At 42.8% G+C, this 288358-nt stretch overlaps 2 protein-coding genes across 4 annotated transcripts in view; both read left to right on the top strand.

Moving 5' to 3' along the window:
* LOC310863436 (TGF-beta receptor type-2-like) overlaps positions 1 to 4062 on the top strand; it is a 39598-nt gene extending 35536 nt beyond the window's left edge. For both annotated transcript variants that reach the window (XM_083771761.1, XM_083771762.1), the window contains exon 9: positions 2280 to 4062. In XM_083771761.1, coding sequence (XP_083627887.1) covers positions 2280 to 2480 — 201 coding nt within the window. In that variant the 3' untranslated portion in view covers positions 2481 to 4062. The remainder of the gene's footprint in view (positions 1 to 2279) is intronic.
* Positions 4063 to 98576: 94514 nt separating this feature from the next.
* On the top strand, positions 98577 to 269866 carry LOC310868270 (dolichyl-diphosphooligosaccharide--protein glycosyltransferase subunit STT3B-like). 2 transcript variants are annotated; one of them, XR_014570071.1, is made up of 17 exons: positions 98577 to 99124; positions 170344 to 170452; positions 187361 to 187648; positions 209605 to 209670; positions 222868 to 222967; positions 226506 to 226604; positions 229618 to 229764; positions 237168 to 237216; positions 239331 to 239485; positions 241052 to 241263; positions 245989 to 246176; positions 256940 to 257111; positions 258722 to 258895; positions 260503 to 260616; positions 264116 to 264322; positions 266085 to 267413; positions 267445 to 269866. XR_014570071.1 is itself a non-coding variant. In XM_083778623.1 (16 exons), exons 1-16 carry the CDS (start codon positions 98853 to 98855, stop codon positions 266160 to 266162), a joined length of 2430 nt encoding a protein of 809 aa, XP_083634749.1. In that variant the 5' UTR covers positions 98577 to 98852; the 3' UTR covers positions 266163 to 269866. The 2 variants fall into 2 exon arrangements, 1 of the variants encoding a protein (XP_083634749.1); XM_083778623.1 differs by having other exon boundaries at positions 266085 to 269866.
* The last annotated feature ends 18492 nt before the right edge of the window (positions 269867 to 288358 follow it).

Raw genomic sequence — 288358 nt, 5'->3', positions numbered from 1 at the left:
CCGTTACAAGTAAATGTACTCAAGTAAATGTACTCAAAATGTACTTGAGTAAAAGTACAAAGTATTGACATCAAAATGCACTTAAAGGACCACTTCACCACTTTTCAACCTATCTTCATATAATGGGTCCTCACTAATAATCATGATAAAATGGCACGATTTTTCTCTACTCAGTCTGTGTCTCATAGGAGGGCTGTGGGCAGTTTAGAAACCGTCTTCCAGTGACATCATCATTAGAAAGCCTGCGGTTCCTATTAGCTTGTATTCCCCATCGATGTCACTGGAAGACGGTTTCTGAACTGCCCACAGCCCTCCTATGAGACACAGACCGAGTAGAAAAAAATTGCGCCATTTTTTCATATGAAGATAGGTTGAAAAGTGGTGAAGTGGTCCATGCACTGCAAGTGCATTTTGATGTCAATACTTTGTACTTTTACTCAAGTACATTTTTCATAAGTAAAAAGTACTAATTATGCAGAATGTAGCCTCTGTACCCAGGCTTTTATTTATTTCTTCCCGCATTCGAGTCAAAAATAAAAGCCTGGGGAAACCCATTGGAAAGTCCGGCATAGGAAGCCCACTTCCTTCTACGGATCTTGAAGCCACACTTTGTACTGTGTCGTAAGACTGTGTCGAAAATAGACAATCTGTAAGCTCACAATGAGTCGCTGACGCGACACGTGGGCTTATCCACACTTTTCCTGGGCTGTGTGTGCTCCAGTTCCTGTCGATTTGATCCAATGAAAGCCAATGAAACTGGTCAGATGACCAATGAAATCAACAGGAACTGGAGCACACACAGCCCAGGAAAAGTGTGGATAGATCCTTCTATTTTCCGTGTGCGACACAGTCGTACGACGGAGCATAAATAATTGGGAATTGCTTTGAATGTTTTTTGGTGCTTGTGAAGTCGAGACCCACTATTTTGATTCATTGGGTGGTTTTTGAAGTAAATGCTGGCAAAGTGTGATGCAATACAAACAATCTAATGGAAAAAGCACAATAAAACCTGCATACACTCCAACGGCATTGTGTCAAGGAACACCAGTGGAAAATGAAAGTAAATAGAAATGTGCTCCGAATAAATGAAAGGGTAAAAACGAATGTGCAATTACATAAAGCCTTACTGTAACAGGTGTCTTGATGCACTGCCTGACCTACAGTATCGTACAGGGAGGACAAAAAATTGATTTATTTTGTAATTACAGTTACTGTGGATGTGCTGTTTTAAGTCTTAAATTGAAAATCTAAAAAAAGAAATCACACTCGTGTGACGTGAGGTGCGCGCTTATCATCATACATGATCATCGTACGTACGATCGCACAAAGCTGGGTATAGGAGGGGCTAGCGCCCCTCAAAAAATCCCAGTGAGAAATATACAGTTGCAAGATACCCGAGACTGAAATTGGTTCAATTTCTCATCCTAACCGATGTTTTGAACGTCTAAAAGTGTTTTAAATTGAATGTAAGACAGACAGACACACACACATACACACACACACATACACACACACACACACACGCGCGCGCACGCGCACGCGCACGCGCACACACACACACACACAACTAAATTAAACCTAAGCTATGGTGACTAGACTAAATATACTGACAATTTCGTCAACAAATAAAAACTAGACTAAAATGTTAGGAAGGACTAGTGGACAAGAGATTCAGTACAAGTAAAACACACAATTAATTTTACACTTGGTTGCATGCTGAATATAGCCGGTCTACAAGCTCACAACTCGTTGCAGCGCGACGCATTGTGAGCTTGTAGATCGGCTATTTTCAGCAAGTGTAAAAGCAGCCATTACGACGGCATCAAGGCACCGCCAAAATTCACGTTATAGTCGACCAAATCAAATGTAGACTTAAGTTGACTAAAACTAGACTAACACTAAAACATTTCAGCTGACTATGAAATGTGACTAAAACTAAATGAAAACTATTGTCGACCAAATCAACTGTAGACTTATAGTCGACTAAAACTAGACTAACACTAAAACATTTCAGCTGACTATGAAATGTGACTAAAACTAAATGAAAACTATTGTCGACCAAATCAACTGTAGACTTATAGTCGACTAAAACTAGACTAACACTAAAACATTTCAGCTGACTATGAAATGTGACTATAACTAAATGAAAACTATTGTCGACCAAATCAGCTGTAGACTTATAGTCGACTAAAACTAGACTAACACTAAAACATTTCAGCTGACTATGAAATGTGACTAAAACTAGACTATGACTAAAAGTCTCGCTCCACCTCTCGCAGGGCGTGCAGATCCTGTGCGCCACCATCGACGAGTGCTGGGACCACGACCCCGAGGCTCGCCTGACGGCCCAGTGCGTCGCCGAGCGCTTCAACGACATGGAGCACCTGGACAAGCTGTCGGCGCACTCCTCGGACAGCTCCGAGGAGAAGGTCCCGGAGGAGCCGGAGGACATCTCCTCGTCCACCGTGGACGAGAAGTGAAGAGCAGTGTGGAGGACATCAGGGGGAGATTCCGTGAAGGAGGACACTTTTGGAAGAAAATAGCAGATCTACAAGCTCTCAACGCGCCGCGCTGCGCCGCGTCGAGAGCTTGTGGATCGGCTATTTTCCCGGTGCGACCCCCCCCCCCGTCGCACGTCGTGGATGAATGTGGATTTTCTAAACGTGTTCTTTCAACGCAAAATGCCGTGTTCCAGATCAGGAGAGATCCTCCTCCATGCAATCCTCAGGCAATGGAAAGGAGCGGAGGGGCCATTATGCATTTCTCTCACCATACTAAACGCTGCCATCCGTGGTCTTGGAGAGGGCAGTTGTTTTACAGACCGGTAAAAAGGGGCAAAGGGCTGAAGCCCCCTTTGATGTCTATGTGTGTGCTGCTGGTGCCTGGTTGAAGAGCAGTAGAGTGTGCAACAGCTGCAACGCTGCTGCCCCCCTCTGGGCTATCTCATGAACTGCAACCAAGACAAATGTGTGTGTGTGTGTGTGTGTGTGTGTGTGTGTGTGTGTGTGTGTGTGTGTGTGTGTGTGTGTGTGTGTGTGTGTGTGTGTGTGTGTGTGTGTGTGTGTGTGTGTGTGTGTGTGTGTGTGTGTGTGTGTGTGTGTGTGTGTGTGCGCGTGCGTGTGCGTGTGCGTGCGTGCGTGCGTGCGTGCGTGCTCTTTGCTCAGGAATGCCTAAATTACCAGGGGATGGACTTTACTTTTACCCTTTTCCTTTTTTTTAAAGTGCCCCAAAGACCAGAATGAAGCCATACATGACCAGGGAGAAAGAATTACACTATAAAGCCTTAATTGCAACTAAGTACTGTTTTGCACTTTATCTGTGTATATATATATATATATATATCAAATTATAAATAATGTATATTATTGAATGCGACAAAGTAACGCAGGAAATGGGAAATACGAGGGACCAAGTTGTTGTTTTTTTTATACCAAAGAACTTAAGGGAGAAATGGGAACGTGTTAGAGAGGCAGGGGCTGAAATCCCCGTAAGAGGGCACTTTTGGACAAACACAGCAGATCTACAAGCTCTCGACGTGTCGCGCTGCGGCGCCTTGAGAGCTTGCATCTATTTTCAGGGGGCGCAGCCCCGCACTCTTTTATCTACTGGAGACGCGGCCGGTTGTACGACATGGATTTTCCAAACAAATGATTAGTTCAACGCAACGTGCTGCGTTATACAAGTTCAGGAGATCTCCTTGAACGCTGCCTTCCAGTATCTGGCATGGAAAAGGGAGGGGCATTTGGCATTTATTTTCACCATAGTAAATGCTGCATCCGTGGTTCTGGAGAGGGCAGTTGTTTTACAAACATGTAAAAGGGCAGGGGGCTCAAGCTCTGTGTGTGGAGGATGTGCCTGAATGGGAGAGTTGCGTCAGACTGTAACGTATACTATGCATTTGGCCAGGTAATCGACCGGCTGCTTCAGAGTTGTCTTTAAATGGATGACTTGAGGAAACCAGGTGACAACGCTATGTGCAAGAATCAAGGTTTAGGATTGATTTCTGCTGGCGTGAAATGAAAATGACCCCGAGCGTGGAAACGGAAGGTGTGGGGGGGGAAAGCAATCGGAAGCAATAAGCGGAGAGGAACGCTGGAGCATAATAAAGACAGTGAAGTCAGCCTTGAAAGGGAAAAAGGGAATACTATATGTGTATATATATTACTCTGAGAACTTAGAGCTATAAAAGATATTAGAGTCTATTTAAATGAAAATGAGAGATATATCATTACTAAATGACTCAGAACTGGAAGTCCATTAAGGTCCAGCTTGTCTGCCTTGAATGCTGGACGTCTTCATAGACGTTTTTATGACAGAACAGGGAGTTTTTCCTTCCTTTCTCATTAAAGATTTTTTTTTTAATCCTTTGTATATAAATGTTCAAAGCCATAATTAAAAGAGGTTCAGTATTCAATTTATTATGGCTTTCCTTTGTGGTGATTTTTCCCCTTTTTTTAATTTTGTTTATCAGCTTCACCATTTGTTTTATTGCTCATCTTAACCTCAACTGACCTCAAGTCGGAAAGAGAGAGACATTCTGGAATCCTCATTCCAGAATGGTACCGTAGTGGCAGATGTATTGATTCCTCTTCTGAACTTGGTCTAATTGGAAGCTGTGGTGAAAGCAGGCATTTGGCGTCTTTATAATCCTTGTACTTTATACCAATAGAGCGTCGCAGTCCCGCCCCCTTTCATGACGACGCCAGGCCCAGGAAATGATTCCCAATGCATTTTTCCCAACGACATTTCAAAAGGTATTTATTTTAAAGACGGTTACGCCACGGACAAAGCCAACTCGATTCGTGACAACTCATGGACCAAACAAATAATTACAAGTAAGACGCGAGAACGCGGGAAGCGAACGCAGATCGTAAATTGCAATAACAATTAGAATAAATTACGAATTAGTGAGAAGTGTGTGGTACTGTGAAATTAGTGAAAACAGGGCCGCCACGAGAAGGCTCAGCACCGCTAACCCCATAATATATATATATATATATATATATATATATATATATATATTTTATTTTTTTAGTTTTTTTTTATTTTATTGTTGTTTTAAAGCAGTAACAGACTGTTCCGTTAGGACTGTGACTACTTAGCTAACGTTAGTCCATACACACACTAGTACACATAGCCTAGTTACAGACAGTGTCGTTGTTAAGCAGTGGCGGGTGGTGTAACAGCGGGACACACAGACATTCAGCCCTTGCTGTCTAGCTGCGCCCTCTGGTGTGTCGTTGTTGAGCAGCAGTAAACAGGACTGTGACTGCTTAGCTAACGTTAGCCCATATGCACACACTAGTACACATAGCCTAGTTACAGACAGTGTCGTTGTGACAGTATTATTTTTATGTTGGGCCTAGTACAGCAAGTTACAGACAGTGTCGTTGTTAAGCAGCGGCGGGTGGTGTAACAGCGAGCAAGTTACAGACAGTGTCGTTGTTAAGCAGCGGCGGGTGGTGTAACAGCGGGACACACAGACATTCAGTGTCGTTGTTAAGCAGCGGCGGGTGGTGTAACAGCGGGACACACAGACATTCAGCCCTTGCTGTCTAGCTGCGTCAGCCCTTGCTGTCTAGCTGCGCCCTCTGGTGGCGGGCGGGTGGTGTAACAGCGTGACACACAGACATTCAGCCCTTGCTGTCATACTAAGTGGCTCACTGCGTTCGCAACAAAGAAGAAAAACATCAAAAAAGCGTATTTTCTTTCTCTTTCTAATTATTTGTTCGGCCCAAAAAATTGTGTTTAAATACTTTTTGAAATGTCCATGAGGAAAATGAACGGAGAATAATTTCCTGGGCCCTGGTAGGGGGGGCGGGACTTCGACGCTCTATAGAGCACCGAAGTCTGACGTCAATATCGGTAGAGGGCGCAAATCCACAGGTTCATGTACTTTTTATTTGCATTATAATCCCCATAGGGGGATTTTAGATCGCCTCACCCCCGGCCATTTCACTCATATGGATATGAAGAATCAACTGACTGAGAGAAAACGCTCGATTTTTCCCTAGAAACAGACCGTATCATATATGAGTGACTGACTGTTGCAAACGATACAGAAGACACCTTCCTGACAATAACGCAGAGACAGCTTGTTTATTTTTGGACCACAACACGATTTTAAGATGAGCCCATGTTATTCTCCATAGAGAAATCACTTCCACGAACCAGGGGGAATCGAAGGGATGAGCCAGTTACGTCAGGATTTCGGCGCTCTATAGTTGTGGTGAATAGGCTGTGTGTGTGTGAGCACTAACTTAATGTCTGACTCCATGTGTGCAATTGGTCGGTCAAAACGAATAACGAATAATGCCGTAGTAGACATAGCAGGCCTATTTTGTAAAGCCATACATTTGGAGTTGGCAGGTGAAAAGCGTTGAGTTGTTTTCAAGCTCACTTCAAGCCGCTCAGTCAAAACTGGTTTCAGGTCAGACTCATTCAGTCAAAACGTATTAACCCATTCTGACCTGAGATCAGATTCTAAAAAAATGTCTTCTACATCCTGACAGTTTTCTGAAAAAGCCCCGTTTCCGTGTCAGTGGTTCTTCGATTTTTCAAGAAATAGCAGACCTACAAGCTCGTAGCGCGCCACTCGGTGGCACGCTATGAGCTTGTAGGTCTGCTATTTTTCAATGGCTAAAGCACAACGTGATGCTAACACCAAAAGGGGTTCCCGCCCCAAAACGTATTAACTACGGCTCCCATTTGCACAGCATTTGCCGAGCTGAAAATGCATGAATACATTTTTTACTTGCAGCAAATGTGCTTTGGGCTGTGCTGTGAAAGTGACTAATCAGCAGTAGTGAGTTGAGCTGTTGTTGTCTCTCAGGAAGATCTCCACGGTTTACACGGCTCTCATTTCCATAATGGAGCCGGCGGTATGCCGGCAAGTGTGTGTGGGCTGCATTGCAGGTGAACATCGGCTATATACACCGATGACCAAAATGATTAACTATGTTTCATTACAAAGGCATTATCGCTGGCGTGTCAAAGGCAGCATTACTCTTCATTTTTTTCTCACTCCAATAACCGTGATACCAATTTTCCACAGGCAAGTATAAGTCAAATTGTCTAAAGAAAGATAAATAACAACAATGCAAGGCCTCTAAATGGCCCGAGGAAGCGGTTCCTTGTATCGACGATAGCATTTGTTACTGTCAGAATGAAGAAGATAATGTCTTGGTTTTGCTGCCAAATTCAAAGTAGCTTTAGCTGCATGGGTCACTGTATGTTTCGGTGTTCGATCCATACACAGGATGAGAAGAAAACACATTTGGGTTAACTATGTGTAAACAATTCCTTGACAGTGAATTAATCATGTAGCATGCTCAATTAGCCGTTTGTGAATATTACCCTCTATTCAAGTTGATGAAATATATTGCGTTTCTGCTGAAAAGGAACTCGGCCAATCAAGTTAGTTTAGCTCAGTCAATCAATCAAGTAGCCTATATAGGCTGATTTTCGTGAATGATTTTCGTCATTTAGCGTCTGCTAAATGCCTACATTGTAATTCATGCTCTGCATTTAAAACCATCCTAACTTTCCTATCTAGGCACCTCCAATCCTCCTGACATTGTTGCACTGTCCTTGAGCAATCGAAAAAACAAAATAAAACACTGTCTCCGGCGCTCAGCCAAACTGCGATACGTGTGAGGACTACGTATCGGCCTATACTCTAGATGCGAGGGCCGCTATGCGGCCCGAACCTCTATAGTATTAATATTGTCTTAATAATAATAATTAGAACTGCACTCTGTCGAGTGCATACTTGCTTGTTGCACACTAGTAGGTCATAAATGGTCTACTAGTGCGCAAGCAGAGCGCGCAAGTACGGTCGACCGCTACAAACCTCAGCTTCTCTGTCTATAAAATAAATACAGTTTTATCGATTTAGAATTATTCTGGATCCCTTTTTAGTTCCTCAAAGAAACATAAATCATTATCAGATGAAAAAAAAGGTATATAAACTGAAATAAAATATGTTATCACGTATACAGTATAATTATTTAATTTATTTTAAATTGTCAATTGCTTTAAATTTACTTAATCTTGGACTATAGTGATATTAATACTAAATGCCTCTGTGTATATGTACTGTAGGCCTATACAGTCCTGGGCGAAACTAGTACTTGCGCGCTCTGCTTGCGCAAGTAATAATAAATATTGTGATGTCCTGGGCTATTGGAGGCAGAGAGAGTTCTCCCAGCATGCCCCAGGGCAAATCGGTCACGTGTTTGTTTTTATATTATCTCCGTCAGGCCCATACATATACAGCCAAAGGCCGGAGACTGTCTTGGATGGTTATGATAGAAATTCTGAGTGAAAACCCAACTCCAAACACAGTAACATCCTTGTAATTCAGAGGGTCACACGCTGATGAATGATGGCCCCACACGTTTCTCACACTCTCAGACTTCCTCCTCTTTTAGTATACCAGCCCTCTCTCAGAACCTGCTATAGGTTGACTATACTGTTGATTGACACCTGGCTTCCAGTGTCCATGTGCTTGCTGTGAGTGCAACATGTATGATAATGTACAATACAATGAACCAGTGGATATTAGCGGACCTTGCCATTAGCCAACTGGTGAGTTTCAACCCGCAGCACGGGTTAGTTGTAACCGGCAGGCAGCAGCACAACTACAGTGATGCCTTTCGGACTGCTGAGGCCTGAGGAGATCACTTCAGCACCATGGACCATGCACCATGGCCAGGGGAGGTACGTGTCTGTGTCTGTGTGCGATGACATCTGTGGTCTGATCAGCCATGGACTTGTTAAAGGCCTACGGGCAGGGCTGTCAACACTCTTGAATCAGCCATGGACTTTTTTAGGTAGGTAGAGTAGTGGGGCGAGATGGAAAAGGGGCGAGCGTACCTGTTACCGCATCACGACCATGGACCGTGCACCCTCCACAGGGAAATGAAGTTTATACTCTCGTAGATTTAATTGAAAATGTAAACATTTATAAAAATACATCTACAAGAGTAAATATTAGCCAAGCGTCCTGTCTATCTCATAAGGTGCTCATACAAGTTGTGTTGTTGACTGTTGTTGTGTTTTATACATTTATATTACCTCCCCCACGTTGCCTTTGTTAACTTTCCCCTAAAGGAGTGGTTCTCAACCAGTGGTACTTGAGGGCGTTCCAAGTGGTCCCCAGCTACACGATGGAGAGTTGGTAACCAAATCGACCCTTATAGATCTATAACTCTATTTGGTTTAATTTTACACTAGTTAAATGCCAACAAACATCTGCATTTAGTTATATTCACAATGTTTAGAAGAATAAGTTGATCAACGTTTACCTGTTATCTCTCTTAATGGTACCAACATCAATACAGCGTGGAAATGTGGACATATTCTTTAGTTTTGGGTGTCTATAAGGCTAAATCTCATTGAATGGTGGTCCGTGGCTCAAATGCAGAATCAATGAAATTAAAGGTTGGAAAAACCACTGCCCTAAATCAATAGTATTGTGATTTATTTATTACAGTATTTTGCACCCAAACTCACTGACATTGTAGTCGGTGTCACTCGGCGCCCAAAAAGGACTCTTATTAATGGGCCAGCCGTGCTGTATCGGAAGTGACATCTGAAGAGGGTGAGATTCTTACTCCTGGTGGCTCACTGCCTTCGGTCCAACGTGCTAATGGCTCTGTGAGGCAGTGTTGTTTTTGGCAGCAAATTTAGATTTTAGTTTTAATATAGTCTTTTGAATAGTTTTCATTTAGTTTTAGTCACATTTTAGTCACCTGGAATGTGTTTAGTGTTAGTCTAGTTTTAGTCGACTAAATGTCATGAGATTTTAGTCGACTAAATCTACAGTTGATTCAGTCGACTAAAATGTATTTTGGTGGGCATTGATGCCGTCGTAAGGACTGTTTTTACACTTGCTGAAAATAGCCGAACTACAAGCTGTTGTGCGCTTGTAGATCGGCTATTTTCAGCATGCAACCAAGTGTAAAATGACTTCTACTGGATGTCTTGTCCACTAGTCCCTTCCTAACATTTTAGTCTGTTTTTTGTTTTTTTTTACGAAATTGTCAGTATATTTAGTCTTAGTTTTAGTCATCGTAGCACAGTTTTCATTGACATCTGTGGTCTGATCAGCCATGGACTTGTTAAAGGCCTACGGGCAGGGCTGTCAACACTCTTGAATCAGCCATGGACTTTTTTAGGTAGGTAGAGTAGTGGGGCGAGATGGAAAAGGGGCGAGCGTACCTGTTACCGCATCACGACCATGGACCGTGCACCCTCCACAGGGAAATGAAGTTTATACTCTCGTAGATTTAATTGAAAATTTAAACATTTATAAAAATACATCTACAAGAGTAAATATTAGCCAAGCGTCCTGTCTATCTCATAAGGTGCTCATACAAGTTGTGTTGTTGACTGTTGTTGTGTTTTATACATTTATATTACCTCCCCCACGTTGCCTTTGTTAACTTTCCCCTAAAGGAGTGGTTCTCAACCAGTGGTACTTGAGGGCGTTCCAAGTGGTCCCCAGCTACACGATGGAGAGTTGGTAACCAAATCGACCCTTATAGATCTATAACTCTATTTGGTTTAATTTTACACTAGTTAAATGCCAACAAACATCTGCATTTAGTTATATTCACAATGTTTAGAAGAATAAGTTGATCAACGTTTACCTGTTATCTCTCTTAATGGTACCAACATCAATACAGCGTGGAAATGTGGACATATTCTTTAGTTTTGGGTGTCTATAAGGCTAAATCTCATTGAATGGTGGTCCGTGGCTCAAATGCAGAATCAATGAAATTAAAGGTTGGAAAAACCACTGCCCTAAATCAATAGTATTGTGATTTATTTATTACAGTATTTTGCACCCAAACTCACTGACATTGTAGTCGGTGTCACTCGGCGCCCAAAAAGGACTCTTATTAATGGGCCAGCCGTGCTGTATCGGAAGTGACATCTGAAGAGGGTGAGATTCTTACTCCTGGTGGCTCACTGCCTTCGGTCCAACGTGCTAATGGCTCTGTGAGGCAGTGTTGTTTTTGGCAGCAAATTTAGATTTTAGTTTTAATATAGTCTTTTGAATAGTTTTCATTTAGTTTTAGTCACATTTTAGTCACCTGGAATGTGTTTAGTGTTAGTCTAGTTTTAGTCGACTAAATGTCATGAGATTTTAGTCGACTAAATCTACAGTTGATTCAGTCGACTAAAATGTATTTTGGTGGGCATTGATGCCGTCGTAAGGACTGTTTTTACACTTGCTGAAAATAGCCGAACTACAAGCTGTTGTGCGCTTGTAGATCGGCTATTTTCAGCATGCAACCAAGTGTAAAATGACTTATACTGGATGTCTTGTCCACTAGTCCCTTCCTAACATTTTAGTCTGTTTTTTGTTTTTTTTTACGAAATTGTCAGTATATTTAGTCTTAGTTTTAGTCATCGTAGCACAGTTTTCATTGACATCTGTGGTCTGATCAGCCATGGACTTGTTAAAGGCCTACGGGCAGGGCTGTCAACACTCTTGAATCAGCCATGGACTTTTTTAGGTAGGTAGAGTAGTGGGGCGAGATGGAAAAGGGGCGAGCGTACCTGTTACCGCATCACGACCATGGACCGTGCACCCTCCACAGGGAAATGAAGTTTATACTCTCGTAGATTTAATTGAAAATGTAAACATTTATAAAAATACATCTACAAGAGTAAATATTAGCCAAGCGTCCTGTCTATCTCATAAGGTGCTCATACAAGTTGTGTTGTTGACTGTTGTTGTGTTTTATACATTTATATTACCTCCCCCACGTTGCCTTTGTTAACTTTCCCCTAAAGGAGTGGTTCTCAACCAGTGGTACTTGAGGGCGTTCCAAGTGGTCCCCAGCTACACGATGGAGAGTTGGTAACCAAATCGACCCTTATAGATCTATAACTCTATTTGGTTTAATTTTACACTAGTTAAATGCCAACAAACATCTGCATTTAGTTATATTCACAATGTTTAGAAGAATAAGTTGATCAACGTTTACCTGTTATCTCTCTTAATGGTACCAACATCAATACAGCGTGGAAATGTGGACATATTCTTTAGTTTTGGGTGTCTATAAGGCTAAATCTCATTGAATGGTGGTCCGTGGCTCAAATGCAGAATCAATGAAATTAAAGGTTGGAAAAACCACTGCCCTAAATCAATAGTATTGTGATTTATTTATTACAGTATTTTGCACCCAAACTCACTGACATTGTAGTCGGTGTCACTCGGCGCCCAAAAAGGACTCTTATTAATGGGCCAGCCGTGCTGTATCGGAAGTGACATCTGAAGAGGGTGAGATTCTTACTCCTGGTGGCTCACTGCCTTCGGTCCAACGTGCTAATGGCTCTGTGAGGCAGTGTTGTTTTTGGCAGCAAATTTAGATTTTAGTTTTAATATAGTCTTTTGAATATTTTCATTTAGTTTTAGTCACATTTTAGTCACCTGGAATATGTTTAGTGTTAGTCTACTAACTGTTTGTTTAGTAGAGTCTGAGTCTGTTTAGTCGACTAAATGTCATGAGATTTTAGTCGACTAAATCTACAGTTGATTCAGTCGACTAAAATGTATTTTGGTGGGCATTGATGCCGTCGTAAGGACTGTTTTTACACTTGCTGAAAATAGCCGAACTACAAGCTGTTGTGCGCTTGTAGATCGGCTATTTTCAGCATGCAACCAAGTGTAAAATGACTTATACTGGATGTCTCGTCCACTAGTCCCTTCCTAACATTTTAGTCTGTTTTTTTTTTTTTTTTACGAAATTGTCAGTATATTTAGTCTTAGTTTTAGTCATCGTAGCACAGTTTTCATTTAGTTTCCATTTAGTTTTCTTCAGTAGAAAAAGGTAGTCGACGAACATTTTTCGTCTTAGTTTTATTCTACGAAAACAACACTGCTGTGAGGGAGGTGCCCGTCAGGATCACCGAGAGAAGACTTTGGACCGAGATCTACTGGCTGAACTGAGACCAACGACCTCTTCTTCAAGTAACGACTGTTTTTCTTTCATTGCCAGTTACTTTTGTTAATTGTTAATGGACAGGTGATGATGGGTTAGGGTGTGTAACCCTATTGCTGAATGGATCGACCAATCAATTTGCATGTGATCCTTTTAGTGTGATAAGTAGAGTGCATATAGCCTACTCCTGACCTACAGTATTGTGTGAATGGAGTGGAACATGTATATATACTAGGATTGGGAATCATTTGCATTTAAATAATTTAGTCATGGACACTGGTGGATTACTACAATGACCATAATGCTATGCTGCACTTGTGGAGAGGGAGAGGGCAGTCTTTTACATATTATATGATAAAAAAATGATGAATGATATTTTGCTCTATTGTTCTATAAGTAAGTTCCTTTTTCTCGACACACAAATCTACTATGCCATGTACAATAGAAACACTGAGAACATGCATTGAACGAATCAATTTTGGATATACCAAGATTGTCCTCAAATAAACAAAGACAAAACTAAAGTACTTGTTTTGAAGTCAAGGACAATGGATTAAAAGTTAGGCGCTTAGCTTCAAACCTTGTTGTAGTCATGGCCTCAGAACTTTAACCAGCCACATTAGCACCGTCAAAGTCAGATTATATGATTTATATCCAACCAGAATCTACAAAAATGTCCAATAGTAATCTTACCGTGCCACCCGTTCATACCTCTAAGGTCCCTGGTAAAGGTTTGCTTTATGACCCTAGAATTAAAACATAGTATTCAGAGTAACATATCTGGAACTCTCCCTGAAAACTGCAGCTCTGCAACAACTTTTACCACAGCTAAAAACATGCATGCCTGTTTGCTGCTGCCTTTAATTGAGATTGTGTCATTATTATTCTACACTGACATTTAATTTATTTAAATGTGTTCCATTTTGCTCTGTGTCCTGAATATGTTTTCAATTAAGGCAACAAGGTTCAAATACGGGGTAGAATAGAAAAGTTACATAATGCAGCTTTTACTTTATTTTTATTTGTTTTACTGAATCTGATATAATGTTTCATTTGCTTAATGTTTGATATAAACCTAATTGAATTGCCTGGGAGCAGTGATTGTCCAGTTCTGTGTCCCGCCCCCCGCACTCTGATTGGACCATCAGGGCCCTCTGTTAGTTGCGAACGCAGTGAGCCACTTACTATGACAGCAGGGGCTGAGTGTCTGTGTGTGTGTGTGTCACGCTGTGTGGTGTCACGCTGTTACACCACCGGCCCGCCACCAGAGGGCGCAGCTGTGGCACGCACGCACGCACGCACACACACACACACAGGGCGCAGCTGTAGCACACACACACACAACCACACACACACGAGCTGCGTTCGCTTCACGCGTTTGCGCGTCTTACTTGTATTTAACAAGAGTTTATTCTGCTTGGAGTCACTTTAAACTCTGCTAGTTGTTAAGAGCTTTCTACACTAGCTGAAGCATTTCGTGTTGGTTCTACTTTAGTACTTTAGATTTTCGCTCTTTAAAAATAGATCTAGTATCAGTTTGTTTGGGCCGGTTTTGAGTTATGGCTTTACTACAAACATTGAAGTCCTTGGTCAACCAGAGACTATCTGCTGCTGCTGAAGAGATATTTGGGATTGTTGGAAGAATTCTAACAGAGTACGAGGATGAAGCTTTTCACATCAAGCAAGAAACTGACCGCCAACGCAGACTACTGGATATGGTTTTACAACCAATTGTCAAACTACACAGAGCAGGTTGGTAAAACCTTCACTACTATTACTATTACTATTTTCACCATTATAAGCTAAATGACAATGGTGACTATTTGGAATGGAAGAGGAACTGGTGAAAATGTTGCATAGATAGTCAATAGTATTCTAGTTGTATTTTCCCCCATTCATGTTAGTGTGACTGTTAACAACAGAAGTGGTAAGTAATAATTTATTTAAATGTTGACCATGGATAATCATAGACTGTTTAAAGTAAGCTAACTCGTTAAACATGTTGCACAACAAACAACACAATCTGATAGCAATAGGGTTGTATAGCAAATGACAATTTACATTTGAGAAACAAGGAGATGCTTGTTTTAGAAATGAAGCATTGTTGAAGTAAGACAATCATTTGCATGACACTTCAGACTGAAATCAAAACAACATTAGGGCAGGTATGGAACTAACAGCAAGAGTTAATGTTCAAACATGTAATGATGTGTTTCTCCTCTGTATCTTCTGTCTAGACTCCATGCACCCCCTTGTGTGTAAAGAGGAGGTATTCCCTGAGCAGCAGCAGGAGAGAACCTCCAGTCTGGTCCAGGAGGAACCAGTGTCTCCACATATTAAAAAAGAACAGGAGGAGAGAACCTCCAGTTTTATCAAAGATGAACCAGAGTCTCTACAGATTAAAGGAGAACAAGAGGAGAGAACCTCCAGTCTGATCAAAGAGGAACCAGAGTCTCTACAGATTAAAGGAGAACAAGAGGAGAGAACCTCCAGTCTGATCAAAGAGGAACCAGAGTATCCACAGATTAAAGGGGAACACGATGAGCTACTTCAAAGATCAGAGGAGGATGGTGGATCAACAGAGACATTACTATTAGTGAAACATGAAGATGGTGAAAACATGCTAACAGAACCTGTAGCCAGCACCTCATCTAAAAGCATGCAAACACAAGCTGATGTAGAGGACTGTGGACCATCACAACCAGCTAGTGATGATCAGCTCCTCTCTTCACACTGTTCTGAATCTGACATCACTGAAGAGAGTGATGAGTGGGATGAGACCACGGATGACCAGTCTGGTTTAAACACACTGAAATCTCACAATACACAACACATGGGAGGAAAGCGTTTGTCTTTGAGCAACAAGCTGCTCCATGACCTCAAATCACCAAAAGAAAGTCACTCCATGAAGAGTCACACAGGTAAGGAATGTTTTAGTTGTGCAGATTGTGGCAAAATGTTTCATCAGAAGGGACATCTGAAGACGCACACAATGATTCATTCAGGGAAAAAGCCATTTGTTTGTACAGTGTGTGACAAAGGCTTTAATCAAAGGGGTAGTCTAAAACGACACATGTTGACTCACACAGGGGAAAAACCTTTTACGTGTACCGTTTGTGGCAAAGGCTGCACTAATAATGGGAATTTAAATGTACACATGATGACTCATACAGGGGAAAAGCCCTTTAAGTGTACAGTTTGTGGCAAGGGCTGCCGTCACACTGGGGAGTTAAATGTACACATGAGGACTCATACAGGGGAAAGGCCCTTTACGTGTACAGTTTGTGGCAAGGGCTGTCGTCACACTGGGGAGTTAAATGCACACATGATGACTCATACAGGGGAAAAGCCCTTTAAGTGTACAGTTTGTGGCAAGGGCTGTCGTCACACTGGGGAGTTAAATGTACACATGAGGACTCATACAGGGGAAAGGCCCTTTACGTGTACAGTTTGTGGCAAGGGCTGTATTCATAATTGGGCATTAAAAATACACATGTTGACTCATACAGGGGAAAAACCTTTTAAGTGTACCGTTTGTGGCAAGGGCTGTATTCATAATGGGGCATTACAATTACACATGGTGACTCACACAGGGGAAAAGCCCTTTATGTGTATAGTGTGTGGCAAAGAATGTAGTCAAATAAGTAATCTAAAGACACATATGATGACTCATACAGGGGAAAGGCCCTTTACGTGTACAGTTTGTGGCAAAAGCTATACTCAGAATGGGCAATTAAAAATACACATGAAGACGTGTCTTAAAGAGGAAAAAGCTGTTAAATGATGAGTGTTTTTTCTTCTTCTTCAAATAAGGCATTATGTTGACACGTAATGTCAATTATTCAGTTTAGTCCAGCTATATACATTAAACATGGACTATACATCAATTATTTTAATCAATTTTCAACTTATAATGGCCAATTAAAAATACACATGATGACTCATGCAGGCCAAGAGCCCTTTACATGTACATTTTGTGGCATGGGCTTTTCTCAAATGACTGATCTAAAAATACACATGACTCATACAGGGGAAAGGCCCTTTACGTGTACAGTTTGTGAAAAGGGCTTTAGTATGAATTGCAATATAAAATCGCACATGAAGATGTGTCTTCAAGAGGAAATGCATTATGTTGACAATGTCAATTATCAGCAGTTTAGTCCAGCTTACATTAAACATGATGTACTATACTTTATTTTATTATTTGTATAATGACCTGCTGATACGGGTATAACAATGAGAATCAGTGTTTGCCCACATTCCACACCAATTAAATTGCCATGTGTTGTTTGGACTAGCATATTATCATAATGTATTTAAATCTAATCACTTGTTTTTTTTCTTCAAATAATGACTTAGTTTGATTATATGTTTAGATTATCTGTATTGTGCTGTCTTCATAAAAATGTAACAGAACATATTTACTCTGTAAAAACACTGTCCGTAATTTCTACTTTTTCAAATAAAGGGTTGACAGCTACACATCTTTTGTGTGTTCATTACAGAAAGCTCATCACACACAACATGTGCTTCACCTTCAACTTGTACTGTGAACAATACAGTGACAAGAACTGCTTCATTTTACATCCTGCATGCCAAACTATTACTATAAGGAACATGATAGGAGTATTAATTAAATTAAACAGTACACATATTTTACTTGAACTTTCTACTTTAAACATGACAGGAGTAAGTCCTAATGTTACAGAGTGCATACTGCCCATATACTTGTGACTACTTGTAGATCTAGTGTATAATAACAATAACAATTGTGTGCAAGGATGGTGACACATCCCTTAGTCATACTGTGATGATGGTTAAAACTATGACAAAATAATAGTAGCCTAGTTGTGGACGTGAGTTGATATGTTATCTGACAATTGGTATGAATGAAAAAATATTTTTATTTTTTATTTTTACTGTACAATGCCAGTGCATTATTATTTCTAGTCGTAGGATACGGGAATTCCACCTTTATCTACTGTGTTAGAATAAATGGGTTGTGAATGTTGTGGAATGTTTAGGAGCATGTCTGTCCCATTGTTAATGGACAGGTGATAATGGGTTAGGGTGTGTAACCCTATTGCTGAATGGATCGACCAAATCAATTTGCATCTGATCCTTTTAGTGTGATAAGTAGAGTGCATAAAGCCTACTCCTACAGTATTGTGTGAATGGAGTGGAACATACTAGGATTGGGAATCATTTGCATTTAAATCATTTAGTCATGGACACTGGTGGATTACTACAATGACCATAATGCTTTGCTGCACTTGTGGAGAGGGAGAGGGCTGTCTTTTACATATATGATAAAAAAATGATGAATGATATTTTGCTTTATTGTTCTATAAGTAAGTTCCTTTTTCTCAACACACAAATCTACTATGCCATGTACAATAGAAACACTGAGAACATGCATTGAACGAATCAATTTTGGATATACCAAATTGGATATACCAAGATTGTCCTCAAATAAACAAAGACAAAACTAAAGTACTTGTTTTGAAGTCAAGGACAATGGATTAAAAGTTAGGCGCTTAGCTTCAAACCGTGTTGTAGTCATGGCCTCAGAACTTTAACCAGCCACATTAGCACCGTCAAAGTCAGATTATATGATTTATATCCAACCGGAATCTACAAAAATGACCCTAGAATTAAAACATAGTATTCAGAGTAACATATCTGGAACAAACTCCCTGAAAACTGCAGCTCTGCAACAACTCTGTTCTTTTTATCACAGCTAATAACATGCATGCCTGTTTGCTGCTGCCTTTCATTGAGATTGTGTCATTATTATTCTACACTGACATTTAATTAATTTAAATGTATTCCATTTTGCTCTGTGTCCTGAATATGTTTTCAATTAAGGCAACAAGGTTCAAATACGGGGTAGAATAGAAAAGTTACATACGTAATGTAATGTAATGCAGCTTTTACTTTATTTTTAATTGTTTTACTGTTAAGCGCTGAACTTCTCCTTTCTACACTAGCTGAAGCATTTCGTGTTGGTTCTACTTTAAACTTTAGTACCTTTTTCACTCTTTAAAAAATAGATCTAGTATCAGTTTGTTTGGGCCGGTTTTGAGTTATGGCTTTACTACAAACATTGAAGTCTTTGGTCAACCAGAGACTATCTGCTGCTGCTGAAGAGATATTTGGGATTGTTGGAAGAATTCTAACAGAGTACGAGGATGAAGCTCTTCACATCAAGCAAGAAACTGACCGCCAACGCAGACTACTGGGTATGGTTTTACAACCAATTGTCAAACTACACAGAGCAGGTTGGTAAAACCTTCACTACTCATGTTAGTGTGACTAACTAGACTAACTAGTGTAACTAGTAGTGTAACATATAGCCTACTCCTGACCTACAGTATTGTGTGAATGGAGTGGAACATGTATATATACTAGGATTGGGAATCATTTGCATTTAAATAATTTAGTCATGGACACTGGTGGATTACTACAATGACCATAATGCTATGCTGCACTTGTGGAGAGGGAGAGGGCAGTCTTTTACATATTATATGATAAAAAAATGATGAATGATATTTTGCTCTATTGTTCTATAAGTAAGTTCCTTTTTCTCGACACACAAATCTACTATGCCATGTACAATAGAAACACTGAGAACATGCATTGAACGAATCAATTTTGGATATACCAAGATTGTCCTCAAATAAACAAAGACAAAACTAAAGTACTTGTTTTGAAGTCAAGGACAATGGATTAAAAGTTAGGCGCTTAGCTTCAAACCTTGTTGTAGTCATGGCCTCAGAACTTTAACCAGCCACATTAGCACCGTCAAAGTCAGATTATATGATTTATATCCAACCAGAATCTACAAAAATGTCCAATAGTAATCTTACCGTGCCACCCGTCCATACCTCTAAGGTCCCTGGTAAAGGTTTGCTTTATGACCCTAGAATTAAAACATAGTATTCAGAGTAACATATCTGGAACTCTCCCTGAAAACTGCAGCTCTGCAACAACTTTTACCACAGCTAAAAACATGCATGCCTGTTTGCTGCTGCCTTTAATTGAGATTGTGTCATTATTATTCTACACTGACATTTAATTTATTTAAATGTGTTCCATTTTGCTCTGTGTCCTGAATATGTTTTCAGTTAAGGCAACAAGGTTCAAATACGGGGTAGAATAGAAAAGTTACATAATGCAGCTTTTACTTTATTTTTATTTGTTTTACTGAATCTGATATAATGTTTCATTTGCTTAATGTTTGATATAAAACTCATTGAATTGCCTGGGAGCAGTGATTGTCCAGTTCTGTGTCCCGCCCCCCTCACTCTGATTGGACCATCAGGGCCCTCTGTTAGTATTTAACAAGAGTTTATTCTGCTTGGAGTCACTTTAAACTCTGCTAGTTGTTAAGAGCTTTCTACACTAGCTGAAGCATTTCGTGTTGGTTCTACTTTAGTACTTTAGATTTTCGCTCTTTAAAAATAGATCTAGTAGATCAGTTTGTTTGGGCCGGTTTTGAGTTATGGCTTTACTACAAACATTGAAGTCCTTGGTCAACCAGAGACTATCTGCTGCTGCTGAAGAGATATTTGGGATTGTTGGAAGAATTCTAACAGAGTACGAGGATGAAGCTTTTCACATCAAGCAAGAAACTGACCGCCAACGCAGACTACTGGATATGGTTTTACAACCAATTGTCAAACTACACAGAGCAGGTTGGTAAAACCTTCACTACTATTACTATTACTATTTTCACCATTATAAGCTAAATGACAATGGTGACTATTTGGAATGGAAGAGGAACTGGTGAAAATGTTGCATAGATAGTCAATAGTATTCTAGTTGTATTTTCCCCCATTCATGTTAGTGTGACTGTTAACAACAGAAGTGGTAAGTAATAATTTATTTAAATGTTGACCATGGATAATCATAGACTGTTTAAAGTAAGCTAACTCGTTAAACATGTTGCACAACAAACAACACAATCTGATAGCAATAGGGTTGTATAGCAAATGACAATTTACATTTGAGAAACAAGGAGATGCTTGTTTTAGAAATGAAGCATTGTTGAAGTAAGACAATCATTTGCATGACACTTCAGACTGAAATCAAAACAACATTAGGGCAGGTATGGAACTAACAGCAAGAGTTAATGTTCAAACATGTAATGATGTGTTTCTCCTCTGTATCTTCTGTCTAGACTCCATGCACCCCCTTGTGTGTAAAGAGGAGGTATTCCCTGAGCAGCAGCAGGAGAGAACCTCCAGTCTGGTCCAGGAGGAACCAGTGTCTCCACATATTAAAAAAGAACAGGAGGAGAGAACCTCCAGTTTTATCAAAGATGAACCAGAGTCTCTACAGATTAAAGGAGAACAAGAGGAGAGAACCTCCAGTCTGATCAAAGAGGAACCAGAGTCTCTACAGATTAAAGGAGAACAAGAGGAGAGAACCTCCAGTCTGATCAAAGAGGAACCAGAGTATCCACAGATTAAAGGGGAACACGATGAGCTACTTCAAAGATCAGAGGAGGATGGTGGATCAACAGAGACATTACTATTAGTGAAACATGAAGATGGTGAAAACATGCTAACAGAACCTGTAGCCAGCACCTCATCTAAAAGCATGCAAACACAAGCTGATGTAGAGGACTGTGGACCATCACAACCAGCTAGTGATGATCAGCTCCTCTCTTCACACTGTTCTGAATCTGACATCACTGAAGAGAGTGATGAGTGGGATGAGACCACGGATGACAAGTCTGGTTTAAACACACTGAAATCTCACAATACACAACACATGGGAGGAAAGCGTTTGTCTTTGAGCAACAAGCTGCTCCATGACCTCAAATCACCAAAAGAAAGTCACTCCATGAAGAGTCACACAGGTAAGGAATGTTTTAGTTGTGCAGATTGTGGCAAAATGTTTCATCAGAAGGGACATCTGAAGACGCACACAATGATTCATTCAGGGAAAAAGCCATTTGTTTGTACAGTGTGTGACAAAGGCTTTAATCAAAGGGGTAGTCTAAAACGACACATGTTGACTCACACAGGGGAAAAACCTTTTACGTGTACCGTTTGTGGCAAAGGCTGCACTAATAATGGGAATTTAAATGTACACATGATGACTCATACAGGGGAAAAGCCCTTTAAGTGTACAGTTTGTGGCAAGGGCTGCCGTCACACTGGGGAGTTAAATGTACACATGAGGACTCATACAGGGGAAAGGCCCTTTACGTGTACAGTTTGTGGCAAGGGCTGTCGTCACACTGGGGAGTTAAATGCACACATGATGACTCATACAGGGGAAAAGCCCTTTAAGTGTACAGTTTGTGGCAAGGGCTGTCGTCACACTGGGGAGTTAAATGTACACATGAGGACTCATACAGGGGAAAGGCCCTTTACGTGTACAGTTTGTGGCAAGGGCTGTATTCATAATTGGGCATTAAAAAGTGGTCCGTGGCTCAAATGCAGAATCAATGAAATTAAAGGTTGGAAAAACCACTGCCCTAAATCAATAGTATTGTGATTTATTTATTACAGTATTTTGCACCCAAACTCACTGACATTGTAGTCGGTGTCACTCGGCGCCCAAAAAGGACTCTTATTAATGGGCCAGCCGTGCTGTATCGGAAGTGACATCTGAAGAGGGTGAGATTCTTACTCCTGGTGGCTCACTGCCTTCGGTCCAACGTGCTAATGGCTCTGTGAGGCAGTGTTGTTTTTGGCAGCAAATTTAGATTTTAGTTTTAATATAGTCTTTTGAATATTTTCATTTAGTTTTAGTCACATTTTAGTCACCTGGAATATGTTTAGTGTTAGTCTACTAACTGTTTGTTTAGTAGAGTCTGAGTCTGTTTAGTCGACTAAATGTCATGAGATTTTAGTCGACTAAATCTACAGTTGATTCAGTCGACTAAAATGTATTTTGGTGGGCATTGATGCCGTCGTAAGGACTGTTTTTACACTTGCTGAAAATAGCCGAACTACAAGCTGTTGTGCGCTTGTAGATCGGCTATTTTCAGCATGCAACCAAGTGTAAAATGACTTATACTGGATGTCTCGTCCACTAGTCCCTTCCTAACATTTTAGTCTGTTTTTTTTTTTTTTTTACGAAATTGTCAGTATATTTAGTCTTAGTTTTAGTCATCGTAGCACAGTTTTCATTTAGTTTCCATTTAGTTTTCTTCAGTAGAAAAAGGTAGTCGACGAACATTTTTCGTCTTAGTTTTATTCTACGAAAACAACACTGCTGTGAGGGAGGTGCCCGTCAGGATCACCGAGAGAAGACTTTGGACCGAGATCTACTGGCTGAACTGAGACCAACGACCTCTTCTTCAAGTAACGACTGTTTTTCTTTCATTGCCAGTTACTTTTGTTAATTGTTAATGGACAGGTGATGATGGGTTAGGGTGTGTAACCCTATTGCTGAATGGATCGACCAATCAATTTGCATGTGATCCTTTTAGTGTGATAAGTAGAGTGCATATAGCCTACTCCTGACCTACAGTATTGTGTGAATGGAGTGGAACATGTATATATACTAGGATTGGGAATCATTTGCATTTAAATAATTTAGTCATGGACACTGGTGGATTACTACAATGACCATAATGCTATGCTGCACTTGTGGAGAGGGAGAGGGCAGTCTTTTACATATTATATGATAAAAAAATGATGAATGATATTTTGCTCTATTGTTCTATAAGTAAGTTCCTTTTTCTCGACACACAAATCTACTATGCCATGTACAATAGAAACACTGAGAACATGCATTGAACGAATCAATTTTGGATATACCAAGATTGTCCTCAAATAAACAAAGACAAAACTAAAGTACTTGTTTTGAAGTCAAGGACAATGGATTAAAAGTTAGGCGCTTAGCTTCAAACCTTGTTGTAGTCATGGCCTCAGAACTTTAACCAGCCACATTAGCACCGTCAAAGTCAGATTATATGATTTATATCCAACCAGAATCTACAAAAATGTCCAATAGTAATCTTACCGTGCCACCCGTTCATACCTCTAAGGTCCCTGGTAAAGGTTTGCTTTATGACCCTAGAATTAAAACATAGTATTCAGAGTAACATATCTGGAACTCTCCCTGAAAACTGCAGCTCTGCAACAACTTTTACCACAGCTAAAAACATGCATGCCTGTTTGCTGCTGCCTTTAATTGAGATTGTGTCATTATTATTCTACACTGACATTTAATTTATTTAAATGTGTTCCATTTTGCTCTGTGTCCTGAATATGTTTTCAATTAAGGCAACAAGGTTCAAATACGGGGTAGAATAGAAAAGTTACATAATGCAGCTTTTACTTTATTTTTATTTGTTTTACTGAATCTGATATAATGTTTCATTTGCTTAATGTTTGATATAAACCTAATTGAATTGCCTGGGAGCAGTGATTGTCCAGTTCTGTGTCCCGCCCCCCGCACTCTGATTGGACCATCAGGGCCCTCTGTTAGTTGCGAACGCAGTGAGCCACTTACTATGACAGCAGGGGCTGAGTGTCTGTGTGTGTGTGTGTCACGCTGTGTGGTGTCACGCTGTTACACCACCGGCCCGCCACCAGAGGGCGCAGCTGTGGCACGCACGCACGCACGCACACACACACACACAGGGCGCAGCTGTAGCACACACACACACAACCACACACACACGAGCTGCGTTCGCTTCACGCGTTTGCGCGTCTTACTTGTATTTAACAAGAGTTTATTCTGCTTGGAGTCACTTTAAACTCTGCTAGTTGTTAAGAGCTTTCTACACTAGCTGAAGCATTTCGTGTTGGTTCTACTTTAGTACTTTAGATTTTCGCTCTTTAAAAATAGATCTAGTATCAGTTTGTTTGGGCCGGTTTTGAGTTATGGCTTTACTACAAACATTGAAGTCCTTGGTCAACCAGAGACTATCTGCTGCTGCTGAAGAGATATTTGGGATTGTTGGAAGAATTCTAACAGAGTACGAGGATGAAGCTTTTCACATCAAGCAAGAAACTGACCGCCAACGCAGACTACTGGATATGGTTTTACAACCAATTGTCAAACTACACAGAGCAGGTTGGTAAAACCTTCACTACTATTACTATTACTATTTTCACCATTATAAGCTAAATGACAATGGTGACTATTTGGAATGGAAGAGGAACTGGTGAAAATGTTGCATAGATAGTCAATAGTATTCTAGTTGTATTTTCCCCCATTCATGTTAGTGTGACTGTTAACAACAGAAGTGGTAAGTAATAATTTATTTAAATGTTGACCATGGATAATCATAGACTGTTTAAAGTAAGCTAACTCGTTAAACATGTTGCACAACAAACAACACAATCTGATAGCAATAGGGTTGTATAGCAAATGACAATTTACATTTGAGAAACAAGGAGATGCTTGTTTTAGAAATGAAGCATTGTTGAAGTAAGACAATCATTTGCATGACACTTCAGACTGAAATCAAAACAACATTAGGGCAGGTATGGAACTAACAGCAAGAGTTAATGTTCAAACATGTAATGATGTGTTTCTCCTCTGTATCTTCTGTCTAGACTCCATGCACCCCCTTGTGTGTAAAGAGGAGGTATTCCCTGAGCAGCAGCAGGAGAGAACCTCCAGTCTGGTCCAGGAGGAACCAGTGTCTCCACATATTAAAAAAGAACAGGAGGAGAGAACCTCCAGTTTTATCAAAGATGAACCAGAGTCTCTACAGATTAAAGGAGAACAAGAGGAGAGAACCTCCAGTCTGATCAAAGAGGAACCAGAGTCTCTACAGATTAAAGGAGAACAAGAGGAGAGAACCTCCAGTCTGATCAAAGAGGAACCAGAGTATCCACAGATTAAAGGGGAACACGATGAGCTACTTCAAAGATCAGAGGAGGATGGTGGATCAACAGAGACATTACTATTAGTGAAACATGAAGATGGTGAAAACATGCTAACAGAACCTGTAGCCAGCACCTCATCTAAAAGCATGCAAACACAAGCTGATGTAGAGGACTGTGGACCATCACAACCAGCTAGTGATGATCAGCTCCTCTCTTCACACTGTTCTGAATCTGACATCACTGAAGAGAGTGATGAGTGGGATGAGACCACGGATGACCAGTCTGGTTTAAACACACTGAAATCTCACAATACACAACACATGGGAGGAAAGCGTTTGTCTTTGAGCAACAAGCTGCTCCATGACCTCAAATCACCAAAAGAAAGTCACTCCATGAAGAGTCACACAGGTAAGGAATGTTTTAGTTGTGCAGATTGTGGCAAAATGTTTCATCAGAAGGGACATCTGAAGACGCACACAATGATTCATTCAGGGAAAAAGCCATTTGTTTGTACAGTGTGTGACAAAGGCTTTAATCAAAGGGGTAGTCTAAAACGACACATGTTGACTCACACAGGGGAAAAACCTTTTACGTGTACCGTTTGTGGCAAAGGCTGCACTAATAATGGGAATTTAAATGTACACATGATGACTCATACAGGGGAAAAGCCCTTTAAGTGTACAGTTTGTGGCAAGGGCTGCCGTCACACTGGGGAGTTAAATGTACACATGAGGACTCATACAGGGGAAAGGCCCTTTACGTGTACAGTTTGTGGCAAGGGCTGTCGTCACACTGGGGAGTTAAATGCACACATGATGACTCATACAGGGGAAAAGCCCTTTAAGTGTACAGTTTGTGGCAAGGGCTGTCGTCACACTGGGGAGTTAAATGTACACATGAGGACTCATACAGGGGAAAGGCCCTTTACGTGTACAGTTTGTGGCAAGGGCTGTATTCATAATTGGGCATTAAAAATACACATGTTGACTCATACAGGGGAAAAACCTTTTAAGTGTACCGTTTGTGGCAAGGGCTGTATTCATAATGGGGCATTACAATTACACATGGTGACTCACACAGGGGAAAAGCCCTTTATGTGTATAGTGTGTGGCAAAGAATGTAGTCAAATAAGTAATCTAAAGACACATATGATGACTCATACAGGGGAAAGGCCCTTTACGTGTACAGTTTGTGGCAAAAGCTATACTCAGAATGGGCAATTAAAAATACACATGAAGACGTGTCTTAAAGAGGAAAAAGCTGTTAAATGATGAGTGTTTTTTCTTCTTCTTCAAATAAGGCATTATGTTGACACGTAATGTCAATTATTCAGTTTAGTCCAGCTATATACATTAAACATGGACTATACATCAATTATTTTAATCAATTTTCAACTTATAATGGCCAATTAAAAATACACATGATGACTCATGCAGGCCAAGAGCCCTTTACATGTACATTTTGTGGCATGGGCTTTTCTCAAATGACTGATCTAAAAATACACATGACTCATACAGGGGAAAGGCCCTTTACGTGTACAGTTTGTGAAAAGGGCTTTAGTATGAATTGCAATATAAAATCGCACATGAAGATGTGTCTTCAAGAGGAAATGCATTATGTTGACAATGTCAATTATCAGCAGTTTAGTCCAGCTTACATTAAACATGATGTACTATACTTTATTTTATTATTTGTATAATGACCTGCTGATACGGGTATAACAATGAGAATCAGTGTTTGCCCACATTCCACACCAATTAAATTGCCATGTGTTGTTTGGACTAGCATATTATCATAATGTATTTAAATCTAATCACTTGTTTTTTTTCTTCAAATAATGACTTAGTTTGATTATATGTTTAGATTATCTGTATTGTGCTGTCTTCATAAAAATGTAACAGAACATATTTACTCTGTAAAAACACTGTCCGTAATTTCTACTTTTTCAAATAAAGGGTTGACAGCTACACATCTTTTGTGTGTTCATTACAGAAAGCTCATCACACACAACATGTGCTTCACCTTCAACTTGTACTGTGAACAATACAGTGACAAGAACTGCTTCATTTTACATCCTGCATGCCAAACTATTACTATAAGGAACATGATAGGAGTATTAATTAAATTAAACAGTACACATATTTTACTTGAACTTTCTACTTTAAACATGACAGGAGTAAGTCCTAATGTTACAGAGTGCATACTGCCCATATACTTGTGACTACTTGTAGATCTAGTGTATAATAACAATAACAATTGTGTGCAAGGATGGTGACACATCCCTTAGTCATACTGTGATGATGGTTAAAACTATGACAAAATAATAGTAGCCTAGTTGTGGACGTGAGTTGATATGTTATCTGACAATTGGTATGAATGAAAAAATATTTTTATTTTTTATTTTTACTGTACAATGCCAGTGCATTATTATTTCTAGTCGTAGGATACGGGAATTCCACCTTTATCTACTGTGTTAGAATAAATGGGTTGTGAATGTTGTGGAATGTTTAGGAGCATGTCTGTCCCATTGTTAATGGACAGGTGATAATGGGTTAGGGTGTGTAACCCTATTGCTGAATGGATCGACCAAATCAATTTGCATCTGATCCTTTTAGTGTGATAAGTAGAGTGCATAAAGCCTACTCCTACAGTATTGTGTGAATGGAGTGGAACATACTAGGATTGGGAATCATTTGCATTTAAATCATTTAGTCATGGACACTGGTGGATTACTACAATGACCATAATGCTTTGCTGCACTTGTGGAGAGGGAGAGGGCTGTCTTTTACATATATGATAAAAAAATGATGAATGATATTTTGCTTTATTGTTCTATAAGTAAGTTCCTTTTTCTCAACACACAAATCTACTATGCCATGTACAATAGAAACACTGAGAACATGCATTGAACGAATCAATTTTGGATATACCAAATTGGATATACCAAGATTGTCCTCAAATAAACAAAGACAAAACTAAAGTACTTGTTTTGAAGTCAAGGACAATGGATTAAAAGTTAGGCGCTTAGCTTCAAACCGTGTTGTAGTCATGGCCTCAGAACTTTAACCAGCCACATTAGCACCGTCAAAGTCAGATTATATGATTTATATCCAACCGGAATCTACAAAAATGACCCTAGAATTAAAACATAGTATTCAGAGTAACATATCTGGAACAAACTCCCTGAAAACTGCAGCTCTGCAACAACTCTGTTCTTTTTATCACAGCTAATAACATGCATGCCTGTTTGCTGCTGCCTTTCATTGAGATTGTGTCATTATTATTCTACACTGACATTTAATTAATTTAAATGTATTCCATTTTGCTCTGTGTCCTGAATATGTTTTCAATTAAGGCAACAAGGTTCAAATACGGGGTAGAATAGAAAAGTTACATACGTAATGTAATGTAATGCAGCTTTTACTTTATTTTTAATTGTTTTACTGTTAAGCGCTGAACTTCTCCTTTCTACACTAGCTGAAGCATTTCGTGTTGGTTCTACTTTAAACTTTAGTACCTTTTTCACTCTTTAAAAAATAGATCTAGTATCAGTTTGTTTGGGCCGGTTTTGAGTTATGGCTTTACTACAAACATTGAAGTCTTTGGTCAACCAGAGACTATCTGCTGCTGCTGAAGAGATATTTGGGATTGTTGGAAGAATTCTAACAGAGTACGAGGATGAAGCTCTTCACATCAAGCAAGAAACTGACCGCCAACGCAGACTACTGGGTATGGTTTTACAACCAATTGTCAAACTACACAGAGCAGGTTGGTAAAACCTTCACTACTCATGTTAGTGTGACTAACTAGACTAACTAGTGTAACTAGTAGTGTAACATATAGCCTACTCCTGACCTACAGTATTGTGTGAATGGAGTGGAACATGTATATATACTAGGATTGGGAATCATTTGCATTTAAATAATTTAGTCATGGACACTGGTGGATTACTACAATGACCATAATGCTATGCTGCACTTGTGGAGAGGGAGAGGGCAGTCTTTTACATATTATATGATAAAAAAATGATGAATGATATTTTGCTCTATTGTTCTATAAGTAAGTTCCTTTTTCTCGACACACAAATCTACTATGCCATGTACAATAGAAACACTGAGAACATGCATTGAACGAATCAATTTTGGATATACCAAGATTGTCCTCAAATAAACAAAGACAAAACTAAAGTACTTGTTTTGAAGTCAAGGACAATGGATTAAAAGTTAGGCGCTTAGCTTCAAACCTTGTTGTAGTCATGGCCTCAGAACTTTAACCAGCCACATTAGCACCGTCAAAGTCAGATTATATGATTTATATCCAACCAGAATCTACAAAAATGTCCAATAGTAATCTTACCGTGCCACCCGTCCATACCTCTAAGGTCCCTGGTAAAGGTTTGCTTTATGACCCTAGAATTAAAACATAGTATTCAGAGTAACATATCTGGAACTCTCCCTGAAAACTGCAGCTCTGCAACAACTTTTACCACAGCTAAAAACATGCATGCCTGTTTGCTGCTGCCTTTAATTGAGATTGTGTCATTATTATTCTACACTGACATTTAATTTATTTAAATGTGTTCCATTTTGCTCTGTGTCCTGAATATGTTTTCAGTTAAGGCAACAAGGTTCAAATACGGGGTAGAATAGAAAAGTTACATAATGCAGCTTTTACTTTATTTTTATTTGTTTTACTGAATCTGATATAATGTTTCATTTGCTTAATGTTTGATATAAAACTCATTGAATTGCCTGGGAGCAGTGATTGTCCAGTTCTGTGTCCCGCCCCCCTCACTCTGATTGGACCATCAGGGCCCTCTGTTAGTATTTAACAAGAGTTTATTCTGCTTGGAGTCACTTTAAACTCTGCTAGTTGTTAAGAGCTTTCTACACTAGCTGAAGCATTTCGTGTTGGTTCTACTTTAGTACTTTAGATTTTCGCTCTTTAAAAATAGATCTAGTAGATCAGTTTGTTTGGGCCGGTTTTGAGTTATGGCTTTACTACAAACATTGAAGTCCTTGGTCAACCAGAGACTATCTGCTGCTGCTGAAGAGATATTTGGGATTGTTGGAAGAATTCTAACAGAGTACGAGGATGAAGCTTTTCACATCAAGCAAGAAACTGACCGCCAACGCAGACTACTGGATATGGTTTTACAACCAATTGTCAAACTACACAGAGCAGGTTGGTAAAACCTTCACTACTATTACTATTACTATTTTCACCATTATAAGCTAAATGACAATGGTGACTATTTGGAATGGAAGAGGAACTGGTGAAAATGTTGCATAGATAGTCAATAGTATTCTAGTTGTATTTTCCCCCATTCATGTTAGTGTGACTGTTAACAACAGAAGTGGTAAGTAATAATTTATTTAAATGTTGACCATGGATAATCATAGACTGTTTAAAGTAAGCTAACTCGTTAAACATGTTGCACAACAAACAACACAATCTGATAGCAATAGGGTTGTATAGCAAATGACAATTTACATTTGAGAAACAAGGAGATGCTTGTTTTAGAAATGAAGCATTGTTGAAGTAAGACAATCATTTGCATGACACTTCAGACTGAAATCAAAACAACATTAGGGCAGGTATGGAACTAACAGCAAGAGTTAATGTTCAAACATGTAATGATGTGTTTCTCCTCTGTATCTTCTGTCTAGACTCCATGCACCCCCTTGTGTGTAAAGAGGAGGTATTCCCTGAGCAGCAGCAGGAGAGAACCTCCAGTCTGGTCCAGGAGGAACCAGTGTCTCCACATATTAAAAAAGAACAGGAGGAGAGAACCTCCAGTTTTATCAAAGATGAACCAGAGTCTCTACAGATTAAAGGAGAACAAGAGGAGAGAACCTCCAGTCTGATCAAAGAGGAACCAGAGTCTCTACAGATTAAAGGAGAACAAGAGGAGAGAACCTCCAGTCTGATCAAAGAGGAACCAGAGTATCCACAGATTAAAGGGGAACACGATGAGCTACTTCAAAGATCAGAGGAGGATGGTGGATCAACAGAGACATTACTATTAGTGAAACATGAAGATGGTGAAAACATGCTAACAGAACCTGTAGCCAGCACCTCATCTAAAAGCATGCAAACACAAGCTGATGTAGAGGACTGTGGACCATCACAACCAGCTAGTGATGATCAGCTCCTCTCTTCACACTGTTCTGAATCTGACATCACTGAAGAGAGTGATGAGTGGGATGAGACCACGGATGACAAGTCTGGTTTAAACACACTGAAATCTCACAATACACAACACATGGGAGGAAAGCGTTTGTCTTTGAGCAACAAGCTGCTCCATGACCTCAAATCACCAAAAGAAAGTCACTCCATGAAGAGTCACACAGGTAAGGAATGTTTTAGTTGTGCAGATTGTGGCAAAATGTTTCATCAGAAGGGACATCTGAAGACGCACACAATGATTCATTCAGGGAAAAAGCCATTTGTTTGTACAGTGTGTGACAAAGGCTTTAATCAAAGGGGTAGTCTAAAACGACACATGTTGACTCACACAGGGGAAAAACCTTTTACGTGTACCGTTTGTGGCAAAGGCTGCACTAATAATGGGAATTTAAATGTACACATGATGACTCATACAGGGGAAAAGCCCTTTAAGTGTACAGTTTGTGGCAAGGGCTGCCGTCACACTGGGGAGTTAAATGTACACATGAGGACTCATACAGGGGAAAGGCCCTTTACGTGTACAGTTTGTGGCAAGGGCTGTCGTCACACTGGGGAGTTAAATGCACACATGATGACTCATACAGGGGAAAAGCCCTTTAAGTGTACAGTTTGTGGCAAGGGCTGTCGTCACACTGGGGAGTTAAATGTACACATGAGGACTCATACAGGGGAAAGGCCCTTTACGTGTACAGTTTGTGGCAAGGGCTGTATTCATAATTGGGCATTAAAAATACACATGTTGACTCATACAGGGGAAAAACCTTTTAAGTGTACCGTTTGTGGCAAGGGCTGTATTCATAATGGGGCATTACAATTACACATGGTGACTCACACAGGGGAAAAGCCCTTTATGTGTATAGTGTGTGGCAAAGAATGTAGTCAAATAAGTAATCTAAAGACACATATGATGACTCATACAGGGGAAAGGCCCTTTACGTGTACAGTTTGTGGCAAAAGCTATACTCAGAATGGGCAATTAAAAATACACATGAAGACGTGTCTTAAAGAGGAAAAAGCTGTTAAATGATGAGTGTTTTTTCTTCTTCTTCAAATAAGGCATTATGTTGACACGTAATGTCAATTATTCAGTTTAGTCCAGCTATATACATTAAACATGGACTATACATCAATTATTTTAATCAATTTTCAACTTATAATGGCCAATTAAAAATACACATGATGACTCATGCAGGCCAAGAGCCCTTTACATGTACATTTTGTGGCATGGGCTTTTCTCAAATGACTGATCTAAAAATACACATGACTCATACAGGGGAAAGGCCCTTTACGTGTACAGTTTGTGAAAAGGGCTTTAGTATGAATTGCAATATAAAATCGCACATGAAGATGTGTCTTCAAGAGGAAATGCATTATGTTGACAATGTCAATTATCAGCAGTTTAGTCCAGCTTACATTAAACATGATGTACTATACTTTATTTTATTATTTGTATAATGACCTGCTGATACGGGTATAACAATGAGAATCAGTGTTTGCCCACATTCCACACCAATTAAATTGCCATGTGTTGTTTGGACTAGCATATTATCATAATGTATTTCAATCTAATCACTTGTTTTTTTTCTTCAAATAATGACTTAGTTTGATTATATGTTTAGATTATCTGTATTGTGCTGTCTTCATAAAAATGTAACAGAACATATTTACTCTGTAAAAACACTGTCCGTAATTTCTACTTTTTCAAATAAAGGGTTGACAGCTACACATCTTTTGTGTGTTCATTACAGAAAGCTCATCACACACATGTGCTTCACCTTCAACTTGTACTGTGAACAATACAGTGACAAGAACTGCTTCATTTTACATCCTGCATGCCAAACTATTACTATAAGGAACATGATAGGAGTATTAATTAAATTAAACAGTACACATATTTTACTTGAACTTTCTACTTTGAACATGACAGGAGTAAGTCCTAATGTTACAGAGTGCATACTGCCCATATACTTGTGACTACTTGTAGATCTAGTGTATAATAACAATAACAATTGTGTGCAAGGATGGTGACACATCCCTTAGTCATACTGTGATGATGGTTAAAACTATGACAAAATAATAGTAGCCTAGTTGTGGACGTGAGTTGATATGTTATCTGACAATTGGTATGAATGAAAAAATATTTTTATTTTTTATTTTTACTGTACAATGCCAGTGCATTATTATTTCTAGTCGTAGGATACGGGAATTCCACCTTTATCTACTGTGTTAGAATAAATGGGTTGTGAATGTTGTGGAATGTTTAGGAGCATGTCTGTCCCATTGTTAATGGACAGGTGATAATGGGTTAGGGTGTGTAACCCTATTGCTGAATGGATCGACCAAATCAATTTGCATCTGATCCTTTTAGTGTGATAAGTAGAGTGCATAAAGCCTACTCCTACAGTATTGTGTGAATGGAGTGGAACATACTAGGATTGGGAATCATTTGCATTTAAATCATTTAGTCATGGACACTGGTGGATTACTACAATGACCATAATGCTTTGCTGCACTTGTGGAGAGGGAGAGGGCTGTCTTTTACATATATGATAAAAAAATGATGAATGATATTTTGCTTTATTGTTCTATAAGTAAGTTCCTTTTTCTCAACACACAAATCTACTATGCCATGTACAATAGAAACACTGAGAACATGCATTGAACGAATCAATTTTGGATATACCAAATTGGATATACCAAGATTGTCCTCAAATAAACAAAGACAAAACTAAAGTACTTGTTTTGAAGTCAAGGACAATGGATTAAAAGTTAGGCGCTTAGCTTCAAACCGTGTTGTAGTCATGGCCTCAGAACTTTAACCAGCCACATTAGCACCGTCAAAGTCAGATTATATGATTTATATCCAACCGGAATCTACAAAAATGACCCTAGAATTAAAACATAGTATTCAGAGTAACATATCTGGAACAAACTCCCTGAAAACTGCAGCTCTGCAACAACTCTGTTCTTTTTATCACAGCTAATAACATGCATGCCTGTTTGCTGCTGCCTTTCATTGAGATTGTGTCATTATTATTCTACACTGACATTTAATTTATTTAAATGTGTTCCATTTTGCTCTGTGTCCTGAATATGTTTTCAGTTAAGGCAACAAGGTTCAAATACGGGGTAGAATAGAAAAGTTACATAATGCAGCTTTTACTTTATTTTTATTTGTTTTACTGAATCTGATATAATGTTTCATTTGCTTAATGTTTGATATAAAACTCATTGAATTGCCTGGGAGCAGTGATTGTCCAGTTCTGTGTCCCGCCCCCCTCACTCTGATTGGACCATCAGGGCCCTCTGTTAGTATTTAACAAGAGTTTATTCTGCTTGGAGTCACTTTAAACTCTGCTAGTTGTTAAGAGCTTTCTACACTAGCTGAAGCATTTCGTGTTGGTTCTACTTTAGTACTTTAGATTTTCGCTCTTTAAAAATAGATCTAGTAGATCAGTTTGTTTGGGCCGGTTTTGAGTTATGGCTTTACTACAAACATTGAAGTCCTTGGTCAACCAGAGACTATCTGCTGCTGCTGAAGAGATATTTGGGATTGTTGGAAGAATTCTAACAGAGTACGAGGATGAAGCTTTTCACATCAAGCAAGAAACTGACCGCCAACGCAGACTACTGGATATGGTTTTACAACCAATTGTCAAACTACACAGAGCAGGTTGGTAAAACCTTCACTACTATTACTATTACTATTTTCACCATTATAAGCTAAATGACAATGGTGACTATTTGGAATGGAAGAGGAACTGGTGAAAATGTTGCATAGATAGTCAATAGTATTCTAGTTGTATTTTCCCCCATTCATGTTAGTGTGACTGTTAACAACAGAAGTGGTAAGTAATAATTTATTTAAATGTTGACCATGGATAATCATAGACTGTTTAAAGTAAGCTAACTCGTTAAACATGTTGCACAACAAACAACACAATCTGATAGCAATAGGGTTGTATAGCAAATGACAATTTACATTTGAGAAACAAGGAGATGCTTGTTTTAGAAATGAAGCATTGTTGAAGTAAGACAATCATTTGCATGACACTTCAGACTGAAATCAAAACAACATTAGGGCAGGTATGGAACTAACAGCAAGAGTTAATGTTCAAACATGTAATGATGTGTTTCTCCTCTGTATCTTCTGTCTAGACTCCATGCACCCCCTTGTGTGTAAAGAGGAGGTATTCCCTGAGCAGCAGCAGGAGAGAACCTCCAGTCTGGTCCAGGAGGAACCAGTGTCTCCACATATTAAAAAAGAACAGGAGGAGAGAACCTCCAGTTTTATCAAAGATGAACCAGAGTCTCTACAGATTAAAGGAGAACAAGAGGAGAGAACCTCCAGTCTGATCAAAGAGGAACCAGAGTCTCTACAGATTAAAGGAGAACAAGAGGAGAGAACCTCCAGTCTGATCAAAGAGGAACCAGAGTATCCACAGATTAAAGGGGAACACGATGAGCTACTTCAAAGATCAGAGGAGGATGGTGGATCAACAGAGACATTACTATTAGTGAAACATGAAGATGGTGAAAACATGCTAACAGAACCTGTAGCCAGCACCTCATCTAAAAGCATGCAAACACAAGCTGATGTAGAGGACTGTGGACCATCACAACCAGCTAGTGATGATCAGCTCCTCTCTTCACACTGTTCTGAATCTGACATCACTGAAGAGAGTGATGAGTGGGATGAGACCACGGATGACAAGTCTGGTTTAAACACACTGAAATCTCACAATACACAACACATGGGAGGAAAGCGTTTGTCTTTGAGCAACAAGCTGCTCCATGACCTCAAATCACCAAAAGAAAGTCACTCCATGAAGAGTCACACAGGTAAGGAATGTTTTAGTTGTGCAGATTGTGGCAAAATGTTTCATCAGAAGGGACATCTGAAGACGCACACAATGATTCATTCAGGGAAAAAGCCATTTGTTTGTACAGTGTGTGACAAAGGCTTTAATCAAAGGGGTAGTCTAAAACGACACATGTTGACTCACACAGGGGAAAAACCTTTTACGTGTACCGTTTGTGGCAAAGGCTGCACTAATAATGGGAATTTAAATGTACACATGATGACTCATACAGGGGAAAAGCCCTTTAAGTGTACAGTTTGTGGCAAGGGCTGCCGTCACACTGGGGAGTTAAATGTACACATGAGGACTCATACAGGGGAAAGGCCCTTTACGTGTACAGTTTGTGGCAAGGGCTGTCGTCACACTGGGGAGTTAAATGCACACATGATGACTCATACAGGGGAAAAGCCCTTTAAGTGTACAGTTTGTGGCAAGGGCTGTCGTCACACTGGGGAGTTAAATGTACACATGAGGACTCATACAGGGGAAAGGCCCTTTACGTGTACAGTTTGTGGCAAGGGCTGTATTCATAATTGGGCATTAAAAATACACATGTTGACTCATACAGGGGAAAAACAGGGTGACACATCCCTTAGTCATACTGTGATGATGGTTAAAACTATGACAAAATAATAGTAGCCTAGTTGTGGACGTGAGTTGATATGTTATCTGACAATTGGTATGAATGAAAAAATATTTTTATTTTTTATTTTTACTGTACAATGCCAGTGCATTATTATTTCTAGTCGTAGGATACGGGAATTCCACCTTTATCTACTGTGTTAGAATAAATGGGTTGTGAATGTTGTGGAATGTTTAGGAGCATGTCTGTCCCATTGTTAATGGACAGGTGATAATGGGTTAGGGTGTGTAACCCTATTGCTGAATGGATCGACCAAATCAATTTGCATCTGATCCTTTTAGTGTGATAAGTAGAGTGCATAAAGCCTACTCCTACAGTATTGTGTGAATGGAGTGGAACATACTAGGATTGGGAATCATTTGCATTTAAATCATTTAGTCATGGACACTGGTGGATTACTACAATGACCATAATGCTTTGCTGCACTTGTGGAGAGGGAGAGGGCTGTCTTTTACATATATGATAAAAAAATGATGAATGATATTTTGCTTTATTGTTCTATAAGTAAGTTCCTTTTTCTCAACACACAAATCTACTATGCCATGTACAATAGAAACACTGAGAACATGCATTGAACGAATCAATTTTGGATATACCAAATTGGATATACCAAGATTGTCCTCAAATAAACAAAGACAAAACTAAAGTACTTGTTTTGAAGTCAAGGACAATGGATTAAAAGTTAGGCGCTTAGCTTCAAACCGTGTTGTAGTCATGGCCTCAGAACTTTAACCAGCCACATTAGCACCGTCAAAGTCAGATTATATGATTTATATCCAACCGGAATCTACAAAAATGACCCTAGAATTAAAACATAGTATTCAGAGTAACATATCTGGAACAAACTCCCTGAAAACTGCAGCTCTGCAACAACTCTGTTCTTTTTATCACAGCTAATAACATGCATGCCTGTTTGCTGCTGCCTTTCATTGAGATTGTGTCATTATTATTCTACACTGACATTTAATTAATTTAAATGTATTCCATTTTGCTCTGTGTCCTGAATATGTTTTCAATTAAGGCAACAAGGTTCAAATACGGGGTAGAATAGAAAAGTTACATACGTAATGTAATGTAATGCAGCTTTTACTTTATTTTTAATTGTTTTACTGTTAAGCGCTGAACTTCTCCTTTCTACACTAGCTGAAGCATTTCGTGTTGGTTCTACTTTAAACTTTAGTACCTTTTTCACTCTTTAAAAAATAGATCTAGTATCAGTTTGTTTGGGCCGGTTTTGAGTTATGGCTTTACTACAAACATTGAAGTCTTTGGTCAACCAGAGACTATCTGCTGCTGCTGAAGAGATATTTGGGATTGTTGGAAGAATTCTAACAGAGTACGAGGATGAAGCTCTTCACATCAAGCAAGAAACTGACCGCCAACGCAGACTACTGGGTATGGTTTTACAACCAATTGTCAAACTACACAGAGCAGGTTGGTAAAACCTTCACTACTCATGTTAGTGTGACTCTGCTAGTTGTTAAGAGCTTTCTACACTAGCTGAAGCATTTCGTGTTGGTTCTACTTTAGTACTTTAGATTTTCGCTCTTTAAAAATAGATCTAGTAGATCAGTTTGTTTGGGCCGGTTTTGAGTTATGGCTTTACTACAAACATTGAAGTCCTTGGTCAACCAGAGACTATCTGCTGCTGCTGAAGAGATATTTGGGATTGTTGGAAGAATTCTAACAGAGTACGAGGATGAAGCTTTTCACATCAAGCAAGAAACTGACCGCCAACGCAGACTACTGGATATGGTTTTACAACCAATTGTCAAACTACACAGAGCAGGTTGGTAAAACCTTCACTACTATTACTATTAGCCTACTATTTTCACCATTATAAGCTAAATGACAATGGTGACTATTTGGAATGGAAGAGGAACTGGTGAAAATGTTGCATAGATAGTCAATAGTATTCTAGTTGTATTTTCCCCCATTCATGTTAGTGTGACTGTTAACAACAGAAGTGGTAAGTAATAATTTATTTAAATGTTGACCATGGATAATCATAGACTGTTTAAAGTAAGCTAACTCGTTAAACATGTTGCACAACAAACAACACAATCTGATAGCAATAGGGTTGTATAGCAAATGACAATTTACATTTGAGAAACAAGGAGATGCTTGTTTTAGAAATGAAGCATTGTTGAAGTAAGACAATCATTTGCATGACACTTCAGACTGAAATCAAAACAACATTAGGGCAGGTATGGAACTAACAGCAAGAGTTAATGTTCAAACATGTAATGATGTGTTTCTCCTCTGTATCTTCTGTCTAGACTCCATGCACCCCCTTGTGTGTAAAGAGGAGGTATTCCCTGAGCAGCAGCAGGAGAGAACCTCCAGTCTGGTCCAGGAGGAACCAGTGTCTCCACATATTAAAAAAGAACAGGAGGAGAGAACCTCCAGTTTTATCAAAGATGAACCAGAGTCTCTACAGATTAAAGGAGAACAAGAGGAGAGAACCTCCAGTCTGATCAAAGAGGAACCAGAGTCTCTACAGATTAAAGGAGAACAAGAGGAGAGAACCTCCAGTCTGATCAAAGAGGAACCAGAGTATCCACAGATTAAAGGGGAACACGATGAGCTACTTCAAAGATCAGAGGAGGATGGTGGATCAACAGAGACATTACTATTAGTGAAACATGAAGATGGTGAAAACATGCTAACAGAACCTGTAGCCAGCACCTCATCTAAAAGCATGCAAACACAAGCTGATGTAGAGGACTGTGGACCATCACAACCAGCTAGTGATGATCAGCTCCTCTCTTCACACTGTTCTGAATCTGACATCACTGAAGAGAGTGATGAGTGGGATGAGACCACGGATGACAAGTCTGGTTTAAACACACTGAAATCTCACAATACACAACACATGGGAGGAAAGCGTTTGTCTTTGAGCAACAAGCTGCTCCATGACCTCAAATCACCAAAAGAAAGTCACTCCATGAAGAGTCACACAGGTAAGGAATGTTTTAGTTGTGCAGATTGTGGCAAAATGTTTCATCAGAAGGGACATCTGAAGACGCACACAATGATTCATTCAGGGAAAAAGCCATTTGTTTGTACAGTGTGTGACAAAGGCTTTAATCAAAGGGGTAGTCTAAAACGACACATGTTGACTCACACAGGGGAAAAACCTTTTACGTGTACCGTTTGTGGCAAAGGCTGCACTAATAATGGGAATTTAAATGTACACATGATGACTCATACAGGGGAAAAGCCCTTTAAGTGTACAGTTTGTGGCAAGGGCTGCCGTCACACTGGGGAGTTAAATGTACACATGAGGACTCATACAGGGGAAAGGCCCTTTACGTGTACAGTTTGTGGCAAGGGCTGTCGTCACACTGGGGAGTTAAATGCACACATGATGACTCATACAGGGGAAAAGCCCTTTAAGTGTACAGTTTGTGGCAAGGGCTGTCGTCACACTGGGGAGTTAAATGTACACATGAGGACTCATACAGGGGAAAGGCCCTTTACGTGTACAGTTTGTGGCAAGGGCTGTATTCATAATTGGGCATTAAAAATACACATGTTGACTCATACAGGGGAAAAACCTTTTAAGTGTACCGTTTGTGGCAAGGGCTGTATTCATAATGGGGCATTACAATTACACATGGTGACTCACACAGGGGAAAAGCCCTTTATGTGTATAGTGTGTGGCAAAGAATGTAGTCAAATAAGTAATCTAAAGACACATATGATGACTCATACAGGGGAAAGGCCCTTTACGTGTACAGTTTGTGGCAAAAGCTATACTCAGAATGGGCAATTAAAAATACACATGAAGACGTGTCTTAAAGAGGAAAAAGCTGTTAAATGATGAGTGTTTTTTCTTCTTCTTCAAATAAGGCATTATGTTGACACGTAATGTCAATTATTCAGTTTAGTCCAGCTATATACATTAAACATGGACTATACATCAATTATTTTAATCAATTTTCAACTTATAATGGCCAATTAAAAATACACATGATGACTCATGCAGGCCAAGAGCCCTTTACATGTACATTTTGTGGCATGGGCTTTTCTCAAATGACTGATCTAAAAATACACATGACTCATACAGGGGAAAGGCCCTTTACGTGTACAGTTTGTGAAAAGGGCTTTAGTATGAATTGCAATATAAAATCGCACATGAAGATGTGTCTTCAAGAGGAAATGCATTATGTTGACAATGTCAATTATCAGCAGTTTAGTCCAGCTTACATTAAACATGATGTACTATACTTTATTTTATTATTTGTATAATGACCTGCTGATACGGGTATAACAATGAGAATCAGTGTTTGCCCACATTCCACACCAATTAAATTGCCATGTGTTGTTTGGACTAGCATATTATCATAATGTATTTCAATCTAATCACTTGTTTTTTTTCTTCAAATAATGACTTAGTTTGATTATATGTTTAGATTATCTGTATTGTGCTGTCTTCATAAAAATGTAACAGAACATATTTACTCTGTAAAAACACTGTCCGTAATTTCTACTTTTTCAAATAAAGGGTTGACAGCTACACATCTTTTGTGTGTTCATTACAGAAAGCTCATCACACACATGTGCTTCACCTTCAACTTGTACTGTGAACAATACAGTGACAAGAACTGCTTCATTTTACATCCTGCATGCCAAACTATTACTATAAGGAACATGATAGGAGTATTAATTAAATTAAACAGTACACATATTTTACTTGAACTTTCTACTTTGAACATGACAGGAGTAAGTCCTAATGTTACAGAGTGCATACTGCCCATATACTTGTGACTACTTGTAGATCTAGTGTATAATAACAATAACAATTGTGTGCAAGGATGGTGACACATCCCTTAGTCATACTGTGATGATGGTTAAAACTATGACAAAATAATAGTAGCCTAGTTGTGGACGTGAGTTGATATGTTATCTGACAATTGGTATGAATGAAAAAATATTTTTATTTTTTATTTTTACTGTACAATGCCAGTGCATTATTATTTCTAGTCGTAGGATACGGGAATTCCACCTTTATCTACTGTGTTAGAATAAATGGGTTGTGAATGTTGTGGAATGTTTAGGAGCATGTCTGTCCCATTGTTAATGGACAGGTGATAATGGGTTAGGGTGTGTAACCCTATTGCTGAATGGATCGACCAAATCAATTTGCATCTGATCCTTTTAGTGTGATAAGTAGAGTGCATAAAGCCTACTCCTACAGTATTGTGTGAATGGAGTGGAACATACTAGGATTGGGAATCATTTGCATTTAAATCATTTAGTCATGGACACTGGTGGATTACTACAATGACCATAATGCTTTGCTGCACTTGTGGAGAGGGAGAGGGCTGTCTTTTACATATATGATAAAAAAATGATGAATGATATTTTGCTTTATTGTTCTATAAGTAAGTTCCTTTTTCTCAACACACAAATCTACTATGCCATGTACAATAGAAACACTGAGAACATGCATTGAACGAATCAATTTTGGATATACCAAATTGGATATACCAAGATTGTCCTCAAATAAACAAAGACAAAACTAAAGTACTTGTTTTGAAGTCAAGGACAATGGATTAAAAGTTAGGCGCTTAGCTTCAAACCGTGTTGTAGTCATGGCCTCAGAACTTTAACCAGCCACATTAGCACCGTCAAAGTCAGATTATATGATTTATATCCAACCGGAATCTACAAAAATGACCCTAGAATTAAAACATAGTATTCAGAGTAACATATCTGGAACAAACTCCCTGAAAACTGCAGCTCTGCAACAACTCTGTTCTTTTTATCACAGCTAATAACATGCATGCCTGTTTGCTGCTGCCTTTCATTGAGATTGTGTCATTATTATTCTACACTGACATTTAATTTATTTAAATGTGTTCCATTTTGCTCTGTGTCCTGAATATGTTTTCAGTTAAGGCAACAAGGTTCAAATACGGGGTAGAATAGAAAAGTTACATAATGCAGCTTTTACTTTATTTTTATTTGTTTTACTGAATCTGATATAATGTTTCATTTGCTTAATGTTTGATATAAAACTCATTGAATTGCCTGGGAGCAGTGATTGTCCAGTTCTGTGTCCCGCCCCCCTCACTCTGATTGGACCATCAGGGCCCTCTGTTAGTATTTAACAAGAGTTTATTCTGCTTGGAGTCACTTTAAACTCTGCTAGTTGTTAAGAGCTTTCTACACTAGCTGAAGCATTTCGTGTTGGTTCTACTTTAGTACTTTAGATTTTCGCTCTTTAAAAATAGATCTAGTAGATCAGTTTGTTTGGGCCGGTTTTGAGTTATGGCTTTACTACAAACATTGAAGTCCTTGGTCAACCAGAGACTATCTGCTGCTGCTGAAGAGATATTTGGGATTGTTGGAAGAATTCTAACAGAGTACGAGGATGAAGCTTTTCACATCAAGCAAGAAACTGACCGCCAACGCAGACTACTGGATATGGTTTTACAACCAATTGTCAAACTACACAGAGCAGGTTGGTAAAACCTTCACTACTATTACTATTACTATTTTCACCATTATAAGCTAAATGACAATGGTGACTATTTGGAATGGAAGAGGAACTGGTGAAAATGTTGCATAGATAGTCAATAGTATTCTAGTTGTATTTTCCCCCATTCATGTTAGTGTGACTGTTAACAACAGAAGTGGTAAGTAATAATTTATTTAAATGTTGACCATGGATAATCATAGACTGTTTAAAGTAAGCTAACTCGTTAAACATGTTGCACAACAAACAACACAATCTGATAGCAATAGGGTTGTATAGCAAATGACAATTTACATTTGAGAAACAAGGAGATGCTTGTTTTAGAAATGAAGCATTGTTGAAGTAAGACAATCATTTGCATGACACTTCAGACTGAAATCAAAACAACATTAGGGCAGGTATGGAACTAACAGCAAGAGTTAATGTTCAAACATGTAATGATGTGTTTCTCCTCTGTATCTTCTGTCTAGACTCCATGCACCCCCTTGTGTGTAAAGAGGAGGTATTCCCTGAGCAGCAGCAGGAGAGAACCTCCAGTCTGGTCCAGGAGGAACCAGTGTCTCCACATATTAAAAAAGAACAGGAGGAGAGAACCTCCAGTTTTATCAAAGATGAACCAGAGTCTCTACAGATTAAAGGAGAACAAGAGGAGAGAACCTCCAGTCTGATCAAAGAGGAACCAGAGTCTCTACAGATTAAAGGAGAACAAGAGGAGAGAACCTCCAGTCTGATCAAAGAGGAACCAGAGTATCCACAGATTAAAGGGGAACACGATGAGCTACTTCAAAGATCAGAGGAGGATGGTGGATCAACAGAGACATTACTATTAGTGAAACATGAAGATGGTGAAAACATGCTAACAGAACCTGTAGCCAGCACCTCATCTAAAAGCATGCAAACACAAGCTGATGTAGAGGACTGTGGACCATCACAACCAGCTAGTGATGATCAGCTCCTCTCTTCACACTGTTCTGAATCTGACATCACTGAAGAGAGTGATGAGTGGGATGAGACCACGGATGACAAGTCTGGTTTAAACACACTGAAATCTCACAATACACAACACATGGGAGGAAAGCGTTTGTCTTTGAGCAACAAGCTGCTCCATGACCTCAAATCACCAAAAGAAAGTCACTCCATGAAGAGTCACACAGGTAAGGAATGTTTTAGTTGTGCAGATTGTGGCAAAATGTTTCATCAGAAGGGACATCTGAAGACGCACACAATGATTCATTCAGGGAAAACGCCATTTGTTTGTACAGTGTGTGACAAAGGCTTTAATCAAAGGGGTAGTCTAAAACGACACATGTTGACTCACACAGGGGAAAAACCTTTTACGTGTACCGTTTGTGGCAAAGGCTGCACTAATAATGGGAATTTAAATGTACACATGATGACTCATACAGGGGAAAAGCCCTTTAAGTGTACAGTTTGTGGCAAGGGCTGCCGTCACACTGGGGAGTTAAATGTACACATGAGGACTCATACAGGGGAAAGGCCCTTTACGTGTACAGTTTGTGGCAAGGGCTGTCGTCACACTGGGGAGTTAAATGCACACATGATGACTCATACAGGGGAAAAGCCCTTTAAGTGTACAGTTTGTGGCAAGGGCTGTCGTCACACTGGGGAGTTAAATGTACACATGAGGACTCATACAGGGGAAAGGCCCTTTACGTGTACAGTTTGTGGCAAGGGCTGTATTCATAATTGGGCATTAAAAATACACATGTTGACTCATACAGGGGAAAAACCTTTTAAGTGTACCGTTTGTGGCAAGGGCTGTATTCATAATGGGGCATTACAATTACACATGGTGACTCACACAGGGGAAAAGCCCTTTATGTGTATAGTGTGTGGCAAAGAATGTAGTCAAATAAGTAATCTAAAGACACATATGATGACTCATACAGGGGAAAGGCCCTTTACGTGTACAGTTTGTGGCAAAAGCTATACTCAGAATGGGCAATTAAAAATACACATGAAGACGTGTCTTAAAGAGGAAAAAGCTGTTAAATGATGAGTGTTTTTTCTTCTTCTTCAAATAAGGCATTATGTTGACACGTAATGTCAATTATTCAGTTTAGTCCAGCTATATACATTAAACATGGACTATACATCAATTATTTTAATCAATTTTCAACTTATAATGGCCAATTAAAAATACACATGATGACTCATGCAGGCCAAGAGCCCTTTACATGTACATTTTGTGGCATGGGCTTTTCTCAAATGACTGATCTAAAAATACACATGACTCATACAGGGGAAAGGCCCTTTACGTGTACAGTTTGTGAAAAGGGCTTTAGTATGAATTGCAATATAAAATCGCACATGAAGATGTGTCTTCAAGAGGAAATGCATTATGTTGACAATGTCAATTATCAGCAGTTTAGTCCAGCTTACATTAAACATGATGTACTATACTTTATTTTATTATTTGTATAATGACCTGCTGATACGGGTATAACAATGAGAATCAGTGTTTGCCCACATTCCACACCAATTAAATTGCCATGTGTTGTTTGGACTAGCATATTATCATAATGTATTTCAATCTAATCACTTGTTTTTTTTCTTCAAATAATGACTTAGTTTGATTATATGTTTAGATTATCTGTATTGTGCTGTCTTCATAAAAATGTAACAGAACATATTTACTCTGTAAAAACACTGTCCGTAATTTCTACTTTTTCAAATAAAGGGTTGACAGCTACACATCTTTTGTGTGTTCATTACAGAAAGCTCATCACACACATGTGCTTCACCTTCAACTTGTACTGTGAACAATACAGTGACAAGAACTGCTTCATTTTACATCCTGCATGCCAAACTATTACTATAAGGAACATGATAGGAGTATTAATTAAATTAAACAGTACACATATTTTACTTGAACTTTCTACTTTGAACATGACAGGAGTAAGTCCTAATGTTACAGAGTGCATACTGCCCATATACTTGTGACTACTTGTAGATCTAGTGTATAATAACAATAACAATTGTGTGCAAGGATGGTGACACATCCCTTAGTCATACTGTGATGATGGTTAAAACTATGACAAAATAATAGTAGCCTAGTTGTGGACGTGAGTTGATATGTTATCTGACAATTGGTATGAATGAAAAAATATTTTTATTTTTTATTTTTACTGTACAATGCCAGTGCATTATTATTTCTAGTCGTAGGATACGGGAATTCCACCTTTATCTACTGTGTTAGAATAAATGGGTTGTGAATGTTGTGGAATGTTTAGGAGCATGTCTGTCCCATTGTTAATGGACAGGTGATAATGGGTTAGGGTGTGTAACCCTATTGCTGAATGGATCGACCAAATCAATTTGCATCTGATCCTTTTAGTGTGATAAGTAGAGTGCATAAAGCCTACTCCTACAGTATTGTGTGAATGGAGTGGAACATACTAGGATTGGGAATCATTTGCATTTAAATCATTTAGTCATGGACACTGGTGGATTACTACAATGACCATAATGCTTTGCTGCACTTGTGGAGAGGGAGAGGGCTGTCTTTTACATATATGATAAAAAAATGATGAATGATATTTTGCTTTATTGTTCTATAAGTAAGTTCCTTTTTCTCAACACACAAATCTACTATGCCATGTACAATAGAAACACTGAGAACATGCATTGAACGAATCAATTTTGGATATACCAAATTGGATATACCAAGATTGTCCTCAAATAAACAAAGACAAAACTAAAGTACTTGTTTTGAAGTCAAGGACAATGGATTAAAAGTTAGGCGCTTAGCTTCAAACCGTGTTGTAGTCATGGCCTCAGAACTTTAACCAGCCACATTAGCACCGTCAAAGTCAGATTATATGATTTATATCCAACCGGAATCTACAAAAATGACCCTAGAATTAAAACATAGTATTCAGAGTAACATATCTGGAACAAACTCCCTGAAAACTGCAGCTCTGCAACAACTCTGTTCTTTTTATCACAGCTAATAACATGCATGCCTGTTTGCTGCTGCCTTTCATTGAGATTGTGTCATTATTATTCTACACTGACATTTAATTAATTTAAATGTATTCCATTTTGCTCTGTGTCCTGAATATGTTTTCAATTAAGGCAACAAGGTTCAAATACGGGGTAGAATAGAAAAGTTACATACGTAATGTAATGTAATGCAGCTTTTACTTTATTTTTAATTGTTTTACTGTTAAGCGCTGAACTTCTCCTTTCTACACTAGCTGAAGCATTTCGTGTTGGTTCTACTTTAAACTTTAGTACCTTTTTCACTCTTTAAAAAATAGATCTAGTATCAGTTTGTTTGGGCCGGTTTTGAGTTATGGCTTTACTACAAACATTGAAGTCTTTGGTCAACCAGAGACTATCTGCTGCTGCTGAAGAGATATTTGGGATTGTTGGAAGAATTCTAACAGAGTACGAGGATGAAGCTCTTCACATCAAGCAAGAAACTGACCGCCAACGCAGACTACTGGGTATGGTTTTACAACCAATTGTCAAACTACACAGAGCAGGTTGGTAAAACCTTCACTACTCATGTTAGTGTGACTAACTAGACTAACTAGTGTAACTAGTAGTGTAACATATAGCCTACTCCTGACCTACAGTATTGTGTGAATGGAGTGGAACATGTATATATACTAGGATTGGGAATCATTTGCATTTAAATAATTTAGTCATGGACACTGGTGGATTACTACAATGACCATAATGCTATGCTGCACTTGTGGAGAGGGAGAGGGCAGTCTTTTACATATTATATGATAAAAAAATGATGAATGATATTTTGCTCTATTGTTCTATAAGTAAGTTCCTTTTTCTCGACACACAAATCTACTATGTCATGTACAATAGAAACACTGAGAACATGCATTGAACGAATCAATTTTGGATATACCAAGATTGTCCTCAAATAAACAAAGACAAAACTAAAGTACTTGTTTTGAAGTCAAGGACAATGGATTAAAAGTTAGGCGCTTAGCTTCAAACCTTGTTGTAGTCATGGCCTCAGAACTTTAACCAGCCACATTAGCACCGTCAAAGTCAGATTATATGATTTATATCCAACCAGAATCTACAAAAATGTCCAATAGTAATCTTACCGTGCCACCCGTCCATACCTCTAAGGTCCCTGGTAAAGGTTTGCTTTATGACCCTAGAATTAAAACATAGTATTCAGAGTAACATATCTGGAACTCTCCCTGAAAACTGCAGCTCTGCAACAACTTTTACCACAGCTAAAAACATGCATGCCTGTTTGCTGCTGCCTTTAATTGAGATTGTGTCATTATTATTCTACACTGACATTTAATTTATTTAAATGTGTTCCATTTTGCTCTGTGTCCTGAATATGTTTTCAGTTAAGGCAACAAGGTTCAAATACGGGGTAGAATAGAAAAGTTACATAATGCAGCTTTTACTTTATTTTTATTTGTTTTACTGAATCTGATATAATGTTTCATTTGCTTAATGTTTGATATAAAACTCATTGAATTGCCTGGGAGCAGTGATTGTCCAGTTCTGTGTCCCGCCCCCCTCACTCTGATTGGACCATCAGGGCCCTCTGTTAGTATTTAACAAGAGTTTATTCTGCTTGGAGTCACTTTAAACTCTGCTAGTTGTTAAGAGCTTTCTACACTAGCTGAAGCATTTCGTGTTGGTTCTACTTTAGTACTTTAGATTTTCGCTCTTTAAAAATAGATCTAGTATCAGTTTGTTTGGGCCGGTTTTGAGTTATGGCTTTACTACAAACATTGAAGTCCTTGGTCAACCAGAGACTATCTGCTGCTGCTGAAGAGATATTTGGGATTGTTGGAAGAATTCTAACAGAGTACGAGGATGAAGCTTTTCACATCAAGCAAGAAACTGACCGCCAACGCAGACTACTGGATATGGTTTTACAACCAATTGTCAAACTACACAGAGCAGGTTGGTAAAACCTTCACTACTATTACTATTACTATTTTCACCATTATAAGCTAAATGACAATGGTGACTATTTGGAATGGAAGAGGAACTGGTGAAAATGTTGCATAGATAGTCAATAGTATTCTAGTTGTATTTTCCCCCATTCATGTTAGTGTGACTGTTAACAACAGAAGTGGTAAGTAATAATTTATTTAAATGTTGACCATGGATAATCATAGACTGTTTAAAGTAAGCTAACTCGTTAAACATGTTGCACAACAAACAACACAATCTGATAGCAATAGGGTTGTATAGCAAATGACAATTTACATTTGAGAAACAAGGAGATGCTTGTTTTAGAAATGAAGCATTGTTGAAGTAAGACAATCATTTGCATGACACTTCAGACTGAAATCAAAACAACATTAGGGCAGGTATGGAACTAACAGCAAGAGTTAATGTTCAAACATGTAATGATGTGTTTCTCCTCTGTATCTTCTGTCTAGACTCCATGCACCCCCTTGTGTGTAAAGAGGAGGTATTCCCTGAGCAGCAGCAGGAGAGAACCTCCAGTCTGGTCCAGGAGGAACCAGTGTCTCCACATATTAAAAAAGAACAGGAGGAGAGAACCTCCAGTTTTATCAAAGATGAACCAGAGTCTCTACAGATTAAAGGAGAACAAGAGGAGAGAACCTCCAGTCTGATCAAAGAGGAACCAGAGTCTCTACAGATTAAAGGAGAACAAGAGGAGAGAACCTCCAGTCTGATCAAAGAGGAACCAGAGTATCCACAGATTAAAGGGGAACACGATGAGCTACTTCAAAGATCAGAGGAGGATGGTGGATCAACAGAGACATTACTATTAGTGAAACATGAAGATGGTGAAAACATGCTAACAGAACCTGTAGCCAGCACCTCATCTAAAAGCATGCAAACACAAGCTGATGTAGAGGACTGTGGACCATCACAACCAGCTAGTGATGATCAGCTCCTCTCTTCACACTGTTCTGAATCTGACATCACTGAAGAGAGTGATGAGTGGGATGAGACCACGGATGACCAGTCTGGTTTAAACACACTGAAATCTCACAATACACAACACATGGGAGGAAAGCGTTTGTCTTTGAGCAACAAGCTGCTCCATGACCTCAAATCACCAAAAGAAAGTCACTCCATGAAGAGTCACACAGGTAAGGAATGTTTTAGTTGTGCAGATTGTGGCAAAATGTTTCATCAGAAGGGACATCTGAAGACGCACACAATGATTCATTCAGGGAAAAAGCCATTTGTTTGTACAGTGTGTGACAAAGGCTTTAATCAAAGGGGTAGTCTAAAACGACACATGTTGACTCACACAGGGGAAAAACCTTTTACGTGTACCGTTTGTGGCAAAGGCTGCACTAATAATGGGAATTTAAATGTACACATGATGACTCATACAGGGGAAAAGCCCTTTAAGTGTACAGTTTGTGGCAAGGGCTGCCGTCACACTGGGGAGTTAAATGTACACATGAGGACTCATACAGGGGAAAGGCCCTTTACGTGTACAGTTTGTGGCAAGGGCTGTCGTCACACTGGGGAGTTAAATGCACACATGATGACTCATACAGGGGAAAAGCCCTTTAAGTGTACAGTTTGTGGCAAGGGCTGTCGTCACACTGGGGAGTTAAATGTACACATGAGGACTCATACAGGGGAAAGGCCCTTTACGTGTACAGTTTGTGGCAAGGGCTGTATTCATAATTGGGCATTAAAAATACACATGTTGACTCATACAGGGGAAAAACCTTTTAAGTGTACCGTTTGTGGCAAGGGCTGTATTCATAATGGGGCATTACAATTACACATGGTGACTCACACAGGGGAAAAGCCCTTTATGTGTATAGTGTGTGGCAAAGAATGTAGTCAAATAAGTAATCTAAAGACACATATGATGACTCATACAGGGGAAAGGCCCTTTACGTGTACAGTTTGTGGCAAAAGCTATACTCAGAATGGGCAATTAAAAATACACATGAAGACGTGTCTTAAAGAGGAAAAAGCTGTTAAATGATGAGTGTTTTTTCTTCTTCTTCAAATAAGGCATTATGTTGACACGTAATGTCAATTATTCAGTTTAGTCCAGCTATATACATTAAACATGGACTATACATCAATTATTTTAATCAATTTTCAACTTATAATGGCCAATTAAAAATACACATGATGACTCATGCAGGCCAAGAGCCCTTTACATGTACATTTTGTGGCATGGGCTTTTCTCAAATGACTGATCTAAAAATACACATGACTCATACAGGGGAAAGGCCCTTTACGTGTACAGTTTGTGAAAAGGGCTTTAGTATGAATTGCAATATAAAATCGCACATGAAGATGTGTCTTCAAGAGGAAATGCATTATGTTGACAATGTCAATTATCAGCAGTTTAGTCCAGCTTACATTAAACATGATGTACTATACTTTATTTTATTATTTGTATAATGACCTGCTGATACGGGTATAACAATGAGAATCAGTGTTTGCCCACATTCCACACCAATTAAATTGCCATGTGTTGTTTGGACTAGCATATTATCATAATGTATTTCAATCTAATCACTTGTTTTTTTTCTTCAAATAATGACTTAGTTTGATTATATGTTTAGATTATCTGTATTGTGCTGTCTTCATAAAAATGTAACAGAACATATTTACTCTGTAAAAACACTGTCCGTAATTTCTACTTTTTCAAATAAAGGGTTGACAGCTACACATCTTTTGTGTGTTCATTACAGAAAGCTCATCACACACATGTGCTTCACCTTCAACTTGTACTGTGAACAATACAGTGACAAGAACTGCTTCATTTTACATCCTGCATGCCAAACTATTACTATAAGGAACATGATAGGAGTATTAATTAAATTAAACAGTACACATATTTTACTTGAACTTTCTACTTTGAACATGACAGGAGTAAGTCCTAATGTTACAGAGTGCATACTGCCCATATACTTGTGACTACTTGTAGATCTAGTGTATAATAACAATAACAATTGTGTGCAAGGATGGTGACACATCCCTTAGTCATACTGTGATGATGGTTAAAACTATGACAAAATAATAGTAGCCTAGTTGTGGACGTGAGTTGATATGTTATCTGACAATTGGTATGAATGAAAAAATATTTTTATATTTTATTTTGACTGTACAATGCCAGTGCATTATTATTTCTAGTCGTAGGATACGGGAATTCCACCTTTATCTACTGTGTTAGAATAAATGGGTTGTGAATGTTGTGGAATGTTTAGGAGCATGTCTGTCCCATTGTTAATGGACAGGTGATAATGGGTTAGGGTGTGTAACCCTATTGCTGAATGGATCGACCAAATCAATTTGCATCTGATCCTTTTAGTGTGATAAGTAGAGTGCATAAAGCCTACTCCTACAGTATTGTGTGAATGGAGTGGAACATACTAGGATTGGGAATCATTTGCATTTAAATCATTTAGTCATGGACACTGGTGGATTACTACAATGACCATAATGCTTTGCTGCACTTGTGGAGAGGGAGAGGGCTGTCTTTTACATATATGATAAAAAAATGATGAATGATATTTTGCTTTATTGTTCTATAAGTAAGTTCCTTTTTCTCAACACACAAATCTACTATGCCATGTACAATAGAAACACTGAGAACATGCATTGAACGAATCAATTTTGGATATACCAAATTGGATATACCAAGATTGTCCTCAAATAAACAAAGACAAAACTAAAGTACTTGTTTTGAAGTCAAGGACAATGGATTAAAAGTTAGGCGCTTAGCTTCAAACCGTGTTGTAGTCATGGCCTCAGAACTTTAACCAGCCACATTAGCACCGTCAAAGTCAGATTATATGATTTATATCCAACCGGAATCTACAAAAATGACCCTAGAATTAAAACATAGTATTCAGAGTAACATATCTGGAACAAACTCCCTGAAAACTGCAGCTCTGCAACAACTCTGTTCTTTTTATCACAGCTAATAACATGCATGCCTGTTTGCTGCTGCCTTTCATTGAGATTGTGTCATTATTATTCTACACTGACATTTAATTAATTTAAATGTATTCCATTTTGCTCTGTGTCCTGAATATGTTTTCAATTAAGGCAACAAGGTTCAAATACGGGGTAGAATAGAAAAGTTACATACGTAATGTAATGTAATGCAGCTTTTACTTTATTTTTAATTGTTTTACTGTTAAGCGCTGAACTTCTCCTTTCTACACTAGCTGAAGCATTTCGTGTTGGTTCTACTTTAAACTTTAGTACCTTTTTCACTCTTTAAAAAATAGATCTAGTATCAGTTTGTTTGGGCCGGTTTTGAGTTATGGCTTTACTACAAACATTGAAGTCTTTGGTCAACCAGAGACTATCTGCTGCTGCTGAAGAGATATTTGGGATTGTTGGAAGAATTCTAACAGAGTATGAGGATGAAGCTCTTCACATCAAGCAAGAAACTGACCGCCAACGCAGACTACTGGGTATGGTTTTACAACCAATTGTCAAACTACACAGAGCAGGTTGGTAAAACCTTCACTACTCATGTTAGTGTGACTAACTAGACTAACTAGTGTAACTAGCATTAACAACAGAATCAAGTGGTAAGTAATAATTTATTTAAATGTTGACCATGGTTAATCATAGACTGTTTAAAGTAAACTAACTCATTAAACGTGTTGCACTCTAAAACAACAAACAACACAATCTGATAGCAATAGGGTTGTATAGCAAATGATAATTTACATTTGAGAAACAAGGAGATGCTTGTTTTAGAAATGAAGCATTGTTGAAGTAAGACAATCATTTGGCATGACACTTCACACTGAAATCAAAACAACATTAGGGCAGGTATGGAACTAACAGCAAGAGTTCATGTTCAAACATGTAATGATGTGTTTCTCCTCTGTATCTTCTGTCTAGACTCCATGCACCCCCTTGTGTGTAAAGAGGAGGTATTCCCTGAGCAGCAGCAGGAGAGAACCTCCAGTCTGGTCCAGGAGGAACCAGTGTCTCCACATATTAAAAAAGAACAGGAGGAGAGAACCTCCAGTTTTATCAAAGATGAACCAGAGTCTCTACAGATTAAAGGAGAACAAGAGGAGAGAACCTCCAGTCTGATCAAAGATGAAACAGAGTCTCTACAGATTAATGGACAGGTGAGAATGGTTTAGGGTGTGTAACTCTATTGATGAATGTGGATATAGCCTACTCCAACACAGTGTTGTTTATTGCAGCAAATTTTGATTTGAGTTTTAGTCATAGTCTCTAGGATAGTTTTAATTTATTTAAATGTGTTCCATTTTACTGAATATGTTTTCAATTAAGGCAACAAGGTTCAAATACGGGGTACAATAAGAAAGTTACCTAATGCAGCTTTTACTTAATTTTTATTTGTTTTACTGAATCTGATAATGTTTAATTTGCTTAATGTTTGATATGTAATTCATTGAATTGCCTTGTTGTTGGGAGCAGTGATTGGCCAGTTTTGTGTCCCGCCCCCTCACTCTGATTGGACCATCAGGGCCTTCCTTTTGGTGTTTTAAGTATTATGTTATGCTTGAAGTTTAGCTATTTGAAAAATCACGAAACGATTTTAACGATCTTGGGGGGGTCCCTGGAACAACATATGGGGGTTGGCGACCTTGACATGAAATTGTTTGACATAGAAACATAGAAAATAGATTTAGGGGGGGTATGACACGCTTAGGGTTAGCCAGGTGGTATCGCACATGAAAGACAGATGTTGGAGGCCCTAGCGCCCCTCGAAAATATATAATGCAAGTTGAACGTTCTCAAATTAATCAAATCTGAGAACATTTAGAACAAAATATCGGTCAAAACATCTGTAATCGATAGGTCTAGGACCCTCCCAAACTCTTTTTTATTTTAATTGTTTTTGCAGTAGAGGCCATCGGGATTGGGAGTCGAACCCGCGGCACACTGCCAGACTGTCTTACCAGCCAAGGTGCCTGGACCATTGAGCTACGGCCCAGGCCTCTGCATCTATATTGGTGATACCAATGTCATAGTGCGACGTAAGTTTCTTTTTAGTTTTGTTTGGCTTTTTAACCTCTCTTTCTCCATGCCAATTGATTCCTCGTCACACACATTCCTGTGTTGTCATTGTTTTTTATGGGGTTTTCTTTTTGTGGCTTTTGCCTTTTATTTTATATTTCTTTCATGGAGGGACAGACAGTAGGCTGACAGGAAATAGGGAGAGAGATGGAGGGAAGACATGCAGTAAGGGCCGTCGGGATCGGGAGTCGAACCCGCGGCCACACTGCCCAGACTGGATTACCAGCCAAGGTGCCTGGACCGCTGAGCCACGGCCCTGTGTTGTTATTGTTGTCATACTTACCAGTGAGGAGCCCCCACCGGGAGGATATAGAGGCTTCGCCCTACTCCTCCCGCCCAATAGGTGCTATACCAGCCGTATAGGATTACGTGTGGTGACAATTATCACCCTCCTCGGGGACTTCCACAGTTCCCAGCCCGCGAACACGCTCCGACACTCGACAAAGCCAGATGCACCACGGTGGATTTGACTTTTATTTGAACCCTCTAACGTTGTAGCCCACTAGAGATCGAGAGCAGGCGGTGAAACACAAATGGTGCAGCAGCACCACCTTTTGCTCACACGGATGCTACTACATCACTGCACGGTGTATGCATATAGACCAAAACAGCAAACGTTTCGAGGCTCCAGAGTGTTCTAAACTAAACAGCCACACTCAAAACTGTGTGTGTGTGTGTGTGTGTGCGCGTGCGTGCGTGCGTGCGTGCGTGCGTGCGTGCGCGCGTCCAGAGCCTTAGAGTAAGACAGAGTTACGACAACTCTGTTCACTTCATGGGGCTTCAGTCCAATGGCGGCTCTTCTACATAGACTTCTATTGGCGAAATGGGACCGCGGAAGTTTGTGTAATGTCATGTATTGGCGTCTATGGGCTCGTGCGAGTACATGAACCACCATGACCGGGCTGTTTACTGCCCCCTCAATGCTGCAACTCTATACTCTATGGCTCTGGTGCGGCCTAGAGCTCCATACTCGGTCTATAGCCTATGTGTGGCCAGGGCACTAAGGCCCGGACACAGAACACCAGACTACGCCACTCTGGGAATTTCACCAAGAGAATATATGTACAATACAGGTTGCAAGCCCACTGGGCAATGATAAGAAGAGGGAGCAGAGACGTGCAGTTCCAGTTGGAATATATATTGTTTTATTGAATTATGTTTAATACAATAATGCTACTTAAAAGTGACTTTAATCACAAGTCAATATCAAAAGGATCTAAAAAGGCAATAGCCTAATATCTTAAAACTACAAATACCAGTAGCCAAGGGGTGCCAAGGTGTCCTTACTGACAGGAGGAAGGCAGGGAGTGAGGGAGTGAGGGGAAAGAATCACCGCCACCAAGGACGCACACACTTCACATCAAACACTGCAAGAAAAGAGAATACAATTATACACACAGCACTGGTCTCACATAAAAAAATAGCATGCACTATAGCTAAACCCCAAGACAGCCTACAGGACCATGTGACCCACCACCTGTCGGGACTACAACTACAGCACCCTTAGTTACTGGCACTAATATAAACTGAGGCAGAGCCCAATATTACATTACACGTTGTGTTCAAGCATTATCAAAGGGGCATCAAGTCTGAGATACTATAGGTTTGCACCAAAACAAAGTAAACTTAAACAAAACAAAACAAAACGAAATAAACAAATTAACGAGGACAAAAACAGCAGAGGCAAGGCAGACTGGATTGGGTTCTCATAATACAAACAAAAAGATACCATTAATACCTGGACATGATTAACTGATTTCAAACTATAGTCTAGTATAGCAGAACTGCCTTACCTCGGTTAAACGGTTCAAACACATATTGGGCAGACGTGCCCACAGCACAGGACAATGCCTCCGCTTGCGAGGCAAACGAGGGCAGATGAGATGACAGGGGGGACAGCTCTAAGCCTTGGTTGAACAGTACCAACTGTACCAACCCACAGCAGCCTATCCCAGGGTGGGATTCCCACTGTCAGATGCCTGTAGAATAAGACACTTAGACTTTGCTCATAACTTTACAATTACACAAACCCAGGGAGACCTTACATACCGTCAATGACATTCTCTTGCACATGCGACCCCAACACACCACCAGGCAAACAAAGCCACTAAGCCAGCCAGCTACTCTGATCGCTGGGTGTGGCTCCCTCTTATTCAGTGAGCAGCCAGGTCTATCAGCTGTCCTGAATATGGGTAATTAGGGTGTCACATGATTGGAAAAGCTCAACCCACTACATATGGTATAAACTAAAGGGACACAGAGACACTGATATTTGACACATGGCACAGTGTTTTATTTATTTATTCAATATTTGTATTTTTTACATCCATACAAGTATATGAGAGCACAATTATTGTTTTTTTTCCTTCTTTTAACATTGTATCAACATGGCAAATGGTGAAAATATAACAATAGTAACTAAATCGCGGGGCACGATGGCACAGTCGGTAGTACTGTCGCCTCACAGCTAGAAGGTCCTGGGTTCGATTCCTGCTGGGACGCTGTGGGCGCCGGAGGCGTGTTCTCTCCTCCGCGTCATCAGTGCCCATACCCGAAGGCGGGGTTGGCGAAAGGGCCTTTCTGTGTGGACTGTGAAGTTTGCATGCTCTCCCCGTGGCCCCATGGGTAGGTATACCCTCACAAAAAACTGGTTTTACTGGTTTAGAGACCAGTAATCCTGGTCTCTAAACTATTTGTATTCATAGAAATTGCACCATTTCTCTTTATATCCCGTCCAAACCACCAAAAATCAGTTCCAAATAAATGCCTGCATTTTCTCTTTCGTCCAGTAGAGGGCGGAGTGGTTCCATTAGATTAAAGTTTGTTATGGAAAAGGTCACTATCCTGCTAATTTAGAGTCAAACCACCATTACTCCTAGTCAGAATGAGATGTCTTGTGTCTTGTAAAAGGGCACTTGGGTGTTTGCTTTAATTCTACTGCCATATGAATATAGGCTACTGTAGGCAACCGCACAGTACTGTTGTTGTTTGTTTTTGTTCAAGGTTGAGGGATTCAATTGATGTTGGTGTGTCACAATACACTATCAATTATGCCCAGAGAAACCGAATGCTGTAATTATTATTGTTACTGCACAATTATTATGAGTCAGTGCAGTACCAAGGCACTGCACTGCACAAACATGCTACTGAAATGGATCAATTGTTCACACCTCTTTCTTTCTTCAGGTTTCCATGTGGGCCCTTATTTTCACAGCACGCACGCACGCACGCATGCACGCACGCAAATCGGACAGGCTCCAGTAAAGTAAAAAAAAATCACACCTGTGTGAAGTGAGGGGCGCTCTTATCATACTGTATGTCACCATACATCATCTAATTCTGGCCAATCAAAATTTGCCTCCTCGCGTACCTATACCTTTATCTTCAATGTTTGTGTTTACACATTTTGTCTTCGATGTTTGCGTTTACACAGACCCTACAAGGGACACTTACACTTATGTGTGTAATATGTGATTTTAGATATTTTAGATTTTAGCAGTGAGCCCAGTGTCTCTGATGTCATGGACACTGGGCTCACTTACTTCCTTGACTACAATTCCCATAATGCTTTGGTGCTCCTTCTTGTGGAGGGCTGTCTTACTGAGACAACATGTAGTCTTCCTAGATGTAGTCCAAGGAAGTAAGTGAGCCCTGCAGTGTCCATGAAATCAGAGAGCTCACTGCTAAAATCAAAAATATCTAAAACCACATGTTACACACATAAAGACCCCCAGGAAAGTGTTCCAAATCTTCTAAGAGTCATTAACATGTAATTTGCAAGTGTCCCTTTAAAGCGGGACATAGTCCGGCTCAAAATAATCCTCAAAAGTGTACAGTACTTGAGTATTTAGTGGTTTTCAACATGTTTAATATCAACCCCCATACTTTATAGAGGGTATGCACGTGACATCATAGTCAAACCAGGAAGTAATCCAGGAATGCCTACTAAGTGGCAAAAAACTACTTTCTGCCCTTGACAGCCCATTCATTAAAACAGAAAAGTCATATTTAATTGCCTTAAATGACATTAAACAATGTTAAACTCACTTTACCTGTCACTTTGCCACTCGATCTGCCATTCACTTTATGCATGCGCATACCCTCTATTCAGCGTTTGATCCAGGGACCACCATTTGATGACATTTAGCCTCTCAGACCCAAAACAAAATAATATTTTGTTCACAATTCCATGCGGTTCCGGCAAATGTTGATCAAAATAACAATTCTCCCGCATTCTCTGATTTTGTAGCCTTCTCGTAAATTAAGTAATGAAGATGTAACAATAATTTAACTCTTGAGAACGTAAAATTAAACCAAATGGGTCCATTTGGTTTCATTTTACGGTCTCAAGAGTAAAGAATCTAGAAGGGTCCATTTGGCGGTAACAAGACAACTCACCCCGTTTCTGTTTTCCTCCCAGAATTTTCCACAGTCCCTGTGAGCACATCTAAGCGTCAGGAGCGTGAAGATGAAGCTGAAGTTTTCTTCTTCGTGGGGTTTTTAGACAGCTGGTGGACCCCCACACACACCTGATTTCCATCAGTCTATCAGTGAAACCCCACACACACCTGATTTCCATCAGTCTATCAGTGAAACCCCACACACACCTGATTTCCATCAGTCTATCAGTGAAACCCCACACACACCTGATTTCCATCAGTCTATCAGTGAAACCCCACACACACCTGATTTCCATCAGTCTATCAGTGAAACCCCACACACACCTGATTTCCATCAGTCTATCAGTGAAACCCCACACACACCTGATTTCCATCAGTCTATCAGTGAAACCCCACACACCTGATTTCCATCAGTCTATCAGTGAAACCCCACACACCTGATCTCCATCAGTCTATCAGTGAAACCCCACACACCTGATCTCCATCAGTCTATCAGTGAAACCCCACACACACCTGATTTCCATCAGTCTATCAGTGAAACCCCACACACACCTGATTTCCATCAGTCTATCAGTGAAACCCCACACACCTGATCTCCATCAGTCTATCAGTGAAACCCCACACACACCTGATCTCCATCAGTCTATTAGTGAAACCCCACACACACCTGCGGCTTTAGAGCAGCTGCTGTCAGACGGCTCCGTCATCATATCCGCTAACCTGATGAACCCCGCGGGGGGGCAGGGGACCTTCAGCCAACAAACACACACGTTACTAGCCCACTGTTTGCTATATATAGCGCGTACACACACACACACACACACACACACACACACACACACACACACACACACACACACACACACACACACACACACACACACACACACACACACACACACACACACACACAGACACACACAAACACACACAGAGAGTAGCCTACACATACACACACGTAGAGTAGCCTACACACACACACACACACACACACACACATAGAGTAGCCTACACACACACACACACACACACACACACACACACACACACAGTATACACATGCACGCACAGAGTACACACACACACACACACACACACTCACAGAGTAGCCTACACACACACTCACAGAGTAGCCTACACACACACACACACACACACACACACACATTATGCACACACGCACACACAGAGTACACACACATGCATAAAGTACATACACGCAAATGCAAATACATGAATAACACACACACACACACACACACACACACACACACACACACACACACACACAGTGGTGGGAAAAGTACTCACATGCTTTTAGTATATCAATACTGAAATATAGAAATACTGTATAAGTCCAGAATTGAAAATGTAGTTGAGTAAAAGTACTCATAGTACAAACTACAGTAGGCCTACGTATGTCCCATTTACTTTTGAAAGTAGAAGCTATTTTCAAATGTCTGAAATGTACTGTATATATAGGGCTGAAGTGGTTCATGTATGTTTTGTAATAGCCTAATCAAAATCTACAAAGTAACTAAAGTTTTCAAATAAATGTAGTGCAGTAAAAGTACTGTACAATATTACAGTAGGCCTACTTGAGTAAATGTACACACACACACACACACACACACACACACACACACACACACACACACACAGACCTTAATTAGTGGGCTCGCTCGGCAATCGAAACCCTGCCACAGAGCTTCTCTCCTGTCACATGAGTTGCCATGGCGACGCCTGCCTCTCACATCAATCAAAGATGGGCTGTGGTGGTGGGACGCGTCGGTGACTGCGATGCACAAACAATATGTTAAGCTCAAGCAGGGGGAAGACAAGGAAAATAGAATTACCGCTTGATCAAATAACATCTGGGCATCCTCAGATATAGCTGCCTGCAGAAGCCATTTCCCCACACCTTACCGACCCCCTTGTTTATCGCTATGTACCATAGCCTAATATTCATGAATATACAGAACCTTACCGACCCCCTTGTTTATGGCTATGTACCATAGCCTAATATTCATGAATGGATACAAACCATTTCCCCACACCTTACCGACCCCCTTGTTTATGGCTATCTATGTACCATAGCCTAATATTAAGCCATTTCCCCACACCTTACCGACCCCCTTGTTTATGGCTATGTACCATAGCCTAATATTCATGAACGGATACAGAACCGCATCGGTGAAAATGCTCCTCTTTAGTTTTTCTTTCTTTTTTTGCCAAGCGTGACGTTATTCATTCCACATGATCATATATATGGGTAGATTTTGAAGGTGCGTTTTACCAATGGAAATACATAAATTGGCCTCGCTCTGCGCACATTCGTATTATGAAAGGCATATCGGCCCGTGTTGAACGCACTCGGCCGTGTTGAACGCACACACATTATGGCTTACCGCGTTCCTGAATATTTTAGCATTGTGGGAGTGTCCATATGTTAATTATTTTCGCTTTGCGCAATTTGCTATTAAGCCCCTTGACCTAAAGACACTCAGCGCATAACGATTAGACGTGGGTCTGACCACCTCATAAACGCAAAAAGCACTGTTTGATTTGACACTTGAGCGGCTCTGAGAGGCTGCTAGACTCTAGCAGCCTCTAGCAGCTAGAGTGTTGCCATGTCTGTTTATTATAAGCGGCTTCTTTTTCTGTAAAGTTGCTTGTAAATATTGGTAGTTGGTACTATTTTGTGGTTGCTTTTCTTGTTTCTAAAGTGGTTATTTGGGCTTTTCTCCTAATGTTGTTTAAACCAGTGATCCTCACACAGCACATTCCCATGTCAAGGATCCCCAGATGAATGCATTTGCCCAACTAAGGACAGCTAATCCAAAAATTAAATAAAAATAGCAGATCTATACCAGCTCACAATGCATCACATTCATTCATTAAAACTATGAACTCTGACTGCAGGGGGATATATAATGATCATTATAACAATGTGCAAGAACATATTTAAAAAGAAGGAAGAACTTTATATTTGTGGACAATCAAAATATGTTTTTTTATTTTAATGTGGTGTCATTCAAATTAATCTGGATATGGCAGACTCACTATTTAGAAAATAAAAACATGGCACTTCATTTAAAATAGGTTACAGACCCCTGTTATATGCGCTTATTTTTATAGACCTATTTACTTGTTTCTATGAGACATGGCAGTTTTGCGTCTTTTTAAAAAAAATGTTGAGATTAGAAACGGCCATAATTCTTTCATTTCTCAACCTTAAAAATAAATAAAAACATCTCCATAATCCGTGGGAAATGTGCTTTCATATGCTGTATCACACCCGATTCAAGTCTTCTTCAATAAAATGCTACGAGCGAAATCAGCGAAGACCATACCATCGGGGCCACGTACAGCATTACGCAGCACGCATTCAACTCATTCCTTCGTCGTGACTTGAATGAAATAAAATATAATAAACGTTATTTTACTGGTGTTTTTCAATAGAAACAAATAAAGAGCGTGTGTAGGCTACTGTGTGCAAGTGCAACAGTGCATATACATGCATGCACTAGGCTATATTTCTTCCGTGTCGGGATGGTGATTGAGCTCTTCAAGTTCACAGCCCGTTTGGTCTTTCATAAAAAAAACGTTGATATTAGCCTATAAACACTCATGGTTCTCTCATTTCTCAACCGTTTTATTAAATGTAAAAATCTCCATATTCCTTAGGAATCTTGCTTTCATTCGCTGTATGGTACATGGTTCTATCGTTATCGAATTAATTAATTAATTGCCAATTTGCCAATATGCTGCTATCTACTCGCAATTCCATTCCGATCTGAAAGATGGTTCTGTTCTTTTGAGGCATAAAGGTGACAGCATGCAGTGCAATAGGAATAATTAACCCAAATGTGACAAAGGCATGTCATGTCTTCTATGGTGCCAGCCTGAAGAAATGTCATACCACGATCCCCAAAGTGCGCATTCCGTATGTGACATCAGCTGACTGGTAAAGAGAATAGTACGGACATGTTGATTGGGTACGTCTCAAACACGCCTTAAACACACCCATGACTAATTCAAGGCCGTTTTGCGCACTCCGCGGGGTGTCAAAAGCGCTTCTTAACATGCCCAAAATTGCAATATGACATACTACACGCCCCCAGATCATAATACTGTAATTAGATTACCTAATATAGAAGTAAGTAAAATAGAAGTCCTAAATCGACCCCAAAGGCTCACTGCTGGAACACGGTTATGAACAGACACAACAGCAGCACTATAGCAATTGTAATAGTGGTATACATTTTCTGTGCAAGGATCAGTTTTAGTTTTTTTGTTTCATCTGTTTTCTCGCATTTTTCACTTTTTCACACAGCAGTGTTGATTTTGTAGACTAAAAACTATGACGAAAAATGTTCAACGACTACACTGACGAAAGAAAACTATATGAAACCTAATAAAAACTAATATGATGACTAAACCAAGATTAAATATATTGTCGTCAACGCGACTAAAATATTAAGAAGGCACTATAGTGGAGAAGAGATCCAGTAGAACTAAGACAAGTCATTTTATGTTTGGTTGTGGTCTGACAATAGCCGATCTACAAGCTCACAAAGCGTCGTGTTGAGGCTTGTAGATTTTCAGCATGCAACCAAGGTGTAAATTCAGCCATTACGACAAGTCGACAACAATCAAGGCCCGCCAAAATACATTCTAGTCGACTAAATTAACTGTAGATTTAGTAAACTGAAATCTTTCATTTTTTAAGATTTGTTTTAGTCTTTTCTGCCTTTATTGATAGTATCAAGTGAAGACTGACAGGAGAGAGGGAGAGAGGGAAGGGGAGAGACACGCAGCAAAGGTGGTCATGAACACACACACACACACACAACATGAATGTGCCTGGACCACTTGGCCAGCGGGCGCCCCGTCCACTGAAATCTCATGATATTTAGTCGACTAAAACTAGATTAACACTAAAGCATTTCAGGTGACTAAAATGTGACAAAAACTAAATGAAACTTTATTCAAAAAATATGAAATAAAATCTAAATTTGCTGCCAAAATCAACACTGTTTGAGAGGAGTGTGTATAGGCAGAGAGCAAGGGGGGGGGGGGTTGTGGGGGACCACATGCAAAACATGATGGGAGACAGATTTGAACTCTGTTCCAGCAGTTCACACAAGCAGTGTTGATTTTTGACAGCATTTCTTTTGTTTTTAGTCCTATGGGGCTCCAATTTCGTCTCATCTTTCTAAATACACTGTTAGCAGTGGGGAAGGGGTGTTCCCCGGCGAAAGTTGGTATTTTGCTTACCTGCATGTCTAAATCCCTAAAACACCTCCGTTACCCGTTATATTATGCATATGTGTGGTTTGGGCGTTACGATAATTGACCAATCCCAGCCCACGTGCCATTGTGAGATCCCTTTGTCCGTAGCCTACTGTCTATATATGGAAGAGTGTTGCATTGCTGCCTTGAAGTCTTACTTGTGCTGCACCCCCCCCCCCCCGTGCCGTTCTTTGTTTTACTCCCACCACACAGAGCCAAGAACACTCGTCTTTTCATTGAGTCACAACTCGCTCAAATCTAATGGTATATAGATTGTGCGTGTAGGCCGTCTCTACGGAATGGTATGAAGGAAAGTTCGGTATAATTACATCGTTTTAAACCCCATTTGCTGCTGATGAACTGAAGCAAATGGAATTGCGCATGCACGCCGCACTGCCTGCAGGCACAAATAACTTCTTTGACTGTACAATTATATAAACACAATGGACGCAAGGAACTTAAGTGGTGCAGGCACTCGCTTCTGCTGATTATAGGGACATTACAAAGAGATGCAACAGGAGAATAAGCTGGAGAGACGACGCAGCCTGACTCTGTGCCTGGACATCTCCATTGAGGCGCGCGCCGCTCTACCAAACTAATTTGGCTAACAGGTGCTTTCAAACTCCACTATCGCTTTCCCAAATGTGTGTGACCAAAATAGCAATTTAGGGGAAGCGTGCCAGCACACCCATGACCACACCTCAAATACACACACACAAATAAAATCTAAATCCCCCACCCACCCCTGTTTCCCCTCACTGTATAGGTTTCTTTTGCCTTTTTACCTCCTATGATGATTTATTTTTGACTATATAGTTGTTTATATTCGTACGTCTCTAAATGTTTTGATGAATTGAAAATGGTGGGCCCTATTGTAAACAAGTGTAATGCTTTATGGTGTCGTCCACTCACTAACAGTCTTTGTATTGAGTTGTGCTTGAAATGTACTGTAATTCTGCAAACTGTTAATAAATCAATCAATCAATCAATCAATCAATCAAAACCGGTGTCGGCAAAAAAGGATAGCGGGTGACACTGGACCAAAATACCGTTAAGGGACAGAGGAAGCTCTTATATTTGTAATTTTCGGGCAGCAGCTGAATTGCGGGCCGTGTCACGGGTAAAGGCTGCGACGAAATTGGAGCCCATAGTCTCTTGAATAGTTTTCATTTAGTTTTCGTCACATTTTAGTCAACCTGGAGTGTCTTAGTGTTAGTTTTAGTCAATAATAACAAACACTAAACATTGGTGGTGTGAGGTTGGTCTTGCCTAGAGAGAGAGAGATTGAGTGGTGGTGTGAGGTTGGTCTTGATTCAACAACTCTGATCATGGCCCTGGTTTTCTCGTGGCTGATCCATTGACCAAGATTCCCGCATGCTCTTGGGGGTTGCCGGTTTATACTCTTAAAATGGCCGGGTCATCTCAGTGCAAAGTTCAGATCCTTGTGGTATAGGTGTTAAGCGGAGAGCTTTAGCTTCAATGTCTCTAAAACCTAATGAGCTGCAGGTCAGAATCACATGTGTTATTTATGGATTGAAATAATGCGTCTCTGGTCTGCACACTAAGAAACCAATGAGACCAGTATTGCCACTGCTATGCCAATGATACTGTACGTACACTATTCTACCTGCCCATAAATTCTTAGGAGTCTAGTTTCCAAAAAGCTCTCAAAGCATGCTTAGAGGATTTACTGTACTGTTTGATGGCTCTAAACATTTTGCAGCTAAATAATAACAAATCAGAAGTCATGTTGGCCCTCTATCTTCCACTGCAGTAATTCATCATAATCTTGGTTACTTAGCTGCTAATGTAAAGCCTACAGCCTGGAATTTAGGAGTGTTTTTTGCCAGTTAGTTCAGAATGCAGCAACCACACTCCAAATCACACTCCTGTGAATAGATTGGCGCCTCACTTCTTTAAAACATCGTACTCTGTTTAAAGTGCTCGAAACAAACATTAGAAAGTCCATAGACTGTAGACAGCCGTACTCTGTTTATTTAAACTGCTTTAAATAAACATTAGAAAGTCCATAGCTGCCACATGACATCACGTGGGGTTGTTTTTTTATTTATTCATTCTTTCCGTCATTAAAAGTCCATAGACTTGTCTGCCATATGATGTAATTGTATCTGCCATATGATGTAATTTCCAAAAGCCAGGCGTTGGAGGGGCTAGCACCCCTAAAAAAAGAGAGAATAGCACATTTCAGGATTTTATTGATTACTTTTAAGGCATTTACTTACTGTAAACCATATGTTCTTAGTTGAACTTGGTCCTCTCCTTTTTTCACGTCTACACTCAAATCTCTCCTAGCCGGGAAAACCGCACCGGTCTAGGAAATCTCATTTCAGAATCAAATGAAATGTGATGTCCGTGACCGGTGTGGTTTACCGGGCTAAATCTCTCCACCAAAAATAGCCAATGTGCTGTACAAACTCACAATGTGGCGCAATGAGCTTGTATCCAAAACCAAACTCCGTACGTGGGGGGTCAGAGCTTTCGCCTTTGCTGCCCCAACCCTGTGGAATGCCCTCCCTAAGGCACTCTTTTAATGTTCTTTAACTTTTAGTGTTTTTTTTTCTTCTTTTTTTTCCTTCTTTCTAATAAAGTTGTTTTTATTTGTTGTTACCTCTGCAAAGCCCCCCCATGTAAAGCGTCTTTGGGTACTCAGAAAAGCGCTATATAAGTTTGAGATATTAATCATATTATTATTATTATTATGTATGCAGTCTTTTGTTTTGTTCCTCACAAAATTGTTGTAGTGTTTTTAGATTTAATGCTGTAACTTTTAAAATGTATTACTGTGCACAATGTATAGCAGTAGCACTAGCAGTGGCATTTGTAGCAGAAGTAGGAAATGACTCCCATGGGAAGGAGTGGCAGTGTTCAATCTGTTCATCCATTGCAATGTGTGGACTGCAGGAGAAAAAGGATGCAGTAACATTATGAACATTTCTGTGCAGTCGTATCTCATTTGTAACATTTTGGACTCTCTCTTGCGATACATCCTATAGTTCACCTCACCATTACAATGATGATTGATGACACTTGGGTTTATTCGCTGTTCAACTTGACCCATTTAGACCAAGAGGCCCATACTACAAATGCCTTTCTATAGGTTTTTTAATAGCAGATGTGAAGATATCGCAGCGTGGCTTGACGCGCTGTGAGCTTCATGTATCTGCTTGTAGAACGCAAAAAAACAAAACATTTTGACATTCAAGCCAATTTCATATCTTGTTTAACTGTAAAAACGTGCATATAGTAGAAGAAACTCAGAACCATGTATTATATCTGTATCTCTCCCTGCCACTGTCTGACTGTACGCCAGCTGTGCTGCCGCCGGCACTTTGTCTGTTTTTGTCTTTTTTCCTCCTTGTTTCTCGTTTTTTTTTATTGTGATGCATATCTTCAATAGTATTTTGGAATACATTGAGATAAGGATAGGCACTAATAAGCTTTAAGCTTCTGCCTATGCCTTTTCCATCACCTAAAAAGAAAAAGTAAACTGTTTTTGTGTAATGTCTCCCTCTGAAAGATAGAAATAAACTATTCATTACAATAGATGGCAGTTTACCACACACAGTGCATAAACACCTGCCCAGCACCCATCCTGCACTGAAGACCACTAAAGGGCCCAATTACATTTCCCCAGCAGTGCTCCGGTAACTATTGCAAAGCTGAGACTGTTTTCTTGCTGCAGTTCATAATACTTGGCCAAGAAAATAAAAGTTGACAATTTTGAAGGTCCAATTATTCAATGATAACTGGAAAAAAATGTGTCGGTGAGGTCGATGGCAAACCTGTGTGGCTGTGGCAAAAGAGTACAATATCATAGAAATAATAATAATTTCCAAGTGGTACAGGGTTGTGAAATGTATGTGTGCAAGTGAAGGTGGGTTCCGTCCTATACACAGAATCAACTGCGCTCTTCGATATAAAAAAAAAAAAAAAAAAAACGTTTTAACACAAATCTTCTCTACTGGGCGTCTGAGAACCACTGCTGATACAGTGTTGTTTTTGGCAGCAAATTTCAATTTTAGTTTTAGTCGTAGTCTCTTGAATAGTTTTCACTTAGTTTTAGTCACATTTTAGTCATTCGGAATGTTTTAGTGTTAGTCTAGTTTTAGTCGACTAAATATGTGTAAAATGACTTATACTGGATCTCTTGTCCACTAGTCCCTTCCTAACATTTTAGTCTAGTTTTTATTTGACGACGAAACTGTCAATATATTTAGTCTTAGTCTTAGTCATCATAGCTTAGTTTTCATTTAGTTTCCATTTAGCTTTCGCCAGTGAAAAAAGCTAGTCGACAAAATCAACACTGCTGCAGATACAGAGTAGAATGTGTCAAGTTGAAGTATAGGCTATGCAGGATGACGCAGAAAAGCTCAAAGTTAAACCAACTTGAAAATAGCAATCCCCTGTTCACCAAAAAAGTCAAGCGACTCACGATGGAGCTGTCAAGGAAGGCCAGCTATATTATTGCTTCTCCTCTGTGTCGAAGCCACACTCAGACAAGGAATTCATAAAGCTTTAACCAAAAACCCCTTTGGAAAGGGATTCTATGTTTTATTGATAGCGTTTTCTTTTTTCACAATCCTCTGACTCTAAACTCAAAGGTGACTTACAGGAGGAACTAACACTGGAATATTGGAGTAGTGCATGTGATGTAAGGTAGCCTCAATATCACCTTTCTGCAATATAATTGGTTTATGAGAGTTTATATAACACCAGAAAAAAGTGTAACATTTAATATTGCAGACCTATATGCACCACATGTGGTGAAGACAAAGGTACACTGTTCCATTGTTTGGGGCTATATATGTCCAAGAATAAGGGAATTCTGGGAAGAGATTTTGACTAAAAGCTGGCAGCATACTTCAAAAGAAGTCTACATTTCTTCAGCAGTTCTGTGCAGACTGAAATGTTTTTTTATTTGTTGTGGCTTTGCTCTAAGTGCTGCTCGTTGGATGCAGTATATCACTCTAAACAGTGCTGGAACACACACGATCTGAATAACACAAAATAAATCACGAGCACCTTGAATTTCTGACCAATCACACAGGATTCTCACATCTGCGTCTGTGGTGATGATCGGCTAAGTTGGAACATTTGGGACGTGCCAAAAAGCACTTCTGCAAGGGAGTCCGTGTGTTCGTTTTCTCTACAATCACGTCATTCTGTTCTTATGATCTAGCTGAACTTATTTTATTTTGAAATTTCAGAAGAGGATAAGCCCCCTTGAGGTGCCGCATCTCGTTTTCATTTTGGCAAGAAGTATGCTGCAGCCTTAAGAGGTTATTGATTCGAGCTGCATGAGACACAGTTTTTACGCTCCATCTAGAAGAGGGTCTGTCGTTTAGTTTTTGTGTCCTATAGGGTCCAGGGCTGGACTGGCCACAGGTCATACCGGGCATATTCCCGGTGGGCCGCGACCGTAGGGGGCCACCATGATTCTTTTTGACAGGCAGGCAGGCCAATAGGCGGCAGGCCACCAGGAAAGGTCAGGGGCGTGCTGCCATTCTGCCAGTGCCATCATGATAATTTCACTGTACCTGTATCAGTGAGTGACAAATAAACCCAAAGGGTTGTGTAGTTGTCTGTTGGTTTGTATCATTTATGTTGTTCTGTAAAAGTGGTGGTATTAGGGCTTGTTTGTTTGTGTGTGCCGCGACGGAGCGGGCGGTAGAGTTTCTGTTATCTGCGCGCTGGTTGTGGTGGGCCGGTCTGGGCCAAATCACGCGGAAATGACCGGGCCGAATTTTTGTCCCAGTCCAGCCCTGATAGGGTCCATAGAACAGGAAAAAAAACATGGTTTACAAAAATCTTCACGAAACGTTCCCTTAAGTGCACAAGACATGCACTATTGGTTGTCTGTGTGTCCGTCCGCATGAATAATCTCGTGAAACACTGGACTGATCGGCGACAAGCACTATACTCCATTGCATTGTGAAATATTTATATACTGATATATTTGCCGGAAATGTTGAAGATTTGTTTTCAAAAATGTTTATATTTTCATTATTGTGAGAACGATGGCTTCCATTTTCGCATTGCAACTTTTCAGGACTAGAAAGCCTGCAGTTTTTATTAGCTTGTATTCCCCATTGATGATGTCACTGGAAGACGGTTTCTAAACTGCCCACAGCCCTCCTATGAGACACAGACCGAGTAGAAAAGAATTGCGCAATTTTTTCATGATTATTAGTGAGGACCTAGTATATGAAGATATAGTGGTCCTTTAAGGTGTCGGACATACTGACAAACTCAAAAAAAATTAGATTACTAAATAGTATGTTGATGGAATTTCAGTTGCTCACCCCTGCTCTATTCTCCTCTCTTCTCTCCCTCCAATAGCCATTCTCTTACAGCTATAGCGATGTCCCCAATCACGTATTTGCTTTTGATTTTGAGTGTCTTACCGATTCTTCCCGATCCGATATGTATATTTATAGTACACTTATGCCATATCACAATCGTACAAAATCCATCCAATATCCAGTCTGATATCATGATGGATATAATATTGATACTAGGGATGTCCCGATCACATTTTCCTTGCTCCCGATTTGATTCCGAACATTTGGATATGACGTCATCGGCCCCCCGATTTCCCAGCGCCATCACACAGTATAATTATGCGTAACACGCACTGCGAGTAGGGCAACACGCCGAGGAGGGCAACGAAATGCGCCAAAAAGTGCCAAGCTGACCCTCATAATAACAATTTTCTCTGTGGCTCTGCCGCGTAATAACGCATGCCCTCCTCGCAAACGCTGAAAGTAGCCGATCTGCATATGATAACGCAGCGCTCTCGTCGGGAGGGGGGGGAGGCAGCACAAATAATATGCGTGTAGGGCAACCAAAACGTCAGCGACGTCCCTGCGATTTCCGATCGCGTGATCGGATCGAGACAACCCTACTTACAGCTAACCCGGACGGACAGCACCTTTTAGGTTTTGTACAGATTATCTTAAACTGAAGGCCATAGACCGTTGTGTGGACCGTGTAGCTGCCTGAGTTCTACCATGCAGGTGCCATTAACATCACGTGCACATGCAGGCTTTTATAGTTATAGTTACTCTGTGACCATAGCTTCAGGTTGTCGATAATGCACCATCAACTTTCCAATGCCTTGTGATCCTTGGCATCTCAGGGCTGGGTTGGTTGAGCATGTGTTATTATACAGTCACGACATGTGAGACCAACATCTCCCTATAGGATCCGTGCACTGTTGAAGCGAAGCTCACAGTGAATGTATAGCCAAAATGTGAATTTGCTCGCTACTGTGGTCCATTTAGGCATTGGGCATTGCCTGGCTTCCCATTGCCTGTTTAGTCCTAGGACTAAAAGGAGTTGATGATGTTGATTCTTTTGCAAACTTTCTGTGAGGTCTTTCTGACCCACTTAGGGTTGATTATCTTTGCCCGTGAAGCTCTCAGAAGGTTCCCCTTGATTCGATGACTTTTCCTAAATATTCGATTAATATCATCTCTGTTTTTATTTATTTTTTCATCTGAACCATTTTCTAAATATGATTTTAGGCATACTTATTCCATCCCTCCCTATTCGTATTCGGTCATAATGACCGCTGGCACCCTTCCTCCCCCCATGGGAGTGGAGTTCACACCTCCAGACAGCCCATTGTTCAAGTTAAAAGACACAGGGCCCTATTTTCGCCAGTGCCTTTTACCCCTTATACCTAAACTTCTTTGCCTATTTTAACTATTTTGAAAAACATTTTTGAATAGTTAAAATAGCCGAGCTCACAACGTGTCGATTTAGACCGGCTAGTTGAAACTTTTATTTTTATTTTATTTTTTAAAAATGGTAAAAACCTGCAAAGAGACAGGAGATGGTAGCCAGTAGCCACAGAAAAAAAGGTATTTTTGACCTGAATTCAGCTCATGTGTAATAGGTGGCCTAACTTCAGTCATGCAAGTGTTAAGGAAAAGGTTATGTTTATTTGATCCCCAGACTCCCAACGGCATTTGAAAATGCAACATTGTTGTTGCTGAGCAGTGAGTACTGCTCCTGTCTTGGCTGTGCTTGTGCTCACATTATTATGGTCTTCTTCATTCCATTATGGTCTAATGACATAATTATGTCAAACTCAAGGCCCGGGGGCCAAATCAGGCCCGTGAATGAATTATTTTGGCCCGCAGGAATCGGGATGATATTTAATTAGTATTAGAATTGGCCCTCTGGTATACTGCACGGACCACCATAATACTACAAGTCCCACAATGCACTGCGAGTGCATTGTCACGTATCGAGGGCCCGCAAGCGCAAGCATGCGTCTTCTCTTCACTATTGATCAGCAGTGAAAGTATATCACTTGTGGTCAACTTTCAGCTATACCCCTCTCCCCAAAAATGGCACTCGACTTGTACCAATTTCTTTATTTTGGCCCACTGTGTATTTGAGTTTGACATCCCTGGCCATCCTTGGTGGATGCAAGCCGGGTTGTTGGGCAGGGGCTGTGCTGTGCTTTTGCTGAAAGATGATGATAGGCTTGTGTGTTACTTTTCATGCAAGTATCAGTTTAAATACGGGTCCAATACGTTGAAATCCCCAGTGTTCATTTTTAATGTATGCAAATGGTACAAATACTACATGTGTACACTGTGTAATTCAACAGTCAGTGATTTTACAGTGCACTGCATTTTGATATATGTACTGTATGTGGGGGGTGGGATGCATCCCCTGGTGGTGTACTAATTAAACTCCCTTTTGTTTTAACAGTAACTACACACCGCTGTAGCTGATTCATAATTCTTTCCTTCTTCATTTCAAGTTCAACTTCTCATACTTTTAAGGTTTAACTCCATTACTTTATTTCTTTACCGAGGGGTGCAGACGTTGGTCCGACATGCAACAGTCCTAACATACGCTAGTCCGACACATGCGTGGCTGGTTAAGACTCACCCGTGGCTCCCGACATGCGTTGCCGGTTAAAACTCACCTGTGGCTTCCGCGCACGGTTAGGTTAGGCGTTAGGGTTTGTGGTAGATTTGGCATATATGCCACTTGAATTAAGGTGACTTGATTGATTGACAACAAAAAGGCCTGTCAGCTCAAACCCACATTGCAATTCTTTTTATTTTATTTTAGTGTTGCTGTGTACAAAAACGTCGGACGCATAGCATTACAAATGAAATACAAAAAAAAGTACCTCTCCCCCTCTATTTCCCATTCCAAGTGCATTAAGTCTTACTGTATATGTAACGCCAGCTTCCAAAGCCCCCCTCAGGTACATACAGTATCTGACCTATTTTCAGCAATGGTATAATACATTTTTTCGGTGGGTAGATCTCGTTGAGCTTTGTCATTTTGAAAGAAGCTCTCAAGTCAAAAAAGTGTGGGCATCCCTGGGGTTAGGGTGTCGGACTAATGCCTGTCGGTCTCTTTAGTACGCCCGTCGCCCTACCCACTGTGTGTGCCATATTTTCTTTCCCTCTCTCAATAGGAAGTGAAGTGGTGCTCAGGTATGGATAATTCTTCCAATTGGCACGGGATAAGAGGTCTGATCTCTCTAGCCTGGGGGCTCTCTGCTTTCCCTCTGCTGGCTGTTTTGCTGGTGTGTTTTGTTTTGATACCACGCTCTGAGTAAGAAATGGTTTGCGAGAAATATGAAAAATATGATGTCATCCGTGGGCTAAGCATTAAGGCACATGTCGAGAATGCTAAGGCTTTAGCTCGACATCTACAAGCTTTGATCTTCATGATCATCTTTTTTAAATTGACTTTGTAGGATCCAGACTTGTCTTGGACAACATTGGGAGATTACTCCATTGCAGTATTGCTTTAAGGTCACCCGTCGTTGTGATTTGTCATTTGTCATTTGATGCCTTGAAGGCCTTTGTTTATCTGGCCATACCTTTGGTTGGTACTTCCTGTTTCAGGTCTTGAAGAGCAGTGCCCAGAGGTTTAAGACAGGGCTGCCCTCTCAGTTGACTAATGTTTGTAATTTCTTTGCAGGCCCCTGACCCAGTTCAACCTGGTCTCATCACATTTCAAGAAGGTCTTGCATGACATGAATGGATACGATAGCTATCCTTATACCCAATTCTCTTAGAACAAGGGTCTCAACAGTTAAGATGAATATCTTTCTTTCTATTCCATTAACTTTCCTCCCCCGCCTCAGCATTGGAATGAACTACATTCCACCATCGCTAAATGTGTCTGGGGAGTGGCGACGCAAACCCCTTTCAAATGTATACCACAATGCAGCATTGGAGCCTATAATGTTATTCAACTCATGATGTAGACACTCCACTATTCTGTGTTGCTGTCTTGTGGTGGTCATTGTAAGAACGTCCAGCCCTTACAGCTATGAGAGCCACACGTATATTGTTGTGTTTATCAAGAAGTGGTTCAGTTAATTATAAAGGTTTTAAATGTGACTTATTCGGCCACGTGTGGTGGTGTGTTTACTGCAGTAGTTTTTTGTCAGTGACTGAGAGCCTGTGCAAATTCCAGCTTTTCACCAGAGGAGATAAACTTCAAATTGAGTTTATAGCACAGGCAGTCTCTTCACACTATGCATGTCTGAAATAAGTGTCAGAGCTGAAATTGACATGTACATTCTAAATAAATGCCCAAACATGTAGCTAGGTGTAATGTTAGAGACCACAGAAGTGAACCTTTCAAGCCTGTTTTCTCAACTCACTGTTTTCTGCAAGTCATTACTCTATAAGCCATATCTCCAAAACTGTTGGGTCAAACTCAACAACCAATATGTCAATTTGAAGCTATGATTCCCCGCTTTCATATGACACGAAGAAACAGGATGTAAACTAAAGGTCATTTCTTGTATATATATATATGGCTGCATCTGCAGTTCCAAATGAACCAGTCTGCACTGCAGCTAAAGCTAGCACAGCAATGACTGCCAACACTGTCTTATACAATTCAGTCTCTATGCACACAGGAGTTTACAGCAGATCACAGGCTTGATACATCACTTCAAAGGCATCCTCCGTCTGCCAGAGTTGCGATATATTGAAGGGTCAGGAACTTTTTTAAATCTCCAGCTTAATGGTTCCTGGCAGCTACAGTACAACACTTTTGTGCCAAAACACTGCTTTTCTGCCTTGAAAGGTTGTGTTTGCCCGCATGGAAAACGTGAGCTCATTATGCCAATGAGAAGCCACTGGAAGCTGTTAGGGCCGATTCATATACTCCTATTTTAGAGACGAATAAAAGTCGGTTCGGCTCTGTAGAGCCTACAATGTGACGTCATTTGAGGTTCGGGGGGGCGGGTACCGACCTGAAGTCGGCTCTTCGGTGCTACTGAAAATTTCTGACGAGCCAAAATCATTTCGGCACTACAGCGCGGAAACAGCGGTAGAATAGGAGTATGAATCGGCCCTTAGTGTCCCATGTAAGTAACAAATAGTCAGATGTCATGCCACTCTGTTCTTGGGGTTTGGTAGCACATAAATGGTGGTAGTAGTGGTAATAATAATAATAATAATAAGCTTTATTTATATAGCACCTTTCATACAGGGTTGCAGTTCAAAGTGCTTCACAGGCAGGACATACATCAAGTGCTTTACAGTTAGGTCATATAGGTTATATCAAACACAATACAAGACAAGACAGTGAATGTGCATATAGTCAGACATCGAGATAAAAATAGGCATGAGAAGGTCCAGCATTTAAGATATTTGTTAAGAGAAAATAATAATAATAATAAAATACATGATGGGAAGCCTCAATAAAGTGCTATACCGTAGGGTGGAGAAGGCTAATCTGAAGAGGTGTGTTTGAAAATGTTGGTGGAGTTGGCCTCTGATTTCCTGAGGAATTGTATTCCATAATTTTGGTGCATAAAAAGAGAATGCGGCCTGTCCTATTTTCTTTCGTGAAAATAGTTACTAGTAGTACTGTAGTAGTAGTACTATCAGTATTAGCTGTATTCGTAGTATATTAATAACTGCCATTGGCCTCTATTCCCACCTATTGGAACACACTTTACCGGCACACGTCACCAGTTCAGGTTCAGCTGTATGTCAACTGAAGCTGCATATAGTCATAGTATGCACACCTGAGACCTGTACAGTCCTACAACAAAAGGCCAGGTCACATGTTATGTCATCTTTTTCACACTGTTTTTATACTTGTAATTCAAGTTTTTAGTTCTTTCAGTCTTGTGCACAAAAGGCATCACAAATATTCATCCTCTGGCACCTGGTACTTACAAAACGTCCACATGCTGTCACACACAGAACACCTAGTCACAGACATACCCTCATGATCACTGTGTCCTGCTTAAACTGTAAGAGAAATAGCGATCCCATGCCCATTTCCTCTTGTCCCTTCATTATAATTTCACTGGAATCATTCATAAGTCATATAACACACATTTTAAAGTGTCACATACTACTCTATAAATGATTCCCATAATATAACCAAAGTCAAGAGTTCTCTAAACACAACCCTCCCACTGTTGGCATGTTCCCCACACCCCATTGCTAGTAGTTGCTCCCTTCAATGAAGTCAACAGTCAATTAACAACTTTAATCAAGCATCACACAATATATATATATATATAGTCAAAACAACAAATATCACTCTGCAATCATAAATAATAATTAAAATGTTAACCATTCAGTCTCAGTGGCAGGTTGAACTGCCACACTTGCTAACATCCGTTCATATATAACACTATTTCTACCATATCTTCAATCCATGTGTTTGGGATCTGGGGAGGTACGTGTGCTCTTCCGTAATCTCTGAATACCCAGTTACCAGTGTTGGCAAGTAACTTAAGTAATATACTACTTTCAGTAATATTATTACTTTTTTCCAGTAATATGTAACTTAACTAGTTACTTTCACATTTTGAGTAATAATATTACATTTACTTTTTTTCAAAAGTAATATTATTACTATTTTCACGAGCCTTGGTGGAACTGTGGGTTTGAATGTTTATTTATAATAGTAGACTGGATAGGGGTCAAGTTGCTTTGCAGACTGCTGATCCGCTGTAGATCTAGACTCTAGAGCGGATACGGAAACGATGCACACTCGTCGGTACGTATGTGTGAAGTATCGGATGCAGAAGGGCGGGCCTTAAACCGTCCTGAACACGGAACAACAACCTAAACTATAGTGTGTGTAACTCGTTAGACTGCACTGTTAGAGAGAAGAGACGTAAACAAACTAAGCATGGAGGAGGTGGAGGAGACAGAGACACCGGCACAACAAAGCGTTAAAACATTCAATACTTGGAAGTATTCGCATTATTTTGAGTATGTCCGCGATCGAGACGAGATGAACATTATTGTCCGCTGCAAGTTGTGCATAGGGAAGAAGTTATAGTCCACGTCGAATCTACTTCTAATCAATGTGTACAAATGGACCCATCATGAGTTAAATAAACACTGCAGAATAGGGGAGGGGGACTGCTAATGTTGAAAATGCAAAGTAAGACTTTTGGGGACAAAATATGCAATTACTGGGGGCGAGAGAAAAAAGTAATAAGTAAAGTAATAAGTAACTAGTTACTTTTCTCAGGGAGTAATAAGTAGTGTAACTTTATTACTTTTTTTAAAAGTAATAAGTAATAAGTAGTATATTAGTGTTAAAGTAATATTTTGCCAACACTGCCAGTTACCCACTACCTCTTTGTTACCGGCATCTTATCCTCCCTAATCCTTACTGTGGCGCTGCTATGACAAAGGATTTTCTCTCTGGATTAATACAGGTCTAAAGCTATCTATCTAAGTACACCTGAACTAACTGTAGTGCTTTTGGCCAGAGTTAGACCAGGAGTTGATCTGCCATTAAGCTAACAGTAGGCCCTCAAGGGGCCAGAGGTAGAAATGAAACTGCTGGAGTATTAATAGCCAACTCCCATCTCAGCCCTCCTCTTGCAGCAGGAGGCCTCTTTATATCGTGAGATCAGATAAACCCTTATTGATCCCCAGAGGAAAATGCAGGTGTCATAGACAGTGATAGCAGTAACAGCAGCGTGAATTAAACTCAGGACCTACTACAGGTTAGAGTCAAGAATGAAACCAAGACTGATAGGAATACAAAAATAACCAAAATGAAATGCTGAGCTGCTGGGCTGGATATCTGACTATGAGTGAGCATATAATATTGTCTATCATCACATTTTTACGAACGAATATAATTTAGGTATTACAATCAATCAACAATGAGTATATCACGGGTGTATATGTAAGGTCTATTAACAGTCTACTGTAACAGAACTGAGCATATGAATTAATGGTCAATCAACAATTTACTGTATATATTTTGCGACCCTCCTGGAGAATATACACGGTATATCAACCGTCTATGAGTGAATATCAGTTCCTCAATAATTCAGGCAACAGGCATCGGTCAAAGTTTGGCAAAGTACAGTACATGATCCTATGTTGTCCATGTGGAAGTGTGCCAGAGTCCATGCAGGAGATGGTAGTCCAAATGTCCTCATCTCCAGTTCAACTCTGAAGATAGCTTTATAACCAGAAACCCTACTAAGAAGCAGGATTTGGGGACAGTGAAGTAACAAGAGCTTTAACCCTGGGTCTTGATGGTCACAACAGTAGTTCACGGCTTCCCATATGCATGGCTATCGTGTCAGGTTATCTCAGTCGGTAGAGCCCTCGCCTTTGGACCATAAGGTCATGGGTTAGATCCCGGGCAACCGCCAACTCAGCACACGATCGAGTGGCACGTTGTGTGTTGAGTACTGGGAGCTGTTGGTATAGGACGTTGCACTGCACCTCAGCAATCCATCTCCTAAATAGGGGTCTCGCACACTGAAACACACGCTGAAAAGTAACCTTTTTATTTAATTTCAAATGCATTTAGTTAGCTAGTTATGTTAACTTTATGAACTGAATACAAATACATTGGACATTAAAAAAAAAGACAATAACATTTTAATACTATAGTCAAGTCATTAAGCTTGGAATTTGTAACAGCTGAAATCAATAACATATCAGTATTCCGATATTAACCTGCAGGGCCGCATTAAGTGACGGTGGGGGCCGCATGTGGCCCCCACCATCACCGGGCTGCCATTTTCCGTGTATGCCTTATAGGCTTAGAGGGGAACATATAATAGAACCTGGGGAACATAAGGGGAGGAGCTTATCTATATTATAGATAAGCTCCTCCCCTCGATTTCTTCTTGTAGACGTGGAGGGCCTCCTCTAACCTGACTCTGCCAGATGGGGGCGGTATTGAGTAACCATGTTCCCCAAGCTGTGAAACAAATTTGTGTAGCAAGCTTCTTGGATCTGGCAGCATCAGGTTAGGCCTCCTCCCCTTGGATGGTAATGGGAGTTGGGCACCCCTCCTCTGCTCTGTAGTCCTCCATCAAAGCCGTTCCCATGTTGAGCTGCATGGAGGTGATATTATATTAGGAACAGTTGACTTTGAAGTGTGCCTCGTATAGTCTGCCGTCTCTTCTGTTGACAAGACCCGCAGTTCTCTTCAAAGGACTCGATCACCTCCAAGGACAAACTAAGGTGGCGTTATAGTATGTACCACTCCAGCATCGTCTCTTGTGGTGTATAGTGCTGTCCAATATCCTCAATGTTAAATCATGTATCCAATCTTTATTTAACTGCAGTACTGTCTCAATATAGTCAATATTCCATCAGATACAACAGCAGACAGGATGAAAAGGTAATTCCCATGCCTCTGCAGCTGCGGTATGTCCTATAGTAACCATTCTGCACGAGCAGAACTACAGTATGCAGCACAAATGACTGACACATTCTTGTCCCACAATTCAATATCTAAGCAAACAGGACTTTGCAGGCTTGATGCGTCCCCTCAATGCCTTCGGTCTGCCCCGGAGTTGCCATATTGACGATTGGTCAGGACATTTTTAAACCTCAGTCGATCCTGCTTAAGCTTCCTGGGAGATACAATGTTCTTGGGCCAAAAACAAGTTTTTATTTTTGTTTTGCCTGCAAGGTAACTCATTATGCTATACTACAAGAAGCCACTGGAAGCTGTCCGAGTGCGGCCCTGAATGCAACAAATGTCACTCTGTCGCTGCCTGGAATTTGATAGCGTGGACTAGTGATGATGACATCAGTATAGCCATCAGAGGTATATATGGGTTTGGCAGGCATTCCTATATCGACTCCTTCCTCCTCCCACCTCCACCCCCACCCCATCCGCCATCCCTCCATCTCTCTCTGAGCCCCACACACCACCTCTCCTCTATACTTCCCCCCTCTGCTCTCTCTTCTCGTTCCACCTTCCCAGGCTGTCCTTGTGTGCATCAGAGGAGCCATGCTATAGGTCTCCTTTCATTTCTGAAGCGTGAATGGTGTCGTGTCATACGACTAGTCTAGGGTGACGAGGAGGAGAATCGATCGGACACAGCCGAGGAGCCTGCATATCGAGTCCCATTTACTCAAATAACTTTTTTTAAATGGAAAAGAAGAGAGAGAGAGAGAGAGAGAGAGAGAGAGAAAAAAAAAGAACAGACATAGGTCATCTCTCGGAAGACTCAAGACGTGTGTAGAATATCAATTGCAGACAAAGTGCTGCGTGGCTGATCAAATGGATAGCACAATCATCATGCGCTCAAATGAGAGACAGACACACTTTTAAGCAAGCCATCTATACAAATGACTTCTTAGCAAATAAAGCGTGGCTGCGTGGGGAAGTAAAGGATAGACAGCAGCTGGAACCGACTGTGCCCCGGCGGCCATGTATTGTTTATGAAAATGCTAGACAATTGTCTTTGAGTTGTCAAATTCATGAATTTGTTATGAGCTTCGGAAAGGAGTGATTTATCTTGAAGGACCATTAGGACACATTAAACTCCTCTGTGTTCATGTATCCATTTGAGTTTACAAACGTATAGGGTCCATATGGTTACATTTGTACACTCGAGCTAAACTAACATTCAGGATTTTACTGTGTGCCGTATCAGTTGAACCTGTCAGCTCTGTAATATTATGATGTGCTTCGTCCTCTTGCTTTCAGAGTGGCCAGCGGAACATTTCAGTCTGGCTTTCATTGCTGTCACATGAGGATTGGCAACTCGAGAATGAAAGCAAAGCCATTTGTCAAGCCAAGGTGGCAGGGAAATGTGGGAAACGCACTTAAAATGTTAACATTCAAATCATATTTCTTCACTCCCTTTGGGATGATGTCAGGCCAGGTATAACTTTGTTCGCCAGGAGCTACATATCACTCGTGTTTGATTGGCAAGCCGCTTCAAACAGCACTGCTAAATAAACTCCTGTTATTCTAAGAGGGTATAGACATGCAGCATATAGCCTGAAGTCTGACATTATGCTTACAGGCATTTGATATCTCTCAATGCTATAGTCTGCCATTCTTTGTACTTCTACCTTGTCCACTCGCATGCACGCTCACATGCACGCACGTACGTGTGCGCACACACATGCGCACGCACACACACACACTCAATGTGTCAATGCCATAGTGAGTAGATATTATTATCCACATGCTGTTATCTTTGTGTGCTCCTTTAAGGTGAGTAATAATTCGTTTTGGCTGCATGCATCAATCGGTTGTTTTTCCTAGTTTTTGCTAACCTATAAGTAAACTAAGGTGTGGTTTAAGTAAATGGCCAACTCTTTGGAAAGAACAATGTTATGAATGTTTGTCCCAGAGAATAGAACAGTGACACTTCCCATAAATATACAAGCATCAGCTGTCAGGGCAGGATGTGGTCAGGGACTTGTTAGTCTGCTGGTGACCTGGTGTCGTGGAATAATATTTCAAATCAGTGATATCCACTGTCTTCATGTCTCAAAAGCAAATGAAAGAAAGATGAAGCAAGCTAAGTCTCTCTCTGCAAGATGACTGACGGCGTTGAGTGCCCATGAAGGCAAGTCGCGCAACCTGAGCAACTTCTCCCCATATAACCCCGGATGACGAATGGCGCCACATTCTGTCACACGCTAAAATCGGCATTTCACACCGGATGACACGTCGTGTCGAGATCAGACCAGCCTTGATTATGGATGGTGTCTGTGTGAGTCCGAGATGCAGCACCGGGGTCACGCCGACGGATGACCCTTGGCTTTAACGGGGTGCTAATCCCATCACAACAAGGTGAAAGCCAAGGAGCGTGTTGTGGAGTGCAGGGCTCAGCCTCCAAGGGATGGGCTGACAATCAATTCAGTCAGCACTCGCATCAGTGTTTGAGTGTCTGTCTGACCCAAGAGTGCCAACAACACAGACCGGTAGCTCTCCCCGCGCACCCGGATGATTTAATAGTATACTGTATGCTATACTTTACGGTGCCCCTTTTGGCTATTTGGGGTAATGGGGCATGCTCTGAGTGAAATGGTGTTTCACTGATGAGGTCACAGCGAGTCAGGCCATCAGCAAATGGCCTGACTCCATCAAGGACATAGCTTAACCACTTAAACCCTTCGTTTGACAGGGGCCCTCCAGGGCTCCCTCTACACCAAATCTCTTAGAACGAAAATAGATTACCTACAAGAATGTGATGCATAGTGAGCTTGTAGATACGTTTTAGTTTTTTTAAACCATTTTTTTTACCGATTTTCACCAAATGTGCTCAGAATAGGGACGTTAGGGTTCATGCGTTTAAAGGACCAATAGACCTGTACGTGCCTGTCGCAGTCGGCCACCGGCCTACTTGGGAATGATGCAACTTGGGAACCTAATGATATACCTTGTCTTACCTTAGCACCCGTTTTAACTGTGAGCCAGTGTCCCACAAATTGTACAGGTGAAAGGAGTTGGCCTCATTAGGCCCACTGGCAGAGCCTGGCCCAGGTGAAAGGAGTTGGCCTCATTAGGCCCACTGGCAGAGCCTGACCAGAGCCTTTTGTGGTGGTTCTGGAGAACCGTGGGCCCGACCGACTCGATACCGGGCACTGCACTCCCTGTGGGTGTGTGGAACGCGTGTGTCGATTGTGAAGTCGGTGGGTCAAACGGTTATCGAGGTATGTGCATTACAACCGTACACACACGTACTGTACGCACGCACACACGTACGCACACAGAGACGTGGCACATTTATAGTAGGATACCGATGGCCAGGCATGTTTAACTCATTAGGACATTACTGCTGACCATTTTCCAAACCATCCTATATTCAGTATACACTAAATATAACTGTATAGTTGTTTCTTGTCGATGTGAAGGTTAAGTTAAGTTGTGGAGTGATTTGAAAAGTGTAACTGAGAAGATTTAATTATAAACAAAATATCCACGACTTATTACCGGCACAGTTTTGTTAACGGCCAACATTGATTCCATTATTCAGTTAAGTTTGGGATTGTTTGAATCACTTTGGATACATTGTAAACAACAAACACATAGGCCTACCGTATACGATGACAACTGCGACCTCTAAAGATGAAGAAGTTCATGGGGAAATGGGCTATGTTTATATGTACGATATGGCTGAGAGAGTAGACAGTGAGTACAGTGAGTGAGTATAAACAAATAACGTGTAGACTGGTGAAGTCCTTAATTAATTAAACTGACAGCTTGGCACCAGCTGCGTCAACATGTGTTATTTCCCCCTGCCTGCGTTATGTAAGCCATTGATGGGCACTTGGGCAGCTCTCGAGCTTCATTAGAGTGAGAGGGAATGATCTGGGTCAATATCAAATTGCGGGAGTTTTGAAGTCCTAGGGATGTAACTTGTGTGTACTTTTATTACAATAAAAAAACTAATGCTTTTTATGTTCATTATGATCATGCCTTTATAAATATCATCATTATTTATACTAATTGTATTATTAATTAATACAAAAATGGCTGGATATCACTAAAATGTCAACTAAGTTATACCGTCCGAATTTAATAACGACCACCTTCTAATTAGTTGAACAGCAATACAATGAGCTCAATCAATTTTTTATCATTTTATTTGTATAGATAATCTTGGCAGATATGATTTTTTTGGCAATATATCAACTATTATATGCATGGAAAATAACACATTTTATCCGTGTCCGAGAAGTCACTGTCAACCCATTACAAAAACACCTCAAGGTGGTGTGTCATTTGATTCCAAATCACATGACCTGGTCCACATGATGTCATTAACAATAACTCCTGATGAACAGACTGGCATGGCTCCAAGGTACGTATGTTCTTTCTCCTCTTTCTTAAATATTTAACATGAAGTAGTGTGTAAGTCAAGTGTGGATTTATTGCATGTCAACAGTGTTACTACAATCTAATATTTAGAAGAATCTTTCTGTAAAATTGCCATGTGGTGTTTGGTGATAGGCAGCCATGTTGATTTTAGACCAGAAAACAGCAAATCATTTTGTCAACTATGTTACTGTCAACTATGTAAAGTTAACTTAGTGGACTAAGAGTAACATAGGTGACAGTCATGAGTCATGACATATGTTCTTATAGTAGTTTTCAGCAGTTAATTTAAATGTATACTATTCTAACTGTACAGTAAATACAAACACTGTTTTCAATAATTATTATAAAAGGTAAACTTGTTTTTCAGGAAAATGCGACGATTATCCACTACCGAAAAGGCATCGTGCACGGCGAGATGGCGACCCTGCAAAAAGGGAGGCATACCCAGGATGCAGACATGCCTCTAGTAGAGTGAGCCCTTAGAAGACCCTCTGGGGGCTGTACTCCTCTCTTGGCGTATGCCCACTGTATGGCTTCCACAATCCATTGCGAAACCTTCTGTTATGGGTTTTCCCTTGACCTGAGAACCCCATGCCACAAACAACTGATCACCCTTCCTGAAGGGAGCAGTTCTGTCCACATACAGTTTCAATGCCTATAACTTTGGCAAAGGCAATTCAGCCTCCTGTACTCCACCAAGGAAAATGGAGGCGGATGGAATGCCACTAGGTCGACCAGATCACTCACAGAGGGGAAATTCTTAGGCACGGAAGCCAGGTTCGGCCTAATAGACACCCTGCAGTGGTTCCCACTAAATCTCATGCAGCTCGGGGCTGGCCGAGAGTGCATGCATGCCACTAGCACGCTCTGCAGTTGTCAGGGCAACCAACAGAGCGGTCTTAAGCGAGAGAAACGTCAGGGCCACGTTCTCCAGCGGCTCAAAGGGATCCTGTGATAGGGCATCCAGTACCAGAGTCAGATCGCAGGACGGGACCATGAGACCTGGAAACCCGGACAGGCACGCTTGACACCTCTCTGGAACACGGGCGAACCAGCAGTTGTTGTCCCTGCACCGTCTTACCATTTATGCCGAAGTGGTAACGGTATGCCAAATTGGCTGCCAAGTTGACCTTAACGGAGGATATCCGGGAAGTCCTGTATAGGAAGGTCAGAATGTGCACCACCAAGGCCTGGAACGGGACCACCCGACCAGGTCTAGCCGAGCACCAATGTTTAAACACGTTCCAAGCCATGCTGTACTGTTGTCTAGTCGGCAGGGCCCTGTCGTTCGGGGTCAGGCCCTCTGCGTTCAGGTTCGAGGTTGCGCCCTGACTGCTTGAGCAGGTCCCTCCATAGGGGGAGGCATCCAGGCCTATACTACGGTTGGTGATCCTGCCAGGGAGAAGAGGAGTCAACACTTCTTGTTCTCCTCTGAGGCGAACAGGTCCACCTCGGACATCCCAAACCTGTCCCAAATCTGGGCCGCCACCTCTGCGTGTCACCAGTTGTGGTAACGGAGTGCACCCCTGCCCCTGTGTTCAGGAGTCCCAGGCCATGAGTGACAAGAGGCGCTTGTCGCTCCACGTCAACAGCCTATGTGTGCAAACGTGTGCAGGTGTATAATAACTTATGTAGCACATGGTCGTAGGGTGACGACTTCCCTGGCTAGGGCCAGTCCCAGGGGGACGCCATGAATGTAATCATGAATTCATTTTGTTCATGATTATGGTTAATTTGATAAATAAATCATTATACTTGTTCATGTCCAGTCAACTATGTTACCATGCTTATAAGTTACCATTAGGTTTTCTTAAAATATATTTAGTTGTTCCATAAACTATAAATTAAATAACTTAGAAACTTAGTAGCAGTGACACATGTAGCTCAGTATAATTGAATCAAGAAAATGACCATGAATTAACTGCATTCTGTGACATTAGGTGGTTTAATGCAAAAAAGGATACATTTCCTTTATTAATTGGTGGTTATATTTCAAAATGTAGGTAAGTGGACACATATTCTTCCAAGAACAATGATTTGTTTAAAAATCTGACAAGTTAAAACTTTACAGTTTTTGTCCGTAACATACAGTAGTTGACCAAAAATGAGTTAACACCTCTGTTTTTTTATTAAATATCTGAAATTAGAACATGCCTGAGCTTGGCAATTACTGACCGTCGACCTCAGGAAACATCGCTGAAGATACGTCCCAGGTGCATATATATTTATAGTTATTATATTTATAGTGACTCATAGGAATAGACTATGTGACAAGCAGGTATAGTCATGGCGACCACCGGAGAGATGGGTGATAGCCGGAATGTAGACGGCACCCGGGTGAGCAGTATGGGTTAGCGCCCCAGCCTGTGTCCTCCGTGAGGAGGAAGCCCAACAAACCTTGGTGAGGCCTTTAGGAGGGCCATTATAGTCCACCACTCCTGAATGCAGTGCCTGGTACTGGGAGTCTGGTGCAACGCACAGGTCCTGGGCCTGGTGAGAGCAGGAGTGGACCTGGTGAGACGTAGGAGGGGCCCGGTCAGGAGTCAACCCACAGAGCCTAGTCCTTCCACGCGCCAGATTTTGGTTCTCCCAGTACCGGCAGAGTAGTGCCGGAGCAACGGATTGTGTGGCCTTGCTCATTCCCTGATTCCCTGATGGACCGGCTGGGTCGCCTGAGTGAGGGGTATGATGTTGGAAGACCCGAAACCCCGTTGACCTCAGGAAACATCACTGAAGATACGTCCCAGGTGCATCCATGCGATGTATTTTTTTGTTAAAACATAATCTCTCGGGAATACTCTGTAAGGAAAAATATTTTTAGTATTGGTCTAAAAAAATATTTGTGTTTCCTCTGTGCCCTCGCCCTCTTTTTGAAGGGTCTGGTGCTTGAACCACAGTATACCTAAGAGGGCATAAAGTCTGTTGTCATAGAAACCTGTTTAATTTCAAATATCTTTGCTCTGTGCGTAATTAGGCTATAGTATATTATTCCTGTGGCGCGTCCAGCATCCAGGCCTCTCATTACTGTAGTGCGAGCTGTTGAAAACAACTCAACAATGCTTGCCCTCCACAGGCAACACACAAACACACTGTCCAAAACGGTTTGATATTGCCCCTCGTTGGTACACCGAGCTGTTGCATTGAAGTGCTTAAATTTGTTTTAATGTATCTTGGTGCGCTACAAGAGCTATACCGTAGCGCTCCCCAGGCAGTGCTTAATCAGCCCTCATGCAACGGTTCACTGACTCACTCCATGCAGTCTTTTAAAAGCATGAGTTCTACGCTCACTTAAAAGACGCATCCTGTTCTACTCTGCTCGGCTGTTTTGATTTCGCTTTTTGATGGAAGACGCCAATCCCCCTGTTAGCTTTAAAGGACAACTTTAGTTTTTTTTTCAACCAATTGGTTCATGTTTTGGGTTGTTATTAGAGAAAGTAAAAGATGAGTGTTATTTTTTTTTCATTCGCTGCTTTCGTTCGTTTTTAGGGATTTCAGCTGTTTTTGACAGGGGGGCGGGGGCATTCGAGCATGGGGCTAAATATGTATATTTTTACAAAATGTTATAGCGATTTTTGTATTATTTATTACAGTTCTACTAGACCCCAAGAAATTACATCTGGCCACAAAAGATGAAGGGATCCACTGAATGTGTCAAACTGACATATTGAGCCTATGACACACAGTGTGGCTTCCCCCAGTAGGCCTCCTTCACATTCAGTAGATCCTGTGATCTTCTGTGGCCAGATGTAATTTCTTGGGGTCTAGTAGGACTGTAGTAAATAATAATAAAAAAAAATCACTTTAACATTTTGTAAAAAAGAATGTTTGAATGCCCCCGCCCCCCAGTCAAAAACAGCTGAAATCACTAAAACGAAAGAAATCAGCAAAAGAATTAACACTCATATTTTAGTTTCTCTCATAACAACCTAAAACATGAACCTTGGTTGAAAAAAACTAAAGTTATCCTGTTATCCTGTAGTGTGCAAAAAAATAAATCCGTGCCATGTTTTTTCTTAAAACCAAATTGGTTGTCGGTGGTTGCTGTGTACTCTTTGAGCCTGTCCATGAGGATACCTTCTATAGCACCTTTGACATAATGCTCGCTAGTGCAATTGGTGTGTAGTTGTCTATGCTAGTTAACTTTCCCGTTGGAGGATTTTTCACTACTGGCACTAACAGTATACAGACAACATGGACTCAGGTAGTATGCCATGCATCACTAGCCCAGAGAAACACATTGCCAGCAGCACTGAAACTCTATGGCTAGAATGTTTCGGATGTTCTGCCGTAATCATATCCTGGCCACCGTGCTTTGTTTAAAACACATTTTTCAATAGCATAGCTCACCTCATCATGTCTGACAGACACACATCACTGTGGGGAATCTCACCAAGGTTGAAAGCATCACTCTTAACACAATTACACATATTTCCATAGTGCCTTCTCCACAGCTCAACAATGTTATCAGGCCCATGTGCCATCAATACTAGAGGGCATCGGCATCTTACTATTATTAAGCACCTTCACTTCCTTCCAGAACTCGTCAACATGCTGTAGCTTTTCGGCCATAGAGTTTGCCCATCATGACCTGTTCATTTCTTTTAACTTGCCGCAGAGCGTACTTGTATCTAGAGTTTGCATGCTTCTTGCGTTCACACTCAGGGCCATGCCTATAGGCTTTCCTGCTAGTACCCAACATTTAAAGGCTTCTTTAGCCTCTACATCAGAGTTCCCCAATTCATTTTCCTCAAGGGCCATATTTTGACTAAGGTACAAGGCTGGGGGCAGAGTCTGCACGCGCGAGGTCGAGGTCTTGCCCTGAAAATTCATTTTCAGGGCAAGACCCCATTTGAAAAGGATGCATGCATAGGCTACTGACCCCCATTTAATGCCATTTATATCTGGGACCCCCCCCCCAGGGGCCATCCTTTTAAGAGGATTGCTTCCCATAACCAGACAGGTTTACTATTATATCATACATTTTACACAGTTCATTATAATGGCTACCCTCCTTACAATTAATGTTTCCACGTGTGATAGCATCAACAGGTAAATCAATATTATTTAAGTAAACATCCGTCAGTGCCTTGTACTGCTGTAGCTCATTTTACAATTGGCACATCTACAGTTCTACACAAAAACTGGCGGAAAGTATACTGAGCCTTTGCCATTGTCAGAGAGATATGGGTGGGGCAAGGTTGACTGCTTTTATTTGTTACACATGGCAAGGTTGACTGCTTTGTTACACATGGCAATAGCACACTTTACAATTGGGTGAATAATGTGAGATGATTGTTCATTCCCAGTGAAATTGCTGAAGCCAGTCGATATTGTGCTGATCGAACGAGGCACAGATGTCTCGGCAGGTGGGCTTTCTCTGGGCTGCCTTCTTTTTAATGACTTGCGCTTGTTGTTGAGCGGTGCCCGCTCCATTAAGCAGCTATGTGTGTCCCTATGTATACGTGTCCCTGTGTCTGTCCGAGTACGGAAAGCTGAAACACGGTAAATCTATCATTTCAGTTTCGGAAACCGTTGAGGAACCCCCATGGGCGCGTTCCTGGGGGTCTGGATGTTCCGAAGTCCCCCGCACGGTCACTGTCATTTCTCAAATAAATATATTTCCAAAAAGAATCAAAGTGCAGTACAGAGCACAGTACACTAGACTACACTACAGAGCACCGTACAGTACAGTAACTATAACAATAAATGTATAGTTGCACCGCTCAGTTCACACAGGTGTGATTGGTAATCAATCTAAACAACCATCTTCCAGGAAGATCCTTTCTTGAGCTGTTGCATGCTGTTCAACCATGGATGTGCACACAAAACAGACAGAACAGTGGTGAAGGAGATGAAACAGAGAGACTGTGAGGCTGTGAAGAGACCTGTGTAGGTATCTATACTGGGTGTGTTTGCTGGCCTTTAGCAGAGTTAAAAAAAGAAAAAGAAAAACAAGGCATTTGGAAAATCATATCGAATAACTCTCTGGGGTTTTAATATTCATAGGGAAGCACCGCCTCTGCACAAAAACAACGGCAACAAATGGGGAAGGAAAATCAAACCTGAAGTCAGCCTCGTGAGACAGAAAAAGGCAAAAGCAGCCTGGTGGCAGCTGCATTAATTTTGGTTGCCTTTCATCAGAGGTTGGCCTTTTGACAACGGAAGTGATTGAAGCAATCTTCACAGCCCGCATTTCCATTTGACTCAAAGGTCACCTGTGCACGGTATGTAAGAAGAAGAGGGAACCAGGTGGGAGGTTGAAGCACTTATCATGGCATTATGGAGATAAATAGGCCTTGATGACGTGTGTGCGTGTGCATGCACGTGCGTATAGGCAGCAGCCATCTTTCTCTGCATGTTGCTTTTTGAATGTGTGATCTCATCCACTTCTCCATCTCTCCTCGCTGTGAACCCCATAATCTTTCCACACTCGTGCCTTTATTCTCCTTTAACTCTTTATATCTCTCAACTGTATTCCACTGTATTCTCATCCTTTTATCCGCTCCCCTCCCTTCTGTAGCCTCTAAACGCCCGACTCAATCTTCACCCGTTCCTCTACTATGGCACCACTTTGCACCGGTTGGTTCCCAATGGGAAGAACAGTTGGTTCCCATTGGGAACCAACTGTTCTTCAGTTCTTTTTGGTTCCAAAAACCAGAGCTCCAAAATTGGTGGGAAAAACTAGACCTATATTAAATTGTTAATAGGATCAATACAAGTAAATTAATACATGATAAGCCTTCCACAGTATAGTAGCTTATATTTTCGATTATTTTGCATATTTTCCTACATAATGCCTCATTTAAAAATGTAAAATTTGTAATACAATAAATCATTGTCAAATCTAATATAGGTATGGTTTTGCACACTCAATTCATAATTAACGTTCCAATTTTGAAGCTGGATGGACTAAGAACCAACAAGAACTGCCTCAGGTGTTTCACAAAATTACAGATTAGTAGCTATATTGATGTATGGTCAAAAGATCCCAAATGAGTGTAATATTCCTTCTTGACTGATGCAAATAACCGCAGTTGAACGTTTTAAAATTCCAGAGATTGATTGTAGTGCAATTAATCTCTTGAATGCTAAAACGTTCAACTGCAGATGATTTGTTCTAGATTTGGGACAGCAAATCACAAGTGAACTACACGTCACAATGTGACACTTTGTGAGTTGTGACGAGTGGAAAGCTGGTTAGCTGTATTTGAACATGTTTTGTTTATTTGTATTTGTCAAACCATCCTCCAGTTCTATAATGTGACCAGGTGCTGGAGCGCTCCCGTTTGTTGTTGCTGCCATCAATTTGAGGGGCTTGCACACTGTTTTGACTGCTGTGTTTAACGAAGCCAGGCACCGCTTGGGTTTGTAGTGCTGTTGTGTTGTTCTGTGTAGAGTTGCAGTACGTGTTAGCCTTATGCCAAGTGGAATCATTGCTGTGTGTGAAGTGTGTGATTCACCTGTCTATTCCATTTTCTAAGCCTGCAGCCAACAGGAGTAGAGCAAGCCAGCTGGGGAGTCTGTTGCCAGCAATTGGTGGACTGGAAATGTACCGTAGATGTTGTATGTTATTGATAAACAACCGAGTATTTTAATTTAGAATAAACAGTCTAATAAAACAGTCAATAAAGTTATATATAGCCCATGTAACCCTAGTTACGAACTAGTAATAGAGAACAGGTAGGAGTGATCAACAGAGTGTTTGTCTATACCTGGACTAGCATCAGAAGCACTCTAGGTTTTTAAGAGCCAGTGCAATGCACATCAATAATGACACAGACAACAATGAACTGAATTTGTTATGTGGCCAATTATTATTGCCAATTATGCACATAGGAAATAATTATTACAACAACTGCAGTATATGAAAGATAATAAACAAAAAGAAAATCCGGCAAAATATTAAACCCTAAAGTTCCCAAAGTTCTGTTTGGTTTGTTTGTTTACTCTTTACTGAGTAATGTATTAATCAATGATTAACTATTAAGACCACAGAACTGCGATATATGGCGGAAGAAGAACAAGAAAACATATACAATAAGGCACCATAGACACCTTGCAGGGCTTGGCCTCTCAATAATAATAATAAACTGTATTTATATAGCACCTTTCATGACATGAATGCAAAGTGCTTTACAGAGCAATAAAATGAAGCAATAAAATAGGCTACATTTTATTCTGGGAGTCCTGTCTTTAATAACTGAGGGGTTACAGAAGTATCAGTATACTACAAGTTTGTTGTATTTCAACACTCTTCGTGTCTTTATTTTCACAAAATAAAATAGCTTATAAACATTTGAGCATGTGAAAGAATAAACTAACAAATATGGTTTGAGTGATCTTTATTTATAGCGGTTTGTTCAGTGGGAGACTGCATGTCAAACAGTTCAATTCCTGAGCATTTTTCAGATATTATTTGTGTTGTGTTGTGTTGTTGTGTTGTGTATTCAATAAAAGTGTCATGTTGATTTGCTTTGGAACATTATTGAATCATATTCTGAATGTACAGTCACATTTCCTAGAGAACAGCAATTTAGTTGAAATGCTGTTTGTTTGGGATTATAGGCTCTTTTGTTTGATTTAGACAATTTCATCCAAGAATGTTATGCAAGAAAAGAACAACAGAACATAAGTTAAGTGACTTACTTGCAGCCTGACTGCTCACTGCTGGACTCATGCTTGACCTGAGACTTGAACATAAATTATGGCATTAAAGTGGCTTTAATTAGTTTTATATATAATTAATTCATAATTATAAGTTTAATTAATAACGTTTAATACAATGTAACTTTAATGCCACTTTAGATGTATCGCTATCCTGAGTTAGATTACTAAACTGTACTACTGAATCATCTTTTTTAATTCATGGGATTTCTTAGATTTGATTGTTGTTGTGGCTTGGCTTATCGTTGCTTGCAGCTATATTTCTACAGGTTATTATGACCTATTATTTTATTTAGTATCAGCCATATATTAGGCACTATATATGCTCTCTTATACCTCTTATCTTTTTAACTGCATGATGCACCACTAAGAATTCCACCCACCTTACTTGTAATGTGATGTGATAATGAAGATTGATTCTGATTCTCCAGGGCTCGGAGTCTGATCATGGTTGTGCCCTATACCTGACTTTGTCAAATGGTGTGTTAAAGGCTATAGGTTTCAGACAGAATAGTAATAAACCAAAAGACGAGAAACAGATGCGCGTGGACTCTCAACTGAAATGTGATGCAGTAAAGTCGGCTCTCGAGTGTGGACAACACATTAATTTAATGTGGAAAGGGACACGTCACTCCTTTTGCAACCAGATCTTATATTCATTATGTTTGGGAGACAAGAAACACTTTCCTGGGGGTTTTTATGTGCAGGGTAATATGTGTTTTTACTAGATGTTTTAGTATTTCAAAGTGTCCATGGTGTCATGGACACCGGGCTCTGCACTTACTTCCTGGACTACATGTTGTCTCAGTAAGACAGCCCTCCCACTATCCACAAGGAGGACCAGTGCACCAAAGCATTATGGGAATGCACAACCTGCCTAGTAGTAACATCAAATAGGCCAATTTTTATTTTATTTTTTTCAAACAACATTTTTTTTTTTGGTTTTTGAATTATATTTGTATTCATGAGAGAACAATGGCTTCTATTATAGCATGCCAACTTTCCAGGAATATAAAGCGCATACAATTAGTTTGGATTATCCATCGATGATGTCACTGGTAGGCAGGTTTCTGTCCACAGTTGTCCTGTGAGACACAGACCAAGTAGGAAAGAAATGGTACCATAATTATTATAATGAGCATTAGTGAGGACTTTGATACTTTTCATGTCCGTGAGACATTTACCGGTATGTAAACAAATATAATCAAGTGTTTTGATATTCTCATTTAATTTCTGGTTGATAGGATTGTGAAAGTCTGCTATTGTTAACATGCAGGTGGCCCATGAAAGCAAAAGGCATTATTAGCCAACCTGGCCATCAATGAACAATTATTAACTTTTGATTGATTGATTGATTGCTTGATTGATTGAAAGAAATAGCAACAGAATGCAGTCAAACATTTAGTCCAAAAGGGATAGCACAAACATTGCGGTCTTGTTTCCATTTACGCCCTATGGATTCAACTCATAGACATGACATGAAGAACAATGACACAATTCAATATCCTCACAGGACAAAATGGGCCTGCTGAAAGGTAAGGTGGATTTTCAGGCCTTTCATGCCTTCTGGCTGATGTTAATGTGCCTCTTGTAACAATAATAGTCCTTCAGTTCTTCCACTATATTAGGCTATTAAATGCTGTCAGTTGTCATCTGTAATGTGTATATATATATATATATATATATATATATATAATACATATGTTTTATTCTATTATGTTGTGTATGCCTGCCCCTGCATTCCCCTGTGAGCTGTGCTCTTTGTTTCCTTGTGTTGAACTGGGTGTGTTGATTTGTTGCTGTTGGTGTATAACAGCCTTACCTGAGTCTTATTGTGTTATGTCTGTGGACTGGATATGGTGCAAAAAATAAATGTCCTTTGGGATAGTTACCAGAATCTGAAAGGAATACTACAGCTCATATATATACTACAGTTCACCACTACATGGAGGAAACAATTATAGGAAATGACGATTTCTTACATGAGAGGCGTGGTGGTAAAGTGCTTAGTGGTAATAAACTACATTATGCCCTTCTTTAGAGATTATGTTAGGATATTTCCCCCTCACTATATGAGTTAAATATACACAGTTGTATGAGTGGCAGGGATAATGATTTGTAACTCCATGTGGGATCCAATTATGTTTATTGATCTCAGGTTTCTCACTAATTTCCCATTCCTGCCTTGTGGCTATATAAGTGGGGTTATTTCATACAATGATTGCAATCATTCAACATAAGCCTATAAGGTCTTATTATTATATAAATAATAAATCCATTATAGGTGTCACATTCTAATTGGTTTGTAAGAAGGTAAAGGGCCTATATAGGCCTATAACTTTTAGAGAATGATAAATGCTATATGCTATTGTCTTTGCTGGAGGAAGAAATCATGGTGAGGCACATCAATCTTTATTACCGGCTATCTCCGAGTCCAGAACATCCAAGGGCAACAGAAATATTGCACGCGGGAAGAACATTAATCTTCTTTCACCTGTCTATAGATTTTTTCCCCTTGTCTGTGTGGAAATACATTTATCCCTATACAGTAACGACTCTTTGGTGTACGTTACTGTTTAATAGAAGTTGATTCATTGTTGGTCTAAGGCTAAAACGGAACACACACACCCACGCACGCACGCGCGCACACACACACACACACACACACACACACACACACACACACACACACACACACACACACACACACACACACACACACACTTGTCACTTTGTTTTTTGGAATACCATAAGTTAAAACCCTCTGTCTATAAAGCCGATTGATTGATTGATTGATTGAAGTAGTAATTAACAGTTTGCAGAATTACAGTAGTACATTTCAAGCACAACTCGATACAAAAAACGGTTTACTGTGAGTTAACAGAGTTTCCCGATAGGTTACATTTACAATAATAGATTTGAATGCACAAGGGTCCGCAGTCTTTGGCCCCACCCTCGTTGTACCTGTCGTTCCGTGACAGGCTGATGAGCTGAAAACGCTTCCCATCGATGAGCTTACACATCCCATATCCCGGAGGGGCGGTTATGTTGCGATAGGCTACCTCGTCGTCAGGGTCAGGCGAGACAACTTTTTCGTCAGGTGACTGAGAGTCTGACAACTTTTTTTTTTTTTTCTTTTTTTTAAATTATTATTAGAATTTTCTTCACCATTGTGTGTTTGTAATGGTGTCTAGTAACACATAGGGTAAATTGTGACTGTGACAGCTGCTGAAAGTTGGGGTAGGCCTACCATTATAACAACCAATATAAGGCAAAATGTTCTAAATTTCATTATGCTTTAAGTAGCATGTGACGTGTCAAACTGTAGGGTATTCATGATTTTGAACCCATTCCAAGCATAGTGGAATGGGTTCCACTAAAAACTAAAAACACTCCTTGGGCTAAATTCGGCCATATCACTTGCCCAAATGTGCTGTTTTTAGCCCAAGCAGTGTTTTTCGTGCAAAACTAATGCTTGGAATGGATTCAGAATCATGAAAACACCTATATGTTACACCGTACGTCATATATGCTACTTAAAAGTTTCATTTGTGAAGAAATGTCTTGGTAAGAAATATATTCCCAGATTTGACATGATTCTGACAATTGTCTCTGACTAAATGGGTTGATGACACAGCTCTGATTTTACACAGACACAGTCATTATGTAAATGTATGGTATCATATGTCGTATTGTATGAACCCCCCCCCCCAAATAAATGAATAAAAATAAATAAAAATAAAACATCATTATTTCAATATTCTACCATACAATAGTCTACCATCCCTTGTGTGTTTGTGTGTCTACTTACCAGTTGCCCCCCCCCCCCTCTCTCACACACACACACACACACACACACACACACACACACACACACACACACACACACACACACACACACACACACACACACACACACACACACACACACACACACACACACACACACACACACACACACACACACAATTCGATATTATTAAATAATATCGAATAGTGTATTAATGTACATTTTCCTTATTTGGACAACGGTTGCCATGACAACCATCTATCAAATCACATGCGTGACCGTCCGTCCAGCCTATGGCACGGTATCCCTCTCTAGCCCGGGTAGCCCCGCCTCCTCCCACGCCTCTCTCTCTCCACCGGCGTTCAGTCGGTAGCAGCGGGCTTTTTTGCAGGCTTGCAAAGTGGAGCATGAGAGCGGCGCATTCGGGGGATGTTGTACTTGTAATGCTATAGTTTTCGAGTAAAAACACAGGGTAGAGAGAGAGAGAGAGAGAGAGAGAGAACAAAAACATAAGGCTAGAGTGAAGGTCACTGCAACCGGGAGACAAGGGAGCGTGGCTGGCGGAGGAGGACTGGAGGAAGTGGAGGAGGAGGGTTGCTCGCTCTTTTGCAAAACCACACACACCGCGCACATCAAGCAGACATGGCGGAGCACCACGCACCCGGCGACGGGAAGCACAAAGCGTCCCCGGCGGTGCAGCAGGGCAACAGTCGAGCCGGCGTCCTCCAGGCTGCTGCGGGAGGAGGAGGAGTGGGCAGCGGGAAAGGAGGCCTGTCAGGCGGACTAACGCAGCCGGCCGGGTGGCAATCTCTGCTCTCGTTCACCATCCTCTTCCTGGCCTGGCTGGCGGGGTTCAGCTCGAGACTTTTCGCAGTGATCCGCTTCGAGAGCATCATCCACGAGTTCGACCCATGGTAAGGCACGCCGCGCGCGCGCAGCTTGCTGCTTGTATGTATGTATGTATGTATGTATGTGCGCGCGCGCGCGTGTGTGTGTGTGTGTGTGTGTGTGTGTGTGTGCGTTGTCATTGTCCTGTCACATCAGCAGCACTGTAATTCCCGTTGGTGATGGATGGTTTATAGTATTATTAATAACACAATAATAGCCTCATGCTACCTGCCTCCAAGCCAGACAGTCAGACAGTCCATAATGAGATGTCGATTTTTATAACTTTCTCCTAAAATAGGTATTTTACAACAACATGTATTAAAGCATCCTCATAAAAGTGCTGCTTCAACTTTACTTCGAATTATACTGTGTAATAAATAATATGATGACGAGTGCAGTTGGACAAGCATGCTTCCTCCACTGCATTTTCCGAGTTGAATTGAGGCATTAATGTGTGCATGGGGGGGGGATTATTACAGTATGATCGATTTATCTGAAAATGGGATTTGGCAGAAATTCGGTCGAGATTTCCCTGTGACTTATTTCATTTTATGAGCTGTGGCTGATGATCGTCTGCTTTTTAAATGACATGATCATGATCTGTGCCATTCCCTCTGACATAGCATCTACTATACTGTAGCTGTGGCAGTCCATTATGACACCACACATATAGGGACCCGGAAGGCAAGGCAGTTGATCTTGGCTTCCCCTTTCATAACCACTAAGTGACCGTGTGTCACACTGGAATCATTCTTTCAACATGACGGTGTTCTAGTTTGTCCACAACAGTTGCAGTGCATCGTTCACCCTGTGATTGTGATAGACTTATATGTTGTTGTTTCATTCAAACGGATTGAATGATTTCATTTTTGGCTGGGTGTCCATTCCAAGAACAGGCGTTTCCTCTCCCTGGTATGGGTTTCCTTATCTGACAGCGTGTCACAGGCAGCTTGTTTGAAGTGAACTTGCAATGCATTTTATACTTGAGTGCCAAAGAGCTGCATTATAGGGATTGGAGTTGAAACGGGTCACCTGATCCACGTGTTTAATCCTGATTCCTGACTGGTTTATACACTAAGGAATAATTGGAGCAATGTTAGACTTTGTTTGAGTGCAAAATTGTGTCGCAAATTCCTTGTAATCTCTACTTATTAACCCCCTGCCATCAAATCTGATTATGTCGGGGTTCTTCTTGTGGGCTAGCTCTTTTAATCTGAAAGATTTATGGTCATTCACTTCTGCCCTGGATTATTATTAGACCGCTGGGGCCAGCTTTACCATGGCAGTGTGGTCATTCCAACAGCTACATGGTGCTATGACGGCATTTGCAATGCATTTATAAGTGTTATTATAGTGCCTAATCGGCTCCAGTTGTTTTTGAGGGGCGTATATACAGGTTTAATGTTTGTTTTTAGTTCAATGTTTGGTGTAGAAGGAATACAGGAGCATATCTATGAGCCCTGATGGTCCCAGTCAACTAATACACTACAGGATCTATCGTGGCACAAGGGCAGTTTCTATATGGCCGGTGGCTTGCTTCCTTCCTAAATTGTATTGTTTATGGCCTGACAGACTGCCAGTGAAGAGGAGAGGCTATTCTTTTGAGGGTCCCTCCTATGTTCAGCTATTAGTATAGATTTTCGTCTCACACAAACATAAAATTCCAATTGACAATGAATGGAGAATTCACGTCATGTAATTGTGTTTAATTTCACAACTCTGAGAGCAACCTCTCATAGGCTACAGGATACATCAAATATAAAGTAATATGGCATAAAAGTGTGTTTTTTTTATTATTATTTTGTTTTACCTGAAATGTAGTGGAGTAGAAGTAAAAGTATTGGAAATTGGAAATACTCAAGTAAAGTAGAAATACCTCAAATGTTTAACATATCCACCCCGCCCCCTATCCAATCAGAAGCCTTCCCAGCCCCAAACCTGATGTGGAATGAAATAATGGGATTTAAAAGTATTGTCCATGTAAACACTCATTCGGAATGACCATTTCCCATGTAAACACGCAGCAAAAAACTTACTTCTGAATTAATTAATTCTGAAGTTTTCATTCTGAATGAAAAAGCCCTCATGTAACCGCAGCCAGTGATTGGAGAATTTACGTCAGACAGTACGTGTCTGAGCAAATCGACATGTTGAATTATGATGATGAGAGCGCCCCTCACCTCACTTCACACAGGTGTGATTTCTAGACTATTATTTCATTAAATATGTTGTACTAGAGAGACCACTACAGACAGAATCTTCAAACCTTGGCTGCACTTCTGTTTGAAGTAACTATAACATTCTGTTTATAAATATAATATAGCAATGCAGTGCATGCATGTGGAAAAAGAAAGTCTGAATTGTTTTGTTCACAGCACAGATGAGTCGCCAGACTCGCCACTGCCAACAGAAGACTGTTATTGCACTGTAGTTAAATGCAATTGTTGTTATGGTCCAAAGGTACAGTATGACAGGAGATGTAGTCTCCTGTCAATGTATTTTCATATTTTCAAATATGGCCTCCATTGAACAAAGTTTATAAGTTACATCTCTCTAGGTCGTCCTCAGAGTGAAGAGCCCTCCATCGTCGCTTCCAGTCATCTCGGTTCTCCATATACATTTGGCCAGCTCGTTAATAACACCCGTGTGAACTGAGTGGTGCAACAGCGCACAACAGCGCCCCTACTGGTACTAATAGTCATACTCGTGCTCATTAACGTCACACGGACACATAGGTGCACGGACACATGAACACATAGGTGAACACGGACATTGCTGTTCCTTGGAGTGGTTGCACCACTCAATAAGTTGTTATAGGGCACATACCACATCATGGGCTCAAAATACCCTCCTGTGATGTTCCGTTTTATTTGAACATGCTGTAATATTACATTCCACATTTGGGTTGGAATTTGTTTGTTTGTTGCCTGGACCACAGAGGAAGAATATAGTCTCCACTATGGTTTCAGAATTTAGACTAAATGCCGTTTTATGCTTTCAGACACACCATCTGTACGTGTCTCACAGTGCTCTTGAGCTTTGTGCATTCACACTGTCTGCGACTTTCTGAAAGCCTCGGCAGAAGACGTGTACCAGAAAGTCAATGTGGTCTCAGACATCTGTGGCAGCGGTATAGCTTATACCTCATCCTCGTCTTAAAACCCCTCTTTTCTCGGCTTCTTTTCCAAGATTGAGGTTTTGGATCAAACCGGCGATGTTCACGCCGGCGCATTGCTACAGTGTTGCCGCATCGCGGTTACAATGTTAATGTTTTTTTGGGTGACACATATATATATATATATATAAAGAGATCGGGATAGAATTAGCCGTTGCTTCCGGTTGTGAATTGGGGGTCTTCAAAATATGACTGGGACTACAGACTGATACGTTTGTCGTTTCGCCGTCACTTGACTTGGTGCGACGCGTCGTTCAACACATGACACTCCAAGGCAGCACACATCGGTCTTAATGGACATCCACGCATGTTTAATATAAACATGTATGCATCGTTCAACAGTGAAGGCATGTTGACGTCAAACAGAAAATCCAAGATTTTCCGTTTCTTTGAAACCTCCAAGGTCAATGTAACGTGTTATGTCCTCCTGCCAACCTGCAGACTCCTCAGAGTTTTGACACGTTTTATTGTTTATACACAGAATGTTCCTCTCACATAAAGGGAAAAAAAGGTGAGCTATATTTGAACTTTTGAATAGGGCTTATTTATTTTGTCAGATCTGCCAATTATGTTATCATGTATTACAGCTGAATATTTGAGTTAGTTTTTGACAGCTAGAAAAGAGGATATTTGTTTATGACGCCTAATGCTGAATGATGGTGGACGCCGGGCGTGACGCTACCCCCCATTGTCTGGATGTTCAGACCCTGCTGTTCTGTGCCTTCGACTCTGCTGCGCCGAGCTTCAAGTGATCTGCACTTACCAGAGAAAAAGGTTAAACCCCAGGCAATTTGGAAAAGGCAAAATTGGATTCGTAGATTAAACATCAAAATGTCTGGCTCGTTTTGAAATGCAAACATTTTCTTTCAGAGGCTGTCCTGAATTGCAGTCAAGTGCTGCTTATCAGACTCTGCTAATTTGCTCTCTCCTAATATTTTGTTATTATTAAGCCCAGGCGACAGTAGATTAAAAAAAATGCATTTATTTCCTGTCTCTTCCATTTAAAAGTGAATTAGTTCTCTGTGCATTGTGTAACACTATTTCCTGACTTGGAAATTATTCTGTAATCACCTTCTGTTTATCATTCAGGCAGAACTTCGTTCTCAACTCCATGACTCAATAAGTCAATAATCTCTGCTACAGTAAGCTTACCAAGACTTGTACAATTCTAGAATCTTTACCTTGTGGAGGTGTTGAACTCCTCCTCAGCATCTCTGGCACAAATATCACCTTTATTCAATATTTGCTATACAGTATGTTGCTTTTGCTGCTGCATGGAGGAGATGTTCAATATTGCTCCAAGGGTGAATTCAAATCTATCCCACTTCTCTTGAAATCGTCTGACCAACTTTATTGACTTTGAGAAAATAATATGGATTTTAACCAGACTAGCCTCTGTAGAGAGAGCGAGAGAGAGAGTGTGTGTGTTTTTGTGTGTGTGTGTGTGTGTGTGAGAGAGAGAGAGAGAGAGAGAGAGAGAACACGCGCGTCTCTCTTTGTGCACGTGTTGGAGGTCGATTGGGGTTTTTCATGGTGAGTTATTTGTTAGCAACTCCTACACACAGCCTGACTGGTTGTCATACCACATCCTGAGCCCAGACTGTCAGGAATTTCGTGGGGTAGCAGGTTATGACATTTGTTTCGGCATCGTACTACTATACTATAATTAGTGTGAGAAAAAGCCTTGTTTGGGGAGTTCTACTTGGAATCAGTCAAGTTATCACCACCTCGATTCAGAAAGTCAAGTTGATTTTGCCTGAGGAGACTAGTACAGGAGCAGAAGCCTGTGTTAACCAAATAACGAGACAGACAGATTTTCTTTCATCTGTTTCTCTCTCTCTCTCTCTCTCTCTCTCTCTCTGTCTCATATACACACAGCAGGAAACATGAGTTGTGTTCCATTAGTTCTTTGCACTGCAGTATATTACATTTTCTTATTATGCCAGATGTAACTCAATGAACTAGATCCTTATTTTCAGTTTGTTTCAACAAGAGCAAATAATTTACCAAAATACAATTCTCTATTTTTTTTATTGGCATGGTAAGTTAAAATATTCAATAATGTTGTGTGTTTGCAGTTTGGTAAGCTATGGGAAATCTTAAAACGAGGAATCAATCTGATTGGTTGAAACAGCCTTCTAACCGTGGGTTAAACCAGCACCATTCACCACGTAATCAAAACAAAGAATTCAGCTGCTCTGTTCTCCCAGAGCACTAGCAAACTCGGTGGCTAGGCTAGCTAGTTTCTTGGGACATTTGTGGTCGTAGTGACTACATCTGTCATTAATTTTTTTTATCTTTCAGCAATTATCTTAGTTTGAAGGGTAACTGTTGTATAATTGCAATATTACAACGTGATTATTGCCACTTCAGTGATGCTTGCGGAACTCGACTTCGTCTCGTTCCTGACCGCATCACTGTCGTGGCAATAATCACGTTAACCCACACCCTCTTGTGTAATATTGCTTAATTAACCCATTCTGGGCGAGAACCCCTTTTGGTGTTAGCTATTGAAAAATAGCAGATCTACATGCTCATAGCGAGCCACTCGGTGGCGCGCTACGAGCTTGTAGATCTGCTATAAAAAAAAAAAAAACGAATAACGAAAACATGAGCTTACAAGTAGAGCTGCATGCTGTCATCATCTAATTTATTTCCATGAAAATATGTCGGGTTAATAATAATATAGACTGTTGGAGCCAAAGTGCTCTTTTGTTTGTTTTGTTTTGTTTATTTAAACGAATTAATGATGAAGTTAACGTGTCCTTCATTACGATGACGTCATGGCTATCCGTCAGTCAGAATGGTGGGTGGTTGTCATAGAAACACTCATTACCTGTCAGTGTGATGGCACTCAGGTGCGACAGGGGAAGACGACACAGTTTTCGACCGTGCATGGTCGATAGGTTCAGTTGTTTGTTTGTTTGTTTGTTTGTTTAAAGTGTACACAGTTTATTTACGTTTGAATACTACTGCTGAAAGAAAGTGGATATTACAATAAATGGATTGACATATCCGAAAGTAACACAACTCTCTGGACATTGAATTAATCACTGCACGCGTCAAACTCAGTTCAACCCAGTTGCCCTGCTGTTTAGCCTACTGGTACAGGCTTCACATAGACTTTAAACAGCATTTAATTATTTGCATATAATAAGTGCTGTAAAATGTTTTGACATGTAGCCTATTTATTCTTAAAAGATTAAGATCAATTTAATTTTTTTAATCTATGCAATATTTTATCTATTTATCTATGCCAGGAGAGAAAGGGGGGGAATTGACACGATTTGAACCCGGACCAGCTGAGGAAATGACTGTAGACCTTTTTTTTAATATGGAATATGCTCCTAGCAGGCGAGGTTGATCCACTGGGGGTGCCCCACAATACATTTTGACCGTTTATAAAACATTGTTCAACAGCCATGCTGTCTCTTATCACTTAATGGAAAATGTGTTAACGGGCAACACTGTGGAGTTTATCCCCCTTGCCACAATTTCTCAATGATTTTGGGGCCCACATGTGTTCTTTATCATTTACTATAAGAATGGATGAAACCTCCCTCCCTGCGTGATATTGCCTTCCCTCCCTCCCTCCGTCCCTCCTAAAACATCACATCTGACTCAAAGTGGATTGTGCCAAACCCAGGGCCTGCTGCTATAGCAGAGCACAGCACAACAACATCAGCTACTGCAGCATTGTAGAGGGACATACATTGGTGATTGATCTGTGTACCAGACACTTAGCTGGAGAGGTAACCCCCCCCCCACACACACCACACACCACACACACACACACACACACACACACACACACACACACACACACACACACACACACACACACACACACACACACACACTGCAACTCTCTGTCTGACCCTATAACAGCTTATTAAATATTTAAGAGCAGAGACGGTGTCCAATTACCTTATGCAGAAGGTCTTATCCCAGGACTTGATGCACAGATTTCTCTCTCTCTCTCTCTGTCTCTCACACCCACACATACATTCACACTCGAGCACAAGCATATGCTCTCAGAGAAAGTAACTGTATCGCTGGGAAAATCTATGCAAGTGTTTAATTATAAACTAACCTCATGCCACCCCTGCCCGATTACATGATCCCAATCCCAATACACCTCTCGTCAACAAGAACACCGCCCACCCCACCCTACCCCACCCGAATCGAATGCCCACACACAATTCTTTGAGAACGGATACTCACCCGCTCTCTTAAATTCCTATCAGTCTATCTCAATGTCAGCTCATTATATGTTCCGAGTCCCTTGCACCTAAACTAATTACTTGTATATTATGAATCTCTTCCCTGGCAATAAAAAAGTGCTGCTTCTGAGTTTAACCTTCCGGTCCAATAAACGGATGGAAGTATTTCACACGCAATGGATGATGTGTCGTCCAGTGATATTTGTTATACGTTTACCCGCACATTGATGTTCACATTGCAGCGAGGCTGAGCTTCATGATGTGGCCATATAGCTAATCTCTTGGTTTGCTAACTGACAGAATCTTTCAGTAGAAACAAAGCCTGCGGCTCGCTGGGAATTTTCAAGTGTGGCGTCCAGTGTGCCAGCAGTAATGATTGCATTTTGTCTGCCGTTTCAATCGTCTCCACTTCAACCTTTCACAGCCAGCCGAGGCTTCAGAATCGGAATGTCCTCAGAGAGGGAGAGAGAGAGAGCTCGAGAGAGAGCTCGGGGTATTCATGTCCTCTCCCCTGTGGAACATACGGTACAGGAGGAGAAATGCAGTGTGTGCGATGATGACGCTCTTCACTCTCCCCGGCGACGAGCTTTTATCCTCCACTTTTTCCCGAATCTGGGGACTTTCTGCTAAGCTCTGCACGATTAACTGCTTTTTTTTCCTCCCTCCCTCGCGGGTCGCACGGCAGACCAGCTCCACTAGGACTGCCGGGGACCGGGGGGAGGCAGTGGCGTCCGAAGTGTGCGTCGTAATTTGTTCGTGCATGACGGCTCTGTCCCCTAGGGAGCCACCTGCAGCAGATCTCCTGGCTCCAAGGTTAGCGGGTATAGCCCATAGGGGAAGAAGTCACAGTGGAACGTAGGCCATAAAACACACACTTCATTTTATCCCTGGTTTTTGTTCTGTTTATTGGATTCTTTGGTGGTGTTTTTCTGCAGAGAGATGTCTCGGGCCCGATGGCGTAATATAGACGCACATGGAAGGTACACGCGTATGTGCCTCATCGCTCCCCGCAAGGAAAGACATTTCCTTTCATTCGTATTGACCAATTCAAGCAATCCTGTAGGCCTACTGGCAAATTCAAATAAAATTGCTTTTTTTTTTTAATGCGGCTGTATTTTGACCCCCTTCACATTTTCATTAATATCCTCGTTTCAGCTTGAATGGTGTCCGTGCGTCGCCGTCCCGAGGCCGTGCCGGTTGTTGGCTGCTTTGATGAATGCTTTATGGAAGTACAACAATGGGTGATTGATTCCCACTACAGTAGGTAGGGAGGGGAGGGGGGGAGGGGAGGGGGGGGGCGCAAGACAGTTGATTCATTCAAGTCAAATTGAGAATGGCGAATAACCCGATGTTTTATTTATTTATTTATTTTCTCTCCAAATCCCCAGACGAATTGCCTGTCAGACAATTTGATTGTGAAAGCACTAGTGCGTTCGGCCCCTAATGAGACGTGTTTCCTGTCAGCAGCCAAAGAGGCCACGTATACCTCACAGATAGCCTGATGGAGGATGATAGCGGCGAGAAGGAGACCAATTTGTTTGTGTGATTAATCGCCGCTGTTACACCTTTTTTAGAGGCATTGGCGTGTTTGCATTGGAGTTCAGCAGAGCCACATAAGCATTGCATAAGATACGATTATTTTTTTTGCGTGCATGTAATGTGGACTGCATTGTGTAAACAAACACTGAAGACAGAGGTGAGGACGCAAATTGTGATTGGCCAGAATGCGATGATGTATTTATGAAGAGCGAGTGTGATTTTCAGTCCCCGGTTCCTGACCGTTCAGTATTGCTTTACAATGCACTTCACGTTCCCATTCACACACACCACGACACGGTAACGCCGGTATAATGTGGTAAATGTTGACACACACCGACGGCAGAGGCAAGCCAATGCAAGGCACCGACCTGCTCATCGGAGTCGAGTAGTAAGCGTCTCCATCTATATAGATCACTTAAATCCTCATTTCGGTGTCGCTAAGTATTGATCATTTTTGTCGTCACCGATATAGATTTGTGTTTGCATGGTGAGCGTTCGGGCATGGCTCCTGTGCCTGGCTGGCTGGCTGGTATACTGTATAACCTGCAAAGCAGCTTTACAGTTAGTCTATCTGTACCCACCAGGACCCGTTCTTCTACCTGCGACTTCTTTGTCTTTCAGTCAGGGGGAAAGCATGTCTCTCCGGTCTCCGCAGCTGGAAACTGGCGTCTAACAAGATTTTAAGAGCTGTGATCTCTGACGAGATTTAAATCCCCCAGTGCTCCAATTCTTTGCTCTTTATTGGAACCTGCAACCATGGACTGTCACTCTGGTACTTTTCTCGACTGAAGCATAAGCCTCAGTGCATTTGAAGCAATTGATCTTGCTCGCGTTCCGCGCCCTTTCCTTCATATTGAGAAGGAGATTGGCTTTGTGCAAACTAAGGGCCGATTCATACTCCTATTTTACCGCTGTTTCAGCGCTGTAGTGCCGAAATGATTTCGGCTCGTCAGAAATTTTCAGTAGCACCGAAGAGCCGACTTTAGGACGGTACCCGCCCCCCCCCCCCCCCCCCCCCCCCCCCCCCCGAACCTCATTGTAGGCTCTATAGCGCCGAACCGACTTTTATTCGGCTCTAAAATGGGAATATGAACCGGCCCTAATACACACCACCAGAGTGCAGAATGGCTGTGTGTCACTGATGGCTGCTGTAGTATAAAGATGTTTGTAGAGTTTTATGATGCTTTATTTCATACAGGATAGTGCAAAGACGCTCACAAGGAGCATATTATGGTCTGTGCACTAACTGGCTGAGCCACCACGCACCCCAGCCCACTGGCAATTGATGTGATTGTTGTTCCCCGACGGCCAATCCAGCACAGAGCTCAGAAGGAATAAGGTGTCCTCGTCTTAGAAGGAATTGCTCCTGTGATAGACAGCACCTTTGTGCTCTCATTTTGTCATTTCTCATACAAAATATGTGTTGATGATTAGAACCCTAACGATTACACAAGAACCCTAACGTTGATTGTTGAACAAATATGGATTTTTTTACATTCAAATTTTCACATTTTTACAAACGAATCATCTTGTTCAGTTGACCCCACTGAAATCGTTTTTGTATTTGAAAGGCTACTAGTTTGCATTACGGCTGCAATGTTTGTCAGTTCCTGCCCCTCCATTTGATTTATTCAGTATTCTGAGGGGGGAGGGGGGGTGTTAGTGTTAGTCTAGTTTCAGACGACTAATTCTACAGTTGACATCTAAAATGTGTTTTGGCGGGCCTTGATGCCGTCTTAATGGCGGAATTGACTCTTGCTGAAAATAGCAATAGCAAATAGCTATTTTCAGCATTCAGTGTACAATGACTTATACTGGATCTCTTGTCCACTAGTCCCTGACATTTTAGTCTAGTTTGTATGTGTTGACAAAATTGTCAATAAACATTGTATCATGGTTAAATGATGATAACATAAATTGATGTACGATAACAAGAGCGCCCCTCATTTCACACTGGTGTGATTATTTCCTCCTATATACAGCATTACAAATGCCATTGACAATAAACGGAGAACTAATGTTTGTGTTGTCTGAACAAACATACGTCATATGTGTCTGCGCATCTTCCGGCCGATAGGTGAGAACAGGTTTCACTTTGCCGATGTGCTAATGGAGGGATCATTGAAAACAAAGGCGACTTGCATGCTTTGCTATTAACAGAAATTTGCATGCACAAGGGCTGCCAGAGTAGGCTATCTTTTGTTGTCTTTTTCACCACCTCTCTTCGAAGTTAGACTGGCAAGCTCTAAACTGACTGGGCCTCTGGACCCTACGCCGTGATCTCTCACACTCACGCACGCGCGCACACACACACACACACACACACAAGCTCTTGTAGAACAAGAACTTGTAGGTCTGCTATCTTTGAAAAATTGTTAAAATGTGCCTAAAATCTTGGGTTAAAAGGGTAGAAAATAGTGTGTGACCGCGCGTCTGTGGGAACCGATGGAGAGAACCGCAATTATTGTAATGGGTACCCGGTGCCCAGGCACGTTGGGTTCGGTACATGAGTGGTCCCGAGGTTCAGGGACCCACACACCCCTTACTCATGACATCAGGTGGAAACTGGCAGCCATGACTAAACCAATCACATTTATTTTCATAATGGAAGTCAAACGGGGGGCCTCTGATCGGCCTGAAATCTGTGTCTCTGATGAATATGCCATGGATATGTCATAGATGACTGAATGACCACAGGCTGGTCGCTCGCACCACAGGCTGGCTCGAAGTCCAAGTTGCACATTGAAGCCTTCCTGTGTGCATGGGGACATAATATACGCTTGGCCTCCAGGGGAGCAAATTGTATTTGTCTGTTGTTTTTTTTTTAGCTATTAGTGTAGTTTTCCATCTTACACACACATTAAATTCCATTGACAATGAATGGATAATTTACTAGCAAATCGGCTATTTCGTCCTACACAGACGTTATATTCCCATTGATAATGAATAGAGAACTTTTACGTCATAGCGTCTGAGCAAATCGGCTTGTTGTCTATTTTCGTCCTACACGACGAATGCCCCTCACTTCACACAGGTGTGATTTCTTCTTCCACCGAAAATTGCAATTTGTACTTTTTTAACATTTACCGCCAACACCCCTATCTGGTGTTCTGTCTGTGAACTGTAATCAATTCATATTAATAGGCCTGGGTTGCAGCCTGATTCGCTGCGTTCCGTGGATCTGAATTGTCACTGCCGCTACTCCGTCTGGACAGAGGCTGCCCCTCATTTCACCCTGTGTGGAATAAGGGGCGCTCTTGTCATCGTATATATCAATTGATGTTAGCGGACAGGACATTTGACATTGCTACATAAGGTAGATAAGGTGGTGCCGTTTTGACCAAGCGCTCCCACCAACATGTGATCGGTTAGCTGATTTTCTCGTTTACATATGACGTAAGTTTTCCCTTCAATGTCAATGGTGTTTAATGTTTAATTTACGTCATATTTAGCGGAATTTTGACCTGTTTGACCTCTGCTCTGTTCATTGTCAATGGCAAATATTGAGGCGTGTTGGGACAAGATTTAGCGGACATTTGACCTGAATTCCCCTTTCATTGTCAATGGCAAATCTTGAGACGTGTGGGGACAAAAGCTATTTATCATATATCATCATATATACATCACATTCCGTGCTCAGCCAATCGTATACATCACATTCCGTGCTCAGCCAATCGAATCATCACTATGTGGTACACGCAAATGCACAAAGCTGGGCAAAAAGCAATCCCCAATCCAACCGACAAAGCTTCAGAGCGCCAAAGCATTCAGTTCAGGACTAGATTTTATAACCAGTGGTCCTGAATATTGTCCTACTATATATTCCCTTCTTTTCATATCCTTGTCAGCTTTGCCTTTGCAGGGGGGGTCTGCCCCCAGGCGGTGGCGGGGCGGGGTGGGGTGAGGTGGGGTGAGGGAGACACAGAGTCAGCCTAGGGGGGGTCCTGACAGCCAGCGGACAGGAGGGGGGTTCACAGGATGGAGCGGAGGGAGATGTCTGCTTATCGCACTGCTCGCGCGGCCCGTCCCTCTTACTGACAGGCCTCGGCGTGCAGCTCTCTGCAGGGGAGCCCACCTGCATGGAGGGGGAAGGTAGAAGACAGGAGAGGTGGAAGAACGAGAGAGAGAGAGAGAGCGTCATTATCTTTTTAGGTCCCAGCCTCCAGTTAAATTAAATTTCTCGTATGGCGGATAGACGCCTTTAAGCATAAGAGCCCATTTAATAAGATCAAGTACTTAAATAATCTCTACAGAATAGTTCAAATACTTCACACTCCTCTCCTTGAGTCATTTCTTTTCCCTCTTACTCTAATCCCACCAAAGCCCTGCAGGAACACTCTACAAATTCACTCTCAAAGCACGAGCGGCAAACATCAAGACTCGAGATAAAAAGCCGATTTACTTGAAGCTATAATAAACAGACAGAGATTGTTATTTGGGAAGGCTGGCCGGACGTATATAGTCCCGCCAGTTGAACGACTTCATAATGACGGTGATCTCTCCTCAATTAGTTGATTACAGTATCTGTCATGTCCTCGTCCGGGTCTCTCTTCTACTGTCACTGGCTGCATTCGAGGCTTTTCATTGGCCTTTTGGCTTGTTCCATGGCAAAAAAATGATTGGCCAGCTGTCTGTTTGTTGGCATCTGTGGCCATGGTCCCATGTGGAGAGGAGAGGAGAGGATGTTTCACAGAGGAAGGCACTGGATATGTTGGGGCCCCTGAAGACGGACGTGCATCTTGTGCCTCTGTCGCGGGCCTGCTGCTTCAGAAACCACAGCATCTTCTTCTGGCAGGACTTTCAACCAGCCTTGCCCATTGCAGCTTTGCCAATCGGCATCTGTTCCCTCTGCCCCCACCAACCCCGCCCCCCTTGTGCGTTTTCCTGCTGCAGATGCTTCTATTGTTCAGCCATTGTGCTCATTTTTTCACTTGTATAATTTGGTTGAACTAGGATGACTTCATCGTTGCAACCATGCCTGCTGGCTGGCTGGCTGGGCATGGCATGGCATGGCATGGCGTCATAAGAACAACGTTCTCTGAGGTCACAGTTTGTTTTCAGGCTGCTGGAGCCAATGACAGAAAGGCAATTGCACGGTGCGGTGTCGTCCTCTCTGGGCATCGGAGACACAGTCTGATGGATGGAAAGGAAGGGCATGGTCTGGAAGGGAAGAGGGCACTGGGAAAAGATGAAATGGAAATGATGGATGGTGGAATGGAGCGGTGTCCGGTTCCGTAAGAATGACAGGTGGAATGGACTGTCATCCCTGCGACAGCATGGAGAGGATGGGGGCTGTCGGACACCTGTCATATCATCTCCCTTATCGACTATTGCTGTTGGCAGGTCGTCTGGGCAGACTAGGACAGTTGGAGGGAACGGGGCAAAACCACAGGTTTCGAGATTGGACTGCGATAAAACATCAAGTTAGCGCATTCCCTGGTGTTGGCGTAGATCAGGGCTATTCAACCTTTTTTTTTAAGAGAGAAAGTTACAGGTATGATGTGTGCTAGATTATCATAATGACAGTAATCATTATGATTACTCTCCCTCCCTCCCTAGAACAACATATTTCCAGATGTGGGTCGGCGGCCAATTACATATTATTTTTGGGGCATGACAATGTTTGAGAACCACAGACACACTCTCGGGTCTAAATGGGTTAAAAGCCAGGGTTGCCTCAGGGTCAGAGCTCCTTTGCATGCATGTACTCCTCACTCTCCACCTGTCTCTGTCCATAAGACAACATGACCATAACAAAGAATGAATTACCAATCAGCGAAGCTTATTGGGAGACGTACATTGTATAGGTTATTTGTCTAGTTTTGTGTAAAGCATATTGCGTCCATACATTATTTAAAAGACTATCATTGTTTTTTGGACCATAGGTTGACGAAAAACAATATTGTGTTTAATTATTTTTAATAATAATAATATATATATATATATATGTGTATATGTGTTTTCCATGCCATAACTTTTAATCCAGTAGGACAAAAGCACTTTTTGTGTTCAATTGCATACGTTTGTTTTGTTTGTTTTCTGCACCACAAGAGTTGAAATGACTGCTAAAGAGTGGAGAGACAAAAGGAGATTGAAATTAATCACAGCCAATACATTAATGAAGAGAGTTGAGACGTGCCCTTCCAAACTCCATTACAGGCTATTTAATTTCCAAATTGAGCGTATTGTTTGATTTTAATACCCGCAAGGATAGGCCTTATATTAAAAATGTTCAGGCAGTTTAATTATAATAAGGCTGTGATGGGTTTATTCTGACTACTGTAGGGAATTTCCAAATTAATTGATTCTCTTCAGCCTTATACTGAAATGGTCAAATTATAAACAATGAAAAATGGAGGAATATTGGGGAATCCAAACTTGGCCATTTTGTTTATAATTATGGTTTGGGGAGTGAAAGTTTCACAGTAGATTGTGGAAAAGCCAATATGCTGGCGATGTCATTGTTCTGTGAAGTGCAACATTGGATTTACTAACATAAATGACGCCAGACAAAATAATTTCACGGATAACCATGATTGCTTTAATTTAAACCCAATGTTTAGTGTTAAATTGAAGTCAAATGGCACGTGTAGCATGTGCATGTGCTTAAAGGGTAAGACCACTTTTTTGAGGTTTGGGTTTTGTAGTTACTTTGCCATGATGCAACTCCAAATGTGGACAAGAAATTAAAAAATACTGCTCCTCATTGACTTACATTGTAGCTAAAACAGCTCTCAAATTCACTCTTTTAGTATGTAAACAAACACAAACAAAGTTGATTCAGACAATATAGAGCATCACCAAAACTCATGCGGTTTTATTTTTAACAAAAATGTTAGATTCCTGTTGATTTTACTATTTGAAGATCCGGATCCACGGATCCAGTCCGGGTTTTCCTCCCAATAAAATGGACAAATCAACAGGAAGATAACATCTTTATGAAAAAATAAAACCACATGAGTTTTGGTGATGCTCTATATTGTCTGAATCAACATTGTGTTTGTTTACGTACTAAAAGAGTGTGACTTTGAGAGCTGTTTTAGCTACAATATAAGTCAATGAGGAGCATATTTTGAATTATCAATTTCTAATCACTGGAGCAGTTATTTTTTATTTCTTGTCCACATTTGGAGTTGCATCATGGCAAAGTAACTACACAACCCACACCTCAAAAAAAGTGGTCTTACCCTTTAAACATCTGCCCTCCACTATGACCCTCCTCAGGGGGCGACGGAAGGCCCGATGCATTGGTACATGATGGCTGAGCAGAGGGCTCTCCTGTTGGCAGCAGTCTAAACCCTGCTTCTTTACAGGTTGTAAATTGGGATGGGAATTATCAATAAATGTTGATAACCTTATCGATCTATTAACCGGTTAGTTAGTTGATGAGCGCTGTTTTTCTTTTCTTTTTTGAGTGGTGCAACCACCCCTACAACCAGCAATGTCCGTGTTCACCTATGAGTTGGTTCACCTATGTATGTATTCATGAGCACCAGTATGAGTACCAGTAGGGGCGCTGTTGTGCCGTGCAGAAACAGAGAGAGAGAGAGAGAGAGAGAGAGAGAGAGAGAGAGAGAGTGTTGCACTGTTGCCTGCTAATGAGAGAGAGCGAGAGAGAGAGAGAGAGAGGCATGAGCTCTTGAACACCTAGTGTTTTTGTTGCTTAAAATGAGATAAACAACAACAGTTTTACTGAAATAAGTATTTTGGAAGTAGTTTACTACAATAGTGAAAAGAGAGAAATAAAAAGAGAAGAAAAACGAATTTAAACACAGAACCACTTCAACAACAACAACGAGCTAGCTAGCTAGCTAGCATGCTAACTAGCTGACTACAGCATTGAAAATAGAGGGGAGAAAAACGAACTTAACCACAGAACCACTTCTTCAATAACAACAACATCAACAAAGAGCTAGCTAGCTAGCAAGCATGCTAAGCAGCTGAAGAAGACAAAAACAGTGAAGAGAGGGAGAAAAAAAAACGAACTTAACCAACAACAGCTAGCCAGCTAGCAAGCATGCTAAGCAGCTGAAGAGGACAAGTCAAGAACAGATCAACAACTTGTTGTTCATTATTGTTGGGATGTTTATTGACTTTTGTTTTGTTGTATGTACGCTTTGGCAATGTAAAACATATTTATCATGCCAATAAAGCCTTTCGAAATTGATATTGAATTGAGAGAGAGAGAGAGAGGTTGCACCACTCGTTTCACACAGGTGTGATTTTATTTATTTTTAATGAGGATCTTAAAAATCTACACTTTGCTGATGCACAGAAAGAATACAAAAGGCATGCTTATATTCCTTAATCAAATATTTATTTGACCATTTGCGATACAGGTCGGTCAACGGCATCTTTGTATCAGGAATACAATGAAAGGAAATGCTGAAAATAGTAAATCGGCTATTTTCAACATGCAAACAAGTGTTATGGTCCCTCAGTTGTCAGATAGACCATTGGTTCCCGAACCTTTTCGTTTCGGGGACCCCCAAATTGACACTAATTGGCCCACGGACCCCCCCATTTGAAAATATATACCAGGGACCCCCAGAGAAGATTTTTACGGCTATAGCAGTGATTCTCAACCAGTTTAATTTCAAGGACCCCCAGTTTGATATGCATTAGTCTACGGACCCCCATTTAATGGCATTTCTATCTCTGAGATCCCCGATTTATATTGTAAAATCAATGTTAATTTAACTCTTGAGAGTGTACAAATGGACCCGTTATGGTCCATTTGGTTCTTTTTGTACACTCAGAGTTACAGACCCATAACTTGGTCCATTTGGTTGCAAACTGTCATTTAGCTGGGTCCCCCCTGGAACTCCCTCAAGGACCCCTGGGGGTCCCCGGACCCCACTTTGGGAACCACTGAGATAGACCACCCTGATTGGCTAGAACCGCCGCACTGAATGCACACAACGCTCAGCACTTTGATTGATTCAAAAATAATAATGCATAGGACCGAGGCGATCCATTTCTTAACGATAGCGGACAGTTTACAACCAGACTCGACGGAAGAAAGCAATCTAAAAAAACTCCACTCGGAATTGTCCCTCTGGGTAAAACTTCATTGTTGTCATATTTCTTGTCTTGATTTTATTTCAACAAAAACAACAGTACAAAGGTGTAGGCTGCACTGAGTCTGACTGAATAGATTGGTTTGATTCAAATGTCCTGTTTCATGTCGAGGTAGAGAATAAGATCGTTCCATCACACAAGACGACGTCGCTCGGAGAGATGCATTGTCCGCTCTCCATAAATGTCAGTTTATAGCCTGGGTTTTTATTTAAACCATTATTTCACCTAACCTTATTGAGACTACAGAATATACATATAACATATGACATTTTCATTTGATCTTGCAAGAAAGATGTGATCTTTATGCCATATACAAATTAATATTTTATGTGATCAAAATCCATTAGATTTGGATGAATGAATGATGAATATTGACAGTCATGTCTCTATGTAAAACATGGAGAAATGTTCTAGTGTTGCTCTATAGTACAATCTCTAATAGCCTAAGCCTACATAAGGCAAATTTTGGGTCACCAGTTAAGGCTCATACATAGTCTGGATTTTCGGTGGTGAGGTGACCACCGAACTACAACATGACGTCACAAGCCGCGGACCACCGCCACCGCTCCAGCCCTTCTCTCTTTTTCTACTCACCACAGCTCAACGTTATTTCAGCTCCGGTGGTCAGCTCACCACCGGAGCGGTGGTCACCTCACCACCGAAAATCCAGACTATGAATAGGCCTTTACTTTTCACTTAGTCTCTCGTTGCCAGACTGTTGCCTCTCGCAATTTTCATACAGCCAGTGGAGACTCCTGCCCACTTCCGTTTCGTCTTTACAGTCGCGCGAATGTATCCTAATATAAATTGAAATAGAAATAATCTAAGCATATATGGCTTGTTGCTTAGCAGGAAAGGAAATAAAAAAATAACATGTAAAGATATTTTTTAAATATATATCTGTGAACGGAAATGGCAGCTTCCTTACTCTGATTTCGGGAGGTGTAGTTCCAGACTCTATATAGCTTTCAGGAGGTGTAGTTCCAGACTATATAGCATTCACGAGGTGTAGTTCCAGACTCTACATAGCATTCAAGAGGTGTAGTTCCAGACTCTACATAGCATTCAGGAGGTGTAGTTCCAGACTCTACATAGCATTCAGGAGGTGTAGTTCCAGACTCTACATAGCATTCAGGAGGTGTAGTTCCAGACTCTACATAGCATTCGGGTGATTGGGAATGCGAGACTACTGTTCACCTGACAGCAGGATGATTCACCGGGAGAGAGATGGAGCTTCACGGCACGCTCTGTTCATCCAGTTCACCCCCATTGATTGATTTGATTGATCGGTTTTTTTTCTTGTGACATAAAAAGAGCACTTTCCGCCATGCGGTCGCACTGCATCACCGAGGACGAACACACAAGAAAGCCTGAGGGGCTTATTTCCATTGTGGTCAGCAACGGAAAAAAAACACTACATTGCTGAAGAAGTGCTCCGACCAACCTTTACGGTTCCATACAATCCCCCTGCCAAGCTTCTCACCCGTCAACGCTGCCAAATTGTGCCAATTATGTGTTTGTTGGAGCGCGCGGCCAAGCCCGAGGCACTGCTGCCTGGAGAAAATTGCCAAAGTGCCCAGCGATTGACGGGAAGTGCAGCCATTCAAAAAAATGTTTCCCAAGTTTGTTGTCTTCCTGAGATCTGTGCCCCACAGGACTTTGGTTTAATTTGAAACGTACCTCAAAGCTGGCAAATAATGGAATCATTTGTAAATGTTCAGCTCAGCGGTCCAGGCACCTTGGCTGGTAATCCAGTCTGGCAGTGTGGCCGCGGGTTCGACTCCCGACTTACTGCATGTGACTTCCCCCCATCTCTCTCCCCATTTCCTGTCAGCCTACTGTCTATCCCTCTATAAAATATATAAAATAAAGGCCACAAAGAAAAAACATTAAAAAAATAAATCCTGCTGGATATTAAATACCCACTCATAAGAGCAGGTTGTCCTTCAGTGTTGTTTTTGGCAGCAAATTTTCATTTTGTGAGCTTGTAGATCTGATATTTTCAGCATGCCAGGATCTCTTCTGCACTAGTCCCTCGCTATACTTTTTTGTTTTTGAAATTGTCAATATATTTAGTCTTAGTTTTAGTCATCATGGCTTAGTTTTTAGTTACTTTTCTTCACCAAAAAAAGGGAGTCGACAAACATTCTTCGTCACAGTTTGTCGACAAAATCAACAGTGGCAGGTAGCCTAGCGGTCCAGTCTCTTCTCTTTCTCGCTTGGCTTCATTTCAACCAGCAGGCAACTCTGAGTCAGATCAGACCCCATATATACCAAAACCTGATGCCTTTTGTTTTGCTCAGATTGAGGGCTGTATTTTGCGTGTCTTAAGTACCAGGTCTTATTCCCTAACTTGAGTAAACTAAAGACCTGGAGGCGTGATCAATGCCATTTGGCTATTCTGAGTGGCCAAAGAGCATTGATCACGCCTCCAGGTCTTTAGTTTACTCAAGTTAGGGAATAAGACCTGGTACTTAAGACACGCAAAATACAGCCCTGTGACTCTATCCACATTTTTCATACAGCCCTTAAGGCTTTGCGTTTGTGTGTGCATAAGTTCCTCTTTCTCTTGCTGTGTTGCCAGGTTTTCAAGAGAAACAAGTGGCCAGGTCTATGAAAACAAGCACAAATGAAAGTAGCTGATCTACAAGCTCACAGCGACACATTGTGAGGTTGTTATTTAAAAACACATTGAAAATAAATCGAAATATTTTGAATATTCTTTAAACATTTGAATACAAAAAGGCACCAAATGTGCAGATGGATGTCTTTGGACAATTACATAGTATTCATCTGGGTTTCCTTGTAGTGAAGAAATGTGGAAGCAAGCCCAAATAAGCAACTACTATACACTTTAGAATCAAGCCCAAGAAAACATCAACCAGCACTACCAATAATTTATTTGCAACTGACTTTACAGAAAAAGCAAGTCAAAGGTTGCGCTTATAATAAGCAGACATGGCAACACGGCCTGAAGGAAGCAAAGCACACACACAAGGAGCCCCAGTACGTTGGCGGGGAAAAACGTGGATAGATTGCGCTACTTTTCATTATTCTGCCCAGCTGAAGCTGTGATTGTAATGGAGAAAAGGGCTGACAACAAGCGTCCTCAGTCGCACTACTGCACATGGCCCCTTTATTTTTGATCGTTGGCCTATTGCAGGGTTCAATGCCGATGAAGCCATCTGCAAACTGCAGGAACTACCCAGAGGGGGAATGCCGTACAGAATAATCTACCCAGGATCCAACATAGGAACAGAATGTGTTATTGTTTTGCATATAAATGGATGCTTTACTACCGTGACCTTGGATAGACTTCCTCCAGTAATTGGATCTTAATGAATAAACAATGCACCAAAAGTGGTTGTATTTCCAATTCTCTTTCAAAACCCCAATGTTCTAGTGTTCCCCACACCGACTGCAGTAGGAACATGGTATTCATATTTCTGCCTAATTTGACTGCGGTTGTGCTCATGCTTTACTCTTTCCCTAGACACAACTCTTATTTAATTGTCTGTTAAAGTTAAAAAAAAATCTGTTACTTGCTTTGAACTACTTGGCGTTCCGAGTCACACTTGATGACCTCTTCTGATTTAGCTCTCCCGGAGATTGCATATAAATGTCTGACGAGTCCTCGAAAAACCTTTTAGTTTCCTTTCCACCTTTTCCCACCTTAACTTAGTCTGTTTACATAAGTACTGTATGGGTAGCCAGTGAGACGGAGACTTGATGATCCAATATTGAGGAACATGTTTAACCCTTTCTGACCTGAGATCAGATTCTAAAAATGTCTTCTACGTCCTCACAGTTTTCTGAAAAAGCCTATGTTTCTGTCGGTCGTTCTTAGATTTTTCAAAAATAGCAGACCTACAAGCTTGTAGATCTGCTATTTTTCAATAGCTAAAGCATAGCATAATGCTATGAACCAAAAGGGGTTCCCGCCCAAAATGGGTTAATTGCTTCTAAATATAATTAATTACCTCTGCTTATTATTTCAAATTCCAAAGCAGCATTTGTATTGACAGCCCTACTTTTAACGAAGCCGTGTCGGAGGGGTACAGCACGTTCCTGAATACATTAGCCACATCACATTTTGCACCTGTTGAAACAAGACGGTCTAATGACCACACTGTCAAATCTTGAACTATTGATAGTATGTGATTTGTACACTTTTCTTTCTCAAACTGTACACACTGTGTGATGGGCCTCATTTTCCCCAAATGGCCAATATTCATTATATGAATATTGAATACTTTTATTATTTGTCATGCACAGCAGATATTTTGAACCCCTAGACTTTGTGGTGGTGTGCACAGCCTAACACGCACGCACGCACGCACAAAGGCCAGGGATGAGGGCTTGTACAGTACGTACAGCACAAGTGCAGTACAGCACCACTCAACTTCAGATGGGTCTGATTTTTAAGTGTTGTTCAATTGACAAGACAAGACATCCAAGTATTTACATTTTAGGTGAAAATGAGGGTGTCTGTGTGATTTAGTGGCTGACTATTCCGCTGCCCAGCTCTCCGGGATTGTGTGAACACAAACGTTGCCGCTCGTGATTGGCTGATCACCCCATATAGCGATGATTTGATTGGCTGAACAAAGTGCATATTGAAGATATAGGTGAGCTGGGCAGTGAAGACGCCAAAAGAGATTGGCCGGAATGCCTTTTGTGATGATTTGATTGGCTGAGCACGGAATGTGAAAAGCTCGTAACAGCATTTCAATTCGTTGAAGACACCTACACACTGTCCCCCTCGAGAAGAGATTTGCTTACAATCGGTGCCGGGATGCCTTCAAAATAGAAGCTCTGGGGTGCCGGAGAAGTATTTTGTTAGCTTACCTTGGTTTCGAGTCTATTATATCGCCGGAGGCTCCAAAGCATTCATATTTTGAATGAGAGGCATGTTGAAGTCAGAAACGAAGCGCGTAGTATATCCATCGGATAAAAACCACGGAGCGCGCCCTGGATTAGGAGAGACGAGGCCTTCTTTCTGCCGCGCTGACGGCTAAGTGAACGGCAAGCTAATATGACTGTAGGCTTCGCTCTACGGTGGCAGTGTGTCCGAAAAAAAGAAAAAAATGAAAAAAAATTTGAAAAAAAACGAGAATATTCTTCTCTTCGCCTGACTTGCGCTAGGACCAGGGGGGCAGTCAGCCAGATATTTCGTGAAGCCTCATTTGAAATCCGTAGTTCATATAATTGCCTGTTGTGGCGCTGGACTGGACCCAAAAAGCCCCATAGCTCCATAGAGGCCCATGTATTTTGGCCCAACTTCACCTAGACTGTATTACCTTAATAAACATGGTCATGAATACTTTCTTCTTCCAGTCACTAGTTTAAAGTCTCATTTCTAATGTCATAATATTCTTTTTGGAAAATTATGGTCCCATTAATTAAAAAAATGACCATAAAGAAAATAAACCATCGCGTATGTTCTGAGGGGCGTGGCTACCGTTACAGTCTATGATCGGGATTCCCCTCCCACTCGAGTCAAAATAAAAACCAACGGAGAAGAAGGGGGGAAGTCCCGCCTCGTTGTCTGGGCAGCCAATGGCCAGCTGGTCCAAAACGGAGCCAGCCAATGGCCAGCTGGTACCAAACGGATCTAGAAAGATGGCGACTTACATCAGGAATTACCATATTATTACAGGCTTCATTTTACGTTCATGTTAGACCCGGCGAACGCTTTGTCCATATTTTTTACAGTCTATGGCTAGGACGTGTACATTCGTCCTATGCACGATTGGGTACATAGGGAAGTGTGGAGCCAACGGTTAATTAATAAACATTATTTCTTTCCGGGGCCAAGCTAGATCCTCAATTGAATTTGTCCTTGAAACGCGTAGCTCTGCTTCCTAATGCTAATCAATGTCCCAAGCTTCCCGATCTCCCTCTCTCATCGTCACTGATCCCCTCCACGGGACAGACTGACCCTGACGATTGGCAGCTTTAGTTTCAACGAGATGTCTCCCAGGCGAAATTCACTTTGTTTTATTTTTTTATTTTTTTATTTTTTTGTCTGCCAAGCTCTTTTTTTTGCCCGAGTGTCTTTGGGACACTTGTCATTGCCGTTCTTGTTGAGTCACACAACAGCTTGGCACTATACACAGACAGAGTCGATACTCTCCCCACATTCAGATGGAGGTCATGGCAAGGCCAACACATCCCTTAGCAGCTCCTGCGTATAGCTGTCTCTCAAGGGCACCCTACTGGGGGGGAGGGGGGGGGGAGGAGGAGAACGTTTAAAAAGCAAAGTTAATTGATCACGCTGACCTGTGCCATTACCACTGTACCCATTTCCTTCATTAATGCAATTTCCTTTTCAGCGGCCGGCTACAGTGTGAATGAGGCAAGGTTTCGTTGGGAGCAAAAAGTCCTGGCAATTCATTACCTCAAGACAGTCGCAAGTACATGAAGTGTGGACGCGTGCCAAAGACATTACTATGCCCTTAAGCCACTGCTTCTCATCTCTAGACCACGGGGAGCATACACTCACAGCTCCAGAAACATGATTTGGCAATTATCTTTAGCCTTTTTTGATAGAAGACCTCTTCGGCTTACTTCAGCTTACACAAGCAGCTGCAAATGGCAGGCTTTAATAAAAAAAATGTTTGTTTACCCAGACTCGTCAGTTCACGGCAAGAATTTAAAATGAGTTTGACATGGTTTTGTTTGGGCCCACGGACCAAGAAATTAATAATTGTTGATGGCTACACGCAAGGAAGGATGTGGAAGGATTCGTTTTCCTTTGATTAAATATCACTACGTTCATTTTTATTTTGTTGAGGCAGTGTCTCTTAACCACTTTCAACCTCGCATGGCATAGGCAAGCTGTTTAAAAAAAAATCACACCTGTGTGAACTGAGTGGTGCAACCCCCCCCCCCCCCCCCAACCTCTCTCTCTCTCATTTGCAGCCAAAGTGCAGAACTATCTCTCTAGAGAGATAGTAGGGGCACAACAGCGCCCCTACTGGTACTAATTGTCATATTCGTGCTCACAGTCGCGTAGGTGCATGGGTGGGTGGGTGGGTGAGTTAAAGTCACAAACATTGCTGTTCCTTGGAGTGGTTGCACCACTCAAAAATGCAAAAATAGTGGCGAAAATGGAAAGCTTGCAATGCGCTCCGACTTGCAACACACATCAAATCGTAGCCTGTTGAGCTTGAAGATCGGCTATTTCATCCATACGATTCTTATCGTATAAAATAGGGCTTACGTGGTTGACTGATCAGAACATAAGACATTGTTTACCGAAGGCTACAATGAATGTTGGGTGGTGATTTCTTTACTGCATTTTCCATATTAGACTTATTTATTCACAAAGATAACCAGAAGCTAAATAATGTGTATATGGTACATTAATGCACAGCTCAATTAAAGTCTCATTTGTACCAGTGCAATGGCCGTTTTTTTGGCCAAAATGCGCAGATCTACAAGCTCGGAAAAAAACTATTTTCGGCGTGTGGTGAGGTCAGTGTGGAAGAAGGTCCCCCACGGAGGTCTGCAGTATTCCGTGTGGGGGTCCGTGGCTACAGTGACTCAGATGTGTTACACTGTTTATACCCATTCAATCAGGACTGCTCATGTCACGGCAGAGAGTTCCACTGTTTCGCTGCGTTGCACTGTCAAGGCTCATACATAGGTTATCACCGTCGTTTTTAAAGGGTTGGAAAACCAAGACAAGAGGCAAATTAAGTGACACAGCTCTGCCAGTAACAAAAAAATACACAACATAAAAACAGACAGACATACAAGTATGTATGAGCCTTTATGCTTTATGCTCAAGACAAAGAAGTGACCCTAAAGAATTTGGTCTTTGGTCTGAGCGGGCTGTGCAACGTGGCAGTGCCCGCGGAGTTACGATTATCATTTCAATCTTGTTTTTACAACAGTTTCTACGTGGATTTTTATTGTTTATGGCGTTGAGGTCAGGATGAGGTCATGCAAAAATGATTGTGACCGTGGATTCTCGTTACAGTGGATTCAGTGTTACAGTATTGCGTCCCATGACCCCCAGAGGGGGACAACGATTGCGTCCTTTATCAATATGTTGCGCATAATAGGCCAGGGATGCAAAACGCAGCCTATTTGCAACATTTGGGTGAAGTTGGATCTCTAGCGGCCATGTTTGGCGCGCCACGTTCCTTTCTTCCACAGTGGGGTTCGTCACGGTGACGTACGGTTCCACTTTAGCTTGCACTACTGACATGTCAGTTATCACTTTCTATGTCCTTTAATCACTCCCCCTCACATAAATGCAGAGCATGTGTTATGATGAAGACATTTACATAGGGGTTGTTTTTTTTGGTTTATATTCATATACACATTGAGTGAAGCAGTACTGCATTCCAGAAATTAAAACAATTGTACCTGTCTCATACATTGAGTCATCTTATATCGAAACTATAAGCTTTGTGTAATAACGTGTTTCACACAGAGAATGGCATTTAAGAAATGCCAGATAACTCTCCATTCAGCTTAGAAGAAAACGTTGATGTCCTGTCCGGCTTTTGATAACATGCGGTGTGGATTTGTGTTTTACCGGAGATAAACTCATGATTGGGCTTTGTCTATTATTTAGTGACGAGTAGAACCATCAGCTAGAAGGTCCCGGGTTTGATTCCGCTGGGGGCGTGTTCTCTCCTCCGCGTCATCAGTGCCCAATGTCCATACCCAAGCCGGGGTTGGTCTTTATTTTTTATTTTTTTAGACGGCAAAGGTCGTCGGGATGGAGAGTCGAACCGGTGACACGCCGTCAGGCTGGTTTAGCAGCCTATAGGTGTCCGGACCGCTACACCGGCTGCACCGGGCCGTCGTCGAACGGGCCTTTCTGTGTGGAGTTTGCGACGAAAGAATATCACTTACCCTACTTTTAACACCAGAGTATAACACTGCTGATGAAGTCTGCCCCGGTAGAGGATGGGGGGGGGAAACTGGAGGTTGTGCTTGGCTGCCTATGTAGGCCAAAACCACCTGTTCCTTGAGGGAAAACAAAAGACTGACGAGAGAGAGAGAGAGATATGAGGGAATGTTCAGGCCCCCCAGGCCGTCCTTTTACGGAGTCTCTGCTCCTTATGTTGAGTCTTGTTCGTGAATCTGCTCCTGCTCTCTCTCTCTCTCTCTCTCTCTCTCTCTCTCTCGGCCAATCTTAAGACTGGGTTTTAGGTCACTTCGTTCTAGCACGGGTTCCAGCCTTTGGAGCTTTTCCTCCCCTGCCGCATCACAGTGACTCAACTCAACTCTTTCATGAAAAAGCGTTAATTGGCGCTTTAGGCTGCAGCGAAAGCCTCATGCCTTAGCATGCCGCCGAGTTTGAGATAATTGGGATATTTGCCATTTTCCAGCCGATCTGCGTCGTGTCCTATACTGACCATTGAGGCGTTCTCGATGGCCACTAAAATGTTGATAATTATTTATCAACTTTATTTTTCCGTCGCCCTCTATACCCCTTACCCCCTTATACTGTAGATAATCGCCTTCATTCATCCTAAGCAATGTCACCGGTTGGTTGGCGCCGCATGCATGCATCCACTTTAGTGCTTTGATCACAGTTTCTGTCAAAACAGTTGATTATTTCTGGCAGTATTGTTCCTTTTATCCTCTGCCGTTCAGTTGTTTTGTAAAGGGCTCCCTCGCCTCTGTCCGTCCCTCCCTCACCCACTTTCTTTCCAGCATGGGTCTTTTGCCCGTGGCACTCGAACAAAAGAAAAAGAAAAAAAATAATCAAAAGGCTGAGAGGAGGACACACAGACCTTGTGGCGGGCGGTGTTATCTTCTCAACCGAAGGCTTTCGTTTCACGCTGCCACCTTCAAAGCATGTCTTGAATCGCACGTCACTCTTGTCGGATAGATGGATCAAGGGAGACGTTTCAGCCACTTAAGGATGGAAACTGCCTGTGATGACGACGGCTCCCCTCGCCCATCAAATGCACACCCACTGGAATAATAGGAAGAAGACGATCATTAGTCACTTTATATATATGCTCTCCTTGTAAGGAGCGATAGAGTGACCTTAGACATCTAAAGTCTCTTGTCGTTCTTCAAGAGAGCGCTCACAATTTAGCAATTACCACACTCCCTTGCATTTTCATTTGCCATGACGTCTTGACCATGACCTTGAAGCAGACTCCCCTTGGTCCTTTCTGGAAAAACTTCCCTTCCCTCACTTATGCCTGATTTATTCTTTGGTCGTGCACGGTGTTGCGCAGCAAAAATGGCCGACCTGCCGCTGTGAACTTGTAGATTGGCTATTAGTATTTTTGGTGCTTGAGTACAACAACGTATAGAATGGTGTATGAATGGTGCATTTATATATAAAGCCTTTATCCAAGGCGCTTTACATAGATTGGGCATTACATACACCCATTCACACACCGATTACCTAGGAAACCATGCAAGGCACCAAACTGCACATCGGGAGCAGTTAGGGGTTCGGTGTCTTGCTCAAGGACACTTTGATACTAACTCCGGGGGAGCCCGGGTTCGAACTGGGAACCAAGTTGCGGTTCCCAACCGGCCACTCGACCCCTGAGCCCCACCGTCGCCCTGTACGTACAATTTGGGCTTACATTTCTGTTGAATTTAGCCAATCTGCTCACATGATGTGCATCCGTTCTTCCCTTCTCTTTGTAACTGTAAAGTTGGGCCTTTGTGGTGCTCCCTAGAGTTCCAGTATGCATTTGAAGCCTCATGCACTTTTATTCTTCCATCATCTGTCATCCCAAAATGGCTTCTAAAACTTCTGACAACTTGACAGGACATCCCTGCCAAAGATGAAAACTGAGGCTTGACACCTTATTAGACCCCATACTGACTTCTTAGCACACACTCTCTCTGTGTGTGTGTGTGTGTGTGTGTGTGTGTGTGTGTGTGTGTGTGTGTGTGTGTGTGTGTGTGTGTGTGTGTGTGTGTGTGTGTGTGTGTGTGTGTGTGTGTGTGTGTGTGTGTGTGTGTGTGTGTGTGTGTCTCATTGTGCATGTGTTGGAGGTTGATTGGGGTTTTTCATGGTGAGTTATTTGTTAGCAACTCCTACACACAGCCTGACTGGTTGTCATACCACATCCTGAGCCCAGACTGTCAGGAATTTCGTGGGGTAGCAGGTTATGGAATTTGTTTCATCGGCATCGTTCGTACTTAAATAATTATGGTTTATTGTGTGTGTGTGTGTGTGTGTGTGTGTGTGTGTGTGTTTTGGACTGCTGCTGCTGTTGCAGCAGTCTGGAAATGACTGGAGATTGTTCTGAAGGGATCTTGGTATTTTTGGTGTTTGTGCCATGTGGAAAGAATGGCAAAGCAGCCTAAATGTCAGGCACTTTTTCTCAATGTGTTTGCATTTCTCTTTGTATGTGATGGGTTTTCAAATAGACCATTAGTGGGTCATATGTCTATCACCTCATACGATCAATATAGGTGCAGTTAAAGGCTAAAAGCTTTCCTAAGGTGTCTGGTTCCATTTGTTTTAAAGTTAAATTATAGCACTCCACATTACAGTATTGTTTATAATCATTGTCAAATGCAATGAATAGAAAGTACGAAATGTCAAAGCTTTGAGAAGTAATGATGTTTTTCCGGAGTGGATATTAAGGCGGGTGGGGGCGTTATTTGACTGGGTCCTTTTTCTTCTTTCCGATATTATTCGCTAGTGGTCTTTATCTCAGCCCCTGGATACGAGACCATATTGAGCATATGCTCTGTTGAATCCCCCGGAAGAGCATGCATTAATTTGCCCTTACTGGTGGGGCTGTTTTCAATGTATGCAAGATGATATTATGCCCTGAACCCTTGGAAGAAACGATTCTCCTGTGAAAAGATCTCAGACCACCGTGGAGGGGGAGTCAGTGCATGGCCTCACAGTTTTATTATTTTAATTTACCAGCTGCAAGCTGGTCAATATTAGCTTGCCATAGTTCCGACTGGGTAGTACACACTGGAGATCATTTTCTGCTACTGGTTGCCAAGCCTGCATATTTCCAGCCTAACGTGGATTCATTCACAGTTGCTTGCCTGGTTTGGTTTTTGGAGGCTGCTTAGCTTATTTCTGTCACGACAGTTGCCACCACTGGCAACAACCCATAACATCCCATCGTCTGCACGGCATGGCTAGTCGAGCAGTTCTGATTGGCTGCCTCGTCTCCAGCCATGTTGCCTCAGAATTCTTTAGGGTCACTAATTTGAGCATAACAGCGGAGCGCAGCTAAAAAGTGGCATAACGTCAGCAGCAGACCCACAGATAATAAAAATGCAGCTGGTAATTGATTGATTTAATCAATTTGGGCTTGTTTTCCCTTCCCCCCCCCCCCCCCCCCCCCTGGCATGTAAAGCGTCTTTGAGTATCAAGAAAAGCGCTATATAAATCCCAGATATTATTATTATTATTACATTTATGATAATACAGCCTGAAACTGGATAGTGTTCCCTTATTGCAGAAGTCTTGGCTGGTTGATGCTGCCAAAAGGGCTTTGATTTGTTAGCGCCGGTTTGTGCACAGTGGGCTTTTTGTTTAGCAAAATGTCTCTCAGCCATTATGACTCCAGCTATACTCAGAAGATTTATTTTCTCCTGCCACCATATTGCTCCCTCTGACCTCGGAGTGACCTTGGGGATGGATCAAATCTAAAAAGGGGAGGCTTTTCCTTTCAGGGGACGTAATAAAGAGAGCTTCACGATCCCCTTCATTTTCGGTGGAATTCATGTGAAGGAATGTGTGTATGAACACTTGCTATTCAACTGTCCAATGCTGTCTATTTTCCTTTTTATCAAAATCGGTGATTTTCTTAATTCATTTACATTAAGTTGAAGATGTTAAATCTATCGCCTCGGATATCTACATCATCCAAAACATACATTTTGTCACTGCGATCAGAAACGCGGCCGTAATCGGCCGTACATAAAGGAAAGGTACTGTATTTTTGACGGTCGTATTTGAAACTACTTAAGATCTCCGTCCATGGCTTAACTTAAACTATTTGATTCTATATCAATATTCAACAGTTTGACGGCCGCCAATTGTTTAATCCAGGGTTCGATGGCGCTTACTACGACATTCCCGCCTTTTGTTTTATGTGTTTAATCCGCTGTATTGTAATAATGAAAAAGAAACTCCGTCTTTGCCGCGGAGCTGGAGACGAGACCTTCATGTTATGACGACGAAACCGGAAATCAACACATGCTGTGGGCTGCTAGGGCTTCTGGGAAATTGAGGCCAATGCAAATGAACGGGGTACAACGCCTCATGGAGGAGGGTCTTGTGGGGGCGGTCTTGCGGTGCACCAAGATGGCGGGTGGTGCAATCGTTCATAACAAATGGAGGGAACCTTTTTTCGCTGGATTTTCACGGATCAAAAGCCCAAATACTTCAGCGTATGCTCTAAAGGTAATAAAACAATCTCGGCAGCGTAGAATATTTGATTAAAATGCCACCGAGTGGCACGCTACGAGCTTGTAGGTCTGCTATTTTTGAAAAATCAAAGAACGATTCACATAGAAACATAGCTTTTTCAGAAAACTGTCGGGATGTAGAAGACATATTTTTAATCTGATCTCAGGTCAGAATGGGCATGGCTTTTGGTATGACCCCTGAGCTCTGACTTACTGGTGCGATATCCACTCAACATGACATCATCGAGGTACTGGATCGAACACAGTGGCAAGAGGGAGGGGCCTCCTATATATATCCAGCTTTTTTAAATTATAATTTTCTTAACCCATTTTGACCTGGGAACGATTCTACAAAATGTCTTCTAAATCCCGAACCTCCTAAACCTATATGTTTCTATATCAGTGGTGCTCAACCTTCATGTCAAGGACCCCAAGAATTATCTGAATTTGGCTGCAAAGTTGGTGGGGATCGGGACTCGAACACATTGTCATGCTAGATTATACCTGGACCACTAAGCCGGCCCAGGCCGACCAGGGATAGTTTGATATGAGCACAGAGCACTGAGCAGTGCCCTGAATTGGGATCCCACGGGACCCAACGCAAAAACCTCCAGCTCCCAGAAGAATGGAGTGATGCATACAGTTTGAAAAGGAGATCAAAGCTCAATTTCAATGCAATAGCATGAGATGGTGCCCGCAAGTCACATTTCTCTGTTGCTGTCAGTGTTGGAAATTAATTGGGCTTTGTTGTAGTTGTAGTTGACTCAAAGTTGGGCCCAAATGCGGCACTGGCAAAGTGCTATGTTCTATCCAGGCAAGAAAGCTCTTCTTCGTGTCAAGATACTATTGAGAAATATTTAGCACTTTGTGTAGACATTTGGCCATATTATTTATTTCCTACCTTAATGTAATGGTGCGTTATATTTTTTCATGAAACGTATGAATACAGAGGATAGAACATTAAAGGGACACTTCACCCCTTTTGCAACCAGATGTAATTTTAATGATGTTTGGGAGACGAGAAACACTTTCCTGGGGGTAATTTGTGGGAAATATCTGTTTTTAGATATTTTCATATTACAACGTGTCCATGATGTCATGGACACTTCCTTCCTGGACTACAATTCCCATAATGCTTTGGTGCACTGTTCCTCCTTGTGGATAGGGGGGAGGGCTGTTTTACCGAGACAACATGTAGTCCAGGAAGTAAGTGAGCCCAGTGTCCATGACATGGACACTGAGACACATAAAAAAACCCAGGAAAGAGTTTCTTGTCTCCCGAACATCATTAACCCATTCTGACCTGAGATTAGATTCTAAAAATGTCTTCTACATCCTGACAGTTTTCTGAAAAAGCTATGTTTCTATGTCGTTCTTCGATTTTTCAAAAATAGCAGACCTACAAGCTCGTAGCGCGCCACTCGGTGGCAAAAGGGGTGAAGTGTCCCTTTAATTCAAAATACTAGCGCCAACACTTGTATGCGTCTCTTGAGTCTTGACCAGCAGTTGGCCCAACCCGTTGTGTCTCTGTCCGTGGTGCTGAAATGGTCAAATCCTGCCTCTCCCTCTCTTGTCTCTCTCTCATTCTGTCCTTCTTTTTGTTCTTTGGGGATTTCCGTCCCAATTTCAATCTTGCGGGCAGGATGAGTTGCAGAAACTGTGGAAACTGTGGCAGTAATGTTTGGAAACTCCAGCTGGATTTAAATAAATCAGTCCCGCACAGCGTTCTAAAGTACAGAGCAGGTAACTTTTTAAAAGATAATGGCACCCGTGACCTGGGACATTTCTCTTGCTATCGATTTAAGAATCACTCATTTGCAGGGCAGAAATCAGAGGGATTAACTGATGCCTGTGGTTGTCTGGGGCATCAGTTCAATCGGGGGACTTGGCCTGAGATATCTAGAGTAATCTCTCTCCTTCTCTCTTTCCCTCTTTCCGTCCCTTAGTTTCCACCCTCCTCTCCCCTCCCCTCGCCACCCTCCTCTCCCCTCCCGTTTTCATTTACCATGGCATAGAAATTGTATAATGTCGTTACGAGACACCTAGCTAAGGGAGGCTCGGTTCTCGTTGACGCTGCCAAGGAACTGAATTGGGGGCACATAATGACCCCCCCCCCCCTCCAATCTCTCCCTAAAATGGGGTCATTGATGGGCTCCCTCCTCTAGCTGAGATTTGGGGATTTGGTACCAAAACAGACAAAGAGGAGAGCGAGCCCCTTGTTCTTGTGCCAGCGGTTCGAACGGAGGGAACACGGAGAACTCGGTTGTCCAGAGGATGAACGCGAGTCACGTAATTTGGAACCGGTTCTAGCCTCTGTTTTCTTTGCCCAGAGCACTGCGTTTTTTTTTCTAAGATGCTCTCACAGTGAAGTCTTATCAGTGATTGCTTTCGCCGCTTACCGAAGTTTCTAAGTGTGCAGATGTGTGATAGGGATGTGTGTGTGTGGGTATGTGTGGTGCGTATGGTTGGGTTTTTGATTGATTTCATTAGCAGATCGCTTCCCTGCTGTGACGTCATGTTGACAGTTTGCCTGGGCATATTTTAGAGTTCATGAGTCTCGGGGGGCGTGCTGAAAACGGGGGGACGGGGGCTGCTTCAGACGGACATTAAAAGTCCATAGACTTGGCTGCCACATGACGTCGCACGGGGAAAGCCAGAAGTTGGAGGGGCTATTGCCCCTAAGCCAATCATCTGCTCCTTCGAATGACTGATTACATTCCACTCCCTCCCTCCCTTCTTTCAGTGTTCTATTAAGATAATTTTTTGCCTTTTCGTTAATTGGGGTTTCCTTTACTTTATACAAAAGGGCCCGGTGCACACCTCAGCAGGTTGGTGACAGGTGCGTATAGGACAACAGTGCATATATTAAAAACTAAAGAAATGGGCCCAGCACACTGTCGGAAACTTGCCAAAATGTTGTCGTTTTTAAGGACGAGAACGCATCTTTGTCGCTTTAGCGTTTAACCACTTTAAACCATTTAAAACTTTGGCTGTCGAAAAATAGCAGATCTACAAGCTCATAGCGCAGCACAGAGTGCCGTGCTACAAGCATGCAGATCTGCTATTTTTGAAATGTCGTGAAAATCTTTGAATATATATATTCTTTCACAACAAACGTTTGTTTCTTTTGGGGGGGGGGGGGGGGGGGACAAAATATTTTCAGTTGGGGTCCGCCGCGGCCAATTACATATAATTCTGGGTTTTCCAGAAAACTGTCATGATTTAGAAGACATCAGAATCAGTTTCGGTCATTAATACAATTCATCAGGACGGACGATACAACGGCACAATAATAATAACCACCAAACATTTACAGTCTGAAGGTCATGGAGATGCAGCTCATGGGCTGCACAGGTAAACCCATCCAAAAACATATCAGAAAGAAGGTGTTTGCAAATTGTAGTCCATCTACTCCAACAGAATGAGGCGTTTTTGTTGATCAAATGTGACCAGATTTGACTGAGAGCCTGCCATCGCGCAAATTACAGCTTTTCACCAGAGGAGATTTTTTTATTTTGTTATGAGTTAATAGCACAGGCAGACTCTTCATATACTAGAGCATGTCTGAAAAAAGTGTCGGAGCTGAAATCGACATGTACATATGAAATAAATGCATAGACATGTAGCTATAGGTGTAATGTTAGAGACCACAGAAGTGAACCTTTCAAGCCTGTTCTCTCAACTCGCTGTTTCTCTGCAAGACATTACTCTATAAGCCAATCTCCAAAACTGGTGGGCCAAACTGAACAACCAATATGTCAATTTGAAGCTATGATTCCCTGCTTTCATATGACGTGAAAACAAAACAAAACAATCCAATGGCAGTCTCTCTGTCAAATTTGGTCACAAATGGTCAGACATTACAAGAAAATGCACAGATTGCACTGGGTGTCAAATTACAAACAAAGTAAAGTACTGTGAGGATTGAATCCAAAGCCAAGAGACAGACAGGCAGGGAACAGGTTTGAGCCCAGAGTTTGGCACTCATTTATTGAAACCAAATAATATTCACAGGGATTGAACTTGGAAATAATAATAATAACTCAGGCTCCAGGGTCGTCAACTTAAAAGTTCAGCATTCTATAACTGGGACGTCCTGGTACAGGTGAGCATAAGATAGCCGCTCTGGGGCTTCGTATAACAGTCTTTGTTTTACTTGCATGTCACTTCCATATCCTCCAAGCCATGCACTTGCCAGCCTCTTTCCAGCCGAGCCCAACGGGGACCCGGATATCAGTAATGATCCGCCAGACCGCACAACAACCTGCCACGGAGAGTCAAGAGCGAGTGCGGGGAGAAGAAGGCTTCTTGAAGTGTTTGGCTGGGAGCACAGGTGTTGCTCATCTGAAGCCCTCCAGCAGGTAATTGTGATAGTACCTGCCTCCTATGATGCAGCTCAGCCGGTTGTGCTCAACTCCGCCTCCCCTGCTCTCTCTCTCTCTCCAGGGAGGTGGTCAGGTGGCACACGGTCCCTCAGCGAGACACCACAGTACACACACATTGCATTTTACGCTTGCACGTAGTCGTGACGCGGACGGGGCCGATCATGGTTAACCCATTCTGACCTGAGATCAGATTTTAAAAAAAGTCTTCTACGTCAGTTGCTCTTCGATTAAAAAAAAAAAGCAGACCTACAAGCTCGTAGCGCGCCACTCGGTGGCGCGCTATGAGCTTGTAGATCTGCTATTTTTAAATAGCTAAAGCGCGACATGATGCTAACACCAAAATGGGAACGATAGTACCGAGGTAAGCTATCGGTCATCTGCACAAAGCACAGATACAGTTACAGATGACAACACATGGGGATGTTACAATAGTCGCACACAGCGACAAAGTGTCGATATGAGAAATAAAATAAAAAAACACAAACACAAAAAGCTCTTTATTTTAATCAAATGACCCGCATGAGCAACGATTCCGTCGTCGGTTTTCCCTCCGTATTTTGTTCCTGTTTAGTTTGGTTCCATGTGGTGGTCCCGGTCTGCAGATCTGTTCCACACTTATCCCAGGCAGTGTCTTGTGCGTGACTATAGCCCAAACAGTTTAAGTGCCATAAACGTTAAAGGTATATTCAGTGATTTCACTTAATTCAAATATCACTTATTTTTTTGTTTTGTTGTGATAATCCTCCCTACTATAGAGTGTGCTGGCCATATAAGGAGTTCCTCCCTGTCCCCAGTTAACCCCTGGGGGTCAAAAAACCTTAGGTTTCGTTTTTGACTCTCTATCCTGATTGGACGAAAGGCTGGGTCCCACAGCCAAAAACGAAACCTAAGGTTTTTTGAGTGAAATCACTGAATATACCTTTAAGACAAGTTGAATCCAATTATGCACTGATTGCCATGGACGATAAGACAAGTTAAAAGTAAAAAATCCTCTAATCTGGTGTACAGGTGATGACATGCACATTACATGCATAATAGAAGTATATTTTCTTAATCTTTTTATAATGGGCTAATTGGCAACCAAAGCCAAAACTGGTGACCACCAGGTGGCGCTGAAAGAGTTTAACCCATTTAAGCCTGACGTCAAAAAAAAAAAGAAAAGTTTGCTCTGAAAGAATAGATTTGTTCCGCATTTTTACGTTTTTTCAAAAATAGCAGACCTACAGTGGCGCGCTATGAGCTTGTAGATCTGCTATTTTTCAATAGCTAAAGTATAACATAATGACTAGTTAAAACACCAAAAGGGGATCCCGCCCAGAATGGGTTAAGACCTGAGACCAGATTATACTTAATGTCTTCTAAATCACGACAGCTTTCTTAAAATCCTATGATTCTATATCCGTGGTTCTGAAAAATGTCAAGGATGCCCAGAATTATACATTAATTATGCATTTGGCCACAGCTAGACCTCCATCTGAAAATATGTTGTTCCAGGGACCCCCCCCCCCCCCCGAAGCAAATATTTGAGTTAAAAAAGATTTGCACACATTTTCATGATACGTTTTCACAAAAACAAATAGCAGATCTACAAGCTCGTATTGTGGTTAAAAGTGGTTAAAACTTAAAAGCTATAAGGTGACACGGATGCGTTTCCTCCAGGTCTAAATGGGCTGGACAATGTCACCTGACCCAGTAGTGCTCCATGTTGCGTTGGTGTGACTGCCTGAAGCATGGAGACCTCGTCACTCACGTCTGGTGTGATATTTAATTTACACAGGTGTGACAAAAAGAGCTTCATTGTCTCCTCTTCTTTCTACGCACGCACGCACACACGCACGCATGTATGCACGCACGCACGCACGCACGCACGCAGTGATTAGAGCCTCCGCATGGTTTTCTTCCACCTGCTCCTGAGGTGCCCTGGCATGGCGGCGGTTATTGCCGAGGTCTTTGGAGCCGTTTGAAGATGACACACTTTTTACCTTTTTCATTTCCCACATTGCCTGGAAATGCAGGTGATCGGCTTGTATGCTTAATTTAAAGTTTTTTCTTTTACTTTTATTTGACAGTTTTTTTTGTTGCTGTTTCCATATATCTTTTTTATGAACAGAATGTAATGTTTTTTTATGGCCAGGAGCTTGCTTCCAATTAAATGGGATTTTTCTCTCTGTCTAGTATAAGGCGGGGACCAAATTGGATGTCACTGCTACACACTGTAGCCAAGACCGTAGTGACAAAGACCCAAAACAATGAGGTCATCTCGACCCGGTGAACTTCAACCCAGTGTTGATTTAGTCGACTAATAATGAAAAGACGAAAAATGTTTCGTTGACTACCTTTTTTCACTGACGAAAGCTATGATGAATCAAACTAAGTATCTAAATATCAATTGAAAAAAGATGGAGATCTGGGCACTCAACATGTTTCGACCTATACCGGTCTTCATCAGCCCTGAAGAAGACCAGGTCGAAACATGTTGTAACATGTGTAACATCAGTGAAATACTAGAAATGCACTCTGTCGAGTTGCCAACTTGCGCCTTGCACACAAGTAGGCCATACATGGCCTACTTGTGCACTAGCAGAGCACGCAAGTACTGCTACTAACTAATGTCTATTACAACTGCTGTTCTACATCCTTTAGACCCATTATTGACCTTATTTACGTCACCATCAGCAGCCAATGAGGGACCACCTTTCTTACCACGACATACATACGTATACATACATACATACATACTAGGGGTGTGAATCTCTCTCTCTACGCATGGGCTACGATGTGATTCGGAGACGATGCATTTTATATACAGAACGATTCGATTCAGTCTAAATCGATGCAATTTTGTGAAATTTCGTGGAATTTGATGCGATACGATACGGTGCAATCTGACACATTTAACCTTTTTTTTTTAAGCTAGATCTATAAAGAGTAGTGTTGGGACTTAATTAAAAAACATTATCTGGTTAATTGGAGGCTTTGTGATGAATTCATCTCAATCACATTTTAATCGCATATCAATAGGCCTATTTGATACTATTTGATAATACGGCATAAAGTAGCGCAAACGTCGATCACGCTCTGCTGATTTCTGATGCACCTTTGTTAAACTGACGCACACACTCACGTACACACACACACACACACACACACACACACACACACACACACACACACACACACACACACACACACACACACACTCCTCTATCTCTCTCTGTCGCTGTAATGAATTAGTCTCATGTCGCGCAGCTGCGTCTAGATTCTCCCGGCGGATCCTGCCGGGAGCTGCCTATGCCATAGAAAGCATAGGTGGACCCCAGGCTATAGTGTGGATGTACATCCATCTACTGTCGACCTGCACACGAGCACTCAACACGGACGATGTCCCGTCTAATAAGTCATTTACCAGCCACTCGATTAATTCATCCTCTGTGTTCCTTCACTTCCAACTGTAATGTAGCGCTCTTTAGTCATGTTCTCAGTCGTGTTTCCTTGTTAAATCTCCAGACTCTGATGTCTGGCCTCATGAGGTGTCTGACTGCACAGACTTTACTCACTGTTGTACTTCACAATTTGCCCTGACACACTGGAGTCCATGACAATAAGTTGATCTCATGATAACAGAGTTGAGTGCCGCCCTGCTCCAAAATAGTATTCAAGCTTTGATCTAATCAATTTAAAACAAAAAGGTTGACCACAATACACACACGCACACACGCACGCCACAATCAATATGAAGATACTTGACAGCATTGGATAGTTTGTGTGTTGGGGTTCGAGACCAGAAGCACCACAGAGAGATTGGACTGTGAAATACAAGCAGGGTCATGATTTGTGTGGTCAAGGAGAGCCAAGGAACTGTGGATTTATGCCTGGTAAAACACCCCCCTGAGGCAGAATAAAACAGCCTCACCATGACCTCTGCATAGAGCGGGGGAAGGGGGGAGAGAGAGAGAGAGAGAGAGAGAGAGAGAGAGAGAGAGAGAGAGAGAGAGAGAGAGAGACAGAGAGACAGAGAGACAGAGAGACAGAGAGACAGAGAGACAGAGAGAGACAGAGAGAGACAGAGAGAGACAGAGAGAGACAGAGAGAGACAGAGATAGAGAGAGAGACGTGGACAGAAGTAATGTGAAAAGACCAATTCATGCTTTACTTCTGAGCAGTAAAACCCTTTTATGTCGGGTCTTAACCCTGGGCCTTCCGTCGACACATTTCAAATCCCAACACTAAGACATTGATTGATTGATTGATTGAAATATTTATTAACAGTTTGCAGAATTACAGTACATTCCAAGCACAAACTCGATACAAAGACTGTTAACTGTGAGTGGACGGCCTGATTAAGCATTACACTTGTAAAGAAAGAGAGACTATAGAGTGTCGCAGTCCCTCCCCCTTTCAGAAAAACGAGTGGCCCAGGAAATGAAAACCCAATGCATTCTCCTATAGGCATTTCTTATTTAATTTATGTAAATACCTTTTAAGTGCCGTATGAAGCCAACTCTTGTCGTGACAAATCATGACAACACACACAATTCTTCGGGCCAAATAAATAATTACAATAAAAAAAGTGTTGTAACCTGCCATTTTTTTCTACTTTCTAATTCTTTGTTTGGCCCGAAAAATTGTGTGTTGTCATGATTTGTCACGACAAGAGTTGGCTTCGTACGGCACTTAAAAGGTCTTTAAATAAATTAAATAAGAAATGCCTAGGGGAGAATGCATTGGGTTTTCATTTCCTGGGTTTTTCTGAAAGGGGGAGGGACTGCAACGCTCTATAGCATCGTATGGAATCTTCCTTAGCGCAGTGAAAAAGCAATGTAGGCAATAATGAACCAATTCATAGCCTAATTAATCAGTTATCACATTCACTATCGGCTGCAAAGCCACATCTTTTCAGACCAGCACTGCTCCACACACGACCACACTGGAATATTACTATAAATTATGTGCATTTATTGCGTTTCAATTCGATAACCTGTAGCCGAGTTGCTCAGCATCCAAGCCATTGTCGGCTTTTGTGTCATGATTGCATCCTGCCATCCATTCCTCCGTGAAGAGATGAGTTTAGTTTCTCCCTCGAACATATTGGTGGAAGAAAGCCGACGGCGATAACTAAACGATGATTATTATCGTGTTTTTGGTAAGTGTACACTTTCATATCACACACCATATGCACTCCTGTAACTTTCACCGGCAAGTAATGAAATCCCATGTATCACATAACCAGGGTAATTGTCCCAGCCCTAAAGAGAGACTGCACTACACAGTCACACATGTCACGACTGCCTTCCATTATCCAATATATAACGTGATATGAAACAGCAGAGAGGCAGCCATTTGTTTGGAAATAATGATGATTCTGTCATAGCCCGGTGCACAAGACAACGCATAATTACTTGGCCCCTGGCAGTGAATGAGCTTGACCTCTTCCCCCAGGACGGCAGAGAGCCATGGTGGCGAGCCCCGTTCGTACGGCTACACACACACAAACGCACCCACGTGCCCTGGGGCCAGCAATGACTTGCGTCGCATGGTGCACTGTTGCGGTGATTGGCGAGCTTGTACGATGAGAGACTCCGTTAAGTGTGCTGCGTGACCCCGGTGACTGGTTGTCTTCATTGAACAACCTCTCTCTCTCTCGGGTTGACGTCTGTAAGCCAATGAGGCGTGGTGCGTGTCCTGGAGGCGTGCGCTCGCTGTCTGCGCGGCGGCGGGCGCCACAGCTCACGGGGCTGCGTGATGATTAGCATTACGACTGTTTGTCCGGCGGAAATGATTGTGTGTCGACGCCGTAATTGTCTACAGCTGTGTTTTTAACGCCCCGGTTTATGGTCTAATTTCTGGTCTTCGCTGACGCTGGGTGCTAATGGAGCTCTCTCTCTCTCTCCCTCTCTCTCTCTTATCTCCATTTCCCACAGCCCCAGCAGGTGGATGTGGGGGGGGAGGAATTGATTTTAATTATTTTAAACCGCAAGAGCTCTCTCTGTGTCGTAGAGCTGTCCTCGATCTGTATTCACTGCAAGACACTGAGACCGCAGCTCACACTGTGAGACTTTTTGTGCATGCGTGATTTTTCTTTTTTCTCCTGCTGTACAAGAACGGAGGAAGAGATGGATGGGTTTTTATATTTGCTGCTCTCTGTGTGTGTGTGTGTGTGTGTGTGTGTGTGTGTGCGTGTGTGCGCGTGCGTGTGTGTGTGTGCGCGCGTGCGTTCACATTTTTTCTGGTTTAAGTACAAGTAAGAGATGGATGGTGGATGTGCTTGCTTGCTGCAGTCTGAGTACTGTGTGTGTGTGTGTGTGTGTGTGTGTGTGTGTGTGTGTGTGTGTGTGCTGTGTTTTGAAAACCTCAAGGCAGTGTTTTCTCCAGTAGTGCTGACCTCATTGCGTACAGGCTCCCACCGAGGGCAAAAGCCCAGCTCCATGCTGGCCGACGAGGAGGCGAACTTACAGTACAACATGCGTCTCAATTGCCTTCCATCCAGCCACTTCTTAACCCCTTTCCGGGCGTGGATTCAACCACCTTTTCAACCACCACAATTAGCTGGGCGGTGTCCGTGACATCAGTGGACTCGTCAAAATGAGTCTTTGAATATGTTTGTATACTATCAATGCTTTAAATTCCTCCTTGTTTTTATGGTTAAAAAACAAGCAGTCCGCCGTGACATTCAGCAATTGTTTAACCACGTCCCCGTCCGTAAAGGGTTTCTTGAGCTGAGCCAAAACATGGCTAAGTCGGAAGGAAATTATGATTCCATAGTCAGAGTATAGAGTAGTCACTGCTTGCCTGTGTAGGTATAGTAGTGAGTGAGAGGCTGTTTAGCTCTGTGGGTTTTTATACTGTTCCGATATGCATGACTATTATGCACACGTTGTGCATCACAACACAGGGTTACCGGAGATATCGGTCAAACAACAGAACAAACGAACTCCGTAGTTGATGGTCCAACACATGTCTGGGACCATCACTGCGACTCTGCGAGCTATTCTAAATCCACGTTCTGTGTAGTAGTGATGGACTGGCTGCCTGTCAGTCTGACACCCGCTCACTCCGGGATCTACTTCAATGGCTCGTGCGAGCTACTGGCTCGCGAACCCCTGGTTGGTTAACCCTGGTTTAAATGAACCCTTTAGAGAGCAAAACTTTCCATTTTTCGAAATTTGTTGACGTGTTTGAGCGGTTGCCGGTCTCGGAGGAAGCCCCTCGACTTGTGATGATTAAGGACCGGTGTGTAATTATCGCCGCGGTTTGTCTCGTGGGGGGGGTGTTTGTTTGTGCGATATGGCATCGATCTGTCGCCTGTGATGACAGTTTGTCTGGACGGTATACAGTAATTACTCCTCCTTCCTCTTTTGTGCGGCCTCCTCTTGTCGCCGTGGTCGCTTATCCCATTTTGATCAGATTAAAAAACAATGTCTTCTACGTCCTGACAGTTCTCTGAAAAAGCCATGTTTCTATATGTCGGTCGTTCTTGGATTTTTCAAAAACAGCAGACCTACAAGCTCGTAGCGCGCCACCGAGTGGCGCGCTACGAGCTTGTAGGTCTGCTGTTTTTCAATAGCTAAAGCTAAACACCAAAAGGGGTTCCCGGCCCAAAATGGGTTATTATTGGTTGGCGGTTACAGTCTGTCGTATTAAAAAGGGAGAGAGAGACACCGACCTTTATGCTTGTCCCTGTGGGCTCCGGCTAAAATATGGAATTGAAAGGTCTTTTTATCCCTGTTCCCTTCATTCATACAGACACTGCACATTGTGCTTTTGTTGAAATGCTACAGTGTATAGTGTGTGTTTAGTACCCCTGCATATTTCGATGAGTTCCGATTCCAGTTTTGAGAAGATAATGTAGGTGGGTGCTGTAGGTGACGTGTACATTTTTTATAATATATAATATATTTTTTATCCCACGATTTTGTAACCCATTTTTCACCCCTGTGTCAATCATCTAATGTGATCCTGGGCTCTACACACCCTCCACCAACCTAGTCCCCATATATGGGGGACAAGGGGAGAGCAACGGACTTGAACTCATGCTTCCTTCATGCCTGAGTGTCCAAGTTGCTCCTTTACACCTGACAGGGGGGAGTTTCCCTGGTTGGACGTAGCGCGTGGAAGGAACACGTTATTCCAACCAGTTCCTTTCCCCTCCATCAGGCGCCCCGGTTGGCCAGGGGGAGGCAGTTTAGTGACCAGGATTACTGCATGCTTTTTGTGAGGGAACCTACCCTAGGGGACACGGGGAGAACATGCAAACTCCACACATAAAGGCCCTTTCGCCAACCCCGCCATCGGGTATGGGCACTGATGACGCGAAGGAGGAAACACGCCGCCAGCACCCACAGTGTCCCGAGCGGGAATCGAACCGAGGACCTTCTAGCTGTGAGGCGACAGCACTACCTGTGCCACCGTGCCCCCTGACGTGTACATTTATTAATAGCAAATACATTTTAAAAGTTTGATTTGGCTAAATGTGCAGGTTGGTTAAAGGTGGGCTATACCCATTGGCAAAACAAAGACAAAACAGTGTCCTTTTGACGTTGGTCAACAGTCTGTTTCGAGAGACTAGATTAAATGTGACAAAGGAGCTGGAGGTATGATTGCATACGTATTACGTATTATATGCTCTCCTAAAGAAACAATATCATTTTATTTTAAATGAGATCTCTGTCATTTTGTAGAAGCCTAGCCTCTAGCCTAGCATACAAGCCTGCTGATTCTAGACCACTATTGGTTAGTTTTTTAGTTTAGTTTATTCGCACAATAAAAGTACAAAAAAGGTAACATCAATAAAAGAGAAGTGTGTGCAGGTGAGAAAAGAAACCCAGGGAGGGCTTATATGTGGTTTCCAATTCCATCTCTCCTCTTTTGGGAGACCATTTGCATCCTCGGAGTGCCACTGGCTGTGTCGCATTTGAAAAGATCTCTCTGGCAGGCAGCCATCCTGTCCTTGACTTTCCTCTCCCTGCAGATCGTCCCCGTGGGTCCGTTGGTTCGTATTTAACCCGAGAGTGACGATAGGATAGGACGGTGACATCACAAGCAAGCAAACGCGAAACGCCTGCGGTTGTCATCCGAGGGTGCCTTTTTGTCAAGTGCCACTTGACAAAAACGACACATTTTTCAACTGAAAGTGACAGTGTAAACTGTGAGTCCACACAAGTTTCTAGAGCGAAAGGCATGCGCGTCAAAGCAGTAATCGTACATTTACCTTGATGTCTCAACGGTGCGTTCTTTTTTAATGCTTCAAGGGCCCCGTGAGACTGAAGCACGTCCACAACATTAAGCTTTGTTGTTGTTCCATCACTGATGAATCTTTGGTGTCTTTATACTCTTTAGTGTAGGTTTTAGCGCCCAGCTCCTTCCGGGTGTCTGCTTTTTACATGGAGCTTTTCCCATCGTGTTTGTTCTCTGTCCATGAGGAGGAGGCGTCTGTGTATGCAAGCTGGGTTTACTCACAGAATGCCATCTTAAAATGGCACATTTGTGTCCGGGGACATGCAAGGCTAAAAGCAAGTTTTTTGCAGGTATTTCATCGGTGGGACTAAGGTCTAGAGCGAGTAGAGCTTGGTCGTTGTATAGAATAAATGCGTTTCACACATAATGCAAGATGCATCCAATTCCAGTTTTTGTGATTGAATAACACATTCCATCCGTAGGACGTTTGGGATCGAGGGATGCGTTGGACGTGTTTTTGGTGGGTTTTTTGGTACACGTTTTGTTTTTTTTTCAGTCCGACTCTCGGCCACCGTACTGCGCGTTCTACCGTCGTATTAGCTTACCGTTGACTTTGCTGTTAGCGCGGCAGAAAGAATGCCTGGTCTCTCCTAATCCAGGACGCTCTCCGTGGTTTTGATCTGACGGATATACTAGCGCTTCGTTTCTGCTCCTCATCCGCCTCTCCCTCAGAATATGAACGCTTATTGGAGCTTCTAGCGAGAGGGGGAGGGGGGGTCAGAGTAAAAGCGGACATTTCTTTCCGGCACCCCAGAGCTCCTATTTTGAAGGAATCCCGGGAATGATTGATCTGAGCTCCGGCCAGTCTGCGTATTCCACACTGTAGTTTTAATACTGCCGTTTGCTATTGTTGGATTAAACCCATGTTGTAAGTTACAGGGTAATCGCCCCCGCTCGCTTGTGATACGGTGTTCCTGTTGCTATTCAGCAGTATCTCATCTCAACTTGAGCATATTTAATTATTAATCCATACACTAACCTAGCTCGCACAACCTAGCTTCAGCCGGCTAATTATGTGCTAACCACTGAGGTATTGTATTGGACTCAGTGAGCGTGTTTCCCTAATGGTTCAGCCATTGACGGATGCACTTTAGTGCACAGAGGGGTCTGTGAGTGCCGATAAACTCCCTCGTAGCTCATTCATTCAGACAGGCCGGCCAAGGCCCACGCTCGGCTTCTCATTGTTATTAGTCCATTCAGACCTGGGACACATCTGCCGTCGCCATTATTTTAAACTTTAGCTGTTGGAAAAATAGCAGATCTACAAGCTCATGAGTGCCGCGCTATATGAGCGTGTTGTAGACCTGCACTTTGTTTGGTTTTTTTATTGTGAAAATGTGACTCAAATCTTTGAGTAGATTATTCTTTCACGGTAAACGTTTTTAACTCATATCTTTGCTCAAGGGGGGAGCTCCCTGCTCCCAGGAATAACATATTTTCAGATGGGGGGTCGGCGGCCAAATACATACAATTCTGGGGGTCCTTGACATGAAAAGGTTTGAGAACTACTGACATAGAAACACAGGTTTTTCATAATACGGCATCAGGTCTTAGAGGGTTAGAATCTATTTTACAGCTCTGTGCACCTTAAACACGCTAAGATATAAAGGTTGAGAAACGGACTTAATTTAACCATTCTTCCTCTTCCTCCTTAAACTGTAGATTGATTACACCAGAGGTGCCCACACTTGTTTGACTTGGGAGCTTTCAAAATGACAAGCTCAACCAGATCTACCCACCAGACAAAAACGATTATTGAATTGCCGGAAACAATGCACCTGAGAGGGCTTTGGAATAGCGGCAATGGTATTACATATACGACTGGAGTGGGAAGTTTTGGTAGGGTTTTCTATAACTTTGTTGTATATATTTGCTTTGCACCATCTTGTCTCGCATCAGGGTGCATACTCTCATACACTCATTTCAGAACGACAACATTATTCATGGCTTCTGACAACAGATATAGTTTGTTGAACATACCATGTTAATTGGAAGCATTTGGATAAAGCTTCCCTCATAGTTCATGCATTTCAGCAAAAACCGGAGGAGACATGTTTTATTTAGTTATTTTTAATTGTTACATATTTTTAAATCGCAGAATCATTCAGCCCGACGGCCTCTGCTCTGATATTAGAGGGGGGGGGGGGGGGGAATAAATAAACACTTATTTAATTTACTATGGAAACCTTCATCTCCCATCCATCACCCATTTTGGTGTTAGCATCATGTCGTGCTTTAGCTATTGAAAAATAGCAGATCTACAAGCTCGAGTGGCGCGCTACGAGCTTGTAGGTCTGCTATTTTTGAAAAATCGAAGAGCGACTGACATAGAAGACATTTTTAGAATCTGATCTCAGGTCAGAATGAAAACTGTCAGGATGTAGAAGACATGTTTAGAATCTGATCTCAGGTCACCCCACGCCTCCATACATGGCCGTCTCCATTATATGAAGATTACGACACTGACCTCAGCTTATACCCTGGATAACCACACATGGAGAAGACTGGATCATCACCTATAGATCTGCACATATGGAGCCGGCCGGCAACTCTATACATCTGATCTCAAACCCTTAGATCTCCATTATACATCCTTCCTGTTCTGACATTCCATTATGTCGATCTGACCTCATCAAACCCTGTACACTTACACTCAAGACAAGCTCCATGTATGGCCAGTACAGAACTCTTTTAAAGGTATATTCAGTGATTTCACTTAATTCAAATATCACTTATTTTTTTGTTTTGTTGTGATAATCCTCCCTACTATAGAGTGTGCTGGCCATATAAGGAGTTCCTCCCTGTCCCCAGTTAACCCCTGGGGGTCAAAAAACCTTTCGTTTCGTTTTTGACTCTCTATCCTGATTGGACGAAAGGCTGGGTCCCACAGCCAAAAACGAAACCTAAGGTTTTTTGAGTGAAATCACTGAATATACCTTTAATATATTTTTTATCCCGCGATTTTTGTAACCCATTTTTCACACCTGTGTCAATCGTCTAATGTGATCCTGGGCTCTACACACCCTCCACCAACCTAGTCCCCATATATGGGGGACAAGGGGAGAGCAACGGACTTGAACTCATGCTTCCTTCGTGCCTGAGTGTCCAAGTTGCTCCTTTACACCTGACAGGGGGGAGCTTCCCTGGTTGGACGTATAGCGCGTGGAAGGAACACGTTATTCCAACCAGTTCCTTTCCCCTCCATCAGGCGCCCCGGCTGGCCAGGGGGAGGCAGTTTAGTGACCAGGATGTCCAGTACAGAACTCAGTCCATATGTCCATCTGACCGCCCATGCCGAAGCACCAGCACTCACCCAGCAGTCTGCCGTCACCCAGGCGGACGCGCGCACGCTACCTCGCCCCTTTACGGCCCTTCTCAGGGCGAACTTCTACTGGTTATTATAAATATGAAATGACCTTCACATTATTTAGGCTACTTATTCTTATTGTGTCTGTACCAGCCTCCTCTGCCCTCTGGAGCGTTGTTCAGGAAATGCTTACAAACAAGAGCACGATTACATTGGTTTGGTCCCTCAGGATTATGGCTAAAATGGTACTGCTATTTATTTATTTTACTTAGTATGCTTATGATGATTGTTGGTGTTTGGTATGCTTATGATGATTGTTGGACGGTGTTTGGTATGATATGATGATTAACCTGTTGGTTGAAAATTGTGTTTTCATCGGTTTTGTTTAAGTGCCTTTGTTGCCATTGCAATACTGTTATCTTTGGCTCCATTATTACATTTAGTCTATGTGAGAGATGGATGGGGGAAGGGCTTTGAATGTCCTGGTTGCATAACACGTTGTGTCATGGTAAATGGTGCATTTATATAGCACTTTTATCCAAAGCACTTTGCATTAGATTGTGTATTGCATTCATTCACCCATTCGCACACGCATTCACACACCGATGGCGGAGGAAACCATGCAGGGCACCAACCTGCTCATCAGGAGCAATTAGGGAATTAGGCTGCTTTACCGGTTGGTTACTCTACCCCTAAGCCACTAAGGAGGTATTAAAGGAGACATGGCCGAGGTGTAACGGCTGACCAAGTGAGGCGTTGCCGTTTGTTCAAATTAAATTCATCGTCAAGTTTCAACAGGGCATCCGGGTGGTGCAGAGCAGTGGTGGGCATCACCGTCGTCATTTATTTAACCCATTCTGACCTAAGATCAGATTCTAAAAATGTCTTCTACATCCTGACAGTTTTCATTCTGACCTGAGATCAGATTAAAAAAATGTCTTCTATGTCAGTTGCTCTTCGATTTTTCAAAAATAGCAGACCTACAAGCTCATAGTGCGCCACTCGGTGGCGCGCTATGAGCTTGTAGATCTGCTTTTTTCAATAGTTAAAGCATAACATAATGCTAACACCAAAAGGGGTTAACTCAGCCATGACCATGATCACGTGGTATGGAGCACAGATTCATAAAAAGTATACAATCAGAAGTATACAATACATTACACAATATACATACAAACAGACATATCGAGAGGCTTTCACTACAGTATTTGAACAGTGGAAGAACATTTTTTTCAGAAAAGCACCCAATTTATAGATTACTTTTTTTTTTCTTCAGATTTTAGTAATGCAATTAATTTAAACATAGAAGGGTGGGTCAAAAAATTTATTCTGGCAGGTATTTTTTGCCTGAAATTCACAATGCTAGTATTCTTACATTCCAACAAAACATTTGTACTCATCTCCAATTCTGGCTTCATTACATATAGGTTACAAATCCTCTGACTTCTTTCCAGTCCTTTATATCTACCGAATTCTTGTTGTTTAGCCTAAAGTTGCAAATAGCCTGTCTATACTTACGGTTTTCACATAGAAGGTATTTTTCTAGTTTGTTTGTATTCAACATAGATGTCATACTATTGAGTTCACTTTGCCACTTTTGCAAAAAACTGGTCTTTCAACCTTTGTTCGACAGTTCGCTTCAACCAGTCAATGTTATTACATTTCTGGGCCAACCAAATGTAAGACATACCACAGTCATCCAATATTTTCTTCACCTGTGTCCATGCGTCACCCAAGGTGACACATGGGCACCTGTGCTGAACAGGTTAAGCAGACAGTCGTACATTATTCGACTCAGTTTACTCTTTTCCTTCGATCAACCGGGCCCAGTACCCGATAAGTCTCTTTTTTAACAGAGATACAAATTTGGGGCCAATCCAGAGGGTCACATTGCATATTACTGTTGTAGCAAATATAGTAAAATAGCAGATCTACAAGCTCAAAACACGTTGCAGTGCGATGCGTTTTGCGGTGCGTTTCGAATAGGTGTTTGTTAGAAAGTAGTCTCGTGTTGCCAGACTGTTTCCTCTCGCAAATTTCCAAATGCTTCTGTCATACAGTCTGGAGCATACAGCATATGTCAAACTCAAGGCCCGGGGCCCAAATCAGGCCCGTGAATTAATTATCTATGGCCCGCGGGATGATATTAATCTAAGTATTAGAACTGGCCCTCTGGTATGTTGCACGGACCACCATAATACTACAAGTCCCACAATGCACTGCGAGTGCATTGTCACGTATTGAGGGCCCGCAAGTGCAAGCATGCGTCTTCTCTTCACTATTGATCAAATATAAAATATATTTTCGTGAACGGAAATAGCTTCCTTACTCGGATTTCGGGAGGTGTAGTTCCAGAGTCTATATAGCATTCAGGAGGTGTAGTTCCAGACTCTATATACTGTAGCATTCGGAGATTGTGGAATTTAAAAAAAAAAACATTTGTCCTATTTGATTAGTTTTATTGGAGTGCTACTGGATGTGTACTTCTTGAATGAACCCAGCTTGAGCGTCTCTTCGGTCCAATAGTTTAACCCATTCTGGGCGGGTACCCATTTTGGTGTTAGCACTATGTTATGCTTTAGCTATTGAAAAATTGCAGATCTATAGCTCATAGCGCGCCACAGAGTGGCGCGATACGAGCTTGTATAGGTCTGCTATTTTTGAAAAATCGAAGAACGACTGACATTTTTAGAATCTGATCTCAGGTCAGAATGGGTTAATCAGACCAGTGTGTGTCCAGTGGAAACCTCGTGTGAATCTGATCTCAGGTCAGAATGGGTTAACCCCAAGCTCTTCTCGGTGAGATACAAACATAAGAGGATGTAGAAGACAGACAACACTCAGACCCGGTTGACTGACCGGACACGTTTGTCCTCACTTATGCCAGGACTATAGGACCTGCAGCTCTGAAGCACATCACGCTGAAACTGCTTTTTTCTGGAACACACTAATCCCCTTTTTATAGAGCCGTTTGGTGCGAAATCGCATAACCTCTGGAGTGTGAAATAGCCTCCCCTTACAAAGCGCTCTCTTTAATGTGTTAATGGAGCACTCAAAGTTGTGTGCCCCGGAATGGCAGCGGCGGTAACAGACCTGACACCCAACGCACAGGCAGGTTAAACACTGGGTTGTTCCCTGTCCAAAGTCCTGCACACATTGGTTTTGCCATGCGCCGGCGCACCACTGGGCACGGATGGAGAAGCCTTTTGTAGGTTTCTTAACCCATTCTGACCTGAGGTCAGATTCTAACGCACAGAAGAATGGTGGTTCTTTAACGCATTATGACCTGAGATCAGATTTAAAAAATGTCTTAAATCCTGACAGTTTAAAAAAATAGCAGACCTACAAGCTCGTAGCTTGTAGATCTGCTATTTTTCAATAGCTAAAGCACAACGTAATGCTAACGCCAAAACGCGTTCCCTCCCAAAATCGGCTAATATGCAGGTATCAAGAGTCAGAGGGGGGGGGGGGGGGGGACGGACGTTTGGGCAAAAGAAAAGAGTGAGGTCTTGAAAAGATTCGGGTGATTTGAAGTGACGACAGGCCAGGCCAGGCCTGCAGGGCAGGCATGTCGTAAAGCAGTTACATGATGTCGTATAGAGCATTTTATATTTAATGTCATGTTTCATTTTATTTGTTGTTGTTGGGATGGGAAAGATAATCTTTGGCCTTGCGATATCGTGGCTACTAGTAAATTTCTCCAGCAATACTGGGCAACCAAAGTTATCATGTCCCCACGATTAAAGGTATTGGAAGATTTTCAAAATAAATAATAAAACTAATAATGAATGGGAAAAGAGCCTTGGTTATTCAGAAGTCATCCCACCTCCATGTTCCTTCCCCACAGCACTGTCGCACGGAGGCAGTGTGTATATATCCACTGTATCGTATACAGTACGTTTCTAACATCTTTGTCAATAAAACAATTTCCTGTGGTTGTAGTCTATGATGTCAGGTTTGAGCATGGTTTCAGCATTATTTATTATTTTATTTTATTTAAAAAAAATGTAGTTTATTCCGGTCATTTTTTATGACAGTGTAGTACAGTACAACAAAGGTGTTATTTTTTTGCCTATACCCCATTTAAATACAATAACTGAAAAACAGTTCATAAAATCACCACTAGGTGGATAAATACATAGATAAATCGGCCTGATCTGACTGCCGTTGACTTACGTTATGACATTCAAATGAAATGTTTCAAGAAATATACTGTACACACTCGTAAAGTATTTCCTTGCCCTACTGGCATCGTTCTGTCGTAGATTAAATAATCTTCCAAAGATGAAGGAAAGAGAAACAATATACAGAGAGTGAGGAACAGGCCTCCTTGCCTGTTCCAGCAGCCCCTCCGGGCGCAAGCCTCCTCAACCCCATTCTCAGACAGTCCTCATAGTCTTGTCCTAACAGAGATGCTATACTGACTGGTCATTTAAGGATCTCTTCTAAAGATAAGGGCGACACACAAATAAGTATACCTTTGCTGACAGCGTGGAGGAGTCAAGTCAGCTGTTAGATTGACAGCTGCATGAATTAGACTGAGCACATTGGTGAGCAAAGACACTTAACCGTCTTCCTGCCATTGCCGAAGCCCTTCGGCAATTGAAGCATTAATTTGATATTAACGCTTGCTGCCATTGCCGAAGCCCTTCGGCAATTGCCCTTTATTAGTGCATATGATTGATCAAGCCATAATGCTACTCACGTTAGCCGGTTAGCTAGCACTGTTGTTAGCACTGCACTGGATCGTTCATATTAATTCACCGTCGCCATAAGAATCCATTCTATCCGTTTCTTTCAATCGCCTGTATCTCCTATTCCTTGTCCCAGATGGCATTTTTGGTCAAAACAGCGTTTCTTTGACGGCACGAGCCGACGTTGTGGAGTGCAAAAATGTACCGGCATTTTTCGATCATGTAAACAAAGGTTGTCTTGGCAACGTAAAGCTGGCAGGGATAAGCTCACTTCCGGTTGAGGCAAAATGTGGCTTTTCAAAATAAGAGCTCAAATTAAAAAAATGCTGGCATGAATTAGGTCCTAATTTCTCAATAAATGGCAGCAGTAAAAGGGTTAATGGAAGGAAGATATATACACAATAATGCATATATCTGGCACTGTAGTTGGTATTCTAGAATTCCCATTACAGTTCACAAGAAATGTGGCACGGATCGGTCAAGTGGTTTCGCGAGACTAGCCCAGGACACACATGCAAACTCGCCTCCGACAGAGTCACGGCATACAAATGAGAGATGACAGTCCATTTTGAGTCTTTCAATGGCTTACATTAGTGATTACCGTTTTAAAACTGTTATCCATATTCTCCAACAGATTGCACTTTGAAGTGAAACTACTCAAACACACACACACACGCTGACGCACAGCCACTGCCAACGCAAACCCCAGACTAGACAGATGGAGAATGTGTCATTGTGGCGTTTGACTGTGCGAGGTAGAGGTAGTGAGCAATATAAATATGGCTCTTAAATCATCAGACAGCATTTGAATCCTTCACATAAATGAAGGAAAATAATTTCAGTGTCATCCTTCACCGTCTGTACCTGTTGTGTGCTTTCAGCCTCGTAGAAGTAAAAGCAATCGATGTCAATTTACTGAAAGGATGAGACATTTGCGACATTTGCGACATTTCTTTCTACCCAAAATGGTTCTCCTTGGGTGAATACCAGAAAGGCCTAGTGGCCTATACTACGGTCAAAATGTTGCAAATGATATTCCAGAGTGCAGATGTACAATTTACTTTATCTAGCACTTGTTCTACGGCGGTTTTGGACTATCCTTCAAGCTCTATAAGCTTCTGTCATAGCCTAATACTTGTGGGTCATTATAATGGAATTGGCAAGCAGTTCCCCCAGGTGAGGGCCAGGAGAGGTCTCTGCTGCTATATAAAAAAGAAAGCTAATTAAAATGTCAATACCACAGGCAGTGCTCCCGGTAAAAATTATGTCAGGAAAATGGCAAGCTCATCGGATATAGGTGCCATGATCAAAGCATTATGTCATTGGGTATTTGATGACCAGAATAAGCACTACACTATACGTGCCTCATGGTGTCATTGAGACATGTATCCCGTTCTAAATCGTACAGTAAAGGTAATTATTACACACTGGCGAATTAGCGACGCAATTTATTCGTGCGAATAATTCACATTTTTTTTAAACCAATTGAAGTCAATGCAATGAAGCTTCCACGTCAGTGGCGAATGTGCGAAAATGTGACAGATTTCGCTCTTTATTTGTTCGCTCTGGTGTCGAATTTTGCAGACATTCGCAGGCGAACTGCAACACCTCTGACCAATCAGAATGCAGCCCACACACAGTGTGTGTGTGTGTGTGTGTGTGCACGTGCACGCACGCACGCACGCACGCACGCACGCACGCACGTGGGTGTGCTAACAGCCACGGGCTCCGCCAAACTTTGGTCTGTATGTAGGGTTTAATTCAAATCCAAATTGACTGACATCACCCTATTTATAATTTTATTTTATCGACGGCACGGGTGAGCGGCCGACCGGCCATCGATCCCAAATGACTCTGGACTCCACATCTTGGTAGTGAAGAAGACAAGAAGTGGTGGAAAGGATAGTAGGATATTACCAATACAAACAAAAGAGGTATTAACGCACGCTGCACACCAATAGTGAGGATCGAGGTGCACAGCTCGTAGTCACGAATCATCAGTGTTGTTTTTGGCAGCACATTTTGATTTTAGTTTTAGTCATAGTCTCTTGAATTTCGTTTTAGTCACATTTTAGTCACTTGGAATGTCTTAGTGTTAGTCTAGTTTTAGTCGACTAAATGTCATACGATTTTAGTCAACTGAATCTACTGTTAATTTAGTCAACTAAAATGTATTTTGGTGGGCCTTGATGTTGTCGTAATGACTGATTTTACACTTGCTGAAAATAGCAGATCTACAAGCTCACAACCCGTCGCGCTGTGATGCGTTGTGAGCTTGTAGATCTGCTATTTTCAGCATGCAACCAAGTGTAAAATGACTCGTACTGACTCGTACATCATGGCTTAGTTTTCATTTAGTTTCCATTTAGTTTTTGTCAGTGGAAAAAAGGTAGTCAACGAAAAAAAAATTGTCTTAGTTTTAGTCGACGAAAACAACACTGCGAATCACGATGCAAAAAACTTCTATTAAAGACCAACGTTTCTGCACCTGAGTGCCTTCTCTTCAGGGTATGAAAGAAAGGATACCATTTCTGACATAACGCAGGAGAAGAGGAGTGGAGACTGTGGAGTGGAGGAGGAGAGGAGAGGAGGAGGAGAGGACATGGAGTGGAGGAGTGGCAAATATACTCCCAAGATATAATCGCACAATACGCGTCGCATTTATATGTGTACGCGACTAAATTCGCCGGGCAAATATTTCATTGCATTTTTTGGATCGCTTATTCGCATCGCGTCGCTAATTCGCCAGTGTGTAATGACCTTTAAGGTCATTACACACTGGCGAATTAGCGACGCGATGCGAATAAGCGATCTGAAAATGCGAAATATTTGCCCGGCGAATTTATTCGCGTTTGCCTATGCAGTGTACACATCTATATGCGACGCGTATTGTGCGATTATAGCTCCTCTCCTCTCCCTCCTCCTCTCCTCTCCTGTCCTGTCCTCCCCCTCCCGCTTTGGTATCCTTTCTTTAATACCCCCGTATCCAGTACTTCACAGATGGAGGGGTCCAATTGGTACCGGCCCACATATGGTACAATTGGTACCGGCCGCGCCCGTGCATGTGGGCATATATTCCGGTTATAAAGTCTTTATTTTCGGGTCAAAAACGGGTCTGCACAGCAGAAATAGCCTAGTGCAAATCTTACCTTTTTGATGAGCCTGTTCACTGGTTATTTTAACTTTTTTCAATATTGGCATATTGCCTATGGTAAATACCATAATAACGTCAACGCATCAATTTAACTTGAACAACTCGATCCTCCTCTCCTCTCCTCTCCTCCTCCACTCCACTACTCTTCTCCTGCGTTATGTCATTATTGGTATCCTTAATTTCTTTCATACCCTAAAGAGAAGGCACTCATGTGCCGAAACGTTGGTCTTTAATAGAAGTGTTCTGTATCGTGATTCGTGACTACGAGCTGTGCAACCGATCCTTTACAAGTTTGTCTCCCGTCCCGTGGTCAGCATGCACCTCGATCCTCACTAAATTGGTGTGCAGCGTGCGCTAATACCTCTTTTGTTTGTATTGGTATATCCTACTATCCTTTCCACCACTTCTTGTCTTCTTCACTACCGTGAAGTGGAGTCCAGAGTCATTTGGGATCGACGGCCGGTCGGCTGCTCACCCGTGCCGTCGATAAAATAAAATTATAAATAGGGGGATGTCAGCTAATTTGGGCCACTTTTTGGTAATTTGGTAATTAAACTGAGATAAAGCAATGCATGACACTAAATTGGGGTTATATGATTATTATTGACTGTTTAATATCATGTTTAAGTTAAATGTATTTAATAACAAATAATAGTTTAGTCCCTACAGCTTCTGACTGAAACAAGCTGTCACATATTTTTAAGATGTAGCATTTTCATGTAAAATAAGCCACCTGATCAGCTAAGATGGGCCACTGTTTTTTTTAGCCTTGCTTTTTAAAGTTGAACAGCCAATGGATGCACATGATTCTCGCTACAAGTGTACTTGACATAAAACAGTCTATGGTTGTTATGGCGGGAGATGCAATGCAACAGATGAAATAATATCAGTCATATATGACTACTCAGGGTAAATGCCAGGTGAAAGCAATCTCAGTTGTCAATGATAAGGTGATCACGTATACTGCTTAGCCGACTTTTTTTTTTTTTTTTATATATTTATATATATACAGCTAAAATGGGCCACTCAAGCTGCAAAGAAAAACAGTCATTTACTCATTTCTGATTTAAAAGAAATCACATCCGTGTGAAGTGAGGGGTGCTCTTTTCATCGTACATTATCCATTCATTGTCAATGGGAATTTAGTCTGTGTAGGACAAAAATTGGCGATTTGCTCAGACACATGACGTAAATTCTCCATTCATTGTGAATGGCATTTCATGTTTTTGTTAGGACAAAAATCGACACTATAGCTGAATATAGGAGGGGCTATACCCACATTCCCACAATAATGTCATTAGCCCTACATTGTATTAATAAAACCAGTAAGACACCCTGAGGGCAAGAAGCGAGCATGCATGCATCCGCCTGGGTGACAGCAGACTGCTGGGTGAGCGCTGGCACTTTGGCATGGGGGGATCAGATCAACATATGGAATGAATTCTGTACTGGCCATAAATGGAGCGTGTCTTTCTTGAGTGTACAGATGAGGTCAGATCAACATATGGAATGTCAGAACAGGTCAGCTCCATATATGGAGATCTATGGGTGGCAGCGGGGGCAGTGTCTTGAGTGTACATGGTGTGATGAGGGCCCAGGTAGGGCCGGCCCTTAATTTTTGGGCCCATTGAGGACTTTAGTTTTTGCTGGCTGCCGGGTGTGGCTGCACTAATAACTTACCCAGGGGGCAAAGGGGGTTGAAGTGCATTTGTCATAACATACAAAGTTGTCCACCAGAAATAATATCTATGACCCAGTAGGATCACAACCTATATGGACAACCTGGTCAATTGTTGGGCGAAAGTCCAATATGGCCGCCCCAATATTAGCCCCTATTAGTTATAATGGGGGGTGAATAGGGCAATTTTTTTAACAGAGATATTTCCACAAAACTTCACAGGTTGATCAATAATATGAATACGAACATTTTTTGCATTGAAAGTTTCCATGAAATCCAATATGGCCGCCACAATATTAGCACGCAGAAAATATGTTTGGCTTGAACTTCTGAACCAGATGAGCTAGAAACGCAAACTTGGTATCTATTTCATGGTTTCTGACCATGAGATACTCAATGGAATACCTATTTTTATTATTGGGTGTGTCAATAAAAGTCATGAACATAGTCAGCACCATAAGCAATTTCCGATACTTATAGCAGCCCATTACATTGCAGCAGGGCTATGGCAGGAGAAAGCACACAAACTATACCAGTGTTCCATGCATTGACGGGTTGTGACACTGTGTCAAGCATGTTGGCCACGGGAAAAAGACTGCGCGGGCTGTATGGGCTTCTGAGCTTATACACATGCCCTGTTGATATTCATTTGAGAGGTAGAAGGAAGCTTCTGGCCAATTCCAAAGATTGAATTCTGGATCATAAAAAAATACTGATTTGACACCGAGATCACCCATATCAGACAATCATACAAGTGATGGCGGCCATCTTGAATATTCAATGACAATTTTCAATTATGCAAAAGACCCTTACCAAGTACTATAATGGTAAATGAGTCTGAAATATCATATTATATCCATCATTCATAAGAAAACAGTTGTTGCTGGTGGCCATTTTGAAAAATGGCTGCCATGGTAAAAATAAATAAAAAATAGACCAATCAAATAAATAAAGTACAGCTGTGTCAAGACATATGTGCTGTGTGCACATGATGTGCAGCATTGGCTGTTAAAACTCAAAGGTCTAGGAGGCAGAAACCTTGGCTCATTTTACCTTAGTGATGGCCCACTTTACCTGAGACCACCCTACATACAGACCAAAGTCTGGCGGAGCCCGTTGCTCGCTTTTGCCGTTGCGTGCTGTTAGCACACGCACACACAATGTGCCATGTCCACGCACCACGCACACGCGCATGCACACGCGAGCGCACACACACCCAACTAGTTGTAGGAGGGGAGGTGTGACCGTGTGCAACAGTGTGTGCTGCTGCGCTATCCCGACCTGCGTAGCCGAACCGACTGCTGCTCTGTTGACGTTGCACACCATGTGCCATGTCCACGGCACGCACGCACGCACGCACACGCGAGCGCACACACACCCAACGAGTTGTAAGGAGGGGAGGTGTGCAACAGTGTGTGCTGCTGCGCTATCCCGACCTGCGTAGCCGGACCGACGGCTGCTCTGTTGACAGCTACTGTACGGAACGCCGCTGTTTATACACAGCAACAAGTTTGGGCTGCATTCTGATTGGTCAGAGGTGCTGCAGTTCGCCTGCGAATGTCTGCAAAATTCGACACCAGAGCGAACAAATAAAGAGCGAAAACTGTCGCATTTTCGCACATTCGCACATTCGCCACTGATGTGGAAGCTTGCATTGACTTCAACTGGTTTTAAAAATATGCGAATTATTCGCACGAATAAATCGCGTCGCCAATTCGCCAGTGTGTAAGGACCTTTAGACTCCGTTTCTAGCTGCATTTCTTTAGAAGGTTCAAGCTCTTGTCTTTTAAGGTTCAAGCTCTTGTCTTTTAAGTGTGGTTCTTTTTTAGAATGGAATGTACAGCTGTGTGGACTAAATAAAGTTTAAGTTTAGTCTAAATAAGTTTCCCTGGTTGGACGTAGCATGTGGAAGGAACACGTTATTCCAACCAGTTCCTTCCCCTCCATCAGGCGCCCCGGCTGGCCAGGGGGAGGCAGTTTGCAGTTTAATCCTAAAGGTAGAAAAGACGGGCCTGCGCGTCTTGTTTGTTTGTTGGTGTAATGGTTTTGAATTCCCCACCACCCACCCACCCACCAACCACTCAACACCAGGGAAGTCTGTGCGATGCATCTCACTATAGTCTTTGCCAAGCAGATTGCCTGAATCAGTCCTTTGTCAGTCCCTCCGTTTGGCGCGATGGCAGAGAAGCTCTTTGATTATATTAGACGAGATGGCGGGTCATCCCACCTAGCGGAGGCGACATGGCAGCCTTCTGCTTAATGTTTACTCGGCAAGTACCACCAGCTGTTGAGAAAAAACGTGTCATGAGCGAGTACTAATATGGCAGACCATTTCTGGCGGCATTAAGATTAAACAGCTTTTCTGGGCGCCGCTCCGTCTCGCTAGTGCACGCCTGATCAGACACTATAGCCTCTCTTGCTGCCTCGTGAGTGTTTACACGTCGGAATGAGTGTTTTTTTTTTTTTTGCTCGTTTGAGTAGAGCGATGGTCGACTTGGGGGGGCGAATCATTAGCGGTGTGCATGCGTTTGATGTTCATCACCACCTGGTCTCATTGGGTGCTTTCGGCTTCCTCCTGGTACAGTCCCCCGCTAGACCGAGAACAGATCAGAACCCCGTCCGGCATCCACACAGACACCAGTAATTATACATGCAGTATTTGAATACAGGCTTATAAACTGTCTAGTAGTCCTGTAGCGTGTGCATAATAATGCCACGTTGCCAATCCAGGGGCAATGCAATTAGCTCGTCAGGGTCATCAAGCGAGCGGTCCAGTAATTCAACCCCCCCCCCCCCCCCCGCGGCATAAACCAATGGCACTGCAACAAGGACGCGCCTTATCTGGTCTCAGCAGCAGGGGCTGGGCTGGCGTGCCGGACACTGTATAAAGAGTCTATTTTGGCAGCAGTCATCCAGCCGCTGTCACCCTTCCCTTTCCACCCACCGTCACGGTCGTAGTATTGAGGGTCCGGAGAGGGGAGAGTGGACAGAGGACATGATGAGCTGTGGCTCACGACAGGCGCTCCGTGTTATCTTAGCGTGGGAGAGAGTATAGCCCTAGATGGAGGCTTTGCTTATTGTTCATACTAAAAGGTTTTCATACCTTTCTTTGTAGTCGTTACGTCCCCACCAAAGAGTTCTACGTGTCTCCCCCGTAGGACGGTCTTTGACCTGCGAGGTATGCCTTGTGACATGACCATACCAGGCCAGTTTTGCGACACTTCACTGTTGAGAGTATAGCAGTGTTGTTTTTGGCAGCTAATTTTGATTTTAGTTTTTGTCACAGTCTCTTGAATAGTTTTAATTTAGTTTTAGTCACATTTTAGTCACCTGGAATGTTTTACTGTTAGTCTAGTTTTAGTCGACTAAATGTCATAAGATTTTAGTCGACTAAATCTACAGTTGATTTAGTCGACTAAAATGTGTTTTGGCGGGCCTCGATGCCGTCTTAATGACTGATTTTACACTTGCTGAAATTAGCCGATCTACAAGCGCGACACATTGTGAGCTTGTAGATCGGCTATTTTCAGCATGCAACCAATTGTAAAATGACGTATACTGGATCTCTTGTCCACTAGTCCCTTCCTAGCATTTTAGTCAATTTTTTATTTGTCGACAAAATTGTCAGTGTATTTAGTCTTAGTTTTAGTCATCATAGCTTAGTTTTCATTCAGTTTCCGTTTAGTTTTCGTCAGTGAAAAAAGGTAGTCGACGAACATTTTTCGTCTTAGTTTTAGTTGACGAAAACAACACTGGAGTATAGGGGCTCCTGTTCTCCAGCATGGGCGGTGACTATCTGTCTAACGTATAGTCGCTTGTCCGGTGTTCTTTATATGATATGTGTATAGCGTCCTTCTGTAGCACTTGTTCTCGAAGGACTGTATTCTGCGCTCGGTGTGAGATAGACTACAGCATATGAGATTTACAGTTTCCACATACTATAGGGAGATAATTCACATGAACGTATCGTTACTTACCCTGGGGTCAGACTGTACGTTACGGTTTCTGTCTGCTCTTTGGAACTGTTTTTCTTGTACCATATTATATACACGTATTTAACCCATTTTGGTGTTAGCACTATGCTATGCTTTAGCTATTGAAAAATAGCAGATCTACAAGCTCATAGCGTGCCACCGAGTGGCGCGCTACGAGCTTGTAGGTCTGCTATTTTTGAAAAATCGAAGAACGACTGACATTTTTTTAATCTGATCTCAGGTCAGAATGGGTTAATCAGACCAGTGTATGTCCAGTGGAAACCTCGTATGAATCTGATCTCAGGTCAGAATGGGTTAAGAAGGTCAAGACAACTCCATCCATGTGCAGAGTACGTAGTAGTGGTACGATACATACGTACCACGACCACAGAGGCCACGACACAACAATGCATTGATATACAATATTATACGTTGATTCCAAATAATGGAAAGCCTTTAACCCATTTTGACCTGAGATCAGATTCTAAGAAGTCTTGTTCTGAAAAAGCCTATGTTTCTATGTGAGTCGTTTTTCAAAAATAGCAGACCCACAAGCTCGTAGCGTGTCACTCGGTGGCGCGCTATGAGCTTGTAGATCACCTTGAGCTTGTAGATCACCTTGAGCTTGTAGATCACCTTGAGCTTGTAGAGCACCCGGAACAACCGCCTACTTCCGAGCGCTCAACGTTAAAGCCCAGATGCACAGGGGTTTCCTCGTCATGACTCCACGGGTCCGCCTGCAGTCCCCAGCGCCTCGACGTTGGAGAGCCTCACTGGGGGCTTGGCATATATACGTACTTATAGCAAATGACGTCCCATAGCTGAGGGGTACATATACTGTATACTATACAGTACGTACGTGGTAGAGAAAGAAATGAGTATTGAGCAATGAGCATTGCACAAATGCAATAAAAAACTTTCAGGCCCACAGAGATCGTTACATTAACCCATTCTGACCTGAGATCAGATTCATACGAGGTTTCCACTGGACACACACTGGTCTGATTAACCCATTCTGACCTGAGATCGGATTCTAAAAATGTCAGTCGTTCTTCAATTTTTCAAAAATAGCTAAAGCATAACATGATGCTAACACCAAAATGGGTTCCCGTTCAGAATGGGTTAATATTAAAGCCAACTCGTGGCTTTATTGTGCATTGCACCTACCATGTGTTTATACAGTATGTCAAAACTGCATCGCCCACAGAATCAATATATTAGCCTCTGTATCGATTGACATATCGTCTGGAGTATATATAATATACGTCTACTGTACCTCTGTATCGATTCACACATATCGTCTGGAGTACTGTATATACAGTATATCTCAATTTATTGAACCAACCACTAGTGGAGAGTTTTCAAGTAAACAGACGTAATATAGGCCATAAACCTGAAACCTCTGGGTTTGCTTGTCTTAATCATATACGAGACCAATTTCTGTGGATCCTGTTTTCTTTTTCTTTTCTTATTTGTATACGTTCATCAGACCTTGAAAACTTGAACTTTGACTGAGTGGGAATCATCGGGGTGTATAAATGCTGTTCAATATTTCTAAAGTTCTACTTTTAACAGCAGCCCACAGTGGCCTCGACGGCATTGATTTGTTGTGACTATAGCTGAGCATTAAAGGTCAGCGTGCTCGCACCACGCATGCTGTCACGTCTGCGCTCGGTGTGCAAGGACTGCGGTTTGTTTACGGCATTCAGCTCCACTGTTAATCCTTTATCCTTGTATTTCCTTGTTGTATATCTTTCCCCCCCCCCAGTGTGGCTCTGCAGGAGTCTATTATCTATTCTATAGCCTTCTGTATAAGAGGGTCAGCCTTCGGTGTCTGTGTGGTTTGACCTATTAATCACATGGTGTATGTGCAAAAATGCAAAAGTGTGTGTGTGTGTGTGTGTGTGTGTGTGTGTGTGCGTGTGTGCGTGCGTGCGTGTGTGCGTGCGTGCGTGCCTGACCGTGTGTGTGTGTGCGCGCAGTATATAGTGAGCTTGTAGATCAGCAATTTTTACTACTACTTCTACATTTGTTTTCTAATTTATGGAATTTCTTATATTTTAAAATATTTTTTCTCGTCATAACTTTTTTTCTTCCAAGTCATGGAAAATGTTGCTTTTTTGGGGCGGGGAGGGATTATCGGGGGGGCGCGATTTTTTTTAAAATGTTTTGAAATGATGTTAACAATTAGTCACGGACGGTGGCTGGTGTACTTGGAGAAACGTAAGTGCTGCACTGTTCATGGACGTGCACCAGCATAGCTTGTCCAGCAGAGGGCAGCAGGGAGGAACGACTAGCGATGCATTTGATTAGGCGGTTAATGCAGAGTGATGTATGGTACGGCTCATGAAGCACAATGGCGTCCATTTATCCATGCTGCCCTCTGCCTCGACGCCCGCCATTAAAATGAGGTTTGACACCTTGCGTGCATTCTCCCGAGACCCAAAGTGCACTAGATGCTTCTCTTAATTTCCCTGCGTCTAGCTTTGAGATATTACCACGAGGGATTTTAACACTTTTTTTGCTTTACTTTTCAATCAGAAACATCGTTTCGCTGCCGTGTTTTTTGAGTGGTGCAACCACTCCTATAGACGGCTATGTGTGTGGCTGTGTCCCTGGCTGGCTGGGGCTGAGCACGGAAATAGCATATTTTCACCACCAAGTGGCACTGTTGTGCAGCCTAACACACAGACACACACGCACACACAGGCCAGGGAGGAGAGACAGTACAGTACAGTACAGTACAGTACAGTTCTGATTGTTTTAATAACTTTTGACGAATCACCCACTCGTAAAGGTAGCTCCTTTTCGTGATCGTTCGCCTTAAAATAAAGTGGGCGCTTCCAATCGTCGGGTAACATCCCATGAATCGACCATTGAAAACAACACAGAGAAACACAGCGCTCCGCTCCGCGCCCCCCATTGCCATTGGAATTTCACAGAAGCCCTATAGGAAGCCATACTGGGTTCCAGGCTGATTCGCCGCGTTCCACGGATCTGAAAATGTCACTGTCGGAGTCTGTAGTACAAAACAGATGACTGGCTGTGTGGGGTGAGTTTAGTGAATGATAAGGGGACGTTGCAGGGCAACGGTCATGTTTTAGGGTGTACAAAAATCACGGCACTCCATCTTTAACCGTTCCCGCGCCATTGCTGAAGCCCTTCGGCAACTGCGCTTTTATAGTGCATTCGATCGAGCGACCCATAATGCTAAGAGGAGGTGGTGGTGGTGGTGATGAGGACGATGGTGCAGCACAATCAGCGGGAGCCTGCTCAGTCTGCCGAGTCCAAACGACCAGTTATGTATCAAATGTCTATTATGTGCTTGCCAGGGCTACATTATCCGGCACATCCTTGAGCACTCCACTCAGATATCCATGATGAGATCATTGGGGAAAATGCCATTTATTTTATTTTAGTAAGGCAGCTGGCCTCTTCTTTTTTTTATTTAATTTTTTAAAGCATTCCTTAAGTGCTTTTTGTAGTAGAGCGTCATTTGTGTCCTGCCTTGACAGCTGCCTAGACCGAGGCAAGTTCCATTTGCAGTACAAGACATGTGAATGAGAACTCTCACACCTGGCTGCATCAGAGCTATACTCTGGAGCCTGGATTTAGGCTGGATTATAATGAAAAAAGTTTTCTTTTTTCTTTTTCTTAGTTTTTTTTTTTTCTTTGGCTGGCCGGCAGTCAAATTGTCCATGGGAATAAGAGGTTTCTCTGGCTGGCAGGAACGACTCAGAATGAAATAAGTTTTGCTGGAGGGATTAGGCTACACTTGCTGAGTTGTTCTATACAGTACAAGCACACTGTGTGACTGGGTTGGCTCGAAATGGATTTTTCAATCGATGAATTATGAATAAGTCACAACGAAGACAGACACAGCAGCTCAAATGTATTTTTCTGGGGAAATAACGGTAGCTAAAATATAGTCCACAGTCATACACACACACCCACACACACACACTTTTTTAATACCTAAAAAATATATATGACAATGACTGCATCAAATGTTTTTTTCTAATTGGGATTATTTAAATCACACACCCGTGTGAAGTGAGTGGCGCTCTTATCATCATCATACATCAGCATACATCATCTCATTCCGGCCAATCACAATTTGCGTCACAATTTCCTCACCTCCATCTTCAATATCTGTGTTCACACAAACCCTCATACGATTTTAGTCAACCAAATCTACTAAACTAAATTGATTTAGTCGACACAAATGTATTTTGGAGGGCCTTGATGCCATCGCAATGACTGTTTTTACACTCGCTGAAAATAGCCGAGTTACAAGCTCACAACGCATCATAGCGCCCATTGTGAGCCTGTAGATCTATTTTCAGCATGCGACCAAGTGTAAAATGACTCACTGTCTTGTCCACTAGTCCCTTCCATAACATTTAAGTCTAGTTTTAATTTGACAAAATTGTCAACATATATTTAGTTTTAGTTTTGGCTATCATAGCTTAGTTTTCATTTAGTTTCTATTTAGTTTTTTGCAGTGAAAAAATGTAGTCGACGGACATTTTTTGTCATAGTATTAGTCGACCAAATAAACACTGGTAAGACAGCTCAGTGTGGTGGCACAGGTGAGACAGAAAAAGCATTTGAGTAGTAGTATAGTATGCCATGATGCGGTTGCACATGTGTTAACTGACTGCACCATCAGCAAAGGCCCGGTTTGTGTCCTTTTGAATGGTTTCCTTCTTGGCTTGTGTTACAATCCTGTCTAGGGGAAGGATGGATTGTGACATAAAGTTGGAGAATGAAACCCATTTTTTATTTTTACATAATATGTGACTTGAATTCAAATATTATTAAATGATGGTTGTTTTCCGCACGCACACGCACGCACACACGCACACGCGCCAATAACCAATACCAACAACAGTAATACCAATTGCCTAAGAGAGACCCTACGTGTGTGTGGAACGAGCTTCTACATTTTCTTTCTTGCCATGGTCTCCTAAAATCTTCTTCCCTTAATTTATTTTCTCTGAAAAATAACACGATGTGAATTGTGAACAGACTTATCATTTTGTCTTGCCAAGATAAGACCTGTGATATTCCTTCCTTTCAACTATCTGGCAAAAACCTTAGCAGACTGAATAAATAGCAAATCACAGCAGGGTGTCTTTGCCCTCTCTCTTTGAAGCAACAACATGATTTGGAGACCAAGTATAATTCCAGCATGTGCACAGCAGCACATATTGGTAATACTGTATGCCACATGGGCTGGGTTGGGCTTGGCTTTAACCAAAACTACATTGAAACTGACATTTTGAACCAATAATAAAAAATAATAAATCATATTATATTTATCAATGAATCGACAAATGAATTGACAAACATTTTTTCAGACGCATTTTTTTATTAACTTGTCTTTTTTCACTATTTCTAATATGATTCTTTAATAATCATTCATTAATTGTAATTTAGGTGAGGGTTTGTAATGATGGTGATATTGGTTTGAAGTCATGGCTCAGCCCTGCATGGAGAGGTGAAATAGGGGTGATATGGTGATAAATATCGTCTCCACGATACAATGTATCCACGATATGCCTTTTCAGAGATATCCTGTATATCGTTATACAGTGAATGCACTTTCTATGATATGCAGTTCTATACCTTGATTTATACTTCTGTAAAACAACTTTGTGTTACAGAAGTATACATTCACTATGTTGGTCTAAAAGGTCTCTTACTCCTTTTTATTTTATTTTTTGTTACCTTGCACTGTATAGTAGGTGGTTGAACTTGTGCTTTAAGTTACTAAAAATCACACCTGTGTGAAGGCGCTCTTGTCATCATACATCATCATACATCATCACATTCTGGCCAATCACATTTGTATCCTCAAGTCCTTCCAATCCAATAGACCGTCGCAGGCCCGCCCCCTTTCAGAACGACGAGTGGCCCAGGAAATGATTCTCCATTCATTTTCTCCATAGGCTTTTCAAAAAGTATTTATTTAAAGACTGCTACGCCGTGGACGAAGCCAACTCGGATCGTGACAAATCATGACAATAATTACAATGTTTTGGGCCGATCAAATAATTAGTAAGAAGAAAAACAAACAGTGTTGTATCCTGCCTTTATTTTCTTCTTTCAAATTATTTGATCGGCACAAAATATTGTGTATGTTGTCATGATTTGTCACGATCCGAGTTGGCTTTGTCCACGGCGTAACCGTCTTTAAATAAATACTTTTTGAAAAGCCTATGGAGAAAATGAATGGGGAATCATTTCCTGGGCCAATCGTCGTTCTGAAAGGGGGCGGGCCTGCAACGCTCTATAATCGCTATGGGGTACACACAAACGGACACAGCTGGTCATAGGCATGGGAAATGCATGACAATATTGTGATATCGCGTATCATGACAATGCTTGAAAAAATACTGTGATACTTATATTTGTCCATATCGCCCACCCCTATAGTGGAATGTCATGGAATTCATATCGGTCAAAAATAACGGGAGGAAAAACGCTTAGAAAGTGGATGAAATGGAGAACCACCCCCGAAACCCAGTCTTGGCTTTGAAATGGGCTGATGTATGCCTCCCCCCGGGGTACCTCGGTGCAGATGAGGGTGGAAAGGCCCCTCTGCATGGAGTTGAGAGCAATTTAAAACCCATTCTGGGCTGGAACCCCTTTTGGTGTTAGCATTATGTTATAGCTTTAGCTATTGAAAAATAGCAGATCTACAAGCTCATAGCGCGCTACGAGCTTGTAGGCCTGCTATTTTTGGAAAAAGAAATCGAAGAATGACTGACATAGAAACATGGCTTTTTCAGAAAACCGTCAGGATGTAGAAGACATTTTTAGAATCTGATCTCAGGTCAGAATGGAAAACTTTCAGGATGTGGAAGACATTTTTAGAATCTGATCTCAGGTCAGAATGGGTTAAGGTGATGGTGATCTGGCGATGATTAATGAGTTTCCCCCCCACTCTCTTACCAGCCGGGAATGAGAAGCTGTGCTGCTCGCTTTCCCCCCATGTGCACAAACTCCCCCCGCACAGCTCTGTCACAAGGCATGCTACTGTCTCTTGATCTCCTCTCTTGATTTCTCATGCGTACATTTGGGCATACAGTACACGCCCCCCTCCCCCCCTCCCCCCAAACGTCATCTGTGGATCCACTGATTCTCTCCACACTGAGTCACAATTAGTTAACCCATTTAGGCGTGGCGTCGAAAAAAGAAAAAAAAAAGTATTCTAAATCCTGACAGTTTTCTGAAATACCTCATGTTTCTATGTCAGTGATAGTAAAAAATAGCAGACCTACAAGCTCGTAGCATGCCACTCGGTGGATTTTTTATTTATTTGCTGCTTTCTTTCGTTGTAGGGATTTTAGCAATTTTTGACAGGGGGGCGGGGACATTCGAACATATGTATTATTTTACACAATGCGATTTCGTTTTTTTATTTATTTACTATAGTCCTACTAGACCTCATAAAATTAAATCTGGCTACAACATATCTACTGAATGTGAAGGGGGAGGTATAACAAACTGACATATTGGCTGTTGACATCCTGCTTCGGGCTGAGCTCTTTTTTTATACTACCCAGACGACGACGCTATTTTGGGCTTATGTCCACTCTTGTGTTTTTTTAATTGAGTCCCCCCCCCCCACACACACACACACACTGTATTCTGACCTTGGATGGAGGTCGGCATCAAGTAGTTTTTTTTTATATACATATTTGATGGGATATGATTCCGAAGCCCCCCCCCCCCCCCCTGCTGTGCGTTAGAGCTGATTAGCTGTGGAGGGATAAGGTTATCTCCTAGTGCTATACCTCTCCATTAGTGTCAGCTGGAACAGGTAATTGTCCTTTTGGAGGCAGCCCTCCTCCTCCACCTCACGGTGGGTTTTCTGTGTCTCAGCCTTAGGTACACAAGTGGTGGAAAAAGTACTCTGACGGATGTTTTTACTCAACCCGTTTTGACCTGAGATCAGATTCTAAAAATGTCTTCTACATCCTTTTTCAAAGACAGTTTTCTGAAAAGGCCATGTTTCCATGTCAGTCGCTCTTCGATTTTTCAAAAATAGCTAAAGCATAACATAACCAAAAGGGGTTCCCGCCCAAAATGGGTTAGGTATCAATACTGCAATGCATAGAACTACTCTGTAAAAAGTACGGAATTAGTACAAAAGTACAAAAGTGTACCAAACGTAGAAAGTACTCACTATGCATAATGTCCCGTTTCAAGTTTTGAAATGTGTACAAATTGCAGATCTGCATATATATATATAACAATTGTATAAATACAGTATACAGTGGTTACAGTATAAATACAGTAACCATTTTGGGCGGGAACCCCTTTTGGTGTTAGCATCATGGTATGCTTTAGCTATTGGAAAATAGCAGATCTACAAGCTCATAGCGCTACGATATTGTAGGTCTGCTTTTTTTTAAAGATCGAAGAACGACTGACATATAGAAACATAGGCTTTTTCAGAAAACTGTCAGGATGTAGAAGACACTTAGAATCTGATCTCAGGTCAAAATGGGTTAAGTAAATGCACTTAGTTACTTTCCGCCACTGAGTACACGGTGCACGGATCCACTCAACGCACCGTGAAAGCAGCCATGCCTTTAATGAGCCAAGCGTGGCAGAGAAGCCCTCTGTTGAAAATGTACTGAGCGTTCGCTTTCGCTTTCGCTTTCACTTGGCTCTCCCCTTGGCAGCACTCGTCTCTCCGCGGCGTCGACTCTGTCAGCAGCCGGCTAGCTTGACAGCGATCTAACCTCGGCGGGGCTTACAGTAGCATGTAATGTGAGTCGAGTCGAGTTCGCAACTAGAGAGAGATCCCTGTTCATTATTTGTGTTTTGTTATTTTTGCCCCCCTCCCAAGCAAGCAACCAGTCACCCTCTACCAACACACCAGATAAATGTTCTGTTTCTTTTGTGACTTTTAACGCTTGGCAGTTGGACAGCAGGTTAGCATTCTTTGTGAAATGGGGATGCATTAAGCGGAAGGCTTACAGTGTGGGGGAGGTCTTGCATTCTTTATTTCTGAAATGCATGCTGAGCTGGCTGGCAGGCATGTGCACAAAGGGCGACATGCAATAGGAGTTTTTTGGCTTTGCCAATCTGAACGACGCACAGCATCTGCGGTTGACCAGTGGCCACTATTGCCTGCAGCTAAAAGGGTCAACTGACTTCTTCCAAAGTTAGTTATTTGTCTCGTCAACACAGCAACAACAACATTGAGGTGATCTTCAGCTTATGGACGGAAAAAGACCTGCTGACAAACTTGCTTTCTCTTTCACGCATTGGTATTTTATCAAAGGCCCTGTGAATAAGGTTATAGGGAGAACTGTAGCTTTCTATCATGCATGCATTTTGTTTTTTTTCCTTTTGTACTTTAACCAGACCCTCTTGTTTTGTTCTTCCCTTTCAGGTTCAACTACAGATCGACGCATCATCTCACCACCAATGGCTTCTACGAGTTCCTTAATTGGTTCGACGAGAGAGCGTGGTACCCGCTGGGCAGGATTGTCGGGGGAACGGTGAGGCTTTTTACACTTTTTACTGCTATACAGTATGCTTCGTGTCCTTTTTTAGACCGGGCTATAGGAAACGGATCTAACGATGGAGATGCTGCTGTTTTTCCTATATGCATGCGCGGCCAGGTTCCTGCATTTTACATGAGCTCTGCCTCTGCACTCTGGAAATTGTTTTAGAAAGTGTGACAGGATAAGTGGGGGAGTGTGGAGGCATTGTAACAATCGCTACCGCTGAGGGCTAGCAGAGCGGCATACAGCTCAAAGCACATCGTATAAAGCATGGGGAAGAAACACCGTTTATTATATATAGCCATTCTACGCGTGTGGGGAGTGGGTCAGAGAGTGGGTCAGAGAGTATTTGCCCATAATTCTAAGCATTTAGCCGTCGCATGGTGCCCAGATGTCCAGGCGTTTTTACTGATCCTATAGGCTATAAAAGTGTCACGATCACACAGGTATTCTACACTTTCGAATACCCCCCCTGGAGGTTTTCAGAACTTTGACACTGTACTGTGTCTTCCTGTAGTCCCCCCCCCCCCCTCCCCCTACCCACCCACAGACGGTAACAAGACAACTCACCCCGTTTCTGTTTTCCTCCCAGAATTTTCCCCAATGAGAGGCTGGACAGCAGACAGCTGGACTTTTCTCTGACTATAAACTTTTCTCTAACTATGAACTTTCATGACAGCAGACAGCCTAAGTACAAATATAATTTATGAAAAGCTACTACAGTGAAGTCTGTTCACAGAAGTTGTTGTAGGCTATGTGGGGGATTATCTGACGAGGTACCATTTGAGTGGGCAAAACCTTACATATACTAAATAATACTAAATTGTTTATAGGGTCAATATAAGTACAATAATATAGCCTTTTCACGGGAGTATCTTTTTATATTTTTCCAAAAAAGAATACAAACAGCCAATAGCATTTTACAAAGTTATCCCCCTCACTGGTGAAAATTCCGGGAGGAAAAACAGGCAAGCACCGGGGTGAGTTTTCAGTCCAGTATTCCCACAGACAGCATGGGTCCATCTTTCCTGGGACAGTGAATGGGGTACAAGCTGGTTATCTGGAAGAGGCTGGGGCAGGGCTGCCTGTGCCTGTGGCTGTGTCACAGGCAGCCCTGCCTTTTTACCAACTGCTGCAGAAGTTGTGAAAAGTGTAAAGAATTACCACCTGCCGACGGAGGGTCATTTATCTCCTGATTGTTTGCCCCTGCCTGCCTTCCTTCCGCCCCTCAGCCTTATGTCTACAGCCACCAGGAAGATGGACCGTGTGAGTCACAATCGCAAACGCTTTGTTGGCCTGTCATTAAGTACTGTGGTTTATTACTGAGGATTTTACCTCTGTGGATTTCCTCTGTGATGATCCAAGCATTTTGTAAGCGAAGAGAAGAGTACATTACACCTGGAAAGTTAGATTTTGAGATATCTCGTGTAAAAAGTCGACATTTTGGCCTATAAGCGTGGCAATACTACAGTGGCGTTCGTCCTCTGGCAAAGTGTGATTGTGCACGGCAAGTTCCACGACAACCTATATCCATCCAGATAACTTTGGGACAAAAAAAAATGGACGGACGAAAGGATGGATCCATAGAGCCCTGCTGCTAGTGTGGCTAAACGTAGAATTTAAAACAAATGAAATGGAGTGAAAGGGAATAGGTTCACCTATAGTACAGTGGAAACAAGCTGTAATGCACGCAGGTTTGGTACATCAGCAACTATACTTATGTCATAGTACATAGTTATTTATTGTCAACTCTATATCCTCCATGTGATTGTCTAGTCTCATAATAACACATGTGAGACAATAAACTGTTCACATGAACCGACATGTAGGATTTGTTCACGGCTATATAATTGCAAGGTGCACACACACTGTATAATGCACGTCCAGTTCATGACAACACTATTACTGTTACGACTTTTATAATGTGACGTTTAATGTTTGGCCGTGTGACTGGGATAATGTATAACGTGAATGAAACCATTGGTTATGAGAAAAGAACTGCACTTCAGTACAACATGTAGCGCCTCCTCATTTCTTTCTTAGTTTATTTTAATTTTTTAATTTTGTTATGACATTTAGAGCAGCCAGTCATTTTTTTTCCTCTATGAAATATGAGACTCAACCCTGACACCACGCTGGGCAAGACCTACGCTGTAGACTAGGGATGCACCGAAATTGAAATTCTTGGCCGAAACCGAATACCGAATATAGGAAACAGTTGGCCGAAAACCGAATACCGAATATCCGAATATGATTAATATTACCGTAATTTCCGGACTATAAGCCATACCTTTTTACCCATGATTTGAACCCTGCGGCTTATACAACGGTGCGGCTTATCTATGGATTTTTACAGCTAACGCAGAGCCATCTAAGGCTCTGAGCTAACGAAACGGCCACTGGGGTTCCACCTGCGGCTTATAGTCCGGTGCGGCTTGTATACGTACATATTTGGGATTTTCCCTAAATTTGGCTGGTGCGGCTTATATTCAGGTGCGCCTTATAGTCCGGAAATTACGGTATACATCTTTTTTCCTACCATTGCTGTCATAGCCGTACCTTAAAGCTACCTGATTTATGGCAAAATAAATGGTTATGGCAAAACTTAACTTAAATAATAATCACTATTATGGGTCCATAAAACATTTATTCAGCTCTTTGAATGCATTAATTGCATACACTATTCGGTGATATATTTTCTGCCTATTTGGGCCGAAACCGAATAGGCCGAAAATGCATATTTAGCCATTTTCTGCCGAATATTTTCTGCGGCCGAATATTCGGTGCATCACTACTGTAGACCATTGGTTCCCAAACGTTTTTTGTATTTTAACATCAGTTATTATGGTGGTACTTGGAGAGACAAATATTTTCTGAGGTGGTACTTCAGTGTACCACCTCAGAAAATATTTGTCTCTCCAAGTACCACCATAATAACTGATGTTAAAATACAGGAGCGTAATACATGTCCTTTTTGTTCTATTCCTAAGCCAATAGTGCTGCTGCTCTGACAAAACTCTGTCTAATCACTAATCAGCACAACTGATGATATTTCTAATGTGATTAATCCATTCTCAAATCTTCTATTAATGGCTATAGGTGTGCTGTCATGCTCATTTGAGCACGGCTGGAGAGCCTATTTCAACCAATTGCTTGGTCAGAAGAACTACCTGCAGTAATATAAAGTTAGTGGGATCTTGGCGGTACAGTGCAGCTCAAGGAAATGACGTTGATGCTTCACAACATCAGTTTACATTATCCATGAATGAAACGAGTCTTGTGATTGGTCAAAAGGAATATTGTATCCTGGTGGGGGGAAATACACCCGGCGGATGTTTCCCGGCCCGACACTTCCGCCGATATACCGCCTTAACCCATTCTGGGCGCGGGGACCCCATTTGGTGTTGGCATTATGTTATGCTTTAGCTATTGGAAAATAGCAGATCTACAAGCTCATAGCGCGCCACCGAGTGGCGCGCTACGAGCTTGTAGGTCTGCTATTTTTGAAAAGTCGAAGAACGACTGACATAGCTTTTTCAGAAAACTGTCAGGATGAGGCTATACCCACCCTCAAGGTCACTGATCATCGCACAGATGTGTTACTTGGATCATTTTTGTAATGGCTGGCCAGGGGGAGGCAGTTTAGTGACCAGGATTACTGCATGTTTTTTGTGAGGGTACCTACCCTAGGGGACACGGGGAGAACATACAAAGTCCACACAGAAAGGCCCTTTCGCCAACCCCGCCTTCGGGTATGGGCACTGATGACGCGGAGGAGGAAACACGCCGCCAGCACCCACAGCGTCCCGAGCGGGAATCGAACCGAGGACCTTCTAGCTGTGAGGCGATAGCACTACCAACTGTGCCACTGTGCCCCCTCTTTGCTGCTTAACCTGAGACTATAAATGGCCCCGTTGCTGCATGGACTCTAGCTGGAAGGCCACTCACTCTCTCTGGCGTCTCTCCCTTTCTCCAACAACTCTCCGTCATCGTCTCCCTAATGTGCACTGCCATTTTCTCGGACGCTGTCCGTTTCCCTTTTTAATAATCATTATTGCTCTTAGCTCTCCTCTCACTCCTCTGTCCCCGTTTAATCTCTCTCTCTCTCTCTCTCTCTCTCTCTCTCTCTCTCTCTCTCTCTCTCTCTCTCTCTCCCTCCCTCTCTCTCTGGTCCTGCTGTCCTGATTTGAGGTCAGCTCTGATTGAGCAGTGGAGTCAGGCAGCCATACGTTGGCTCTCAGGAACGTTATATCACATACCGTTATCGTTACAGCGGTGAGCAGATTAGCAGATCGAGCGACCTCCTCCTGCGACCTGGTGTTTTTATTAGCATTGTGGCTCTGCTCCACAAAGGGACCCAAAGAATTTGGAGCCCATGGACCTTGTCGTCTGCCATTAATTAGGCAATCACCGTCCGCTGATAATGTGTGTGTGTGAGCACACCATAGACAACCTATATCAGGCAAATTTCATTATGCTTTAACCCTTTAAGACCCAGCGTTGCTTTATAGCAACAATTTTATTTTAATTAATTACTTAATTATAATTTTTTTCCACCTAAACGTAATCAGTGATGTTCATTGCAATGCCATTGGTCATGATATGTGCATATCAATACCCCCCACAGAGGCTGAAATTAACACAAATTAAAAATGTCTGGACTCTGTGCAATTTTTAACAATTTTTAACCTATGACCTTTGACCTTTAACCCTAATAAAAGTAAATTAAAATAATTGTAATATATGTAGCATGTGAAACTAAGGGGTTTTCATGATTCTGAACCCATTCCAAGCATTGGTTTTGCACAAAAAAAAACACTCCTTGGCCTAAATTCGGCCATAGCCACTTGCCCAATTGTGCCCAAATGTGCTGACATCATCACATATATTGTGATGACGACTATGGCCGTTTTTAGCCCAAGACGTGTTTTTCATGCAAAACTAATGCTTGGAATGGATTCAGAATCCTGAAAACGTGACATGTTTGACATGCCACATGCTACTTAAAGCATAATGACATTTGCCTGGCCTTATGTAGGTTGTCTATATTTTACAGTCACCTTAGGTGACGTCGTATACCACCAATTGATGACAATATCAGTGTTTGGCCCCATGTTGCACTAATACAGAATCTGCTTACTCACATGCTTAGTTCAGGGCTGGAACTCGTTGGATCAGGGCTGGTACTTCGTAGTCGAGTAGCAGCCTTGAAACCTCGTAATTGGACCCTGGAGAGTAAATGTGGGTTTAATGAGTTTTGTTTGATTTGGGTGGCTGCCGAGCTCGCTGCCGCGTGCTTAACACACGTTCACAGAAGCCCCGCACGACATTATTTGTCCATTCTGAGGGCTTCGGTTGGCATTTCCCACATGCATGAATGAGCAAATGAAAGGGAAGCAACCTGCCCCGAGCAATTCATGCGTGGTTTATATGTTCAAGTGGGTGATAGCCATAGTTTGGCCTATCCCTGCCCTGATTAGTATGTGAGACTCATTCTTTCCCCCCCCCCCCAGACTAGTGATATATTCGCCTGTAGGGAAAGACGAGTGATACTAATGAAGATCACATTTTTCTGCAACATTTTAATTTAGTGTCAGTGTGAAACCCCCCCCCCCCCCCCCCCCGCCCCCTGTTATGTAGATAAAAAATTGCATCAACGGTTCTGAGAGAGTCTGTAGGACATCAGAGAGGAGTAGCTGGGCTGTTGCTTAACCCATTTTGACCTGAGATCAGATTCTAAAATTGTCTTCTACATTCTGACAGTTTTCTGAAAAAGCTATGTTTCTATGTCAGTCGTTCTTCGATTTTTCAAAAATAGCACTCGGCCATTTCTTTTTAATCGTAAAAATGCGGCACAAATCTTTCTGAGCGAACGTTGTTTTGATTTTGACGTCGGGTCTAAATGGGTTAATGGCAGTATTTCTCCAGCTGGGGCCCATGGACTCCTGCATGGGGGTCTTTTCTTTCATAATGTTGTATGTTGCTCTGCTTTACCAGTTGAATCATTGCACCTGATAAACACTTTAGCCTCGACAATCGCGCACACACAATCGATCTTGGACTGCGCGGTATTTGCTGAATCTTCCTGCTCAGTCAATGCAATGGAATCAAATTTCCATCCTTAAAATGGTTGTTTTTCTTGACCTTGCGACAGCAACCAATCAATCAACTTTCAGTTTGACAGCATGAGATAACTGCGGGGCCACAGCTGGCATTTGTGATGATAATTTCTCTCACATTGGGCACATAGTCGGCATATTTCACGCAAACGTGACCCACAGAGGAATTTCTAAACTAAAAATGTGACTAGTCCTAAGTGTCAATTTAACTCGAGTGTACAAATTAAACCAAATGGACCCCCATTTGTTACAGTTTCGAACTTCAATACACAATGGATACATGCATGCATATATTTATGCTTTCCAAGGGAGCTACAAAGTTGACTAAAAGCAAAAGAGAGGCCAAGACTTACAAAAGGCTGACAATACATTACAATTTACAATTTAGGCATTTAGCAGGCGCTCTTAATCCAGAGTGATTTGCATTAAGCAAGAATTAGCTTAGCTATGAGTCATACATAAGCTAAGTACGTAACAGTGGAATATATATATATATATAATGAAACGATGCATACATACAGTATACAGCCATATATGCCTTTGCATACGCCTGCAAGGTCGTTGGGGCAATAGGGCAAGTGCTATACATGTAACCTATATTTCCTGTCCTCCTGCTGATGCCAACAGTACCAGATGCTACTGTATATGTCACCTCCACCACTCCAAAGAGGTTCAGGGGCATTTCCATCAGCAGGTTGGAGGGTGGGGGTCATTCCATGGCCATGCAGATTGCAGTATGTCGCGGTTGTCAGTCACCCACACATTATACATGCAAATGAACGCATGCATAAAAAGGGAAGTCCAGAGTCGGGATGCTATAGGAGGGGGAGGTCTCAGGGCAGTCTTTGTGTATAATGCGCCTCCAGCCACCTGGCTCAGTGAGAGGTGGACCAGTCTACGCATGTGTTTGTCATTGTCTTTCATGTAGGGCCGCGATGGTGGTGCCTTTTGGTTGGAGTTGAAGGACACGGGACGGGCAGGAAGTGTCAACTCACTTGGTCCTCTGGTCATTGGCCGCGTTTATTTAACCCATTTTTAGGACTGAGACTATTTCAATGTCAAGGACCCCAAAAATGATATGTAATTGGCCGCCGACCACCATCTGAAAGTATGTTGTTCCAGGGGACCCCCCCCCCCCCCAGAAGCAAGTTAAAAGCGTTCACCCTGAAATAATACATATTCAAAGATTCACGCCACATTTTCACGATTTTTACGAGCTTGTAGAGCTGATATTTTTTCAATAATAATAATGATGATAAAACGCAAATAAATCTGCTTTAGTTTGAACAACAGTCGGTCACCTGCCAAAGTTGCTGGTAGGATAAAAAAAATGCGGGGTGCTAAGGATCTGTATAGGCGTCTTCAGGTCCCTTTTAACCCATTCTGGGCGAGCACCCCTTTTGGTGTTTTAACTATTGAAAAATAGCAGATCTACAAGCTCATAGCGCGGCACCGATTGCCGCGCTATGAACTTGTAGGTCTGCTATTTTTGGTGCCTCAAATCTTTGAATATATATTATTACAGACTTACAGAGGGAACATTTTAATTCAAATCTTGACGTGAAATATTGAGAACCACTGATACAGAAACATAAGGTTTTTCAGAAAACCCATTTAACGCCTAAATGGGTTAATATTTATAAAACGGGATCACTATAATCTTTTTTTTGACCTGTTGCTAGACGGGACATGTTTTGCGCATGCACACAGCCATTCACTAACTTGTTTACGGGCCGACACAACGTGATATTATCTCTGAATCTATGTCGCTGCCCGTGGTTTTGACGGTGAAGATGTTGGCTTTCCACGCGGGAGATCCAGGTTCGACTTCCGGGTGTTACACACGGACTGACAGGGGGTGAAAACATAGTTTTGTCCATGCCTTCGGTCTGCCAAAGACAATAATGTGCTATTTTCCTCTCTGAGCAAACGCACTGTGTTGTTCCTGTACGCTTCTACTGTACTGTCAATCCTAGAGAAAAGCAATAAAATATAGATTGCTCTTCATTGAAGGAAGTTCTGCAGTTACAGTATAGAATACATTAGTTAGCACTTCGAGCGAGGACACGATTCATGGAAAATGTCTCGGAAGTTGTAGCTCATGTTGTTGACAGTCAATTAAAACATTTTGAAAGAGAAGACGACGCCTCCGCTCACCTCCAGGCGTGAATGTTGGCAGAAGTGGCAGAAATGTGAAAAGACTAAAGACTTTTCAGTTTGTAGGAAGCCAAAGTTGTCCATGGCGGGCAGACTGTTTCCATGGTTACTTTTGCGTCTACCGTGAGATTGAGAGAGTCGAGTGACTCCCTTTTGTTCATCCATTCACCAGCTATCTGTATAGCCTACAGATGTGCCATTCCAACACCGGTTTCATTAGCCTTACTAAGTCTGCTGCGTTGCTACTGAAAAGAAGTGTCCCAGCGTGTATTCCGGGAATCTAATATCGGGTGAAACAATGCTGGGAATAAATTAATGGCATCTATCTATAGGCTTAATAACTTTTAAAACGGAAATAAATTAATGACATCTATCCATAGTCTTATAATATAGTTTTTAAAAAGGCACAAAATCTCGGCGTGCATGCGTTAGTAGTATTTTAATATTTTCCATCAGGCACAAATTAGACGCCTATATTGGCTAAGGAAGGACCACAACAACGGTGTAGAGCAAGGGGCCAGCTAGGCACTCCAATGTTGAAGCGCTGGGCCCTAGTGGTAAGAGGAAGGACTGCAGGCGGACCCGTGGATTCATGACGAGGAAACCCCGTGCAGCTGGGCTTTAACATTGAGCGCTCGGTTGCACTTCCGCATTGGACCTCCAAAATTTGGAGGTCAAATGCGGAAATGCGCCCACAAAGGCGGAAATAGACGGTCCCTCCAGTGGCTTCAAAACGCCGCTGAGCAACTTCCACTGACATGAATAGCGGAGGGGGCGGAGCTTCGCGCCAGATCAGTCTCTATCCTTTTAATACTCTATGGTGTAGAGCCTAGAGCGAGTGGTCTGCTAGCTGCTAGGCTAACAGGCAGCTGAGAGTGTGAAAGAAACGTACAACTGACTGGAACAAAAGGGAAGAATATACGTTTGTCGTGGGACTCGGTGCCATGGGAGCGAGGGTTGGACTTGGATGTGTCACATGAAAAGACGTTCGTTGCGATGCGAGAACGTGCAACGGACGGCAGCCTTGTTGCCATGGCAATGGGAATATACAACCGTAACTGTCGGCAGTGGTGAGTGACGAAACAAGCCCGCAAACCCTGGCTTCCTACTGGCTACTTACACACACTACCACTCGCTTGCAATACGCGGACCTGGCAACACTAACATGCCCTCTTCCATTGGCTCTAAACCCGCCACGTGACCCACGAGTTTCCATGTTACATTGTGCAGTTCCGAAAAGCCAACCGGAAGTTACACACTACACACACACACACACATTAGAAGAACGACAAGACGAACACTACACACACACGCATGCGCGCGCTGCAACACAAAACAGCTGCTATTGGACATTTTTTGATTGTTTGGTATGTTTGGTCATCAATATTTTCATCCATTTACTTATTATTACTCCTAATTTTAGGTCATTCTGTCATTCCACTTTTTTCTCCACAGTGAGTAGAACAATCTGAACTTCCCTGTGGGCATTGACCATTTAACATATGAAGACAGTGACGAAGCCTGTTTTTCACTTTCCCCAAATGTAAGCCGTTCATTAGCATTTTTTGTTTGTTTTTTTGTTTAGTTTTTTTCCGTAAAAAAACACTGGAATTCCTGCGTATGCAAATTCACAGGTTTATGGGCTCTGTTGTCATGGTTACGGTCCCCGCAGGCTATGGGAGCAGCAGGGACTACAGTTCACTCACACACACACACACACACACACACACACACACACACACACACACACATGCGCACACACACACACACACACACACACACACACACACAAACTGCAATGCCACACAGACAACGGCAGAACAACACACATCGCGACAAAGTCATGAAGGAGTATACCGTTTAATTTAGCGGCCATGTCCACAGACACGTGTCCATAGCACTCGCGCGCATTTTGACACGCTTCTATAAGCCAGGTTGTATACATGACCGAGTTGTCATGTCACAAACCACACCACACCAAAAGGATCACATGAGCAATGTTCCTCTCCAAAACATGCATACCTATAGTGCATAACCCACTATGTGTTGTTCACCTATGTGTTGTTATGTGTTGTTCACCTATGTGACGTTAATGAGCCAATGACTATGAGTACCAGTAGGGGCGCTGTTGTGCCAGAAACAGAGAGATAGTATTAGTGCTGCACTGTTGCCTGCTAATGAGAGAGAGAACCAGTGCGCCGGCACTGCCTCCCAAAACGGTCGAGAAATGACCGTGGTGTTGTGGTGTTGCAGCATTCTGTGCTCGGACAGATGGGACGCGTACAGGGACGCGTACACATACATAGGTACACACATAGCTGCGTAATGGAGCGGAGGCACCGTTCAAAGATGTAGCCTATACCTGAAGGGGACTTTGGAATAGCGGCTTTGGCGTTGATTACATGTAAGACAAATGCCCTAGGAAACAGAGCATCGGTACACTGCGTGTGCTGATGCTACCTTTGCACTATTATTAGGTTTACCTGTGTTTTACGATTAAAAAAAACTGAAATAACTTGTGTTGTACTAGTGTACACTGTATATGCTGGACGTTACTCGTAGCACTTGTCTGCCCCAATAACGTTTCATTGCACATGCTGTAGATGCCTATAGTATGTGAAAAATACCTTCAATTATTTGATCTTGAATCTGCCTCAGATCTCCGTTCACGTGAATGGTCGGCCACCTTTTCTGCATAATAGCCCAACCCGCTCTTCACTTTTTTCCTTTTCAACTGCCTCTCTCCCTCCCTCCCTCACTCCCTCCCTCCAGTCCCCCAGACGACAACTGACAATTGTTCTTTCTCTGAAGTGGCAGATAAGGAGCCAGCTGGGTGCACTCTGATGTGACGAGCCGTAACGATGGAACACAGTCGAGCCAATAAAGCGCACCCTTTTTTATTTCCAGGAGGAGAATCTCCCCACAGTGTTTTTTTTCTTTTTTCATCAGGCCTCGACTTGGAACTAAAATGTGCGGTTAGGAGAAAAGCGCGATGGGAAAACCCCCAACGCATCTGTTTAGGAGGGGATGGGGGGGGGGGGGGGGGGGTACAACACAGGTTGGACAACGCTCCCAAACCGCTAATAATTTCAGCAGTGGTTATATGGCAGCAGCCCGGGGTTCCATATTTGGCTGCGGTCCATTCCGCAAAGGGCCTGAGAAGTCTCATGCTGGCTGATTTAGGAGGCAGAGAAAGGTGCATTAACCCATTTTGGGCGCGGGAACCCCTTTTTGGGTGTTTTAAACATTGTTATAATTTAGCTATTGAAAAATAGCAGACCTACAAGCTCATAGCGCGCCTGTAGGTCTGCTATCTTAGAAAAATCGTGAAAATGAGGCTCAAATCTTTGAATAATACGTTTTTAACTCAAATCTTTGCTTCGGTGGAGGTCACTGGGTACATTGGGTACATTTTACCATGCAATGTAAAATATTCTATAAAAAAAATAGTTCTCATCAAAATATATTGAAGTAGGCCAGAAATACATTAAATAAATTATTCTAAATCCTAACAAAAAACAAAAACTAATATTTTCACAATTCTTCAAAAATAGCAGACCTATACAAGCTCGTAGCGTTCCACTCAGTGGCGCGCTATGAGCTTGTAGATCTGCTGTTTTTCAATAGCTAAATTACAACAATGTTTAAAACATGGATGGACGTTAAAGGTCTCCACAGGCACCGGCTAATTAGAAATGTGTGCGGACTAGAGTGGAGAGAGAGCAGCGTCAAGTCGAATGTGTTGCGCCGTGGCTGCAGAACGCACACACACACACACACACACTAGAGGGCATTACTGGGTCTTTTAAACATTATCCCACACAGCTCTCCTCATGACTGGAGGTGGTGCCCACAGACTCGGTGTGCCTGCCTGGTCCTAATTAGTCCTAATTGGTCCTAATTAGAACCTGTCTCTCATCATTTGTTGTTCCGTCCAGGTCCATGTCCCATAACATATCCCACTCCCGTCCTTCCCTCAACTTTGTGTATAACTTTAATGTATTATTATACTCAGAACTTTCTGTACAGGTTGTCCTTAAAGGGCCACGTCACTTACCTTTTGCAACCAGATCTCGTTTTTTACGATGTTTGCGAGACCAGGGAAACACGTTTTTATGAGGGTAATATGTGTTTTTTAGATATTGTAGTATTTCAAAGTGTCTGTGATGATGTGTCATGGCCACTGGTTTCACTTCCTTCCTGGAATACAATTCCCATAATGCTTTGGTGCACTGCTCCTCCTTGTGGAGAGGGGTGGGCCTGCTGGGACAACAATTAGTCCAGGAAGGAAGTGAGACTATTGTGCTGACCTCACTGGCACTTTAAAATACTAAACTAGTAACTAGTATTACCCACAGAAATAACCCAGGAAAGTGTTTCTTGTCGACCTAAACATCATTAAAAAGGCGGATTAAATTAGCTCCTGTTCTTGGGTCGGAGAGAGGTGATTCACGCAGCACTAGCTTGACCTAGCCCCCCCCCCCCCCCACCCTCCGCCCCCACACCCTTCGCCCCCCCCCCCCCCCCCCCTCGACTCCATTAATTGGAATGTGATGCAATCGACCATCTGAACCAATTAGGCCTGACGTCAAAAAATTAATAAATATGTTCGCTCTTAAAGAATATATATTCAAAGATTTGTGCCGCATTTTTACGATTTTTCAAAAATAGCAGACCTATACAGGCTCGTAGCGCGCCACAGAGTGGCGCGCTACGAGCTTGTAGATCTGCTGTTTTTCAATAGCTAAAGTATTAGCAAAAGGCTGATGCACACCTCAGAAGGCTATAGCGATTAGACCTTCATCATCATGTCTGTCCCGATGAAGGTCTAATCGACCGAAACGTTGACCCGAAAAAGGCAACATTTTTGGCATGTTTCTGACAGTGTGCGGGACCCCTTCTTTGTTTTTCAAAGATAACCTTTTTAAATAGCTAAAGTATAACATAATGCTTAGTTAAAACACCAAAAGGGGTTCCCGTCCAGAATGGGTTAAATAATTTGAAGCTGGAGAGGGAAACTATAGTTCCACACTCACTCCAGAGGGCCACTATAGTTCCACACTCACTCCAGAGGGCCACTATAGTTCCACACTCACTCCAGAGGGCAACTATAGTTCCACACTCACTCCAGAGGGCCACTATAGTTCCACACTCACTCCAGAGGGCCACTATATTTCCACACTCACTCCAGAGGGCCACTATATTTACACACTCACTCCAGAGGGCCACTATAGTTCCACACTCACTCCAGAGGGCAACTATAGTTCCACACTCACTCCAGAGGGCAACTATAGTTCCACACTCACTCCAGAGGGCCACTATAGTTCCACACTCACTCCAGAGGGCTACTATAGTTCCACACTCACTCCAGAGGGCCACTATAGTTCCACACTCACTCCAGAGGGCCACTATATTTACACACTCACTCCAGAGGGCAACTATAGTTCCACACTCACTCCAGAGGGCCACTATAGTTCCACACTCACTCCAGAGGGCTACTATAGTTCCTCACTCACTCCAGAGGGCTACTATAGTTCCACACTCACTCCAGAGGGCCACTATAGTTCCACACTCACTCCAGAGGGCTACTATAGTTCCTCACTCACTCCAGAGGGCTACTATAGTTCCTCACTCACTCCAGAGGGCCACATTGCATATTGAAATAGCAGATTTGAATTTAAATCCTGATATATTTTTTTCTATTAACTTTCATGAACTTAAACGCAAATACATTGGACATGAAAAGACAACATTTTAATATTAGTTATTAAGCTACTAACATAGACTGAAGTAATTAAAGTGCTTGGAATTGTAACAGCTGAAATCAGTAATATTATATCAGTATTCCGATCCAAGCCACATTAAGTGAAGGTGGAGGCCCCCGGGCCGCCAGTTGCCCATGCATGATTTAAATGGCACTATAGTTCAAACTCTGGGTATAGTACAGTATAGAGTTGAACCTGTACAGCCCCGGAGCTGCTGTTTTTCATATCTCTTGTGCCTTGCCGTCCTTAACCCATTCTGACCTGAGATCAGATTAAAAAAAATGTCTTTTACATCCTGACAGTTTTCATTCTGACCTGAGATCAGATTCTAAAAATGTCTTCTACATCCTGACAGTTTTCCATTCTGACCTGAGATCAGATTCTAAAAATGTCTTCTATGTCAGTCGCTCTTCGATTTTTTCAAAAATAGCAGACCTACAAGCTCGTAGCGCGCCACTCGGTGGCGTGCTATGAGCTTGTAGATCTGCTATTTTTCAATTGCTAAAGCATGACACGATGCTAACACCAAAAGGGGTTAACATCTCACGTCCTTACGCAGCTCTATTGCTCTCCCTCTCTCTCTCTCTCTCTCTCTCTCTCTCTCTCTCTCTCTCTCTCTCTCTCCCCGTCTTTCTCTCCCTTCCGCCCTATACTGCATGTTCTTTGCCCTCCAACCTTCCCATCACTCCAGCTGTGCACTATTCTTATCACTCATGACTAGTCTACCGCACCTCCCCTGCCTCCTTGTTCATTCTCTGTGTTGCTGTTTGGTCGGTTCTCCTTCTCCTTTATGATATTCAACCCTGCTCTCTCTCTCTCTCTCTCTGTAGGAGTAAGGGGGTTTAGGTATTCATTGAAGTGCTGCTCTGATGCAAGAGTCCTGGTCCTCTTGCATCTATTATGCATGAGGCAGGCAGGGTCACCGCGATGCCAAACTAAACCAGTTCTTTGTTGTCACTGAAAAGGGCAGAAACCTTGTATTTTGTGTTTTTTTTTTTTTTTTTTTTTTCATAAACCGATGCCCTGTTTCATACTCGGGGCAATGTATTGCAAAAGTTGCAGAGATATAGCAGACTCGCAATGTGACACGTGATCTTGCATATCAGCAGTTTTCGAAATGATGACTTTTCACCGATATGATGATATTCCCAAAATAGGGATGTGAAGTTGAAAGTGTTTGTGTGTTCTGTCTGTGGGGTTTCTAGTATATTTAACCAAATAATACAGTATTCACAAGAGCTTATGACCACCTAGTAACTGTTGTAACTAGTAAACTACATTGGACCCTTTGAAAACGTGCACCATGTTTTTGAGGGGCGCTAGCCTCTCCCTATATGCCCAGCTTTCCGGGATTGTGTGAACACAAACATCGGCTTGTGATTGGCTAGCCCCACCCCATAGCGATGATCTATTTGGCTGAGCAAAGTATGTATTGAAGGGCAGAAAAGTGAAGACGCCAAAAGTGATTGGCCGGAATGGCCTTTATTGATGATTTGATTGGCTGCGCACAGAATGTGATGTATGATAAGAGCGGCCCTCACTTCACACGAGTGTGATTCGCCACTATAGTTCCACACTCACTCCAGAGGGCCACTATATTTCCACACTCACTCCAGAGGGCCACTATATTTACACACTCACTCCAGAGGGCCACTATAGTTCCACACTCACTCCAGAGGGCTACTATAGTTCCACACTCACTCCAGAGGGCCACTATAGTTCCACACTCACTCCAGAGGGCAACTATAGTTCCACACTCACTCCAGAGGGCCACTATAGTTCCACACTCACTCCAGAGGGCTACTATGAGGGGCGCTAGCCTCTCCCTATATGCCCAGCTTTCCGGGATTGTGTGAACACAAACATCGGTTTGTGATTGGCTAGCCCCACCCCATAGCGATGATCTGTTTGGCTGAGCAAAGTATGTATTGAAGGGCAGAAAAGTGAAGACGCCAAAAGTGATTGGCCGGAATGACCTTTATTGATGATTTGATTGGCTGCGCACATAATGTGATGTATGATAAGAGCGGCCCTCACTTCACACGAGTGTGATTCGTTTATTTATTTTTAATGTCCTGAAACATAGCAGTTTGGACATACAAGGATTCAACCCAACAGTCAGTGACTAGGCTTGGGCGATATTGATTTTGTTTATATCGGTATTGATGCCGTGAATAATACCGGGGTAATCGGTATTATCCGAAATGCTGCCAAATAGCAGTATTTCCAGATGTTTTTTTACGAACCAACTTGCTAGGACTTGTTACTCTCACCGCCGCCATGTTTTGTTTGCTTTCCTGGGCGGAGGCGGTCCGACAATGCTGCTGTCGCCTCGTCGCCGTAATTCAGCGTCGGTGCCAGTCAATGCATGGACACTAAGTTATTAGGCAATAGTTGTTTAAAATGAAATTCATCACACAGACACAAACATACTGGTAGATGTTTATTATTATGACGGTATTCGGTATTATTTATATACTCCGCGATATTACCAATATTGAATTAGTAATTACCACTAAATGATACCATGTCTCGCTAGATTTGTTTGTTTTTCCAATGTATTTGCCACTGTTGTCCTGCACTTTGTTTGCCATGAGAAAAAAATTGTGTTAAGTGTTGTTGCTGTTGTTGTAACCGTTTGTTTTTTACTGTTGAGACCGAAGACGAATTTCCACACGTGGACAATAAATGAAACTAACTAACTAACTAACTAACTATTGATTTCAAATATTGCGATAAACGGTAATATCGGTATGTTGACCAAGCCTATTCATGACTCTCTCTCTCTCTCTCTCTCTCTCTCTCTCTCTCTCTCTCTCTCTCTCTCTCTCTCTCTCCCCCTCTCCGTCTCCAATCCACAGGTATACCCGGGGCTGATGGTCACGGCGGGGCTCATCCACTACGTGCTCAACCTGCTGCACGTCACCGTGCACATCCGCGACGTGTGCGTGTTCCTGGCGCCCGTCTTCAGCGGGCTCACCTCCATCTCCACCTACCTGCTCACCAGGGAGCTGTGGAACCAGGGCGCCGGGCTGCTGGCCGCCTGCTTCATCGCCATCGTGCCGGGCTACATCTCCCGCTCGGTGGCGGGCTCCTTCGACAACGAGGGCATCGCCATCTTCGCCCTGCAGTTCACCTACTACCTATGGGTACGTGGGCACACTCGGCACACGTTATCTTAACCCATTTAAAGGCATCATGTTTCATACGTTTTCATTACACGGCTCGGTTGAATGCTTCATTCCGATAGGTCAATCGCTAGATTCAGCTGTGTATTATTTCTGAATAACGGACCGCTCCGCTCTATAACAGACCGCCGTCTAATCAAAGCCTCACAGCACCTGCTGCGCTGCTTGATTTACTGTTGTATCCAACATGACAGCCATGTAAACACACACACACACGATGAACTCTCATGATGACATTAACGGGAAAACGAGATGGACTCTTCAGTCATTTATTATTTATATATTACTTTAATAATTGATCAGAGGCCTTCAGTGACAGGCATGGCTTCTATACTCTGGTCAGTGGGAACCAGGAACAAAGCATGTTGTTCTGCAGAGCTTTCACATTTCCACTGACCTTTGAAGACGGTCATTGGAAGAAAAAAAACTCAGGTTGAAGGTGGAATATTTTGTATTCTTTGTTATCTCTGCCAGGCTATATACTGCACTGTAGGCCCTACAGTATAATTGGTTTCATCGTGCGTGTGTGTGTGTGTGTGTGTGTGTGTGTGTGTGTGTGTGTGTGTGTGTGTGTGTGTGTGTGTGTGTGTGTGTGTGTGTGTGTGTGTGTGTGTGTGTGTGTGTGTGTGTGTGTGTGTGTGTGTGTGTGTGTGTGTGTGTGTGTGTGTGTGTGTGTGTGTGCGCGCACGCGCAGCTAATCTCAGAAACTTGTGTGGCACTGGTTATTATTATTATTATTAATATTATTGTCTCCACCAGGCCGAAGGCATGTGGGGAGAGTATGTTTTGCACTCCGTCCGTCCGTCCGTCCGTCCGTCCGTGTGTGTGTGTGTGTGTGTGTGTGTGTCCGTCCGTCCGTTAGTAGCTAATCGCGGCCACCGTTAACCCGGTCGATGCCAAATTTTGCACACACACTCCCTGGATGCCAACGATGAACCTCTGCCCCAAACTTTCCAGAACGGCCTGTTATAGCGCCACCAGGAGGCCGCTTTGTGCTAAACAACTTTTTGCACAGTACACCTACAGATTTTGTCCAAACATCACGCAAATTGGTACACAGTCTCTCTACAGCCATTCAACGAAACCGGTCTTTCAGATTTCTCAGACTCCATCCTGATTGATTAAGATTGGCTTCCAAAGTTCACAGGAGTGCTCAGTTTCAAACAAAATGCTGCAAATCATGAACACATCGCGTGATTTCCTTGAAATTGTGCACCCACATTCCCACTAGGCCGAGGACAAAATGCCACATGAACAATTTCAACTCAGCCTCGAGGTGGCGCTATAACTGGCCGAAAAGTGATTTTACCTCTAACTGCACGAATCTGTGGATCACTTTGTATGCCAACTCCCTAGAGGCCAAGGAAAAACCTTTATCTGGAATTTTTCACATCTGCTCTTTATAGCGCCACCAGGAGGCCCACATATGTAAAACACATTTTCTATTATTACTCCTTCAGATTTTATCCAAATTTCACGCAAATCGGTACACATGATCTCCATAGTCATGTGATCAACACAGGTTTGTTTGATTTCTCATATTCCATCCTGATTGGCCACGATTGGCTCCTACAGTTTTCAGAAGTAGCAAATGGCCACAACTCGGCAGCGTCCGATTGCGATTAAACTGTGCACGCATATTCCCACTAGGCTGAGGAAGAATCCTGGTGGAGACCTGTGCCGATTGGCACTTTATCTAGTTATTATTATGTTTTATCTAGTATCTCAGATTCTAGTACACATCTCCATCAGCTGTTGGATACTTCTCTGCAAGGCTATGTACGGAGTGAACAGAAAACAGCCAATCGGGTGCAAGCTGGCCGTACAGCCCGTGGGATCTGCTATACCAGAGAGAGAGAGAGAGAGAGAGAGAGAGAGAGTACAATGCCGTAAGACGTCAGCCTGGTTTCCAGCCCATAGACCCCGCCCACTCGACTGAGCACACTGGTTCTCAGAGTCTGACAATCAGGCTGGTGAGACGTCACTGTTTTACGATGCGTCAGAGAGATGGAGATTGACACAAACGGGACAGTGTCTCTGTGTTCGGTCTTCTTCAGGGCCAGGGCATCATCACAAAGCAAAGTACAAGCCCATTGTTTATTTATTTATTTTTTGGCTTATAATGTGTCCTTATAAGAGCATATCTGTGGTTTTTGATACCTGAAATTTGTTGTGTAATATGAATGTGCAAAAGCTTGACCTCGCTCCAAAACGGATGACGAAGGAAAGCTCTGTGAATTCAGCCTGGGGCGTATGCAGTGCAGAAAGCAGTCAGTTTATGTCCTATGTCTGTGGCAGTGCAAGTGTTTGTGTGTGCATGCCTGCGCAGTAAGGCTATGGGACTTTCCGTTTAAAATCTCAAATCGAAATCAGACCAGCCTCTCCTCTTTGGCGTAAATAAAAAGAGCGTTTTGCAGTAGCTACTCACCAAAACAAAGGCGGGTTGTGTCATTAGAAAGCCTACTTTCCTTAGTGGACGCACTCTGAGCCCCCCACCACACGTATAAACTGTACTTTTTGGCCAGAAAGGGATTTTTTTTCACCAGAGGAAAAATATTCTCTATGAGGAAGTTCTCTGGGCAATATCAGTAGAGGGCGCAGCGGAGTAACTAAAAATATATATTTTTCCGGTAGAAACAAAATCCCCTTTTGGCCAAAAAGTACAGTTTATAGGTGTGGTGGGGGTTCAGAGTGCGTCCACTAAGGAAAGTAGGCTGTCTAATTTCTAACGCATTAGAGCTATGGACCAGAGCTAGGTCCACACAGGTTATGACAGCTCATTCACTACACAGACGATTGCCAAGAAGAGATTGAGGACGTTCGGACACATTTTCACATGGACAAATGTAGCATTCACCTGTATTCCCTTTATATACTCTTTGATGTCATCGTTGTTCATGGACTGAAACAGCCTATAGCCTGGCTTCATCTCATCCACTTACAGTATATGCAGTCAGAGAGAGCCTGGCAGCATTATCGCCATCACATGCAGTATTGTACTGTATAAAAGTGTATATTATGCGACAGGCAGCCCGCCAGTATAGTAACAGCAGCTGGCTATTTGTTCAGTATCCGTGTGCTTCTTTAAATGCCCTCTTTTTCTTTTTCTCGCTGGAAGGCCTTGTCTTCCTTTTCATCCTGGGGGCCAAGGACATGGCGCGCTGAATAAATCGCGCGAGGTATAGGTATAGCCATCCTGCCCGCTATGCCTCACTGCGGCTTGGCACCTGGTATAGTGGCCTGGCAGTGCAGCGATGGCCTCCAGGCAGGCAGGGACCTTGTGTCTGGATAGCACACAGACTGCTTTCATGGTGATTTGTCACGCTGCACGTGTGGCCCTCTCTGAGTGAAAACGCTGCAGTTGTTGTGGTTCCCACAAGTGCCGGCTGTGTGCCGTGACACAAGTCCAGGCGTGACAACCACACATGATTATTTCTAGTGACTATATACAAAGAAGTTAATTATGCTTTTCATTCACTATCAGTTCCTTGCCTGCACTCATTTCCCAATACAGAGGTAAATTCTACTGTATACCCTATACATATTCTACCATAACTACTTTGAGCGGGGTGCGCACGGTTATCCGAAACACCAAAGGTCCAACGTGCTTGCGGTTATAGGTTAGGGTTTGGGGTAGGTTGTCGGTCTAATGACAGTCGGACTGATGGTATGTCTGAACAAAAGCCTGTACCGCTTTCAACCTGGTGTCCCTATTTCGGGTGTCTTCATACTTCATATATTATCCTGATCCTATGAATACCGGTGTGCCTTGAGATCGGGCACAACCATCTTGAAAACCATTGGCGTGTACTATACTGTGTGTCTGAGTTATACAGTAGCACAGAACCATGTCAGGTTCACGGCCCATTTTGAACGGCTACCGATCTGATTAAGTCGCTCCACTGTCCGTGTCCAAGTTGCGGCTGACAGCCTCGGTTGTGTCTGAGAGTCTAAAGTTTTAGTCTTGGGAGTACACTTTTGGCATAACAGAGTAGCAAGGAACAATCACTATAGCCAACTTCCAATACCCAATGCATGTACGCACGCACACACACGCACGTGCAAACAGATTCACACATAATAGCCTGCATGATATTTTATGCACAGATGCTGCACCTTTGCATAATGCACACAAACAAACCGGACAGAATTTGAATACCGGTATGTAGTACACAAGAAATGTGCTGTAAAACAGACACGTGTATGTTTGTTGATATTCAAACAATGGGATGACAGGTATGCCTGTATACTGGCGTTGTCATAACCAAATAAATCCTGTGCGTGTATAAGGTTCCTATCTGATTCATCTGTGCCTCGTCTGTGCCTCCAACGAGTGCATTTGGCAGTACATATTCACGGCTCAATTAGCACAGTGCGTGAGTTAATTACACAGATGTGCCTCACCTGCGCATCGGCATCCTATACTCGACGTCGACGGTCATCACTTGTATAGAGCGTCGCAGTCCCTCCCCCTTTCAGAACAACGAGTGGCCCAGGAAATAAATCCCAATGCATTTTTCCAATAGGCATTTCTTAAAGTATTTATTTAAAGGTATTATGACATGATTTATAACATAATTTTAACAACATTAAAAGTCTTGGCCATGGTCCTTCAAACGTGTCTAAAAAGTTTGAACACTCAACTCCACTCCAGTATTTCTTGACACGAGTTTTTGTGCATGTGTTAAGTTCATCCTGAGAAGCCATGGAAAAACACATTATTTTAGCCTGTAGATGTCGGTAATTCCCCCTTTCCTGTCAACCCAATTATGCGCTTCTTTGACAACGTGGTAGGAACGTCGTCAAAAATAAAAGAGTCATCTAGGCCAGTTGGTATCCAGTGTAAGTTGGTATCCACAGCCAACAACAGAGCAGATTGATTTTTCTCTAGAAGCCATTATTAGTAAGTATTACAAAGAAACAAAGTCGCGGTCACAATGAGGAAGCGGAGAATAGAGGGTAGGCACTAGGCAGGGAGCAGAGGGGAGGGGGCGGAGGTTTAGCGGAGATCTACGTATATCTCTGCCGTCCAACCAGATGAGACATTTTTGCATAATTATTCACAAAAGTCCAGACAGCAGAGAATACACTGAATGTTCAAATTTCGGGTTTTTTTGGTGAAATTGATGTCAAGAAAAGCCAAAAAAGCCAAAAAATCTACAAAAATGTGTTTTAAATGTCACAATCCCTTTAAAGACGGTTACGCCGCGGACAAAGCCAACTCGGATCGTGACAAATCATGACAATGAACACAATGTTTTGGGCCAATCAAATAATTTATAAGAAGAAGAACAAAACAAATAGTATTGTCTCCTGACTTTATTTTCTTCTTTCTAATGATTTGATCGGCCCAAAATATTGTGTTCATTGTCATGATTTGTCACGATCCGAGTTGGCTTTGTCGGCGTAACCGTCTTTAAATAAATACTTTAAGAAATGCCTATGAGGAAAATGAACGGCAATTTATTTTCCGGGTCTCTCGAGGGGGCGGGACTGCGACGCTCTATTGCAGTGTCTTGTTCTCTTGGTCACCACGGTCCAAAAATAGCTGATCTGCAAGCGTGGGAGCTTTTAGATTGGACTTTGCATTGGATATTCTCTGTGAAGAGATTTGGTGTAGAGAGGAATCGTCTGGGGCCTTCTAATAGCCCATCTACAAGCTCACGTGTTGATGTAGATCGGCTAGTTGAACATTTTTTATACGTTTCTTTTTTTTAAATAGTAAAAAAAAAAGTTTAGGCATAAGGGGTTTAGCGCGGACGGAAATGGAGCCCATAGAGTTTTCAGTGGTTAAAGATGCGGTTAAAGACGCTGGTCAATCGATACCAACAAACATAAACTCCATGGAACAGCTGGTCAATCAATACCAACAAACATAAACTCCATGGAACGGGGGGGGGGGGGGGAAGAGTTCATAAATCCTTGCGTATAGCCACGGCCACATCCCCAAGCGGTCCTTCACCGCCTGGAGTCAATTGTCATTTAATCCTCGTCTCGACGTCACTACGGCGCCCCCCCCCCCATGCCACCCGGCCGTGACAAGCTAATCTACTTCAGACAACGGGAATTTGATTTGACCGCCGCATTCTTTACCGTAATCGATAGTGACGGCTGATCTAATCGTACAAAGTATAGCAGCACTCATCACTATAATAAGAGCCCAAGAAGGCAGACGCACTTGTGTGTGTGTACTGCACGTCGCACACAAACCAGACAGAATTTGAATATACATAATATCATACATAATGTATTTTCTTTTTAAATATATTCAAACAATGAGATGACCTGGCTGTCCTCCTGTGACAGCCTGTGTGTGTGTGGTGGAGGTGTCGTCTGGAAAATCTGCATCAGTCACTCCGCTCGGACGTGTGTCCTCATTAAAGTGGCGGCCTCGCAGGCCTATCGGCCCTACTTAAAGCAGCACTACGTAGTTTGGGGGGATCAGTGGCCACACTTTGGACACAATTAACATCCGACGTCTCTGAAAGTCTGAATTCATTACTCCGACGTCTCTGCAAGCATGTCTCTGGTGAGGGTACGCTGTGATTGTCCAGTCTTCGCGTTGACTGGCAGTTCCGTCCTGGTGCCTTGGCTTAATGACAGGATGAAAATCATTGTCTCGCCCCTATAGCAGGGACCCTCCCGAGTCTATAAATGTATGAAAGGATGAAACGTATAATTTTATCATTTTGGTGGGACATAGCATGCTATATAGTTGACTATAGTTGCTTAACCCTATCAGTGTCTTCAAAATAGGAGCTCTGGGTGGCCGGGGTTGTCTCAGCTCTTTTACTCTGAAAGCCATGACCCGGAAACAATCTACTAAAAAAAGTTGACTTTACATTGCTAGCTTACATTGCGATCATTTTAATTTATACGATATATGATCCAAAAAACTTTCATATTTTGCGGGAGAGACGTATGAGGAGCAGAAATGAAGCGCCAGTATATCGATCCGTTCATAACCACGGAGAGCGCCCTGGATTAGGAGAGACGAGTCATTCTTTCCGCCGCGCTAACATGTAAGTCAACGGCAAGCTAATATGAGCCCAGAGCGTAGCAAACGGCAGCCGAAAAGGCGAACGGGTCAAAAAAAAAGAAGGAAAAATTCTGAATAGTCTTATCTCGCCCCGTATCATTGAGGATGCGCTAGGACGTCCAGCGACATCTAAGGTACAGCTCGGTTTTAATCCTTAAGACGCCTAGGGACGTCTTACGTACAGAAACTGTTTTAATGAACATTGGGTGGGTAGTATTATTGTAATATATCATCGATCCAATGATGTATGCAATGTAGACATGGACTATATATTTTCAATCAAATTGAAATCATTCCGTTCAGATATATGTTGAGACATTTACAGGCCCCCCAAAAATTATTTCTACAGATGCCTGTTTTTTTTCCTCTGTCAATTTTCTTGATGGACCCACATTGCGACTGCCATTCCTTCCTAATTAAGCCACAGACATCTGTGAAAGTATATATATATGCACGTTAATGGCAAGGAATATAGTCCCAGAGAACACAATGGATGGCCGTCTGCGGCACGCTCGGGAATAAATCCTGACAGGACATCTGTGACCAGAGTTAATAGCACAGGCAGAGTCTCATATACTAGAGCATGTCTGAAATAAGTGTCAAAGCTGAAATCAACATGTAAATATGAAATAAATGCTTAAACATGTAGCTAGGTGTAATGTTAGAGACCACAGAAGTGAACCTTTCAAGCCTGTTTTCTCAACTCGCTGTTTTCTGCAAGACATTACTCTATAAGCCATATCTCCAAAACTGGTGGGTCAAACTGAAGAACCAATATGTCAATTTGAAGCTATGATTCCCTGCTTTGATATGAAAATGAAAAAATGAAAATGAAAAAAAATCCAATGGCAGTCTCCTAGTCAAATTTGGTCACATCTCTTCTGACGACACTATGGCCTATGACATAAATTATTCAAATCGTTAACAAACAATCAAAGCTGGACAGAACTAATGCCAGCCAGTTGATCTGCATTAACAAAAGGTTTAAACCGCCTCTCTCAAGCAGATTGACAATTCCTTCTGATCGGAACAGTCTCTTCCATTTTGAAGGTATTTGTATTCTGATTAGTCTGTTATTATGGGTATTTCTTCCCGGGGGGCCGTTTTCTTGCTTGGCTGTGATAGGGCATGTGGGTCAACCAATAGGAAGACAGAAGGAGGTGGGGCTGTGAGGTCATGTGGGTCAACCAATAGGAAGGTCAATATATCATCACCGGGTGGAGAGCAGCTACTCAAGCCCTGTCTTTAGGAGCAGTCCATGTAAATGCAGACCGCCAACAGCCCCATCTAGTGGTGGCTCAGAGCGCCAGCCATATAACTCTATGACTCTTAGGGCGCTTTCACACCCAAAGTTCGCTTAGAAGGTCCGGATCAAGGACCAAGGACCAAATATTAGCATTTTGATTTTGGTCCGTTTGGCGTTCACACTGGACTTTGTAAAGCGTACCAAATATGTAAACAAATGACACGTGGACATGTTAAGCGAACCAAATAGTGAGGGGGAAAAGAACATGAGGGGAAATCATTGTCTACAAATTTTGGGGCAACCTTCAGTCACACAGAGAGAAGAGAACAGCAACATGACAGGCAGCAACAACTTGCTATTGCATTCATATTAATTATTTTATTAGCCAAATAAGAGCAACAGATGAACAGAGGAGTAGGTGTTTGAACAATAATGTGCTTGCTGACAATTCACGGAGATGTATAGCCTACAACAAGGTATCCCCGATAAAAAGGACTTTTCTTCCATGTACCTTAACCCGATTAGATATATATTTCTGCGCATCAAATCGGCGGGCATTTCCATGTCATCTTATGGTTTAAACTTGAAGGTGGTCAGTTAGTATTGAGCTTCAAGTCAGAACAGCTCCGCTGCAGCTAATTGAGTAATTGAGTTGACCTAGTTTTACGTCTTTTGCTATAGTGATCGTGATGTAATCAATGAATCATTTGGGACCACCTGTGTATAGCCTATTTAACATTAAATATTTCTCTGTCTCTCCCCCTCATGTACACACACACACACACACATGAAGACTCACATGCTTTGTCATAACTTGCGTGGCGGGGCACATGCTTAAAATAAAACAGCCTGTCGGAGTGGACCAATAGCAGCTAGCTGCAGCCTCGCCAAAAGCCAAAAACAACGAAGCCTGTTTAGCAGAAAACACCTCCCGAGGCAACAGAACAGAGAAGACAAAAAAATATATATAGTTTGATTCACACCGTCAGCTTGTTCTTTTGTTGTTCTCACTGTCTTTGTCATTGCATCGCTTTGATTACGTTAATGGACTTCTGGTATCGTCGCATTATTATTAGTAGTCTATTTGAGAAAGCCCATCAAGTCAAGGGTTGCCTTTAGTCTTAAAGAAAGAGAATAATGACTGTGCTGGCATTATATAGCCTACTGTATAGCCTAGGCTATACAAGTCAAGCATTATAGCCTAGGCAATACTATTTAGATCAACTCACATCAATAATACCGGGTGAAAGAAATATGTCACATATTGTACAATAGCCTATGAAGTTAATATAGGCTATATTTAATGGTTTGCACTGCAATGACATGACAATGATCTGAAAAATGAATGAAAATCTATTGTGCCGTGCCGTCGCCCCGGATCGCACACAAATAAAATAAATTGCCAAGACCACTAACATTTTATTTAGGCATATCTCGCTCATTTCTTATGCGATTTTTAAAATTTAAATATCACCATAATCCTTGGGAACTCTACTTTCAATTGGTGTTGTCAGCCAAGACTGTATTGTCTTCCAATCTAACGATATAGTCACATTACGCACAGGTGCGCACAGGGGCTGCATGCGTCTTCCTGTGCTGTCATTACGAGAGAGAGAGAGAGAGAGAGAGCGAGCGCATAGTCTGATATAGGCTATATTAAAGGCCTGTAGATATAATTGCTTGCATGCGCTGAGAGAGAGAGAGAGATGCGCTCCAAATTTACCATACCGTACATACCATTCCGTGTACATCTGTACAACTTGTACATCTGTTATTTTTGCGCATGTGAACCACGCTGCCATTACATTTGCGCTGCGCAGTGCGCCTCGACATATATGCGTCTACTATTAAAATCAGACTGTCAGCTCAATAGTGATCCCCGTAAAAAAGACATGCTTTTATAACTAATTATTAATGCAGCCTCACAACTGCCGACGCCCGACGGCTATTTTGGCTATCGTACTGTATTTGGTCCTCTATAAAGTCCGAATGCGTTCACACCAGTAACGAACCGCACCGTGGTTCGTTTGGAAGCGAACCGAGTTCGGCCTTTTTTAGCGGACCATGGTTCGTTTCTTTGATCCGCACCAGAGTTCGTATGCACGTTCACACCAACCGAACCAAAGGGGTAAGCGGACCATGGTTCGTTTAAAACGAACCAAACATGTCCGGTGTGAAAGCGCCCTTAGATTGAAAGCTGATTTGGCCGGAAACTGCAAGTCAGGAAGGAAAGATCCGCTGTGTAAAGTAATTTAATCCACCCAAAACATACCTTCTGTAAGCTAGGATCATATCGTTTAGACTGAGAAATGAGCCGAAAGTCAAGCTTGTTTTTGGTCTAAAATGAAGAATCCGAGATGTTAGCGTTCTAAAATCTGTGTCCCCATAGACAGCATAAGACCAGCAGATTTTTTAAGTGTGTGTGAGTGTGTGAGTGTTATGAACGCATTGGATTTGGTTTGATTATGTATTTATTTCCGAGTTTCCGTGTGCTGCACACAAAGTGCCCAACCCTCATGGGTTTATACATTACATTTACATTTACCGCATGTTTACATTATATATTCCTAATACATGAAATTAAAGCTCAAGAGTTATACAGAGTGTTCTGTCTTCTCTCCCAAGCTTGACATAATGAATATAGCCACAACTAAAACTCCTTTACCAAAACATACCTACATTTTTTCATAGTCATCTATCTCAAAGAAACCCCCTACAAATAGAAGACATCTTCGCATACAGGACACAATTGATCACTGTAATCAATTTAATTTAAAATAGACGTCCAAAGATGAATTGCATGGGCGCCCGGGGCCTTTGGAAAACAGGCGTCAAAAGGATTCTGGCCATAAATTAGTTAAACATCTTGTAATTTTGATCTAGTGTAAAATAACATCTTATTTTCTTTTATTTTTTACCAGCTGAAAAGTATGCTTGTTTTCTATCCCTACCTGTGGCTTGAAGAGTTCACCAAACAGTTCATCCATGGCTGACCTCTTTGACAGGAAGAGGTGATTGAGATTCCTCTCAACGCTCTCTCTCCCATGGAGACCAATTGACCGTCGCTGCCTAGTCCTCAACGCTGAGCACCACTTCATTTTAGTACCGACACTTGCAGCAAGTACAGTAGCTGCCTCGCATTGAGCAATGCATACATGTCATGCACAAGAACATTAACACAATACTGTACCTGTTCTCTTTCATGAGGCTGTTGAAGATTCTGTCACGATAGGCGTCGGGGGGGCCACGTGAGAGAATTGAACTGTGGGTCAAGAGCCGTGCTTTCGTGGAGGAAATCATCGCAAGCATAGCATCCGTCTGCCAAATTTTCTCAGATGGCGGCCTTGATTTTGGCGTTGTTTTTTTCATAGCTGCAGCGATATTCACATGGTGCCGTTTCATATTCTATATTATTATATTACATGGGCATGTTTGATGTGTTGCCAGCAGCATACCCGATCGCACACTGCTTTCGTCTTATCCACTTCCACACATTCTCTGTTGTTGTATTTCAGAGAAGCCCGAAGTGTTCTCAAACTGGAGACCTTAAGAAGGGGCAGCGGTGGCCTAAGGGTTAGAGGAGCGCCCTTGTTGCTGAAAGGTTGCCGGTTCGATTCCCCGGACGGGCAGGAAAAATCTCTGTGCTCTCTGTGTACAGTTTGCCGTCTATGCTGCGCTCCCTTAATATCTTTGTGTGGGAAGTCAGAATTTTAATTTGGCATGTGTGATTGATTGAATACAGGTTTAATGCCGACAATTTATGGCCGTCTTTCGGGCTAGACTGCCTATGTATAAAGTTACCTTTGAACAGCCAGTGCACCGACCGCTGTGTTGCTTGTCATGAAAATCCACTTTAAAACGGTGTAGTGTTGTAGTGTTGAAAAATATATTTTGGCGGGCCATTTTACACTAAAATAGCCGATCTACAAGCTCACAACACGTCACAGGGCGACTATTTTGCATCAAACATAAAACGACTTGTCTTTTAGTTATACTTGATCTCCTCTCCACTAGTCTACCGCTGACATTTTAGTCTAGTTTTTAGTTGACGAAATTGACAATACATTTACTTATTTAGTCTTAGTTTTAGTCATCATATAGCTTAGTTTTTATTTAGTTTTCGCCAGTGGAAAAAAGGTAGACGACACTGCCTCACACTCACCATGCCTTTCACTTCATTATTCAGACTGAAAGCCCTTCCCACGGCAGCCGTTTCTATACCAGGTTCGTGTGTGGTTTTAGTGACTTGGGGGTGTTGGTGAACCATGAAGTGCACGCATAGTAAAAATGGATGGATGGCTAGCTATAGTCCTCGGTTGTAGTCCTATTGATGGACAAGGACATCCTGAAATACTGTTCTTTGACTTTCTTTGTGATGCCGAAGTGTCTTATAGTGAAGACATCCTCGCACATTTGAACCACATCAGGTGGTCTAGAGGTAGACAAATGAAAAACAGAAAATGTGTCCCGGAAAAGTGGCTCTGCTTCTTTAAGCGACTCAAATGTCATAGAGCGAGAGAGAGAGCTGTAATGTATCCTCCTTCCGGAGGTATCGTCTTCTCAAATCATCTTTTATCTCCTAAAGAACCGTCTGAAATTATCTCTATTCTCCCCTGGAGCTCTGTGTGTGTGTGTGTGTGTGTGTGTGTGTGTGTGTGTGTGTGTGTGTGTGTGTGTGTGTGTGTGTGTGTGTGTGTGTGTGTGTGTGTGTGTGTGTGTGTGTGTGTGTGTGTGTGTGTGTGTGTGTGTGTGTGTGTGTGTGTCGCGTGCATGAGGCGTGCATGCGTGGCTGCGTGTGTGGCTGTGCGCGTGCGTGGCTGTGTGCGCATGCGTGCATACGCATGCGTGCATACTGTGTATTACTATACAGGGCCAAATATCCCCGCTGTCAGGTTGGAGAAATGCTAGATTTATACTTGGCTGCGCACTAACACAAATATCCAAAGTCACACGGCGACGTGCTGTCAGCACCTGTGAGTGCGTAATCCAGTATAACTCTGTCCTCACAATTATAGTAACTATAGAGCCGTGCCCGTTGGGCACTATGGCCTACTTGGAACGATGTAAGTTGGGAAAGGATGCCTCACCCCGGTTATTATGTCTGTGTCCATTTTTATGCCCATACTGTATGATGGAGTGTTGTGATGTCAGAACGGACCATGGGTCCATATATGGAGCCTGGGCAGTGGCCCTAGTGTCCAGATCCCGGGCAGAGGCTTTTGTGGGCGGTTCTGGACAACCGTGTGCCCGACCGACTCGACACCGGCGGACACTGCCCAGCTCCCTGTGATGGGGTGGAACGCGCATGTTGAATTTGAAGTCGGTGGGAGAGAAGAACGGTTCTCGAGTTATACGTGGATTACAGCCGTGCACACGCACGTACGTACGTACAGACGTACAGAGACATGGTGCATACAGATAGGTGTGTGTGTGTGTGTGTGGGGGGGGGGGGTGCGTGGATGCGTGTGTGTGTCGCATGTGTGTGTGTGTGTGTTGTGCGTGTGTGTGTGTGTGTGTGTGAGAGAGATGTGATGGACAATCCATCTGCAGGTAAGGGGGGCAGATGTTCCCTGACACAGACATCATACCTCTCAAGGTGATATGTCATTGGCTGAGAGGTTGCGGCGTGTGTGTGTGTGTGTGTGTGTGTGTGTGTGTGTGTGTGTGTGTGTGTGTGTGTGTGTGTGTGTGTGTGTGTGTGTGTGTGTGTGTGTGTGTGTGTGTGTGTGTGTGTGTGTGTGTGTGTGTGTGTGTGTGTGTGTGTGTTGGGGGGGGGGGGGGGTGGGATCTATCTGGCAACAGCCTGAAAAACAATCATCCCTGTAACGCTTCAGCAATTCCTTATTACCAAGTCTCATTTACCAACATTTGGTCTCGTCTTCGCTATCTCATTATCGCCCCCACCTTGTTCCATTCCTCCCCCAACTGTGTCCCTCCCGTTCCCGGTCTCCTCTTCGCCTCCCTGCGTCCGACGCGGTGAAACGCAGGGCCTATTCATACTCATTCTGACCTGAGATCAGATTCATACAAGGTTTCCACTGGATACACACTGGTCTTATTAACCCATTCTGACCTGAGATCAGATTCTAAAAATGTCAGTCGTTCTTCGATTTTTCAAAAATAGCAGACCTACAAGCTCGTAGTGCGCCACTCGGTGGCGCGCTATGAGCTTGTAGCTTGTAGCTTGTAGCTTGTAGCTACAAGCTTGTAGCTTGTAGGTTCCCCGTTCAGAATGGGTTAACGACAGCTCTGCTACCAGGTCTGCTCATGAGTGGGGCGCGACAACGCGAGCGTAAAAAAACCCAGAATGCTTATACTTTATTCGTTTATTTGTCAGTGTATATTGATGAACATTACATAAAAAAATGCAGTGTAAATATACCAGATTTAGCAAGACTTGCTAATTTCCATCTGCAGTCCCCAGACATCAAACATAAAACAATACAAGCAGGACTGACATACAGGACATAGCATACAAATACCTATAGTATACATTTCAAACGTCAAATAAATACACCTAAAATAATCATGAATGGTTGCAGCTTTGGTTTTCGAGCAACCATTTTTTTCAGATTGTATTTAAAAGAGGAAAATGAAATAATGAATTTTTATAGCGCTTTTCGAAGCGGCGAACAGTCGACGCCAGCGTCCTCACTTCCCACATTCACACACCAACGGTGGCGAGCTCACACCGACCGACTCATTGAAGGGTTCAGTGTCTTGCCCAAGGACACTTCTACATGTGGACAAGAGGAGGAGCCGGGATTCGAACCGCCGACCCAGGGATCATTGGACGACCTGCTCTACCTCCTGAGCCACAGCCCCTTATATGCACATTATTATTATGCAGAGGAAGTCCATTATTTCATTTTACACAGCCCTGTACTGGTCTGGTCAGTCCGCGGGCGCGTGTGCACGAAACAAGCGCGGCAATGTCACGGGACAAGCGCTCGCGTAAATACGCTGGCGTTGTCGCCCCTCAACTTCTCGGCGGATACAGAAAAAAAAAAAACGCAGGTCTCATTGAAGAGGAATTACTAGGCGCGACGTTAATCGCCGCCTGTTTGAAAGGACCTTTGGAACAGGCCTGTATAGTCGGCCCTCCTTGTGGCCGTCGAGCCTCAGCCTTCATTATTATCCTGCTGCTTCAATTTGTCGACTAAACGCAATGTGTGCGCGAGCGCGCGCATGCACGCACACTATATCCCCTCCCCTTAATCTATAATTGAATCCTCTCGTGTAGCCCTCTGGAGAGCTGCTCTTTTGAACACATGCATTTTCGGTGTTTGCAGAGTGCACACGCGTGCGCACGCGCACACACGACCCGTTCCGACACCGTGCCTGACATTATTTTCTCTCTTAACGACACATTTTATCAGTGAGGTTTTGTAGCACCCCGCATGGTGTCACGAGTGGAGCAGACGGAGCTCTGGATCTGCTATTCTAGAGAGTGAGGGTGGGCGCGTGTCGTCACAACCAGTGGTGAAATATAGTACTAAAATGTTTTACTGAAGTAAAAGTATCGATACGTCAATATAAGAAATACTTTGTGAAAAGATCAGAATTCAAAACGTATACTCATCATGCAGAATGTCCCATTTCAAGTTTTCAAATGTATAAAAATCTATAGCCGATCTGCAAGATTACAATGCACCACAATGCGACGCATTGTGAGCTTGCAGATCGGCTATTTTCCAAATGGCCGGAATGTTTATTTAGGGCTGTATAGTGGTTAACCCATTCCGGGCGGGAACCCCTTTAGGTGTTCTAACCCTTCTAGGCGGGAACCCCTCGTGGGGTTATGTACAGTATTTACAGTATTCAAAAATTACAAAAATATGATGCTGGTATATACTGTACATATTTGAACTATTTCAGAAAACTTAGCTCAGTTTTTAGAAGGCGTTTTTAGAATCGGCCTCAGTTCAACATTTTCAAATGAATGCAGTGGAGTAAAAGCACAATGTAGCAGAGTAGAAGTAAAAATATTTGAAATTGCCAACACTCAAGTGAAGTACAAATACCTCAAACGTTTAATTAAGTATACTTAAGTACTGTATACAGTACTTGAGTAAATGTACTCTGGATCTGGTGGTGGGGGTGGGCATGTGTTGTCATGAGTGGCACACACACACACACACACACACACACACACACACACACACACACACACACACACACACACACACACACACACACACACAAGCTGCTTGGAGCGTTGATCAGCAAGTGTACATCCAAGTGTTCACTTGTCACCTCGCTGGTTTGTTTATTTTGCAAACACAGTCCTTACATGAGGCGATCTAAAAATCCCCCCCTATGGGGATTACAATGCAAATAAAAAGTACATGAACCAGTGGACTTAGCGTCCTCTACCGATATAGACGTCAGACTTGGGTAAACATAAAGTGACTCTTCTCCATTAGCTGTGTTCTATGTTCTCTGCCTAAAGGAAGTAACGTTTAGGACTAGAGATGTCCCGATACTGTATCGGTATCGGGAAAAGTATCGGATCGGCCCTTATTTGTCATATCGGGTCATATCGGTATCGGTGATTTTGCCAGTCTAACCACAGATCCGACACAGGGGTAAGGGGTTGACACTATGGCAGGTCAATAAAATGTTGGGGCATGTGGAGTTTGCTTTGGCGTTACCCAAACTGCAAGTGCACATTTGCTGCTATAGTCTGCTATAAACACAACACGAGATATATAGCTAGATAGCTATAAACACAACACGAGATATATAGCTAGATAGCTATAAACAACACATGAGATCACAACACTGGTATCGGTATTCGGTATCGGTATCAGCTAACACAGAAATTGAGGTATCGGGATCTGATCGGGACATCCCTATGTAGGACTTTGGAACTGCACCTCTGGTGAGAACTCGCATGATAATTTCCTTCCTTCCTTTGTTTGTTTGCTCAGCTCTGTGACAGTTGCTGTTTCATCATGCAACATGTCTATTTCCTAGTGGTAGCCGTCGGTGCATGGGCACTGGGCAGGTATACAAACTGTTGTCCAATGAGCCAGCCTGGGGTTTCCATTGCATTGGTCATGTAAGATGTCAAGGTCAAGGTTATTGCATGTCCCAAATTGGGCTATATTCAAATTGCATCAGGTAAAGAAAGCTCTAAAAACACAGTAAACATACAAAAGAGAAAAACAGACAAATACATACAAAGTCACAACAGATACATAAAGGCATATAGTGTCTAGTTTATGTCATGATGACGTACGATGATAAGAGCGCCCCTCACTTAGTCAATTCACACGGGTGTGATTTTTTAAATATTCTATTCTACTGTAAGTCATTGTTTATTGGCTATTAATGGAATAGCCTAACTCTCCACTTCAGATCCGCCCAGTCCATTGAGACTTTTAAGTCTCTGCTTAAAACCCATTTTTTCGATCTAGCTTTTAATCACAACCCAGTTTAATCTCCAACCTTTTATTTTGAGCACCTCTTACCATAGTGCCTATTATATTCATACGTACCCACTTGACACTGATGTATTGTTTTTATATATTGTTTTTATTTGATTGCATTGCTGTTGCTATATGTTTTTTCTTTTTTCTTGACTTGTACAGCACTTTGGTCAATGACAGTCGTTTTTAAATGTGCTTTATACAGTTTGATTTGATTTGATTTGATTAACTGCTACTTCTATGATCACTCAATACCATACGCTGCACGCTAGTGCACGCCCACAACAAACGTCCCTGACCTGGTGCTGTGACCTGTGCTCCGAGGAGCACTTTTTATACACAATCATGCCATTTGTTGTACAGTACAATGGTTGTGGGAGAACAGAATGCATGTCAAATTTATCATATAAGAGAGAAATACTGCATTCAATAACGATATGCAACATGACAGAGGATGAAGGGACGAGCGAGGAGTATAGGCAGCAATGTGGATATTGAAACATGGCCAACAGTCCAACCTGCGCACACAATTATAATACTCACTCGGAGGCGGGATTTAATTGATTGGTTTATGTATTAGACAGAAATGTAAACGGCACGAGGTACAGTCAGACATTCAGGAATGGTGACACAAAAAAATGTCCTGGGGAGTGGGGACTTTTTCCGTTGTGGTCCTGTCCTGTGTATTCAGTTCATCAACATACTGTAGCACAGGGTTCCCCAATTAATTTTCCTCAAGGGCCATATTTTGACTAGGGTACCAGGCTGGGGGCCGAGTCTGCACGCGCGAGGTCGAGGTCTTGCCAAGACCCCATTTGAAAAGGCTACTGTTGGCCCAGGCCGTAGCGTAACGGTCTGGGCACCGGACTGGTAATCCAGTCGCAGTGTGCCGCGGGTTCGACTCCCGGACCCGACACGGCCTTTACTGCATGTCATCCCCCCATCTCTCTCCCGTTTCCTGTCAGCCTACTGTCTGTCCCTTCAAAAATCAATAAAAGGCGTAAGCCGCAAAAAATATCTTAAAAAAAAAAAGAAAAGGCTACTGTTTTTTTTTTTTTTTTTTTTTTTCAAGGGGCCACAAGGGGGCGCTCCACGGGCCGCAAATGGCCCGCGGGCCGCCTATTGGAGAACCCTGCTGTAGCATATCAAAAAGAACACAAAAAACTAAACAAAAATACATATCATCAACAAATATAAAACTCATGGGCCTTATCTTGCGCCACCACCTTATTCCACCCCTTATTCCTAAACTTATTTGCCATTTTTACTATTTTGAAAAACATTTGAACATAGTGCAACTAGCCCATCTACATCAACACCTTGTGAGCTTCTTTTTTTTTTTCAAAATAGTAAAAAATGGCAAAAGTTTAAGGATAAGGGGTAAGGGGTGGCGCAAGATACAGATCTATATGTACAAAGAAGAAAAAGGGGGGAAGAAAAGAATGTCCACAGCACAGACATTTGGAAAATATGTCTGCAGTAAGTGCCACCTCTCAGTTTGGAGTGTGGCCTGTGGTGGAAGTTAAGAGTATAATTGGGATTTGGCTCATGTCTTGAAAACGACTGGCCTAATGGGCTCTATAATGCACTTGGGCCCCTTCTCTACCTCCTACACCGCGCTGTTACCGCTGATGCTAATGAAGGCTCTGTTCCATTCCGGTCAAACAGAGTCAGGTGGGTCTCCAAATGATGTCCGGACAGGCCAGCTCCAGCTTTCTTTCATCTTCGAAACATCGCACGTATTAGAGCATATTCGTCTTTAGATGATGCTAAAACATTGGTCCATGCTTTTATCTTCACTCGTCTCGATTAGATTCTTGTAATGTCCTCCTCTCAGGCCTGCCAAAGGAATCAACGGACAGACTCCAACTTGTTAAAAATGCGGCTGCTAGAGTGTTAACTGGAACTAAAATGAGAGAACACATTACCCCAGTTCTATCATCACTGCATTGGCTCCCAGTGTTTTTTAGAATTGATTTTAGAATTATTTTACTTGTTGATAAATCCCTAAATGGTCTTGCACCTTTGCACCTCCGTGACTCCCTACCTAGATATGTCCCTAACCGCCCCCCTCAGGTCCTCCACTGCTGGCCTGCTTGAAGTGCCTAAAAAAACGTGCACGAAAAAATATGGTGAGGCAGCTTTTTGCTTCTACGGCCCAACAGCCTGGAATAAACTACTATTCCAGCTCAGACACGCACCCTCTGTAGACATTTTTAAATCTCAACTCAAGACTCACCTCTTCACTCTTGCTGTTAGTTGAGTTTTAATATGTGCGTTCCTACCCTGTCCTGACTGATTTGCTGATTTGGTGTTTTTTTTGTTTTCTTTCTCTATGTTTTTATACTCTTATTTTGTTCTTGTGCCATTGTTCTATCATTTTAACTACTTTAAGCACTTTGAGCTGCATGTATGTATGAAAGGTGCTATATAAATAAAGTTTATTATTATTATGTACCCTGGGCAGAGGCCCTGTCCAGAGCCCGGGCAGAGGCCCTTTTGGGGCGGTTCTGCACAACAGTGGGTCCGACCGTCTCGACACCTGGCACTGCACTCCCTGTGGTGGGGGTGGAACCTTAGAGTATATATGAATAGAGAGGGCATCCGAGTTCTCCTTCCATCCACTTGCATTAAGTTGCTCAAAAGCGCATGAGGCGATTTCACTCCTCCTTCCGGGTAGGAACAGATTGCATTCTGGGATGGATTTGCCCCAAACACAAGAACGCGCTGCCGTTGAACATGCACGGACGCGCACGAGCGTGCTGCCGTCGTGAACATGCACAATGATAGTCAATGGACCAGCGCGTTCATGTGTTTGGGGCCAGGCTGCAATATCAAATTCGGCCACTATGTCCATTTCGCCTCAGGGTTTCCTCTGGGTGCCCTCTCTATTCATATATACTCTAAGGGTGGAACGTGTGTGTCGTATTTCAAGTTTTAGGGGCGAACGCTTCTGGAGTTGCGTGGATTACACATACATACGCATACAGAGACTTGGTGCATTTCTAGATAGATATACTCAAATTTACGTCTATATATATGATATGTAATTTATTTATTTTTTAGTACGAAGTTGATGAAATGTATCGCTTTCTGATAGATTTATGGCTGGCTGGTTGGCGCAGCAGGCGTCCTACAGGGTACTGGGACACATGCTGCCACCCTGCACCGCTGATCCATCAATCACAGCACACACACACACACACACACACACACACACACACACACACACACACACACACACACACACACACATACACACACAGCACACTGTGATGGGCTGTTCAAGCATCGTTCGATATGATACCCCCCCCCCATCTCTGCACCGCTCTATCAGTCTAGTGTTGGGATTGGAGAGCGTTTGTGTGTGTGTGGCTTTGTTTGAGAGCAATAGATAAATAGTCTCTACAGTGTGTGTCTTTTGCAAGTGAGTTGTAGAGAGAGTGTTTAAGTAGCCTATACTGTGTGTGTGTGTGTGTGTGTGTGTGTGTGTGTGTGTGTGTGTGTGTGTGTGTGTGTGTGTGTGTGTGTGTGTGTGTGTGTGACTGTGTGTGCGTGAGGGTGTGTGTGTGCGCGTGCGTGTGCGTGTGCGTGCACATGTCTGTCTTCGGAGAATGGGACAGAGGGAGGTAGAGAGTTGAAGAAAGGTTCAAGAGAGCAATGAGAATGGCATGTGTCTTTTTTTGGATAATGAGGGGGAGAAAGTGTGTGTGTGTGTGTGTGTGTGTGTGTGTGTGTGTGTGTGTGTCCATCTTTGTTTGAAAGTGTCTTTGCGTGAACATTATGTTTGAGTGAGCCCGATGCCTCCAGTGGCCTGCAGCCTGCTCAGAGTCCACGATGGCTCTCTATTAAATTACTAAACACATTTTATGAACGTAGTCGTGCATGAATTAGCATTGTGGAGAATAGATTTAAATGGTGCTGTGACCTTATCCTCTCTTTCGCTCTCTCCCCTGCCCTTTAATGTGATTCACTTGTGCTTAATTTACAAGGTATTATTTTCTTTGCGTGTATGTCTTTGTGAGAATGTTTTTCTGGATAGAAGAATATTTGTTCTGCTCAGGTTTTAACATACGCCACTTTAAAATTAAAAACCTCTCTCTCTCTCTCTCTCTCTCTCTCTCTCTCTCTCTCTCTCTCTCTCTCTCTCTCTCTCTCTCTCTCTCTCTCTCTCTCTCTCTCTGGCTCCCTCTCACAGGTGAAAGCAGTGAAGACTGGTTCTGTATCCTGGACCATTGGCTGCTGTCTGTCATACTTCTATATGGTGAGAATGGGCTACGCACGCACGCACACACGCACCGGCTCTGCTCTGCAGTTAACCCTTCACTCGTTGGTCGTTTCAGAACACAGTGTTTTAATGCTTGATTGGATGGAAAAAATATATGATATTTTACAGCCGACAAATAAACCGAATCAAAAATCACGTTTGGTTAATGCCCTAACGCACGCACGCACGCACACATTATACACAGTCCTTGTTTAGCTGTGTGAATGTGCATGAATGTACTGATTAGATTAGGACCCAGACAGGTTTGTTGGAGTGAAGCGGAGGGACTGGAGCGTGTTAAAAACTGCCTGAATGAATTCAGACACGGCCCTGTAGAGAGAGATGAGATCAAATAATGTATCACGCGCGTATCAAGAGGGTTGTGAATAGACCACGCCAAATGGAGATGGATGAATGCTGAGTTACAGTAGTACGTGGTCGAAATGAGTAATTAACAGGTTTTTGATGACATTTGTATAGGAGCGATTACTAGCGTCCTATGGCCCCAGTACACTCTGGAAATTGTAGCCAGCCATCATTAACTGCTAAATGAAAAACTTTCAGATCACTTGATTATTTAGGGGCTATTTTAGAGGAAATATTGGGTGGGGAGGGGGGGACAACCATGCAAGGACTGATACGTAATCACAAAATATTAACACCTTTTTTGCTAAGAATGTGTACACACATGTTTTTTTCCTAATCAAACCGCAGGTTGCCTACGACGTGTATAGGGGTCTTTAGGTCCATTTTAATTATATCAAACTGGATCGCTGAAATCTATATACACTTATACAGTATATGTACAGTGTGTGTATATATATATATATATATATATATATATATTTATAAAATATTTTTATTTTCTTGAATGGTGCAGCCACTCCATTGCGTAGCTATTTGTGTTCCTAAGAATGTGTACGCTTCCAAGCATGCATATGTACAACACCTCGCTAATACCATCTGGATGGCACTGTTGAGCAGCACACACACACACGCACGCGCGCGCGCACATGCACGCATACGCACTGCCGTTCACTTCCTTGTTTACTGCCCGACTAAACTGTCTCTTCTCTCAAAATTTACTTCATGGTTTTGATCAAAACGGCTTCATTACTTCATTTCTGACTTAACCTAGCATCTCGTTTGGAATATACGCCTCTAGAGAGACTTTAGTTGTGACAGCGCGAGGTAGGAAGATTGGAAGATACATGCCTCCCGGTTTTGGGGAGTAAATGAAGGAGGGGCTTTTCAGAATAAAATCTGCCCAATCTGTTTGGCACTATAGCGCCATTATTTTTGAAAAACCCTGGGTCATTCAAGGTGCTAATTGACATGCGGACCCCACCTGAAAAGGGTTTGTGCCCAGAAGAGAATGTGTTTAAAACAAAACAAAAAACAACTGAAAAGTATTAACCGGAGCTTGTGACTATAATATCTACATTGGATCCATTGGAACACAGGTTTTCTTTTTTCTTTTCTTTTTTCCTAAAAAGTAATGGTTTTGGACATGCAAGGTTTCCAAGTGGAGCCTCCTCCCCACTTCCGTTTCGTCTTTACAGTCCTTACAGTCGCGCAAATGTATCTTAATATAAATATAAATATTCTAAGCATAAATAGCTTGCCGCTTAGCAGAAATAAATAGCTTGCCGCTTAGCAGAAATGGAAATAAAAAATATATAATGTAAAGATATTTTAAAATATATTTTCGTGAACGGATATGGCAGCTTCTTTGTTCAGATTTCGGGAGCTGTATAGTTCCAGACTATAATATTAGCGTTCCCGAGATTGTGGAATATAGTTATCTGGCTATACGCAAGACTACACCGACAGTGACGATAATATAATGATATACAGTATATGCCATGTTTATTGACAGACATGTGAATTAATCACGCAAATACTTCATGCCTGCAGTGTGTATAAAGGCCTTTAGGCTTACTGTGTGCGTCAGCTTCGTCTCTCTCTCTCTCTCTCTCTCTCTCTCTCTCTCTCTCTCTCTCTCTCTCTCTCTCTCTCTCTCTCTCTCTCTCTCTCTCTCTCTCTCAACGGATGAATATCTATACAGCTTCCAGCTGATCCCCAGGTAAATCTCCTCCGCTGTCCGTGTGACGGATGTCAAAATGAAACGGCTTTAATGGAATCCTGTGTCATTGATGGCACGTCCCCATTCCTCCCAGCTCTGTCTGACAGTGGATGAGAAACCGAGAGACAGGGATCAGGTTCAAGAGAGATGAAAAGAAAGGACAAAGTACAGTGTAGGGCGGAGACACACTGATCAGTGTTGAATTTGTGAATTTGTCGACTAAAACTATACGACAGCATTTCTTTCGTCGACTGCTTTTTTTCGCTGACCGATTCTGACCCGCTAAATGGAAACTAAATGAAAACTAAGCTATGATGACTATATGTATTGACAATTTGTCAAATAAAAGTTAGACTCAAATGTTAGGAAGGGACTAGTGGACAAGAGATCCGGTATAAGTCATTTTACACGTGGTTGCATGCTGACAATAGCAGATCTACAAGCTCGCAGCGCTGCGACGCGTTGTGAGCTTGTAGATCGGCTATTTTGTAAAACGAGTCGGCGTCAATGGGCAGAGAGAGCAGATGTACAGTGGAGCAGGGCGGACACAGATGGGAACAACCACCACAGTCCCGTTAACTTTAGAGTAGGCCTGCGACTGTCGATTTGTTACTTTACGATTATTTGCTACCGTCGATAACTTTTTTTTTTTCAATTCACACAATGTGTGTGAATTGTTGGGAACGCACACAGGAACGCACCCAGGGTGCCGGCCCGGTTTCCGGCGAGCCGCCCCGCGTCCGAAACGGTTGAGAAATGACAGAGTTACCGTGTGGGGGTCCCTCTACTGTACTGTACTGTCACTGTACTGGCACACCCATCATATATACAGTTAATATGTGTGTGTGTTAGGTTGCGCACAGGTGGTGAAAAACAACCATGCTGTTTTCGTGCTCATACCCAGCCAGGCAGGCAGCCAGCCAGCCAGCCACACACACACACAACACACACACACACACACACACAACTCCGTGCACCACTCGAAAATATAAAATAAAGGTGAAAGGCCCAAAAAAGGCAAAAAAAAAAACGCCATCCTAATAATTTCTTCTGACAGGCTGCTATACCCTCTGATCCTAACATGCTCCGTCTCCACCTTGCTCTCTCTCTCTCAGCCTCACTCCATTATTTTATTCTCCCCTCTTCATTCCCCCCCCCTCTCCCCACACCTTTGTCCCACTTTGATGTGCGGCTCTATCAGAAGCCCATTCACGGAGGTGCTTCTCTGGCAGAAAAAAAAATAGATGAGCCATGGGGCTTGTATGTCTAGCCCAGCCTCATCATCCCCCCATTCACCTCTGTGTCCTCTCGCCCTCACACTCGCACTGTCCTACTGACACACACACGTGCACACACACACACGCACACATGCACGCGCACATGCACACACTCACACACACACACACACACACACACACACACACACACACACACACACACACACACACACACACACAGAGAGAGAGAGAGACTTGCCGTGGGCCATTTGGTGTGGATGTAGCTGAGGTGTTAAGGTGTGTGCCTATAGGGGCTTTCATGGAATGTGACATACATAATGCAGATGCTGGCTATATATGAGGAGAAAAGAGAGTGTCCGTCCCCCCCCCCGCCCCGGCTTTCAGAATAATCTCTCTATAACAGGGAGTGGGGTATAGTGGTAGAGGCGGACGGTATACTTGGCAGAGAGCTTTGATGCCGTGGCTAATATCTTTTTCCTCACAAGGACGGCGAGTGAGAACCGCAAGCAGACGAGAGGCCAATGGATATAGGTCCTGGCTGGTACTATACTTCTCGACCCCGCAGGCAAGACGGAGTCCCGGTTCTCGACCTCGCTGTCCACCAGCAGGCAGCACCGAGCTCAGTCTTGTCTAGCTCTGGTCCATAGCTCTGATGCGTTTCATTTAGAGCTATGTTACTCTCAACTTCTGCCGCTCGCATGAATGCCTCTACTCTTTAGCGTAAATAAAAAGAACGTTTTTGCTACTCACCAAAACAAAGGCTGGTTGTGTCATTAGAAAGCCTACTTTCCTTAGTGGAAGCACTCTGAGCCCCCCACCACACGTATAAACTGTACAGTTCTCTGGGCAATATCGGTAGAAGGCGCAGCGGAGTAACTAAAAGTATTTTTTTCCCGGTGGAAACAAAATCCCCTTTTGGCCAAAAAGTACAGTTTATACGTATGGTGGGGGGCTCAGAGTGCTAATGACACAACTCGCCTTTGTTTTGGTCAGTAGCAAAAACGTTCTTTTTTATTTACGCTAAAGAGTAGAGGCTGGTCTGCATTTATGCGAGCGGCGGAAGTTGAGAGTAGCATAGCTCTAAATGAAACGCATTAGAGCTATGGACCAGAGCTAAGTCTTGTCCTGGTCCACCACCATGCAGCAGCGATTAACTGTCTGCGCTGCGCTCGGCCAAGCGACTCAAACGCTGATCTAAAAAGGCTGAAGAGACACGCTATCGTTATGCTATTTGTTAGGAGGAGGGTCAGTTATTGTATGTTTTGTTTTTGTTTTGTAGTGGTGTTGATGTTAACTCATGCATTTTTAACTTGGCTATTGTCTTTTTCTAAATTAAATTAAGTAAGTTAAATTAACATTGATTTTACAACAGCGAGAGAGATGGAAATGCCATTAAATGGGAGTCCATAGGCTAGTGCAAGTCAAACTGGGGGGTCCGTCAAATTAAACGGGTTGAGAATCTCTGCTAGAGCCGTAAAAATCCTCTTATGGGGGTCCCTGGCATATCTTTTCAAATGGAAGTAATTAGTGTCAATTTGGGGGTCCTTGACATGAAAAGGTTTGGGGAAACACTGATACACCTCCAAACCCCCAGTGCAGGCACCCGCCATAGATTTAGCTGCTCGCTAGCAGTGCAACTCCAGTTCAAGCTGCGTCCGTCTGTGTTGGGCGTCGCATTATTATGCTTGCATTTGGAAATGCCTGACGTCACAGCGCTGGCATCTCGCAAATCGGTGACATTAGACAAATGGTCAATTTACCGGTGCAAATACAGGCGTTTGTGTGCAATGGTTACTGTGATGTGACAAGAGAGAAAAGAGAGGTGTGATCCGAGCACTATACAAAAAGGTATCAAAAAGGTAACAACTCCTAAGATTACATGTTGGCTTTTTAACTTTAATAAACTACATGACTGAACCTTATGTTGCATTTAATTTAAAAAGAGGACAGAGGTCCCTCTGTGCCCAGTTAAGATCTGGTGCTTTACCTCTGGCAGTTGAGGTTGGCAGATATACTGGCGTTCCTGAGGAGCAGCGACTGTTTGCTCTTTGTGACCTGGGAGTTGTAGAGGATGAGTTTCATTTGGTTTTCTATTGTCCACTATACCCTGATTTAAGAAACGTTTTATTTGAAAAAAATCAGGATAAGAACCCAGATCTGTTTTGGATGTCTGAGTGTTTTATGTTAAATTGGTTGTCCAGTAATGAAGTTTTTGTGTTTGGAAAATGTATAGAGAAGGCATGGCAGTTACGTTGGAGAACGATGTATCCATGAGTAACTGTCTATTTGTGTATATGTATTATATGTACAATTTTGTGAGTGTCTTGTAAGCCCGTGCGGGCTGGGCATCTTATGATGTAGGACACTTTAATAAAAACTCTATCTATATCTATCTATCTATCTACCCTGATTTTACATCCGCCCTCTCCTCCCTTTTGTACCTTTTAGTAGTGCTCAGATCACCCCTCTTCTTTCTTGTTCTATATAGTCCTGTTGATCCTTGAAGCTACAAATGTACCTTTTTAACTTTTGTACCTCCACTGAGCACCTGCTTGATCTCTTTTTTTTTCTCTCACCTTTTTTTCCCCGGTTCCTGTCATGTGTTACATCAGACCAGAGCTAGATCAGTGAGACACAGCAGGGGTCTTCAACGTTTTGTAGGCCGAGGGCTCTTAGCAGAGAGAGAGAGAGATGAAGCAGGGACCCCTACAACGTTGCACACAATTGTGTGCAACAGTTTGCCCAACGCTGCAAGGCGTTGTGAGTTTGTATAGGTCTGCTATGTTTGGCTAATGTTCCTCTTTAAATAGGGATGGTAACATTTTTTTTTTTACTATCTCACAGATTTTGCCGGCAATATTTGGAGTGTCTCTGATAACCAGGCAGTGTTGATTTTGACAGCATTTTTTTGTTTTAATCATAGTCTCTTGAATAGTTTAGTTTTCATTTAGTTTTAGTCATATGTTAGTGACCTGGAATGTTTTAGTATTACTCTAGTTTTAGTCGACTAAATATAAGATTCTAGGTGACTAAATCTACAGTTGATTTGTTGAAAATGTATTTTGGCGGGGCTTGAGGCCGAGCCATGATTTTACACTTGCTGAAAACAGCTGATCTGCAAGCTCACAACAAAGCGTAAAATGACTTGTCTTTTACTTATACTGGATCTCTCTTGTCCACTAGTCCCTTCCTAACATTTTTGTCTATAGTTTTTATTTTTTGACGAAATTGTCAATATATTTAGTCTTAGTCATCATAGCTTCATGGTTTAAGTCAACAAAATCAACACTGCTGTAAACCTTGCCATGTGTTCCAGTAGGATGCCAGGATGTACTAACAAGGACAAGGGAATTCGATCACATTACACCCACACTCATAGCATTGCACTGGTTACCATGCAGGCCAGAGCCGATTTCAAGGTGCTCCTCCTGACCTTTAACCCATTGTGGGTTAAAAGCTATGTTTCTATGTCAGTCGTTCTTCGATTTAAAAAAAATAGCAGGCCTACAAGCTCGTAGCGCGCCACTCGGTGGCGCGCTATAAGCATGTAGATCTGCTATTTTTTCAATAGCTAAAGCATAACATAATGCTAACACCAAAAGGTGTTCCCGCCCCAAAATTGGTTAAAGCCCAATAAAAACATACCTCCACGACCTCTATGCGCTCCCAAGATGCTGGAAAAGTCACAGTCACATTAATTATATACCACAATAAAATAACGGTTGGGGGCAGAGCATTCAAACATCGTGGCCCCTGTCTCTGGAATGCTCTCCCACAAACAAAACTAGACATTTTTTTAAATCAGGACTTAAATCAGGACATCTTTTTTCCCTGCACTATTGTTCCCCCTAGTTCACTGAAATCATTCACCTTGCTCTATATTGATGGATCTTCTGAACGCATTTTTATCTATAGCTGTGTCCTATCGCATGACACTTGCCATGTGTATTGACACTGTATCATGCTTTACTTCTTCGCTATTGTGTTTTTATTGCTGTTTTTTTGCTGTGTTGTTGTTGTGAAGTGCACAGAGACCCCTTGGGGTGATGTTGCACTATAAATAATAAAATAATCACACCAGTGTGAACCAAGTGGTGCAACTCCCGTGCGTCCAGCAGGTAGCAGCCATGTCACATACTTCTCTCGTTCCATGCTCACACAGACACACACACACACACACACACAAACACGTACAGGGCATTGTAAGCTGGATGTAGAAGTGGTTTGCACCACTTAAAAACTGAAACTGAGCCTGTGTGGCCCTGGGGAATGTGCTGGGCTTGGAGGAGGAGGAGGAGGAGGAGGAGATGATTGCTGAGGCGGCTGCTATACCAGGGTTGGATGTGGGTTCTGAAGTTCTTGAATTTCTGAAAGGGAAGTCGGTGATTTGTATCGTGGTGGCTGGGAATAATGAGCCACGCCGATGATGATTCGGCGACGACGTTAATACAGATGATCCAAGTCGCTGCGAGAGGGCCTCTGATTGAGAGCGAGAACGAAGGGCCTTTGTTCCTGAATGGGAACACCTACCTGCTTGTCAGAGACCCCAGAGAATCCGAGGAATGGCAGTAAAATGTGACTTCTGAGGGTTCTGCTTGGGAGTTAAAATATTAATCGGTGGATCAAGTGAAGAGACAAAACAACGATTTTGACGAGGCAATAGCTGCAGATCTATAGTTTGACTGGCTTATTTTGTTTGGTTCGTCTTGGTGAATGGGGGGGAAAAGTCTTGTACCAACTCCACTTCAGTGTAATTTATCTTGAGTGACTTCTCCTTGATGTTGCTCCATTTCAACGTGTCATTTATCTTCAGGCATCTATATAGCCTTGATGAACGACAAAGCTGCTGCTTATACTTGCATTCACACAAATACACAACTGAAAAGAAGATGTACCCTATTTTCAGGCTACTGTTTCAACTTATGTACACACACACACACACAGAGAGAGAGAGGGAGAGCATGCAGAATCCTTGTTCCTTTGACCATTATCTGCCGGTCCACACTGTCATCTGATAAACACTCTATGGAGTGCAGCTTTTTAGACATCAAAGTAATGTCTGATTGCAGCTGGTGGCTCCAGGGCTTCCGGTTGGGTTGTAGTTTCAAAGTTGTACTTCTCGTGACTCGTCAGTAGTACTTCTTATCTTCTTTGGCCCTTTGGCATCTTAAAGATGGAGTGCCACAATTTTTGTATTTTTCCAGTTTTTCATGTGTCTATGAGGTGACAGTACTTCATTAGACACCCTGGAGTTGTTTTTATGTGCAATGGTGTATTAACTTTGTATTTAGGGTTTCTTCCTGGAGAAAAAGTTCTTCCCCCTTATATTGTAATAATACCTGATGATCATGTTTTAGGGTGGAAAAAAATGGTGGCACTCCATCTTCAAGTACTCTGTCTTTGTTGCCTATAGTATGGGGTTCACACAACAAATTCATTTTGGTGGAGAGATGGAACATCAGATGTTCACCATTGACAGAATTTCTAACTCATGTGGCACGGTGGTGTAGTCGGTAGCGCTGTCGCATCGGAAAGGTCCTGGGTTCGATTCTCGCATGGGGGACGCTGTGGGTGCTGGGGGTGTGGTCTCCCCTCTGTGTCATCAGTGCCCATAACCTGGGTGGGGCTGGCCAAAGGACCTTTCTGTGTGGAGTCTATACCCGTGTCCCCAAACGTAGGTACCCTCACAAAAAGCATGCAGTCATGCTGGTCTCTCTACTGCCTCCCCCTGGCCAGCCCGGGGCACCTGATGGAGGGGGAAAGGATCTGGTTGGATTAACGTGTTGTTCACGGAGAAACTCTCCCCTGCCAGGCGATAAGAAGCGGCCTGCTCACTCCTCACGCATTGAAGGAAGCATGAGCTCAGTCCGGGGCTCTCCCCAGGTTGGCAGAGGGAGAGTAGCGCCCAGGATTGCAGCGTAGGCAATTTGGCGTCCGGGTGAAAAAAATGGTTACAAAATCGTGGGATAATTACAAAAATAACTCAGGGGGTCATTATGCCAATAATAGACTGGATTAGACAATTACACAGAACGTACAGTAAGGTAGGTATCTGTTAGCTGTGTGTTTGCGAACATCTAATTATTGCCCGGGTCCATTGAACCACAGGGAATCTGTCACGGGATAATGGAGTATATGCTTTGCGACGACAATTAACCCATTCTGACCCGAGATCAGATTCATACGAGGTTTCCGCCGGACACACACTGGTCTGATGAACCCATTCTGACCTGAGATCAGATTTTTAAAATGTCAGTCGTTCTTCGATTTTTTTCAAAAATAGCAGACCTACAAGCTCGTATCGCGCCACTCGGTGGCGCGATATGAGCTTGTAGATCTGCTATTTTTCAATAGATAAAGCATAACATGATGCCAACACCAAAATGGGTGCCCGGTCAGAATGGGTTAAGTCACCTCCTGCCGTAGACGGGCGTGTGCGAACATAATAAGCAGCAGAATAAATACTATGCAGGGTTTGATTTGTATACCAAAAGCAGAGGATGCTGCTGGGACACCTTCGCCATTTAAGCGCCATCATCTTCATCGTCACCAACATCTGATGTATACAAGCTCACAGTGGGATGCATTGCGATACGTTGTGAGCTTAAATCTGCTGTTCATTTTTACCGACAGTATCAAGTGAAGACGGACAGGAAAGAGGGAGAGAGGGAAGGGGAGAGACACGCAGCAAAGGTCGTCACCAACGGGACTCGAACACGCGACACGCTGCCAGGCCAAAGCCTATACATGCGCCTGGACCACTTGGCCAGCGGGCGCCCCAAATCAGCTCTTTTTTTTGTTGTAAAATGATACACTTGAGGGATATTTTTTTGTTATTGTAACCCTTGTATGTAAACATTCTTGTCACAAAAACATCAATAAAAATACCGCCGATATAATTGAAGGACCAGAAGAGAAGGTCAGAAGCGGAGGCATGTATATCTTTATTCCAGTGGCGTTCGATGACGTTAAAGCTATAGCCACAGACGATGCAAAGGCTCACGCGAGTCCCTAATTAGGCCCGTGTCAGAGCTGCCCTCGGCGCTCTCAGTCTCAGGACGAAAAACAAAGCAGAGAGGGAAAGAAAAGTGAGAAGAAAACGCCTCTGAGTCGCTGAACTAATTCCATTAACGGGAGGAAACCTAACTGGATCGATGTCTCTGCTGCTCTCTTTTCCCTTCTTTTTTTCGTAACGGGGTTACTTTGAGAAAGTCTCTCGGATAAAATGCTGCTTTGTTCATTTTCTATCATCAACGCGTCCTTTGTTTCCTCGATCCAGTGTATTGATTCTGCAGCCTCCACGGCTGTGCCGACTCTGTGATTTTGGCTGCACTAGTGTGTGCAGCAGTGGTGGAAAGTAACTAAGTGCATTTACATTTTTGCACAATGAGTACTTTTTGGTACTTTAAATACATTTTGATGCCCAATACTTTGGTACTTTTACGCAAGTACATTTTGGATTCTGAACTTTTACTTTATTTTAAGGGCACTTTCACACCGGTGACATGCTGGGTTTGTTTAAAACGAACCATGGTCCGCTTACCCCCCTTTGGTTTGGATGTTGTGAACGTGCATCCGAACTCTGGTGCGGATCAAAGAAACGAACCATGGTCCGCTAAAAAAGGCCGGACTCGGTCCGCTTCCAAACGAACCACGGTGCGGTTCGTTACTGGTGTGAACGCATTCGGACTTTATAGAGGACCAAATACAGGACGATAGCCAAAATAGCTGTCGGGCTATTGTGAGGAAGTTGTGAGGCTCCATTAATAATTAGTTCTAAGAGCATGTCTTTTTTATGGGGATCACTATTGATTTGCCAGCTAGCTGTCTGATTTTAGTAGACACATATAATCATATATGTCTGTCGAGGCGCAGCGCAAATTGAATGGCAGCGTACGAGGTTCACATGCGCAAAAATAACAGATGTACAAGTTATCGACACGGAATGGTATGTACGGTATCTTACACGATGTTGTGTACGCTTGTAGATCTGTTTATTTTAAGCATGCGCTGCCGCCAACACGAAAAGTTATGACGAAGCCTGCGATGTGGCCTCTTTTCTCTTTTTCACTATTTGTCCACGTGTCATTTGTTTACATGTTTGGTACGCTTTACAAAGTCCAGTGTGAACACCAAACGGACCAAAATCAAAATGCAAATATTTGGTCCTTGGTCCTTGATCCGGACCTTCTAAGCGAACTTTGTGTGTGAAAACGCCCTAAGTGAGTTTCTTTTGAGTACTTTTTCCCACCACTGGTGTGCAGAGAGTTCTGGGCTCTGCGTCGCTCTGTGGCAGAGCCTCAAGGAGGCTGCTAGGACCGCTCGGCTGCCCTCGATACTTTTGCGGGACTCGGCCTGGAAAGAGGATGGGAGAGCTGAGATTAAAGTTTATTATTATTTTATTTTTATTTTTTTATTAGGAGGAAGGAAGAGCTGAGATTAAAGTTTCCAGAAGAACACCTGAACACCTCTCTCGCTCTTGCTCTCATGCCCTTTCTCCTTCCCTGGCTAGTGCACTCTCTATATCTCTCTCGCACACACGCACACACGCACACACACACACGCACACGCACACACACACACATGCACACGCACACACACACACACACACACAGAGAGCTTATTCATGCACACATTTATTTTCCTACATCTCTCGACTTTCCTTTATTTATATGTGCCCATCTTGCTCCCTGTCTCTCTCTCACACACTTCCTTGAAGATACATAATCTTCAAATTAGTAGTTGAATAATCAACTTTCATGTCAGTCCCTAGCATGTTCAGCATGCGTATGTTGTTTTTTTTTTGTTTTCTTTTCCTTATTATTTTAATTGGCGGCCCATATTTCCAATTCTCGCCCCGGCGAGAGAGTCTTCGGCCACCTTTCTGTCAACGGGGGAAAATTAATCTCAAACGGAAGCAGTCATTTGTGTCCGTTCTGGTTAGACGGCGCTAATTGGACGACACCATCCGTGGTGCGGATCCAAACATGACCGCGTCGCACTGACCTGCATGGATTCAGGGCATTCACTTTAGCATGTTTTACTGGTTTCTTTAGTAATTGACCAGGATTCGGGAGGCGACGACTATAAAACTATAATGGATGGCTGTTTCATCCCACTTAAACCCCACCTGGCTATGCAATGCCCGTTGTATACCTGTGTCGGAGGAAAACGTTAGTTGACTAACTTCTTTCGCCAGTTTTAGTCGACGAAATCAACACTGCATTGTTGTCTCTCTCTGTCTTTGTGTAGCTCTTTCCTCTCTCTCTCTCTCTCTCTCTCTCTCTCTCTCTCTCTCTCTCTCTCTCTCTCTCTCTCTCTCAGTGGAGTGGGTTTTATGGCGCCTCGAGTCTCACTCACATGCTCGTAATCTTCATCATGGAGCCTTTTAAAAGTTATTGTTGTGTTTTGCATCGGAGGTCTGCCGTGTCCAATAGGATTGCCGCGCTCTCCGTAATGGGGTGTCGGATGAGCTATATTGGAGAGGCTAAGATGCAGTAGTATAAGTGTGTTAATAATATTACCCCGCTCGCTTTCCAGGGTTGTGGTGAATTAACTTTAGATTCAATTACCTTTTCATCTAAAAATGAAAAGAAATGAAAAATGAAAATGCAGCTCACATAATCACGACATGGCCTTTTTGATTGAGCAACTCGTTCTAGACTGAATTGTATTGAAAATGTGGAATAAAGTTGCATCCCTAGACTAACTCTGTGTGTGTGTGTGTGTGTGTGTGTGTGTGTGTGTGTGTGTGTGTGTGTGTGTGTGTGTGTGTGTGTGTGTGTGTGTGTGTGTGTGTGTGTGTGTGTGTGTGTGTGTGTGTGTGTGTGTGTGTGTGTGTGCGCACACACGCGCATGCTTTTATTCCAGGTTTCTGCATGGGGAGGCTACGTGTTTATCATCAACCTGATACCTCTGCATGTGTTTGTCCTGCTGCTGATGCAGCGCTATAGCAGAAGAGTGTACATCGGTAAGGAGCACACACACACACACACACACACACATGATTATTATTTAATTTTTCCCCCGAGAGAGTCAGAAACACTCCACCGGTTCTCTGTGAGAGTCCGTGAGAAGTCTTCCGGCTTTATATCCTGCACGATATCGACGACCCCCCCCCCCCCCCCCAACTCACCAAAGTTGCCCCCCCCCCCCCCCCCTCCCCCGCTGAACGGCCGTTCCCACACCTGTGTTCCGTCTCACGGCCACGCATGCCAAGCCTCAGCCAGTGGTTGAGAAAGTATTCACATGCTTTACTTAAGTGAAAGTATAAATACTGCAATACACTTTTATTTGTGTGTCTTTGACAGTCTTTCATATATTTTTTTTATTGATTCAGAATGGCCTCTCTTATATCTACCGTATAAGTCACACATTTGTCACATAGCGTATGATGTATGCAAAATATGTCCCCCATTTGACCCATCTCTTGGAGCGGGTGAGCCGCTCGTGAAACGTAAAGCAGCCTATAAGCCATTTTCACGCTTTACATGATTACTCAAGTAACTAACTGGTTAATTCAACAATCTGAGAATGATCCAATATCAAAGTAATCCCTGTTATTCCAGCCATGCAACCACTCTAGCCAACTTTAGAAATGAGCCAAGTCCTTGGTCTAAGAAAGACTGCAAAAGTGGGAAAACATGAACCACTTTTCTAATTAAAAAACAGGTGGTTTTTTTATTTGGTATATTGACACTTTTTTACGGTTATTGCCTAAACCAGAAGCGGTTACAGAAAGTTCTGGTTTAGCACGGGACCCCTTTCCTAATTAAAAAAAACAACAACAAGGTGTTGCGTTTATCACCAAAAGGGTGATAAATACTGAAAGGTAATCATTTAAGATATATATATATATATATATATTATTTATTTTCTTTGGCATATTGACACTTTATTTTTAGGGTTATTGCCTAAACCAGAAGCGGTTACAGATTATACTCCTGGCGGGGAGGTAACCGACTATATGTGCAATTCTGTAAAAAAAACACTGAATCGATGGTCATCTTGGCCGCAGGCTGAAGATAATTTACATCTGATTAGAGGTTATTATTCAACGTCAAACCACCCCCCCCCCCCCCCGCCTCTTATCTCAGAGTGCAGTGAAAATCAATTGCCACCCCCATTTTTTCTTTAACCCAGTCATGACGGGAACCCCTCTTGGTGTTTTAACTAAGCGTTATGTTATGCCGCGCCACGAGCTCGCAGATCTGCTATTTATTTTTTAAAGTCGTGAAAAGGTGGTGCAAATCTTTTCAGAGTGAACGTTTTTAACTCAAATCTTTGCTTCTAGGGGGGGGGGGGGGGTCCCTAGAACAACATATTCGGTGGCCAATTTCATATAGTTTTTGCGGGGTCCTTGACATGAAAAACTTTGAGAACCACTGACATAGAAACATAGAAAACTGTCATGATTTAGAAGACATTTAGTAGAACCTGGTGTCTGGTCTAAATGGGTTAAATGAGGTGGGCTTTGACCCTGAACCCTTTACTTAATCAGATTAGTAATACCCCCACAACAACAACCACCACCACCATCCTCCTGAACGAGACGGCTGGCATTAGTCAATGTGGAAGATATCGTCCCCCCGTGTTCCCCTCCATCGTTCCACCGGGATGTTTATTTGAGCCAGGCCAATATCCATATTGATGACGTCGGTATCTGCGATAATTATGCTGCCCGACGTGTCTCGATTTTTTTTACCACTTTCGACATGGCCTTCCCCATTTTGTTCGTGTCATTATAGGCCAAAAAAAACTCAAAATCTAAAATGGCAGATCTGCAAGTGATCTGCAAATACAGTTCACTTGTATTATATATTATAAGTTGTATAGAAACTTTAATCATTAATACTTTTTTCAAATTGATTTCACGAAAATGTTGCTCTTTTTTTTGACAAAACATCGTTGGTCTAGTTATTTTTTCCTTCGGCTCCTAATGTTTTATGCATGGCTTAACGCGCCTGTCTCCAAACCGGTGAAGTGCTTTCAGCTGAAGACAGGTTCTCGACGAGAACGTGTTTGCTCTGCCTCCTCAGAGCCTCATGTGTGCCTCTCAGTCACTCTTAACGAGGGAAAGAAATCCTGAAAGGAGTAAAAGATGGAGCGTGTATTTAATACATTTAGACCTGAGGCCAATTTAAAAAAAAGGCTTCTAAATCCTAACAGTATTCTGAAAAACCTATGTCAGTGGTGCTCAACCTTTCCATGCCATTATCCGTATTTGGCCGTATTTGGACCCCCATCTGAAAATATGTTGTTCCTGCAGGCACCTTCCAGAAGCAAAGATTTGCGCCTCATTTTCACGACTTTTCAAAAATAGCAGATCTGCATAGCTCGTAGCGCGGCACTCTGTGCCACGCTATGAGCATGTAGATCTGCTGGATCTTTCAGCGGCTCAAGTTTAACAGCTAAAGTTTAAAATAATGGTAAAAGTGGTTAAAACGCTGAAGCGACACAGATGCGTTTCCCGTCCCAAATGGGTTAATAAATGATGTCCTGTACTCCTACTCCGTCTTTAGTCAGTAGAAGAGAACGGGAAGAGAGACGCGAGAGACGCTCCGAGGGTCCACTTCGGATAAACGAGACGCGAGCGTGTGAAATCTTAATTACGTTGGTACGGTGCGTCTCTGAGCCACACCCCCCCCCCCCCCCCCCACCCCTGTCCCTCCATCTGCAGCAGGAGTGAGTCACACTATACACTACACCACACCACCCGCTAATACTACTACTACGCTGTGTTTGGTGCCTGGTCTCCTTCTTTCATTAACCGTTTCCGCACCATTGCCGAAGCCCTTCGGCAATTGCGCTTTTATAGTGCATTCGATAATGCATTCGATAATTCCCATAATGCTACTCACGTTAGCCATTTAGCTAGCTGTGTTGTTAGCACAGCACTGGATCGTTCATCTTAGATCGCCGTTGCCATAATAAGCCATTCTATCCGTTTCTTTCAATCACCTGTATCTCCTTGTATTCCTTGTCCCAGATGGCACTCAAAACGGCGTTTATTTGACGGCACAGAGCCGACGCTGTGGAGCTTCCCAGAGCTCCGGTCTGGATTCAGATTGCCGGCCCAGCTCCGTGTAGTTTCCAAATTTAGGTCTACTGCGAAAACTAACCGGGAATGGCGGCTTTTCAAAATAAGAGCTCAAATTTAAAAAAAAATGCTGGCGTGAATTAGGTCCCAATTTTTCAATAAATGATAGCAGTAAATGTGTTTTAAAAGACTTCAGACAAAGGTGTTTTGAATGTACTCCCTGGATGTGAAGTGCGTCTGCGAAAATCAATGGGCTTTTATTGCCTTCGAGGAGAGAGTTCTCCAACCACTGACGAACGATAAAACGAGGTCATAAGAGCCTCGCTGCGGTAGAAGCTGTTGAGATTGTTCGGGGTGTCTTTTCCATTTCCCTGTTAGGGTTTAATCGCTCGCTACTGTTCTCTCTCTCTCTCTCTCTCTCTCTCTCTCTCTCTCTCTCTCTCTCTCTCTCTCTCTCTCTCTCTCTCAGCCTACAGCACGTTCTTCATCGTGGGCCTTGTGCTGTCCATGCAGATTCCTTTCGTGGGCTTCCAGCCAATCAGGACCAGCGAGCACATGGCTGCCGCAGGTAAGCCCCCCCACCCGCCCGAGTGTGGTTTTACGATGTACCTCCATACTACATCCTATGACGAATATGGCATGGCGGTGGCATTAACCAATAGCAGGCGTTAACCGATAGCAGATCTACAAGCTCATAGCGTGCCACCGAGTGGCGCGCTTACGAGCTTGTAGGTCTGCTATTTTTGAAAAATCGAAGAACGACTGACATAGAAACATAGCTTTTTCAGATAACTGTCAGGATGTGTAGAAGACATTGTTAGCCTATAATGACATGCCTAAAATGGGGGACACCAGGTTGAACGTGGTTAAGTCGAAGGGCTTTACAATATTGAGAATATAAAACGTAAGTATAAGAATTAAATAAAATTAAATGATTTCCATAATGAGTCCTCCATTGCATCTCCATGAGCCTCCCTGCCTTTGCCTAATCCGTAAGCGATACTTTTACAGGCCATGACAGTTTCGCATGTGGTTGACATCGTTCAGAAATAGAAGCGGCCAGCGTTGTTATGTTACAAACGCGTCATCGCAGCACTCCGGGTCGCGGGAGACAGTTTTTATGCTCTTATTCTTAAGGACTTTCCACGAAAGGCTTGTGTGAACAGCTTTTGAACTTGGCTTTCACACCTTTCAACTGGACCCTTCTGTCCTCTGGTATGTGGTGTGTGAGTTTCATTAACCCATTTTGGGTCGGGAACCCGTTTTGGTGTTAGCATTACGCTATGCTTTAGCTATTGAAAAATAGCAGATCTACAAGCTCATAGCGCGCCACCGAGTGGCGCGCTACTAGCTTGAAGGTCTGCTATTTTTGAAAAATCGAAGAACGACTGACATAGAAACATGGCTTCTTCAGATAACTGTCATTTTCAAACAGACATTTTTAGAATCTGATCTCAGGTCAGAATGGGTTTTAAAAAAAAATCCACATTTACAAAGAATCAACGCTTGGTATGGCTCCCTGATGGGAATCTGCCTCAGTACAGTGCTTCTGGACTGCAGGCCTGTCTGTGACGGGAGACATTGAAGAAACACGGCATGGTATAGCCTGCACCGTCTCTCTTCTCAGTCTGTCCAAGGCAGCGGTGGCCGAACGGTTTGCGGAGCGGTCTTGATATCGGAAGGTCGCTATAGTTCGTATCCCCGGACCGGCACGTTAAAATTACCACCGCCGAAGTGCCCTTTGGACAAGGCATTGAACCCCTACCATGAAATGTTCTATGAGCAGGGCCTGGCTGTAAACAAGTTCTTGAGCTTAGTCCAGTTACCCTGGGTAAACATAGTACCTTTCCTTTCTTTCCTTTCCCTCCCTCTTGAAGGGTGGCTGTAACCAAGTGGTAGAAGGTTGAAGTCAGCCCTCAACGGCTTCTGGCGGGGTTTCTTTCTTTTTTACAAGAGTCGGACGTTGTTATTATTCTAATACAGCCTGGAAACCCATTCTGGCTGTGAATCTCTGACTCGCAGGTTCCGCTTAAACCCAACCCAAGATGCTCTAACGTTGAAGTTGACGGCTGGCAAGCTGTGAGTTCCTTTTCGCCCACTGGATGGCGATGACAGTGCTAAATGAGTTAAAGAAATAAAGTAAAGCTTTTTGTTAAATAAACGTTTTACCTCTACAGTTGTTTTATACCATTTTTGGAACCGAAATAGGGAACCGTCAGGAACTGGAATCGAGAAGCAGAAGTGCAATCGTTATCGGACTCATACAAATCTGAACGATACCCATTCCTAACTGGGATATAAAATGACGATGTTTTGAACTCTTGGGGCCCAGTAGGGGACCAAGAAATACTGCCTTTCACGTCGGTCGGTCTCCCGCTCCTTTCCTCTCCATTTTCTCTCTCTGTCTTTATGTCTCTCCCGCTCTCTCTCTCTCAATTCCCCGTTTTGTCTGAGGATGAGTGCATTCAGCAGCTGTGCAGAACATCTGGTATAGCGTCGTTCTATGTCTGCCCAGTGGGAGGCAGAGACACTTGAGCAACGGGTTACCGCGGAGAGGAGACGTCGATCCCCAAACCGCCCTGTCGCAGCCGCACACACACACACACACTCACACACAATCACATTACAAAACACCCACTCGAATGCCTATACACCCGAGGCAGGCTGACATTTCCGCCATACGTGCTTGATCTGCGGCTGCCCGCTATGGGGACGTGACGGAGTGTTTGACCTTGGGTGGATGGAGGCGCCCGATCAGCTGTGGCTGCATAACAGGCAGACGAATCAGGACTCAACGCTATACCGTTAACCACTTTCAACCTGGTATCACTGTTTCACTATATCATCACTTCATGAAAATGTCTGCCTATAAAATATACAATTTACAAGGACCACGACATATGTTTTGCAGCGCCAGTCGTGCGACGTGTAAATATGGGGCTTAAGTGGTTGATTGAGACAGAGCTGAGGACTACCAAGGCCTCGTCTGCTGTCGTAAAGATTCACCAGAGACGTACGGACGGACTGACGGATACATGCTGAGGAGGAGGAGGAGGAGGAGGAGGAGGGGGGACAGAATGAAAGGAGCATGTGGGGAGGAGAGAGTGGGAGGGGGGAGGGGGGGGGGGCATAAGCTCATTTAAGAAATGTCTCATGCATTTAAAATGTTTTCTTCACAGCCAGCCGGGATCTGTACTGTATATAGCATGCAGGAAAAGAAGTTTCCCAGACTTATACAACTCAAACTTCTTTACTCCGTAAACCATGAAGCAGCTTTTAGAGAACCCTGAGGGAGTCTCAGTGGGTCACTGCACGCTCGAATATTCTGTTTGTTTCAATCGTACTTTTTCTTTTTCTCCTTCTCATCCTCTCCGTGTGTGTGTGTGTGTGTGTGTGTGTGTGTGTGTGTGTGTGTGTGTGTGTGTGTGTGTGTGTGTGTGTGTGTGTGTGTGTGTGTGTGTGTGTGTGTGTGTGTGTGTGTGTGTGTGTGTGTGTGTGTGTGTGTGTGTGTGTGTGTGTGTGTGTGTGTGTGTGTGTGTGTGTGCGCGTGTGCGTGCATGCGTGCGTGTGCGTGCACGCAGGTGTGTTCGCCCTGCTGCAGGCCTATGCCTTTCTTCAGTACTTGAAGGACCGTCTAACCAGACAGGAGTTCCAGACTCTGTTCCTCCTCGGCGTCGCCATGGCGGCCGGCATCGTCTTCCTCACCGTCATCTATCTGACGTACACAGGTTCGTCTTCAAACTGTTTTTAAACCCATTCTGACCCAAGATCAGATTCAAAAAATGTCTTCTACATCCTAACAGTTTTCCATTCTGACCTGAGATCAGATTCTAAAAATGTCTTCTATGTCAGTCGCTCTTGTAGCAGACCTACAATTAGGATGAAAACCAAACTCAATGGGAATGCAATGCAAGGGCAACCTTTTAACCGAAATGCTGTACATTTATGTAATGTTGGCGTGTACACTAGGACTGGAGGCAGAAAACCAGAGGTCTCTGGGGACCAGCTGGGGTTGGAAACCAGTGGTTCAAGCTGACTGTTTTCCAGGGCAGCAGTATAGACTGGACCACGCTTTTATGTCCAATCTGTACTGTAGCACGCAGAAATGGTTACCGTTGTCATCATAACTGTCAATATGTTTATGCAGGTTATATCGGATGATGCCAAGTAAGTGTACCTGAAAACTGTTAGCTCTGTCTTCTATCCCCACAAAACGGCACCGTTGGAACCTGAGTTGACAGCTCTATGATATTTATGGACGAACATTTGTGTTTTTGTTCGGCCTCCCATGGGAGAAACGGCCTACATCCCAATACCTCGGTGCACGCGGTCATTAGTGGCATAAGCATAATAATAGTCCGATCGGGAGAACACAGTCGTGAGCGAGACTGGCATAGATTGTATGTACTGTATTGTATGTACGGTTATATGCGTTGACATTTCATGACACAACAGTATATTGCAATATTTGCTTAAATACCGCCCGGGTGCATTAAAGTATTACTAAGGTATAGGCCTTTGCTGTGTATCTTCTCTTATTCCACTCATGACTATCCGTGTACACACAAGTAAACAGAATGCGCTGGGTAATACTACCCCCCGCGACAACTGATCCCACCAGTAAAACTTCCAGTAAACGGTATAAAGTTTGTACATGCTCCAACTGGCCCCAACCCATGTCAATAAACCGTGCCGTTATCTTATTTGAACCTCTGGCAATCCCCTTAGCGGCTTATATACCAGGGCTCTCGTAAACAGGGAATGGAGCTCAGCTGAGTAGTAAAGCAACATTTGAATACGGCAAATAAAAAATAGGATATCGGCATGCGAGAGGGCGCTCGCACAGACGACGCCCTCCACCACTCTGAATCATGCAGAGTGTACCTGGCTTGCTCTGCTGCAAGTAATTGTTTATCCCGTTTGTACCATGAGGGCGATTATACAAAATGTCTTCTAAATCATGACGGTTTTCTGAAAAACCCTTCTCAAACTATTTCATGTCAAGCACCCCAGAAATTATATGTACTTGGCCGCCGACCCCCCCCCCCCCCCCCCCCCCCCCATGTGAAAATATGTTGTTCCAGGAACCCGCCCAGAAGCAAAGATTTGACTTACAAACGTTCGCTCTGAAAGAATATATATTCAAAGGTTTTGTGCCACATTTTCACGCTTTTTCAAAAATTGCAGATCTACAAGCTCGTAGCACGGCACCAAGTGCCACGCTACGAGCTTGTAAATCTGCTATTTTTCTCTTTTTTTAAATCCTTAAAACACCAAAAGGGGTTCCCCGTCTTCAATGGGTTATGCCACACTGTGCAGCGCTGAAGGTCCTTCTGTCGTATGAAATGAAATGCGCGGTGCTGGAAGTCCAGTTAAATTTATGTGGTGCTTTCAAGTTCAAACAAGTTAATCTCAAAGTGCTTTGCGGGTGCGACAAAAGGACAGGAATACAGGGAACAGCCAAGAATCAAGAAACACGATGCAACTTTTAAAGTTTTAAAGTCAGACTTCAGACGGAGGTCTTTGGCGATGAGTTCTCACTCTGAGATCCTTATTTATTTGCATGTTCTCTTTAAAATGCTTTTTGTTCCATATAGATGTAAGGTAGTTTTGGACATTAAGCACCACCAATAGAATGCATTTACTCCTATTGATGTGAATTATCTGTGCTGTCATGCTCCTTTATAAGACTCCTCCTATAGACAGCTATTTGTGTCCCTGGCTGGCTGTGTCCCTGGGTCCCTGGCTGGCTGTGTCTGAGCCTGAGCACGGAAATAGCGTGTCACTGTTGTGCAGCCTAACACCCACCCACACACACATATTAACTGTATATATGATGTTTTGAGGTGTTACAGTACAGTGACAGTACAGTAGAGGGACTCCCTGTGGACCCCCACACGGTATCTCTGTCATTTCTTGACTGTTACGGACGCTGGGCCGTGTTCCTGTAGTGTGATTGGTGTGATGGCTTTTCTTATTACATTTTTATCCTACGATTTTGTAACTCATTTTTTCACGGTGACCCAGTGTCAATTATCTAATGTAATCCTGGGCTCTATACACTCCCTCCGCCAACCTGGGGAGAGCAACGGACTGACATCATACTTCCTTCTATACATGAGGGGCTCTATTTTCGACCATGCTACACCCCTTATCCCTAAACTACTTTGCCTTTTTCTTTTTTCTACTATATTTAAAATTATTTTTAAATAGTTAAAATAGCCAATCTCGCTAGCTGTTAGCATAAACCCCCAGTTCCAAATCCTGGTCTCTAAACTGCCTCCCCCTGGCCAGCCAGGGCGCCTGATGGAGGGGAAAGGGACTGGTTGGAATAACGTGTTCCTTCCACGCGCTACAGTACGTCCAACCAGGGAAACCCCCTGTGACTTGTACTCATGCATGAAGGAAGGGGTTCAACACACACACACTCGCCACACACACTCTAGTATCATTGGAACACGCACACACTCTTTACCTTTCGTCAGAAGCTTTTACATGGCGGTGGCTACAGGCACAAATTAAATCCGAAATCCACCAAGGACAGCGATTCTCGAGTCGGACTCATGGAGGTTTGAAAATCCTGCCGTTCCACTGGTTTGCACTGTGAATGTATTTGCAATCCCATAGTTGGAACTGTGCGGTGTTGCTATGGGAACCGGACCAATGTTAAAAGCTTCCATATAGGCTATCAACCATTATATAGACGGAGTATACTGTACGTTGGGGTATGTATATATATATGCAGACCTGGGATATGACGCCAACTAGCGTCGACGTACGGTGGTACGTATATATACAGACATGCGGGGGGGGGAAAGAGTTAAAACATGTTTTTCAAAATAGTAAAAAAGGCTAAGTAGTTTAGGGTTAAGAGGTTTAGCATGGACGAAAATAGAGCCCGAGGAGTCCAAGCCACTTATTTTCACCTGACAGGGGGGGGAGTTTCCTTTGTTGGATGGAGCACGTGGAAGGAACACGTTATTCCAACCAGTTTAGGCTGGCCAGGGGAAGGCAGTTGAAGACCAGGATCACTGCATGTTTTTTTGTGAGGATACCTAACCCCAGGGGACACTGGGAGAACATGCAGACTCCACACAGCAAGGCCCTTTTGCCAACCCCACCTCGGGTATGGGCATTGATAACGCGGAAAAGAACCAAATGTTTCATGGTCATGAATCACCAGGATCCTGGGTGGCGTCATTATAGGCTTTAAATTGATATAATTATTTATGGAACTCCCTATGGGGAACTAGAAAGTGGCCGTCACTGCTATGCCCTATAACCTAGTATAGAGCCCTGTGGGACTCCAGTCCAGCATAATGCGTTCCACTGCGTCTAGCCGCTAGCGACAGCGTACGTCTGTGTGTTTCCTGGCAACCAACCTGCTACATGTTTCCGAAGGTACTGCTACTGTGCATTGTTTGGTGTAGTTTGATGTCGATAAGTTAACACATTGTCTTTTGCCGTCTTTATTGTATGTAAGCTTGCCAGGTATGTGTAGTGACACAGTCTGTGAATGCAATAAGCCGTGCAAGGCCTTGGTGAAAGGCTTATTTTTCTTTTATGTTTTAAAAATATATTACAGCTGGGGGAGTTTTTTCTCTAGGACAGTGGTTTTCAACCAGTGTCGCTTGAGGGGGTTCCAGGCGGTCCCCAGCTAAATGATGGAGAGTTGGTAACCAAATGAACACTTATATATCTTTAACTCTTGAGAGCTTCAAATGAGCCCAAATGGACCCGTACGTGTCCATTTGGGCTCATTTTACGCTCTCAAGGGTTCAATTATAGTTAACATCTGGCATTGCTTCAGTTACAAGAAGGCTACACAATTAGAGAATGTAGAAGAATTGTTATTTTGATCAATGTTTGCCAACAGCTTGGAGTTATGGACAAAATCGAAATAACAAAATATTCTTCAGTTTTGGGTCTGAGAGGCTAAACATCATTAAGTGAAGGTCCGTGGCTCAAATGCTGAATAAATAACGGGCCTTGAAATGAAAAGGGTTGAAAACCACTGTCAGAACTAGTTTAATAAGAATCCCGACGGTGATAAGGGATTTCCCAATTTGCTCTCACCCTCCGCTGTTTTTGAAAAAGAAAAAAAAGCTGCTTATTGTAATATGGAGCTATCAGAGTAAATATTGAGTGAAGCACTTGCCCAAACTTAGAACTCGTCAAATGTCGTATTTTGCACGCTGACATTTTTCCTTCATCATTGACAGACTAGTGAGAGTTGGGGTTGTTATCAACACCAGGCTGCTCTCTCGCCTTGGAATATGGGGTTCATATCTGGGAGAGAGGCTTGCAGCTCTGGGACCGTGTCGACTGGTTGGTTCTCTGTGAAGGTGCTTACACACTTAAAATGTCTTTGCAATGGCTGAGCCAGCACCTTCCTAAATGGAGAGAGAGAGGAGGAGAGGAGGCAGCTCTTTGCCTGGAGCAGAATGCGGTTCAGATGTTCTTCAAAATGCTCCACTGAGTCACAAGTCATTTACTTGGACCCAATGTGTCGCAGCATCTTCAGCACATCTCTGGTGATGGCTAATATCGCTTTAATAATGATAATAGTCAGTGGACGATTGAACAGATCTTCTTTTTCTTTTCAAATGCACAATTTGCTGACAATGAAGTGATTGGACTTTGAAGCTTTCCTCAGCCATGCGAGATAAAGACTGGGAGTTTAGGGCGTAGTAGTTATTTTCAAATCGTGAAATTTGGCATGAACATGCCTCTGGGTCACCTCTTTAACTTTTTTAACTTAGCATTAGCATGCTACCATTTTCAGTATGAAAACTAAAAATAATAACAAAAAAATAAAATAATAATATAAAGAATATAAAAAATAAAATAAATAAAAATAAAATAAATAAATAAACTATCTATCTATCTATAATGGTGATTTTTTTTCCTACAATTTGTAAGAAATGTAGACATAGGCTAACAATTAGATGTGGCGGCCATCTTGAAATAGCACCGCCATATTGGATTCTTGGATGGCTCGGTTAAAAAAGTTAAAGAGTTGACCCAAAGGAAGGTTCATGACAAATGTCACGCTTGTATAACCAAGCGAACAACCGTTCCAATGATCTGCTATATTGCACGAATTTTGTGTGCGTGTGTACATCTGTAATCCACGTAACTCGAGAACCGTTTGCCCCACCGACTTCAAATTCGACACACACGTTCCACATACCCACAGGGAGTGCAGTGCCCGGTCTCGAGTCGGCCGCACCCATGGTTGTCCAGAACCGCCACAAAAGGCCTTTTTTATTTGGCAGCGATCTTGAAAAATGACCGCCATATTGGATTTTTCGTTGGCTCGGTTAAAAAAGTTAAAGAGGTGACCCAGAGGCATGTTCATGCCAAATTCCACGCTTGTATCACCAAGTGAAAGATCGTTCCTATTATCTGATGTACTAACAAGCTCAAAGCACATCACACAACGACACGTTGGGAGCTTGTCGGTTGTCTATTAATATCATGGGTGGGCAACTTTGAAGATGGAGAGGGCCACTATATTTCCCCACTCACTCCAGAGGGCCACTATATTTCCCCACTCACTCCAGAGGGCCACTATATTTCCCCACTCACTCCAGAGGGCCACTATATTTCCCCACTCACTCCAGAGGGCCACTATATTTCCACACTCACTCCAGAGGGCCACTATATTTCCCCACACACTCCAGAGGGCCACTATATTTCCGCACACACTCCATAAGGCCACTATATTTACACACTCACTCCAGAGGGCCACTATATTTACACACACACTCCAGAGGGCCACTATATTTCCACACTCACTCCAGAGGGCCACTATATTTACACACTCACTCCAGAGGGCCACTATATTTCCACACTCACTCCAGAGAGCCACTATATTTCCACACTCACTACAGAAGGCCACTATATTTCCACACTCACTACAGAAGGCCACTATATTTCCACACTCACTCCAGAGAGCCACTATATTTCCACACTCACTCCAGAGATCCACTATATTTCCACACACACTCCAGAGGGCCACTATATTTCCACACTGACTCCAGAGAGCCACTATATTTCCGCATTCACTCCTCTGCCACTATATTTCCACACTCACTCCAGAAGGCCACTGTTATTTTGGAATTGGAATCCTGAAAAGTAACTTTTGTATTTAATTTCAAATGCCTTTAATTATAGTTATGTTAACTTAACACGTGGGTGGCAGTGGCTCAGGGGTAGAGTGGCCGGATGGTAACAGCAAGGTCGCCAGTTCGAACCCGGGCTCCCCCAGAGTTAGTGTCAAAGTGTCCTTGAGCAAGACACTGAACCCCTAATTGCTCCTGATGGTTGGTGCCTTGCATGGTTTCCACAGCCATTGGTGTATGAATGTGTGTGAATGGGTGAATGTACACAATATATGTGAAGCGCCTTATATTGGCGCTATATAAATGCACCATTTTTTACCATTTAACTTTATGAACTAAATACAAATATATTGGACATAAAAGAGACAACATTAACACTACTCATTGAGCTACTAATTTAGACTGAAGTAATCGTAAGGGTCATGTCTGCATGTTTGGAAATGTCTGCATGTTTGGAATTGTAACACGTGAAATAAATAATATATCAGTATTCTGATTAACCTGAGGGCCACATTAAGTGAAGGTGGGGGCCGCACGTGTTGCCAATGGTATGGTCTGTTTCCTGAGATTGAATGTAGGGCGAAAACGGAAACGCTACTAGTACAGAGCCCTGAGGGACTCCACTCGACAGCGCACAGTGGGTTAAACGGGAACTAGACGTTAAAAGTTCCTGGCCACACAAGAAGGTAGTTTGAGTGAACACAGTGAAAATTGCCCTAGAATATATTTGTATTTTCAACGATGATGAATGGTCTTAAGGGAGCCATGGAAACTCTCGCCTTTTGTCTTTCCTTCGGGGCGAGTCATTTTCCCGTGCATCATTTCTAGCTGTGGGGTCCAGCTATAGGGGAGACAGTTCTACATTATTTGTTCGGGCACTTTTCCCTTTGGTTCTCATTATGCACTAATAATGTATGTGTTTAAACTGCGTCCGCTCTCTCCCTCTCTCTCTCTCTGTCTCGCCCCGTGTCTCTCTCTCTATTGATTTGTGTTTCTTCATTTAGGTTACATCGCTCCGTGGAGTGGGCGTTTCTACTCTCTCTGGGACACCGGGTAAGCCTCCGCTCGACCTCCGCAAGCCCCTCGCCCGTCAATAGAACATTTGTTCAATTGAGCGTGTGCATGTGTGTTTGAGAGGCCTTTAGAAGCATTTCTGTACGCCCCAGTGGAGAACACACACACACATAAGGAGAAACAGTATAGCTGGTTACAGAACAGAGGTCTTAGCAGTCTCGCATACATATTGGTATTCTCCATATGAGCTGTGCCTGTTAAGTATTCACAAGCCCTAGCATACAACTAACATACAGTGCAAGGGGGTCCTCAAGATATTCTTATTTCTCATTAGAAACGTTTGGGGGGGGGGGGGGGGCTTTCTGTGGTTTCACCAAAGATCCACCATCGAACCCCTGTTTTTCTTTTCTCTCTCTGATTAAATCTTTTGATCTTTTTGAAGACTATCAATCCAATCATCCTGTTTGCTGACAGAAGCACCTTGGCATGTTTTTTTTCTTTCTTCTGATAGGCTGTAACTCTCTCGCTGCATGTGTTTGCCCTTTCACAGCGGTATAATCACTGTACACTTTAAAAATAAATATTTAAAAACCCACCACAGCAAATTAAACACAAACATGCAAAAAGAAAATAAGAAAACATGGTACTACTCAACTCTGGTAGACTAGGTTTATTAATATTTCAGAGTTGGTAAAGGGGAGGGGGGGGGGGGGTGAATTGGGATCCTACGGTTCTTGGAATGTTAAGTATTTTTTTCTATTTAATTTTTTTAGTGGTGGGATTTATCGTTATCAAGGCATAACTCATTCTAATGTTTAATCAAACTGTGCTAGTATGTAGTATGTTTACTTATTTCTACTGTCTCTCCTTCCTTCTTCCCTTGATCTATTTTCTCCACTATGTCTTCCTCTCTCTCCCTCCACTATGTATTCCTCTCTCTCTCCCTCCACTATGTCTTCCTCTCTCTCCCTCCACTATGCCTTCCTCTCTCTCTCCCTCCACTATGTCTTCCTCTCTCTCTCCCTCCACTATGTCTTCCTCTCTCTCCCTCCACTATGTCTTCCTCTCTCTCCCTCCACTATGTCTTCCTCTCTCTCTCCCTCCACTATGTCTTCCTCTCTCTCCCTCCACTATGTCTTCCTCTCTCTCTCCCTCCACTATGTCTTCCTCTCTCTCCCTCCACTATGTCTTCCTCTCTCTCTCCCCACACTATGTCTTCCTCTCTCTCCCTCCACTATGTCTTCCTCTCTCTCCCTCCACTATGTCTTCCTCTCTCTCTCCCTCCACTATGTCTTCCTCTCTCTCCCTCCACTATGTCTTCCTCTCTCTCCCTCCACTATGTCTTCCTCTCTCTCTCCCTCCACTATGTCTTCCTCTCTCTCCCTCCACTATGCCTTCCTCTCTCTCTCCCTCCACTATGTCTTCCTCTCTCTCTCCCTCCACTATGTCTTCCTCTCTCTCCCTCCACTATGTCTTCCTCTCTCTCTCCCTCCACTATGTATTCCTCTCTCTCTCCCTCCACTATGCCTTCCTCTCTCTCTCCCTCCACTATGTCTTCCTCTCTCTCCCTCCACTATGTCTTCCTCTCTCTCTCCCTCCACTATGTCTTCCTCTCTCTCCCTCCACTATGCCTTCCTCTCTCTCCCTCCACTATGTCTTCCTCTCTCTCTCCCTCCACTATGTCTTCCTCTCTCTCCCTCCACTATGCCTTCCTCTCTCTCTCCCTCCACTATGTCTTCCTCTCTCTCCCTCCACTATGCCTTCCGCTCTCTCTCCCTCCACTATGTCTTCCTCTCTCTCCCTCCACTATGCCTTCCGCTCTCTCTCCCTCCACTATGTCTTCCTCTCTCTCTCCCTCCGCTATGTCTTCCTCTCTCTCCCTCCACTATGTCTTCCTCTCTCTCCCTCCACTATGTCTTCCTCTCTCTCCCTCCACTATGTCTTCCTCTCTCTCCCTCCACTATGTCTTCCTCTCTCTCCCTCCACTATGCCTTCCTCTCTCTCTCCCTCCACTATGTCTTCCTCTCTCTCCCTCCACTATGTCTTCCTCTCTCTCCCCACACTATGTCTCCCTCTCTCTCCCCACACTATGTCTTCCTCTCTCTCCCCACACTATGTCTTCCTCTCTCTCCCTCCGCTATGTCTCCCTCCAGCTACGCTAAGATCCACATCCCCATCATAGCATCTGTGTCGGAGCACCAGCCGACCACCTGGGTCTCCTTCTTCTTTGATCTGCACATCCTGGTGTGCACCTTCCCAGCAGGCCTCTGGTTCTGCATCAAGAACGTCAACGACGAGCGAGTCTTTGGTATTCAAATTATTCTTGTTTTTCATTGATGTTGCCGTTCTCTTCATATATTTTTTATGCTTGGGGGGGACTCTTGGACAAATGAAAAGAACACTACAGTCTTCTTCTTATTGTTTCCATTGTTTGTTTTATTGAATGCTGCGGACATTTCAAGTCTACAGTGTATAGGTTCTAAATTGATACTAAGGCTTTGATGTTTTGATATGCCAGTGTGTCGCCGATATAATGTAACGAGGATCTCTCGCTTGTAAAATATCGCTGTGTGTGTGTGTGTTTGACAGTGTTTCAAAGGGACGCACACACAGATTAAACACACCAACGGTCATGCGGAAACAACGGTCGGACATGCAGTGGAACATGCGCTGCTCCGTGGTTAGGGTTAGGTTAGGGTTTTTAGGTAGGTTGTCGGACTAATGACAGTCGGACCAATAGTGTGTCTAAACTAAAGCCTGTACCCTGTTTCAAATAGTCTTTTTAGTCATCAGTGATTGGGGGGCTAGGGCTCATGCAGTTAAACAGCAGATATGTAATTAAGCAATATTACACGAGAGGGTGTTGCAATAATCACGTTAAACAACACCCTCTCGTGTAATATTGCAATTCTACAACGGTTACCCTTAAAACTAAGAAAATCGCTGTTTTTTATTTTATTTATTTAATGACAGATGTAGTCACTACGACCACAAATGTCCAAAGAAACTAGCTAGCCTAGCCACCGAGTTTGCTAGCGCTCTGGGAAAACACAGCGGCTGAATTCTTTGTTTTGATTAGGTGGTGAACAGTGCTGGTTTGATCAACAGCTAGAAACCGTTTCAACCAATCAGATTGCTTCCTCTTAACGACCTGTTGTAGAATAATCGATGTTGGCCTAGTAGTACCATTAACGGGTAAGCTTATAGGAACATGCGGTGAATCTCTCTTAACTACACCTCAGAACCTATACGGAGCCCTCTCTGTACAGAGAAACTACACTAAGGTTTGTGATGTTTCCTCACGGCCATGTTTCACAATAACAATGCTCCCCGGAAGTAATGGCAGCGGGCTCTGTCTCTGTGTCCCTGACTGTGTGTCTGTCCACCCGACGTATTCACCAGACACTTGATGCTACGCACCTGTTGGCTCTCAAGGACAGGGACGCACATAGCCAGTGAGCCGCGTAAACATAATGGCCATGTAAAACTGACCTGCATCGATTATGGCCTGCTACGGTCTGCATTGCTTTTTACCTCACTTACTTAAAAATAACAAGCTCTTTTGTTTTCTTTTTCTTTTTTTTACGGTGTGGCTCTGCAAGAGGCTTGTGTACGCAAATCTGTGTACAGTAGGTATTCTCACTCACGCCGTGTCCATTTGTATCCATCTGTAGACCATCAAGAGTTATGAGGGCCTTTTAGAGCATTGGCTATTCAGAAATAGCAGATATACAAGCTAACAGCGCGGCACTTTGTGCCACGCTGTTAGCTTGTACATCTGCACATTTTTTACATGGAGGTGGGGTGTAGCCTGTTTTAAATTACGCCAGTGATTTGAGATATCTCTCTCTCTCTCTCTCTCCCTCTCCTGCAGTGGCGTTGTATGCCATCAGCGCGGTGTACTTCGCTGGCGTGATGGTACGCCTGATGCTAACGCTGACTCCCGTGGTGTGCATGCTGTCCGCGGTGGCGTTCTCCAGCGTGTTCGAGCGCTACCTGGGAGACGACGCCAAGAGAGAGAACCCCCCCACCGAGGACAGCAGTGACGAGGACGACAAGAGGAGCCCTGGGAACCTCTACGACAAGGTGTGTGTGTGTGTGTGTGTGTGTGTGTGTGTGTGTGTGTGTGTGTGTGTGTGTGTGTGTGTGTGTGTGTGTGTGTGTGTGCATATTTTCAGATGGGAGTCCACGGCCAAATGAAGATAATCTTGGGGCTTCTTGACATGAAAAAGGTTGATCACCTCTGACATAGAAACATTGACATTTGTGTTAGAATGGGCCTCAATGGGTTAAAAAGCCAAAATGTATGAACGATAGCCCATGGCTCGCATCATGAAGGAAATCCAATTACAGCCGATTCCTCCAACCGCATTAGTGATCGTCTGGCTCATAATGCCGCGATAATGATGGAATATAGGCATGAAGATTTTGTTCCATTGATTTCAGCCTGAAGGTTTTTCCTGTAAATGCAAAAGCAACTAAACGGGAGTTTTAATTTGACCTTTTGTCGTTTTCATAATGCAAGATCTGTGTGCACAATCCTTCCATATTGAAGATGTCAGATTTGGCCCGGAAGTCTTAATTAATTCCCCGTGTTAACAAACGCTCAAATCTGCCAAATGGCCACGCTCCAGATGGTTTCAACCAAAGCTAAGTGCTGCTGCAGTTTGTTCCTCGTTTCTATTGGGATTCTCCACCACACATATCCCGGAGAAACACTTCCCGCCTCCCTACAGGCGTAATTATTTTATCACGGTGGCCGGAAACAAAGGTCACCTCCAGTAGGCAATGTGCATGACTAACACAATTTAAAAGGCTACTGTTCTCGCAAAGCTTTTCTTAACACATCCAAAAATTGGTTATCTTTATCGCCGCGTAACATTCACATTATGGTAATGGGCCGGGGGGGGGGGGGGGCAATGTGACTTCAAATCAGTATCACAATTTAATTCAAACGCTTGCCTCGATTTCGATTTTAATGAACGGCTCTAGTTTTAAAGGTGAAACTAACATATCTACATACAAGCTCACATTGCATTGCATCGTGGGCCGGTTGTGAACTGGTAGATCTGATATTGCTTAATCAGACACATTGATTATAATAACACATAAAAGGTATTGCTTTCCACTTCAGTTCTAAGTTGATTATTGGTTCTAAATATACATTTTGTGGGTGAACAACACATAGGTGCATATAGGTAGGCGCATAGGTGAACACGGACATTGCTGTGGTTGCACCACTCAAAAGTGAGTTAATTGCCCGGCCCTTTGTGTGAATGTACGCATATGACGCAAACGACAGTAACAAAAAAGAAACGATATATAATTTCGCACAAACAAATTAATCGCAAAAGAAAAAGAAAAACAACCCCCCCCCCCCCCCCCCCCCCCCCTGGGTATAATGACCTTATTAGTGATGGCTGTCAGCTGTACTTGAGTGGTTCAGGATTAAGCTTTTCAGTAGAAGGGCAGAAAGCATTTAGACAGTGACCTTTCATTCACAAGCTCGCTTACGTCTCTAAAGCTCTGGAACCAGTGTTTTTGAAATAATTAAGATGCATCTCTCTCTCTCTCTCTCTCTCTCTCTCTCTCTCTCTCTCTCTCTCTCCATACAATGCATCGTATCTCTATAATGTATTTGTGCACGTGTGTATGTGTACACTGTGCACACTGCACCCTTAACTATAATAGCTAACACACGCACCAGTATAAAATATTAATTTGTAGTCCTCAATGACTTCTCTTCAGTCAACACTGAGTGCTGTTTAAGGCATACTCCAAGGAAACAACACGGCGCTTAATTTGCTCAATAATTCATTCTGCCTTTTTAAATAATTCAGAAACATGCAGCCGTAACAAAGGCTCCACCATCCATAACAATAGTGTGCATTTTTTTTATTTTTATAAAAGACAGATTTCAGTCTTTTTATCCCTATAGAAGTCAGCATGTCTTCTATAGAAGTGTGTCCTACACCGAAAAGAGGCTTTATACAATCTTATGACACGTTGCGGCGGTTCTTTAGTCATTTCAGACTTCCAGAAAACCCTAATGATCTCAGATATTTCATAACCGCAATCGTTAGCGCCTAAAAATCCGGCAATTTCTCCAACCAGTTAGCTGTATTGCTACCAAATATTGCGTTAACCCATTTTGGGCGGGAACCCCTTTTGGTGTTAGCATTATGTTATGCTTTAGCTATTGAAAAATAGGAGACCTACAAGCTTGTAGGTATGCTATTTTTTGAAAAATCAAAGACCGACTGACATAGAAACATAGCTTTTTCAGAAAACTGTCAGGATGTAGAAGACATTTTTAGAATCTGATCTCAGGTCAAAAAGGTGCGTAGGACACACGGCGCTAAGTGTGCGGTGGCTCTTTCATGTGGGTTCACAAATTATTACATATATTAGGACTTGGTCCTATAGCAACATTTTTCATTCAGAGATTATATTATTTATGTATTTAACCAGTGGTCCTTGAGAGGGTTACAGGTGGTCCCCAGCTAAACCTAAATCCCTCCTAATGGTACCAACAACACAGCATGGAACTGTGGACAAAACATTCTTTAGCTTTGGGTCTGAGGGGGCTAAAATGTCATCAAATGGTGGTCCGTGGCTCAAATGCAGAATAAACTAGGAAAAAGTGCCCCTCGGGGCGCAGGTCTCCACCAGACCAGTTCAGGCGGGGACAGCGGTGGCCGAACGGTTTGCGGAGCGGTCTTGATATCGGAAGGTCGCTGGTTCATATCCCCGGACCGGCACGTTAGAATTACCACCGCCGAAGTGCCCTTTGGACAAGGCATTGAACCCCTACCATGAAATGTTCTATGAGCAGGGCCTGGCTGTAAACAAGTTATTGAGCTTAGTCCAGTTACCCTGGGTAAATATAGTAACTTTGCTTTGCTTTGCTTAGGCCTCCTGGTGGTGCTATAATAGGCCAATACGACTTCGATGGCAATTGGATGATTTGAGCCATTTTGTTCCAAAAATGTGTTTTGCAAAAATCCACCTGTTGGTGGCGCTATAACAGGCCAATGTGAAAAGCGTGGGAAAGGGTAGAAAAATGTGTGAAAGATTTCACGTAATTGCACATTGCGTTAATGATTTGAGGCTTTTTGTTGAAAACGGGCCAATCCTGCAAAGTTTTAAAGCCAATGTTAGCCAATTAGGATGGAATATGGAATATCAATCAATCAATCAATCAATCTTTATTTATATAGCACATTTCAGACAACGAGTGCAGTTCAAAGTGCTTTACAGTAAGAGCAAAAATATAACAAGAAAGAGCAAACAAGAGAGCATCAACTACAATACTACGAGTAATAACAAAAAGAAAAGGAGCGACTAAAACAGGACAAGGACATGCAATGATCTAGGTCAAAGCAATGCTAAAAAGGTGTGTTTTTAGATTTAGTTTAAAAATGTCCACAGATTCAGAGAACCGTAGATCCCTCGGCAGGCTGTTCCACAGCACAGGGGCATAGTAGCTAAAGGCGGCTTCTCCATATTTCTTTGTGTTTGGGGTCTCCGGAGTCTCTAGGAGACCAGCACTAGATGATCTAAGGGTAGCTCTGGTCCATAGCTCTAATGCGTTTCATTTAGAGCTATGTTACTCTCAACTTCCGCCGCTCGCGTAAATAAAAAGAACGTTTTTGCTACTCACCAAAACAAAGGCGAGTTGTGTCATTAGAAAGCCTACTTTCCTTAGTGGACGCACTCTGAGCTCCCCACCACACGTATAAACTGTACTTTTTGGCCAAAAGGGGATTTTGTTTCCACCGGAAATAAATATTTTTAGTTACTCCGCTGCGCCCTCTACTGATATTGCCCAGAGAATTGCCTCATAGAGAATATTTTTCCTCCGGTGAAAAAAATCCCTTTCTGGCCAAAAAGTACCGTTTATACGTGTGGTGGGGGGCTCAGAGTGCTTCCACTAAGGAAAGTAGGCTTTCTAATGATACAAACCCGCCTTACTGCCTTGGCCTGCGCCTTACTGCGCAGGGCAGAACCCTAGAAGCAGTAGAAGGCTATGGACCAGAGCTAATCTAAGGGGTCTGCCGGGCACATATTTAGGAAGCATTTCTGACAAATAGACAGGTGCATTTCCATTCAATGTTTTCAAAACAAGTAGAATAATTTTAAAATCTATGTATCTATGTATAGGCAACCAATCGCAGGGACTTTAAAAATCGGTATAATGTGTGCTCTACGTTTGGTCTTTGTCAGCACGCGGGCAGCTGCGTTTTGGACCAGTTGTAACCGACCAATGTTTTTTTTTTTATAGGTAAGCCAGACATTTGAGCATTACAATAGTCAAGCCTGCTGGTGATAAAACAGTGAACGACTTTTTCGGTATAATTTTGGGCCAGAAATGGCCGGACTTTGGCAATGTTTCTCAGATGGTAGAATGATATGAGACAGATACGTCTTGAGCACATAACTATAGAGATACTGTGTAACGATTTGCAAGGGTTTTTAGACAGAATCCTGGAGGAGTAATATCCAAAAATGTGTTTTTACAAAAGTCGGCCTCCTGGTGGCGCTATAAAAGGCTGTTCTGGAGAATTCGGGGCAGAGGTTCCTCTTTGGCATCCAGGGAGTGTGTGTGGAAAGTTTGGCATCGACCGGCTTTATGGTGCCGGAGATTAGCTGGTAACGGACGGACGGACACACACACAGACGGTCGGTCGGTCGGAGTGCAAAACATACTCTCTCCCCATGCCTTTGGCCTGGTGGAGACCGTGGACCGTGATATGAAAGAGGTTGAATGAAAACCACTGCTTTAATTCATGAGTGTGCCCCCCCTTGCAGGCCGGGAAGGTGCGCAAGCACGTGTCGGAGCAGGAGAAAGCCGAGGAGGGCCTGGGGCCCAACATCAAGTCCATAGTCACCATGCTGATGCTGATGCTGCTCATGATGTTTGCCGTGCACTGCACCTGGGTCACCAGCAACGCCTACTCCAGTCCCAGCGTGGTGCTGGCCTCTTACAACCAGGACGGGTAAGTGAAGACCACCACAACCCCCCCCCCCATCTCACAGAAACACGGCGAAATACCGGCAATGTTGACACTGTTGACACTGAAATCCTCCCCCATAGACAATGACGGAGGGGGGGCGCGGTCTCTACTTGAACTTGAGCCACGGGAGAGACGGCACCGAGCGTGCCGGGCTGGTTGCCGTGACGAGCGTTGCGAAGTTAACCCATTCTGACCTGAGATCAGATTCTAAAGATGTCTTCTACATCCTGACAGTTTTCTGAAAAAGCCTGCATGTTTCTATGTCAGTCGTTCTTCGATTTTTCAAAAATAGCAGACCTACAAGCTCGTAGCGCGCCACTCGGTGGCGCGCTATGAGCTTGTAGATCTGCTATTTTTCAATAGCTAAAGCATAACATACTGCTAACACCAAAAGGGGTTCCCACCCCAAAATGGGTTAAAGGGATAGTTCAGATTTTTTTAACTTAAGCTGTATGAAATACTTGCCATTAATATAGTGGTTGCAACTGTGTTAACTGATTGCCCGATTCCCGTGGTGGGAGTTGTGCTCTGGTTTTGGTCAATATTAAGTAGTTCCGGTCATTTTGTGGGGGGGGCACTGGGGCCACGCAGTTAAAGTAAATTAATTCACAAAACTAACGTCATTGTATTGTTGACCTATTTCTAAAATATTAGCGCAACTTTCGTTCAACTTTGACCCCTCTATCACATGGAACTATTTTTTGGGCGTAGTGATATGGACACAAAAAGTATAGTTCCGTGTGATAGAGGGGTAAAAAATGAACGAAAGTTGCACTAACATTTCAGGAATAGGTCAACAATACAAATGACGTTAGTTTTGTGGATTAATTTACTTTTAATGCGTGGCCCCCTATGCCCCCCACAAAATGACCGGAACTACTTAATATTTCACCAAAACCAGAGCAGAACTCCCACCACGAGACTCGGGCAATCAATACAGTTGCAACCACTATATTAATGGCAAGTATATTTCATACAGCTGAAGTAAAAAAAATCTGAACTATCCCTTTAAGAGTTGTATGGACAGAATAGTAAATGTCAAACACTTCCCTACTAGTGAAAGCCACGCCTCCGTCTGTCGTATATCTTATAATATGTATGGATTTGGGGATTTTCTAAGCATGTATGCACAGAATTGCAATTCCGTGGCCGTGTTTCTGTGAGATGGGGTTTGGGCACCGCATGTGCACGCAAGCGCCACTAGGGGTGCGCCGGTTCCCAAACACTGGGTCGTGTTGGGACGCATTTGTGGGGTCGCGGACACATTGTTATGGTTCTATTTCATACCTACTGACCGCCAGAGGGGCGGTGTTTTCAACACCTGGATATGCATCACGCGCTCGCGCATTGGTCGAATATTAATACCAACACTGTCACTCGTGACCACCTGTGGGCGTGAGCCATGGATATAGGTGCTCAGTCCACAGGGATCATCCTCTTTCATCTTTTCGCCTCGAAAAGCGCAGGTCATTTGAAAACTGAAACAGCTACGCTTTGGTGTCTCGAAAACCAACACGGTTAGGAGCTGCCTTGTGCCCTCCAGAGACGCGTGGTTTGTTTCCATTGTTTTTTGCATGACTGGGGTTCCCCCCCGTGCATTCGATAAAGTTTGTCATTGGAGGTAAGTTGAAGTGACAGACTGTACTAGCATTGAGGGTGTCTTTCGCCCCGCCGCTGCTGCTGGCGTGCGTTCTGTAGAAACAACGAAGTGTTTCTGTGAGCAGCTCGCACGTGAGTAACCTATACTTTCTACTGTTTGACAACGTGTGTTGTGCTAACGTGAGCTAACGAGAGTGTACTTCGCTCCACCGCTATCGTTGTAGCTGGGATCTGGATAGTATGTTTATTACTTTCTACCGTTGTTTGACAACGTGTGTTTTGAACCAGCGCCGCTGCGCGCTGTGTTTGTGCTGCTAACGTGAGCAACGAGTGTACTGCTATCGTTGTAGCTGGGATCTGGATAGTATATTTATTTTCTACCGTTGTTTGACAACGTGTGTTTTGAACCAGCGCCGCTGCGCGCTGTGTTTGTGCTGCTAACGTGAGCAACGAGAGTGTACTGCGCTCCACCGCTATCGTTGTAGCTGGATACTATTGGGTTTACTGTCCCGCTTAAAAGTTACGATCCTGACACGCACAGAGTAACTTGCGCTCTGCCGTTTACCACTGCCTGCCAGTGCCACCGGTTGTATTTGGTTAATCCATTCAACGCCGAGGGCTGATTTGATTTATTTCTTATTAATTGCCCTGTTCTACTTTTGCATTAATATAGGCTTGAGAGTGCCTTACGCTCTGCAGCCTGCCACCGTACTTCCGCAAGGGCTGCTACGCTGTGGTTATTTTTTGGTTGTATTTCATTCAACGCCGAGGGCTGATTTGATTTATTTCTTATTAATCGCCCTGCTCTATTTTGGCATTAATATAGGCTTAAGAGTGCTTTACGCTCTGCAGCCTGCCACCGTATCTCAGCAAGGGCTGCTACGTTGTGGTTATTTTTTGGTTGAATTTGAACTCATTCAACGCCGAGGGCTGATTTGATTTATTTCTTATTAATTGCCCTGTTCTACTTTTGCATTAATATAGGCTTGAGAGTGCCTTACGCTCTGCAGCCTGCCACCGTACTTCCGCAAGGGCGGCTACGTTGTGGTTATTTTTTGGTTGTATTTCATTCAACGCAGAGGGCTGAGTTGATTTATTTCTTATTAATCGCCCTGTTCTATTTTTGCATTAATATAGGCCTAAGAGTGTCTTACGCTCTGCGGCCTGCCACCGTATTTCAGCAGGGGCTGCTACGGTGTGAATACTTAATTATTTAATTATTTAACTCATTCAGTGCCGTTACGGTGTAGTGCCCATATAGGCATTAAGAGAGTGTTCTTCGCTCCACTGCCTGCTGCCGTGGTTCAGCGTGGGAGACTACTGTCACGTACGTCATCTAACATAAGCATCGAGAGTGTATTTCGCTCCACCGCTCGCCATCATGAACAGCATCTGTACTGAATGCTCGGCCTTACTGAGTCTGGAAGATGGCCATGATATGTGCCCGACCTGCCTGGGCATCGCCCATCTAAGACAGGCACTGACAGAGGAGGCCTGTACCAACTGTGCCAGCATGCCCTATGCGGCGAGGATTGCGAGGCTTGCTGCAGTGGAGAATTTCTTTAACGACACAGCTTGCCCAGTAATGCCCGCGTGTACCCGGTGCAGCTCAACTAAGAGGGTACTACTCTTTTTACTTTCTGGTTCCAAAAAAGGATGGCAGGCTTCGGCCGATCCTCGACCTCAGGCGGTTAAACCAGCACCTGAAGGTGTTTTCTTTTCGGATGCTGCGCACGGTGGACGTTCTCCAGTCCGTGTCAGCGAACGACTGGTTCACGAGCATCGACCTGAAAGATGCTTATTTCCACGTGCCGGTGGCACCACACCACAGACAGTTCCTTCGCTTTGCCTTCATGGGGCAGGCTTACCAATTCCGGGTGCTCCCGTTCGGTCTCTCTCTCTCCCCCCGGGTCTTCACCAGGTGCATGGCAGCGGCACTTGCCCCACTGCAAGCCAGAGGTATGCGGATCCTTCCATACCTGGACGATTGGCTCCTGGCCGCCTCGAGTCGAGAGAGGGTGCTCTGCGACACGTCTGCCCTGCTGGACCATGTGGCACAGCTGGGACTCACGGTGAATTTCACCAAGAGCGCTCTGACTCCTCGTCAGGACGTGGTATTCATTGGCATTGCCATCAACTCTGTCTCAATGAGAGCTTGCCCCTCCCCGCAGCGGGTGGACAGCATCCTGGAGCTTGTCTCCCGTGTCCAAGGGGGTACAAGGTTGACCTATGGCCTGCTACTCCGCTTGCTAGGCATGCTGACGGCGGCATCCACAATCGTGCCCCTGGGACTCCTCTCTTTGCGCCCCCTACAGAGGTGGACCAACGCCTTGGGCCTCGACCCCAAGAGGCACCAGAAGAGGCTGGTGAGTACATCCAGCCAGTGCCGGCGGTTGCTGGATCCTTGGAAAAAACGGCAAGACCTTTGCCGCGGTGTTGTCTTGGGCTCAATACCCTCCCGCCGGGAGGTTATTGTGACGGATGCGTCCCTCTCAGGCTGGGGGGCCGTGTGGGAACACAGAACTGTCAGAGGGACCTGGGACCCACGGCGGAGGCAGCAGCACATAAATGTACTCGAGCTCCGTACAGTGTGGCTTGCCCTCAGGCATTTTCTCCCTGCCCTAGAAGGGAAACATGTCCTTGTCCGGACAGACAATACATCGACTGTCTACCATATAAACCATCAGGGAGGCGTCAGATCCGAGCAGTCTCTGCAGGAGGCCCAGAGACTACTTCGGTGGGCGTTCCCTCGCTTGGCGAGTCTCAGAGCGGTGCATCTCCCAGGGCTGAACAACCAGGCTGCAGACCTGCTTTCACGTGGATGCCCTCCTCCGGGGGAGTGGAGGCTGAATCCCTCAGTGGTTCGGGAGATATGGAAGAGGTTCGGGAAAGCTGGGGTGGACCTGTTCGCCTCGAGCGCGTCGACGCACTGCCCTCAGTGGTTCTCCCAGTTCGAACCATCCAGCCCGTTGGGGCAGGACGCACTGGCCCACCCCTGGCCTCGGTACTGTCTGTTGTACGCGTTCCCTCCACTCCCGCTACTCAAGCTCACGCTGCACAGGATCGCCACAGACGGGCACACAGTGCTGCTGGTGGCACCATACTGGCCTGGGAGGGTTTGGTTCCCCATGGTCCAGCAACTCCTAGACGGGACGCCTTGGCCTCTGCCATCGAGGCAGGATCTCCTCTCTCAGGTAGGGGGCCGCATCTGGCACCCCCGTCCGGACCAACTTCGGCTCCATGTCTGGCCCCTGAAGGGCCGGACCTCCTCCTGAACGCCTGTGATCAGGCAGTTATCCACACCATGCTCAGCGCTAGGGCGCCCTCCACTAGAGCGCTTTATGCGAACAGATGGAAGCTGTTCTGTGGCTGGTGTGAGGAGCAATGTGTGGACCCAGCCACGTGCTCTGTCCCGGTGCTGCTCCGCTACCTGCAGACACTGCTGGATAAGGGTCTTCAGCCCAATACAGTGAAAGTGTACCTGGCCGCCATTTCAGCCCGGCATGTGCCAGTCGACGGGCGTACCCTGTGGTCTCACCCATGGATGGGTAGCTTCCTGAAAGGGGCCGTTAGGTTGCACCCCCCACACGTCACCCGAGTGCCTTCATGGGATTTGCCTATGGTGCTGGAAGCCCTGTGTTCAGCACCTTTCGAGCCACTGGAGCGAGCTGACCTCAAGTGGTTATCAGTCAAGACTGCCTTCCTCCTCGCCATCACATCCGCCAAGCGGGTGGGGGAGCTCCATGCCCTGTCAGTAGCTAGCGAGTGCGTTAGGTGGGCTGCGGACGGATCTGGGGTCACACTGTGGCCCAACCCCTCTTTCCTCCCCAAGAGGATCTCAGCCTTTCACGTCAACCAGCCAGTCAGGTTGACGGCTTTCACCTCGCAGCCGGGAGCGGAGGGGCTATTCCCTGCCGCTGGGCTGTGCCCCATCCGGGCCCTGAGGCAGTACATAGCCAGGACGACAGGCCTTCGGAAGTCAGACGCCCTCTTCCTGTGCTATGGAGGACACAGAAAGGGGTGTGCCGTCTCTAAACAACGGCTTTCCCACTGGGTGGTGGACGCCGTTTTACAGGCCTACAAGCACCGGGGGCTGCCGGCTCCCCCTGTCAGGTGCCACTCAACTCGGAGTGTCTCCACCTCCTGGGCCGCGTTGAGGGGTGTCCCGCTGGCCGATATCTGTGCCGCAGCGACATGGGCCTCTCCGTGCACGTTTGCCCGCTTCTACAGGGTGAATGTGACCACCCCTCACCCTGTGGCGACGGCAGTGCTGTCCGCCTCTTCAACCTGCAACTGAGGTTCGTGAGTGCAGGTTCCTCGTGACCATGTTGGTATGAGTCATCCAGGTGTTGAAAACACCGCCCCTCTGGCGGTCAGTAGGTATGAAATAGAACGCAAGTTATCTATATAACTATGGTTCTATGAATACCGGATGACCGCCAGAGTTCATTGTCACTCGGAATCCCGACGAAAAGATTTCATGAGGATGATCCCTGTGGACTGAGCACCTATATCCATGGCTCACGCCCACAGGTGGTCACGAGTGACAGTGTTGGTATTAATATTCGACCAATGCGCGAGCGCGTGATGCATATCCAGGTGTTGAAAACACCGCCCCTCTGGCGGTCATCCGGTATTCATAGAACCATAGTTATATAGATAACTTGCGATTCTTGTTATGGATTTGGTTTTGAATCATTGTTTTCAAAAAACACTCCCAAACTCCCGGGGACATTTCTCATGAATTAAAAAAACTAATAAATTAGAGAACAAATGTTTAAGTAGTAGTGAAATTAGCCAAACTCGGGGTCACGGGCTAAATAGCGTGGGAACCACAGTGCTGACTAGGTCTTGTGAAAATTAAGTTCCCAAGAAATGTATTTTCTTGTTTTGACGTATTTCCAGATTATCCACATGAATCACAGTATCGAGGTGTGACTCAATACACCAACAGAGCAGTGTTTTTTTTGTCATAGTCATAACTCATAGTCTTTTTCATTTAGTTTTAGTCACATTCTACTAGTCACCTGGAACGTTTTAGTGTTAGTCTAGTTTTATTCGACTAAATATATGATTTTAGTCGACTAAATCTACATTTGATTTAGTCGACTAAAGTGTATTTTGGCGGGCCTCTATGCCGTCGTAATAGCAGATTTTACACTTGTAAATGGTGCATTTTTATATAGCGCCTTTATCCTAAGCGCTTTACATAGATTGTGCATTACATTCACCCACTCATACACAGATTCACACACCGATGCCGGCGGAAACCATGCAAGGCATCAAACTGCTCAACGGGAGCAATGAGGGGTTCAGTGTCTTGCTCAAGGACACTAAACTCTGGGAGAGCCCCGGGTTCGAACTGGGAACCTTGCGGTTCCCATCCCGTCACTCTACCCCTGAAAATAGCCGCGCTGCGACATGTGAGCTTGTAGATTGGCTATTTTCAGTATTTTATGCGACGAAATCAACACTGTAACAGAAGATTGAAAGCACTCACGAAAGGGTCCTTCGGGCTTATTTTATTATTCTATTCAGAATCAGATACTGTAGGTATGGACTGTTCTGCGCTGCCTGTGTCTGAATAAAAAAAATAACTCCTGAAGGACACTTCTGAGTGAGTGTTGTTGGCGTTCCTCTGTTTCTTCTGAACCCTTCTGTTTCTTCTGAGTCATATATACACTTGGCAAACAGACAAGTGTTGTGACTGAGTTGTGCTCGCTGTTCTTTCAAGTCGGCGTACGACATACAAAATAAATAAAACAAACTGAAACACCAGTGATTCAGTAATTCCTTCACCGTTGCGAGGACTCGACTGTCGGAATAATGGCCGTTCTCCATCAAGAAAAGTATTGTATGCCATTACTGTTGACAGTTTAAAGGACAACTTTAGTTTTTTTCAACCAAGGTTCATGTTTTAGGTTGTTATTAGAGAAACTAAAAGGTGAGTGTTAATTTTCTTTCATTTGCTGCTTTCTTTCGTTTTAGGGATTTTACCTCTTTCTGACAGGGGGGCGGGGGCATTCGAGCATGGGGCTAAATATGTATTTTTTTACCAAATTTTATGGTGATTTATTTTTTTATTATTTACTATAGTCCTAATAAACCCCAGGAAATTACATCTGGCCACAGAAGATCACAATAAAATTAACACTCACCTTTTAGTTTCTCTAATAACAACCTAAAACATGAACCTTGGTTGAAAAAAACTAAAGTTGTCCTTTAAGCTATCGACCTGAAGAACGCCTTTCACAAATTCTAGGCTTCTATAGGAACATAATATACTATCGTATAGGCCTACACACTGCTATCCTATTCACAATGCATCAAGTCCAGCCACTTGGACTGTAACCAAGGTATTCCAGCCACCTGGACTGTAACCAAGGTATTCCAGCCACCTGGACTGTAACCAAGGTATTCCAGCCACCTGGACTGTAACCAAGGTATTCCAGTCACTTGGATTGTAACCAAGGTATTCCAGTCACTTGGACTGTAACCAAGGTATTCCAGTCACTTGGATTGTAACCAAGGTATTCCAGTCACTTGGATTGTAACCAAGGTATTCCAGCCACCTGGACTGTAACCAAGGTATTCCAGTCACTTGGACTGTAACCAAGGTATTCCAGTCACTTGGACTGTAACCAAGGTATTCCAGCCACCTGGACTGTAACCAAGGTATTCCAGCCACCTGGACTGTAACCAAGGTATTGTGTTTTTAGAAAGGTTAAGGAGGGTGTTGTGGAACGACAACCTGACGAGCCAAATATTTGAAAATCTCCAAAACCTTTTTTTTTTTCTTTTTTTTTTCAATTCAAGTAAAGTTTAAATGTGTCATTAACATATTTTGTCCGAAATGTAAATAATTGATATACCTTAAAACAGTATTATGTCCATTATATCCAACACTCAAATCGTTGAATAATACAATATCCATCCCATAACACTCACACAGTACTGAATAATGTGTTGCCCTGTAGCCACAAGGAGAGAAGCCAGGCCCATCTCGCTCCCCTGTATAAATGAATAATCCTCCTCCACCATCACTCCATCTTACATGTAAATTAACTATTAGTTGTGCGTAGGAGTGCAGTTAGTGCACGGGTCAGAGAAAGAACATATTATTATAATGTGAGTGTTCGTAGAGATATTGATTAAGTGTGTGTGTGTGTGTGTGTGTGTGTGTGTGTGTGTGTGTGTGTGTGTGTGTGTGTGTGTGTGTGTGTGTGTGTGTGTGTGTGTGTGTGTGTGTGTGTGTGCTCCTTAGTTATGGTGGTGTAACTTATCTGCGTCGCATAGTGCATCTGCAGATTTTCAAGGACTCAATGTTCTATGGCCGAGCTGTTTCTTTCCAGGCGTCAGAGAGACAATAGAGAAGACTCACAGAGAAAATGGCAAACTCGCATATACCGTATATAGATTTTATTTATGAAACAATGGCCTCTCATGGCTTGGTCTTGGCTTTTTACACACCCTCTCTCTTATATCTCTGCTGTCGGCAGGAAACCACCTAACAGGTTTTTGATTTGTCTTGCATAAATCAGTGTTAAGTCTGTGTGTTGTTTTGAAAATATTGAACCAATGGAAAGTAGTAAAAAACGCTTTGGCCAAAACCTCTAAACTCCATTGGACCCGCATCTGCTAACCTCCACCCCCTCTCCCCCTCTCATGCAAGTAATTGTCAATATATCAAATCACAACACAAACTAGCAAACAAAGTAACAAACAAAGCAGTATTGCTGAAAAATGAACATTTTGAAGTTAGGTGGTTAAGCTCATCAAAATCAACTGGCTAATGCTAAAAACAAACCTGTAGCCCTGTCCAGGTTGCTAGGCAACGCCTACGTCGTTCCCAGCACAAGGAGGAATGTGCGCGCACGCCATAGACACCCATTCAAAGCAGAATCTTTGTAGATTCTGCTCATGAAATTCTGAAATATGTCCATAGTTTTGTCCAATCCATGCAACGTTTTATTGTGAATTGTGATTTTTGATCGCATCACACACGAGGTATTACCGTTTCTGCGAAAGCTAAGCCATGACGGCTCCTGCTGACACAACTCCTCTCACTGTGCGAGGCTGGGATCAGGGAGATGCGGTGTACCACATAGATTTAGAAAGAAATTAGTTAAACATCAGGGAGATGCAGTGTACGACATAGATTCAGAAAGAAATTAGTTAAACGCAAAATGCTGCTTTCGAGTTCAGGAGACTTCGGGGAAAAAAAGCACTTCTCCTGAATGCTGCCTTCCCGTATGGCGTGGAAAGGATTTGCATTTCTTTCACCACAGTAAATGCTGCATTCATGGTCTGGATAGGGCAGTTGTGTTTTACAGACGGGTAAAAGGGCAGGGGCTGAAGCCCCCTTTGATGTCTATGTGCGCACGTGCCTGGCTGGGATACCCGGATGAACTATGTCTAGTAATCAGAGTATTTCTCTGGCGGCCTGCAGTATCTTGAATGAACACTAGGTGGCAATAAGAGTGTTCTTATTAAGTTCCAGTTTGTCTGCTCATTTCTTGTCACTGTATCCTGGCTGCGTTCTCTATCCTGATTGGATACAATTGGTATCCCAACCTGAAAATGCATTTTCTGTTTAATAAAAAGCCCGGAGAGACAAGGAGACTCCCGTTACTGAACAAACACTCTATAGCAATGAGTACTATCACAATACAGAGGGTTTTTTTTACATTTATTTTAACCAAAGAAAATCACTAATTTACCATTTAAGTGATTTAAGTGACCATTTAAGTGATTTTAACCCATTTTGGGCGGGAACCCCTTTTGGCGTATTGAAAAATAGCAGATCTACAAGCTCATAGCGCGCCACCGAGTGGCGCACTACGAGCTTGTAGGTCTGCTATTTTTGAAAAAAATAGAAGAAACTTTTAGAATCTGATCTCAGGTCAGAATGGGCTAATAATGAAACTGTCAGGATGTAATAGACATTTTTTTTAATCTGATCTCAGGTCAGAATGGGTTCATAATGAAACTGTCAGGATGTAATAGACATTTTTTAGAATCTGATCTCAGGTCAGAATGGGTTCATAATGAAACTGTCAGGATGTAATAGACATTTTTTTAGAATCTGATCTCAGGTCAGAATGGGTTAATAGCCATGGCCATGTGCCTGTCGACCCACTATACAGATCACGCAACATCCTGGATGACTTCAGGGAGGCTTACTATTGGCTGCGACAGAACACGGACGAGCATGTGCGGGTCATGTCGTGGTGGGACTACGGCTACCAGATAGCCGGCATGGCCAACAGGACCACGCTGGTGGACAACAACACATGGAACAACAGTCACATAGCACTGGTGAGTATAGGCATGTAACGATATATCGTAAATCGCGATATATCGATATTATATCCCGACGATATGTATCGATTTATTTTTAAAAAAGGGTTAGGGTTAGGGTTCGATAAAAAAAAATAAAAAAAAGAAATGTCAGCTGTAATCATATGCCATCATATCCACATGATTTTGGAGAGAAATGAGACAGTAGAGGCGCTGTATATGTGTCTGTGACTGTGCCCAGGTGATGGTCGTTATTGATGCTCATTAATACATCAAGGAAGGCAATTATCTTTGCAATGTAGTTAAATAAGAATTGTTTTTTTTTAATGATTTATCTTCCCCCCAAAGCTTTGGGGGGAAGATAAATCATTAAAAAAAAAAAAACATTTGTCTGGAAAATCATTGTGTGGAAAATATTGTGCAAAATCGTATCGTGAACCTCATATGGTGATACGTATCGTGAGTTGAGTGTATCGTTACATGCCTACTGGTTAGTAGCCTACTAAAACCATCTGTTTCAGGGACACGGTGGCCCAGTCGGTAGAGCTGTCGCCTCACAGCTAGAAGGTCCTGGGTTTGATTCCCGCTGTGGGCACTGGCGCCGTGTCTCCTCCTCCGCTTCATCAGTGCCCATATACCCGAGGCGGGGTTGTCGAAAGGGCCTTTCTGTTTGGAGTCTGCATGTTCTCCACCGTGTCCGTGATAATGGTCAGTTGGTGGTGTTTGTGAGGTATTATGATGATACCAGTGATAATGGTCAGTTGGTGGTGTTTGTGAGGCATTATGATGATACCAGTGATAATGGTCAGTTGGTGGTGTTTGTGAGGTATTATAATGATACCAGTGATAATGGTCAGTTGGTGGTGTTTGTGAGGTATTATGATAACAGTGATAATGGTCAGTTGGTGGTGTTTGTGAGGTATTATGATACCAGTGATAATGGTCAGTTGGTGGTGTTTGTGAGGTATTATGATACCAGTGATAATGGTCAGTTGGTGGTGTTTGTGAGGTATTATGATAACAGTGATAATAGTCAGTTGGTGTTGTTTGTGAGGTATTATGATACCAGTGATAATGGTCAGTTGGTGGTGTTTGTGAGGTATTATGATACCAGTGATAATGGTCAGTTGGTGGTGTTTGTGAGGTATTATGATACCAGTGATAATGGTCAGTTGGTGGTGTTTGTGAGGTATTATGATACCAGTGATAATGGTCAGTTGGTGGTGTTTGTGAGGTATTATGATACCATATAGTGATAATGGTCAGTTGGTGGTGTTTGTGAGGTATTATGATACCAGTGATAATGGTCAGTTGGTGGTGTTTGTGAGGTATTATAATGATACCATATAGTGATAATGGTCAGTTGGTGGTGTTTGTGAGGTATTATGATACCAGTGATAATGGTCAGTTGGTGGTGTTTGTGAGGTATTATGATACCAGTGATAATGGTCAGTTGGTGGTGTTTGTGAGGTATTATGATGAGGGTATGAGTCTGACGGACAGATCGGTGAGATCCGATTTGGGCGTGCGCAAATCTCAGCCACTACCCGCCCCTCTAGACCAGAAACCTATAAAACGTTAGCTCAGGCTATAGGGTTAATGTGGTGATGTGTGTGGTCTTCTTCCAGGTGGGCAAAGCCATGTCGTCCAATGAGAGCGCGGCGTATCAGATCATGAGGTCCCTGGACGTCGACTATGTTCTCATCATCTTCGGAGGCGTGATCGGCTACTCGGGTGACGACATCAACAAGTTCCTGTGGATGGTGCGCATAGCGGAGGGCGAGCACCCCAAGGACATCAGAGTGAGTTGTTTGTTGAGACGCGCAACGCCCAAATGCCTTCATGGTCTACACACAATTCAATTTAAATTCAAAGGGCTTTATTGGCATGAGAAAACATACGTTTACGTTGCCAATGCAAAAGGCACAATACAGCAATTACAATCAAAACAAAATATATGTACATTTGAAAGTCAGTCTTCAATAAATCAATTTCTATGTACCAGGATCACTCGATGTAGATCGAGTCTTTAGGGTGGTTGTGTTCCATTTGCTATCCTTCTCATATCACTTCTACTTAATAGTTTTAATTTTGTTTTAGTCACATTTTAGTCACCTGGAATGTTTTAATGGTAGTCTAGTTTTGGTTGACTAAATATCATAAGATTTTTCATTGACTAAATGCAGTTGATTTAGACGACTAACATGCAATATGGTGGGCCTTGATCCGCCGTAATGACTGATTTTACACTTGCTGAAAATAGCCGATCTACAAGCCTACAATGTGTCGCAGCGCGACATGTTGTGAGCTTGTAGGTGTGCAACCAAGCATGCAACCAAGTATAAAATGACTTATACTGGCTAGTTTTTATTCGTTGACAAAATTGTCATTTAGTCTTAGTCATCATAGCTTAATTTAATTTAGTTTCCTTTAGCGCCTGTTAGGGACGGTTAAATGGCATTACGACCACTGTACATTGTGAGAAAAGGCGTAAAATGAATTGCCTACTGTTTAATAAAATAAAAAGGCTCCAGAGAGAGTTGTACACTCTACTTCAACTGGATCAAATTTCGACAGAAATATCTCCTACTCTATAATGATTAAGGCTGTCCCAGAACATTCGGGGTTTGAATGTTCGCTCGTTAAGGTTGGCACTCGAATCTTAATTAATGGACTTGAACCATTTGTGGGGTTTTTTTTAAATAATTTATTATTATTATTATTATTTTACTCGAAAATATGCAATATGCATAATAAGAGTACTATGTTCATGTTGTGTTTACAATAATTTGAAAGTCCTGCTTGACAGCAGAAGAGACACAGTGACATGCACACGCACACACACACACTACACAGGTGGAACAAATTAATGAACGAGAGACAGCTAACGAGCAAGCTACACTCTCGTCAGCTGCCTGGCGAGCAAGCTTACAGAGACATCGGGAAGCATTTTTGGTCTGACAAAAAATATGGACAGTCGTACAGGTACTCACAATTACCATGTTTTGGGGGCTGCTTGAGAATTCAACTCATGGCTAATTTTTATGGAATGATGAGCTGAGTGGGCGCTGCGCTCTCTTCAGCGCTGCGCTAATCATGTTCAAGGCGGATATCTCGTGTTGAATTGCAGCCTGGTTAAAAGCACTCTGAGAAATTAATTAATTAGAAACAAATGGTCCGGATGTTCGCTCGAAAATTCCTGCCGAAGTTCGAGTCCTAAAAACAGGGCTAGGGTACAGCCTTAATAATGATGTGAGTCCTTGGTGTGTGTGTGTGTGTGTGTGTGTGTGTGTGTGTGTGTGTGTGTGTGTGTGTGTGTGTGTCGGATTCAAATCCAATCATTCACTCTGCCTCCTCCTCTCCTCTCCTTTTCCTCTTCCTTTCCTCGTGCCCTCCATGTGTCCTCCAGGAGAGCGACTACTTCACTCCTCAGGGAGAGTTCAGGGTGGATAAAGCGGGTTCGCCCACACTGCTCAACTGCCTCATGTACAAGATGTCCTACTATCGCTTTGGGGAAATGCAGGTGAGTTCACGCAAAACAAAAGCAGAGAAGCTGTCATGGTTTATGCAGTTTAATAAGCATGAGAGGCATCCAAGGGATTTTCTTTGGCTGCAGCCGAGAGAACCCAATAAATAAACATTTAGCAGTTTTATGCGAGGCTGTAACTGAGTTCTTGGTGCTGTAAAAGCTCTTCCGGAGCTTCTACAAGTCAGGCTTGGTGGGTCGGATCACAGATTTTGTTCCGCACGATCGGCCGATATTGTGCTACGGTGGCAATTATTGCGACTGCAGGTTGCAGTTAACTATGAAATCGTGCATTTCCCGTCAGTCACGCCCCATAATATGGCCATGCCTCGTGACATCACGTGATGTCGTCAATATTAAGCCCATATGGAGATCCAAGATGTCATCGATATTGGCCAGCAACTCTACATCTCACCTCAAACCTCAGACCCTTAGATCTCCATATATGGATCTGACCTGTTCTGACATTCCATATGTTGATCCTGCCCCATCCATCCTTCCTCTTCGATGTCTCTCTTCTGACTGATACCTGTCCATTTAAGCTCTAGACGGGCCTGCCCCAAAGTTATTAGTGCAGCCGCACCCGGCGAAAACTGGAGCTTTCAACAGGCCCGAAAATGAAGACCTGGCCCTACCTGGGCCCTCATCAAACCATGTACACTCGAGACACTGCCCCCGCTGCCACCCTTTGATCTTAGAACAGGAGCTGACCTGTTCTGACATTCCATATGTTGGTCTGACCTCACCAAACCCTGTACACTCAAGACACGCTCCATATATGGCCAGTACAGAATTCAGGGGGTGCGCGGAGCATGTCTAAAAGCCCATTAGTAGCCCCTAGAGTTCATGTTGCTCCACTTTACTCCCCACATAACCCTGCAGTAAGTCGTCTGAACTAATCAAGTACGCCATAATTAGAGCCATGAGCTTGCGGTGCCGCTAGCAGGCTAATGGTTTTCCGATTAGCTAGCTTTTCTGATTTGTAGAGTCGTGTCAGTTGTATTCTATTATACAGCAGGGTTTGTCAGTCTCCAGAGACGACGGCACAGCGGAATCGCTCGCTCGGTTCCGGTTTGAGAAAGAAACAGATGATACAGTGTGGGCAGTGGGGGGAGAGAGAGAGAGATTGAGTTTGTGGGGGGGATCTAACGACATGAAGTAGGACAAGGTGAATGCAGAGAGACTCCATGTCCTTTCGCTCCGTTCTCTCTCTTCAGCCTGTAAAATGAACAGCTTTAGCTATAATCACAATCTGTGGACGAGTGTGTTCTCGGACACATGCAAGAAGGTGTAATCCTCATACCCAACTTGAAATTGGCTGAAGGACCGTGAATCATTCATCCTGGAATCTTCCTGGGATTTATATTTTGACGATTATACCGTATACATTATGTATTAGGAATGCACGATCATTATCGGCCCGATATCAGGAATTATGGCATCCGATAATGCCGATAACATTATTAATAGGTTTGATTATATATGTATTCTTTATTATATATTTTCATATGCTTGCAGTTCTGCTAAATGATTAGTTTATCTGCTGGCAAAGCACCCAGAGGCTTTTGGATCTGCTGCTTTGGTCAAAGCTATATGTTAACCCATTTATTGTAGGCCTGATGTCGAAATTTAAAAAAATGTCTTTTAAATCCTCCAGTTTTCTGAAATAAATATTTTCACGATTTCTCAAAAATAGCAAGTGGCGTGCTATGAGCTTGTAGGTCTGCTATTTTTCAATAGCTAATATAACAATGTTTAAAACACCAAAAGGGGGGGAACCCAAAATTGGGTTAAATGTACCGTTACTCACTAGTGGTAGTGTGTATATTGTATATTTTATCGGTTATTATTATATTATTATTATTATTATTATACTAATATTTTATTAGTATCGGGGTCTTGAGAAGCAGGAAGTTATCTATCGGTAGCAGTTTAAAAAAAATCTATATCGTGCCTCCCTAATAATTATGTAGGGGTCCTCAACAGGCGGTCCGTGACGCGACCACGGCACACCTCACCGCGGACCAAATGGACAAATCATAGAAAATAATTAAAATCTGCGAGTTACCACGACTGCGAGTTGAACTATCCGTTGTATTCCCTGAATGCACAGCGCAGCCGAGTGTGGACCGACTAACTGTGTGCACGTGTGTGCCTGTGTATTATGTCCATGACAATGGACATGACATGTCCATGACAATGATGCGCCGACCGGCTGTTGTCTTGGGTCGGAGTCACACATTGGCTTCCAGCCAACGTGTCAGCCTCATACACTCCAACAAACAACAAAGGGTGACGGAGTTGCAGTGCAGCAAGAGTGTGTTCGCTCGTACCGGCACTTTGCCAGCTGCTCAACGGTAGTAGAACACGATTACATTTTGAATAAGTCACAATGGCATGTTCTAAATTCACTGGTAGTACTGAGAGAAAGTTTGACGGTGCCCACGCCGGTTTTGGGTATGGGTAAGCAATGGGTAAGCAAAAGGGTCTGAGGTTTGAGTTGAGATGTAGAGTTGCTGGCCAATATCGATGACATCTTGGATCTCCATATGGGCTTAATATTGACGACATCACGTGATGTCACAAGGGATGGCCATATTATGGGGCGTGACTGACGGGAAATGCACGATTTCATAGTTAACTGCAACCTGCAGTCACAATAATTGCCACCGTAGCACAATATCGGCCGATCGTGCGGAACAATTGCTTACCCATAGTCTCCAGAGACGACGGCACAGCGGAATCGCTCGCTCCGTTTTTATATACTGTTTCTTTGTAACCTTTCATAAATTATATTATCTTTTAGTTTTGTTATTTTAACCCCTATTGACTACTTTTCGCGATTCGATGATGTGAGCTTGTAGCTACTTTTTAGTAACATTTTGTAAAAGAAAAATCAGACCAGTCTGAAGTGAGTGGTGCAACAGTGCTCCCTGTTGGTACTCTAAACATAGGTACACGTACTCTAAACATAGGGACATTGCTGTTCCTTAGAGTGGTTCTACCACTCAAAAATATATCTACTGTACATTGACAAAGCAGTTAAAGAACATTGTATCATTTCAATATGTCCGCTTTCAAGTAGAGATGTCCCGATACTGTATCGGTATCGGGAAAAGTATCGGATCGGCCCTTATTTGTCATATCGGGTCATATCGGTATCGGTGAATATGCCAGTCTAACCACACATCCGACACAGGGGTAAGGGGTTGACACTATGGCAGGTAAATAAAATGTTGGGACATGTGGAGTTTGCTTTGGAGTTGCCCAAACTGCAAGTGCACGTTTGAGTGAGGAGTCTGCTATAAACACAACACGAGATATATAGCTAGATAGCTATAAACACAACATGAGATCACGACACTGGTATCGGTATTCGGTATCGGTATCGGCTAACACAAAAATTTGAGGTATCGGGATCGGATCAGAAGCGAAAAAAAGTGTATCGGGACATCCCTACTTTCAGGCATATAAATGTTATGCTTATTCCCTCAAGCTGGACTTCCGGACACCGCCTGGCTTTGACCGGACGCGTAACGCAGAGATCGGCAACAAAGACATCAAGTTCCAACATCTGGAGGAGGCGTTCACCTCGGAACACTGGCTGGTCAGAATCTACAAGGTCAAGGACCTGGACAACAGGGAACCCCTGGACCACAAGCTGCGTAGTGTCCTTCCCAAGCAGAAGTACACATCCAAAAAGGTAGTTTAACCCATTTAGACCGGAGGATGCATCTGTGTCACCTTATAGCTTTTAACTGACTTTAACCATTATTTTAAAGTTTAGCTGTTGAAAAGTAGCAGATCACTGTCCCGCGCTATGAGCTATGAGCTACAAGTTGTTAGCTTGTAGATCGGCTATTTCCAACAAAATCTCACCTGTTTTTGCCTATCATCAAAAAGAAACAATCTACAATCATAGATGCGCTGCTATATTATTTACATACAGTACAACATCATTTGCTTTCTTCCTGAACTTCAAACAACGGATTACATTTCTAATCTACAGTCTGACGTTATGAACAGCTAAAATCAAAATAAATGGAAACCGACTTTGAGAACATGACTTCTATATACGTAAATTGGAATAATTTTGTTATCGTTCTAAAAGTTAAGCCCCTGGCAAACTCAGTCGTGAGCACCCTGTTTGGGCACATGCTAACTTAATTTCCAAAGCATGCGTGATCAACTTAGTGCCAGACAGTGTAATGGCCTCTACATAGTCAGTTTTGTTCCTTGCGTGGGGGAGTCAAACGGACACAAAAAACGCAAGCTTATTTGTATATAATAGTCGCTCCGTCGCTTACGTCGTTTACGTCGGTCTAATATGATCTTGAATGTGCAAGCATCTACTCGCCCACTAGATGGCAGCTGCATATAATGAGTTTTACACTATATCATCAATCGAAGTAGGCTATATACCACTGCCGATCCATAAGCTCACACCATGACGCTTGCAAGCTTGAAACTTGTTTATTCTAAATGAATTGACCCAGTTCTGCGTCTTTTGCTATTATAACGCAATTAATCATTGCGTTCACACGGGCATATTGCAGTCTACCATTCATTGTCAAAGGAAGTCGCTAGTGGATGATCATCAGCAACGGAAAACGACTCTGCAAGGCACTTAACACTGCCATTGCTTTCACCTGATATTGTATGAAGCTAATGGTAATAATGAAACAAGACAATTATTTCCACCAGGCCGGGGGAGGGGATTATGTTTTCGACCTGGTTCGTCCATGTGTGTCTTCCTGTCTGTCTGTCTGTCTGTGAGAAGCTCTCGGGTACCGATGGGCCAATATGTGTGAATCTTTCACACTCCCAGCAAAAACAAGGAAGAACCTTGAATACCCCGAATGTTTCAAATCGGCATAATGTTGCCGTTTTATAACAGGACACTTCCTTGGATCGTGATTCGGTTCCCCAAACAGGCCACGCAAATCTCCGCTTTACAACAAGCTTTCTATAAAGCACCCGTTTTGCTGCTACTCCTACATATTTTGCCCAAAACTCAGCAGGCCATCAAAGCCTGTTAGGCAGTATGCTTAAAGGGTGTGTGTGTGTGTGCATGCGTTAAATAGCACTATATTCTTTTTAAGTTTTTTTGATAGTGAACAGTAGACAGACAGGAAATGGGGAGAGAAATGGAGAGTGACACGCAGCAAAGGCCGTCGGGCTCGGGAGTCGAACCCGCGACGCACCGTCCGGCTGGTTCGGCAGCCTAGGTGCCCAGACTGTTGAGCTAACCATCTGGGCAAATAACACTATTATTCTGATGGTAACCATTGCTATGGAACATTTTATTAATTAACAAGGGTCTCCCCATCTCTCCAGCTCTTTTGAATGGAATAGATATTTTCAGCCTCAGGTCTGGATACCAACTCATGAGTGCATGAGCATATTTGATATTGTGTCAGTCTGTACAATACTGCATTTTATTTATTTTTATTATTTTTTTACAGACTGCCAAGAGGAAGCGAGGACACATCAAGAACAAGTTGGTCCTGAAGAAAGGCAAGAAGCTAAACGGAAAGAAATGATGAAAGATGACTATTTGAAAAACACAGGAAAGAAGCAACTTGCAAGAATGCAACTTGCAAAGAAGCCTCTAGCAACCAATGAAGTAGAACACGGTGTGGCTCCCTCAGACTGCCCCTGTGTGGTGGGGAGGTTGAAGTATCATATATGGCTAGCTCCAGAAAATGTCCATTTTAAATCTCTAATGACCTTCGTCTTAGTCTTTTTTTTATGTTTTTTTTTGTTTAGTTCTTTGCTTAATTTTCTTGTACTTGAATGGGAAGGCACAGAGCAGCTTCAGTTGATTTGTGTTTTATGGTAAATAAATGAAATGCTCATCAGAATTGAGGGGTGGTGGGGGGGTAAGAGGAGTCTGGGAGCATTTGCACCAAAGAGCCTTGACTTTTACTCCTCAGCACATGACTAATTTATGTTTTTGTGAGAATCAGGGTACGCTGTAGGTACTTGGTTCCTGACACGTGTACAGAGGAGCGTATGCGATATGGAGGAACGCCACACAGCTCACCTGTAATATTAACGTTTTTAGTTCATCATCTTTCATTAGGTGTTTTCAAACGGGCAGTGATTAACGCACCTAGTAATTCATTTTCAATGAGACCTGCGTTTCTTTTTTCTGTACACGCGGAGAAGTCGAGGGGGGCGACAACGCAAGCATATTTACGTGGGTAAAGTTTTTTTTTTTTTTTACGCTTGCGTTGTCGCGCCCCTCATGAGCAGACCTGGAGCAGAGCTGTCGTTGATCCAGGCGACCAGGTCTGCGTTAAAACACATTGACTACATAACCAGCTAAACCCACATTATAATCCATGTTCTTCCCCTGCTTAATACGCTAAACCCGCTATTTGTTTTATGTGTTTAATTCGCCGTTTTTTTAATAATTTAAAAGAAATAGCGGATTGGTGACGAGGCCGACGCGTTATGATGACATAACCGGGAATCGACCCGTGCACTGAGCTGCAAGGGCTTCTGGGAAAATGAGTTTAATGCAAGTGAACGGTGGTTTTCACTGGGCTCCATGCGTTTGTTGTTCTTCCCCATCACGACGGTGGATTATTTTTCGGTTCGACAACAAGCCATTGGACTATTTTCACGGGGATTGATCATGGATCAAGGCGCAAATACTTCGGCGTATGCTCCAAAGGTAATTCAATAATCCTGGCAGCCTCGGTATGTGTCATATTTAAATATAAATAAAGCGCGGAAAATCAATGCCCATCTGAAAGGACCTATATACAGTATATTATTTTATGCGTGTGGTTGGCTCTTTTGTGCTGTTCGACAAAGTCTTTAGAAGAAAAAAAAAACATGGCCTATTATGTAAATATGTTATGTATAGAAAATGTTTAAAAAGGGTTATAATATATTGGAGTATTGTGGTGATTTCTTTTTTCCTTTCTTTTTTTTAATATGCAGATAAAATGTTTTCTCTTTGTTTCATTTCATGTGAGATTAATGTTATTTTCATTTTATTTTCAACAGACAGAACAGCGAATGCAATAATTCTAGTTTGTAGGGACATGAGACTTTTGTGGAAAGAACGAATGTGATTTTTTTTACGACGACGTTCTCCCCCCCCCCCCCCCCCCCCTTTCTCCCTTCAGAAGTCTAGATTGTATATTCTGCTGCTAGGGGTTTCAGAATAAATATGGAAATGAGCAACCGTAGCGGTTGTAAATCAGCCCTTCTTGGCGTCCTGTTGGAGGGAGCGCTGCTGTGGTTCACTGGGCAGCCCCGTTGCCTCATTAGCGCTTTCCATCACATTGATGTGTGACTTTCGGTCTTCTTTGGCGTCAACGTGCTGACACAAAGTATTCCACACTAGTAGAAATCAAGACGTAATATGCTGGGGAAGTGAAGGGCGACGGTCCGTGTACAGGTGTTCATGCAGGCAACTCAATATACTAGGAACTTAAAGCTGCAATCCATAACCTAAATGGCTTGCCCGGAACTTATACCGCAGGGACTCTCCTGCCCTCGCGCCAACGTTTTACCGTCAAGCTATAGTGGGGTCAAAGTACAGGAGTTGTGCTTTGCCCACCAAAAGCACTGAGGTCATATGGTCATGCGAGAGCAAGGCACCAAGGTGTATGTCGACTTTGTCGACTCTGTCCTCACGATTCACAGGAGAGTTGCACAGCTCATATCTGCATGTCGGCGAATTCTGAAGAATCAACCTGAGACCGTTCAAGAGGAGTAATCGGGATATAGAAGGAGATGGTCAAGTCACACGTAACGTTGCATGTGCCTTTCTTGCGCAGGTGATTGAACGCAACGACACACCTATTCTGTGTCTTGTCCTGAAGTAGTCGTGAAAATCCTTTCCTTTTATATAGTGCCACAGTGGCACTTGGAGGACAAAACAGGATGATCTTTTAGAGGCCTCGTTTTAAGCAGGCCTCTGAAGTATTGGGACATTGTGTGTTATTTCAGATTGTTTTGCAATTCAGTATGTATGTTTAAAAGCAATTACTTAATTTCACCAGATAAGATGCAAAGTACTATGCTTAAATGTATGTATCACTCTAGCAACGACTCGGGTGAGTCCGGTTGATTGAAATCTCTGAACGGAGAATGTTACAAGTTACCAGGACGTCCTTACGTTTGGAGAGTTGTTCCCTGCTACGGTGGAGCATACGCAGGCTGACTATACCATGCCTGCCTCAAGACATGTCCAAAACTAGAGGGACTGATGGCACAGATAAGTCACGAAGACTAAGTAATAACACAGTAAACTGGTGTCGCTTGGGAAAACTTGATTGGCTCAGACACACGCCTCTGTTTTAGTAGGAAATAAATGTTGCAAAAACCATTACAGCTGGCCAAACAGGTTGGTTAACATAAGGTTTAATTTCACTATAACGAGTTATGGATTGTAGCTTTAATTTGAACCAGAGTATGTTATTGAAGTTAGTATGCTGTTCGGTTCACTGCATGCCATCTTGGATGTCCGGCTTTTGTCCGACCCTTCCTATGAACTCTAAAGCCTGCTATATACAGCATATACTTAGTCGTATGATGGTGGCCCACGCCAAAAAATAAGCGATCTACGAGCTCACAATGTACGATTAACTATACATAAGTCATATCCCTCTAGGCACAGTACTGTTCTCATCTCTTCAGGTGCTGCAGATGTCTTTGTTGAGTTTTGGAAGCTTTGATAGTGTGTTTTTTGGAATAAAGGAAACCCACAGCGTGTGAACAAGGCTTCTGTTTCAAGTCATGTACCGTTATGTAATTCAAGAGGATGTTTTTGTATCAGCCGTTTGATTTCTCATTTGTCCCCCCACCCTTTATGTAGGACGTTGTTTGCTGAAACGACGTGGTGTGCCACTTTTACAAGCCTCTGCAAAATCGTTTCCACACCGTTGTTTAACAATGTTTTCAGTTTTATCTGTCAAAAAGACAGAGTTTGGACTAAGCCTTAATATACGAGACAGAAAGTGTACAGATTTCTCTTATCTTTTTAATGTGTTCATTTTGTGTTTTCTCTTTCTTTTTTTTATCCAGGATGGTAAAATTATCCCTGAATTTAGGTTTAGTTAATACTGTATATGGCAGTACGTTCTGTTTCAAATCCTCCACAACATCTGATTTTCTTTCCTCAACTGCTTGTCTCCGGGTCGCCCATTCAAGTTTACATTTTCACATTGCTGTTCAGTCATGGTTAAACAAGACAAGATTAAAACAATTCGAGTTTGTGTAAATTGTCATTCTCATGGCTGGTTATTCAGACAAAATGTTTATCCTCTTTATCTTGTTTGGCATTTATTTAACAGATGTTTATTTATTTATTTTATGTGTTTATTTGTTCTTTGCTTTTTTACCCCTTTTTCTCCCCAATGTAGTCGTTATGCCAATTCATTCTTCACACACTGTGTCGTCATTGCTGTTGTATCCTATACTGACTCATCTGCCGGTGAGGAGCAAGGACAAATTTAATTGGGTTTGAGGCCCTGACAAGGGCTCCTGGGGCCCTTCATTGGTTGTTGATTTTGTTCAATTTAGGTAAAAGAAAAGATGTTTAAAAAATAATAAATAACTTTCAAGGTTAGGATGCATGCATGCATCCTGCAGTATTCAAAAAGTGTTAAGATTCTTCAAGATGTTGAGAAAACATTGTCAAGACCGGGAATCGATCCTATAACCTGTTCAGGATCTAAACCCAGTGACCAACTGAACCTACGTATAATGATTGAACAGCTGAAATGGTTAATGCCAGAAAACGGGCTTGTTTCCATTGTGGATCATAAACATTCAAACATCTAGACAAGCAACGGCACACAACACTGCAGATAAATATCCTGTTTTTCCTTTATATTATTTTGTTCTGTTACTCAACGCAGAAAGAAGACTAGAAAGGCAGCAGTCGGCTCACTGGGTATAGAATCCCTGCACCCAACTCTTGGGTGGAATGCTAGTGTAAAGTAACCTGACTCTGCCAGATTGCGGCAGTATTGATTTCATGATGTTAAGTAATTTACCACTGAGGTGCACACAACACACGAGGTCTATACATTTATTCCAAACATTATTATTATTATATATATATTTATTTTGGGGGGGGAGGAATGTGATGCCATGGCTGCTTCTGATCCCCCCCATGGATGTATATTCACCTGCTCAGCACACACACACACACACACACACAGATCTCGTACTACTACTCTAGGCTACCCCACATTTCTGGTTATAATAGTACGTTGTGTTATATTATGTGAATGTATTATAATTTTAAAACCTGGTACATTGTCTTCCATTTTAAAGGCCTCTTTGCCCTATACTCGTCAGGTCGTCTTGGTACAGAGCGCCCCCATGTGCCTGTAAAGTGTGTAGACAATGATGTTCCTTCACACCATTTGGATAAATTTAAGGGATCAAGACAATAAATGAATGCATTTCTGAATTGAGAGTAATGGGTTAATATGAGAATACTAGACATTTCAAACAGTCAGGTTTGACTTTCACAGGTATGACTTTGACGTGGTTTTGACGTGGTCTGGTTCCCAGCTAACATGTCCATCTGGGCCCAATTGGGTTTTGACATGGGCTATGGACATGGGTTCCAAGTGGGCACCCAGTTTTCACAAAGGGCCCACCCGTGTTAGCCCATATGGGCTTACGTGGGTTTCTAACTGGATCTTAGGTGGTATCCAAATGGGCCATTTTATTTCAGAACCATGTGTGCGCCACCTGTGTTTGCCTATATGGGTTTGAACTGGGATCTGATTGGGCCTTAACACATCGTTTGCGGGGTCAGTATCTATACGTCATTTGTCAGCCGATCGCCATGTGCGTATCACGTATCTATACGCATTTATAGCTTTTTTATTGAATACTTTAGTTCATCTTTCTATGTGCCCGGACAACATATAATGTATCTCCGATCGCATCTTCAAAGTTCCGGGTATGTGATCCTGAAAAAAGAGAGAAAGAAAAAGCCCCCCCCCCTCATGAAAAGAGGCGGCGGTCTATGGGCGGTCCGCTTCCTTTACGTGTATATGTCAGGGGATCTAAAATGGACGCGCCCATGATCTAGTGTGTGTGAAAAGAAGAGTAACACTCGATTCCCCCTCCCCTCCTGTTTCTACATGGTTTCTCCCGAGGAGGTGGATGGATTTTCCGAGAACGAGAGAGAGACAGACCCCCCCCCCCCCCCCCCCCGGGGGTCGGTCTCTCTCTCGTTCTCGGAAAATGATTGAACGCACTACGCAGCCTAAGAAGTGCATCGACTTGCCCGCAGCCCGTATATGCCAATCGCCATAAAACCCCACGGTGAATAAGAATAATCTGCAACGGATCACATGGAGTCATGGACAGATGCATGTTTCCTTCTTCATATTATGAACTAACAAACGAATCACATTATCGAGGGACCGCCATGAAAACAGTGGCCGCTGACATGTCTTCCGTTGGGGATCTGCACATAGCCGTCTTCGCCAGCAATCACTATAGCTCGTGTGATTGTAACACCTTTTTATTCATTATAATTCCAGTGATAAGACCGCAATGAACGCGTCGGGGACGTCATCGACCCGGTTGTAATGTATAACGAATACACATTTCCTCATCCTAAACCGTTGTGTTCTGTGGTGGAAGCCATTTCCCCTTCCTCGTCGAGTTGTCATCTTGACATCACAGCCGGGCTTAGCTCCTTTTTAGATGTTTTTTATCCCATTTTTAGAAGCACGTCTAATAGCCGGCTATTGTTCAGTGGGATGGTCAAAAATGATGAAAAATTAGATTAAAAAATAAATAAAAAAAACGAATGGCTATAACCCATGTTTGTTTTTTTTCCATTTCTTTCAAAACCTCAAAAATGATGAAAAATGGCGTGCTATAGTATGCCGTACGGTATGGGCTATAGCCCATGGTCAAAAAAAATGAAAAACAAGGTTAAAAAAGAAATTTAAAATTTCAAAAAACGATGGGCTATAACCCATGTTTTTTTTTTTTTTTCTTTTTTTTCAAAACCTCAAAAATGATGAAAAACGGCGTGCTATAGTATGCCGTACGGTATGGGCTATAGCCCATGGTCAAAAATGATGAAAAACGAGGATAAAAAATAAATAATCAAAAATTCAAAACCCATGTTTTTTTTTTCTTCATTTTTTTCAAAACCTCAAAAATGATGAAAAAGGAGGTTAATCTTTTTTTTTCAAAATTTCAAAAAACGATGGGCTATAACCCATGTTTGTTTGTTTTTTTCATTTTTTTCAAAACCTCAAAAATGATGAAAAACAGCATGCTATAGTATGCCGTACGGTATGGGCTATAGCCCATGGTCCACAATGATGAAAAACGAGGTTAATTTTTTTTCCAAAATTAAAAAAAACGATGGGCTATAACCCATGTTTGTTTTTTTCTTCATTTTTTTCAAAACCTCAAAAATGATGAAAAACGGCGTGCTATAGTATGCCGTACGATATGGGCTATAGCCCATGGTCAAAAATGATGAAAAACGAGGTAAAATATATATATATATATATACTTTTAAAAACACACATGACAGCACTCATCAAATAACTTTAAAGGTATATTCAGTGATTTCACTTAATTAAAATATCACTTATTTTTTTGTTTTGTTGTGATAATCCTCCCTACTATAGAGTGTGCTGGCCATATAAGGAGTTCCTCCCTGTCCCCAGTTAACCCCTGGGGGTCAAAAAACCTTAGGTTTCGTTTTTGACTCTCTATCCTGATTGGACGAAAGGCTGGGTCCCGCAGCCAAAAACGAAACCTAAGGTTTTTTGAGTGAAATCACTGAATATACCTTTAAAGAGAAAGAAAAGGACAGAGACAGTGCCTCAGTTTAAAAAGATTGCTCGTATACAATGTGAAATTCCACCTAATCCTTTTCCTTGTCTTTATTATGGGCCAACTTGTGAAAGCTGCATGCTTTTATTGTGAAGGGTCTCAGTTCTCACAGCCTGCTTATTTCCACGTGCTGAAAATAGCTGATCGACAAGCTCACAACGCGTTGAGTCCGCAACGCGTTGTGAGCTTGTAGATCAGCCATTTTCAGCATGCAAGCATAACACGTGTACGACGAAGAATAAATCAGGCATCACTGCGCTTCTGTGGAGGGTGGGAGATATATTTTGTTGCCCGAACGAGGCGATCATGTTTGGACATCTATGGACAGCTATTTTGGACATCTATTTTTCGTGGCACATTATGTTTAATCACAACAACGTCACGTTTACTTTACGTGTTTGGGTCGGGACATGTAGCCTAGTCTTTCTAGAGGGAGCGAAATGTAGCGTCTTCTGCATGCATCTAAGCATTAACATTTCAATGGCCGAGGGTCGTTAGAGTCTATTGTTCCGTGTTGGTGTTATCGACGACGCAACAATAAGAATCCTGCAGCCCAGTAGCTATAATATTGCTTTCGGGGGAGAGTTAGTGTGCCGCCTGATTTGACAGAAAGTAACACTATAACTTAATTTCGGTCAAATTACGCGGAGCACTTGGACACATCAAACGGAGCACCAAAGCTCCGCGACACACAGGTTGGGAAACACTGGGCTATAGCCCTTTTTTCTTTTTTTTCCTTTTTTTTCAAATCCTCAAAAATGATGAAAAACGGCGTGCTATAGTATGCCGTACGGTATGGGCTATAGCCCATGTTCAAAAATGATGAAAAAGGTGGTTAATCTTTTTTTTCAAAATTTCAAAAAACGATGGGCTATAACCCATGTTTTTTTTTTTTTTTTTTTTTTTCCAAAACCTCAAAAATGATGAAAAACGGCGTGCTATAGTATGCCGTACGGTATGGGCTATAGCCCATGGTCAAAAATGATGAAAAACGAGGATAAAAAAAATAATCAGAAATTCAAAAAACGATGGGCTATAACCCATGTTTTTTTTTTTTTTTTTCATTTTTTTCAAATCCTCAAAAATGATGAAAAACGGCGTGCTATAGTATGCCGTACGGTATGGGCTATAGCCCATGTTAAAAAAATGATGAAAAAGGAGGTTAATCTTTTTTTTCAAAATTTCAAAAACGATGGGCTATAACCCATGTTTTTTTTTTTTTTTTTTTTTTTTCAAAACCTCAAAAATGATCAAAAACGGCGTGCTATAGTATGCCGTACGGTATGGGCTATAGCCCATGGTCAAAAATGATGAAAAACGAGGATAAAAAATAATAATCAAAAATTCAAAAAACGATGGGCTATAGCCCATGTTTGTTTTTTTTTTTTTTTTTTTCAAATCCTCAAAAATGATGAAAAACGGCGTGCTATAGTATGCCGTACGGTATGGGCTATAGCCCATGTTCAAAAATGATGAAAAAGGAGGTTAATCTTTTTTTTCAAAATTTCAAAAAACGATGGGCTATAACCCATGTTTTTGTTGTTTTTTTCAAATTTTTTCAAAACCTCAAAAATGATGAAAAACGGCGTGCTATAGTATGCCGTACGTTATGGGCTATAGCCCATGGTCAAAAATGATGAAAAACGAGGATTACAAAAAAAATCAAAAATTCAAAAAACGATGGGCTATAACCCATGTTTTTTTTTCAAATCCTCAAAAATGATGAAAAACTGCGTGCTATAGTATGCCGTACGGTATGGGCTATAGCCCATGTTCAAAAATGATGAAAAAGGAGGTTAAAGGACCACTTCGCCACTATTATATGGCCTTTGTCATGCTTTAGTATGATATCCGTTCATGAAAAAAAAAAAAAAATTACATTTGATGAAACCGCTGCGGAGAACAAGTCATGTAATGAGCCGAGGCACGGTAATATGATTTCCTACAATACCCACAGTGCATTGCGCAACACAGACCGGCACTGGCAGACAGTGAGGCAGCCCCCCAGGAGGAAGCTGAAAGTTTCTCGTGTTTGTTGTTGAAAGCGATAGAAGTAATAATAATAGCTAATATTTAGCGGTAGTAATAGTAACAGCAGTAGTGGTGGTATAGTAGTTAGTAGTCTCTGGTAGTAAGTAAGTAGCGTAATAGTAGTGATTTTGAACGTGCGCACTGCTGCGCAGCGTCCGACTCGAAATTCCACTGGCTGGCTTTGTTTTTAGAACTATGAAGTACAGATGCAATCCCAGCTGTACTCAAACCACTTTGAGTGTGCAGTGAACATTTCACCAAGGCAGATATCTTCCAGTTCGACCGCAATCTAATGGAATAATTGACGCGGAACATCATCATCGAAGCATAAGTTGCAGAACAGAGGTATGTCGTAATAAACTAAATAAGCTACAATGATGTGTACACCAGACACTGAATGAATGGCGATTGCATTACAGGAGACCACATGCATTTCCTTTCAAAATACATGGTTGTTGTTACACGTGGTTGTTGTTGTGATGTTTATAAATTAATTTGACATACCGAGTGTCTGATGCTTACAGCTAAAGAGCTTTTTTGCTGTTTGTAACTGGAACACCCTCCTCTGACAATCATGAGACAATATTATTGTCTCATGATTGTCAGAGGCCCATAATTGCATAATACTTTATTTGATGCAGGAGCTGAGGTCTCGGTGGCTGTCTTCGACTCAAGAGATGAAGAAGTGGCTTTCAAGGAACTCCCAAGTATACAGTATATTATATAGATATACAATTTACTTTGTATGTTGCTATTGAACACAATCTGGATTGATAAATCAATGTGATCTCATTTTCAAATATTAGACATGTACTACTCCTAAGCCTTTACCAATATTGTTGTGCTTTTACTGAAGTACATTTTTAATTCTGGACTTTTACTTGTAACAGAATATTTCTATATAGCAATATTATATTGATCCTTTTTCTTCTGGAATTCTTGCACACTGTCCGATTTTTGTAATCTGAGTAGGAGGACAAACTTTGCCTGTGTGGCCTTGTTTTTTAAACCCTATGTTACAGTACAATAAAACACATTCACTGACAAAGTCACACTTATTTCCATTGTGGTCTTGTTTGTATAAACAGACATGTGAATGATTTATATCACGGTGGCCCTTGATGCAATATCATGACAGTTTGAGCCTCAGAGTAGGCCTATTAGGAATTGGTCAAAATGTATAAATACAATAGGCCTACATGAGAAAAAATAAAACAAACTTGACATCAAATCAACTATCTTTTAATAGTACTGATTTACATAAATCTATTAGCCTATATATAAAAACAGGGGTCTATGGTTGAACTGGAAACTAACAAACTACATGTACAATCATACAAGTGCATTAGTCAGAGGTCACAGGGCAGGTGGTTCTGCATGATGACATGTCGCTGGAGAAGCTTCTGGCCAGGACAGGAGACACACATGCTGTGGCAAGAGAAGACAAGAGTCAGTAATGGTGAAAGCACTAAATGATTACTGGAATGGACAACTGAGTGTGTAGGCTATGTACAGTATGTTTCATGTGATGTACACTTTGGTATTGGACTGTTAAGTTTACCGACCAAATTAGTAGGTAGGCTACAACCGAGTATAAAATATCAATCATAATAATAAGCAGACTTGGCAACCTGACTTGTAGAAAGTATTCACACAATCATGTTACCAAAGATTGCCTTTTTTTACATTTAGAAATATTGCTTGAATCAGAGCCTGTCAGTCATTAGATGATGCAAAATCACTGATCCATGCCTTTGTTTTTTCTGGGCTTGATTATTGCAATTCTGGACTGCAGAATACTGCCAAAGAAAACAACTGAATCTGTGACCTTCCAACCTACATGACTGCCTTCTATTTCAATGTTTTATGCCTTGCGTTTTTCTCTCCATTGCTCTGTAAAGCACTTTGAGCTGCATTGCATGTCATGAAAGGCGCTATACAAATAGTTTGATTATGAATCAGTGCAAGGCACTTTGCTTGAGTAATTTGAGTAAATCAGATGGCATGCCATACAGTTTTTAATTGAATGGTTGAATGAACACCGAAAATGTGTAAACTGAAGCAGTGCCTAGCCTCTGACAATTATGTAAACAATACGGTGTGGCGATACGCACAAAACAAATACATTGAACACTTACTTCAATCTGAATGTCCCTCTTGGTCCATCGGGCTCCGGTTGCAACTTCCAGTTTGAGGCATCCTGAACGCATGTCCCCACTTCTCAGTAAAACAGTCCATGTCCCCACTTCTCAGTAAAACAGTCAACACTATCTGGGCAGAAAAGTTTGTGTGCGACGCACTGGTCCAGGGAAAGCTATACTAGCTACTAGCTAGGTCGCTCCAGCACTAGCAGGCATCATTCAGCAGCACACAGCCACAGCAACTAGCAGTTGTCCCCGTCAATGCATTCCTTCCTCCGTATATTTCTGGTTCATAATATAACGACCCTAACGCAGATTCTGCCAATATGTATTTAAAATTATCTCGTCCAAAAACTCCCATGGAGTAGCCATATACTGACTCGTTGTTTTCGTTTGTTGTGGTGGTTGTTGTGTATAGCGAGGGACCGTGTCCTTCGCGGCTAGGCTAGCTACGGCAAGCCTACCTGTCCAGTCCCTTGTAGTTTCTGATAGCCTACCGAGGGTCTTCCACCTACGTCACTTTGGGACAAATACGTAAGTGGAAGACAGCTTTGAAAGTGCGCCCACGGAGCTACAGACCACCAATGATAATATACCGGGGTGTTTTAGCATATATGCTAATGATAAAAAACACACAGATAAGGTTTAATAGTGGCGGAGAGTGGTCCTTAATTTTGTTTTTCAAAATTTCAAAAAACAATGGGCTATAACCCATGTTTTTGTTTTTTTTCATTTTTTTCAAAACCTAAAAAATTATGAAAAACGGCGTGCTATAGTATGTCGTACGGTATGGGCTATAGCCCATGGTCAAAAATGATGAAAAACGAGGATAAAAAAAATAATCAAAAATTAAAAAAACGATGGGCTATAACCCATGTTTTTTTTTTTTCATTTTTTTCAAATCCTCAAAAATGGAGAGACAGCGAAATCCATTCACGACGTTGACGTACGTTGCGACGTATATTTTTCCGTCGCGACGTATATTCGAGTACGTCCTGGCGTAAATATCAATTCGTCCCGGCAGAACGGACTCGTCGCGGCTATATCTACCCGTTTGCGACGTAATAGGTTGACTATTATTTTCCGTCGCGAAATAACGGGACTCGTCGCGGCTATATCTACCCGTTGTGGCGTGAGCTGGACTCGTTGCGGCAGAACGTGACTCGTCGCGGCTATATCTACCCGTTTGCGACGTAATAGGTTGACTTTGTTATATGCCCGGTGCGCGGTGCCCTGCGCCCTGCGCGGTGGCCTGGCACGTGTGCCAGGCCACCGCGTGCACCTTGCCGGTCCGCCCTGCGCCCTGCGCGGTGGCCTGGCACGTGTGCCAGGCCACCGCGTGGACCTTGCCGGTCCGGTTCCGTGGAGCCCTTCGCCGTCCCCAGGCGACCCTGCGTTCCAGAGCTGTCACCTGCCCACCGAAAATAGCAGATCTACCAGCTCCTATACGGGATGGCCCGACCCGCGTCTGTGGACCCCTGGGGATCACGGTAGTCCACGGGGTCCGTCTGTGTGTGTGTGTGTGTGTGTGTGTGTGTGTGTGTGTGTGTGTACGTTTGCATATTGCTTGTCAAACGTTTAACGTTTGCTTCTGATTAGTTACTAACTTTACTTTACAGATCCACAAGCTCGAAAACCACCTGACGGGCCGCCCAAACGGGTCCGGGGACCCCCGGGCGGTACGGGTCCCCGTGGACCCTTGGGGATCAAGGGGGGCCACGGGTGTCCACGTTTGCGGAGACGCTGCCTTCATATTAGCCTACTTTAATAACAAGCAGCTGATCTACAATTGACAATTTGACAGTGTTGGGGAGTATTAAGCTACATGTAGCTGAGCTACGTAGCTGAGCTACATTTTGCTGTAGCTTGTGGTATTTTAGCTACATTCATATTTGTGTACCTCGTCAAGTAGCTCAGCTACCTTTTGGGTAATTTTTTGTAGCTTAGCTACTCAAGTTACAAGCTACAATTTTGGGCAATAACATGAAAGAAATATATTAATTTTGACCATTGGTTGCTGTGTTAATTATTGTACTAGAACCCCCTTTGAAAAATCAAGGACTGTTCCTTTTTCTGATTGCTTTGAGGGCATATCAGCACTTGACAGCTGCCTCTAATTGGCCTCTGATTGGCCCTGGTATCACAGCGTGGGAGGGGTCTCCCAGGGGGGAGCAGGGGTCTCCCAGAGGGGAGCAGGGTGGGGGGGTCTCCCAGAGGGGAGCAGGGGGAGGGGTCTCCCAGAGGGGAGCAGGGGGAGGGGTCTCCCAGAGGGGAGCAGGCTGGGATGGGTCTCCCAGAGGGGAGCAGGCTGGGAGGGGTCTCCCAGAGGGGAGCAGGGTGGGAGGGGTCTCCCAGAGGGGAGCAGGGGGAGGAGGGGTCTCCCAGAGGGGAGCAGGGGGAGGAGGGGTCTCCCAGAGGGGAGGAGGGGTCTCCCAGAGGGGAGGAGGGGTCTCCCGCATGTACATTCTCAATTTAACGCTGAAAAATAAAAAGTAGCTGAGCTACTTTGAGCTACTTTTTCCATGTAGCTGTAGCTTTACAAGCTACATCTCTCCAGGGGTAGCTATGTAGCTTGATCAAGCTACTGCCATGGTGAGCTACTTGTAGCTTTACAAGCTACGCTTTCAAAGTAACTTGCCCAACACTGCAATTTGACATGTCATTGCGTCGTATTCTGTCTGTCTTTCACGCACGCACGGAGACATGTCACAGACCACCACATAACCATATTTGTATGGCCATATCGTTTATAGGCCTTATAGCTGAATAGCGCCGGCCGTCGGGGGTTCATTTGGTTCCAACCGTCCCATTATGGTCAACACTTATGATATGCTATTGCATTCTTCCAACTAAAGATTTAAATATTAGGCCTATACTGAATGTAGGCAATTGAATTCCATTACGTTTGTTTCAATCAACTGAACTAGACCAATAAAATAGTAGGCTAGTATTTATGTTTTTCGTTAATAATAATACTGCTAATTATTATTGAACGGTAAGTACGCTGGTATGTACGCTATGGTACACTATAAGCTTGTATATCTGTTTATTTTAAGCATGCCGCCGCATTCTGTCAGAATCTCGTGTGTGTGTGTGTGTGTGTGTGTGTGTGTGTGTGTGTGTGTCGCACGCGTGCGTGCGTGCGAACTTCATGACAGTGGTGCAGCATTACATTGTATTTTGATTTGAAATAAATAATGATGAATAGATGTCTATACTGTTGCTTGTGTGTGTGTTATGCTATAGGGTTAGCTGGAACACACGCCCTGTATGATCTGTGGTGCGCATCTACAAGCTCCAAGTGTTGCGTCCACATGCAGCGCGTTGTGAGCTTGCAGATAGTCGGTGCCCCACTATAGAGAGATGGTAGGGTAGTGCCCAAGCCTATTCCTATATGATCTGTGGCTATATTAAAGGCCTTTTATATGTGATCTCACATAATGTGCGAGTCAGAGCTAACGTTACTCAATGATCATTTGCCGACTGATTGATATCACAGCACAGCGTGTGCTGCATGAGAGAGAGAGAGAGAGAGAGAGAGAGGGGGGGGGGGGGGGGGGGGGGGGGATGTGCTCCGTTCATTGGCTGAGGCTCTATATAGGCCGTGCGAGACAGGATTATTTTAAATAAATATGTCTCTGTCTCTGCGTCTCTAGAGCTATAACATATAGCACACATGTGCACACATGTGTGCTATATTAGGCGGCGGGTGCGTTTTAACTTTGGGTAGGCTGCTATAGAATTGCGTTGGGGGGGGGGGGGTCATATAAAAGGCCTTTAATATAGCCACAGATCATATAGGAATAGGCTTGGGCACTACCCTACCATCTCTCTATAGTGGGGCACCGACTATCTGCAAGCTCACAACGCGCTGCATGTGGACGCAACACTTGGAGCTTGTAGATGCGCACCACAGATCATACAGGGCGTGTGTTCCAGCTAACCCTATAGCATAACACACACACAAGCAACAGTATAGACATCTATTCATCATTATTTATTTCAAATCAAAATACAATGTAATGCTGCACCACTGTCATGAAGTTCGCACGCACGCACGCGTGCGACACACACACACACACACACACACACACACACACACACACACACACACACACACACACACACACACGAGATTCTGACAGAATGCGGCGGCATGCTTAAAATAAACAGATATACAAGCTTATAGTGTACCATAGCGTACATACCAGCGTACTTACCGTTCAATAATAATTAGCAGTATTATTATTAACGAAAAACATAAATACTAGCCTACTATTTTATTGGTCTAGTTCAGTTGATTGAAACAAACGTAATGGAATTAAATTGCCTACATTCAGTATAGGCCTGGTTTTGATATAATGATGCAGGGAGATTTTCTGAGCCAGTCCGTGCCATGTCATTTACTGCATTACATCTTCTGCTATTTTCGGAGCTGCCAGATTAATATTTAAATCTTTAGTTGGAAGAATGCAATAGCATATCATAAGTGTTGACCATAATGGGAAAAAGAAATACTATAGCAAGCCGTTTTTCATCATTTTTGAGGATTTGAAAAAAAAAAAAAAAAAAAAAACGATGGGCTATAACCCATCGTTTTTTTTTTTTCATTTTTTTCAAATCCTCAAAAATTATGAAAAACGGCGTGCTATAGTATGCCGTACAGTATGGGCTATTAGAGCGAAAAATAGACGTCTGTTACATAATCGGGGATTATATATATTTATGAGATGATAACCTGATGATTGTATTTATATATATATATATATATTATATGATAACGTGGTTATGCTTATATATATATATATATATATATATATATATATATATATATATATATATATATATATACTTATAATATATCATGAATAGGTTACATTGTACAGAGTGCTGATCAACACTTTCAGTCACAGGTCTGATCTGCTGTGGTGCGTGGAGGCGGAGACCCATCAACCTGTCTGCCCACCCCCTCGTCACCAGGAGCCAATCCGTGCTCGGAGGACGGACCTGGGAAGACTACTTAGCAGCACCTGTGACACGCAATCATTGGCAGTGTCTCTCAGTTTCCGCATACTGAGAGCACGCTGTCCAGAGGAGCTAGGGAAAGCTCAACATCATGAAGCTGTGTGATTCCGTAGGCCAGGGGCTATATCTGTGTGGAGCCCCTGAGCTGACTATGTTTCTGTGATTCTGTGATACCGTAGGCCAGGGGCTATATCTGTGTGGAGCCCCTGAGCTGACTATGTTTCTGTGATTCTGTGATTCCGTAGGCCAGGGGCTATATCTGTGTGTAGCTGATTCTGTGACATTGTGCTAAAGATACAACTGATTATAATTATATATCTATATGTAGAGATATAGATTATATAATATAATTTAATATATGGCGTATGGGAGCGTACTTGTTGTAACTCTTTGTTAGGCAGTAGTTAGTGTAGGCAGCTTAGATAGTTTTGAACTTGTGTAACCCCTCTTTTCCTTTTTATTGGTTAGAGTTAGGTCAGAGTGTTGTGTGACTTTAGCATAGGGCTAGAGAGTTTTGATTGTTTTATTAGTTGCCCCATACAGCCTGTCTTTGTTTTGGAGTGAATTTGTAATCACTATTGTTTATATCTATATACCTTTATCATTCCAACGTTGAATAAACAACAATTCTTCGTGCCAGCCGTGTTGCATCCTCTTCTTATACCCCTAGACATACAAGGGGAATGTAACAGTTGGGGGCCCGTCCGAACAGTTGGCGGCTCGTCCAAAGCATAGAAGGTACCGGTTTGGGAAAGTGCTGGCTGGAGTTGTTGTTCTATTAAGCGGTACTGTGATAAGGTGGTGAAGATGGCATCCTTTGACCTCAATGCGTTCGTGGCCGATCCCTCCATAGGTGCGTTTGACAAATGTCGTAAAGAGGACTTGTTAAAACTAGCGGACCATTATAGAGTCACAGTAAAAAGTGGGGACGCCAAAAGTAAGATCAAAGACCTGGTGTTCATGAGACTGGTGGAGATGGGTGTCCTGTTAATTCCTGCTATAGCTGAGGTGCCGAGCATGTTGCCTCAGGGGCCGGTTGAGGTCCCACTTAGTCTGACTCCGTCTAGGGTGGCTCAGTTGCCTGCAGAAGAAGTAGGGGCAGACGGGCTTACAGCTGCATCTGTAGGAGGGACCGACGGGGCCATGAGAGGTAGTGAGTGTAAGGTGGAGGACAAGGGCGCGGCACAGCCGGTGGCACAGCCTCCGGTGGTGAGGCCTAAGGAACCTACTGAACCCCCACGACCGCGCCTGGGTTCGGGATCCTCCTCGGGTTCAGTTGGGTCTGACAGTAAGTCTGTCCTACAGGGCTCTCAAGTGAAAGTGCGCATAGCGCGCATCCAAAAGAAAGAGAGAGAACGAGAGAGGGAACAGGAAAGAGAGTTCCAGTTGGAGATGGCCAGAATGCAACTGGATAAGGAGATCCGCATACGGCAGATGGAGTTGGACTGGGAGGAGAAAAAGGCCAGGTTAACGGCGGCATCTACAGGGCAACAGGCACCCCAGCCACGGTCCGGTCCCAGTCTCGGTGGCACACCAGGTACGTCAAGTTTTGACATTACGCGGCTTCTTCTTCTTCGTGTCTGGCCATCTTCTATATCACGTCTTTCCAGTGGTTGGCGCAGGCGAGTGCAGCGGCATTTGGCCCGGCCAGGTCATCTCCAGTACATTGTGGAGCAGAGATACACATCATGATGTGGTCCATTGTTTGTGGTTCGCCACACACGCATGCATCAGAAAAATATATATTCCATTTTTTCATGGATGCCTTGCAGCGTCCTTCGCCGACCCGCAGACGGTTCAGGGTCTTCCAGACGGCCCAAGGTTGGTCATGGCCAGTCGCGAGACATTCCTCTGGGGTGATGCCTCTCTCTGTCCACTGGGCTGTCCGGCTACCCATGCTGTTCCACTGGTTGTGCCACTCTGTGGTCCTGGCGACAGATGGTGTGGTCTCCAGTTCTGCAGTGGTATCTAGGAAGCTGCTTCTGGACCTGAGCCGTTTTTGGGGGGCAGAGTGTTCGTGCAGTGAGTGCCGGTTGTCATGGGCCTGCTTTGTGCGCTCGGCTTTGGCGGTGACTGCTCTGCGGATGTCAGGGGGGGCAATTCCAGAGAGGGCGTAGAGGCAGGGTGTGGGGGTTGTTTTGATGCACCCAGTCATTATCCTGCAGGTCTCGTTGAGGATGGGGTCTAGTTTGTGTGCGTGACTTGATTTATACCATGCAGGGCAGGCATATTCAGCGGTGGAAAAACACAGGGCTAGTGCCGTTGTGCGCAGCGTGGTTGGGTGAGCTCCCCACTTTGAGTTGGTTAATTGGCGCAGGAGGTTGTTCCTGGTGGACACTTTGGCTCTCGTCTTCTGGATGTGCTCTTTGTAGCTGAGGGTACGGTCTAAAGTCACTCCCAGGTAGACTGGGTGCTGGTGGTTCTCAAGCCTTATTCCGTCCCAGGTTACGTTGAGCTCCCGTTTGGCCTCCTTGTTTTTAAGGTGGAAGCTGCAGATTTGTGTCTTCCCGGGGTTTGGACGCAGGTGGTTTTCCAGATAGTATGTGGACATATCTGTCAGTCCTTGTTCCAGGGTTGACTCCACTTCTGGGAAGGTATGCTGCTGCGTTGTCATCGCTAGGTCGTCTGCGTAGATGAACCTGCTGCATCCTTCTGGTAGGGGCTGGTCGTTGGTGTAGATGTTAAAGAGGAGAGGTGCCAGGACACTGCCCTGTGGCAGCCCGTTGTTCTGGTGGAACCATCTGCTTTCTTTATTGTTGAGCATGACATAGAACATCCGGTTGCTCAGGAGACATCTGACTGTGTTGCACAGTTTGGCATCCGCTGTGATGTCGAAAAGTTTTTTAATCAGCAGCCTGTGTTGGACGGTGTCATAAGCTGCTGAAAGATCGACAAAGGCAACGCCTGTTATCAGCTTCTTCTGGTAGCCGTCCTCGATGTGCTGGGTGAGGTTTAGCAGTTGGCCTGTGCAGGATTTTCCCGGTCTAAATCCGGCTTGATCTCGGATTAGCTCAGCGTCTATCTGGGGGGATAGTCGACTGAGGAGTAGTCTCTCGAAAAGCTTGTAGGTGGTGCATACGCGGCATATTGGACTGGTTCCCATTTTTCGTGAATCTGAGGTGGATTCGTACTTTAATGCATTTGAGCGTGTGGCTACTGCCCTCGCTTGGTCCATTTTGCTCCAGTGTAAGTTACTGGGTAAAGCACAGGAGGTGATGGCCGCGCTCTCTGTTCAGGATAGCATGAATTATGACATTGTAAAAGCAACCATTCTACGTGCATATGAAAAAGTCCCTGAAGCTTATCGTCAGAAGTTTAGGCAGCTCTCCAAGAATGCTAGCCAAACTTTTGTCGAGTTCGCTCGGGAGAAAGAGGCTCTGCTCGACAGGTGGTGCGCGGCAAGCAAAGTAAATTACTTTCAATCACTGCGTGCACTACTGGTGATGGAGGAGTTTAAGAGGGGCTTGCCCGACAACATATGCATGCACTTGAACGAACAGAGAGTGGCGTCATTGGGGGATGCTGCTATCTTCGCTGATGAGTTTGTTTTGACGCATAAGAATGTGTTTCAGTCTGATGACGCGCGCAATTACGCACAGACTCAGCGTTCGCCTGAGCGGGGTGGTGTTAAACAGAGGGAGGAACGCACTTGTCATTATTGCAAAAAGGTGGGGCATTTGATCGCCCAGTGCAGAGAATACCAACGGCAAGAAAACAATGGTACTAAAAGTATGGGATTGATCATAACGAAGAAAAGTGTTGGAAATGCTTTTGTGGGTGCCCGTCGTGGTCCAGATGCTACTTTTGATCCCTTTGTATTGGATGGTGAGGTTTCTGTGTCATGGCATTCTGTTGAGCGCACTGCGGTACGCATGCTGAGGGACACTGGGGCTCAGCAAAGTGTAATACTAGCGGGGGTACTGCCTTTGAATGGCAAGACGGCCTGCGGGTCTAGTTCAATGATACGCGGGGTGGAAATGGGAGGTATTTCTGCGCCTTTGCACACGCTGTATGTAAAGTCTGCTCTTGTTTCGGGGTACTTTAAGGTGGCGGTGTGTGATGACTTACCAATTGAGGGGATTTCCTTTGTCATGGGGAATGATATAGCAGGTGGGAAAGTGTATCCTGTGTTGGAAGTGATAGGGTGTCCTGTGGTGGAAGGGGTTACTGAAAAGGGTTAATAATCATTGACTTTGTCTTGGGCTATGTACTGCCCTGGTTCTGTACCTCGCTCCTCTTAATTCACTTCCAGGTACCATGGTTGCTGAGGGGTGGAGGGATGGTGGCAGGGTTTAACAAGTTTACAGACAAATGAAAAATGGTGTTTTTTTCCCCTTTCCTTTCATGACAGACATGTGACAAATGTTCCTTTTTGACCCACTCGATTTGTGTATTTGCTGCTCCTGGGTGGAACACCAGATACCCAATTCAGTGATTGTGTGTGCAATCAACTCATAGTAGATTATCCTTTCTGTTGCGCATGGAAAGATGTTTTATGGTGCTTATGATTTGTGTGCTTAAACTTCACTATAGAGTGCAGGGGGCGTCTTGATAGGCGTGCTCCTCACTAGAGTATAGAGCACCGAAGTCTGACGTCACTTTCAGTAGAGGGCGTCTGTCCCCAGGTTCATGTATTTGTTTAGTTGCATTGAAATCCCCATTGAGGCGATTTGAGATCGCCTCATATAACAACTGTGTTTGAAAAATAAACATGTCACCCCGGCCGCTTCACTCATATGGATATGAAGAATCAACTGACTGAGAGAAAACGCTAATGTTACTGCTGCTGAATTAGTTAGATTTTCGCTAGAAGCAGACTGTATCATATATGAGTGACTGACTGTTGCAAACGATACAGAGACACCTTCCCGACAATAACGCCGAGACAGCTTGTTTATTTTTGGACCACAACGCTTATAGTAGACGATATTAAGATCACCCCATGTTATTCTCCATAGAGAAATCACTTCCGCGAACCAGGGGAATCGTCGGGATGAGCGAGTTACGTCAGGACTTCGGTGCTCTATAGTTGTGGCTAACTCTGTGAGTGGTTGAAGCTACCTCACGTTAAAGAAATGTAAACCAAGATAATTCTGGTGTACTTTGGGAGGGTTGTGCCCAGAACGAAAATGTTGTTCAAACTGTGTTTGATTTTGGGTGTGGGGGTGTTACATAATCGGGGATTATATATATTTATGAGATGATAACCTGATGATTGTATTTATATATATATATATATATATATTATATGATAACGTGGTTATGCTTATATATATATATATATATATATATATATATACTTATAATATATCATGAATAGGTTACATTGTACAGAGTGCTGATCAACACTTTCAGTCACAGGTCTGATCTGCTGTGGTGCGTGGAGGCGGAGACCCATCAACCTGTCTGCCCACCCCCTCGTCACCAGGAGCCAATCCGTGCTCGGAGGACGGACCTGGGAAGACTACTTAGCAGCACCTGTGACACGCAATCATTGGCAGTGTCTCTCAGTTTCCCCATACTGAGAGCACGCTGTCCAGAGGAGCTAGGGAAAGCTCAACATCATGAAGCTGTGTGATTCCGTAGGCCAGGGGCTATATCTGTGTGGAGCCCCTGAGCTGACTATGTTTCTGTGATTCTGTGATACCGTAGGCCAGGGGCTATATCTGTGTGGAGCCCCTGAGCTG

Source organism: Protomyctophum parallelum (assembly GCF_964188405.1).
Source record: "Protomyctophum parallelum genome assembly, chromosome: 1".
In the NCBI taxonomy this organism is placed as follows: domain Eukaryota; kingdom Metazoa; phylum Chordata; class Actinopteri; order Myctophiformes; family Myctophidae; genus Protomyctophum; species Protomyctophum parallelum.
Note: the sequence above shows the minus strand (reverse complement) of the source record. Positions and strands in the feature narration are given on the sequence as shown.

Bases quoted from the DNA above. Each gene is read 5' to 3' on its own strand.
- LOC310868270 (XM_083778623.1), top strand. From the start codon at position 98,853: ATGGCGGAGCACCACGCACCCGGCGACGGGAAGCACAAAGCGTCCCCG. The intron at 99,125-170,343 runs GTAAGGCACGCC...CTTCCCTTTCAG, and splicing joins ATCCACGAGTTCGACCCATG to GTTCAACTACAGATCGACGC. The intron at 222,968-226,505 runs GTAAGGAGCACA...TCTCTCTCTCAG, and splicing joins TAGCAGAAGAGTGTACATCG to CCTACAGCACGTTCTTCATC.